This window comes from Manis pentadactyla, chromosome 11 (genome assembly GCF_030020395.1).
Source record: "Manis pentadactyla isolate mManPen7 chromosome 11, mManPen7.hap1, whole genome shotgun sequence".
NCBI lineage: Eukaryota > Metazoa > Chordata > Mammalia > Pholidota > Manidae > Manis > Manis pentadactyla.
In genome coordinates this window covers 42,076,788-42,320,580 of record NC_080029.1, presented here as the reverse complement: position 1 = coordinate 42,320,580, position 243,793 = coordinate 42,076,788, and the positions used below count along the sequence as shown (strand labels likewise).

General features: G+C 37.3%; 2 protein-coding genes across 9 annotated transcripts; one reads left to right on the top strand and one right to left on the bottom strand.

Annotated features, from left to right (window-relative positions):
• Window positions 1-4,713: 4,713 nt before the first annotated feature.
• TIMM9 (translocase of inner mitochondrial membrane 9) lies at window positions 4,714-27,970 on the bottom strand. 5 transcript variants are annotated; one of them, XM_036919076.2, is made up of 5 exons: window positions 27,270-27,536; window positions 25,946-26,035; window positions 8,428-8,492; window positions 7,950-8,045; window positions 4,714-6,872 (listed from the first exon to the last, which is right to left on the bottom strand). In XM_036919076.2, the coding sequence occupies exons 3-5, from the start codon at window positions 8,464-8,466 to the stop codon at window positions 6,738-6,740; spliced, it is 270 nt and encodes an 89-aa protein (XP_036774971.1). In that variant the 5' UTR covers window positions 8,467-8,492; window positions 25,946-26,035; window positions 27,270-27,536; the 3' UTR covers window positions 4,714-6,737. The 5 variants fall into 5 exon arrangements, with proteins under 5 accessions (XP_036774971.1, XP_036774962.1, XP_036774981.1 ...); XM_036919067.2 differs by having other exon boundaries at window positions 27,378-27,535; XM_036919086.2 differs by lacking the exon at window positions 25,946-26,035 and having other exon boundaries at window positions 27,378-27,536.
• An 89-nt stretch (window positions 27,971-28,059) lies between these two features.
• Window positions 28,060-198,541, top strand: KIAA0586 (KIAA0586 ortholog). 4 transcript variants are annotated; one of them, XM_057488411.1, is made up of 29 exons: window positions 28,060-28,174; window positions 29,242-29,303; window positions 32,027-32,093; window positions 33,592-33,661; window positions 38,641-38,815; window positions 39,570-39,791; window positions 41,822-41,975; window positions 43,702-43,854; window positions 44,890-45,013; window positions 47,368-47,500; window positions 48,156-48,373; window positions 48,804-48,876; window positions 69,066-69,293; window positions 70,161-70,335; window positions 72,483-72,677; window positions 87,942-88,129; window positions 89,837-89,941; window positions 91,124-91,204; window positions 107,259-107,452; window positions 108,798-108,916; window positions 111,949-112,148; window positions 113,774-113,933; window positions 114,352-114,571; window positions 115,093-115,346; window positions 116,384-116,460; window positions 122,932-123,109; window positions 130,213-130,367; window positions 133,952-134,060; window positions 198,199-198,541. In XM_057488411.1, the coding sequence occupies exons 5-29, from the start codon at window positions 38,651-38,653 to the stop codon at window positions 198,348-198,350; spliced, it is 4,032 nt and encodes a 1,343-aa protein (XP_057344394.1). In that variant the 5' UTR covers window positions 28,060-28,174; window positions 29,242-29,303; window positions 32,027-32,093; window positions 33,592-33,661; window positions 38,641-38,650; the 3' UTR covers window positions 198,351-198,541. The 4 variants fall into 4 exon arrangements, with proteins under 4 accessions (XP_057344394.1, XP_057344395.1, XP_057344393.1 ...); XM_057488410.1 differs by lacking the exon at window positions 28,060-28,174 and adding an exon at window positions 28,536-28,865; XM_057488412.1 differs by lacking the exon at window positions 33,592-33,661.
• The last annotated feature ends 45,252 nt before the right edge of the window (window positions 198,542-243,793 follow it).

Below are 243,793 nucleotides of genomic sequence, written 5' to 3'. Positions count from 1 at the left end.
TAACTAGCGATGTGGAGCATCTTTTCATGTGTCTGTTGGCCATCTGTATTTCTTTTTTGGAGAACTGTCTGTTCAGTTCCTCTGCCCATTTTTTAATTGGATTATTTGTTTTTTGTTGTTGAGGTGGGTTAGCTCTTTATATATTTTGGATGTCAAGCCTTTATCGGATCTGTCATTTACAAATATATTCTCCCATACTGTAGGGGACCTTTTTGTTCTATTGATGGTATCTTTTGCTTTACAGAAGCTTTTCAGCTTGATATAGTCCCACTTGTTCATTTTTGCTTTTATTTCCCTTTCCCGGGGAGATATATTGAAGAAGAGGTCACTCATGTTTATGTCTAAGAGATTTTTGCCTATGTTTTTTTCTAAGAGTTTTTTGGTTTCATGACTTATGTTCAAGTCTTTGATCCATTTTGAATTTACTTTTGTGTATGGGGTTAGACAGTGATCCAGTTTCATTCTCTTACATGTAGCTGTCCAGTTTTGCCAGCACCATCTGTTGAAGAGACTGTCATTTCCCCATTGTATGTCCATGGCTCCTTTATCGAATATTAATTGACCATATATGTTTGGGTTAATGTTTTGAGTCTCTATTCTGTTCCATTGGTCTGTTCCATTAGTATTTTATTCAGTACTAATCTTTCTTGTTTTTATTTTTATTTTATTTTATTATTTTTATTTTGGTATCATTAATCTACAATTACATGAAGGACATTATGTTTACTAGGCTCCTCCCTTGTGCCAGTACCAAATTGTCTTGATTACTGTGGCTTTGTAGTAGAGGTTGAAGTTGGGGAGTGAGATCCCACCCACTTTATTCTTCCTTCTCAGGATTGCTTTAGCTATTCGGGGTCTTTGGTGTTTCCATATGAATTTTTGAACTATTTGTTCCAGTTCACTGAAGAATGTTGTTGGTAAGTTGATAGGGATTGCATCGAATCTGTATATTGTTTTGGGCAGGATGGCCATTTTGACAATATTAATTCTTCCTAGCCAGGAGCATGGGATGAGTTTCTATTTGTTAGTGACCTCTTTAATTTTTCTTAAGAGTGTCTTATATTTTTCAGGGTATAGGTCTTTCACTTCCTTGGTTAGGTTTATTCCTAGGTATTTTATTCTTTTTGATGCTATTGTGAATGGAATTGTTTTCCTGATTTGTCTTTCTATTAGTTCATTGTTAGTGTATAGGAAAGCCACAGATTTCTGTGTGTTAATTTTTTATCCTGCAACTTTGCTGAATTCCGATATTAGTTCTAGTAGTTTTGGAGTGGAGTCTTTAGGGGTTTTTATGTACAATATCATGTCATGTGCAAATATCTATTTTGTTTATTCTCTCAAAGAACCAGCTCTTGGTTTCATTGATTTTTTTCTATTGTTTTATTCTTCTCAATTTTATTTATTTCTTCTCTGATCTTTACTATGTCCCTCCTTCTGCTGACCTTAGGCCTCATTTGTTCTTCTTTTTCCAATTTTGATAATTGTCACATTAGACTATTCATTTGGGATTGTTCTTCCTTCTTTAAATATGCCTGGATTGCTATATACTTTCCTCCTAAGACTGCTTTCGCTGGGTCCCACAGTAGTTGGGGCTTTGTGTTGTTGTTGTCATTTGTTTCCATATATTGCTGGATCTCCATTTTAATTTGGTCTTTGATCCATTGATTATTTAGGAGCATGTTGTTAAGCCTCCATGTGTTTGTGAGCCTTTTTGCTTTCTTTGTACAATTTATTTCTAGTTTTATGCCTTTGTGGTGTGAAAAGTTGGTTGGTAGGATTTCAATCTTTTGGAATTTACTGAGGCTCTTTTTGTGGCCTAGGATGTGGTCTATTCTGGAGAATGTTCCATGTGCACTTGAGAAGAATGTTTATCCTGTTGCTTTTGGATGTAGAGTTCTATAGATTTCTATTAGGTCCATCTGTTCTAGTGTGTTATTCAGTGCCTCTGTGTCCTTGTTTTCTGTCTGGTGGATCTGTCCTTTGGAGTGAGTGGTGTGTTGAAGTCTCCCAAAATGAATGCATTGCATTCTATTTCCTCCTTTAATTCTGTTAGTATTTGTTTCACATATGTTGGTGCTCCTGTATTGGGTGCATATATATTTATAATGGTTATATCCTCTTGTTGGACTGAGCCCTTTATCATTATGTAATGTCCTTCTTTATCTCATTACTTTCTTTATTTTGAAGTCTATTTTGTCTGATACTAGTATTGCAACACCTGCTTTTTTCTCCCTATTGTTGCATGAAATATCTTTTTCCATCCCTTGTCTTTTAATCTGTGCATGTCTTTGGGTTTGGGTGAGTCTCTTGTAAGGAGCATATAGATGGGTCTTGCTTTTTTATCCATTCTATTACTCTGTGTCTTTTGATTGGTGCATTCAGTCCATTTACATTTAGGGTGATTATTGAAAGATATGTACTTATTGCCATTGCAGGCTTTAAGTTTGTGGTTACCAAAGGTTCAAGCTTAGCTTCTTTACTATCTTTACTGTCTAACCTAACTCACTTATTGAGCTATTATAAACACTGTCTGATGATTCTTATTTCTCTCCCTTCTTATTCGTCCTCCTCCATTCTTCATATGTTGGTTGTTTTGTTCTGTGCTCTTTTTAGGAGTGTTCCCATCTAGAGCAGTCCCTGTAAGATACCCTATAGAGGTGGTTTGTGGGAGGCAAATTCCCTCAACTTTTGCTTGTCTGGGAATTGTTTAATCCCTCCTTCATATTTAAATGATAATCGTGCTGGATACAGTATTCTTGGTTCAAGGCCCTTCTGTTTCATTGCATTAAATATATCATGCCATTCTCTTCTGGCCTGTGAGGTTTCTGTTGAGAAGTCTGATGAGAGCTTGATGGGTTTTCCTTTGTAGGTGACCTTTTTTATCTCTCTGGCTGCCTTTAACACTCTGTCCTTGTCTTTGATCTTTGCCATTTTAATTATTATGTGTCTTGGTGTTGCCCTCCTTGGGTCCCTTGTCATGGGAGTTCTGTGTGCTTCTGTGGTCTGAGAGGCCATTTCCTCCCCTAGTTTGGGGAAGTTTTCAGCAATTATTTCTTCAAAGGCACTTTCTATCCCTTTTTCTCTCTCTTCTTCTTCTCGTACTCCTATGATGCGAATATTGTTCCATTTTGATTGGTCACACAGTTCTCTTAATATTCTTTCATTCCTGGAGATCCTTTTATCTCTCTCTGCATCAGCTTGTCTGTGTTCCTGTTCTCTGATTTCTAGTCCATTAATGGTCTCTTGCATCTCATCCATTCTGCTTTGAAATCCTTCCAGAGATTGTTTTATTTCTGTGTTCTCCCTCCTTAGTTCTTCAATATTTCTCTGCAAGTCCATCAGCATGGTTATGACTTTTGTTTTGAATTCTTTTTCAGGAAGATTGGTTAAATCTATGTCCCCAGATTCTTTCTCAGGATATGGAAGATGTCTGGGTTAGCCTGGACTGGATCAAATTTTTTTGCCTTTTCATGTTGATAAATGCAGTGGTATGCTATTGACTCATCTGTCAGCTAGGAGAGCCAAGACCCTTTCCACTTGCTCCTTGCCTTTCTTTACTGGGATAATGGTGACCCCTAGCGGCTTGTGTTGGGCTGTTGCACGTAGACTGGGTCTCTGTTTCTTGCCCGGCTGCTATGGAGGAAGCTCCCTTGCTGTGGGCATGGCCAGCCTCAGGTTGCTGGCTCTATGGCGGGGCCGGGACAGAGGCGGAATGGACGGGGGGCTGTTTATCGCCGTGAGGGGTCTCAAAGCTGCTGCCCAGGGGGTTAGGGCACCCGGAGTTCCCCGGGATTCCCAGCTTCTGGGCTAAGTGTCCTGGGACGCTTCCGTCCAGCTGTGGGGTCCCTATCCCTTTAAGACTTTCAAAAAGCACTCGCTTTTCTTTGTCCCAGGGGTGCCTGCTCGGGGACCCGCTCGCAGGTCTTACTGTCCTGTTTCCCTAGTATCCAGCACCCCACACACTGTGTGTCTGCACTCTGGGTGCGGATGGCTAGGGCTGGCTATTTAGCAGTCCTGGGCTCCCTGTCCCTCCCAGCTCTGACCCCTCTCCTCCCGCCGGGAGCTGGGGTGAGGGGCGCTTGGGTCCCTCTGGGCCACGGCTTGTATCTTACCCCCTTTGCAAGGCGCTGGGTTCTTGCACGTGTGGATGTAGTCTGGCTGTTGTCCTATGTCTTCTGGTCTCTCTTTTAGGAAGAGTTGTATTTGTTGTATTTTCAAAAATATATGTGGTTTTGGGAGGAGATTGCTGCTGCTCTACTCACGCCACCATCTTGGCTCCTGGATCCTAGTATTAATCATTCTTTTAGGTAGTTTTATAAATAGACTAAAAAAAATATGTTAAATATTAATGACAAAATGAGTAGGAACTGACTTAAGTGCCATAAACAGGAATAATTTTACACGAAGTAATGAAACATAAGTTTTCATTACACAGCATAGGAATGGTTGCTCATAATTTTATACAAAGTAATGAAACATAAGGACCTTTATTCTCCTGGGCCTCTTTGAAGGTCTTTTGAAGGGTCCTATCAATTTTGTATTTATAGTTTCATATTCTTTTTCTTAAAATGGACCCCCCAAATATATAAACTAGGGGCCTCACAAAATTTGAATTAATCCATAGATATGGATACTCCCTGGATATAAGTATCCATTAAAGTTGGATAGTATAAACATGGGGAGGAAAATTATGAATTATAAACCAAAGAAAAATAATTATTACATTATTTTTGTTCACTTTAAGAGCTACCATGTAATAATTCAGATTTAGAGGTGAATATGTTACAAATATTGAGATTAAAACAAAAATTACAAAGTTGGGTTAAAATTTTTACCTCAAAGGTGGTAACATTGTTGTGAACCCCAAAAATTTATTAACTGGCTGTTTAAGCGTTATATACTTTTACTGTAGTTTACTTCTAATGCAGTTATCATCCTGGTTGCTTATTCTCTAAATCCCCACACCATCCCAAACCAATTCAAACAGACTCTCTGGGGTGGAATATAGGCATCAATATATTTTAAACCTTGTTCATTCCAATATAATATACTGGTTGAGAACCAGTGTTCTAATGTAATAATTTTTCACCCAGTTTCTATAATCTCAATTTTTGCCACTTCCCTCTGCCATTACCCCCAATTTTTATTATTTTGCTGTCAGGTTCTATAGACATCTCAATTGTGGTTATATATATATATGGAACCATAGAGCCAGTAATTTTGAAATTTCTAATTAACTGATTTGATTGTTTATTGGTTGAGTTAATCAAATTGTTTTTGTATCACATTAGTTCCATCAGCTTGAAAGCAGTCACTGTTAAATCTTTTTCTTTAAAAGGTTCAATACAAAATATTTTGATTTATTGTGTCATCTCTATACGGCCATGCTTTTAAAATAAACCTTTTTATGAAATAGTAATATATTTCATTTAATAAATGCCTTCTTTAAATGTCTAAGAAAAGTTACTAAAAACCCAGCAATGAACATTTATGTTGAAAATGTAAAATTAGGTGTCTAGACACAAACCTTATGTCTAAAATTATTGACTGTAATTATGGTGTCAAAAGTATGTGAAAGAAGAGGCTTAATTACTTCATCTTAAGGGGCCTGTAAGTTAAATGATCCAGTGGCTTAAAAATTAGATGTAATATAGAAAACCATAAATTATCCAAGCAGAACATTACTTCTTCTTTCTCATATGACAAAACATAGAAATCACTTCCAAAAATTTTTACATATAAACTACTTATGTTCTTTTTAGATTGATATCAAGTGAAATCCATCCATAGCCAATTTATTAATAGGTATTAGTTCACTTACATTTACTAAACTGCTTGTTATACTTATGCATCAACTAGAAGTTCCTGCAAATGCAGGAAAGGATTTGATTTAGAGTTCATTTGGTCATAAGACACTACTTTAACTTTGGTTCACTTTTTATTACACTGATCATGTCATGGCTGAGAAGACACTGAATATTGTTTGTTGGTCTGACTCAGAATCATTCATAATGGACTCTCAACTTTGAACAAGACACAAAACAACAGTCTCCAGTAGGGCATTATGGTCTTAAATATTCCCAAGCTAGTCTCAGATGGAATGTTTCCTGAAGATATGTGAAAAGGTAGCTAGGATAAGAATGTGTAATGTCCACCCTGACACAAGAAGGGAGGCAAGAAAAGGATCATGCATTGAAATGATTAGCAAGTAACTACTTTATGTATTTACCAGCAATTTGAGGCAGACATGAATGAATAGGAATATTTGGAGGATGATCCTGATTGAAAAACATTTCAATGTATCCTCAGTCCAGTCAGAATACTATGGTACTATATAGTATAAACAACTGCTCAGTGATACTTCCATTTATTTTACTTTTAGTAATAAAACTTTTTCTCTGTCTCATACATGATAGAACACATTTTGCTTTAAAATTAACATTCACAATTGACGAAATAATGGTTTATTTTTCTAATCAAGAGACCGAGCTTCTGAATCTTAAGACCTTAACAAATGTTGCATCTTATTATTTTCATTGAACAGTAAGACCTCCTATTTTGATTATTCCTAGTGAATAGCAATTTTGTTTCTTCAGTGGTTTCCATTTGCCAAACAGTCATGACAGATGGTTTAACATGGCAGCTCGTGCTTTCAGGGGATTCTATCAGATGAATCCTCACTTTCCAGGTAACACTGCTGGCAATCTTTGATCAGGAGTCCATCCGTTGGGACTTCTTTATCGTGGTTGGCCAAGGAGTCCTGCTTTGGCTGCTAGGGCTTCATTCTGCTGAATATGATATTCCTGGAATCTCATAGATATTCTTTGTGTCATTTTTAAATATTTCTGTAAGCAATGTTCTGAACAGATGGTCTAGAGATAAAAGAAAATACAAGAGGAAACACAAAAATATTTATTTAAAAAAATGTATGGATGGGGGTGCCTGGCAGCAGCCTACCCCCTGTGCTTACTAATACAATTCCTTTCTCCAAATCCCCTCCCCCGCCAAAAATGCATGGATTCCAAAAGAACAACCAGTGAGTGCTTTTCTTTTCTTTGAATATATCTGAGAATTAAATGATATTAATGAATAGCAAGTGCACATAGCATTTACAAATATTAATATATACTGAATGCCTACCAATTTGTAAGCACTAAATGCAATGATTAAGTCCCTGCCTTCTGGACTAGATTTTCTGCAGGTATTTTAAAATATTAACTGAAACCCTATATTCCTGTTCCTTTTACTGATTGATAAAATGTAGGCCCAGTAGCAAGTTTGTTCCTTTTCAATGCGAAGCTCCATTCTCAACATTTTAAATTTTCAAACTTTTACTCTTTAACAAGAATATTACACTTATCATCTCACAAACTTTGTCATTTCTTTAAGAAGGATTTACTGATTTCCAGTCATATGTTAACTTCTTGTCATGAATGTTGATATCAACATCTTTCACTGGAGGAAGTTAATATCACCTTTAGCCAATATATAAATGTTTTGATGAAGCTATTAAAAGTTAAAATTTCTAATAGGATTGGGTTTCTAGAGTCCATCTACGCAATGAGCTGCCATATTCAAGCTCTGCTTTTTCCAAAAGTAACCTGAGTTCTCAGGGTCAGATAGAAAAGTCATGTCAAATTTCTTTAGCCTGGCTGTATTGACAGAAAGCTAATTATTAAGAATCTTTGCTATAAAAGAAACATACAGCTAGTCCCAGGCATCTTCTCTAAAAAAGTTTGCTGTGGTAAAGTATGACTGTCCCATTAAATTTGGCATCACTGAACTCATTGTCATTGGTCCTTGACTGCTTCAGTTCCTGTAAGCAATGGTACATAGGAGATAGCTCAAATTCCTGTCATAACTAGGAACAAGAAATATGCTTAAGGGAACCCCACTTACATTGTTTATGACAAACTCAGAGAATTTTTAGTGGCCAACACTTTTCATACCTCTTCAGGTTTCACTTCTCTTGTTGTGAAGTCTTTAACACAGTCCAAAAAGCAGGTTTCTGTAAGTTTATTGTAGGTTCCAAGAAATTCCTTAAACTACAAACAAATCAGAAGGTTCTTTAATATTTGGTTTTTAAAATAAAGATGTTCTGAAACTTTAATTATTTATGTTTTGTATTTAGGCAAAATGTCTTGTAATACTTGAACTCAAAGGTTCTTTAACTTAAAATGGGTATAATATGATTTGTATATTATCATTTACAAAATACAGTCAGATTTTCTAGTTTAATATTCTTTCCTGCATAACCTGTCAATTTACCTGAGAAACAAATATGCTTCATATCTTTTAATATCCATTTTTAGAAATTAAATAAAAACAGCTGTTTTGTGAGATCCCTGACTAACATGGTTGCATCCTGTAGTGCTTTAAATTTTTTGCAAATTTCTTTTTCCTTACCTGTATTCTATAATACCTTACCTGTTTTATCTGATCAGATTCTGGTACTTGTGCAGCCATATTCTTCTGGTATGTTTATTAGTCACCTGATTTAAAAATTAAAAAAAAGTTTGTCAATCTGTAAAGAAATATTTTTAGGCTAAAGAGTTAGGTAATCAAAACAAGAATGTTTATGAACTAGAGCTAAGACAAGTCTACCTGAAATTATTGTTCATACTTTATACATTTCTAAATAAGAATGTAGTTATATGACACTCCTCCAATCTCCCAGGTCATTAATGACAATAAAGAGCCTTATAGTTTAGAATTAAATTTTTAAATACCATCTAGGGAACCCAAAGGCCCTGTCCATCTAAATCTCCAGATATGCTCTGCTACTTGCAAAGCTACATGTTAAAGACCCATTCCTAATAGGGTTTTAAGGGGAACCAAGAGATCTCTGCTGTCTTCCTGTAAGTACTTAAGTTAACAATTCCACTGGTTGCTAATGTAACTTTGAACTGTGCTACTAATGATTCTCTTATTATCTCTACTTAAATGTAGAGGTTCTATTATTTGTTAACAAACACCATCCACTTATAAGTCAACAACTCTAGTGAAAGATATTCAGAGTACTAAAAGGCTCTAAAAGGAGGTATGGAAGTTGTACATTCTGCACGTCAAAAACGTTAATCACAGAGACATATTAGAAATTTCTATAACATGTGACACTTGTGGTTTAACTTGGGGGCACCAGAGAAATGAAGATAAGGAAGTCCAAAAGTCTTTCTGAGTTACTGGGGTTTTCTAATAACCTACATGGAGGACCTAAGCTCAGTTAATCTAGATACAGGAATGAATCAAATTATTTATTTATTCTATCCTGCCTAGTTCTAAAATGAATGAACATCTCATATAAAAAAAGATTTCTTTAAAACAGAAATTAAACAGCATGTAAAAGGAAGAATAAGTAAATGCTAATCAGATATACTGCTGACTAACAGAATTTCTATGCATTATATTTACCTTTGAGTTCCTGATAGCAACTGCAAAAAAGATAAACTGGATATATTTATCATTCTTATTAGCTCATCAATTATTTAAAGTGGCTCTGAAAAGCATGAAATTTTCATGAAGCTTATATGGAGATAAAACCAAGTAGGAAATTCAAGCTTAGGGCAAACTGTCGTGCTACCATCATGAAAAAACTCACTGTGATTAACAATCAATGGTAATTCCATTCTAATATTCCCAATCATGTATACACCTTCCCCTCTTTTGCATTTATTCAATCCTCCTCTCCTTTCTTATCTCTAAGTTCATCAGTATTACTGACAGTTTTTCTATATGAAGGGAATGCACCAATTCTTCTCTATCTGCTGTACTAGTTTTGTTCCGATATTACAGTCAATAGTTTTCTTTGAAGTAATGATTAATAAAAAGTGTTAAGTGTCTATACGCCAAAGAATCTTTCATTTAGTAGTAACAGGACATAGGCTATCTTTTCTATTAAAAATTCTCTATATTTGCTACAAAGAATGCAATACAAGTTTTAGGTTAGCCCAACATTCAGGCAACTAGTTCCATAAGCAACTAAAATGTTAAGAATGCTGTTTACTTCAACTTTATTTCACAGATTTATACTCTCTATATGTATATACGTATAAATATATATATGTGTGTATAAATATATACATATATATGTATTTTAACTACATCAACTACCTGGAAAATACCAAGAATTAACTAAAGGCCATAATTTTTCAGATATTGCTATGGCTATCATCATTTCATATGTTCCAGGTAAGATATTATCCATTAAAATTTCCTTAGGTTATTAAGTCATGAAACATTGACTCTCTGCCCTTTAAATACGGAACTGCATGGAAAGCCAAACCTGATTATTGCATCATCTTCTAATATCAACTTCAAACTTACTTATAGATCTTAGTTACTATATTTAGATAGTACTGTATCTTAGTTACTATATTTAATTATCTTAGTTACTATAATTAGTAAAATTACTATTCTAATTAATTGGTTGATATTCATTCAGTAAACATTTATTGAATGTGCTAGTGAAACCAGCCATGCTTCTGATGTGAGCTGCATCTTTATGGCTGCTATAAAATACCACTAACCAGTCAAAAGAACCAGAGGATTTTTAAGTATATCATACATTGAGGTTTAGGACTTGTGCTATAGGAAGTTGAGGTAGACGTGCTTTTCCCTATTATTTTCCCTAAGTACAACTAAAAACCCTGGGCATTACATATAAACAGACATAAAATTCTAACAGGTGGAGGGAAGAAAGTATACTGGAACTTTCTTTTATACAGAACCCTTGGGACCTAAGAAACAAAACAGTGATGAATTCTCTTTCTCTGTTTTGTCCAATATTTCAATGACTTGGAGCTGAGAAAGCTGGCAGTCTGCACATGCCAACAGGGGCAGTCAAATAAAGCTCTCCCAAAAGCCAGCCCTCTCTAGCCAAAGAACTAGGAGAGGGGAAACCTATGACAGAAAACTTAGTAACTGCTGTGCTCCAAGCAAACACAGAAAAATCTGTGGTCCTCATCCGTACCCACATCAGCATAAATGAGATTGGCTGCCTAGACCTCACCTCCACTCTCACTAGGCTGTAAGGAGGCACTCCAACTCCCAAACCAGAGTGGTGTCACAGAAAAGTGATGAGGCAGCAGGGTCTTTCATCTTTGCTAGGCATTAGTGAAGACTGCCTCCCCACCACTAAGTATTGGTGGAAATCATACAGGGAGCCTAGACTTCTACCTCACCTGGCAGTAATGAGGTAACCCTCTTCCCTACCCTCTGGGGTGGTATCAAAGGACACCTAGTTTCAGGACTAGCATTACTATCCCCCATGGTAATTAGGCCACATACCTTCCTATGGTGTCAGTGGAAGGCACTCCAGTTCTTTCAACCAGAGAGATACCAATGGAGGCCTAGTGGAGAGTCATAATTCCTACTCTACCTAGCAGTAAAAAAAGAGCATCTCCCCTCCAACACCCCTCATGTGACAGAGTAAGGAATCCGGACTTGTATCCCACACCTAGCAGTAATGAGGTGACACTCTCCCTCCCTACTTCCTCTAATGGAGCAGTGTCAAAGGGAGCCAGCTGGAAGAGAAGGTTTAAACAAGATATAAAGCCTCATTACACAATATGCAAAATGTCTAGTTTACAATTAAAAAAAATACCCATTATACCAAGAACTAAGATGATCTGAATGAAAAAAGACAATTGATAGATATCCAACACTGAGGTGACACATTAGAATTGTGTGACAAATATTTTAAAACATCTTCTATGAAGAACGCTGCAATTTTTGGTACTTCATTACTGCAAATCAAGGTGGAAATCCAGGCTTCCCATGTGGTTCAACAAACAATTATGAACATGCTTGAAACAAATGAAAAAACAAAGTCCCAGCAAGAAATAGAAAGTTTCAAGAAGAACCAAATGGAGATTTTATGACATGAAAAAATAACCAAAATAACAGATTCAACAATAGAATGGAGGGGCAGAAGAAGTAATCAGTGACTGGAAGATAGAAAACAGAATTATCCAATCTGAATAACAAAGAAAAATTGAAAGAAAAAATAATGAACAGAGTACCAGGAACCTGTACAACTGTAACAAAAGATCTAACATTTGTTTCATTTGAGTACTTGGAAGATGAGGGGAAGGAAGGCAGGGATGTAAAATTACTAAAAGAAAAAATGATTGAAAACTCCCCAAATTTGGTAACAGAGACTTACAAGATTCAAGAAACTGAATCAATTCCAAAGAGCATAAACTCAAAGAAGTTCATAACAAGATATATCACAAACATCTAAAAACTAAAAAAAAAAAATTTGCAAGTAGCAAGCAAAAAAGCAACATCCTGGGTAAAAACAATTAGGATAACAGCAGGTTTCTTATCAGTCAACCCTGAAACCTGTAGCTAACAAAAATGTCCTTCAGGAATGAAGAGGAAATCAGGACATTTTCAAATGAAGGATAACTAAGAGAATTTGTTGCCAGCAGACATACCCTAAAAGAAAGACTAAAGTTATGTAAAGAAAGGAAATGATAAAAGGAGACTTGGAACACCAAGGAGGAGGAAAAATGCAATAATAGAAAATAAGAGTAAGTACAACAAACTCTCCTTCTCCTGGTAAGTTTCCTAAATTATGTCTGACAACCGGAGCAAAAATTCTAGAACCATATTAGTTCTATATGTGTATTATAAATGGGAAGGTAAAGAAAGTAAGTTTTCTACACTTCACTGAAACTGGTAATATGTTAACACTATTAGCCTGTGATAACCAATGTATTATGTAATACCTACAGCAACCACTAAAAAAAGATAGGTAGGAGATATACTCAGAAACCAAAATGGAATTCTAAAAATTTTCAAGTAATCCAAAGGCAAGAAAAAAGTAGATAAAAAACCAGAACAAACAGAAAACAAGATAAAATAGCAAATGTAAGCCCTAATAAAAATTACATTAAATATAAGTGGTCTAGATAATCAAATGACAGAGACTGGGAGAGTGGATTAAAAAACATGACTACATATATGCTGTCTACAAGAAATTTACTTCAAATATGATATACACAGGTTGAAAACAAAAGGATGGAAAAAGATCCGTCATGCAAACATCCATCAAAAGAAATAGTGGATTGATATTTATACCTGACAAAGTAGACTTAAGAGCAAAGGAAATTACCAGAGACAGATAGAGATATTAAGGGTTGATTCACCAAGAAGATACAACAATTCTAAATGTGTATGACCCAAACAGAGCTGCAAAATTTGCAGAGTGAAAAGTACAAGAACTGAAAAGACAAATATAGTTGGAGACTTCAACATCTGTCTTGCAAAAATTGATAGAACTAGACAGAAAATTCTTAAAGATACAGAAAAACTCAATACCAATAACTAACAGGATACAATCCATATTTATAGAACATTTCACCTAACACCAGAGAATACACATTTTTTTACCACGTGCCTAGGGGACACAAACCAAGATCAACCATATCTTGGGCTGTAAAATAGACCTCAATAAATTTAAAAGAACTGAAATAATACAGTCTGTTCTGTGACCACAATGGAATTAGACTAGAAAGTAGTAACAGAAAGACAACAGGAAAATTTCCAAACATTTGGAAAATAAAACAACACACTTCTAAATAATCCATGGATCAAAAAATCTCAAGGAAATAAAAAAAAACACAACTTAAACTGAAAATACATCACATCAAAATTTGTGTGACACTGCTATATCAGTGACAAGAGGAAAATTATAACACTAAATGCATACATTAGAGAAGAGGAAACATCTCAAATCAACCATCTTAAATTTCTACCTCAAGTATGTAGAAAAAGTAAAGCAAAATAAACCCAAACCAGTGGAAGGAAGAATGTAAGAGCAGAAATCAATGAAAATGAAAACAGAAAAGCAGTAAGACAGAAATCAGTCAAACAAACAGGTGGTTCTTTGAAAAGATTTTAACAAACCTCTAGAAAGACTAACAAAGAAAAAGTCACAAATTATCATCATCAAGAAAGAAACAGTGTAATCACCAGAGACACTACAGAAATCAAAAGGATAACAGAGTTACAAACAACTCTATATACATAAATCTAACAGCTTTCCATGAATTTAGTATAATCTAGATATCAAAATACTAAGATAAAATTGATTCAAGATGGTGGTGTGAGAGGTGAGAGAAGAAAACTCCTCCCCAAACCACACACAGTATGAAAATATAGGTAATAGAATCAATCCTGAAACAGCAACAGGAAAGGAGGCTGCCCCAGACTGCATACACATGGAGAACAGAGAAGACCTCACGAAACAGGGTAACATACCAAAGCCTTGATCCAGTGGGACCTGAGCCCTTACCCCACACCAGCTCAATGGCAGGAGGAAGAGAAAGGGAGCAGGGAGGGGGTGGAAGCTTGGGACTGCTGAACACCCAGCGTTGGAGATCTGCTTCAGAACACAAACCTACATTGTGTGGTGCTTTGGAGATTAGTGGGGTTGGAAAGCTAAGACAGGTGGAATACCTGAGAGGCTGAGATTCCAGCTGTTTGTAGAGGACAGGGACTCACCTCTGGCCGCTCTGGGACAAAGGAAAAGTGGGCGGTCTGAGAGGCTTCCCAGCAGCGAGAGGGCTGCCGAAGGGGAGGGGATTGCACGGAGCTTGCCTGGGTGTGCTCTGCCCAGCAGGTTGGGAACTTTGAGGAGCTTCAGGTGCTCCATCCCCCTGGCTGACTACTCAGCTCTGAGGCCCCCAACTGTGACACACAGCCTGCTGCACCTTTCTCCTGGCCTGCTGGCACCGGCTTGCAAATTGGCAGTCATTGTGCAGGCATCAGGCCAGCCAGAGGGAGGCCCCGCCTACAACAGTTAAGAGATGCAAACCACAGAGGCTTACACCTGTGTGCTCGGCCCACTGGCTCTGACACTGGAGACAGGCACTGCGGCTGGGAATCAGGAGACAGCTCATTCCTCCCCCTAGGCACCAGCACTGCTCTCCTATGACCTCCAACCTCACTCTAGGGGCTGAGCAGCTCCAGAGACTGGAGCTTCTGGGCACTAGAGGGCACAACATAGAATTATGAAATGTCCAAGGAACCTGGTTCAGACCAAAATCCCACAAACCCCAGGAAAAGGGCCAAATGAAACTGAACTCACCGATCTTCCAGAAAGAGACAAAAATAAAAATAATAAACATGCTCACGGAGGAACAGAAAAATATTCAAGAACTCAGGAACGAATTTCAGATGGAGATTCAATCATTAAAAGATTCCTTATGTGAAATGAAACATACAATGGCAAGTTTTAAAAGCAGATTACATGTAGTAGAAGAGATGTTAAATGGAAAAGAATTAGAGAAGAGGAATACAAAGAAGCTGAGGCACAGAGAGAAAAAGGATCTCTACAAATGAAAGAATATTGAGAGAATTGTGTGACCAATCCAAATGCAACAACATTCGCATTATGGGGGACCAGAAGAAGAAGAGAGAGAAAAACAGATAGAAAGTGTCACTGTGGAGTTAATTGCTGAAAACTTCCCCAAACTGGGGAAGGAGATAGTCTCTCAGGCCATGGAGGTGCACAGATCTCCCAACAACAAGGGACCCAAGGAAGACAACACCAAGACATACAATAATTAAAGTGGCAAAGTTCAAGGATAAAGACAGACTTTTAAAAGCAGCTAGAGAGAGAGAAAAAAGATCACATACAAAGGAAAACCCATCAGGCTATCATCAGACTTCTCAGCAGAAACCTTATAGGGAGTGGCATGATGTATTTAATGCAATGAAACACGAGGGCCACAAACCAAGAATACTCAACCCGGCAAGGTTATCATTACTCCCCCGCTACACTATGTATGTTAATTGTAATGCCCCTTTTTTCCCCTTATTCCTCCATAACCATCTTCTGCAGTCCCTTTCCCTTTGGTAACTGTTAGTCCATTCTTGGGTTCTGTGAGTCTGCTGCTATTTGTTCCTTCAGTTTTTTCTTTGTTCTTATACTCCACAGATGAGTGAAATCATTTGATATTTGTCTTTTTCTGCCTGGCTTATTTCACTGAGCATAATACCTTCTAGCTCCATCCATGTTGCTGCAAATGGTAGGATTTTTCTTCTTCTTACAGCTGAATACTATTCCACTGTGTATATGTACCACATCTTCTTTATCCATTCATCTACTGATGGACACTTAGGTTGCTTCCATTTCTTGGCTATTGTAAACAGTGCTGCGATAAACACAGGGGTGCATATGTCTTTTTGAAACTGGGGAACTGCATTCTTAGGGTAAATTCCTGGGACAACTGCTATTTCTATTTTGAGTTTTTTGAGGAACCTCCATACTGCTTTCTTTCCACAATGGTTGAACTAGTTTACATTCCCACCAGCAGTGTAGGAGGGCTCCCCTCTCTCCACATCCTTCGCAACATTTGTTCTTGTTTATCTTTGGATGGCGGCCATTCTAACTGGTATGAGGTTATATCTCATTGTGGTTTTAATTTGCATTTTTCTGATCATTAGCGATGTGGAGCATCTTTTCATGTACCTGTTGGCCATCTGAATTTCTTTTGTGGAGAAGTGTCTGTTCAGCATCTCTGCCCATTTTTTAATTGGCTTATTTGCTTTTTGTTTGTTGAGGTGTATGAGGTCTTTATATAATTTGGATGTCAACCCCTTATCGGATATGTCATTTATGAATATCTTCTCCCATACTGTAGGATGTCTTTTTGTTCTACTGATGGTGTCCTTTGCTGTGCAGAAGGTTTTTAGTTTGATATAGTCCCACTTGTTCTTTTTTGCTTTTGTTTCCCTTGCTCAGGAAGATATGTTCATGAAGAAGTTGCTCATGTTTATGTCCAAGAGATTTTTGCCTATGTTTTTTTCTAACAGTTTTATGGTTTCATGACTTATATTCAGGTCTTCGATCCATTTTGAGTTTACTTTTGTGAATGGAGTTAGACAATAATCCAGTTTCATTCTGTTACATGTAGCTGTCCAGTTTTGCCAATACCAGCTGTTGAAGAGGCTGTCATTTCCCCATTGTATATCCATAGCAGTTATCATTTAAATTTGAAGAAGGTATTAAACAATTTTCAGATCAGCAAATGCTGAAAGAATTTATCTCCCAGAAACCACCTCTATAGTGCATTATGGTAGGACTGTTATAGATGGAAGTATTCCTAAGGCTAAATAGCTGTGACCAGGGGAAATAAAACTGCAGCAAAGCAGAACAATTACTAAGTAAATGGAAAATCAAATCAACTACCTCCAAAGTCAGTCAAGGGATACACAAAGAATACAGAATATGATACCTAATATATAAAGAATGGAGGACGAAGAAAAAGGAGGAAAAAAATAAAACAACCATTAGGTTGTGTTCGTAATAGCATACTAAGTGTGTTAAATTAGACTGTTAGATAGTAAGGGAATTACCCTTGAACCTTTGGTAAGCACGAACCTAAAGCCTGTAATGGCAATAAGTACATACCTATTGATAATCACCTAGATGTAAATGGTCTCAATGCACCAATCAAAAGACACAAAGTCATTGAATGGATAAAAAAACAAGACCCATCTATATGCTGCCTACAAGAGACTCACTTCAAACCCAAAGACATATACAGACTAAAAGTGAAGGGATGGAAAAAAAATATTTCATCCAACTAATAGGGAGAAAAAAGCAGGAGTTGCAGTACTTGTATCAGACAGAATAGACTTCAAAACAAAGAAAGTCACAAGAGACTAAGAAGGACATTCCATAATGATAAAGGGGTCAATGCAACAAGAGGATATAACCATTATAAATATCTATGCACCCAACACAGGAGCACGTACATATGTGAGACAAATATAGAATTAAGGGGGAAATAGCATGAATGCATTCATATTAGGAGACTTCTACACACCACTCACTCCAAAGGACAGATCAACCAGACAGAAAATAAGTAGATACAGTGGCACTGAACAATGTGTTAAAACAGATGGACCTAACAGACATCTACAGAACCCTTCATCCAAAAGCAACAGGATACACATTCTTCTCAAGTGCACATGGAACATTTCCAAGAATAGATCATATACTAGGCCAAACAGAACCTCAGGAGATTCAAAAAGACTGAAACTGTACCAACCGGCTTCTCAGGTCACAAAGGTATGAAACTAGAAATAAATTACACAAAGGAAATGAAAAAGCCCATAAACACATGGAGGCTTAATAACATGCTCCTAAATAATCAATGGATCAATGACCAAATAAAAACAGAGATCAAGCAATATATGGAGACAAATGACAACAATAATTAACACCACAAAATCTGTGGGATGCAGTGAAGGTTGTGCTGAGAAGGAAGTATATTTCAATACTGGCCTACCTCAGGAAAGAAGAATCCCAAATGAAGAGTCTTAACTCACAATTAATGAAACTAGAAAAAGAATAACAAATGAGGCCCAAAGTCAGTAGAAGGAGGGACATAATAAAAAGTAGAGAGTAAATAAATAAAATTGAGAAGAATAAAACAATAGAAAGAATCAATGCAAGCAGGAGCGTGTTTTTTGAGAAAATAAACAAAATAGATAAACCCCTAGCCACACTTATCAAGAAAAAAAGAGAGTCTACAGACATAAACAGAATTAGAAATGAGTAAGGAAAAATCACTACAGACACCACAGAAATACAAAGAATTATGAGAGAATACTATGAAAAATTATATGCTAACAAACTGGATAACCTAGAAGAAATGGACAACTTTCTAGAAAAATACAACCATCCAAGGCTGACACAGTAAGAAAGAGAAAATCTGAATCCACCAATTACCAGCAAGGAAATTGAATTGGTAATAAAAAAACTCCCTAAGAACAAAACCCTAGGACCAGATGGTTTCACTGTTGAATTTTATGAAAGATTTAGTGAACACCTAATACCCAACCTACTTAAAGTTTTCCAAAAAGTAGAAGAGGAGGGAATACTCCCAAACTAGTTCTATGAGGCCAGCACCACTCTAATACCAAAATCAGGCAAAGACACCACAAAAAAAGAAAATTACAGACCAATATCCCTGATGAACATAGATATAAAAATAAACAAAATATCAGGAAACCAAATTCAAAAATACATCAAAAAGATCACCCACGATGATCAAGCAGGATTCATCCCAGGAAAGCAAGGACGGTACAACATTAAAAAATCCATCAACACCTTCCACCACATCAACAAAAAGAAGGACAAAAACCACATGTTCATCTTCATTGATGCTAAAAACTTATTCAACAAAATTCAACATCCATTCTTTTTTATTCTTAAAAAATATATATATATATATTTTGATATCAATCTACAATTACATGGGCTAAATTATGGTTACTAGACTCCCCCTATTATCAAGTCCCCACCACATACCCCATTACAGTCACTGTCCATCAGTGTAGTAAGATGCTGTAGAATCATATTACTTATCTTCTCTGTCATACAGCCCTCCCTGTGGCCCCCACACCCTACATTATGTCTGCTAATCATAATGCTGTGTTTCCTCCCTTGTCCCTCCCTGCCCACCCATGCTCCCCAGTCCCATTCCCTTTGGTAACTGTTAGTCCATTCTTGTGTTCTGTGAGTCTGAAGCTGTTTTGTTCCTTCAGTTTTTTTTTTTTGTTCTTACACTCCACAGATGAGTGAAATCATTTGATACTTGTCTTTTTCCACCTGGTTTATTTCACTGAGTATAATACCCTCTAGCTCCATCCATGTTGCTGCAAATGGTAGGATTTTTATTCTTCTTATGGCTGAATAATATTCCACTGTGTATATGTACCACATCTTCTTTATCCATTCATCTACTGATGGACATTTAGGTTGCTTCCATTTCTTGGCTATTGTAAACAGTGCTGCGATAAACGTAGGGGTGCATATGTCTTTTTGAAACTGGGGAACTGCATTCTTAGGGTAAATTCCTAGGAGTGGAATTCCTGGGTCAAATGATATGTCTATTTTTAGCTTTTTGAGGAACCTCCGTACTGCTTTCCACAATAGTTGAACTAATTTACATTCCCACCAGCAGTGTAGGAGGGTTCCCCTTTCTCCACAACCTCGCCAACATTTGTTCTTGTTTGTCTTTTGGATGGTGGCCATCCTTACTGGTGTATGGTGATATCTCATTGTGGACTTAATCTGCATTTCTCTGATAATTAGCGATGTGGAGCACCTTTTCATGTGCCTGTTGGCCATCTGAATTTCTTCTTTGGAGAAGTTTCTGTTCAGATCCTCTGCCCATTTTTTTAATTGGATTATTTGCTTTTTGTTGAGGTGTATGAGCTCTTCATATATTTTGGATGTCAATCCTTTATCGGATATGTCATTTATGAATATATTCTCCTATACTTCAACATCCACTCTTGATAAAAACTCTCAACAAAATGGGTATAGAGGGCAAGTACCTCAACATAATAAATGCCACATATGACAAACCCTGAGCCAACATTATACTTAACAGTGAGAAGCTGAAAGCTTTTCCTTTAAGATCGGGAAAAAGACAAGGATACACATTCTCCTCACTTTCATTCAAAATAGTTCTGAAGGTCCTAGTCAAGGTAATCAGACAACACAAAGAAATAAAAACATCCAGATTGGCAAGGAAGAAGTCAAACTGCCCCTGTTTGCAGATGACATGATATTGTACATAAAATCTACTCTAAAACTACTAGATCTAATATCTGAATTCAGCAAAGTTGCTGGATACAAAATTAATACACAGAAATTTATTGCATTTCTATACACATTAACGATGAACTAGCAGAAAGAGAAATCAGGAAACAACTCCATTCACTATTACATCAAAAAGGATAAAATACCTTGGAATAAACCTAACCAAGGAACTGAAAGATCTATACACTGAAAACTGCAAACACTCATGAGAGAGAGAGAGAGAGAGAGAGAGAGAGAGAGAGAGAGAGAGAGAGAGAGATTAAAAAGATACCAATAAATGGAAACACATCCCATGCTCATGGATAGGAGGAATTAATATTGTCAAAATGGCCATCATGCCTAAAACAATCTACAGATTCAATGCAATCCATATCAAATACCAACAGCATTCTTCAATGAACTACAGCAAATGGTTCTAAAATTCATATGGAACCACAAAAGACCCCAAACAGCCAAAATAATCCTGAGAAGGAAGAAAAAAGGGGGTGGATTACTCTCCCTGACTTCAAACTCTACTACAAAGCCACAGCAATCAAGACAATTTGGTATTGGCACAAGAACAGACCCACAGACCAATGGAATAGACTAGGGAGCCCTGGTATAAACCCAAGCATATATGGTCAATTAATAAATGATAAAGGAGTCATGGACATACAATGGGGAAATGACAGCCTCTTCAACAGCTGGTGTTGGCAAAACTGGACAGCTATATGCAAGAGAATGAAACTGGATTATTGTCTAACCCCATACACAAAAGTAAACTCAAAATGGATCAAAGACCTGAATATAAGTCATGAAACCATATACTGTTGGTGGAATATAAATTAGTTCAACCATTGTGGAAAGCAGTATGGATGTTCCTCAAAAAACTCAAAATAGAAATACCATTTGACCCAGGAATTCCACTTGTAGGAATTTACCCTAAGAATGCAGTTCCCCAGTTTCAAAAAGACATGCAACCCTATGTTTATTGCAGCTCTATTTACAATAGCCAAGAAATGGAAGCAACCTAAGTGTCCATCAGTAGATGAATGGATAAAGAAGATGTGGTACATATACACAATGGAGTATTATTCAGCCATAAGAAGAGAACAAATCCTACCATTTGCAACAACAGGGATGAAGCTAGAGGGTATTATGCTCAGTGAAATAAGCCAGGAAGAGAAACAGAAGTACCAAGTGATTTCATTCATCTGTGGAGCATAAAAAGAAAGGAAAAACTGAAGGAACTAAACAGCAGCCAACTCACAGAACCCAAGTATGGACTAACAGCTAAAGGGAAAGGGACTGGGGGAGTGGGGTGGGAAGGGAGGGAGAAGGGGAATAAGCAACATTACGATTAGCACATATAATATAGGTGGTGTCACGGGGAAGGCAGTATAGCATAGAGAAGTAGTGACTCTATAGCATCTTACTATGCTGCTGGACAGTGACTGTAATGGGTTATGTGGTTGGGACTTGATAATGGGGGGAATCTAGAAACCAGAAGTTGCTCATGTAATTGTATGCTGATGATACCAAAATTTTAAAAAATACTAATATCAAAATCAGATGAAGACAATACATAAAAGAAAACCATAGGAAAAATATCCTTGTAAAATAGATATAAAAATCCTTAACAAAATAATAGCAAATATAATTTAGCAATATATAAAAAGAATTATACATTTTGAATAAATGGAGTTTCTTCCAGAAATTCAAGGCTGATTCAATATTTGAAAATGAATCAACTTAATCCATATTAATAGACTAAAGAAGAAAAATCACATGAAAGCATTAACTGATGAAAACACATTTTACAAATTAAATGCCCAGTCATGATAAAAGCTCTCTAGAGGAAAAGAGAGGAACTTCTTCAATTTAACAATGGCCATCTGCAAAAAACCCTATACCCTACACTACAGTTAATGGTAAATTATATTAATTGAGCAAGGCAAAGTGTCTGCTCCTACTCACTTACTCAATATATGCATGGAAGTTCTACCCAGTACAGTAGAGCAAGAAAAGGAAGTAAGACATACAGATTATGAAGGAAGAAAATAAAACTCTCTCTGCAGATAACATTATTGTGTATACAGAAAATCTCAAAGAATCAACAAGAATTAATTCCAGAGAAACTCCTAGAACTAGTGAGTTCAGCAAGGTCACAGGCAAACGTGCTAGGCAAACATGCAAAATCAACTGTATTTCAATATACTTGCAGTGAACACTTGGAAACACTTACAACAACTCAAAAAAATAAGAACAGATTTGGAGTATACAGAACAAAGCACACATAGGATTTATATGATGAGAGTAACCAAATACTCATGAAAAAAATCCAAGACCTAAATAAATGGAGAGACATACTCTGTTCACGGATTGGGAACACTCAACATAATAAGGATGTCAATTTTCTCAAAATTTATACACAGGCTGAGAGCAGTTCCTACCAACGTCCCAATAAGATTTCTTATAAATACAGACAAGATTATTATAAATTTATATGGAAAGCAAAGGGACTAAAATAGCTAAAAACAAATATGAAAAAATAAAGTGGGAGGAATCAGTCTACCTTATTCAAGACTTATACAGCAACAGTAATCAATATTGTGTGGTACTGTGGAGGAGCAGACACATAGATCAATGGAAGAGAATAAAGAACCCAGAAATAAAGTCACAAATATGCCCAACTGGTTTTTGGTAAAGTGCAAAAATAACTAAATGAAAGATAGCATTTTCAACCAGTGGTGTTGGAACAGCTGTACATGATATGCCAAAATTTTAACCTCAAACTAATTCTCTCATTTTATACAGAAATTAACTCAAAATAGATAAGGGACTTGAATGTAAAGATAAAACTATTAAAACTTCTAAAAACAGGAGAAAATATTTGGCTTTTAGGGAAAAGAGTTCTTAGACTTGACTTTAAAAACAAACTACGTATCAGACAAAGAACTAGTAACTAGAAAATATAAGGAAACCTCCCAACTCAACAGTAAAACAATCCAGTTAGAATATGGGCAAAAGACATGAGAAGACATTTCATCAAAGAGCATATACAAATGGTAAATAGGAAAGATGTTCAACATCATTAGCCATTAGGGAAATGCAAATTAAAACCAGTGATATATAGCACTGCACAGCAATTAGAATGCTAAATTTAAAAGTATAGTAACACCATCAAATGCTGGGATGGATGTGGAAAAACTGGATCACTCAAATACTTTAGTGGTAATGTAAAACTGTATAGTCATGTTGGTAAGTTGGCAGTGTCTTAAAAAATACAGCATACAGATAACACATGGCCCAGCAATTGCACTCCTGGACATTTATCAGAGAGAAATGAAAATTTATGTTACACAAAAACCTGTATATGAATGTTTAACCAAAACAGTCTTCAATGGGTGAATGGTTAAAGAAAGTGGTCTACCAATACCACAGAATACTACTTAGCAATAAAAAATGAATCAGTAATGATACATGCAGCAGCCTGGATGAATTGCTAGAGAATTATGCAGAATGAAAAAAGCCAATACCAAAAGGTTATGTAGTATATGATTCCATTTATATAACATTCATGAAATGACAAAATTAATGAAATGGAAAACATTAGTGGTTGTCAGGATTTAAGGAGAGGCTAGGAGTAGAAGGGAAGTAGGTGTTGCTATAAAAAGGCAACAACATGAGAGACTTTTGTAATGGAAATGTGGTCTTAACTGTATCAGTATCCTGGTTGTGATATTGTACTATAGTTTTGTAAGATGTTACCATTGTGGAAAACTGGGTAAGGGCACAAGAGGTCTCTATTTTTTCTTCCAGTCGCATGTAAATCAATAATCTCAAAATAAAAAGTTTAGTAAAAAAGGAAATCAGGTTGTCCAGCTTTCTCATCCTGCCAAAGAACAAGATACAATATGTAATGTAGTAAATGTTAGCAAAGTTCACAACTAGAGTTCTTTAGGCTTCCCACTCAGAAAACAGCCTGCAAAGAACCAAATACTGGTAACGTAACTTTTGTGGAAATAGGTGTTAAATGAAACCACTGTTTGTGGGAACTTAAAAAAAAAATACAAAGGCAATAAAATGCATTAAGGAACTGGTTTACCAGCAGGCCTCTAGCTTAAAGTACAAAGGGTCCTAAGACCCTGAGCCTTTGAATCGTTGAATTGTACAGTACACAGGCTTTACTTCAGGAGGGCATGCAGCAAGCTAGACTTTATACAGCTTGCACCAAAAAAGAAAACAAATCTTATCTCCTTACTTATAAAACCTTATATATGTACATTTACTAATTGTAATGCCAAAATCCCATTCTTTTTCATATTCCTATCCTTCAGGATAAACTTCATATGACTTTTCAACCAGAGGTTAGAGATAGAAAATATGAAATCTTTAAATGTGCAAGTTTCAGAGACTGGTAACAAGCTGACTCTACCCCACTTCTCCCTTAGTATACAACTCATGGTGGTAAATGATGGTTGTTGTTGGGAAGTCTTTAATAAGACATAGGTGAGGAGTACCCCAAAGCTGTTGTTATGAATTTTATTTAAAATTATTCTTTTGTTATTGTCTTCTGGTGTACAGTCCTTAACAGTATGTATAGCCTTTATTTTGAAATAAAGGTTTTGATATTATAAAAATAATATAATCTACTTCTTGAGAATTTGGAGAACAAAAGAGAAATAGTTCTGCTACTCAGAGACCACTATGTTAACATTATCATTTCCTTTTCTCTAGAATCATTCAATTATATGTATATTTTTTTCAAGTACCTTCCTAGACCACAGGTGAACTCAAGAGCTAACAGTCAGCAATTTTCTTAAGTCTGCCTAAATCTCCAAAGCTCTTCTCTGTAGTCACCAATATCAAGATTATGGTATGCCTAATTGTAGGCAGTTGTTCCTAGAAAATATTGGAGATGATTGAGTGAATTAATGGTTTCCAAATTTGTTAGTTTGGAGTTTTCTAAATCTTTCAGCATTATATTCTGCAGTTATTTAATCGTGAGTTATGCTGACTGACAAAGTTTAACAGCCACACAAACCACCTGAATGAGAACAGGAAGAAGCAAAGTGGCTGCCCTTTTATTTGGTACTAGTTTTCAGATATTACAGTGAATGCTCGTTGTAGAGGCTATATCCATTCCAATAAGCAGTTACCTGATGGTTATATCCCTGAAACCTGAAGAGGGAGAGAAGTGATAAGAGTTCTAAAATCTCTGGTTAAAGTTTTGGGAGTGACTACAGCAATGCTAAGTTATTTTTGTGCCAAACAACATCATAAAATCAGGGAACTTAAGAGTTAAGAGAGATCTTATCAGTCATCAGCTCAAACCTTTTCTGATGCATGAGTTTCCTTTCTGTTCTGGAAAAATAGTTGTCCAAGGTTTGCTTGAATTGTCTCCAGTAAGGCCTGCTTTCTTACCTGAAAAATGAGGGGATTACAGTATGACTGCTGAGGCCCCTTCAAGCCCTAAGTCTATTTGATGAAATCTAAATTTCTGTGGTTAAATCACTTTTTAAAGAGTTTTTTCATTTCCTTACTCTATTCCGAAGTTAAAGTTTTTTGCATATGTGTTGTTATATGTATTAAAAATACTAATATCCTTATATTTCCAGGTAGTAAGTATGTTTAGTTGGAACATATAGGACAAACAATTCCCAGAAATTTTGATTTAGCTCCAGCTCTTAATTAACTTGTTTCACTGATATAAAATGGGGCTCTAACACATCCTTTTACTTTCATTTTAGGTTATTTGCAGCAGGTTTAGTAAATTGTGTCTGAGCAACTGTTAACCCTCATTCACCATCCTACTAATCAGAGCAAAAAATACTTTTGAAAGATTACTGTATACTGCTTTTGGGTTTAAAAAACATAGCTTCAAGGCCTACAGGGTGAGCCTATGAGCACTGGACTAGATAGAGGCAAGACTACTTTGGTTTTAGCTCCAGCTCTGATGTTAGATTAAAAAAAAAAGTTCTAAGATCAAATCAAATCACTAATTCAAGTCATTTTAATAAGTTTCTATGCTCATGCTCACACCTTGGAGACTAGAAGGGAAAGGTCACTTTTTCTCTCACATCTAAGTTTCACCTACAAGGGAGTTAAATCATCTCCAAAGTCTCTTAGAGCTGTGACATTCTATATTTTAATTGATCTGAAATGAAGAGGGAAATGTAACTGAAATAAGAAATAGTGATTACAGAAATCCATCAAGATGCAAAGAATAATTGAAAGGTTCTCCAAAGCTGAGCCCATAAGGTCCTTTTCAATTTTTCTATGAAAGCTGACAGCTGGATGTAAAAATAAACTTTATTTAGCTCTTACATCATATTGCAATTTTGCTTATTCTTTTTTTAAGCCTTGAGTAATTCGTAAAGGGAAACGTCTTAGTGCGTTCTCGAAAATAAGCAGTTCAGGTAAGGGTTGGCGGCCTTGGTATTCCGTTTAGAGAGGATTTTTTTCAGTTAAAGTCTCCTGCCTGTCAACTCAAGGTCACGGCGTGGATGCTTTACAGTCTAATTCACTGTTCCCACATAAGACCCCAACTCCCCCAACCCAGGTTGGGGGTGGCTCAGAGCCTCAACTTCCGACTGTCGCTCCAGTCCCAAACCCGCAATGGAAGCCCGGCTCCGCAGCCTCCCACAGCCCCACGTACACTCGGCGGCCTCCTCCGAGACCCCGCCGGCTTTCCGGAGCGTAGCCTGACTCCTGCCGCCCCCGCCCGGGAACCTGGGATTCGGGGGGCAGAGAAACGAGACCATACTTAAGCACAGGCTCTCGCATCCGACACCAGTGCGAGTCTGGGGGTGCTGCACGGCCAGACGAGTCTGGGGTTGGAGGGCCGGGGTCAGGGCTGGCGCCGCAGCTTCTGGATGGGAGAGAACACGTGGTAAAGGCGATGTCAAATAGCCCTCAGGTTCTGCGATGGGGATTCGTTATAATGCGGGAAAAGCCAGAGGAAAAAGCAGATACCACCAGCGAATTCTAAAATCCCCTAAAAATTAATTTTTGTGAATGTCTGCTTAGGTAATGCTCTCTGTTACTGGCCTGCTCTCTAATAATAACCAGAATCTGTGAAATCTGTTTGTAAAGCAAATTTACTTAGTCCCGCGTCCTTAACGGTCTCCAGGCGCAGCACTGTAAGCAGTCCCTAATACGAGGGGTATTACTAGTGTAGTGTGGGAGCTCTGCCGGCCATCAGCGAGACTCAGGCTTTATTCCATGTTTAAGTCTTGTGAGGCAATATACTGCCTTTAAAAGACAATTCATGTTTTAAGCCTTTTGGGTTTGGAGTTTGTTTCCACCCGGCAAGGAATAGAGGCACACCGGAAGCATTTAGCTTTTTGGTTGGACGCTTTGGACGATTTTCCTGGCGCGCTTGCGTGTTGTGTCAAGGGCGGGCTTAAAGGTATGTGGGTGTGGACCGGCCGGGAACTGGTGTTAGAGTAGCCCTGCAGCTGAGTTACCCGGTGTTCAGACGCGGAGGTGTGAATTTAGAAGGCAGATGGTTGCCCCTTAAGGGATGTAGAAGACTGGCTAAAGAAAGCTATTAAGTTCATAGTGGGTAATTTCTTTTTAAAAATAACATTTCAGTTTTACTTGCTATACTCAGTTTCTGGACGAATCTTAATGCGCCTCCACTTCTATTTGGTTTTGCACTGCTAGTTCTCAGGGTGGGGAGTCCTCTGTGTTGTTACTGTTATTGTTGGTCTTGCGGCCATTCTCTTGTCACCTACTTCCAGATATATTGTCCTGGTGCATTACAGGCTGGATGGGATTAATGGGTAAATATGATGTTCTAGCCTTCTCTCCTCCTGGACTAAGCACCAAATTGCAATTTCTAGCTTTGTGGATAGTCTGTTTAGGCGTGGTTTTATTTTAAAGTTGATGACTGCATGTTCGGAATCTTGAAATTCTCACATTGTCTTTACCATACTTCTCCCTTGGTTCTTCTCTTCCCCACCCAAATCCTCAAAACGGTGAAAATTTTGTTCTCAAGTATTCTTCAAGAAGACAGGTCTTCTATTTATAACTGGGGGACTGCTTACCAATAATATGAAAGGCTCTGAGCTTAGCCCGGAAAAGAAAAAAAAGATTAAAATACCAGCGAGAAGACTTCGTGAGATAGTTTCCCCAAAACAGGGAGATAATTTGACTTTGCTGAAAGATGAGTTGCCTTGTGTTCCTCCAGCGTTGTCTGTAAAACGTCAGCCTGTTAGAACCGGGACTAGCTTGAATGGAACGTTACGTGGTACGTGATTATGCATAGTTTTCAACTAGTTTTCACTTCTGTTAAATCAGGTTTTTATATCATGTACATATTCTTGGCAAATGATTCTACCCATAGTTTGTCCAAATCCAACAATGTAATATATTTTTAAATGTTATATTTATCTAATTTGATTGTCAGTACTGACCCTTATTTTCCAAGGTATCAGCTGTAAAAACCTTCGCCGGGATATATTTAATTACATTTTTAGTTTTTTGCATGAAAAGTGGCTTCCAGTTTAGGTTTTGCATTAACATGGGATTTATAATTATTGAATAATTCCTGTACAGTTTCTAAAGGTAAGGTTCTGATTTAACAATCACTAAAATTGATTCCTTTGTTTTGTTTGGTTCATCAGACTTGACTTCTGCTAGAAATTATCAGCAGGCTCTATTAGAAAGTCCCAGTGTGTCAGAAAGGGTAAGCAAAAGGATTCTTAATTATGCTCATTTAAAAATTTAAATATTGTTGAATAATGTGTTCTTAAATTAGGTTTGATTAGCAATAGGCCTTGTTTTTATTTAAATTTCACTTGCCAAAAAGAAATGTTTTACATACAATTGTGACTTGATAGTGTTTGAGACATTAAACAAAAGGCCTTTCAGAGAATCAAAAATATTCATTAGTAAGATAATGACCACTGAGAGAAACATTGTAACTCTAAAGAAGCTCTGCTATTGTCTAAGGAAAAGTATTCTAGACCAGAAACTTAGCATACCATCCAAAACCATCCCTAAAAGTAAAGGAACAGTAACACCAACATAACTTAAAAAAAAAAGATGTGATTATGTATAATTCAAACTCTTGGTAGGTCTTTTGTGTGTTTTTCTTGAGGTATCTATCTTTAAGAAAACATGGAATTCTCATCCTAACCTTTTTTTTTGTAATGCTGAAAGTATTCGATGATAAATATAATGTTCTGGTCATGCAATCTAATTAAACTTTGACAGCTAATCATAATATTGACCTACATATATGCTGTCAACAAGTCTTTAGAGAGTTTCACAATATAATATTTGAACATTGAAGGTGGCAAACTAAGGATGAAATTGAAACTATTTACTTTTTAACTGTCAAGAGCTCACAGTCATAATGTATGATTTTTTAGTGCTGTACTTGGTCCCTGAGTAAATACCTAGCCTTTACGTTGGTGTTTTTGTTTCCTTTTTGAGCAGGCATTAATAGTGAGTAATGGTATTTTAATTCCATTACCTCAATAATTTTCTAGATATATGGATATGCTGTTACTGTATAATTAAAGAGAAATGGGTGGTCTTTGAAAAATTATCAGGCAAGATTCCATTAGATCTAATATGGGTTCACAGCTTGGTTTTTTTTCTGTTTATTTGTCTAATATAAAACATGTCTACAAAGCAAACCTAGTTCAATATCATTTTATGATGAACATAAACTATAATTACTTTGTATCATGTTTTTGTTTCATAAATGAGTGCTAATATTACAGTGTAGTTTGAGTTGACCATGCTATTTTAATGAGAAAACCAAAGGAATTTGTGCCCTATATGCTCACATTTATAAGCTTATTTATATCTGCTCCTATTCATACCTGTTTCTCCCTACGACCAGAAGATGAGATGTCCATTTCCCTATTTGGGTCAACCCCTACACATGTGTAGAAAGAAAGCAAAAACTCAAAAAAAAAAAATTCGTAGTAGAAATGAGAAAAAGGGAAAGATAAATTCCACAACTGAAATCAACAACTGTTAACATTTTCAGGTTTTTTTTTTTCTGTGCATATATATATTTTCTGAAATGAGACCATACTGTTTTATAACTGAGTGGTATTAAGGATATTTTTCTGTATCATTGATTTTTTTTTCTGGAAAGTTTTAATGGGTTCACAGGATTTCAGTGCATGTATGTATTATTTATTTGTTCACATTCCTGTCATTTGACATTAAGATTTGTGTCCCACTTTATTTTTGGTAATATAAACAACCATGTGATGAACATTCTGGTGTATATGCCAGGTCATTTACTTTGGGTTAATTACTGGGTGTAAAATTATTAGATCAATGGATATATGCACTTTTTGAAATGTTGCTAAGTTGCCTCCAGAAATTTTGGCAAATCAATATAAATTATGCATATATGTATTATGCAAGATCTCCAGCAAGATCATCAGTGGACTGACTTTCTCCCATCTTTACCAATATGGAGGACGAAAATTAAACACACTTTCTCCCACCTTTATCAATATGGCATTAAACACACACAAACAAAATTGTTGCCATTTTGATGGGTTAAAAAGGCATCTCATTTTATTTTGTATTTACTATTAGTGAAGAAGAAATTTTTTCATGTATATTACCACTGTAGTCATTCTTTTGTGAATTATGTATTTATGTGTTGTGCTTTTTCTTACTGATTTGAGTTTTTTATATTAATTTCCCAGATGCATTCTACTGTATTTTTAGTCTCTTTGGCTATTTTTAGGAAGTTAAAACCTGTTATCATTGGATAGCCTGGATCAGTTTCTTTTTATGATTTTCTCTTTTCCCTTTTCTGATTTAGCAGAAAACAAAAAAGGTGTGCCTAAGGAAAGTGAAGAACAATGTTGAATGAACCTAGTACTTAAAAAGTCATAGTGTCTTAGTGCTAGAATAGAATCTTAAAGACGAAGTCTATGATTACACATGTGAGCAGAAAGCTATTTGCCAGTAGTTGTCAGCAGTATAGAGAAGTCTTCTGAGAACTCATGAGCTCAGTGACAAAGAATGCTGTGATTAATTCGTTATGCTGTGCCGTGTGTTGGCCATCCCTATGAACTCTGTTTGATTCGTGTGAATCAGATGTTCACATTTAACTGTAGCAACTGAGATATTACATGCCTTGCTCTGCTAGAAGTGGCAAATTTGGATTTGGGTCTAAATTTCAGGGTCACAGTTGCTTGCTTGTTCATTTACTCATTAACTTGTCTGACTGCTCATTACTCATTCAACAAATCCTCCAGTAGCTTCAAAGTATCTAAGCATTGGTGGTGGTGTTGGGAATTAAGTATATAAAAGCATACAGTTCTGCTTTCCTGGAATTCAGTCACATAGCTAGTAAGTGGTACTTGATAAGGAAAAAAAATAAAAAAATTTATTTAACCTTTCATTTCTTCCATTCATATGCCAAAGGATTTTTCTGAAGTTGCAGTACAAGGGTTGCCTTTGGATAAAATAGAAGAGAGCAACACAAAAAAAGGTAAAAGGAGAGATTTGATTTTTTTGTGTGTGGTAAATATGCATAATATAAAACCTAGTATTTTTACCATGTTTAAATATACAGTTCTGTGGCATTAGGTACTTTGACCTTGTGTAGCCATCACTACTAACCATCTCCAGAATCTTTTCATCTTCTGAAACTCTGTACTAATTAAATACTCAATCTCCATTACCTGCTCCCTCTACACCATTCTACTTTACATCTCTATGAATTTCACTATACTTCATATGTATGGAATGATCCAATGTTTGTCTTTTTGTAATTGACTTATTTCACTTAGTAGCTCTTTGTTCATCTATGTTGTCATATATCAGAATTTCTTTCATAAGAATAGGACTTTAGATTTTTAGACATTGATTGATTATTTTTTTTTGACATTCATTAAACAACCTTATGAGTTTTTTTGTATTTTCATTTTTAATTGGTTTTTCCTTCCAAATTAAACTACTAATGGAATCCCTAAAATCTAGAAGTTTGAAAAATGGTAAAGATCATATTATTACTACCAATGCATAAATTTGGTATTAGATACCTGCTTACAAATTCTGAATTCAAGAATTGAATAGTCCCTGGTAAGATAAAAGATTATAAATATGCCTTGACAACCAAAGTGCCCATCAGTAGATGAATGTATAAAGATATGGTACACATACACAATGGAATATTATTCAGCCATAAAAAAACCCTGTCATTTGCAACAACCTGGATGGATCCAGAGGGTATTACACTCAGTGAAATGGTCAGGCGGAGAAAGACAAATACCATATGATTTCACTTATTTGTGGAATATAAAAACAAAACAAAATGAACAAAATAGCAGTAGACTCATAGACACTGGGAAGTGACTGGTAGTTACCATGGGTGAGGGGTTGTGAGGATAAGGGGGATAAAAGGGCACAAAAATTCTCAGTCATTATATAAGTTGGCCACAGGGATGATAGTACAGCATGGAGAATATAGCCAATGATTCTGTACATCTTCCTGTGTTGACAGATAGTAATGGTACTAGTGAGGGTGAGGATTTAATAACGTGAGTAACTGTTGAACCACTGTGTTATATACTTGAAACCAATATAAGATTGTATATCAACAATACTTCAATTAAAAGAAAGACTTGTCATCAATTAAAGTGTAAAGACATTATTTAAAAAAACATGCATTGAAAAAGTTTATTTAACGACATTTTTTAAGTGAATAGTGTTTTCAAATTTTCGTTTAACAAGTTTTCTCTTGAGAGTTGGAGCAAATGTCTCCAATTTGGCCCCAGATGTTTTAGATACAATGTTTTTTTCCTTAGGTCTAGGGTTATGGCTAGTATTGCTCAGTCACTTAATTTGTTCCTTGTCTATTTTTAATGAGAAATCCTATGCTGAATTCCTACACAGTCTTTTAGTTAAAATAGTTTTTTTGAATAGCTTATTAATATTTAATATATTTTCAGGAATCTGAAATATATTTTTATGTCTTGATTTTGCAGCAAATGACATCTTTATTTCTCAGTACACCGTAGGAGAGAAAGATGCTCTAAGAGCAGTTTTAAAGCAAAAGTAAGTTTCTTTATAGAAAATAGGTAGGCCATTTCTTTTGTTTCTATATGGGTTTCTAAAATCAGCTTCATTTATACTTTGGACATAGGAAAAACTTTCTTTTCAATGTGTGAAGTATATATTATGTGATAATATGTATAAAGCATTTTCATGGTACTGAGCACATATAAAAAAACTCAATAGCTGTCAATTATTATTATAGAACAGGTACTGTTTTAAGTACTTTATATGCATTAACTCGCTTAATATTCACAGTAAACCAATAAAATAGATTCTATTCTCCCAATTTTACAGAATCCCCATTTTATAGAGGAGGAAACAGACGGAGAAAATGATCTTTACCAAGGTCATTTAGCAAGTATTCACTGGGCTGGGATTCAGACTCAGGCAGTCAGCTTTTAAAGCCTGCTCTCTTAATCATGTCACTACATTACTTGTAGTAGTAGTCAAGTAGATCCAAATGTATAATACTTCTTGTTTACCCTCAGGGAACATTTAGACTTTTGCTGGCCAATATTTGAGAAAGGGACAAGTTTAGCATTTGAGTGGATGGCTACTGCTACATCTAACTGCTCTCTACCAACTTTATCTTAAATATCAGTGAAGTACAAAACCAACCCAGACAACAACATTGTGATGAACATGAAAGAATACATTGCTATGCTGGAGTCAATTTTTAGTATTTTTATTATTACTGGGATTGGAATCAGATACTTACTCTTAAGCTAAATGTATTCTACTTCTGAGCCAGAGCAACCTGGGAGGCCCCTTAGAACATAGGAAAAATTCGTACTTACATTTGAACCTTCCTTTTATTAAAAAAAGAAATTTTATATTCTCTTTTAAATTTATTTTTGAATTTTTTACTGATATATTACTTCTGTAAGCAGAAAATTAGTATTTCTAGTAATGCAATTAAAATAAAAAGTTTATTTTCCCACCTTAAGTAATCCATGGATACATATTATGCTCTGGGAAACACTGGCCTAACAAAAATATTTTCTCCAAACCAGAAGAGTGCGACCTGAGCCAGCCAGAGTTTCACAACTGGTTGTTTGTCCTTATCATTTCTTTCCTCTTCACATTTGGTCAGCCTTCAATTCTCAGTATGTGATATGGTGGTTGGGAGAAGAATTTGGATGGTAAATTGGATCCTTATAAATTGTAAATATATTTTTATAAATATATTAAGAAAAAGCAAAGATAAGGATATGAGGGGTGGTGCAGTCCCTCTGATTCTACACTTGAACCAAAAAATTGCAGATTATATCTGACTTATTTGGACAGAAAGTGATTATCACTTCTGTCCAGCTGACCCACAGTAGAAGTGACTGCTTGCAGCCACAATAGGGACTTTATCAATTTGCCTTCAAGTCAAAACTCTCCAAATTGAAATCTCTCAGACCTCTTAGAACTCTAAAGATCTGAGAGAGAGATGATGTTCACAAACAGATGGACAGTAAGAGGTAATTGTGAACACTACCCCTCTTGCCTATTGACAGGTGCTGTCTCCCTATTTCAGGATGAATTAACAGAATTTAAAATAAAAATGGGCCTCTGAGAAGGTAATTGCAATGTAGAGAATAATACTTGAATCAGAACTATAAAAATGACTTTCATGTTGGGTTAAAAGACAGTTTGATTAAGTCTCAAGATACAGATTGCAAGTCAGTGTCACGTGAAATTTATTTTTTGGGGGAATGGTGGATGGAATTTGGCAAAATACTCTAAAATTTACCTGGAAGGATATACAATTAAGAATATATATACATACCATTAAGAATATATACATACATAATACACACAGTTGAAAATAGCTAATTTTGGAATAACAAAAACAAAATGATGGGGAATTTACCACATTTGATATCATAATATGCTCTAAAGCTGTAATAATAAAAGGTAGTAAAGGCTGGAGCCTTTGTGGAATGAAGAGTCTGGCTCTAGAGAGTGTCTAGAGCAAGGGTAGAATGTCCTTACATGTGGTTGGAGAAGTAAGGAGAATTTCTTTAAAGGAGTTTGGGCTTTAAGAGAAATGGCAGATCATTTAAAAGTTTTAAAATATGATATATGTTTCTTAAAAGCTTACTTAGATATCAATATTAAAAAAAATAGACTTGAAGAGGACTGGTCTGTATTCCAGGAAACCAGTTGGCTACAGATTTTTCAGGGATCTCTTTGAGAGACAGATTATATTGGTCCTGAATACATTGGGTTCTGGTGGAATGAGGGCAGGAATCATGCTGGGGTGGAGAGGAGTAGGCAGATTTGGAATATGATTTGGAGATGGAATTGGCAGGAATTGATAATTAGATGTGAGAGTGAGGAAGGAGCTACGGATGAATTTCAGATTTTTGGCATGGTCAGTAGTAGCATTTGAGATAAAGAATCCTTGGGAGAATAAATTTCATTTTGGACAAGGATGTGGGTTTTAAAGTATTCATGAGATATCCCGGTAAAAAATGTCCAATAGGAAATTGAATATAAAGGTCAGATTCACAAACAGGTGTCAAAGCTAGAAATCCAGATGTAAAAGTTATCAGTTTGTAGATGGTAGTCTAAGTTCAGAAGTGGTTGAAGTGACTGAGTGAGAGTGTAAGAATGAAAAGAAAGATGACATAGGGTAGAACTCTGAGAAAACCAACTTCTGAGAGATATGCAGAGAAGACAGGCTAGCTTCTGAGTGCTACATGGGAAGTTAATCCAGAGATGTAAGAGAGTATGATGTTAACAAGGCCAAGCGGAATGTGGTTCTAAGTTTGATATGCTTCCCAGAGGTGAAGAAACCTAAGGACTAGAAAGCATCCATTGATTGGGCATGAAGAATTATTAGTGGCCTTGTTGACAGCATTTTCATCTTAGTACTGGGAAAGATGCCAGATTCAGAGAATTTAGGAATACAGGAAGTTCTAAAAATAGGACCAGAGAAAATAATTTCTTCTGAATAGGCCAGTGGTGTGCATTTTTCCAGTTCTTTACACTTAGAAGCTGTTTTTGTTTGCTACATTGAGCCTTTATTAATTTGATAATTGGAAAAAACAAAATTTAAAAACCTATAAAGAAGTTGATATCTAGATTATAGTGTTCTCTCTCTTGCTGGTCAATTTAATGTATTAATGTATAATGAGAGCTCATAAAAGGTAAGTCACATTTAGACTTCAGACAGGAATACTAAAAGATGGAATATCTTTATTTTATTTTCTTAGTGTGCCACTCAGTTAAATATATGTTGAGGACCTACTATGTGCTTAGTTCTTTCTTTGATGCTATGTATAAAAGTCGTCCCCTTCCTCCATCCCCATTCCCCTCCCCAGGTTGCTTAGAACTTGGTTGGGGAGAGAAAATGTACATATGTGGAGAAATGAATGATTACAACTGTGATAGGAAACAGCACTGCATTCACTGTACTTTTAAACTGTTCTCTACAGACATTTAAACCAGAGTGGCTGATTATCAAGCCTCAATTGTGTGGCATAGCCAGTAAATGCAAAGGAATTAATGAAGGAAGCAATCAAGAAGAAGTGTTATAGGACAGGCTTATTGAAAAAGATAAGGCTTGTGCTGAATCTCAAAGGAGGAGAAGGATATAGTAAATCGGGTGGAAGAAGGTTGAGAGAACACAGTGAGAAGAAGCATGGAGTCAGCTATGGGAGTGGTGTGGTATAGTCAGTGAGTAACCCCAGAGGAAGGTTGTTTGGCCAAGTAATGGGGTATGTATAGGGAGCTAGGGCAGAGCCAGAGGATGGACTGTCTGGAAGGCCAGACAGAAGAAAGTCACCTATTCAATTGTCTGTAAGGAGCAATTTTAGATTTTTGAATGGTGGAGAAATATATGTGTGGAATTTTTAAGCACATAAAAACTGAAAGAATGAAATCATTGGCAAGAGAAATTTCTTCCTCTAGAGGGAGAATTATGAAGGAAGAAGTGTTCTGAGAGAGAAAACCAGGTGTGTGGAAACCAGACCCTAACCTAACTCTGCCACTTACTAGTTCTGTGACTTTGATCAGGTAAATCCTGTGACCTCAGCTTCTTCATCTGTAAAATTAGGAAATTAGATGGCCTGTTGGGTTCCCCCTGCTTCTATAATTCTATGACACTATTCCTGCAGTTATGATGAAATAATTGACAAAACTTGATGACTTACTTGGGTGTGAGAAGATAAGTAGAGGATAGAGAAGTCAAGATAACTTCAAAATTTTGAGGCAGAGAAAAATGATGCTCTTAGTAGAAATGAGGATGTACCCCAGAGGAGTAAGTTTAAGAGCTGCTCTGTGCTCTCTTTAAAAATCAAGGAGGGATATCCAGCAGCTGGAGATGGAGCACTTTCCTGCCGATTTTACTTAGATTTATCTAGGGACTCCTAAGTTTTGTCAGTGATTCCTTTCATTGTTTTCCTTTAGGCCAAATGTAGAAGAAAATTGACCAGTCTTTTTTTTTTTCTCCCTCTTTTTTAGTGTTTAGTTAAATGCCTTATTGCAAATATGTATCTATTTGCTAGACTTAAATTCAGGCTGCTTAATAGTGTATTTTGTGCCCATTTTAACTAACTGTGTGACATTTATTAGTTAAATCTAAGTGAGCTAGAATTAAAAAAATTCTTTTAGCAGTTTTTAACAATCTCTCTTGGATTGTCTTCGGAGTAAAACTTGGTACCTGAGTTCTTAGAGTTTTTCTGCATGTTTTAAATTTGTACTTTTCAATCACATATCTTTGTGATTGTGCCCATGACCTTTTCTATGTATATTATTTCTGAAATATCTTTGCCTTCAGGAATTATCTTATCTTATTTCTTTTGTGTTTAGTGACCTGAGCTTTTATAGATTTCATTAGCCACAAGACTAATAAGATGCTGATAGAGAAAACTAGGTGATTTAATTTTTAAAAAAATCAAGAAAACCCACCTTCAGTAGATTACTGCTTGAATCTTGAAATGGTATTTCTTGATATGGTTCAGTGCGGTTTCCCTTTTTATCTGCAGAGCTCAAAGTATGCCCGTTCTTAAGGAAGTAAAGGTACAGCTTTTGGAAGATGCAGGCATGGAAAAGGCCACTGTTCCTCAGGAGGCTAGAACGCTACCCAGTGGAATCGATTCGGCTACAACTGTGGCTGCGGCAACTGCTGCTGCCATTGCGACAGCGGCTCCACTGATAAAAGTATACTTTTCTCCCAGGATACTTATGACTACTTTGTAAAATGTAGAAATATTTATTAGGAACTGATTCTATAAATGGTTGTGTCCAACTATAGGGTTGTTCTAATTGCTCTCAGTTTGAAAGAATTTTCCTGTTTGTGATTGTGTGTTACCTCTCAAGAGTTGTGTGACTTACCCCTTTGCTTCTGCAGTAATGCTAGAGAACCCAGGGCTTGGCCAGTTCTATCACTGGTAGTATCTCATCTTAGGAAACACCTCAGTCCTAGGCAACCCCAGGGTGATTGGTCATCCTTACTTTAGAGCTGGAAGGGAATGGGGAGATCATCTTTGCCAAACCCCTTGGTTTGTAAACGGGAAACTGAGAAACATGTCGGAGTAGGCACAAGCTCCCAGAGCTACTAGGGGGTAGAGCTGAGACTAGAATCCAGGCTCTGGACCTACCTCAGCCTGAGATTAGTGAAGTGTCAAAAGCTACTTTGTTTTGCTATTTCCATTTTTCAAATTTCTATTTAAGTATTGTATTTCTGGCATTTAAAAAATTCTGTGTGGCAATTTTTTTTTATGAGAGAAAAAGGTCTACTTAAGGATAGCTATCTTCTACCTTTTATTTCTGCAGTTCAAAAATAGAGCATAAAATCACCAGAAATTTAGAGGATAAAAATCTGGTTTTGTTATTTCTCAATACGAATCTAGTTAAATAACTTTTCTAATAATTGAGCATATTTTTGATATTATTTGATATTTTTATTGTTTAGGTGCAGAGTGATTTGGAAGCAAAAGTCAACTCTGTTACCGAATTACTCAATAAGTTACAGGAGACTGACAAACATTTACAACGTGTTACAGAGCAGCAAACAAGCATTCAGAATAAACATGAGAAACAACATTGTCATGATCATGAAAAGCAAATGAATGTGTTCATGGAGCAGCACATTAGGCATCTTGAAAAATTACAACAGCAGCAAATAGATATTCAGGTATCTATAGTAAAGCGGGCACACATCTCTTATTATTGTATCTAAGCCAACACTAATTGATTATTTTAATAGCTCACTAGATTGTGACAGCTTTAGTCTTTCAATAAAGATTTGTGTGTTCATCACTCTTACCCTCTATGTGGGGAACTGCACATTCTAGCTCAAATGTCATTAGTTCTGTGAGACTTCTCTTTGTAGTTAGCTTTTCTTCCTTCTGTGGTATGTCTGTTCATACCATCTTTAAGGTAGCTTATATCTTATTGCAGTTATTTGTTAACATCGATGGTCGTTAGATGGAATGTGCACCAGAGCCACTTGGAGAGCTTTGTAAAAATACCCAGTCCTGTACCTCTTGAGATTCTGAGACAGCAGGTCTGAAAAGGGGTGTGAGACTCAAAAGTGCTGTAATGATTCTGATGCACACCGTTGGATGAGAACCATCTGGTATACATATAGCTTCTGCAATTAATTAAAAGAATGAAAAAATTATAGTGCCTTTTGGATGTGAACCTCTGGGCTGTTACAAAAAGAAGAGCTATCCTCACAGGGAGCTGATAGTATAGTTTCTTATTTATCTTGGAATTTCCAAGGCCTGGGATGGTACCCAGAACTCAGGTACTCCATATACTTTTTTTTTGAATGAGTGAATGACCTGCATTATCAATGCATTGGTTTTAATTTACTTTTTTTCTATTTAATGTACAACTTTTAAAACTTTAAAAAATTCAGTTAAAGTAGAACATTCAGAAGAATATACAACAATAAGTTTATTATAGCTCAGCATACTATCACAAAGTGAAACTAGCATGTTGTAATTTTAGACTTCTCAATGGAGCTTGTCTTGAGTTTTTCATGTAGTTCAAGATAGTATTTTTATTGGAATGATTATGGGCATACAAAGTAAAGTTTTAGTGAGTACTACATGCACAACTAAAATTGAGTGTGCAGCATGTTATCTAGGGAGAAGCTAGGAATGGGTGGGTCTCTCAGAGTGCTGCTCCCCTGCCTGCAAATAACTGTAATTTTCTGAGGCTTGATTTCTTTGTCTTGAAAAGATTTTATTTTTTCAGAATAAAATGAGATGACATGTTTGAAAAACTCAGTGATTTCTTAACAAGGGGGTCCTTACTTGTCCTACATGTCTGTCTTTCATTCTTCCATCCTTACATAAATAAACCCAGAATTCATTGGTTTTCTGTTTTTGGAAGAATGGAATCTTTGCTAATTCAGATGTCTTATTTATAAAGCTTATAATTATAGAGAAAATTGAAGTTTCAGTGACTCACTAGGTATATTAGTAGTTCAGTAAATGCTTATTGAAATGAACTTCTGTTGAGTCTGTTCCATCTGTTTGTGTAGAGGGATCTCTACACATTATAAGAATTCTATAAACTATAAATCTTTTTTGGGTTTTTCTTTACCTGGTATAAAACTTCCTTTTAAAATCGGTTTTATTAAGTAAGATATGTACACATTCCAGATATTGTAATAAATCATGCTGAAAACTGTTGTCACTATGGTTCCCATTTATATGTAAGTGCATATATTATTGCTGCTACTAAGCATGAGTACTACTTATTTGAATGCTTACTAGTGGTGGTTTTTAACCTTTCAAATGAAATCATCCAGGATATAAAAGATGAGATGTTTTGATTTAAAATTCTCTGATTAAATTAGATTTTAAATTCTCTAGTTGAAGTAGAGGTTAGGGCCAGTGTCCTCCAAAAGGGACCTAGCATACTTCAGTGGCCACTGAGCCATCTTTGAAGTAGAAAGGAAGAAACTGAGTTTTAGAATGGTTAAATAAAATGATCAAGGTCACACCACAGATCAGGGTTAACCCAGGTCTTTGTAATAGTATATTCCCCCCCAGTGGCATTGCTGCTACAGTGGATAGTTGTATGTATTTTCATTGTTTAGTAAGTCTAATATAAAATTGTTTTCAAGTCCTCTAATAAATTTCAGTGTATTTTGTCATCTAACTCTTTCAAGTGATATTTGAATTAATAAAATAATTTTATGTCTTCTAGACTCATTTCATTAGTGCTGCACTCAAGACTAGTAGTTTTCAGCCTGCTGTCATGCCTCCTTCTAGCATAGTAGAACAATATTCTGTAAAACCAGACTATTCTAATCTTGGTGGCAGTAATCTATCTTCACAATACACATTTACTTCCAAACCAGGTAAAAATATGTAGTTCTCTTTGATTATAAAACGTCAGCTATGAATTTTCTTTGTTGTGTGTAAGCCAACAACTTATTTACTAGGTTGTAAAATACTAAGTCTTTGTTTTATAAAATTAGTTCTTTTTTTAGGTTAAATAATTTTTAGGTCATTTCAAAACTTGTTCAGTTATTATGGATCATACCTGCTTTATGGTTTTAATGAATAACCTTCATAAATTGTCAGAAGCACTTATAAAGTTAGAAAACTTTTACTTATTTAATACCAAAAATGCTTGTAATCAATTCTCCAGTTCTCTGACAAACTGCCTATTTACCATTTTCTTGATTATGTCAGGAGAGAAACCACCTCAGTATAATTATAAACTATTTCTAAGTATTTTTGAAGAGTTAGTAGTGCAACGCTATCTACCTTAATAGAATTTTTAAAATCTCTGTTTGTAAGAATGGGAATACATAGCTCATTTGTATTAAACCTTTGAAATTTAAAATAAATGATTTCCAAATTATTGATATTTGAATAATGAAAATTAAGGGCTGTCCCTTTTGTTATATGCAAACCAATGGAGTACAATATCCCCAATGTTTGATTTTTTAGAACATTATTGTATTATAGACAAAGATTCCTAATATTTCTAAGTTGTTTTATGTTTTACAGCAAATCAGAGGGGTCCTTACAAAACTTGTGATTAATATGGTTTAGTTTTTAAGTTGTGAAGGAAGGAAGAGGTCATAACTAGCCTGTTGAAGGTTACCTGGCTTGTGAGTGAGAGTGTCAGAGGTCCAGCCAGAACTCAGGTTTCAGTGTGACCTGGCTATGTGCTTTCTCTAGCAGCAGGCACTTGTTTCATACTTAATTCTAGAGAATTACTTGCTCATAATTTTGTTTTTCAGACTTGAGTTTTAAAGGAGAAAGATGTATGTTTTATTGGATATACACTGAATTGGTTTCTTTTTGTATTTTTAGTGACACTAGGTGAAATAAAAGAAAAAATGAGTAAATTAAAAATTCAGCAATTTAAACTTTCTTTTCTCTATATTTTTTGGGCATACATTACTTTTAAGTACTTGTAATTGCATGAATATAATTTTGTATTGCTTTTTTATTAGCATATCAAAAGTATTTCCCATATTTTGCTAGTTTTTAATACCTGAAGGAGAGTCCTGAATAATTAATTCAGTTTACTTGACAGTTATCCTGTTGTTGGACATTTAGGCAGTTGTAGGGTTACTTCTTTGTAAACAATACTGAATTAAAACCATAATATATTTATATAGATATTTGACATATTAATATGTTATCGTATATTTAATGTTTTATTTCTTTTAGTATATTTTCTTAGGATAAATTCCCAAGAGTAAGATCACTAAATCAAAGTATATAAAAATTTTAAGATTTTCTATGCCTAGTATCAAATGATCTTACCAGTTTTTATTGCCAAAAACAGTGTCCAGCTATGCTATTTTCACCACAGTTTAAATAGCTTAAATTGCACTATTGTCATATTGATTTTTTTCTTATTTATTAGCTCTAAGTGTAAAATATTTATAGCCTGTATTTCTTTTGATTTCTCCTGAGGATGAAGTTATTTCTACATACTTCTTAATAATTTGTACATCCCATATAATTTTGGTTTTATTTTTAAAATATGATAAAGAGGAACACTGTATAAAGTATTTTTTAAAGTAAGTTTAATACTATTATTTACTCTGTTGTCTACTAAAGCTTCTTCTAGAGAGATTGAAAATATGAGTTTTGATAAACAAAAATCTTTGGAGACACCAGCACCTCGCAGGTTTGTTCCTGTACCTGTTTCAAAGGATGATAAAATATTAAAGAGGGAAAATCCCACCGAAGAAAAAGAAAATAAGATGTCAGGTACTAAAGCAATTACAATTAGCAGCGACTGCTTTTATTAGACCTTTCTCAAATTAGGAGCAGATTTTTGCACTAATGATTTATAATTCTCAAATGTGCCTAGTAGTAACTAAAGTAGGATCTCTATTTTAATTAAAAAAAAAAAGACATGTACTGGGCAAATCAACCTCTTTTAGATTCTTTGTAGAATGAATGAGAGGCATACATTTGTAATCATTCTGATTGTCTTCTACGGGTTATTACTTAAACTTTTAATGAATAAGTTTTGTTATTAATAAATTTTAAATGCTTTGTTGAAGGTAGTGCTGATCATTTTAGAGCATGTTTCTTTATATTGTTTTTAGGTGTGAATTTCAATAATAAAACTCAGAGAAATTTAATATCTCTTACTGTGTTTAGTTGGAAAATGTGCTAATATACAAACTATTTAATATAGAACTATTTAAAATAGGACTTTTATAAGTGCCCTGAAATAATAATTTGCTACAGATCCTTAAAATGTAGTCCTTCTGGTAAAAGAAAGAGAAAAATTTTAATATAAGGTTTTATTCTTAGAATTATTTAAATGCATTCAATTTTATCTTGGACACTTTAAAGACATTCAAGGAATTTGAAAGATAAAATCTTTAATCAACAGGTCAACCTAACCAAAAAAAAGTCATTATATAGTCTCATTAAAGATGAGACTACAGGGAAGATTCAACTAATAGTTGCTGTGAAAAAACAAATAGTTAAACATCCTTTTTTACTATTTATAACAATAATTGAATTTGCTGTGATTTGTGATGATGATACTTCTCATTCAAATTCCTTTTTTCCTCTGGTAGAAATAAATTTTGGCCTAAACTTACCAGCATTATTTTCATGAGTTATAAATATTTAGTTTTATTTGATGACTGTGTTTGTGCCTTATGTTGTAGAGTGAATTGAGTAGATAATCATCATGAGAAACTAACTTGATATAAATATATGTGAGATATTATGTAAAAGAGAAATGAATCAGTACTTGAAAAATGATACTTTTTTTTACTGTAGGAAATGTAAGACTATTGGAACAAATTTTGAATAACCATGATTGTTTGACAAGAAAAAGTGAATCTTCAGACAAAACCTCACTAACTAGATCAAAAATAGGATGGAATCCTGAGACGAGAGACAGGTGAAAAAGAGAGATCGGAATAAAAGCTGTACTGCAAAGAGCTTTGTTCATATTTCTAAAGTTTCTCTAGGAATTTTAATAAATTTATAGCATTGCTTTTCCAAATTAAAATTTATTTACTATTTCCTGTTGCTAATATATCTTTCCCCTTTTTCTATAGTATAGTTATAAAATGAATGTGTCTAATTTTCTCAAAATGCAAATTATTAATTTCTAATGAATGAAGATTATTTATTTCTGATGAAATGATATCTAGATTTGCTTCAGAAATAAACCAACACAGGTAAGGTAATCTGGGTTGAAAGTATAGATGAAATGAGGATCGCCCTCACTAAATGATTATTATAGATAAACAGTAACACAGAAGCTATTATTCTTTTGTGTATTTTTAAATTTTTACATAATAAAACATTTAAAAGCCAATAAATCTAGGCCATGATAATTTTATTTACTTTGAATGTCATGAAAGCTACAATAATAAGACCTAAAAGAGGCACATTTTTAGTAATTTCATGTGGAGACAATACAATTTTAGTTCATTTACATTTAATATGATTACTGATAAAGTGAGATTTATGTCTGTCATGTTGCTTTTTATGTTTGAGGTCTTTTTTAAATTCTATCTCTGAATACTGGCTTCTTTTGCATTCAATAGATGTTTCCTAGTATAACGTTTTAATTTCCTTATTGCTTCTTTTACTGTATTGTTTTATTTTCTTAGTGATTGCCCTAGGGATTGAAAGTAACAGCTTAATTTAAAACAATCTAGTTTGGATTAATACCAATTTAATTTCAATCAGATTTAAAAACTTCGGTTCGATATACTCCATTCCCTTCCCATTTCTTTCTTCTATTATTTTCATGCATATTACATCTTTATACATTATACATTATAAATTTATACATTATGTACAGCTCATCTGTACATCTTGATAATTGCTGCTTTATGCAGTTGTCTTTTAAATAAGATAGGAAAAGAATTATAAACAAAAATGTTTTATACTGTCTTTTATATTAACCTATATAGCTGACCTTTACCAGTACAGTTATTTCTTCATAGGGACTTGATTTAGCATCTAGTCTCCTTTTATTCCACTCTGAGGGGCTCATCTTAGTATTACTGTAAGGGAGGTATGTTAGTGATTAATTCTCTCAATTTTGTTTGTTTAGGAACAACTTAGTTTCTTTTTTACTTTTGAAGGATAGTTTTGCTGGTTATAGAATTTTTGGTTGACATTTTTTTTCTTTAAGAATGTCAGCAAAGTCTGTGTTTGTTTAGCTAAGTCTGCTAGTGATTGGAAGAGATTTCCTTAACTACCTTAAGCCATTAAGTCTTCCTCTCTTTGGCCAAGGGGCTGTGTATGTGAATGTGTTGGGGCATACCTTCAGTGCTCTGACAGTTTATGAGTTGGTTGTAGCCTTAACTTCCCACTTGTGCACAGCCAGGTCAGCCAGACATGGGAGATAATGCCTTTTTCAGGCCTTTCTTAGGCTGCATGGAGCCCTGTACATGGATATGACCTTCTAGATCTCCAGTAATGTGTTGGATCTTTTCAAAGCTCCACCAGGGATATCTCGTTTCCCAGGCTTTTAGTTTATTGGCAAACCTCTTGTTTGCCTTAACTGTTTTTGCTACCTCTGGCAATTGAGATATTAAACATTTGCCACTGATTTTGAAATATTATCTGGGAGTAGGGCTTCTCATTGAGCTAGCTCTGAGTCAAGTTAAATAGAGAGAAACCCTGTTAATGAGATTTTTTGGGAGCTCCAAATCTGTTCTGCCCTTTTGAGTGTTTGTGAGGCTGTTGGTTTTCACAGGTTCAGGGCTTGTGAGATTATTGACTTTTTAAGGCTACTGCAGCATTGGGGAAAGGGTTCTGGAACTGGTGCAAATTAAAAAGTCAAAAGCTTACTGTTCTTACTGAGAGTCAGTCATTTTTCTTCATTAAATGTTTCTTGGGTTGCAAGCCTTTGTTTAATTTCCAGAGTTCTGAAAAAGCTGATTTTTGACCATTTTTGCTAGAGTTCACTTAGCTCTTCTGTGGGAGCAGGTTTTTAGAGGTTCTTACTGTACCATTCTGTAAGTGCTTGTTCATGTTAGCTTCTTCAAAGCAAAACCTTTTTTCTGCACTTTTTCTACTATGCCTAAACCAGGCTGGTCAGAGTAATTTTATGTCTTGTGATTTTCTGTTTCATATGTGTAATTATGTAACTAACTATAATCTCATTGTATAGTTTTAACAGGACACCATTTAGTAATGTCTAACTAAGAATGTTTCAAAGATTTATATAATCAAATGTTTACTGACTTTATGACAATTTTAGGAAGCTTCATTTAAAAAATATTTTTATAGCACTGGCACTCCATCCTCTCAAAGATTTCCTTCCTGTGAAGAACTAGGAATAGCTAAAGTGGCTGTGCAGAAGTCTGATAATATTCTTCATGATCTTGGCCAAAAGAGGAGAGAAACAAATGACATATTCCAGGTAAAGTAGGAATAGGGTATTAAAATTGATGATTAGTAAAGGTAAAAATTATGAAGAAATAAAAAAGTTAGCAGGACAAAAAGCCAAGAGAAAGGATGAAGATAAAGCACTGAAAAGGATATGTTAGCCCAGTCTGTTCTCTTTGTAAAACTCTCACCAAGTGACCTCTCCTTACTGTTCCTTGGCTAGGACCAAACCATGTGGCCACTTCCAGCTTTCCAGCTTCTGTTGGCAAAGAAGGAAGGAAGAAAGAGCACTGTGAATGACCTTATTTATCCAGTCCACAGTGTCTGACATGCCTGTATAGAGCCAACTTGCTGTCATTTTGTTTTAGTTTTTTTCACCTGATACAGCTTTTTTAGTCACAGTACTGTTTGGTACTGCCTACCACTTCTGTGGACTTCCAAGCCTTACTTAACATACACATTAGTACTTCTAAATGGAGAGAAACCTTAATTGCCAAATATTCTTTTATAGGTCTTCAATTTTACATCTTGAGTCCTTTAGAATATATTGCTCTAGTGTATAGCCCTAACTATAGTAATAGCTCTTGTTTATATTAAAGTTAGTTTTGTAGTAAAATCATCTTGTTTGTATTAAAAAATGACTAATTTGAGTTTTACATGGTAATGTTTTTGTCTTTTTTTCTTTTAAGCCAAAAGAATCTCTGATTATCTCAAAGCTTGCTGATCTTCCACAGAATTCCATTAGCCTTCATACCACCAATACAAGATCCATATTGAAAGATGCTGAGAAGATTTTGAGAGGAGTACAAAACAATAAAAAAGTACTTGAAGAAAACCTCGAAGCTATTATTCATGCAAAGGATGGAGCTGCCATGTATTCATTTATCAATGCTCTATCTACTAACAGGTAAGACAGGATGTTGGTATTCCAAGGTTATTTATGAAACTGCCTATTTAATACTCTTTCTTAATTTTTTTTCTTAGCATTTCATTTTGCTTAATGTGTTTTAGTGTTTAGCAAAGGTTCTTTATAGCTTTTGATGATTTGGACTTAAAAGTTGGAATTTGGATATACATATATTGATACTAGTTTTTACAGATGTAAATTTTCCCTTTAATTCTTTTTCTATCTTTGGGACTAATCTTCTGGAATCTACATGTGCTTTCCAAATACCTTTTAAACATTTGATAAAAACTAATAATATTGGTTTTTTTATTTTCAGATGGCAAATATTGGGGAACACAGTAGATTGAAAACTAGACAAGTGATCTGATCCAGGTCCTGTTCTCAGGACATTAAATACTAATTCAAGAAAATCCTTTTTTCTCTTTTGTAGAGAGATGTCAGAGAAGATTCGGATCAGAAAAGTAGTAGATGAGTGGATCAAAGCTATTTCTGCAGAAATTCAGGTAGGTATTGGAAAAAACAGAATGAAGTGACTTCTTAGAACATAACACTGATTCCAAAAGTTTAATACTTACTCTCAAAATATTTCTTATCTGTAAGTGTGCTTATAATTCTTCATTTCACTGTGTCACTCTTTATGTTTTCTTAGTAATAAATTTTGTTTACTTAACAAGTACTTTGCCTCTTAAATTATATTATGGCTCTTATCTGACAAATTGGTGGCCAGTAACTAAAATATGAATAATTTGAAAGAAAATGTAGCAAAGCATTTAGAAAACAAAGAAGTAGACGTACAAAAACATTTCAAGACAAGATTTAGAAGCGTTGGCTCACCAATACCTAAGTAAAAATACCAAAGTTACTTAAAGAGAAAATATCCCATGTAATTTACAAGGTTGTTAAGTTTACAGTAGTCAGTTCCAGATGGAAAAATTGCCACTTTCTCACATCCACAAAGCTCATAATGTATCTTCTGACATTATAACACTGAAAAAAATCTAAGAGAGTTCTTTTTATTAGGAGGTCAGAAATTTAAAGGAAATTTGTTTTTTTATTCTTGTTTTTATTTTGGTATCATTAATGTACAATTACATGAGCAACATTATGGTTACTACACTCCCCTCATTATCAAGTCCCAACACATACCCCATTACAGTCACTGTCCATCAGCATAGTAAGATGCTATAGAATCACTACTTGTCTTCTCTGTGTTGTACTGCCTTCCCTGTGCCCTGCCTCTACATTATATGTGCTAATCATAATGCCCCTTTTTCCCCCCTTAATCCCCCTTCCCACCCATCCTCCCCAGTCCCTTTCCCTTTGGTAACTGTTAGTCCTTACTTGCATTCTGTGAGTCTGCTGCTGTTCTTTTCCTTCAGTTTTTGCTTTATTCTTACATTCCACAGATGAGTGAAATGATTTGGTACTTGTCTTTCTCCACCTGGCTTATTTCATTGAGCACAGTACCCTCCAGCTCCATCCATGTTGTTGCAAATAGGACTTGTTTTCTTCTTATGGCGGAATAATATTCCATTGTGTATATGTACCACATCTTCTTTATCCATTCATCTACTGATGGACACTTAGGTTGCTTCCATTTCTTAGCTATTGTAAATAGTGCTGCGATAAATATAGGGGTGCATCTGTCTTTTTGAAACTGGGATCCTGCATTCTTAGGGTAAATTCCTAGGAATGGAATATCTGGATCAAATTGTATTTCTATTTTGAGTTTTTTGAGGAACCTCCATATGGCTTTCCACAATGGTTGAACTAATTTACATTCCTACCAGCAGTGCAGGAGGATTCCCCTTTCTCCACATCCTCGCCAACATTTGTTGCTGTTTGTCTTTTGGATGGTGGTGATCCTTACTGGTGTGAGGTGGTATCTCATTGTGATTTTTTTTTTTTTTTTTTTTTTTTTTTTTTTTTTTTATAATAATTATTTTTTATTGAAGGGTAGTTGACACACAGTATTACATTACATGAGTTTCAAGTGTACAACACAGTGGTAGAACATTTATATACATAATTCTAGGTTCCCGCTATCACCCTACCAGGCTGTTACAATATCTTGACTATATTCCTTATGCTATACATTACATCCCGGTTACTAATTTATTTTACCATTGGAAGTCTGTCCTTTTTTTTTTTTTTTTTTCTGTGAGGGCATCTCTCATATTTATTGATCAAATGGTTGTTAACGACAATAAAATTCTGTATAGGGGAGTCAATGCTCAATGCACAATCATTATTCCACCCCAAGCCTAATTTTTGTCAGTCTCCAATCTTCTGAGGCATAACAAACAAGTTTTTACATGTAGAACAAATTCTTACATAATGAATAAGTTACATAGTGAACAGTACAAGGGCAGTCATCACAGAAACTTTCGGTTTTGCTCATGCATTATGAACTATAAACAGTCAGTTCAAATATGAATACTGATTTGGTTTTTATACTTGATTTATATGTGGATACCACATTTCTCTCTTTATTATTATTATTTTTAATAAAATGCTGAAGTGGTAGGTAGATACAAGATAAAGGTAGAAAACATAGTTTAGTGTTGTAAGAGAGCACATGTAGATGATCAGGTGTGTGCCTGTAGACTATGTGTTAATCCAAGCTAGACCAGGGCAATAAAACATCCACGTATGCAGAAGATTTCTCTCAGAACGGGGGGGTGAGGTTCTAAGCCTCACCTCTGTTGATCCCCAATTTCTCACCTGATGGCCCCCCTGCGACTGTGCCTGTCTTAGGTTGTTCCTCCCTTGAGGAATCTTACCCGTCTCTGGCTAACCAGTCATCTTCCGGGGCCATACAGGGAAATGTGAAGTTGGTAAGTGAGAGAGAAGCCTTATTGTTTGAAAAAGTTAGCTTTTTACTTCTTTGCATATTTATGCCCTGTGGCTTCTGTGCCCAGCATTTGTCTTGAGGTATCTTTACCACTTGGAAGAATTATGATACTCGGTAAATTTGATATGAGGCACGAATTCTATTTAAGGGTTGTAATTAGGAAGGAAGAAGAAAAGCTATAGAAGTAGCAGGCGGGAGAAAACATGGGAAGATTGATTATTTCTTTGATATATCTTCTTGTAGAGTAACTTCAGCATGTATAGGTTTTAAGCTACTACTTAAATTGCACACACACATTAACATAATAGGAGTATAGTTACATAACCAAAGCATATCTGTAATTACCAGCCATCTGCAGTGAAACCAAGAAAACCAGTTAGGCACCTTAGGCATTTGTGAAAACTTATCTATGATATGGTGGATATTGTCCAAATGAACTTGAACAGTCTGAGAGAAATCAGACAAATTAAAACAACCCATTCCTGGGGACTGTTCACATGCCATATGTTCTTTTAACAATAAATAGTTTGTAGTTGTAAGACTTTGGAGCGCTACAATTTGCACTTCTCCAAATTCTTGGTTGAGTTCCAACAGTATAGATCCAGTCCAATTTTGTTGTTTTACTGTATGGACAGGCCAGCTTAGATATCTCCTTCCTCATTCCCATGGCAGGTCCAGGAACTGGTGGGATGAGTGCATCTACAGCTGTAGCAGTGCGTGGATCTTTGTTGGGGTTTTTTGATGCTCATCTTCTGGCATGAGTCTTCCAGAGGGTGCAGATGTTGGAAGTTCTTTTTCATATCGTATCTTAGTTCATTTTCGGGGTAGCCCTATTAGGCTTTGATCCTCTGTATAAACACAAACAGACCCTTTGCCTACACTTTTATATGCCCTTTATACCCTTGTGTAGAACTCGTTGGAGGTTACCACACAGGAACTGCCCTTTTTTTTTTGCTATCACTAATCTACACTTACATGACGAATATTATGTTTACTAGGCTCTCCCCTATACCAGGTCTCCCCTATAAACCCCTTTACAGTCACTGTCCATCAGCATAGCAATATGTTGTAGAATCACTACTTGCCTTCTCTGTGTTGTACAGCCCTCCCTTTTCTCCTACCCCCCCATGCATGTTAATCTTAATACCCCCCTACTTCTCCCCCCCTTATCCCTCCCTACCCACCCATCCTCCCCAGTCCCTTTCCCTTTGGTACCTGTTAGTCCATTCTTGAGTTCTGTGATTCTGCTGCTGTTTTGTTCCTTCAGTTTTTCCTTTGTTCTTATATTCCACAGATAAGTGAAATCATTTGGTATTTCTCTTTCTCCGCTTGGCTTGTTTCACTGAGCATAATACCCTCCAGCTCCATCCATGTTGCTGCAAATGATTGGATTTGCCCTTTTCTTATAGCTGAGTAGTATTCCATTGTGTATATGTACCACATCTTCTTTATCCATTCATCTATTGATGGACATTTAGGTTGCTTCCAATTCTTGGCTATTGTAAATAGTGCTGCAATAAACATAGGGGTGCATCTGTCTTTCTCAAACTTGATTGCTGCATTCTTAGGGTAAATTCCTAGGAGTGGAATTCCTGGGTCAAATGGTAAGTCTGTTTTGAGCATTTTGATGTACCTCCATACTGCTTTCCACAATGGTTGAACTAACTTACATTCCCACCAGCAGTGTAGGAGGGTTCCCCTTTCTCCACAGCCTCGCCAACATTTGTTGTTGTTTGTCTTTTGGATGGCAGCCATCCTTACTGGTGTGAGGTGATACCTCATTGTAGTTTTAATTTGCATTTCTCTGATAATTAGCGATGTGGAGCATCTTTTCATGTGTCTGTTGGCCATCTGTATTTCTTTTTTGGAGAACTGTCTGTTCAGTTCCTCTGCCCATTTTTTAATTGGGTTATTTGTTTTTTGTTTGTTGAGGCGTGTGAGCTCCTTATATATTCTGGACGTCAAGCCTTTATCGGATGTGTCATTTTCAAATATATTCTCCCATACTGTAGGGATCCTTCTTGTTCTATTGATGGTGTCTTTTGCTGTACAGAAGCTTTTCAGCTTAATATAGTCCCACTTACTCATTTTTGCTGTTGTTTTCCTTGCCCGGGGAGATATGTTCAAGAAGAGGTCACTCATGTTTATGTCTAAGAGGTTTTCGCCTATGTTTTCTTCCAGGAGTTTAATGGTTTCATGGCTTACATTCAGGTCTTTGATCCATTTTGAGTTTACTTTTGTATATGGGGTTAGACAATGGTCCAGTTTCATTCTCCTACATGTAGCTGTCCAGTTTTGCCAGCACCACCTGTTGAAGAGACTGTCATTTCGCCATTGTATGTCCATGGCTCCTTTATCAAATATTAATTGACCATATATGTCTGGGTTAATGTCTGGATTCTCTAGTCTGTTCCATTGGTCTGTGGCTCTGCTCTTGTGCCAGTACCAAATTGTCTTGATTACTATGGCTTTATAGTAGAGCTTGAAGTTGGGGAGTGAGATCCCCCCTACTTTATTCTTCTTTCTCAGGATTGCTTTGGCTATTCGGGGTCTTTGGTGTTTCCATATGAATTTTTGAATTATTTGTTCCAGTTCATTGAAGAATGTTGCTGGTAGTTTCATAGGGATTGCATCAAATCTGTATATTGCTTTGGGCAGGATGGCCATTTTAACGATATTAATTCTTCCTAGCCACGAGCATGGGATGAGTTTCCATCTGTTAGTGTCCCCTTTAATTTCTCTTAAGAGTGACTTGTAGTTTTCAGAGTATAAGTCTTTCACTTCTTTGGTTAGGTTTATTCCTAGGTATTTTATTTTTTTTGATGCAATTGTGAATGGAGTTGTTTTCCTGATTTCTCTCTCTGTTGGTTCATTGTTAGTATATAGGAAAGCCACAGATTTCTGTGTGTTGATTTTGTATCCTGCAACTTTGCTGTATTCCGATATCAGTTCTAGTAGTTTTGGGGTGGAGTCTTTAGGGTTTTTTATGTACAGTATCATGTCATCTGCAAATAGTGACAGTTTAACTTCTTCTTTACCAATCTGGATTCCTTGTATTTCTTTATTTTGTCTGATTGCCGTGGCTAGGACCTCCAGTACTATGTTAAATAACAGTGGAGAGAGTGGGCATCCCTGTCTAGTTCCCGATCTCAGAGGAAATGCTTTCAGCTTCTCGCTGTTCAATATAATGTTGGCTGTGGGTTTATCATAGATGGCCTTTATTATGTTGAGGTACTTGCCCTCTATTCCCATTTTGCTGAGAGTTTTTAACATGAATGGATGTTGAACTTTGTCAAATGCTTTTTCAGCATCTATGGAGATGATCATGTGGTTTTTGTCTTTCTTTTTGTTGATGTGGTGGATGATGTTGATGGACTTTCGAATGTTGTGCCATCCTTGCATCCCTGGGATGAATCCCACTTGGTCATGGTGTATGATCCTTTTGATGTATTTTTGAATTCGGTTTGCTAATATTTTGTTGAGTATTTTTGCATCTACGTTCATCAGGGATATTGGTCTGTAGTTTTCTTTTTTGGTGGTGTCTTTGCCTGGTTTTGGTATTAGGGTGATGTTAGCTTCATAGAATGAGTTTGGGAGTATCCCCTCCTCCTCTATTTTTTGGAAAACTTTAAGGAGAATGGGTATTATGTCTTCCCTGTATGTCTGATAAAATTCCGAGGTAAATCCATCTGGCCCGGGGGTTTTGTTCTTTGGTAGTTTTTTGATTACCTCTTCAATTTCGTTGCTGGTAATTGGTCTGTTTAGATTTTCTGTTTCTTCCTGGGTCAATCTTGGAAGGTTATATTTTTCTAGGAAGTTGTCCATTTCTCCTAGGTTTCCCAGCTTGTTAGCATATAGGTTTTCATAGTATTCTCCAATAATTCTTTGCATTTCCGTGGGGTCCGTCGTGATTTTTCCTTTCTCGTTTCTGATACTGTTGATTTGTGTTGACTCTCTTTTCTTCTTAATAAGTCTGGCTAGAGGCTTATCTATTTTGTTTATTTTCTCGAAGAACCAGCTCTTGGTTTCATTGATTTTTGCTATTGTTTTATTCTTCTCAATTTTATTTATTTCTTCTCTGATCTTTATTATGTCCCTCCTTCTGCTGACCTTAGGCCTCATCTGTTCTTCTTTTTCCAATTTCGATAATTGTGACATTAGACCATTCATTTGGGATTGCTCTTCCTTTTTTAAATATGCTTGGATTGCTATATACTTTCCTCTTAAGACTGCTTTTGCTGTGTCCCACAGAAGTTGGGGCTTAGTGTTGTTGTTGTCATTTGTTTCCATATATTGCTGGATATCCATTTTGATTTGGTCATTGATCCATTGATTATTTAGGAGCGTGTTGTTAAGCCTCCATGTGTTCGTGAGCCTCTTTGCTTTCTTTGTACAGTTTATTTCTAGTTTTATGCCTTTGTGGTCTGAAAAGTTGGTTGGTAGGATTTCAATCTTTTGGAATTTTCTGAGGCTCTTTTTGTGGCCTAGTATGTGGTCTATTCTGGAGAATGTTCCATGTGCACTTGAGAAGAATGTATATCCCGCTGCTTTTGGATGTAGAGTTCTATAGATGTCTATTAGGTCCATCTGCTCTACTGTGTTGTTCAGTGCTTCCGTGTCCTTACTTATTTTCTGCCCAGTGGATCTATCCTTTGGGGTGAGTGGTGTGTTGAAGTCTCCTAGAATGAATGCATTGCAGTCTATATCCCCCTTTAGTTCTGTTAGTATTTGTTTCACATATGCTGGTGCTCCTGTGTTGGGTGCATATATATTTAGAATGGTTATATCCTCTTGTTTGACTGAGCCCTTTATCATTATGTAGTGTCCTTCTTTATCTCTTGTTACTTTCTTTGTTTTGAAGTCTATTTTGTCTGATATTAGTACTGCAACCCCTGCTTTCTTCTCACTGTTGTTTGCTTGAAATATGTTTTTCCATCCCTTGACTTTTAGTCTGTACATGTCTTTGGGTTTGAGGTGAGTTTCTTGTAAGCAGCATATAGATGGGTCTTGCTTTTTTATCCATTCTGTTACTCTGTGTCTTTTGATTGGTGCATTCAACCCATTAACATTTAGGGTGACTATTGAAAGATATGTACTTATTGCCATTGCAGGCTTTAAATTCGTGGTTACCAAAGGTTCAAGGTTAGCCTCTTTAGTATCTTACTGCCTAACTTAGCTCGCTTATTGAGCTGTTATATACACTGTCTGGAGATTCTTTTCTTCTCTCCCTTCTTGTTCCTCCTCCTCGATTCTTCATATGTTGGGTGTTTTGTGCTGTGCTCTTTCTAGGAGTGCTCCCATCTAGAGCAGTCCCTGTAAGATGCTCTGTAGAGGTGGTTTGTGGAAAGCAAATTCCCTCAGCTTTTGTTTGTCTGGGAATTGTTTAATCCCACCGTCATATTTGAATGATAGTCGTGCTGGATACAGTATCCTTGGTTCAAGGCCCTTCTGTTTCATTGTATTAAATATATCATGCCATTCTCTTCTGGCCTGTAGGGTTTCTGTTGAGAAATCTGACGTTAGCCTGATGGGTTTCCCTTTATAGGTGACCTTTTTCTCTCTAGCTGCCTTTAACACTCTTTCCTTGTCCTTGATCTTTGCCATTTTAATTATTATGTGTCTTGGTGTTGCCCTTCTTGGATCCTTTCTGTTGGGGGTTCTGTGTATTTCCGTGGTCTGTTTGATTACTTCCTCCCCCAGTGTGGGGAAGTTTTCAGCAATTATTTCTTCTAAGATACTTTCCATCTCTTTGCCTCTCTCTTCTTCTTCTGGGACCCCTATAATACGGATATTGCTCCTTTTAGATTGGTCACACAGTTCTCTTAATATTGTTTCATTCCTGGAGATCCTTTTGTCTCTCTCTATGTCAGCTTCCATGCGTTCCTGTTCTCTGATTTCAATTCCATCAATGGCCTCTTGCATTCTATCCATTCTGCTTATAAACCCTTCCAGAGTTTGTTTCATTTCTGCGATCTCCTTTCTGGCATCTGTGATCTCTTTCCGGACTTCATCCCATTTTTCTTGCGTATTTCTCTGCATCTCTGTCAGCATGTTTATGATTCTTATTTTGAATTCTTTGTCAGGAAGACTGGTTAGGTCTGTCTCCTTCTCTGGTGTTGTCTCTGTGATCTTTGTCTGCCTGTAGCTTTGCCTTTTCATGGTGATAGGAATAGTCTGCAGAACTGGGACGAGTGACGGCTGGAAGGACTTCCTTTCTTGTTGGTTTGTGGCCCTCCTCTCCTGGGAGAACAGCGGCCTCTAGTGGCTTGTGCTGCGCAGCTGCGCGCAGACAGGGCTTCTGCTTCCTGCCCGGCTGCTATGGAGTTAATCTCCGCTGTTGCTGTGGGCGTGGCCTGGCTCGGGCAGCTACTCCAAAATGGTGGAGTCGCGTTGGAGCAGGAGCTGCTGGGAGGCTATTTATCTCCGTAAGGGGCCTCCCTGCTCCCTGCAGCCCAGGGGTTAGGGTGCCCAGAGATCCCGGATTCCCTACCTCTGGATTAAGTGGCCCGCCCTGCCCCTTTAAGACTTCCAAAAAGCACCCGCCAAAACAAAACAACGACCACAAAAAAAAAACAAGAAAAAAAAATTTTTTTTTAATTAAAAAAAAAAAAAAATTTTTAATTAAAAAAAAAAAGGTGGTCGTTCGTTTTTCTTTATTCTCCGGTGCCAGCCTCAGGCCTCTGCTCACCGGTCTTTCTGCCCTGTTTCCCTAATATTGGGGTCCCTGTCCCTTTAAGACTTCCAAAAAGCGCTCGCCAAAACAAAGCAGCAAAAAAAGCAAAAAAAAAAAAAAAATGGTCGCGCGCTTTTCTTATGTCCTCTGTCGCCCAGCCTCCAGTGCCTGCTCACTGTTCTTGCTGCCCTGTTTTCCCAGTATCGAGGGCCCTGCACTCTGGCCCGGATGGCTGGGGCTGGGTGTTCGGCAGCCCTGGGCTCCGTCTCCCTCCCGCTCTGCCTGCTCTTCTCCCGCCGGGAGCTGGGGGGAGGGGCGCTCGGCTCCCGCGGGGCCGGGGCTTGTATCTTACCCCCTTCGCGAGGCGCTGGGTTCTCTCAGGTGTGGATGTGGTCTGGATATTGTCCTGTGTCCTCTGGTCTTTATTCTAGGAAGGGTTGTCTTTGTTATATTTTCATAGATATATGTTGTTTTGGGAGGAGATTTCCGCTGCTCTACTCACGCCGCCATCTTCCGCCCCCTCCTCATTGTGATTTTAATTTGCATTTCTCTGATAATTAGCGATGTGCAGCATCTTTTCATGTGCCTGTTGGCCATCTGAATTTTGTCTTTGGAGAACTGTCTGTTCAGCTCCTCTGCCCATATTTTAATTGGATTATTTGCTTTTTGTTTGTTGAGGTGCATGAGCTCTTTATATATTTTGGATGTCAACTCTTAATCAGATATGTCATTTATGAATATATTCTCCCATATTGTAAGGATGCGTTTTTGTTCTATTGATGGTGTTCTTAGTTGTACAGAAGCTTTTCAGCTTGATATAGTCCCACTTGTTCATTTATGCTTTTGTTACCCTTGCCCAGGGGATATGTTCATGAAGAAGTTGCTCATGTTTATGTCCAAGAGATTTTTGCCTATTTTTTTTTCTAAGAGTTTTAATGATTTCATGACTTACATTCAGTTCTTTGATCCATTTCAAATTTACTTTTGTATATGGGGTTAGACAATAATCCAATTTCATTCTCTAACATGTAGCTGTCCAGTTTTGCCAACACCACCTGTTGAAGAGGCTGTCATTTCCTCATTGTATGTCCATGGCTCCTTTATCATATATTAATTGACCATGTATGTTTGGATAAACATCTGGGCTCTGTATTCTGTTCCACTGGTCTGTGGGTCTGTTCTTGTGCCAGTACCAAATTGTCTTGATTATTGTGGCTTTATAGTAGAGCTCCAAGTTGGGAAGCGAGATGCCCCCTGCTTTATTCTTCCTTCTCAGGATTGCTTTGGCTATTCAGGGTCTTTTGTGGTTCCATATGAATTTGAGAACGATTTGTTCCAGTTCATTGAAGAATGCTTTTGGTATTTTGATAGGGATTGCATTGAATCTGTAGATTACTTTAGGCAGGATGGCAATTTTGACAATATTAATTCTTCCTACCCAAGAGCATGGGATGTGTTTCCATTTGTTAGTGTCCTCTTTAATTTCTCTCAAGAGTGTCTTGTAGTTCTCAGGGTATAGGTCTTTTACTTCCTTGGATAGGTTTATTCCTAGGTATTTTATTCTTTTTGATACAATTGTGAATAGAATTGTTTTCCTTATTTCTCTTTCTGCTAGTTCATTGTTAGTGTATAGGAATGCAACAGATTTCAGTGTATAAATCTTGTGTCCTGCAACTTTGCTGAATTCAGATATTAGATCTAGTAGTTTTGGGGTGGATTCTTTAGAGTTTTTTATGTACAATATCATGTCATCTGCAAATAGTGACAGTTTTACTTCTTCCTTACCAATCTGGATACCTTTTATTTCTTTCTTTTGTCTGATTGCCATGGCTAGGACCTCCAATACTATGTTGAATAGTAGTGGGGAGAGTGGGCATCCCTGTCTTGTTCCCGATCTTAAGTGAAAAGCTTTCAGCATCTCGCTGTTGAGTTCAATGTTGGTTGTAGGTTTGTCATGTATGGCCTTTATTATGTTGAGGTACTTCCCCTATATACCCATTTTCCTGAGAATTTTTATCGTGAATGGATGTTGAATTTTGTTCAATGCTTTTTCAGCATCTGTGGAGATGATCATGTAGTTTTTGTCCTTCTTTTTGTTGATGTGGTGGATGATGTTGATGGATTTTCAAATGTTGTACCATCCTTGCATCCCTGGGATGAATCCCACTTGGTCATGGTGTATGATCCTTTTGATGTATTTTTGAAATTGGTTTGCTTATATTTTTTTTTTTTTTTTTTTTTTTTTTAATAATTATTTTTTATTGAAGGGTAGTTGACACACAGTATTACATTACATGAGTTTCAAGTGTACAACACAGTGGTAGAACATTTATATACATAATTCTAGGTTCCAGCTATCACCCTACCAGGCTGTTACAATATCTTGACTATATTCCTTATGCTATACCTTACATCCCGGTTACTAATTTATTTTACCATTGGAAGTCTGTCCTTTTTTTTTTTTTTTTTTGTGAGGGCATCTCTCATATTTATTGATCAAATGGTTGTTAACGACAATAAAATTCTGTATAGGGGAGTCAATGCTCAATGCACAATCATTATTCCACCCCAAGCCTAATTTTTGTCAGTCTCCAATCTTCTGAGGCATAACAAACAAGTTCTTACATGGAGAACAAATTCTTACATAATGAATAAGTTACATAGTGAACAGTACAAGGGCAGTCATCACAGAAACTTTCGGTTTTGCTCATGCATTATGAACTATAAACAGTCAGTTCAAATATGAATACTCATTTGGTTTTTATACTTGATTTATATGTGGATACCACATTTCTCTCTTTATTATTATTATTTTTAATAAAATGCTGAAGTGGTAGGTAGATACAAGATAAAGGTACAAAACATAGTTTAGTGTTGTAAGAGAGCACATGTAGATGATCAGGTGTGTGCCTGTAGACTATGTGTTAATCCAAGCTAGACAAGGGCAATAAAACATCCACGTATGCAGAAGATTTCTCTCAGAACGGGGGGGTGAGGTTCTAAGCCTCACCTCTGTTGATCCCCAATTTCTCACCTGATGGCCCCCCTGCGACTGTGCCTGTTTTAGGTTGTTCCTCCCTTGAGGAATCTTACCCGTCTCTGGCTAACCAGTCATCTTCCGGGGCCATACAGGGAAATGTGAAGTTGGTAAGTGAGAGGGAAGCCTTATTGTTTGAAAAGGTTAGCTTTTTACTTCTTTGCATATTTATGCCCTGTGGCTTCTATGCCCATCATTTGTCTTGAGGTATCTTTACCACTTGGAAGAATTATGATACTCGGTAAATTTGATATGAGGCACGAATTCTATTTAAGGGTTGTAATTAGGAAGGAAGAAGAAAAGCTATAGAAGTAGCAGGCGGAAGAAAACATGGGAAGATTGATTATTTCTTTGATATATCTTCTTGTAGAGTAACTTCAGCATGTATAGGTTTTAAGCTACTACTTAAATTGCACACACACATTAACATAATAGGAGTATAGTTACATAACCAAAGCATATCTGTAATTACTAGCCATCTGCAGTGAAACCAAGAAAACCAGTTAGGCACCTTAGGCATTTGTGAAAACTTATCTATGATATGGTGGATATTGTCCAAATGAACTTGAACAGTCTGAGAGAAATCAGACAAATTAAAACAACCCATTCCTGGGGACTGTTCACATGCCATATGTTCTTTTAACAATAAATAGTTTGTAGTTGTAAGACTTTGGAGCGCTACAATTTGCACTTCTCCAAATTCTTGGTTGAGTTCCAACAGTATAGATCCAGTCCAATTTTGTTGTTTTACTGTATGTACAGGCCAGCTTAGATATCTCCTTCCTCATTCCCATGGCAAGTCCAGGAACTGGTGGGATGAGTGCATCTACAGCTGTAGCAGTGCGTGGATCTTTGTTGGGGTTTTTTGATGATCATCTTCTGGCATGAGTCTTCCAGAGAGTGCAGATGTTGGAAGTTCTTTTTCATATCGTATCTTAGTTCATTTTCGGGGTAGCCCAATTAGGCTTTGATCCTCTGTATAAACACAAACAGACCCTTTGCCTACACTTTTATATGCCCTTTATACCCTTGTGTAGAACTCGTTGGAGGTTACCACACAGGAACTGCCCTTTTTTTTTTTTTTTTTTTTGCTATCACTAATCTACACTTACATGACGAATATTATGTTTACTAGGCTCTCCCCTATACCAGGTCTCCCCTATAAACCGCTTTACAGTCACTGTCCATCAGCATAGCAAAATGTTGTAGAATCACTACTTGCCTTCTCTGTGTTGTACAGCCCTCCCTTTTCTCCTACCCCCCCATGCATGTTAATCTTAATACCCCCCCCTTTTCCCTCCCTACCCACCCATCCTCCCCAGTCCCTTTCCCTTTGGTACCTGTTAGTCCATTCTTGAGTTCTGTGATTCTGCTGCTGTTTTGTTCCTTCAGTTTTTCCTTTGTTCTTATATTCCACAGATAAGTGAAATCATTTGGTATTTCTCTTTCTCCGCTTGGCTTGTTTCACTGAGCATAATACCCTCCAGCTCCATCCATGTTGCTGCAAATGATTGGATTTGCCCTTTTCTTATAGCTGAGTAGTATTCCATTGTGTATATGTACCACATCTTCTTTATCCATTCATCTATTGATGGACATTTAGGTTGCTTCCAATTCTTGGCTATTGTAAATAGTGCTGCAATAAACATAGGGGTGCATCTGTCTTTCTCAAACTTGATTGCTGCGTTCTTAGGGTAAATTCCTAGGAGTGCAATTCCTGGGTCAAATGGTAAGTCTGTTTTGAGCATTTTGATGTACCTCCATACTGCTTTCCACAATGGTTGAACTAACTTACATTCCCACCAGCAGTGTAGGAGGGTTCCCCTTTCTCCACAGCCTCGCCAACATTTGTTGTTGTTTGTCTTTTGGATGGCAGCCATCCTTACTGGTGTGAGGTGATACCTCATTGTAGTTTTAATTTGCATTTCTCTGATAATTAGTGATGTGGAGCATCTTTTCATGTGTCTGTTGGCCATCTGTATTTCTTTTTTGGAGAACTGTCTGTTCAGTTCCTCTGCCCATTTTTTAATTGGGTTATTTGTTTTTTGTTTGTTGAGGCGTGAGAGCTCCTTATATATTCTGGACGTCAAGCCTTTATCGGATGTGTCATTTTCAAATATATTCTCCCATACTGTAGGGATCCTTCTTGTTCTATTGATGGTGTCTTTTGCTGTACAGAAGCTTTTCAGCTTAATATAGTCCCACTTACTCATTTTTGCTGTTGTTTTCCTTGCCCGGGGAGATATGTTCAAGAAGAGGTCACTCATGTTTATGTCTAAGAGGTTTTCGCCTATGTTTTCTTCCAAGAGTTTAATGGTTTCATGGCTTACATTCAGGTCTTTGATCCATTTTGAGTTTACCTTTGTATATGGGGTTAGACAATGGTCCAGTTTCATTCTCCTACATGTAGCTGTCCAGTTTTGCCAGCACCACCTGTTGAAGAGACTGTCATTTCGCCATTGTATGTCCATGGCTCCTTTATCAAATATTAATTGACCATATATGTCTGGGTTAATGTCTGGATTCTCTAGTCTGTTCCATTGGTCTGTGGCTCTGCTCTTGTGCCAGTACCAAATTGTCTTGATTACTATGGCTTTATAGTAGAGCTTGAAGTTGGGGAGTGAGATCCCCCCTACTTTATTCTTCTTTCTCAGGATTGCTTTGGCTATTCGGGGTCTTTGGTGTTTCCATATGAATTTTTGAATTATTTGTTCCAGTTCATTGAAGAATGTTGCTGGTAGTTTCATAGGGATTGCATCAAATCTGTATATTGCTTTGGGCAGGATGGCCATTTTAACGATATTAATTCTTCCTAGCCACGAGCATGGGATGAGTTTCCATCTGTTAGTGTCCCCTTTAATTTCTCTTAAGAGTGACTTGTAGTTTTCAGAGTATAAGTCTTTCACTTCTTTGGTTAGGTTTATTCCTAAGTATTTTATTTTTTTTGATGCAATTGTGAATGGAGTTGTTTTCCTGATTTCTCTCTCTGTTGGTTCATTGTTAGTATATAGGAAAGCCACAGATTTCTGTGTGTTGATTGGTTTGCTTATATTTTGTTGAGTATTTTTGCATCTACGTTCATCAGGGATAGTGGTCTGTAATTTTCTTTTTTGGTGGGGTCTTTGCCTGGTTTTGGTATTAGAGTGATGCTGGCTTCATAGAATGAGTTTGGAAGTATTCCCTCCTCTTCTACTTTCTGGAAAACTTTAAGGAGAATGGGTATTACATCTTCTTTAAATGTTTGATAAAATTCAGCATTGAATCCATCTGCCCCAGGGGTTTTGTTCTTGGGTAGTTTTTGATTGCTGATTCAATTTCATTGCTGGTAATTGTTCTGTTCAGATTTTCTGTTTCTTCCTTGGTCAGTCCTGGAAGGTTGTATTTTTCTAAAAAGTTGTCTGTTTCTTCTAGGTTATCCAGTTTGTTACCGTATAGATTTTCATAGTATTCTCTAATAATTCTTTGTATTTCTGTGGTGGCCATCATGATTTTTCCATTTTCATTTCTGATTCTGTTTGTGTGTGTAGATTCTTCTTTTCTCTTAATAAGTCTGGCTAGGGGTTTATCTACTTTGTTTATTCTCTCAAAGAACCAGCTCTTGGTTTCATTGATTTTTTTCTATTGTTTTATTCTTCTCAAGTTTATTTATTTCTTCTCTCATCTTTATTATGTCCTTCCTTCTGCTGACTTTAGGCCTCATTTGTTCTTATTTTTCTAGTTTCAGTAATTTTGACTTTAAACTGTTTATTTGGGATTGTTCTTACTTCTTTAAATAGGCCTGAATTGCTATGTACTTTACTCTTAGAACTGCCTTCACTGTGTCCCACAGAAGTTGGGGCATTGTGCTGTTGTTTTCATTTGTCTCTATGTATTGCTTGGTCTCTGTTTTAATTTGGTCATTGATCCATTGATTACTTAGGAGCATGTTGTTAAGCCTGCGTGTGTTTGTGAGCCTTTTTGTTTTCTTTGTACAATTTATTTCTAGTTTTATACCTTTGTGATCTAAGAAATTGGTTGGTAGAATTTCGATCTTTTTGAATTTTTTTCTGAGGCTCTTTTTGTGGCCTAGTAGGTGGTCTCTTCTGGAAAATGTTCCTTGTGCTCTTGAGAAGAATGTGTTTTCTGCCTCTTTTGGGTGTAGAGTTCTGTAGATGTCTGTTAGGTCCATCTGTTTTAACATGTTATTCAGTGCCTCTGTGTCCTTACTTATTTTCTGTCTGGTGGTTCTGCCCTTTGGAGTGGTGTGTTGAAATCTCCTAGAATGACTGCATTGCATTCTATTTCCTCCTTTAATTCTGTTAATATTTGTTTCACATATGTAGGTGCTCCTGTGTTGGGTGCATAGATAGTTTTAATGGTTACATCCTCTTGTTGGATTGACCCCTTTATCATTATGTAATGTCCTTCTTTATCTCTTGATACTTTCTTTGTTTTGAAGTCTATTTTGTCTCATACAAGTACTGCAACCCCTGCTTTTTTCTTCCTATTGTTTGCATGAAATACCTTTTTCCATCCCTTCACTTTTAGTCTTTGGGTTTGAGGTGAGTCTCTTGTAAGCCGCACATAGATGGGTCTTGCTTTTTTATCCATTCTGTTACTCTTTGTCTTTTGATTGGTGCTTTCAGTCCATTTACATTTAGGGTGATTATTGAAAGATATGTACTTATTGCCATTGCAGGCTTTGGGTTCGTGGTTACCAAAGGTTCAAGGGTAACTTTTTTGCTATCTAACTGTCTAACTTTAACTCACTTACTACTATACTATAAACTCAGTCTGATGATTCTTTATTTCCCTCCCTTGTTATTCTTCCTTCTCCACTCTTTATATGTTAGGTGTTTTATTCTGTACTCTTTTGTGTTTTCCTCAATTGCTTTTGTGGATAGCTGATTTTATTTTTTGCCTTTAGTTAGTATTTGGTTGTTCTGCTTTGTTTGCTGTGATTTTCTTTTCTCTGATAACATGTATTTAGCCTTAGAAGTGCTTCCCTCTAGAGCAGTCCCTTTAAAATACCCTGTAAAGGTGGTTTGTGGAAGGTAAATTCCCTCAACTTTTGTTTGTCTGGGAATTGTTTAATCCCTCCTTCAAATTTAAATGATAATCTTGCTGGTTACAGTGTTCTTGCTTCAAGGCCCTTCTGTTTCATTGCATTAAATATATCATGCCATTCTCTTCTGGCCTGTAAGGTTTCTGTTGAGAAGTCTGCTGATAGCCTGATTGGTTTTCCTTTGTAGGTGATCTTTTTTCTCTCTCTGGCTGCCTTTAATACTCTGTCCTTGTCTTTCATCTTTGCCATTTTAATTATTATATGTCTTGGTGTTATCCTCCTTGGTTCCCTTGTGTTGGGAGATCTGTGGTCTTCCATGGTCTAAGCGACTATTTCCTTCCCCAGCTTGGGGAAGTTTTCAGCAATTATTTCTTCAAAGACACTTTCTATCCCCTTTTCTCTCTTCTTCTTCTTCTGGTACCCCTATAATGCAAATATTGTTCCAGTTTTATTGGTCATGCAGTTCTCTTAATATTCTTTCATTCTTAGAGATCCTTTATCTCTGCCTCAGCTTCCCTGTGTTCCTGTTCTCTTATTTCTATTCCATTAACAGTCTCTTGCACCTCATCCAGTCTGCTCTTAAATCCTTCCAGATATTGTTTTATTTCTGTTATCTCCCTCTGGAGTTCATCCCTTATCTCTTGCATATTTCTCTGCAGCTCCATCAGCATGGTTATGACTTTTATTTTGAATTGTTTTTCAGGAAGTTTGGTTATCTCGGTCTCAACAGGCTCTCTCTCTAGCATTTGATTGATTTTGGACTGAACCAGGTTCTTCTGCCTTTTCATGGCAATAGAAGTGATCGCCAGCGGGTGGCACTTGTGTCAGCTGGGAGAACAAAGTCCCATCCTGCTTGCTGTTTGCCTTGGCTGTCTCCGCTGCCTGTTGTGCTGGTCAACCACATACAAGAAGCAGTCTCTGGGTTAATACCCTCAGCTGCCGTGGGTGGGGCATCCCTCTGATGGCCTAGGGCACTGCTGAGGGTCGCAGGCAAGTGGCATGTGTTCTTGTGCGAGAACAGCACCACTTTTTCCTTTCTGGACTCTATGCCAGTCTCCTCTGTGCTGGGCAGTTGCACACATTGAGTAGCCTCTGAGTTGATCCCCTGAGCTGCTGTGGTTGGGTGGCCCTCTGGATGGTCTAGGCCTCTGGCAGTCATTGTAGGTGATCAATGCAGGTTCGCCATGAGAGCAGAGCCCCTCTGTGCCTTCTGGACTCTCTGCTGGCTTTCTCTGCCTGTGCTGGTCAACCGGGTGCAGGGGGCAGTATCTGGGTTAATCCCCTGAGCTGCCATGGGTGGGGTGGCCCTTGGGATGGCCTAGGGCACTGGTGGTGGTTGCAGGTGATCAGCACGTGTTTGCCATGAGAACAGAGCCCCTATGTGCCTTCTGGACTCTGTGCCGGCTTCCTCTGCCTGTGCCGGTCAACTGGGTGCAGGGGGTAGCCTCTGGGTTTATCCCCTAAGCTGCCATGGTCAGGTGGCCCTGGGGATGGCCTAGGGCACTGGTGGGAGTTGCAAGCGAGTAGCCTGTGTTCACTATGAGAATAAAGCCCCTTTGTGCCTTCCGGGCTCTGCGCCATCTCTGCCCGGCAGCTGCATGCTGGGGCAGCCTGTGGGTCTGGGCTGGTTAGCTGCTTGCTGGGAGAAGTGTCTGTGTGGTTTCTGTTGGTGGGGCTGCTCCCCAGCTGGGCTGCAGCAATGGTGGGTCAGCTGGTTTGCTTGGAGTGCTGGCGGTGGGAAATGAACGGCAGGCTGCTTATTGCCATGAGGGGCTTCAGAGCTGTGTTGCCACCCAAGGGATTAGTGCCCCCTGAAGTTCCTTAAAGTTCCCAGCCTGCTGGGCTCAGTGTGCCAGGATGATTTTGTCCACATGTTAAACCCTTGTCCCTTTAAGACTTTTAAAGCGCCCACTTTTCTTTTGTCACAGGGCAGCCAGCTGTGGGGACCTGTTCGCAGTCTTAGTCTTGGATTTTACCTTTTGATTTCTCTAATATCCAGTACACCATGCAATGTGTGTCTCCTCCCAGTGCAGATTACTAGGGCTGGTTATTTAGTAGTCCTGTGCTTCCAGTCCCTCCCCACTCTGATTCTTTTCCTCCCGCTGGTGAGCTGGTGTTGGGGGAGCACTTGGCTTCTGTCAGGTCATGGCATTGTATCTTACCCTTTTTGTGAGATGCTGAGTTCTCACAGATGTAGGTGTGGCCTGGCTGTTGTAGTGTATCTTCTGTTCTCTCTTTTAGGAATAGTTGTATTTGCTGTATTTTCAAAATATATATGGTTTTGGGAGAGATTTCTGCCACCCTACTCATGCTGCCATCTTGAGAATATCCCAGTCTTTTTGAGGAAATTCTTAAAATTTTATATATTTGAGGGAGTAACACTATCAGGATTGCCCTGTTATTTTTATCTTGGTGTGCAAAGTGTTTTTCTCTAATTTTAAGATGTGTGTATATGCTTTTTCACCATGGTAGCAAGATGAAGTGTTGTTTGGTTTCCATAGCAATAAACACTGAAATATATTTCTAAACTTTGTTGTTTAAGACTACATCTAATGTGATTATGAAGAATTTGTATTACCTACTATAGGATACAGCAGAAGACAAGTTGAACTAAGAGTCAAAAGACTTGGAGATTACGTCTGGCTCTGCAGACAACTAGCAATATATGTCACTCTATTACTGTTAATTCCGTGGAAAATGTATTTAAGTTTTCAAAAAGTTTTAATTTATAAATATTCATTTCAGAGTTTTATTGCAAAGGTTACTTTTTTGGAAACATTTTTAATTTAATTTTTGAATAGTTCCTATAGTCATATGGTTCAAACATCAAAAAGTATAAAAAGGCCTGTAATGAAAAGTTGCCTTCCTATCCTGTACCCTATCTAAGATATTAATTTGTTTAGTTTTTAGTTTATTCTTCCAGAGAATTTTTGTTCACATGTAAGCCAATGTCATTTATTTATAAAGTGTTTAAAAGTGCTAAGCTATATTTCATAGGACCAGAAAATAAAATCTAATACTTTTGATGTAAAAGCATTACTACTTGCATAGATTTTAAGTAATTTTAATTTTGGTTATGTTAAGGATGAACTGGCAAGGAAAGATTATGAACAAAAGAAATTCGGTCAGACCAATCCAAGGACCAACAAAGCTCAGAATATGGGTAAAGGTATTAAAAACAACATCCAAAACAAAACGATAAAAAATTCTGTAATTCCAAGGAAACATGTTCTAAAACAAAAAGAGGAACATTTTAGAAATACACCTTGGAGGAGCATGCCTGCTTCAAGCTTACAGAAAGAAAGAAAAGAAGTAAGATCCTACTCTGGTTTTGTGACATTAATGTTACATTATAACTGATCATTTCCTTTAAGATATAAATAATGAATTGAATATGTAAATATTTCTAGAATATGAAGGATTATATGAATGCAAACTATCTTCAAACTATTGATATTGGTCGTTTTGGATACCCATAACGTGAAAAGCACTGCATAAAACTCCTAATTTCTTCCAAGATCCCACACTTTGAATCACAATGTTTTAATTATAACAGGTATATCTAGAATTCATCTAGTCCAAAAATTAGAGTCTATGGTTCATGGTAGTCAAAATTGAATTTCATTATTGTTTATATATATTTACGACTTTTTATTTTTCAATTTAACATGAGGCATGGTACTAGATACTATGGAGGGAATGTCTTTGGCTACTCGAAGATGTAACTTTATTAATGCCAAACATGGATTGTTGAACGTATTAATAAAGCATCTAATTCAATGCTTAGTACTTAGTAAATGCTCAATAGTGATACTTTTTGTGAGATTTAGATTATGATTGAAGTTGGGATCAGTAAAGTAGAAAACCATTAAAAAATATATGTTACATTATTGTACTTGAATGTAATAAATATATAAAATGTTTTTAAGTCCTTGTGGTACTGAAAATATACTTAGTAGTTATAAGAACCTTCATGTTTCTTGAGTGTATGTTTTTCATATTTAATTTTCATGCTTTTGAAAGCCGTAGAACTTTACAACTATAGTTTGAAAACTGGAATTTAAGAGCCAATTAAAATAGAGGACTTTTCTGACCTGATCATTCTTATTATAGTACTTAAGCTGGTGAGAGGAGGCTTTAGAAAAATGAGATAAGTGATGACTATCTTTGTGTACTTAGGGATTTTTGAAAGCAACCACAGTGGTACAAGATGAGGATTATATGTTACAAATTTATGGAAAACCAGTTTATCAGGGTCATCGCAGCACTCTTAAAAAAGGACCCTATCTCCGATTTAATTCTCCATCTCCTAAGTCCAAAACACAGAGACCAAAAATCATAGAACAAGTTAAAGGTAAGGAACCTTGTTGTTTTGAGGTAAACTTCATTTTTCATAGTATCAGTTTAATTTGCGAAGTTTAATTTTGGTACTTTTTTATTACTTATACAGTTAAAATTATATAATTCTTAGGGATGGAAAAACAATTCCTTCTAAGAGAGCAGGAAAAATAGACCATATTTGAAGCACAAGATAAGCATAAGTGGGGCAAAATATAGGATTAGATGCTTCAGATCCAGCATAATAAAATTTACATTTATCAAATGATGAGTCTTGAATAATGTAAATTATAATCTGCAGAAAGCAGACATTTCTTTGAAGACCTTGGTCCATCATGTCTTTTATGAACAGAAGGATCAGCCATAGCTGGGTATTGTCATAGAAGTGCTTCTGAGCACTTTTGCAGTTTTGCTTGTGTGTTCTCAAAGAGCCATAAGTAGCAAAGGTAAAAAATTTGGGAGTGTGCTTTTGTACATAACTAAAAATGAGTTCATATATCACTGTATGTTTTAACTCACATTTACCATTTCACTAGTATGCCTAAATACAACTCTTAAATATCTAGTCTGTTGATCTTTATTGCATTTTGAGGTTTCTCAACTTATACTTTAGCAGTCAGTATGCCATTTTGATGGTATGTGTTAACTAGTGGATACCAACTCGTTTATTTTTCTTATGCTTTCTGAAAGTTGGAGCCATGACACCTGGTTTAATTTTCCTTCTCTTTCATTCTAAAAGTTTGACACTCACGCAGGATGTCAGTTTGTCTAGAAATCCTAGTTGATGTTATTTCAGTTAAGCATATAGCTTAGGGGTGATATTTATCCTAATGTTTCCTTTTACTTATTAGAGCTTTGCTACTAATTTATAGTTGGGATTTTGAAAGCCTTTGCAGAAAATAACTTGAGGTTTTAAAATACTTACAGATCCACAGATTACTTACTGGTAGAAGTGACTGAGTGATTGAGAGCCTGTGGACATAACACTCATTCTTGGGCCTTGGTACCTGCTATTTCCTCTACCCAGAGAGCTTTTCCCTCAGACATTTGTATGTCTCATTCTCAGTTCTTTCAATCTTAGCTTTTAGATGTTAGCTCCTTAGAGAGGTCTACCCTGACCTTCCTATCCAAAAAGTACCTCCTATCCCTCTCTATCTCCTTGTCCTGCCTTATTGCTATCTGGTGCTATCTTACAGCACTTTTCACTATCTGATGTTACATTTTTGTTTTTTGTTTTCCTATAAAGTTTACTCCATACTGTATTCCCTGTATCTAGAATGATGCCTAACACCTATTACATGCTGAAAAAATTTATTTTAAATAAACACTCCAGAAAAATATTCATTCAATTGAATGAATGAGTCCTGAATAATAGGATGAAAAAATACAGATGTAGTCCTAAAATTTTTCTTCCTGGGATCACAAAACTGTATTTAAAATTCTAGATTCATCAAACTACTCACAAAATAAAAATGAGTAATGTCAAGAATTTATTTAGAAAATATTTTGGTTTTTCTTTACACCTTTACTTTTTTTCTGGTTCCATAGAAATTATCTTCTCCAGAGAGACAGATAATCAGACAGATTTTTAATATTTTAAGTATTCAGGATTTAATTTCTATATAGATGTACTTTACAGGAATAGAAAAAAATGTATAATGATATTAGCTTCTGTAAGGTTTTAATAGGTATAGAATTTGAATGTCTTTACGTAATTTCAAAGGATAAAGGCTGGTTATTCAGAACTATGTCATAAGTAAGAGTGTTGTGAGAGAATGAAAAAAATCCAATTCCAAAAATGATCATTAACTTTTTTGTACTTATAGGAAAATAAAATGTAGTAAGTTAAATAATATAGTCTGAATATTCTTTTGCTTATTTATTCAACATTTTTTTCCTATTCACTGTATCTATTCTGTCATAGTACAGGCAGAGCTGAGATGTTACAGCTGAGACTGCATGTTTCAGTAGACTGAAATATTTGCTTTCTGGCCATTTATGAAAAGTTTGTCAATCCCTGGTTTATGTTACTTTTATTTGGGGGCCTTGTAACCTTATTATATAGAATGAGATCTTTCTGTGAAGAACATTTCCTGTTTTTCTAGATGGCTGGATAGTAGATGTTCAATATTTTAAAATATCTGCCATTGATGATTATTACAGGTACTAAAGTCAAGTCAATAAGAACACAGACTGACTTTTATGCAACAAAACCTACCAAGATGGATTCTAAACTGCAACATTCCATTGCTACGCTACCTCCTGGTGATCAACAGTATTTGTTCAGCCCAAGCAGAGAAATGCCTACCCTTTCAGGTACACTGGAAGGTCATCTGATTCCTATGGCAATTCTTTTAGGTAAGTCCCAACAAAACATGTGAGGCAAATTTTAAATTCTTAAAAGTAGCAGAACTTCCAAAATGGTGCTGACATGATACCTACCTTATCTTTATGTGATGTTTGTATTTGTTGTAAGACCTTAGAATGTATTTTATTTTGTGTAATGAAAACCCCAGGATGATGGGCTCCTGTATAATTTCACTCACAAGAAACACTTATGTTATTTCATAATACATTTCTGTATATGAAGTGAAATGAAAAGAAATGTTTAGACATGTCATAGACATTCATAATAATTAAAGATTCAAGAATTTTGATTGCTTTAATATAATCATGTCTTGGGGGAGGCACTTTAGAGTACTTTTTATGTACTTTTGAACTAGGTTGTGGTAAGTAAAGATTGAGTAGTTGTGTATTCTAAGCCAGTACTTGTTTATTTGCTTATTTGAGGTCTCTCAGACTCATCAGTGTAAAAACTGAACAAATCGTTTTGACTCTCACAGTAGTTCTTCAAACTTAGCAGTTTATTTTTTTCTTTTAGTGTCATTGCTATTCTGCCTTAATTTTGATGATTAAATATGAATGTTTTTCCACATAAGAGAAAATTTTTTATTTTTGATGTTATGGGTAAATGGCATGATAACTTGGTAGCTAGTGTCTATTCAAACATGCCTTCCTCTAATATAATAGCTAATACTTATATATTCCTTACTGTGTGCCAGGTATAGATCTAGGCACATTACATATATTAACTTGCTTAATCCACCCTATAAAACACATGATGATGTACCAGTTTTATAGATGAAGAAACTGAGGTGTAGAGGAGTTAAGTAATTTTTCAAAGGCTGAGATTCAAACCCAGGTAGTCTGGCTTTAGAGTCTGTGCTTTTTTTTTTTTAATTGAAGTATCATTGATATATGATCTTATATTAGTTTCAAATACACAACACAATGGTTTAACAGTCACCCATATTATTAAATCCTCACCCCCACTAGTGCAGTTACTTTCTGTCAACATAGATGTTACAGAATCATTGGCTAAATTTTCCATGCTGTACTATTACGATTATATTATGATTGACAATTTTTGTGCCTCTTTATCACCCTCAGCCTCCACACCAACCCATCCCAACCCCTCCCCCTTGGTAACCACTAGTCACTTCTCAATTTCTGTGAGTCTACTGCTGTTTCGTTCATTTGCTTTGTTTTTACATTCCACAAATTTTAATTTGCATTTCCCTGATTATTAGTGATGTGGAGCATCTTTTCATGTTGGCCTTTTGTATTTCTTTTTTGGAGAAGTGTCTGTTCAAGTCTTCTGCCCATTTTTTAATTGGGTTATTTGTTTTTTGAGTGTTGAGGCATACAAGTTCTTTATATATTTTGGATGTTAACCTTTTATTAGATGAGTTGTTTACAAATATATTCTCCCATACTGTAGTGTTACTGGCTGAGATGCTGCTGTTGTTTTTGGGATTGTGTTTTGGAGGTGATGAATGAAGCTAGTAGACAAAAGTATGGAGCAACTAGCAAAGCTTTCAATGAGTGAAAAGGAAGGAAAAAGACTCCTGCTAATTGGGAGGTACTTTAAGGGAGGATGCTGTTTCCGGCTGCAATGTCTAGGGTTTATAAGCACAAAAATGGACTAAATTTATGCAATTGGCTGGGAGTTGTTGCTGTGGCCTGTTGCTAGGGCCGAGATGAGATTGGGAAACTCTATTGTTTCTCAGGCTGAATTTTCCCAAATATTCAGGATGAGGCTTCTTGTTTATTATGAATCCTTGACTCTGACTATAATTTACTGGGACCTTGACCTCTATCTGCCTGCATCCCATTAACACCTGCTTCCGTCTCTTCTCAGAAGAGGTAACTAACTGTCGTTAGAAGGGTGAAGACTGCTTGAACTACTTTTTACTGGCAATGGGCAACTGCTAGGGAATGGCAGTCTGGGTTCAGTCTCTGAGTGGCCTACCTAGTGGCTTGCAGTTTATAACAGTTGTGAGGGACTGTTAAAGGGGGTTTTATTGCATCACTATCTGGAACTTGATGGACTCAGAACAAGGAGAGATAAACTTTATTAGAAAATTAAGTAAACATGTTCTGATTATGAGAGCAAATACTATTTATTTAAGGAGGGGAATGAAGGGTGCTAATTAGGGCTACATTTACTCCATGAGAGATTTGAAGATTTGGCTTAGCTAGGAGTTTAATATTTCTCTTTTTGTAAACTTGTTAAAGAGATGGATATTCTGTTTGATTTTCTCTAGATTTTTTCCTACTAGTCTTGATGTGTTAATATAAACACAGCAGGTCTCATTGAGCATAGCACAGGTGCTACTGACTTTGGCAGTGAGCACATCTGAGGCTCTCCTATTCTGGAGGATCTCTTGAACTAAGGAGTTTAAGGCTTTTTGCTGAGCTTCTATGGCAGCTACTGTCACTTTTTAGGTGCTTTGCATTACTAGAGAAATGTTTTTACTGTTTTTTTTGAGTTCAGGAATCTATAAACTAAAAGAGGCTACATAATATTGAGTATTTTAGGCTATTTGATTTTAATACTGGGTTATTTGTGGCTAGCCTGGTGAAATTAGGGGTCTGGGGCACTAGGCTTCTTTTAGGCTGGTGCTGCAGTGACACATTTAAGAAGGAGCTCAGGTTAGGCTCCTGCTCAGAGGTGGGGAAGGAGGTACTGTTAAAAGTCAATACATCAGGTATAGCTGCAATTATTGTGCACTGCTTTTTCTATTTCCTAGGCAGGGTCAGGTACACATCAGTTTTATAAAGGAAGAATAGTTTGTTCTAGTCAGCGTGACTTTAGAATAGGCTATTTTTGTAGCTAAGCACGTTTGTGTGAGGTTGGGAGGCTATTATAATTGGCTAAAATAGAGGAATCTCATTGTTCTTAAGAGGTCAAAAGTAGAGGGATGTTTGCCGGTGAAATGTTTGCATGCAGGGGAGAGAAGCTGGTGAGGGGATTGGTTATGAGTATGAGGAATCTGACAGTGAAGGCTTCTGAAAGTGAGTTGAATGGCATTAAAGGGGGTGGGGAGGTTGGGGATTGCTACTGGAAATGTTGAGGATTGTCTCTGTTTCCATTTTAATGCTAAGAGTTTCTTGCTTTAATGAATTGACAACTATGGCCCAAGCTTTGTTAGCATAATGGTTGGTGGCAATTAATTTATTATTGCTCTACTATAATTAGAGGCCAGAGGCATTGCCGTGGAAATGTGGCTCTCAGATGATGGTGTAGTTAAGGTTATAGACATCAGAGTCTTCTTTTTCTTTAGTGGAATTTCTCTGAAATTGTGGTTTTCACTCATGAAAGGTATGATATATATAAAGGTGGTATTATGAAAAGAAAAGTTGAGGATTTTTAAGGGAGAACGGGTGCTGTAGGAATTAGAGAAGTGCAGGCTGGCTTTGGTAGCTAGGCGCTGGACTTTATGTTTACTTTAGCTGGTGATGAAACGGTTTACTGTGGATTGAGGGGCTGTGTGCTTCTACTAACGCTATCATTTTTGGTGATAGTGTAAGTTGTATAAGAAAAACTTTATTATTGTGCTATGGTATTAGCAATTGTTGTTAGTAACATCAGAATGCCGAGGAGACATACTGTCTTCTAGATGCTCTCGGGGGAGACAGATTTAGCAATTGGTTTGGTTACTTAGATTAGCAATCTTGTTAATTATTGGAGTTAGGGGGTCTACTGCTCCTAGAAGATCTAATAAGGAGGGGGTTAATAGTAATAATGGTAGGTTTAAGGCTTGCTTTTTAAGATTTAAACTTAATGGTAGTGATATTGCTGGCTAATGGGAAGGGGATTACCATAACAGAATAATGAGAATAACAAGTCTTACTCTTTAAATGATGCTAAAAGCGACTAAGGACTCTGGAGTATGGAGTACTTATCTTAGGTGTTTGTCACTTAGAAAGATATTTCAGCTTTTCTACAGGATTGCAGGGATAATGGGGCAGGGAGTTTTCATGTTTAGAGTGGGGCTTGCTTTTTTAGGCACTCAGGGCTTTAGCTTGGAGTGATGTATTTATGACTCATGTCCCGTTACTTTTGCTGCGGTGGGAGTGGAGAGAATTATTCTATGCAGCCTTTTTTCAGATTAGGGCAAGAGAAGGACTGGTAGAGGGCACTGTTTTCATTTAGAGTCTTATGTCTTTTGGCTCAAAAAGAGGATGTTTTTCTTCTTTTAACCTGTTTCTAGCTTTTGGAGAGTTTGTTGGAATTGGGCTAGGGAGGTGGCTTGCTTTACTTGTGCAGCTGTTTTTGTGTTGAGGAGGAAGTCATTGGTAAAGAAAGGCTTACTATATAGCAACTTAAAGGGACTAAAGCTTGCTTGCTGGGGAGTATTTTTGACTCGTATGAATACCTTAAGAAGGACGGTGATCTAAGGGAGACTGACTTTTTGGGTCAGCTTTTTTAGGTGTTGATTTAGAATTTCATTTGCTCTCTCTACTTTGCTTGAGGATTGCGGTCTTTAAGAGCGATGGAGGTGGTACTGTATTCTCAGAACTGAGGAGACTTTTTGAGATACTGCAGTTTTGAAGTCTGGCTTGTCACTTTGCAGGCTCTTGGGCAGTTTGAACTGGGGGATGATTTCGTTCACTAAGATTTGGACAACTATTGCCTTTTCAGTTTTGCAGGAGAAGGCTTCTAGCTACTTGGGGAATGTGTCTACTTATACAAGTAGATATTGAACTTCTTTAGCTTTAGGCATATGGGTGAAATTAATTTGCTAATCTTCTTTGGGGCATGTTTAAGTTGCTTTTTTACTTGTACAGTTTTTTTTTAAATTAAGTTATCATTGATATATACAATCTTATGAAGGTTTCACATGAGCAACATTGAGATTTCAACATTCACCTATGTTATCAAGTCCCCTCCACTCCACTGCATTCAATGTCTATCAGTGTACTAAGATGCTGTGGAGTCATTACTTGTCCTCCCCATGACCTACCTATACTGTCAGTGCTAATGATAATGCCCCTAAAACCCCTTCTCCCTCTCTCCCCACCCACCATCCCCCACCCCTCCCCTTTGGTAACTGCTAGTCCCTTCTTGGAGTCTGTGAGTCTGCTGCTGTTTTGTTCCTTAAGCGTTGCTTTGTTGTTATACTCCACAAAAGAGTGAAGTCATTTGGCATTTGTCTTTCTCCACTTGGCTTATTTGACTGACCTTAACACCCTCTAGATACATTCATGTTGTTTGAATTCATAAGATTTGTTTCCTTTTTATGGTTGAATAATATTCCATTGTGTATATGTACCACATCTTCTTTATTTTTTTTAATTTTTTAAGGTATTATTGATATACACTCTTATGAAGGTTTCACATGAAAAAACAATGTGGTTACTACATTTACCCATATTATCAAGTCCCCACGCATACCCCACTGCAATCACTGTCCATCAGTGCAACAAGATGCCACAGATTCACTGTTTGCCTACTTTGTGCTATGCTGCTTTCCCCATGACCCCCCACACCGTGTGTACTAAACATAATACCCATCAGTCTTCTTCTCCCTCCTTCCACACCCACCCTCCCACATCCCTCCCCTTTGGTAACCACTAGTCCCTTCTTGGAGTCTGTGAGTCTGCTGCTGTTTTGTTCTTTCAGTTTTGCTTCATTGTTATACTCCACAAATGAGGGAAATCATTTGGCACTTGTCTTTCTCCGCCTGACTTATTTCACTGAGCATAATATCCTCTAGATCCATCCATGTTGCAAATGGTAGAATTTGTTTCTTTCTTATGGCTGATAGTATTCCATTGTGTATATGTACCACATCTTCTTTATCCATTCATCTACTGATGGACACTTAGGTTGCTTCCATATCTTGGCTATTGTAAATAGTGTTGCAATGAACATAGGGGTGTATATGTCTTTTTCAATCTGAGAAGTTGTATTCTTTGGGTAAGTTCCAAGGAGTGGGATTCCCAGGTTAAATGGTATTTCTATTTTTAGTTTTTTGAGGAACCTCCATATTGCTTTCCACAATGGTTGAACTAGCTTAATTCCCACCAGCAGTGTAGAAGGGTTCCCCTTTCTCCGCATCCTTGCCAGCATTTGTTGCTAGTCTTTTTGATGCTGGCCATCCTTACTGGTGTGAGGTGATATCTCATTGTGGTTTTAATTTGTATTTCCCTGATGATTAGTGATGTGGAGCATCTTTTTTCATGTGTCTGTTGGCCATCCGAATTTCTTCTTTGTAGAATTGTCTCTTCATATCCTCTGCCCATTTTTTAATTGGGTTATTTGCTTTTTGGGTGTTGATGCCTGTGAGTTCTTTATGTATTTTGGATCTTAACCCCTTATTGGATATGTCATTTACAAATATATTCTCCCATACTGTAGGATGCCTTTTCATTCTGTTGATGGTGTCCTTTGCTGTACAGAAACTTTTTAGTTTGATGTAGTCCCGTGTGTTCATTTTTGCCTTTGTTTACCTTACTAGAGGAGATGCATTCAGGAAGAAGTTGCTCCTGCTTATATTCAGGAGATTTTTGCCTATGTTGTCTTCTAAGAGTTTTATGGTTTCATGACTTACATTCAGGTCTTTGATTCATTTCAAGTCTACTTTTGTGTATGGGGTTAAACAATAATCCAGTTTCATTCTCTTGCATATAGCTGTCCAGTTTTGCCGACACCAATTGTTGAAGGAGCTGTCATTTCCCAATTGTATGTCCATGGCTCCTTTAGCATATATTAATTGACCATATATGGTTGGGTTTATATCAGGGCTCTCTAGTCTGTTCCATTGGTCTATGGGTCTGTTCTTCTGCGAGTACCAAATTCTCTTGATTACTGTGGCTTTGTAGTAGAGCTTGAAGCTGGGGAGCATACTCCCCCCAGCTTTATTCTTCCTTCTCAGAATTGCTTTGGCTATTCAGGGTCTTTTGTGGTTCCATATGAATTTTAGAACCATTTGTTCTAGTTCATTGAAGAATGCTGTTGGTATTTTGATAGGAATTGCATTGCATTGGTAGATTGCTTTAGGCAGGATGGCAATTTTAACAATATTCATTCTTCCTATCCATGAGCACAGGATGTGTTTCCATTTATTGGTATCTTCTTTAATTTCTCTCAAGAGTGTCTTGTAGTTCTCAGGGTATAGGTCTTTTACTTCCTTGGATAGGTTTATTCCTAGGTATTTTATTCTTTTTGATGCAACTGTGAATGGAATTATTTTCCTGATTTCTCTCTCTGCTAGTTCATTGTTGGTGTATAGGAATGCCACAGATTTCTGTGTATTAATTTTGTATCCTGCAACTTTGCTGAATTTAGATATTAGATCTAGTAGTTTTGAAGTGGATCCTTTAAGGTTCTTTATGTAAAATATCATGTCATCTGCAAACAAAGACAGTTTAACTTATTCCTTGCCAATCTGGATGCATTTTATTTCTTTGTGTTATCTGATTCCTGTCACTGGGACCTCCAATACTATGTTGAAGAGAAGTGGGGAGAGTGGGCATCCTTGTCTTGGTCCTGATCTTAAAGGAAAAGCTTTCAGCTTCTCACTGTTATGTATGATGTTGGCTATGGGTTTGTCATAAATGGCCTTTATTATGTTGAGGTACTTGTCCTCTATACCCATTTTGTTGAGAGTTTTTATCATGAATGTATGTTGAATTTTGTCAAATGCATTTCCAGCATCTTTGGAGATGATCATGTGTTTTTTGTCCTTCTTTTTGTTGTTGTGGTGGATGATGTTGGTGGATTTTCGAGTATTGTACCATCCTTGCATCCGTGGAATAAATCCTACTTGATCATGATGGATGATCTTTTTGATGTATTTTTGAATTTGGTTTGCTAATATTTTGTTGAGTATTTTTGCATCTATGTTCATCAGGGATATTGGTCTGTAATTTTCTTTTTTGTGGCATCTTTGCCTGGTTTTTGTATTAGAGTGATGCTGGCCTCATAGAATGAGTTTTTAAGTATTCCTTCTTCTACTCTTTGGAAAACTTTAAGGACAATGGATATTAGATCTTCACTAAATGTTCAATAAAATTCAGCAGTGAAGCCATCTGGTGGTCCAGGGATTTTGTTCTTAGGTAGTTTTTTGATTACCAGTTCAATTTAATTGCTGGTAACTGGTCCATTCAGATTTTCTCTTTCTTTCTGGGTCAGCCATGGAAGGTTGTATTTTCCTAGAGAGCTGTTCATTTCTAGGTTATCTAGTTTGTTAGCATATAATTTTTCATAGTATTCTCTCACAATTCTTTGTCTTTCTGTGGTATCTGTAGTAATTTTTCCTTTCTTATTTCTGATTCTGTTTATGTATGTGGACTCTCTTTTTATCTGGATAAGTCTGGCAAGGGGTTATCTATTTTGTTTATTTTCTCGAAGAACCAGCTCCTGCTTTCATTGATTCTTTCTATTGTTTAATTCTTCTCAATTTTATTTATTTCTGCTTTAATCTTTATTATGTCCTTCCCTCTATGGACTTTGGGCCTCATTTGTTCTTCCTTTTCTATTTTAATTAATTGTGAATTTAGACTGTTCATTTGAGATTGTTCTTCTTTCCTGAGGTAGGCCTGTATTGCAATATATTTCCCTCTTGCCGTGGACTTTGCTGCATCCCACAGATTTTGTGGTGTTGAATTACTGTTGTCATTTGTCTCCATATATTGCTTGATCTCTGTTTTTATTTGCTCATTGATCCATTGATTATTTAGGAGCATGTTATTAAACCTACATATGTTTGTGGGCTTTTTCATTTTCTTTGAGTAATTTATTTCTAGTTTCATACCTTTGTGATCTGAGAAGCTGGTTGGTACGATTTCAGTCTTTTTGAATTTCCTGAGGTTCTTTTTGTGGCCTAGTATACGATCTATTCTTGAAAATGTTTCATGTGCACTTGAGAAGAATGTGTATCTTGTTGCTTTTGGATGGAGTATTCTGTAGATGTTCATTATGTCCATCTGTTCTAATATGTTGTTCAGTGCCTCTGTCTCTTTACTTATTTCCTGTCTGGTTGATCTGTCCTTTGGAGTCAGTGGTAGGTTGATGTTTCCTAAAATGAATGCATGGCATTCTATTTCCCCTTTTATTTCTGTTAGTATTTGTTCCACATATGTAGGTGATCCTGTGTTGGGTGCATAGATGTTTATAATAGTTATATCCTCTTGTTTGACTCACCCTTGTATCATTATGTAATGGCCTTCTTTGACTCTTGTTAGTTTCTTTGTTTTGAAATCTGTTTTGTCTGATACAAGTATGGCAACTCCTGCTTTTTTCTCCCTATTAGTTGCATGAAGTATCTTTTTCCATCCCTTTACTTTCATTCTGTGTATGTGTTTGTGTTTGAAGTGAGTCTCTTGTAGGCAGCATATAGATGGGTCTTGTTTTTTTAACCATTCAGTAACTGTATTTCTTCTGATTGGTGCATTCAGACCATTTACATTAGGGTGATTATTAATAGGTATGTACTAAATGCCATGGCAGGCTTTAGATTCGTGGTTACCAAAGTTTCAAGGGTAATTCCCCTACTAGCTAACAGTCTAATTTAATTCACTTAGTATGCAATTACAAACACAACCTAAAGGTTCCTTTTTTTTTCCTCTCCTTTTTCTTCATCCTCTATTCTTTGTTTGTTATGAATCATATTCTGTACTCTTTGTCTATCCCTTGGTTGACATGTATTTAGCCTTAAGAATACTTTCATCTAAAGGAGTCCCTCCAAAATGCACTGTAGAGGTGGTTTGTGGGAGGTAAATTCTCTCAGCCTTTGGTTATCTCAAAATTGTTTAATCACTCCTTCAAATTTAAATGATAAACTTGCCAGGTAGACTATTCTTGGTTCAAGGCCCTTCTGCTTCATTGCATTAAATATATCATGCAACTCTCTTCTGGCCTGTAAGGTTTCTGTTGAGAAGTCTGTTGATAGCCTGATGGGTTTTCCTTTGTATGTGATCTTTTTTCTCTCTCCGACTGATTTTAGTAGTCTGTCCTTATCCTTGAGCTTTACCATTTTAATTACTATATGTCTTGGTGTTGTCTTCCTTGGATCCCTTGTGTTGGGAGATCTGTGCATCTCCATGGCCTGAGAGGCTATCTTCTTCCCCAGAATGGAGAAGTTTCAGCAATTACCTCATCAAAGACACTTTCTATCCCTTTTTCTCTCCCCTCTTTTTTTGCGTTAGGATTGGTCTCTCAGACTTCCCGCCTTTCTTTTGTCCCAGAGCAGCTGTATATGGATCCCTGCTTTCCATAAGCAGCTGGCATCTCAGTCTCTCCAGGAATTCTGCCTGTTTTAGCTTTCCAACCCCCTACTCATGAGCGTACCATGCAAGCACCATGAAATGTAGGTTTATGCTCCCAGAGCAAATCTCCAGAGTTAGGTATTCAGCAGTCCCAGGGCTCCACTCTCTCCCTGCTCCATTTCTCTTCCTCCCGCCAGTGAGCTGGGGTGGGGGGGAAGGGCTTGGGTCCTGCCGGGCCACGGCTTTGGTACATTACCCTGTTCCATGAGGTTTTTTCTTTTCTCCAGGTGTGTGCAGTTTGGCATAGCCCTCTTTCCTGTTGCTCTTTTAGGATTAGTTGTATTAATTATATTTTCATATTATATGTGGTTTTAGGAGGAAGCTCTGTCTCACCTCTCATGCTGCTGTCTTTAATCCTTTCTAAAAAACCTTCAGAGTCTGTTCTTAGGTAATATTTTTATTACCAATTCAGTTTCATTGCTGGTGATTGGTCTGTTTAGATTTTTGTTTCTTCCTAGGTCAGGCTTGGAAGGTTGTATTTTTCTAGAAAGTTGTCTGTTTCTTGAAGGTTATCCAGTTTTTTAACATACAATTTTTCATAGTATTCTCTAATAGTTCTTTGTAGTTCTGTGGTGTCCATAGTGATATTTCCTTTCTCATTTCTGATTTTGTTTATGTGTGTACACTATCATTTTTTCTGGATATGTCTGGCTAGGGTTTAACATATATATATATATTTTTTTTTTCTCAATTAACCAGATCCTGGTTTCATTTATTCTTTTCTATTGTTTCATTCTTCTCAATTTTATTTATTTCTGCTCTGATCTTTATTATGTCCCTCCTTCTACTGACTTGGGGCCTCATTTGTTCTTCTTTTCCTATTTTCATTAATTGTGTGTTTAGACTGTTCATTTGGTATTGTTCTTCTTTCCTGAAGTCAGCCTATATTGCCAGATACTTTCCTCTTCTAACTGCCTTCACTGAGTCCCACAGATTTTGGGGTGTTGAGTTGTTTTCATTTGTCTGCATATATTACTTGATTTCTGTTTTTATTTTGTCACTGATGCATTGTTTGTTTAGAAGCATGTTGTTAAACCTCCATGTGTTCATTGGCTTTTTTGTTTTCTTTGCATGATTTCTCTCAAGTTTCATAACTTTGTGGTCTGAGAAGCTGGTTAACACTATTTCAATGCTTCTGAATTTACTGAGGCTTTTTTTGTGGCCTAGTATGTGATCTATTTTGGAAAATATTCCATGTGCACTTGAGAAGAATGTATATCCTGCTGCTTTTTGGTGGATGTTTTGTGGATGTCTGTTAGGTCCATCTGTTCTAATGTGTTGCTCAGTGACTGTGTCTCCTTACTTATTTTCTGTCTGGTTGATCTGTCCTTTGGAGTGAGTGGTTTGTTGAAGTCTCCTAAAATGAATGCATTGCATTCTATTTTCCCCTTTAGCTCTTTTAGTATTTGTTTCACACGTGCTTCTTTGTTAGGTAGGTAGATATTTACAATGGTTATATCCTCTTGTTGGACTGACTCCTTTATCATTATGTAATGTCCTCCTTTGTCTCTTGTTACTTTCTTTGTTTGGAAGTCTGTTTTGTCTGACACAAATACTGCTACTCCTGCATTTTCCTTCCTTTTACATTCATGAAATATCTTTTTCTATCAGTTTACTTTCAATCTGTGTATGCCTTTTGGTCTGAAATGGGTCTCTGGTAGGCAACATGTAGATAGGTCTTGTTTGTTTATCCTTTTTGCCACTCTGTGTCTTTTGATTGGTGTATTCAATCCATTTATATTTAAGGTAATTATTGATAGGTATGCACTTATTGCCATTTTAATAATTATTTTCTTGTTTTTATAGCTCCTCTCTGTTCCTTTCTTCCTGAGTTTTACTCTTCTTTTGTTACTGATGGTGTTCTTTAATGTTGTGGTTGGATTTCTCTTTTTTTAAGTTTTTTGTTTATCTATTATCAGCTTTAGGTTTCTGGTTACCATAAAGTTCAAGGATAGCTTCCTGAGTACATAACAGTCGGTATTAAGATGATGATTGCTCTTTTTCAAATACAATCTAAAAGTACTTGTTTTTCCTTCTTCCTCCTCCACACTTTATGTATTAGATGTCATAATCTGCACTTTTTGTGTATCCCTTGACTGATTTTGTGTATAGTTCGTTTTACTACTTTTGTGTTAATTTCGTACTTGCTCAGCAAGTAATTGGTCTACTACCTTTACTGTTTTTAAATTCACTGATGAAAATGACTTAGCTTCAGGAACATTTCTGTCTATGGTAGTCCATTTAATATCTCCTATAATGCCAGTTTAGTAGTAGAAAATCCCTTCAGCCTTTGTTCACCTGGGAATTGTTTAATCTCTGCTTCAAATTTGAATGATAATCTTGCTCAGTAGAGGATTCTTGGTTGATGGTCCTTCTGTTTCAGTACAGTAAATATTTCTTGCCACTCACTTGTGGCCTGTAAAGTCTCTGCTAAGAAGTCTGATGGTAGCCTAATGGGGTTTTCCTTATAAGTAATGTTTTTTGCACTCTGGCTGCTTTCATTGCTCTCTCCTTATCCTTAATCTTTGCCATTTTAATTGTTATATGTGTTTTATCTTCCTGAGGTTCCTTTTATTAGGGGCTCTCTGAACTTTCATGACCTGAATGTCTATTTCCTTTCCTAGACTGGGGAAGTTCTCAACAATTATTTTCTCAAAGAGACTTTTATCCCTTTGTCTCTGTTTTCTCCTTCTGATACCCCTATTATAAGAATATTATTTTGTTTGGATTGGTCACACAACTTTCTTATCATTCTTTCATTCCCAGAGATTCTTTTTTAGCTATTCTTCTGCTTTGTTGTGTTCCTATTGTTTAATTCCCATCTCATCGATTGTCTTCTCTACTTGCCACAATCTCTTTTTCATTCCTTCAATTGTATGTGTCATTTCAGTTACTGTATTCTTTAGCCCTGAGTGGCTCTTTTTCAGCTCTTGTATCTCTTTGTTGAAGTCTTCTCTGAGATCTTCAATATTTTTCTGCTTATCAGTGGGCATATTTATTAATTTTACTTTGAAATCTTTATCAAGAAGACTGGTGATGTCTGTTTCATTTAGCCTCTTTCTGATATTTTATCTTGTAGTTTTGTTTGGAACATATTCCTCTGCCTCCTCATTTTCTTAGTGTTTCTGTGTTTCTTTGTTTATATTAGATGGATGTACTATGCTTCCTGGCCTAGAAAGTAATTTTATGAAGCAGGCGTCCTGTGGTGTCCAGAAGCTCAAGTCTCTTTCCTCTCGAGTTTCTGGTTCTCCTTTGAGGTAGAACCCCAGTTGCTTTTGGTGGGCAATGGGTGGAGCCACCTTTATGTTTGTCTGCTGGAAGTGGTCTCAGTATGCTGCAGCTGGCAGTTTTTCTCAGTGTGCCCTTTGTGGTCAGAGCAGTTATTTCTAATAGTATCATTGTGGTCAAGTCACCCTCAGCCTGCCGTACAGCGATCGTGGGGCTGCAGGGTTAACAGGGTGGGTGGGCCAATTGCATTATTTTTGGATACTAGCGCCATACAGCCAGTTGTGGTGGCATAATATGGATATGGCAGTGGCCAGGTACATAGCACCAAGCAAAGCTGTCCAGGGTGGGGGCGTGAGGTTGAGGGAGGGTGTGGGAGGGGTGTGGGGTGGTGGGAGTGGTAAAGTGTGGGGTGTCAGGGTGGAAGAAAGTGTTCTTGGAGCTGACTCCTGCAGTTACCTCCCCAGTTGAGCTGCAACAGGGCTAAGATGGGATAGGCTCCCTCTGCCTGTCAGGTACCAAAGTCTGACACCACTGTTGGCTGGTAAGGGAAGTGCTGTATGCCTGAGCTGTCAGCTCAGTGATGGAGCATGTAGGGCTTCTGAGCGTGCCCTAACTATTGAGCCAAGGGAGGACTGGGAAGGTATGTTCATCTGCCCTTTCTCTTGCAGAGAGAGCTCTATCCAACCCTTGTACCTCTGGCAGCCCTCCTGCTGCTGGGAAATCTTTCAGCCTGCCCACCTCTGTTTTGGGTCTCAGTGGGACTTGTGGAGCATGCCTGTCCTCCACAACTAGCAGGAGTCTCAGCCTTCCAGAGTGCTCCAGTTGTCCATGGTGTCCAGCCCCACTAATCACCAAAACCCAACGCAATGTGGAGTTGTGCTCCCAGAGCATATCTCTGGGGCCAGGTGTGCAGAGTTCCTGAGTACCTATCTACTCCCTGATCCATTCTTCTTCCTCCCACCTGTGGGCTGGTATGGGGAAAAGGCTTGGGTCCCACTCGATCATGGCTGTGCCACATTAACTTTTTCTATGGGAGCTTCTCTTCCTCTCAGGTGTAGGTGTTATGTTCTGAAGTCTTCAAGTCATCTTCAGGTTTAATTGTATTTGCTGTACTTGTTTCCTTGGTATGTATGTGTGTGTGGGAGGAGGTTTCTGCCTTGCCTTCCTACTCTGCCATATTTTTCCCCCCTTAGAGTCTGTGCTTTTAGTGAGTGCAGTGTACTGTCCCTTTGTATTTTGAAATATAGCTAACAAACGGAACTTTTAAAGTGAAAGCTAAAAAGTTTTTGACAGCTCTGATAGTTGCCAAATAGTGGGCTTACATGCTATTTATTAGTAATCAAACCAATAATATTTTGTTTTTGTTTTTATTTCTGTCCATTGTTGCTCAATAAAGATATAAGAACAAAAATAATGCCATATAATACAATACACTTTAGTCTTGGCTTTGCCATATACAAACAATTATGACCTTTGGCAAATTGTTTCTAAAGTTCTGTTTCTTCAACTGTAATACATGGGTAATATTAATACTCATAGGCTTAAAATAGATAGTGTATGTGAAGTGTTTAGTACATATGAATGACTAATAAATGTTAGTTGCTGCTACAAGAATGACGAGATGAGTATGTTGACAGTATGGTGACAAGGGACAGGTGATTGCAGCTAGTGCTTTTCCTTCAGATGAGAATTCAGCTGTAAGGATATAACTTCTGTATTAGATTTTTCTCTTTATTTCCAAAATGGTTGACTCATTTTCTCCCCCAAACTTTTTAGGACAAACCCAAAGTAATAGTGATTCGATGATACCTGCTGGAGTAATAGTAAACAAGCCACACCCTGTAACAGTGACTACTTCTATTCCTCCATCATCTCGAAAAACAGAAACTGCAGTAAAGAAACCTAATATAGCAGTTGTAGAAATGAAGTCGGAGAAAAAGGATCCTCCTCAACTTACTGTACAGGTATGCCATGGTGCAGAAAATATCAAGGAAAAAAACAAACTTTGTTTTAGCTTTAGAACTTATTATTTCATGAATACTTTGCTTTCATCATGGGTTAAAACTAAGATATTAATGTGATGTCTCTATCCTTATTCTGTTTGATTTAAGCTACCTTTTTTAAGCGACTCACATCTAGGTGACTTGATATTCCAAAGGGAACATTATATTATAATTAAAAAAGAAGAATATGTATGACTTCAACCATAATTAAGAAGACTTGAATAAATGGAGCAAGAACTCGTGAAGATTAAATATTCAAGTTGTCAATTCTTCCTAAGTTGACGTATAATTTAAATGAATTAAAATTTTAAAAAGAATCATGTTTTTAACTTGAACTTTAGGATCATTTTGGTATTTGAAAGAACAAAGGTTTATAAAAGTTAAAGTGTTTTGATACTTGTCCTATAAAACAAAGTATTTGAGAAATAGCATTGGGTATTTTAAAATAAATCAGTGGAAAATAGGATTCTTATAAATGAAATAATGTATATTATTATTGGTAGGAAATGTGGAAAATAGATCACTTTTAGACTCTAAACTGTAAGGCTAGCAAGTTCTAAATAGACAATAGGTTAAAGTATAACTGAAATATAAAAATATACAAGAACTAGAAGATAATTTCATGGAATCTTTATCAACACTAAAGCTAAGTCTGGATATGGGAGAAGAAAACTTAGATATGGCAGAAAAGTAGATTGAAGTCTAAAATATAAACTTAAGCCTGTAGAATATTCCTAAATTAAAAGAAAAACAACATACAGTGAGCAAAATACGAAAGGAATGTGCTAGAAAGGATTAACTATTAAACATAAAAACCTCCATAAGTTAATAAGAAAACATAGATGCAAATGTAGAAGTATGCAGAGAGCATGAGTAAGATTACAGAAGGGGAAATATAGTTTAAAAGCAAACAAACTGAATAATTTAAGTCTTGCTAGTGAAAATGTAAATTAAAATAACAGTAATACACTGCCATTTAAAAACTGATATTGCTGAAACAATTACATTATTTAATTTGAGTAAAATTTATAATTGTGTTTTTGATATAAATAGAGCTCATTTGGATTGCATTTTGGCAGTAAAAATTACTAAGAATTTTAAATATTCATGCCCTGTGGCCTAAGAAAATAATCTAATCTCTGGTTATCTAACATAATGAAATAATTCAGGTCTAGGAAGAAAAACCCTATATATATATGAAATTTTTTGTAGTTATGTATATATAAAATAGTAGAAATATTAGAAATATACTAAATGTTTACCAACAGGAAAATGATTAAATAATTAAAGCATGTATATTTGTTGAAATATTACACAGTCACTTAAAATGTAATTATGAAGTCTATATAGAAGTATAGTGTTTATGACATAAGTATAACAAAAAATCAGGAATGGAACTACTTTAGATTTTAGTTATGCATAAGTGTACAGTAAGATAAATATGCATAAATGGACAGTAAAAAGTGAATAGTGAAAATGAAGTTATTTTAAGCTAGTTGGATTTTGTATGTTCCTGTATTTTCCAAATTTTGTAAAATATATTATCATAATTAAAAATTTTGTTATCCATTGACTTCACAATAAAAATTAATTATTGTTGATACATAGATTGACAAACATTTGAATCAGAATGATCAACAGAAAACTGGAAGTTGTGTTCTGTTTTAGGTATTACCAAATGTAGATATTGACAGCATTTCAAATGGTAGTGCTGATGTCAGCCTCTCTCTGCCTAGTCCAAAAGAAACATCTCCTCTAAAAACCTGGATACAGGTATTGTTCAGAGTTTATCATACAGTTTTGAATAATGTCTGATTATAGGTTTTAACTACATATTGCATGCAAAGTTTCCATTATAATAATAAATTATTATCATAGTTGTTTAGGTTTTTAGGAAAAGACTCAAAATGAATCTGGAATTGCTTATGAACTTGAAAATGAAAATTTGTTTAAGATCCTTATATTTATAAACATTCTGAAAGTGATAATCCTTAGTGTAATTTTTTGATAATTTAAGTTGTAAGACTCAGATGTGAAGAAAAAATTTCTATATCTTTGGCGAAGAATCTTGATTTAAATTGGAATTATAGTTTTCCTGAACGTGACTTTCATAGTCATGATTGAAGTGCATATTTTGAGATGCGACTTTGTCATAGTACTATTGACATGATGCAAAAATACATATTTCTTCCTACTATTTATTTACTGTTAAATTATGAAGTTATGACCTCACTGCACAGCTAAGTAGCAACTAAGTTTTTCTAGGTTTCATGTATTGAAAGCAAATTTTGGTCATCAAGAATACACTTTAAGGAAAGGGAGAGCACCAACAATTTTTCATGATCAGAAATGGTAAAATAGACCTGATCTAAATGGTATTTGTACTTAATTAAAATTTTTCATGAATAACTTTTTTCAATGGAAGTTTATTAAAATAATATGATTACAAATAATAATTTTTGGATTGTTTATAATTCTGCTTTCAGGGAAAGGCTATCATGGTTTTTGGTGACTAGATTATGTATAGTGAGGCTTAGAGCCTAAATAGGTGAAATAACTGTTTTGTTTATCTTGCTAAATTATTTGATTCTGTGTATGTCATGAGTTTCTGTATGTATATACTTATATATCCACATACATAAACACTTTAACTCTAGGAGAGAAATCACAATCAAATCAACTTGATCAATAGTCTTAAGTTTTATTGTTGATGGAATCCTTGACAGGAAAACTTATATTTAATTTTTTATAGCTATCAAAATGAGAACCTAATAGCTTGAGAGTATCTTGGATTTCATTTACTAATGAAAGAAATATTGAACAGGATATTAAAATAAAAAAGAGGGCCATGTAATTATATGTTTGTGTTATGGGAAAAAATACGATGAATTATGTATAAACTAAAAATATATTAAGCATAACAAAAACTTTCTGAAAATGAAAATGCTTTCTTAGACCCCAGAATTTGCAAAGATAGATGAAGAAGAGGTGAAGTTTCCAGGAAATAACTTTGATGAAGTAATCGATGTCATACAGGTAACAAAGCTTAAAAACCACAAGAAATTATTTTTCTACCAGTAGTTTTTCATGTGATTAATTATCTTTTTTAAAAGACTTAATTATTATTACTTTTTAGGGTCACAGAAAAATTGAGAGGAGGATATAGAGATTTATCACATACCTGTAGCCCCACACATGTGTTATCAACGTCCCCGCCAGACTGGTACATTTGTTAAAATTGATGAACCTACATTGTCACATTATAACCACCCAAAGTCCATAGTTTACCTTAGGGTTCACTCTTGATGTACATTCTATGGGTTTGGATAAACATATTCATCATTATAGCATCATACAGAGTATTTTCTCTGCCCAAAAACCCTCTGTTCCACTTACTGATTCCTACCACTCACCCCAGTCCCTGGCAAGCACTGAACTTTTTCACTGTCTCCACTATGGAGACGTGATTTCATATACTTGAAATCATACAGTATGTACCCTTTTGAGATTGGCTTCTTTCACTTAATAATATTCCTTTAAGCTTCCTTCATATCTTTTCATGACTTAATAGCTCCTTTCTTCTTAGTGTAGTAATTCCATTGTCCACAATTTATTTATTCATTCACCTACTAAAGGATATCTTAGTTGTTTCCAACTTTTGGCAACTTCAAATAAAGCTGCTATAAACACTTATGTGCAGGTTTTTGTGTAGACATAAGTTTTCAACTCCTCTGGATAAATATCAAGGAACTGGATTGCTGGGTTGTATGGTAAAAGTATGTTTAGATTTGTAAGAGACTGCTAAATTGTCTTCCAAAGAAACTGTACCATTTTGTATTCCACAAACAATGAATGAGTGTTCCTGCTGCTCCACATCCTTGTCAGCATTTGTTGTTATCAGTGTTCTGGATTTTGGCCACTCTAATAGGTGTGTTTTAACTTGCATTTTCCTGATAACATATGATGTGGAAAATCTCATATGCTGATTTTTCATGTGTTAAACCTTCTTTGGTAAGGTGTCTGTTATGGTCTTTGCCCATTTTTTTTTTAATTAAGGCACATGAAAAATATTGTGGTTACTGTATTCAGCCATATTTTCAAGTCCCACACACACCCCATGGCAGTTACAGTCCATCAGCATAGTAAGATGTCAGACAGTCACTACTTGTCTTCTCTGTGCTGTCCTGCCTTCCCCATGACCCCACACACCATGTGTGCCAATCATAATACCCCTCACTCCTCTTCTCCCACCCTTCCCATCAGCTCTCTGCCACCCCTCTCCTTTGATAACTGCTAGTCCCTTCTTGAGGTCTGTGAGTTAGTTTCTGTTTTGTTCCTTCAGTTTTTTTCTTCGTTCTTATACTCCATAGATGAGTGAAATCATTTGATACTTGTCTTTCTCCACCTGGCTTACTTCACTGAGCATAATACCCTCTAGCTCCATCCATGTTGTTGCAAATGGTAGGATTTGTTTTCTTCTTATGGCCAAATAATATTCCATTGTGTATATATATCACATCTTCTTTATCCATTTATATACTGATGGACACTTAGATTGTTTCCATATCTTGGCTATTGTAAATAGTGCTGCGATAAACATAGGGGTGCATATGTCTTTTTGAATCTGAAATTTTGTTTTCTTTGGATAAATTCCTAAAAGCAGAATTTCTGAGTCAATGGGTCTTTCTATTTTTAGTTTTATGAGGAGCCTCATATTGCTTTCCACAGTGGTTGAACTAATTTACATTCCCACCAGCAGTATAGGAAGGTTCCCCTTTCTCCTCATCCTCACCAGCATTTGTTGTTCCTTGCTTTTTTGGATATTGGCCATCCTAACTGGTGTGAGGTGGTTTTAATTTGCATTTCCCTGATAATTAGCAAGGTGGAGCATCTTTTCATGTGCCTGTTGGCCATCTGGGTTTCTTCTTTTGAGAAGTGTCTCTTCCTATCCTGTGCTCATTTTTTAATCAGGTAATGTGCCTTTTGGGTGTTGAGGTGTGTGAGTTCTTTATATATTTTGGATGTTAACCCCTTGTCGGATATATCATTTACGAATATATTCTCCCATATTGTAGGATGCCTTTTTGTTCTACTGATGGTATCCTTGGCTATACAGAAGCTTTTTACTTTGATGTAGTCTCATTTTAAAATTTTTGCTTGTGTCTCCCTTGCCCAAGGAGATGCATTCAGGAAAAGTTGCTCATGTTTATATTCAAGAGATTTTTGCCTATGTTTTCTTCTTAGAGTTTTATGGTTTCATGACTTACATTCAGATCTTTGATCCATTTCGAGGTTACTTTTGTGTATGGGGTTAGACAATAATCCAGTTTCATTCTCTTGCCAGTAACTGTCCAGTTTTGCCAACACTAGTTGGTGAAGAGGCTGTCATTTCCCCATTGTTTATCCATGGCTCCTTTATCATGTGTTAATTAACCATATATGCTTGGGTTTATATCTGGGCTCTCATTCTGTTCCATTGATCTGTGGGTATGTTCTTGTGCCAGTACCAAATTGTCTTGATTACTGTGGCTTTGTAATAGAGCTTGAAGTTGGGGAGTGTGATCCCCCCTGCTTTATTCCTTCTCAGAATTGCTTTGGCTATTTGGGGTCTTTTGTGGTTCCATATGAATTTTGGAACTATTTGTTCTGGTTTGTTGAAAAATACCATTGATATTTTGATGGGTATTGCATTGAATCTGTAGATTGCTTTAGGCAGGATGGCCATTTTGACAATATTAATTCTTCCTACCCATGAACATGGGATGTGTTTCCATTTATTGGTGTCTTCTTTAATTTCTCTTAAGAGTGTCTTGTAGTTTTCAGGGTATAGGTTTTTCACCTCTTTGGTTAGGTTTATTCCTAGGTATTTTATTCCTTTTGAGGCAATTGTGAATGGAATTGTTTTTCTGATTTCTCTTTCTGCTACTTCATCATTAGTTTATAGGAATGCAACATATTTCTGTGTACTGATTTTGTATCCTGCAACTTTGCTGAATTCAGTTACTAGTTCTAGTAGTTTTGGGGTGGATTCTTTAGGGTTTTTTATGTACAATATCATGTCATCTGCAAATAGTGACAGTTTAACTTCCTCCTTAACCAATCTGGATGCATTTTATTTCTTTGTGTTTTCTGATTGCTGAGTCTAGGTCCTCCAGTACTATGTTGAATAAAAGTGGAGAGGGTGAGCATCCCTGTCTTGTTCCCGATCTTAAAGTAAAAGCTTTCAGCTTTTCACTGTTAAGAATAATATTGGCTCTGGGTTTATCGTATATAGCCTTTATTATGTTAAGGTACTTGCCCTCTGTACCCATTTTGTTGAGAGTTTTTATCATGAATGTATGTTGAATTTTGTCAAATGCTTTTTCAGCATCTATCGAGGTGATCATGTGATTTTTGTCCTTCTTTTTGTTGATATGGTGTATGTTGTTGATGGATTTTTGAATATTGTACCATCCTTGCATCCCTGAAATAAATCCCACTTGATCATAATGGATGATCTTTTTGATGTGTTTTTGAATACAGTTTGCTAATATTTTGTTGAGTATTCTGCATCTTTGTTCATCAGGGATATTGGTCTGTGATTTTCTTTTTTTGTGGTATCTTTGCCTGGTTTTGGTATTAGAGTGATGCTGGCCTCATACAATGAGTTTTTAAGTATTCCCTCCTCTTCTACTTTTGTAAAACTTTAAGGAGATGGATATTAGGTCTTCAGTAAATGATTAAATTCAGTGGTGAAGCCGTCTCGCCCAAGCTTTTTGTTCTTAGGTAGTTTTTTGATTACCAGTTCAATTTAATTGCTGGTAATAGTTCTGTTCAGATTTTCTTTTTCTTCCTGGGTCAGTCTTGGAAAGTTGTATTTTTTGAGAGAGTTGTCCATTTCTCCTAGGTTATTCAATTTACTGGCATATAATTTTTCATAGTTTTCTCCTGTAAATCTTTATATTTCTGTGGTGTCTATAGTGATTTTTCCTTTCTCATTTCTGTTTTTGTTTATGTGTGTACACTCTCATTTTCTCTGGATAAGTCTGGCTAGGGGGTTTATCTATTTTGTTTGTTTTCTCAAAGAACCAGCTCCTTGTTTCACTGGTTCTTTCTATTATTTTAGCATTCTAAATATTATTTATTTCTATTCTAAGAATGAAATTTATTTATTTTATTTCTTTATTTTCCTTCTTCTGCTGACTTGGTGCCTCTTTTGTTATTTTTTTTCTAGTTTCATTAATTGTGAGTTTAGACTATCCATTTGGAATTGTTCTTTCCTGAGGTAAGCCTGTACTGCAATATATTTTCCTATTAGAACTGCCTTTGCTGCCTCCCACAGATTTTGGGGTGTTGAGTTGTTTTCATTTGTCTCCATATATTGCTTTATTTCTGTTTTTATTTGGTCATTGATGCATTGATTATTTAGGAGTATGTTGTTATTCCTCCATGTGTTTGTGGACTTTTTTGTTTTCTTTGCATAATTTATCTCTAGTTTCATACCTTTGTGGTCTGAGAAGCTGTTTGGCATTATTCAATGCTTCTGAATTTACTGAGGCTCTTTTTGTGGCCTAGTATGTGATCTATTTTGAAAAATGTTCCATGTGCACTAAGATGAATGTGTATCCTGCTGCTTTTTGGTGTAATGTTCTATAAATGTCTGTTAGATCCATCTGTTCTAATGTGTCGTTCAGTGCCTCTGTCTCCTTATTTTCTTTCTGGTTGATCTGTCTTTTAGAGTGAGTGATGTGTTGAAGTCTCCTAAAATGAGTGCATTGCATTCTATTTCCCCCTTTAATTCTGTTAGTATTTGTTATACATAATTAGGTGCTCCTGTGTTGAGTGCATAGATACTTGTAATGGTTATATCCTGCTTCAAATTTAAATGGTAATCTTGCCAGGTAGAGTATTCTTATTTCATAGCCCTTCTGTTTCATTGCATTAAATATATCATGCTACTTCCTTATGGCTTTTAAGTTTTCTGTTGACAAGTTTAATAATAGCCTGATGGGTTTTCCTTTGTATGTGATCTGTTTTCTCTCTCTGATGCTTTTAATACTCTGTCCTTATTCCTTGGTGTTTGCCATTTTAATTATTATATGTCTTGGTGTTGTCTTCATAGGGTCCCTTGTGTTGGGAGATCTGTGCACCTCCATGGTCTCCTTCCCCAGATTAGGGAAATTTTCAGCAGTTACCTCCTCAGAGACACTGTCTATCCCTTTTACTCTCTCTTCTTCTTCTGGTAACCCTATAATGCAAGTGTTGTTCTGTTTGGATTGGTCACACAGTTCTCTTAATATTCTTTCACTCCTTGAAATCTTGTTTTCTCTTTGTGCCTCAGCTTCTTTGTATTCCTGTTTTCTAATTTCTCTTTCGTCTACCATCTCCTCTACTTCATCTACTCTGCTTTCAAATCCCTCCATTGTATGTTTTATTTCGGATAGTGTATTTTTCAAATTTTCTGTCTCTTTCTTGTGTTCCTCCCTGATGTCTTGAGTATTTTTCTGTAACTCTGTGAGCGTGTTTGAAAGGAAAGGAGTGACACACAGCAGCAATTCACCGGAGAATTCTGCTTTATTAGGGAAAGGTGCTGGGTTATATAGGAAGGGGCATGGGGTGATTGAGGTGTCACTTCTACAGGGCTGGTGGCTATTGGCTAGGTGCTGGGATTAGGAGGGCGAAGAGAGGTGATTGGGCTTCAGGTGGTGCCAGCGGGAACCGAGGACTCGTAAGAGAAGCAGGAGGTTTGCCATCTTATGGATGGGGGCCCTTCATTCCCCCCTTTCTTCTCTATGGGGTTGTGGACGTTGCTTTCTCTCTGACTGCTTCCTGCTGAATGGGGACGGAGAAGGGAGTGAGGGCTTGAGGACTGAGAGGAAAGGGTTGATAGGACTCCCCACAGTAAGGACGAGTAGGTGTGGACTTCTTCAGGTTGGAAATCAATGAAGGTTCCCTATAACCATAGGTCGAGGACTTGTTGATTCCAATGGTGCCAAGAGGATACGGGTGCCAGAAGCCAGGCGTCTGTGGCCATTGTTTCCAGGAACAGTTTCCAGCAGAGAGAGGGGTCCATCTCAGCATATGGTGAGGAGGTTACGTGAGGGTGAGGGATCTTCTGTGGCTAAAAGCTGGTAGTTCCTGAGTAAAAGCTGGTTGAAAGTTTGATTAGAGATTTTACCGACTTGGGATTTGATAAACTTTACTATACAAGGTAAGAAGAGACAGGCGAGAAGAATGATTATTATAGGGCCTGCAATGGGCCACAGCCAGGTGAGGAAGGGGTTTGTTAGTATTGAAGAGAGTGGGTTGGAATTGGAAGCAGAGTGGAGGCTGGAGGCAAGGTTGGTGAGTTTGGTAATGTCAGTTTCTACAATGCCGGATTCGTTGATGTAATAGCAGCACTCTTCTCAAAGGAAGACGCAGGCGCTGCCCTTCTCGGCTATAAGCAGATCTAAGGCCCACCGGTTGTGAAGGGTGACCTTAGCTAGTGAAGTGACCTGTCTTTGGAGAGAGGCCAGGGAATCAGCAGTGAATGTCAGGGCTCCCTCAAGTTTGGCGTTGAGATCTTTAATTGCCCATAGAGAGTGACCCAAGGCTCCTCCCGAAAACCCTGCCCCAATGGCTGAGGTGGTCAAAGAGATACCGACCATGATGGAAAGGAAAGCAGCCCTTTTTGTGCGTGAGGGCAAGGGAGGTTGGAGCTCAAGAAATTCTGCCATGCTGTAAAGTGTAAGCTGTGGGATTAGGGTGACGAGAATGCAGGGTATATTGGAGTTGGGAGACAGTTGAAAAGGCTGCCATTACACCAAAAGAAGTGACCTGGTTGCGTAAAAGTCTTAGAGCCAGAGGTAGGGGTGTAGATAGAGAGACAGTGAAGTGCGCTGGAGGGGGGAGGGGTTGGGCCTACACAGTGGTGGATGGTGAGATTATCTGCATATTCTGGTTCCCATAGGGGTATGTCTGCCAGAGAACGGAAGGGTTGTCCTTCTGCATGGAAGGAGTAGTTGGAAATATTAAGGGGCACGGCAGCCAGCAGTGGGCGCTGTAGTGATGCACACAAGAAACAATTGGTGGTGTTGAGGGTGTGGTTGAGAAAGATGGTGGTGTCTTGAATGAGCTGTAACCAAGAGTAGGAGCGGGGGTAAGAAGATGAAGAGGCGCCGTCAAGAGTTTGGACAGTGACTTTTTCGGAATGTCCGATGTCCGATGCAACTTGAGAGATCTGGGAATGAGAGGGAACATACTCTCGAGAGATATGAAGGGCACCGTGGGGGGTCGAGGACCCCCCATAGTAAACTGAGGCTGTGACCCCGGTGGCCCATCGAGAGTTCCAGGGATCTGGGATTGATAAGGAGAATGAGCTATTGGGATATTTTATGAAATGGTTGGAGGAGTAATACTGTGGGTACCAGGAGTTACCCATATAGTGAATGATGCAAGACCTGTAGGGACATCCCCTGTAGGTGTCTGGCCATCGCCTGTAATAGGCTTGTTTTTGCTCATAGAGGAAGCAGAGGTAGGGAGAATAAAGGTAGCTGCTAGTGAACACTTCGGTGGAGGGAGGAAAGTGGAGGTGTAAAGGCTCGGAGCAGCCTTTCAGAGGGCAGTCTGATGTGGTAATGAGGGCAGTAATTTTTGTTTGATGCTGTGTGTAAGTCTGTCTGACTTTGAATCGCCATACAAAAGAGGCTGGGGTGGCGGGGAAGACAATAGGAATGAGGAAAAAAAGCAAGAGAGAGTGGGGGAGCAGTAAAGGAGGAAAAAGTCATGATTCGGGTATGGATGGCAAAGGGGGTGAATGGGATTTTGGAGGAAAGAGGACAGTAAGGTCAGGAGTCTGGAGGGAGGGAGAGTCTGTAAACTTTTGTAGGTTAAGAGATCCTTTAGGTGATGTGGGGACAGAATGGTAAGGGGCGCCCCGAATGTCAGTTTATGAGCTTCCTTCTGCAAGAGCTGTCCAGCGGCTAATGCCCGTGGGCAGGGGGCCCATCCCCGAACTGTGGAGTCTAATTGCTTGGAAAGATAAGCTACTGGGGCAAAGGATGGGCTATAATGTTGGCCTAGGACTCCTAGAGCTTGACTGGACCTCTCATGAATGTATAATGAGAAGGGCTTCGACAAATCAGGAAGATGGAGAGCTGGGGCTTCCACAAGGGCTTGACAGAGCTTAATGAAGGAGTGTTGGGGTGAGGAGGATAATGGTTCTTCAGCGGGGCCCTTGCTGAGGTTGTATAGGGGTCTTGCCAACAGGGAGAAGTTAGGGAACCACGCTCCAAAATACCCAGCCAGGCCTAGAAAGGAAAGGATTTCTGTCTTGGTTTTGGAACAGGCAAGTCAGAGAGGAGCCGTTTTCTGTAAAAAAATATTGGGAGGAGGGGTCCAGAGGGATAGGAAAAAAAAATGCGTCCTTGAGATCTAGGACTGAGAAGTGGGAGGCCGAGGCAGGGATCCGCGATAAAAGGGTGTATGGATTTGGAACTAAGGGATGGATAGGGACGATGGCCATGTTGATGAGGCGAGGGTCTTGGATGAGGCGGAAAGATCCGTTGGTTTTTTTAACAGCTAATATGGGGGTATTAAACGGGGAGTGAGTGGGTCTGAGGTAATTTTTGTTTAAAAGATCTTGAATGATGGGTTGAAGGCCTATGAGGGCTAAAGTGGTTAGGGGGTATTAGGCCTGACAGATATACTGAGAGGGGTCACGTAATTTGATAGAGGCAGGAGGACATAGAGCCACGGAGGGGCTTGTAATGTCCCAAACTTTGGGATTTACAGGATGTATGAGGGCGGAACTGGAACTTTCATTGGGTAGAGGGGGGTCGTCGGCTATGAGGGCCATCAGAAAGGGAGTACTGGGGGCTGTGGGAGTGGATATAGTTATGGAAACATGGAGGAGAGAAAGGATGTCCCGTCCTAGTAAGGGGATGTGACATTGGGGCATAACCAGGAAGGAGTGAGAGAAAGGTATGGGATTGTCCTGGATTGTGCATAAAAGGGGGGGTGTTTAATGGGAAAATCTGTTTACCTCCTACCCCGACTATAGGAGTAATGGCAGCGTGGTAGGGCCCCGGTATTCCCGCAAGACTGAGAAGGTGGCTCCTGTATCTAGGAGGAAGGAGATGGGGTGACCGTCTATTATTAAGGTAACCCTGGGCTCCTGTTGGTGATGGAAATGGTCGGGTGAGAAGCCCCTGGGCCCCGTCAATCTTCTTCTGCCAGCCCCACTACGGCGGGCTTAGGATGGGGGTTGTTCGTCCAGCCTCCCCTTTGGGTGGCTGGGCAATTAGACCCCCAGTGGCCCTTTTTGTGGCATCTGGGGCATGGGATGGTAGGAGATCTGGGGGAGGGGCACGCCCTTGACCAATGTCCCTCTTTTCCGCACTTGAAACAAGCTCCTGGGGGTACTTGTTTGTAGAAGGGCGCCCAGGTTGTGGTTTTATCAGCTGGGCCAACATTTGGAAATTGGCCTGATCAGCCTTTTGTTTACGGCGTTCTTTCTCCTCCTCCTGGTTATGGAAGACTTTAAAGGCCACTGTTAGGATCTCAGTCTGTGGGGTAGCAGGGCCCTGTTCTAACTTTTTGAGTTTAGCTTTAATGTCGGGGTAACTTTGAGCTAGGAAGTATGTCATAAGGACATGTCTCCCATCAGGCGTTTCTGGGTCTAGGCTGGTATACTGTAATAGGGCTTGAGTGAGTCTGTCTAAGAACTCGGAGGGAGTCTCCTCCCTCCTTTGAATTATGTCTTGGAGCTTTTGAAAATTGACTACTTTACGAGCTGTCTTTTTCAGACCTGCTATTAAGCAGGAGGCGAAAGTATCTTGAGAGCGGAGACCCATGGCAGTGTTATAATCCCAGTGTGGGTCTTGTTCGGAGACAGCGGTGGGGCCAGGGGGATAAGTGGGATCAGTCCTGTGGGTTTCGGTGGCGTGTGTTTGGGCGAAGTCCCAAACTCATCTACGCTCTTCAGGAAGGAGGGTATTGGCCAGGAGCATGAAAATGTCATGATGTGTGAGGCTTTATGACTGGAGGGTCCATTGAAACTCCCTGATATATGTCGTGGAATCAGTGGAAAAGGAACCTAGGCGTTTCTCAAGTTGGGCTAAATCTCCTAAAGAGAAAGGGACGTGAACGCGCATGATGCCTTCAGATCTTGCTACCTCCTGGAGGGGGGCGATAATTTTGGGAGGCCCTCGGGACCGAGTCTGAGGGGGACTGAAGGGTTCTGGCTCAGTCTGTGGGGGAGAAACAGGTGATGGGGGCAAAGATGGAGGAGGCTCCTGGGACTTAGTTAGGGGGGGCTGAAAGGCTCAGGCTTGAACTGCAGGGGGGTTGAGGTGGGGGAGCAGATGGTGGTGGAGGAAGGAGGAGGGGTTTTTGTAGGAGAGGAGGGGGAAGGGAGTGAATGGGAGGCTTCTGTGGGGGTGGAGTCAGTGGTGGCGGTGGTGGAGGAAGGGGGAGGGGCTGTTGTAGGAGAGGAGGGGGAGGCGACAGCGGAAGAGGGTGGAGGGGTTGTTGGAGCGGGGTCGGCCTGGAGGGGGAAGCCTGTATGGCGGAGGTTCGTCGGCTGGGTCAAAGGTAATCGAAGAGGGACCGGGAGTGTGTGGAGGGGAGGGAGACGGCTTGCAGGCTAGGAGAACTTGGGGTGTGGAACAGGTGGTGCAGAGGCTGGGATTTTGAGCTAGGAGGCGAAAAGCTTCGATATAGGGAATCTCCTTCCATTTTTTCAGGCGCTGGCAGTAGTTAAAGAGATCGCGAGTGATGTTAGGATCAAGAGTTCCCCCTGCGGGCCATTGGTTGTGATTGTCTAGGGGGTATGTTGGCCAATCTTGGGAGCAGTATTTACGGAGAAGTTTTGGTTTTATATCATTATATATATTGGTCAGGGAGAGGGTAGTTAGATGCTTGAGCAGGCATTCAAGAGGTGAACTTTCAGGGAGGGATGAGGAGGCTCCCATGGCTAAAGGACAGAGAAGGAGACAAACAGGGGAAGACGAACGGAGATCCTCGGACTGGGAGCAGACCGCAAGGAGACAAAGGGCGTCCCCGATGATCCTTGGTGGTCTGCAGAAACTCGTATACGAGTCCGAATTTCTTAGGAAGTGTATGTCGTCACTCGGACTTCTCTAAGAAGGCAGAGTGCTGGAGTCCGAGGTACCTAGTACTAGGAATTTTCGGCGGAAGGAACGGAAAGAGGAGGGGGGAAAAGGGGAGCGTTCTCATCCACAAAGGAGTCACCTCGTTTATGGCTGTTGGAGGAGGGGCCTGAGGGTCTGCCACAGCCGTGAAGGCCTAAGGCGGGGAGAGTTTCCCCCTCGTCCCCGAGCGTCAGGGCCTTGCCGGATGGTCACGGTCAATGGCGCTGCGATAGCTCGGGGAAGAGTGGCCTGCTCCGGGGGAAAACTTACCCAAAGGTCAAAGAGGAGTGGTGAGTGTGAGGATCCAGCGCCGGAAAAAGAGGACGAGGGCAAGCTGCTGCTGGTGTCGGGGGAAGACAGGGCCCAGTTGGGGTGTCCTGTCTCCCGGGTTTTGGCACCAATGAAAGGAAAGGAGCGACACACAGCAGCAATTCACCGGAGAATTCTGCTTTATTAGGGAGAGGTGCTGGGTATATAGGAAGGGGCATGAGCTGATTGAGGTGTCACTTCTATGTGGCTGGTGGCTATTGGCTAGGTGCTGGGATTAGGAGGGGGAAGAGAGGTGATTGGGTTTCAGGTGGCGCCAGCAGGAACCGAGGACTTGTAAGAGAAGCAGGAGGTTCGCCATCTTATGGGTGGGGTCCCTTCAGTGTTTATGACTTTTGTTTTGAAATCTTTTTCAAGAAGATTGGTAAGTTCAGTTCACTTGTCTATGTTTCTGGTGCTTGTGGGATTTTGGTTTGTACCCGGTTCTTTTGACACTTCATATTTGTAAAAATAACTTGGTGGAGGTGGTATCTTCTAGTGCCCAGAAGCTCTATTCTCTGGAGCTGCTGAGCCCTGGAATGATGGTGGGGGTTCCAGGCCAGCAGTGCCTGTTCCTGCCAGGGAGGAAAGAGCTCTTTCCTGCTTCCTGGCTGTAGTGCCTGCTTCCACTGCCAGGGCAGTGGGCCAAACATGCAGGGAGGAGCCTCTATGCTATACACTTGTAGCTGTCATCAGCAGGGCTGCCCTCTGGCTGGCCTGGCACAATGTAGGGGGCTGCCGGTTTACAAGCTGTTGCTGGCTGGGAAGGAGTGGCAGACTGCGTATCTCAGCGGGGGTCCTTGAAGTTGCATTGCCAGCATGGAGGATGGAGCGCCTGTAGCTCTTGTAAGTTCCCAACATCCTGGGCTGAGTAGTCTGGGACGATTTTGTCTACATGTCCTTTCTCTTGAGCAGCAAGCTCTGTGCCATCCTTGGCCCTTTAGCAGCTTTGTCACTGTTGGGAAGTCTCTTAGAGTGCCTGCCTTTCTTCTGTCCCAGAGCAGCTGGTTGTGATTTCCTGTTCTCCTTAAGCAGCTGGAATCTCAGTCTCTCTAAGTATTCTGCCTGTCTTAACTTTCCAACCCCACTAATCTCCAGAGCAGCATGTAATGTAGGTTCATGGTCCCAGAGGAGATCTCCAGGTCTGGGTGTTCAGCAGTCCTAGGCTTCCACCCCGTCCCCGCTCTGTTTCTATTCCTCCCACTGGTGAGCTGGGATTGGGGAAGGGCTTGGGTCCTGCTGGATCATGGCTTTGGTACTTTACCATTTTCTGTGAGGTATGCTCTTTTCCCCAGGTGTAGGCAGTCTACCACAGCCTTCTTTCCTGTTGCTCTTTCAGGATTAGTTGTATTTGCTGTATTTTCATATTATATGTGGTGTTGGGAGGAGGTGTCTCTCTCACCTCTCACACTGCCATCTTTAAGCCAATGTCCGTTTTTGGCCCATTTTTTAAGTTGGATTGTTTTCTTGTTGAACTATAAGAGTTCTTTGTTTATTTTGCATAACAGTCCTTTACCAGATCTGTCTTTTGCAGATATTTTCGCCAAGTCTGTGGCTTGTCTTTCAATTCCCTTGATATTACCTTTCACAGAGCAGAAGTTTTTAATTTTAATAAAGTCCTTTGGTGTTTTATCTAAAAGTCATCACTATATCCACAGTCTTCTAGGTTTTCTCTTATGTTATCTTTTAAGTGTTACTGTTTTGTGTTTTACATTTAGGTCTCTGGTTCATTTTGATTTAATTTTTGTAAGGGGTATAAGGTCTGTGTATGGATTTTCTTGCCTGTGGATGTCCAGTTGTTCTAGCACCATTTGTTGAAAGGACTATCTTTGCTCCATTGTGTTGCCTTTGCTCCTTTGTCAAAGACCAGTTGAGTGTTTGGTAGAAACCAGCCAATAAAAAGAGTTCTCCTTCAAAGAAAGTCAGTTGACTGTATTTATATGGATTTACTTCTGAGCTCTCTATTCCATTCCATTAATCTATTCTTTTATCAATACCATCTTGATTATCATTGCTTTACAGTAAGTCTTGATATTGGGTTGTGTCAGTCTTCCAACTTTATTCTTCTCCTTGAATATTGTGTTGGCTATTCTGGGTATTTTGCCTCTCCATAGAAATTTTAGACAATTGGTTGTATTCACAAAATAACTTGTTGAGGTTTTTATTTGGATTGCATTGAATATATAGATCAAGTTGGGAACAACTGACATTTTTGCACTATTGAGTCTTCCTGTCTATGAACAGAATATCTTGTCATTTATTTAGTTTTTTTATTTCATTCATCAGAATTTTATAATTTTCCTTATATAATTCTTATACATGTTTTGTTAAATATGTATGCCTAAGTATTTCTTTTTTGAGGATGCTAATGTAATGGGATTGTATTGTTTTTTTACTTTAAAATTCTACTTGTTCATTGTTGGTGTTTAGGAAAGTGATTGACTTTGGTATATTAATTTTGCATATGACAACCTTGTTATAATCAATAATTAGTTTCAGGAGTTTTTTGGTCAGTTCTTTCAGATTTTCTACATAGATAATCATGTCATCTGCAAGTAGTTTTATTTCTTCTTTCCCTGTCTATATATCTTTTATTTCCTGTTCTTGTCTAATTGCATTAGCAAGGACTTCCAGTACAATGTTGAAAAAGAGTGGTAAGAAGAGACATTCTTGCATTGTTCTTGATGGTTGAGTATCTTTTGGCCATCAATATTGTGTGACAGTGCTTTGAGAAACTTCCTTTTACTTTTGAGTTTAATATATTTTCATTTTAAAATGATAAAGTTGTTCTTCTGTAGTACAGTATTATCTTCATCAATATCACTTAGCTGCCTCCATGAGACTGAATGACTGTCAGCTAGTTCCCATTTAAGTTTCATCTCTCTGCTTCCTGATTTTTTCTTCCTTTCCCTTTCCTTTGGCCTTCTTCTTCCAGTCTGTCCTTTCTTCATTCTATTACATTTGTCTATTTGATTTGCCATTTGTTTTGGATTATTGGCAAGGTCACCACTTAGTTTGTATTGAGAAAAATCTTGTGAGGGATCTAAAAGCCAAGGGAAGAGCCCATATAACAGGAAGAGTTACAGAAACTCTAGAATCGTGAAAATGGAAGGAGAAAGTGAAATATAAAGGAAGGAAGAAAAGATCTTAGAACATAGAGACTCCTTGAATGTAATGTGTCAGTAGACTAAAGAAGATATTTGTTCATATTTCTTGGACTTTCAGATCTAAGACCAGTTTTATTAATCATAAAATAAACACATTTTAGAATATTAAGAGATACGTAATATTTTAAAGTTATTTGTTCACGAGGATGTCTTATCATGTGAACTCCACATGGTGTTTGAAGGCAAGAATCTTCATCTTTGTATCTTAATGGCTAGCAAAGACATTTAACAATGAATTTTTCTATGTATAAGTAAAAGAAGCAGTTGTAGAAATAGGAAAGGATTCGGAGTTCAAAGACAAGTGTTTCTATCCTTGCTCTGCCACTTACTAGCCTTGGACTTCATTTTTCAATGGAAGAATATTACTGAGTTATCATTTTTAAAGAGTCCTAAATTTTTTGAGCTACATATTGAATTATTTTCAGTTTAAAATTGTATGATATCTGTGATTTGCTTCAGAAAGATATGTGAAGGGAAAAGTGGATGGGGGGAGTATAGGTGACACAAGGTTAGACATGTGTTGATAATTGTTAAAGCTTAGAAACAGGTAAATAGAACACGTTATTTATACATAACAAATAGAGTACCTGAGTGCTATTTTGTTTACTTTTAAACATGTATGTTTTTCATAATAAAAAGTTTAAAAGTTCCAGAAGTAACTCATTTGATCATGATGATGAGACAAATAATTTTAATAGGACCTAACTGCATATTTAAATGTAAATTATAGGTTCTGCTAGAGGAAGCAGTGATATTTGGAAGCATCAGTTTTATTATGATAAATTTGTCTAAGTGAAATAAGTCAGAGAGAAACAAATACCGTATGACTTCACTTATGTATGGAATCTAAAAAAAAAAACATACAAACAAAAAACCCCAGAAACAGACTCATAAATACAAAGAAAAACTGATGGTTGCCATAGGGAAGAGGAGTTGAGGGATAGGCAAAGTAAGTGAAGGGGATCAAGAGGTACAAACTTCCAGTTATAAAATAAATAAGTCATGGGGATGAAAACTACAGCATAGAAAATACAGTCAATAATATTGTAATGTCTGTATATTGACAGATGGTAACTACACTTACTGTGGTGAGCATTTAGTAATGCATATAATTAGTGAGTTACTATGTTGTGTACCTGAAATTAATATGTTAACTGTGCTTCAATAAAAACATTTTTTAAATAACATAAAAAGTTCCTAGCAGGAAATGTTAATAATGTTTTATGTAGGAATAACTCAAGTTATCTAGTTTGTTTTATGACTGTTTAAAATGAATGCTGGGTTTGAAAAAAGACAAAATAATTGTGTAGTTAAGGTTTTCAATGTGATTTGTATGACAAATGTATATATTATAAATAATGTGATACCACCTAATTAGAAATGCTACTGATTAATTTAGAAGTGCTGGTTAATTCATCTACCTAAGTGCCCCATCTATACTTGTCTCTTGGTAAATGTTGAGCAGATACATGAATATAATAGTTTTGTTTTTATTATTACCAGGAAGAAGAAAAATGTGATGAAATTCCAGAATACTCTGAACCTATTCTGGAGTTTAACAGAAATGTTAAAGCTGTTTCTACAAAATATAATGGCCCTCCATTTCCACCTGTTGCTTGTACTCTTCAGCCCACTGCTGATATTCTAGATAAAGTAATTCAGAGAAAAGAAACTTTGGAAAATAGCTTGATTCAGTGGTGAGTTTACAGTGCTTATATGGTGTGAACAGAATTATAGTAGCAAATATAAATAGAAAGTATCACATTTGGTTGAAAATCTGCCTCGTTTCCATTTGTTTATTAATTTTTTCCTTTGCTATAGTCACTGCAAACTATTTGATGTGATACCAAGGGTTTAGCTGATTATTGGAGGTATTGTTTCTGTCCTTGAATATTTGTACTTAGGCTGTCTATTATGGCAAAAGAGGTCATTTTTAAGTAATGAAAACCTTAAAAGTGTATGATTTTTAATCCAGTGGTTCACATCCAGAAATTTATCCTAAGGAAATAATTATGTTTCTACTACAAGGCCATAGAATACTTTACATGTATAGTGCTTTCTACAAACAAGGTTCTGTTCTATTTACTTACATAAACTGAGAAATTCTATTTTTATCCCTATTTTTACCCATAAGAAACCTTAAAGAACTTATGGAATAAACTAAACAGCATTTTAGTACAATTATCATGATTAGCTTTAGAAGAATATTTAATGATGTTGAAAGAAACACCAGTGCATACATGAAGCAGGATACTAATGATGTAATTGCAGTTTGCAAGACTTCACTCAAAAATAAGTGCGTAGGAAAAAAAACTGAAAAACATATACCAAACTGTTTATGTTTATCCCTGAATCTGGGATTATGAGTGAGCCTTATCTGATTTTTTTTAGATTTTTACATATTTTCTGATTTTTTTCTACAGTGAACATCTATTGCTTGTATAATGATTTTTAATCAGTCTGTTAGCTGCTCTAAAGAAATGCACAGAAACAGAGTCCTATCCTTTTCCCCTTCCCTTTCTTCTTCTTCCCTTTTCTAAAAATGACCTTGGAAATAAATTTTCTTCCCCTTTTAAGTGGAAAACTACCTGTACTGTGATCATTATATTTATTTCCTTGAAGAGAGGGCATCTGGACTTCTTTTCTAGCTCTGATCTCATATGGTTTCATATGTGTGTTTTCAGAGCACTGATAGTCATTATCATATGGATAATCATATGGTTAATCATTATGCTAGATAATCATTGACTTAAACCTTATTACGAATTTAGGAGGCCTGTTAAACTTTTCATTAGACTAATCTGAAAGATTTTAATTTGATTTAATAAACTATTTCCCACACAGAGCTTCTGTTCTGTGTGGTTTATTTTGCTAGGGGATACATTTGATTTTTTCTTCGTTCTGGATTCAACTTTCAGAATGACTGCTTTCACATGTAAATGTTTGTGTCCATGGGTGAAGTTTATTTTTAAAGGTGAGGTGATATTTGAACACTTTATACATTTCAATCAAATTTAGGCATCCTTAACTTTTATCCCCCAGGGTAGAACAAGAAATAATGTCAAGAATTATCTGTGGGCTTTTTCCAATCCAACAACAGGCTGCAGCTAATGTCAGGGTTTCAGTCAGTGAGGCAAGTGAACCATTGACTTCTGACATTGGTAAGTGAAATGGAGTCTTTTAACTTCTTTTGTTTACTAAAAGACAAAACCTTCAGCTCATTGTGGATTTATGTATTAGTTCTCAGATAACAAAAGATAAGCTCTTACTTCCAATATCACTTCCCAGTTCTCAGTAGTGGAGGTTGTCTTTCTCACCTGTTTACTTCATACTGTAATATTCATATTATTACATTCAGACTATTATTCCATTCCATCCTCCCACCTCAAATCTCCTATTTCCCACAGCACTTTTCATGTATCTCTGTTAGAGTAAAAAAGTAACACCAGATTTTATTATGACTGATTTAAATATCTGTTTCACCCACTAGACTATAAATTTCTCAGGATTAAGAATGTTTCTCCTTTAGTGCCTAGCCCTGATTGACATCTACTAAGTTTTAAGTTCACTGACTGGATAAATGAGCCTCTTTCTTTTGGAGCCTTTCTTTCTTTATTATTCTCTTCTTCCTCTTTTCCTACCCCTCTTTTTTCCTCCCTCCTTCTTGATCAGCTTTTTTGAAGTATAGTTTGCTTGCCATAAAATTCACCAATTCTAAGTGTACAGTTTGATGTTTTGATAAATAAACACAGCTATACACTTATACATTAGCCACAGAATCCTGATGTAGTAAAACAGTTCCATTATTCCAAAAAGGTTCCTCATGCCACTTTGCAGTCAATTCCTGGCCTCCCATAATCGCTGGTTCCTAATAATCGCTGACCTGCTTTCTATCACTGTGTTTTTGCCTTTTCTATAATATATATAATACAGTATGTAGTCTTTCATGTCTGCTTTTATTTAACATAATGCTTGACAATCATAGTAAATGTGAAATGACAATCCTTTTGTGTACATAGTAATAACACACTGTATTGATATACCATAATTTGTTAAGGCACTTACCTTTTAATGGACATTTGTAATTTTAGTTTTTGGCTATTATAAATAAAGCTGTTATGAATATTTGCAAACAAATCTTTTAGACACATCTTTTAATTTTTCTTGGTCATATGATGTATTTTTAACTTTATGAAACTGCTAAATGTTTCCAGTGTTGCTTTCTAATTTGCATTCCAACCAGCAATGTGTGAGAGTTCCAGTTGCTCCACATGCTTGTCAGCACTTGTTGACATTTTTAATTATAGACTTTCTGTAAGCATGTGGAGATATCTCATTGTGGCTTTTATTTGCATGTCCCTAATGACTAATGCTGTAAAAATTTTCATGCTCTTTTTTGCCATTTGTATACTTACTTTGGTGTGAAGTATCTTTTTAAATCTTCTGCCCATTTTTAAATTGAAGTTTGTGTCTTACTATTGTTGAACTGTAAAAGTTGTTTATTTAGTCTGGATACAAGTCCTTTATTAGACATAAATTTACACATGTATTCTGGTTTGTATCTTGCCTTTTTTTTTTTTTTTTGTCAACATTATCTTTTGAGGACCAAGATTAATTTTGGTGAAATTTAATTCATCAATTTTTCTTTTATAGTTTGTGGGTTTTTGGTGTATCATTAAAGATACATTTGCCTAACTCAAGATCATTAAGATTTTCTCCAATGTTTTCTCCCAGAAGACATATGGTTTTAGACTATGTATTTAGGTTTATGATACATTTTGAGTTAATTTTTATGTATGGTATAAAGTAGGAATCAAGGTTATATTTGATATGTGGCTGTCCAGTTCTAGCATTGTTTGTTGAAAATATCCTTTTGCCCATTGAATTGCCTTGAAACCTTTGTTGAAAATCAGTTGCTAAATATGTGCGAATCTGTTTCTGGATTTCTATCAGGTCCCATTAATCTATAAGTCTATTTTTCCATCAATACCACACTTTTGATTACTATAATTTAAAAATAATTCTTGAAATTGGATTATGTAAGTTATGCAACTTTGTTTGTTTTTTTTTACATTCTTATGTATCATTATTACTACTTTTTCCCCTTCTCTTCTGTTCAGAATAACCTACTCCTCTTCCTCCTTAGGCTCTCCCTTATCCGCCCAAATCCTAGATATCACAGGCTGTATTTACAGCTTTTACTTTCTTACTGCCCACTTTCCCTTTGCTCCATTTGGGTTGGCTTTCTTCCCTCCCACTAATGAAACTTCTCTCTCACTGCATTTGGTTGTCAAAAAAACCTTTGTTTCAAATCCTTATCCTCCTGGGTGGCTCTACCATATGGCCACTGTTCACCACCTCTAATTCTTAAAGTGTCCTATAGGTTTTTCTTTCTTAGAATTCATTCTGTTCTTCCTGTCTTTTTCATTTCTTCAAGACCCTATTTCCTCATTTTTTTCCTGCTACTTGAATAAAAATGTCCCCCAAGTTTTGTGCTCAGCCCTCTTTCTTTTCCATTTTTTCAGTCTCCTCTGGCCATTAGTTATCCTTTGTCGGTTGATGACCCCTAAGCCACACATCTAGGCTGTACACTTGCAATTCTGCCTGTTGATGAATATTCTACTTGATGCTCCACTGCCACACAAGTGAGAAGTACAACCCATATATATATCTATATAACTTCTGCTATCAAGCACCTAAACTAAAAATTTGAGGAGGATTAGCTTGTAATATTAGTAACTGATTTATCTGAAACAAGAAGGAAGTTTTGTCTTAGTTGTGAAGAAGCTATCATTTCTCTAAAATATCCCCATAATCATTGTGGCTTTGTGTTTTGGCCAAGATCTATCACAGAGTATCCTGTTGCCCTGCTCTTCGAAACATGGATTGTTTCAGATGAGAGCATTCCCTGTGGATTCAAATCCTTCTTATCATTAAATTCTGTAGTGGTAGGGAAGAGGCCATATAAATAAATGTCTATCTGGATGTCTACCTCCCCTTTCTGGTTTGTTTAGACGGGATGTTCATTATATAAGTTATCATCTTATTCTCTTTCATAATAAGTAGATTTTGTATTTTCATTTTTATTCCTCCCACCCCCTCATGTGACTGCATTTGTAAAATTTTAAGAATTAAGGTTTGGATTGCAAGCAGGTTTCTTGCACACTTACTCTGAAGTTCTTTCATTTTTTAGTGGAAGGAACAAGTAGTGGAGTTCTACAGCTTTTTGTTGATGCTGGGGTTCCTGTGAATTCCGACATGATTAGCCATTTTGTGAATGAAGCGCTTGCTGAGACCATTGCCGTCGTGTTGGGTGACAGAGAGGCAACAAAGCAAGTTCCTGTTGCCACAGGTGTTTCTGGGGAATTTTCAACAAGCAAAACGTACTTGCCGGTAGGTGTGGCTCTTCTTTCATGACTTGGAGTCCTGGGGAATTCTGATACATGTATTAAAGAACAGTGAGATGGACAATTTAAACTGGGTATCATAAGATTATAGTCTGTGGGTGGAGATTGATTCCTTGTTGCTATGATCACAATAATATTTTCCCCAGTATTTTATTTTAAAAACTTAAATCTATAGAAAAGCTGAAAGTGTGATACAACAAATATCTGTATATCCTTTCCTTATATTTACCAATTGATAACATGTGACACATTTTCTTTCTCCTTATATGTTGTATATTACATACTATTTTAAAGTCATTTAAAAGTTGCAGATATGATACTTTTAACCACATCGTATCTTCTAAGAACGCAAATACTTTCTTACATAACCAAAATACCATTATCATACTACCAAAATTTAACATTGGTGTATTAATACTGTATAAATATAGAGTCCATATTTGAATTTCCCAATTCTTTCAAAAATATCCTTTATAGCTTTTTTTTAAAATTTAAGGTATTATTTATATACAATCTTATGAAGGTTTCACATGAGCAACATTGTGGTTACTACATTCACCCATATTATCAAGCCCCACCCCATACCCCATTGTAGTCACTGTCTATCAACATAGTAAGATGCCTTTATAGCTTTTTTAAAAAAATTCAGGATATAGCCAATCACATTGCTTTTGGTTATTATGTAAGCTGATATTTTTAATCTTTAAAAGAAAATATATTTTAGGCATTTGTGTTATTTGTTTAATCAGACTTGCTATGTTAGAGTTTCTAATCTATTATAGCAACATGAAATTATACAAAACCAAAATGTACTCTATATTACCAGCTGTTTAAAACTTTGCAGTCACTTCTGATCTTATAGAACACAAAGACATCATTTTATATAGGTGAAACATTTAAATTGAGCTCTTTGAGGCATAAACATAAAGTTACGTATTTGAACTTTATGGCATTGATGTAATTGGTGTAATGTGGTCAGTGTGCCAGAGATCATTTACATAGTTTGGGTCTGTGCTTTCACAGCTCCTTGGTGTCCTGTGTGGTGCAGATGTTCTCAAGGTTATGGTTTTCTCCATGCTAATTTGTTTTGTTTTCTGCCCATATGCTGTGTATGCTTTCATGAGGGTGACTGAATGAGGAAATGTGGAAAATCAGTATAAATAGGCAGTATGTGTATTTGTTAAGAGTGTGTACTTGGCAGTTGGGAAGATCTGAATTTGAACCTTCAGCTATGTTCCTTAGTCTCGTCTGTATAATAGAGATAGAATACTTAGCATCTAAATGATCATGCCCTTACCAGAATCTGCTTACTGATATTTGGGGGGAAGCTGCACTCCCCCACTGTCATATTGTTCCTTATATTCAGAATTTCTTGATCTTTCAATATATTTTAAAATTAGTTTTAAAGTTCTATAAAAAATTTTGTTAGGATTTTTATGGGAAATAGTCCAATTTTGATTGGTTTAATTTTGAGAGAATTGACATTTTTATGATACTGTATCTTCCTTAGCCATCATATAAGATTTTGTGGAAGATTCAGTGTGATGATAAATGATAATTACCTTATTTGGGTGATTATAAGCATCATTTATCTTGTTTTATTTATTTTAGACAAGAGTGTATACCCCAGTGGCTACCCCACAGCCAACTCCTCCTCACTCACCTTCTTCATCTCTTGAGGAGCATGTATTGGTAAAAACTCCTGATTCTTCTCCCTGCGATTCAGGTCACGATGTAGCTTTTCCTGTGAAAGATGTATTTGCTGAAAAAGGTAGAAACCTTACTTCTATAACTTAGTTTAACAATTAAATAAAATTTCATGGTTTGTTTTATAAGATGCTTTGTAGATTCATATACACATGCTTGTTGCTCACTAGGTTTAAGTAAATCATTTTTTCTTGCAAGAAACCTAAGGAATTTGTTGACACTTCTTAAAGTATATAATGTAATAGACACTGAGGTTACTTTAAGTTCATTGTGATGTTAAAAGTGGCGTCTTTTCAAGGTTACTTTCTTACACTTTACTAAATTAATTTGGGAATTTTCCCATTACCGGCCATCACCATTATTATTAATTTCATTGCCTTTCTTTGTATGCCTAAATTTAAGGAATTTCTGAAACAGCCTACCTTACCTTCCTATGGAGTTTATTGACTTATCTTTTTCTTTCTTTTTAAAAAAATCTATAGGAAATGATATACCTGCTGTCACACTTGTTAATACTCCAACAGTTACCCCCACTACTACACCACCTCCCTTGGCATCTCTTACCCCAACTTTGTCAGAGGTTTCCATTGATAAATTGAAGATACCAAGCCCTGAGCTTCCCAAGCCATGGAGTGAAGGAGACTTGCCACTGGAAGAAGAGAATCCTAACTCTCTTCAAGAAGAACTTCATCCAAGAGCTATGTAAGTGATAACATATTCACTTTTAGTAACTGCACCTTTTGTTTTAAACTGTCTTACGTTTACTCATTGGAAACATCAGAAATGATAAATGAAGCACTCTAAACCACAAACTATATTTTAGTAGAAAGAAGTTTAGTAAATTTTAAGTTTTTAAAGTTTTTGTCAAATTTATTTTTACCTTCAACTCTCCTTTTTTAAGCAGTTAAAAAAAAATAAAGATATCTATAATATTGTTAATAAAATAGAAAATGATTTCTCCCCAGTGTGAATCTTCATTTACTAACTTCAGTTTGCTTTTACATTACCACATATCTCCATGTATATTTATTTTAGGGATGGTAGAACTTTCAAGATGATCTATGATTAAAGAATGGAAACAATTTTAGAAAAATAAATCTTTAATTATAGTAGTGCAGCTTATAGAAATACTTTGCTAAAGGAGACATAGTACCTTTGAATCTGTTTTTTTATATCAAAATTCAGTGACCTAATAAGTTCAAAATATGTCATTTTGTTTTTAGTGTAATGTCTGTGGCCAAGGATGAAGAACCTGAAAGCGTCAATTTCCCTGCTCAGTCTGCGCCTCCAGAACCAGTTCCTTCTATGATGCTGCCTGCTGTCACCAAGGCCGTTTCCCCCATACAGATGCCAAGTTCAGATTCATCAACAATGGAAAGTATCTTGAGCATTACTGTCACTGAAACTGAAACTTTAGAGAGACCCATCTCTGAAGGAGAGATTTTATTAAACTGTGGTCAAAAGGTGGCTTCCAAGAGTAAGCTAATTTATGTCAATTGATTTCATTGGTTAGGTTATGATAATTCCTAAGTAATATTTTTCTGTTTTTACTGATTTTCAACATGTATGGTATAGCAGAAAGAATATGGACCCTGTGCAAATTAATTTTTCTATGCCTTAATCTCAGAAAGTAAAATCTCTCTCATAACTCCTGCCCTCCAGAAATAATACCACTCTTAATAGTTTGGGGTATACCTTTCTAGTCCTTTCTTTTTTTTCCTATGTGTGTATGGATACCTAAATATGTACATGTGTGTATGTGTTTTTACTTTGAAAATGGTATTATACTATATATATTGTTCTGAAACCTGAATTTATTTTACTTGTACAATATATTGTGGACATCATTCTGTATTAATACACATAGTTCTACCTCATTTTTTAAATGGCTGTGTAGTCTATTAAGGCAGTGCCATAGTGGTAGGCATGCAGATTGTTTTCACTGCTTCCATACCACACATAACTCTCCAGTGTCCAGCCTTGCACATATGTGCATGCGTCTGTGTGTGTATGTGTGGTCTATTTATATGTATATATAGAGATACACACACACACACACACCTATGCATGTGTATATAGATATATCTTTGTGCACTTACCTGATAATTTCCTTAGACTATATACCTATTAGTGAATTGCTGAGTCAGAATATGCTGCACCTTTAAAATACTGACACTTTGCCAACTTACTCTTCAGAAAGGTTAATCAGTTTTTTAATTTTAATGTTTTTAGTTATATCAGTAGTATATAGGAGTTTTTTCTCAGTTTCATAGTCACAGTTGATATTTTTAGTTCTTTTTAATTTCTGACAAGTTGGAAGAGGAAACAAAAATCTCATCTTTGTTTCAAAATGTACAAAACAAATTGGTGAAATTGAGTATCTTCAAAGTTATTATTTATGAACCTAGTATTTTTATTGTATAAGTTTAAATGTAATGTTCTATGCATTTATGTCAGATTATTTACTGAATTTATGTTTCTTATTTTTTCTAAAATTTACATTGTGATTTCTAGTTTTAGGGGATGTAGGACTGTATCTGACAGACCTAAATGATAGTTTATCCAGTACTCTGCATGATGCCTTTGAAATGGTAAGAAATACTGATTCTATATTGGATTCTGACATGAAGAATTTCTTGATAAACTTGTTGCCATTGGTCAGGGATTTTTACTCAAATATTTTAGCTATAGACATAAAATTTAATAAAATATACAAGAAGGAATTTAAGGTTGTTGCACATCTCATTATCATAATTTCACATTTCATTATCATAATTGTCAGAATGAAAATTGTTATTAACCTCTGGGGCTCCAATAGTTGAAAAAAAACACAATTAATGTAAGTGCAAATGGTCATCTGGATATGTGGCATTTGCAATGTTTCAGGCAGGACTTTAGCTGTTAAAACCAACTCTTATAATAAATACATTTGCTTTTTTTCCCTAACCATGATTGTAATTCTTTGTGCTAGAAAATAATTTAATTCAGTAGCATAAAAAAAACTGAAATAGGACCCAGGGATATTAACATTTCCTAGTTATTATTCAGCTATATGGAAGAAAAAATTAGCATTTAAAAAATATCTTATTATATATTTATATAATATAATACATACATAAAATATATAATATATACATATACATATATATATCATACAGAAATGATAGGAATTTTCTTTTGAAAAACTGTTAAGGAATAGAAATCTTTGTATATATTTTTAAATTACCTATGCAGGGAAAAGTGATTGTACTAAACTTTCATCTACATTTATCCATAGTCTTTGCTATACATTGCTGTTATTGTTGCTCTTCTTTAAAAAAATAATTTATTTGATAATTTTTGACATCTGTAGAGCCTGTAAGTCTGTAAAGCCACTACAGTAGTCAAGATAATGATCATACCTGCCATCCATCACTCCCAAATTTCCTTTATGCCCTTTTGTAATCCCTCCTTCTCATCTTTTATTGTTCCTCTCATTCTCAACACCTCTCCTGGCAACTGGTGGTCTACTTTCTGTAACTATAGATTAGTTTGCATTTTCTAGAACTATCCAAATGGAATCACATGGTATGTATGCTTTTTTTGCCTGGTTGCTGTAACTCAGCATAATAATTTTGAGATTCATCTGTGTTTAGTGTGTATCATAGTTCATTGCTTTTTATTGTTGAGTAGTATTCTATTGTATGGATGTACCAGTTTGTCCATTTACTTGCTGATGGACACTTGGGTTTATTCCAGTTTTTGGCTATTATAAATAAAACTTCTATGAACAGTTGTGTACAAGTCTTTGTATGGACATAGGCTTCCATTTCTCTTGGGCAAAACCTAGGAGTAGAATGAATAGATAATTGTGGTAGATGTATGTTAAATTTTTAAGAAAAGTTGTTTGGTCTGCTAAAATTTCATGTAGGCTTTTTGCATCCACGTTTTATATTCTTATAAATAGGTATATTGATCTTTGCTTAGGCACGTGGTTCAGTTACTTAAAGGTAGTTTTACACTTTTGAGTCTTGCTTTTGAGTTTATTATATGAGTTAATATATATATGAGTAATATATATATATATATATATGAGTTAATATATATATGAGTAATATATATATATATCATCAGGTGTGCAGTTATGTCGAGTCCTTTCTCAGGTGTTTGTGCCTCCAGCCTCATGTGGTTATTTCATATGCATCTGCTGATCAGTACTCAGCTTAACTCTCAAAGGAGATCCTCTTCAGATTGCCAGACTTCTCTTTGTGTGCAGCTTTCACTTTTCTGGTAGTCTGTCTTATGAATTCTTACTGTCCTAATTTCCCTGGAGTTTCAGCTTCATCTTCTCAGCTCAGGAGCACTGAGCTCTGCCTAGGTTCTCCCTCCTGTTCACAGCCTGGAACCTCTCACAGGCAGTTAGGTTAAAACCATTATAGGGTTCTAATTTATTTCCCATCTTTCAGGGATCACTGTCTTTTGTTACCATGCTACTTTTGTCCCATGTTTTGAAATGCACTTCTTCATACACTTTGCCAATTTTTTAGTTGTTTCAAGGGGTTGAATAAATCTCATTCTTGTTAGTCTATCTTAGCTGCTCCAGCTAGAAGTGAAATCTAGCTGCATTGTGTTTCCATTTCACATAACATTATATGTGATCATGATAAAAAAAAATTGGTGTATTTAAAAGTTATGTTGTTCTATCCTCTTATATTCATAATGCTAGAAATTCCTTAAAAGCAACCATTTGAAGTGATGTAAACTAGGACTGTATATTAAATTTGCCAGTGGAGCTTTTAGAAAATACCCATGCTGGGCCTATGCTCTGGTATGTTGATTTAGTAGGTCCTGGGGGTTGTGTGGTATGCATATGTTTAGGTGGTTAGAAGCCTAGGTCTGTATATTTTGAAAAAGCTTCCAGGTATTCGATATGCATCCTTTGTTAACAAATATAGCTAATCATTTTACAGATGAAGTTGAGTGAGGTTAAATGACTTGTCTGTGTCACAACTATTTTTATATGGTTACATGATAACACTTTTTTTTTTCATTGTAAGCCAGTAGCTATAAATTTGAGTTCTAATAGAGGCTTTCTGAACCCTAAAGCTTAAGTTGCAAGAGGCTGGGTGTGTGTAGTGGGGCATTTCTTAAGTCCAACAGCTTTGGAGGCTGTGTAACATCTTTTTACTATCAAAGACACTTAATAGTATACAGATGCTGAATCTGGAATTTCTTATGTCCAAGTAATAAAATTTGTTAAAACAATCTGCTTTGTATATAGGAATATGAAATAGTTCATTAAGGAGACTTTCAATAAGATTTTAATGGAACAATTACTTTTCTAAAAGTAAGTATTTACTGCAAGTAATTGAGTCCATCCTGAAAAGCGTGGAAATCACTTTTATGAAGTAATATTGGGGGAAGGCATAAATGAGGTATCTTTATTTTCAGAGAGCATTTGGCTTACTTAATAGGTCATTATGGAATTTTTATCCATTCTTAGAACTTTATCATGGTGCCAAAGCATGTTTAAGTTTGTTTAAATAACTAAACTGAAGCAGGACTAAATGATAATTTATATCTTCCTTTTTCTACATTTGACACTATAATTTTGATATTTTTACTAAACCTAAATCAGATATGCAACAAATTTATAATAATGTCAAATGTGGAAGTACTTTCTTGAAAAACCAAAAATAAATTGAATTCATGTATCAATAGGCATTTATCCATATGTAGCTGGGGTGTAAGGACTTGTAATCTAGAGTTAATAATTTCATTAAAAATAAAATACTTGAATAAATAATACTACTAATGGAATTTATAATAATGTAATACTTGTATTTATAAGGGAGTCCGGGTTCTCTGACTCTGAGGCCCACACTGTCCTTCACATTTGGGGCACCTCTGATTTAGATACCAGGAGGCCTAGGCTGGGTGCTCCAGTGAGGGATTTCTGTACCAGCATCCTAGCCAAGTACGATGGGTCTGCCCAGAGGCAAAGGGACAAGAAACGGTCTCTAGGTGCCTTGGTGTATTTCTACAGTGTTTTAATTGTTACCAGTGGTCTGGGGTGTGGTATTAGCACTTGCTGAAAGGATTAAGGCCATCTGTTCCAGCCCTCTTGTTCTACAGTTGAAAAAAACCCTGAAGACCTGTATGGACAAAAGGGCTTAAACAATTAGTCTACAGTGTGATAATTGATCAAATAGCTGTATTTGTAAGTGTACATGAGATTAGAGGAGGGAAAACTGCTCAAAGTTCAATGACACTTCACATAGGATATGATATTGATGTAGGTCTTTAGAGACGCAACATGATTTTGCTAGGCAGCAGAGAAGGAGAAAGATGTTTCAGAAGCAGATATAGCATGTGTTAAAGGATAAGAACCAAGAAAGAGAAGGGTATAAGTAGAAGGTGTTGAAAATCTAAGTGTGATTAGAATTTACCCACAGAAAGAAATCTAGAGAAGTAGGTTGAACCAGATGATCATAAAGGCATAAAGATCCTTTTAGGCTATGGAAAGTCTTGGGTACTGTGGTGCCCACTAAGATTTTTGGGGCAAGGGAGTCACAAACTAAGATATTTAGGAGGTTTTCTAATCCAGTATTTGGCTTTGGAGGGTAAGAGAGGAAAGAGTGAGTGCTCATAGGTTCCCCCTCAGATTTCACCTGTACCCTTTCAGCTCAGTTAGGCCATTGTACTCCCTGATAATACTCTAGGGAACCAATATCTGCAGCCTGGAGAATTGATTCACAACAGAGAAGGTACTGTATACTGCACAACATTTTTACGGTAGTGTCAGAGTAATATTGCTACTGTGAAATATTCCTAATTAATTTCTAGGGAAGATGTATTTGCCATCATTCCAAACTTTGTCCAAGAGTCTCCAAGGGTTTCATATTAATTGTAAAACAATCTAATTAAAGGATGTTGAGGCAATTGATATTCCTAAAAGAGAAGTCAGTTTAGTAACTAAGAAGAGATAAAAGTGTATAGAGAAGACTTAGGGGAAATTTTAGAAAATCTTGAATGCTGAGCTAAAAAGTTAGATTTTATTTTGTAGTCAGTAGAGTCATCAACAGTGTTTCAGCAGTGATTTCTTCATATATTCTAGTGAAAAAATCCACTTAGTTGAAATTAAACTCATTTTAAATGAAAAACATGAGATCTTTAGACAGTAGAATTTTTATTCCATTCTTGATTAGTAAATGCATCAATTAGAATATTTCCAAATCACAAAATGTGGTAGTGATTACATATATAATGTTTAATACAGAAAGAAAATAGAAGTCTTGATTTTTTTAGTGTTTTATTTATTTCATATACTTGATCAACACACTTGTACTTTTTGTACTTTTATACTTTCCCAGGGAAAAAAACTTCATCAAGTATGGTTAAACTAGTGTTCCTCAATCTGTTCACTTATAAATATATAATTATTTATAAAGGGGTAGTAATCTTTATATCATTTAAGGTATATTCTCCTCGTTGGCTGTTAATTATAAAGTCCACACAATTTTAGACAATTTTGTTTAATGAAGAATGAGAGATAAATATTCTATTATTATGATTTTAAGCAGTATGAGCAACATGTGTGGGTCAGCATTTAGTGTTTTATTTTTTATTTTGGTATCATTAATCTACAATTACATGAGCGACATTCTGTTTACTAGACTCCCCCCATCATCAAGTCCCCACCACGTCCCCCATTACAGTAACTGTCCATCAGTGTAGTAAGATGCTGTAGAATCACTACTTGTCTTCTCTGTGTTGTACAGCCCTCCCTGTGCTCCTCACCCCCTACATTATGTCTGCTAATTGTAATGCCCTCTTTACCCCCTTGTTCCTCCCTTCCCACCAATCCTCCCCAGTCCCTTTCCCTTTGGTAACTGTTAGTCCATTCTTGGGTTCTGTGAGTCTGCTGCTGTTTTGTTCCTTTAGTTTATTTCTTTGTTCTTATACTCCACAGATGAGTGAAATCATTTGATACTTGTCTTTCTGCCTGTCTTATTTCACTGAGCATAATACTGTCTAGCTCTGTCCATGTTGTTGCAAATGGTAGGATTTGTTTTCTTATGGCTGAATAATATTCCATTGTGTATATGTACCACATCTTCTTTATCCATTCATCTACTGATGGACACTTAGGTTGCTTCCATATCTTGGCTATTGTAAATAGTGCTGCGATAAACATAGGGGTGCATATGTCTTTTTTCAAACTGGGCTCCTGCATTCTTAGGGTAAATTCCTAGAAGTGGAATTCCTGGGTCAAATGGTATTTCTATTTTGAGTGTTTTGAGGAACCTCCATACTGCTTTCCACAATGGTTGAACTAGTTTACATTCCCACCAGCAGTATAGGAGGGTTCCCCTTTCTCCACATCCTCGCCAACATTTGTTGTTGTTTGTCTTTTGGAAGGTGGCCATCCTTACTTGTGTGAGGTGGTATCTCATTGTGGTTTTAATTTGCATTTCTCTAATGATTAGCGATGTGGAGCATCTTTTCATGTGCCTGTTGGCCATCTGAATTTCTTCTTTGGAGAAGTGTCTGTTCAGTTCCTCTGCCCATTTTTTAATTGGATTATTTGCTTTTTGTTTGTTGAGGTACGTGAGCTCTTTATGTATTTTGGATGTTAATCCTTTATCGTATGTCATTTATGCATATATTCTCCCATACTTTAAGATATCTTTTTGTTCTATTTGATGATGTCCTTTGCTGTACAGAAGCTTTTTAGCTTGATATAGTCCCACTTGTTCATCTTCAGCATTTAGTGTTTTAAATAATAAAATTTTTCTTATGTGTTTTATGGCTATCTAATTTGGAGGTTGAAAAAAACAGATAATGGTTATTTAACTTCATAAAAAATAATATATTAAAAACAAAGCCTCTCACTAGATGTCTTATTATGCTAATTTCTAAGCTTATCTTTAATGTAGTGTTTATATGGTGTAATAATCACTTTCTAAAATACCTTTCAAGCAGTCAAGGGTTATGGATCAAGGTATTTGATAAATACTTCTTGTTTTGACTTGGTTTTAATATAATGTTTTGTTTTTAACAATTGTTTCTGCTTTCTATAGGACTTGGAAAACAGTTTGGGTGAACTCAGTGCAGGACAAAGGCCCAGGCTGACTGCAGCAGCAGAGAGCCTGTTGGTGGGACCTTCTATTTCTGTGCAGCAGCCTGTTGCTCATGCAGAATCTCTGGACCAAAAATGTGCTCCCAAGCCATTATCTCAGCAATTTGACACAGTTGCAAGTATATACCAAAATATTGCCTCTTGATGTATTATTTATTAGAATATTCACTTTGAATCCCATCAAACTTTCTTTGTACTGTTTCCATGTCGCATGCTATTATTCCCTTTTATATTATAATCTACAGTAGTGTTCCTAATAGGAGTTAAGAAAATCATAACTATTTTCAGGTGGGGGTTTGTAAAAAGTTTTTATTAAAAGGGTCTTTATAACTGAAAAGTTTGGTAAGAACTTTTTCTTTTGTATCTATATTAGTGTTTTCCCAAATGTGATTTATGTGCCACTGTTAGTTTATGAGCCATTGGGTGGCACATGAGATAATTTTGGTAGTATGCATCTATACATTTAAAATTTTTTAGGAGTGATGCATTTATTTTAACATATATCATAAAAATATAACTCAAACATCAGAATTGTGACATTGACACATTTTGTTTAGGACAAGGTTAAATTAGAGAATACTGTAGAAAATCATTCTCTGTGTTAAATGAATTTCTGACACTGGCTCATTGTACTCATTACTATCTTAGAACTTCATTACCTAAACTTTCTGGTGTAACACTTTGGAAAAAAGAGCAGAATGGAGATCATGTATCACTAGCATCTACAGCTGATTCTCACTATTGATGGTAGTGTGTTCTCTGGTCACCAGGAACCCTGAATTAATGATATTGAACCACTGCCCCTATGGGAAATACAGAGCTAGGTTCCTGAAAGCCTCTGATTGTAACATTTTTGTCAACTAATCAATACATGACTTTGTTTTATGTGTGTTTCTGTTTAAAGCCACTTCTTTTAATATGTATTGCTGAGTCATTGATATTGAACTTATGGTCAACAGCACCATGATTCATGCCTGAATGAAGCATATCTAACACCTGCATATTCTAAGGCCCATCACAGCCTTCTTGTCCTTAAGAACACAGATAGCACTTAAGTATTATGTTTGGGGGCCATTTTAGACAGCAAATCACCAACAAAACACAAAAATGTGAAGAACATGGCACTAATAGATAGCAGAAATGACATTTGTTTCCAGTATGAGCTGAAATAAGAAAGCAGAGCTGCACCTTGTTCAAACTTAGTTGTGTGTGTCGGTCATTCAAGTTTTCTACTAGTCTACACAACTGCGAATGACCACAAAAGTGTGGCAAGTATTGATTTTGAGGTTACAAGTATATTTTATTGAATAGGTAAATTTGTAAATGTGGAATATACAAATTAATGATATCTCCTGTATTTTTATTTACTGATTTTCCATGCCCATTGCTGCATTCTCTCAAGTGAGAAGAACTTCTGGAGGTATAAAGATTTGATTCAGAAAAGGAAATGCCTGAATTTAGAAAACATTGGTATAGAATATTAGAGTTTCCATTTTATATAGAGTAAAAAACACCTTGTATCATTCACTAGTTAGAGAAATTCAAGACTAAATTTTCCATGGGAATAAATGTAAACTAAGATTGGAATTATTTCTCATTTTGTGCAAAGGTGAGAGCACTACTTGTTTTACATTCTTTGAAATGAGTAGGATTCAAAATGGCATAAAATGTGACTTTCATATTTATATCCAAACTGTGCAGATTGCAGTAACACATAATTGACACCAGATGGCTCTCACAGATCACTCAAGGGCTGCTGGGTACTTGAGAACAACTGGCTACTTGTTAAGTTATAAAGTTCATGAGGCTTATATCTTATTTTGCCCTTCGTTATACTTCTTGTTATGTCTAGAAAATTACCTGCAGTACAGTGCATTTTTAATAGTAGGTATACTGTATGTATTTGCTTAACTTAATTGGAAAAAATAAGTAATGTAGCATAACATAAGATTGAGCATATAGATTAGGCAGTATAAGCATAGCAGAGTGGCTAAGAATTTGGGCTTTTGGAGTTTCCGATTATCAGTTTGAATTCCAGCTCTGTGTAGGTTGGGACAGGTAATTTAGTATCTCTGAGCCCAAATTTCTTCATCCATCAAGTGGGGATACTATTAGAGTGTTAGTTATTTATTGCTATATAGCAAATTATTCCAAAATTTAGCAGCTGAAGACAGTGAGCATTTATTATCTCACACAATTCTGGAAGTCATGAGTCTGGGAATTAGTTAGCTGGGTGGGTGATTCACAGGATTTCTCAGGTTGCAGTCAAGTTGTTGCCTGTGGCTGAGGTCATCTGAAGTCTTCCGCTGGGGTTTGAGAATCTCCCTTCACTCATGTGACTGCTGGCAAGAGGCCCCCCTTTCTTACTACACTAACCTTTCTATAGAGCATCTCATGACATAGTAGCTGGCTTCTTCCAAAGAAGATATGAGAGAAAGTGAGCCACCAAGATGGAAACCACAGTGTCTTTTATAATCTAATCTCAGAAATGACACACCATCTCTTCTTCCACATTTCTACAGATACCACAGGCCAATCCTGGAATAATATAGCAGGATTATAAAATTAAAAAAGATATAAAAAAGTATGAATACCAGGAGATAGGAATCAGGAGGACATCTTGGAGACTTGGTACCACAAATAGTATTGTCTTACAAGGTTATTAGGGTAGTAAGTGACACCAATGTAAGACAGCACAATGCTTGGCACATGACGTGCTCCTCTCTTTAATAATGGTTCGATATGTAAAAATACCTTCTTACATGTATTTAGTAGAACCAGAAAATACTGAAGTTGCTTACAAAAGCTTTGCCTGTAGAGAACTAATCGGTTCTTCTTGTTGCAGATATTTTGTTACATAATGGCAACCACAGAAGAATGAGTACTGTGTATCATTATTTTGGGGAGTAGCTAATCTTACATGCCTGTTAGGCTGAGTTTTAATGATTTTGTTTACAGAGGCTCATCTATTCTTTCTTTGCTTCTCCCCCGACCCCTGCTCATTTTCAGGCCTATTTGCAACCTATATTTCCATAACATTGTTTCAAAACCTGAGGCTGTCAAGTTGAGTTTGGGTAACAAAAAGATGCAAAATAAGCTTTGAAGTGTTATCTTGGGAATCCTAAAATTTAAATTGGTATTTTGAAAAAAATCATGAAGACTATGGGATATACCCAGTTATGGTTCTTTGTTTACTCAAAAATGTGTGTTGAATAGCTACTGTACCTAGTGCTATTATATTGGTACTATATTAGGCACTTGAGACATCTGCTCTCAAGGAAGTTTACAAGCTAGTGTAGGAGCAATACAAGAAAGACAATGATCATATTGTATAATTAGTCCAACAGCACAGACTACTGTGGGAGTGCAGAGGATTCAGATGTTTCCCACAAGATCTGATATGAAACTGAATTTTAAAGGGATTAGCCAGAAGGTGAAGTATGATAAGCATCTTCCAGTTTGTTCATTTATTCATTTAGAAAATATTTTTTGAGCACTTCTGTGCTCTGAGCACATCTTAGAGGAATATAAAACCTGGTAAGGCTCTGACCATAATGAGTGTCTTTTTCTAGTAGAAATAGTAGAGGAAAAGGTGCAAACATGCAATAAATTAGTACTGGGTGTCCATATAAGATGGGAGAGTACAGGTCAGCTTACCTGGAGAAGGCAATCAAGATAGATTTCATCCATGAGGTGAGGCTTACTTGAAATACTTCTCAAAGATGAATAGATATTTGCCATGTCAAGTAGGGAGGGACCTTCCACGTAGAATATGCAATGAGACAAGGTGATAAAGTCAAAAAATAGCAAGACTTAATCAGGGAATTTTAAGTACTTTATCAATGAATTAGAGTTTAGGATGCAGTGAGACTGTAGTAGTGAGCAGAAACCAGGTACTAACAGACCCTGGATTGCATATCAAATAGTTTTTAGATTTGCTCTTAAGATAGTAAGGATCCGTTTGTGTACAAAATGGAAAAGTAATACCTATCTTATTTTATATGTATTCCCATGGAAATTCAGTCTTGAATTTTATCAATTCTGAATGTTTTGTGATATTCACAGATTCATTAAGAATTACAAGTAGATGGCTATATGATTATATTTGCCTTTTATTTAGCAAGATCATCTGAGGTGCAGTGTGATGGGCAAATTGGAGAGGATTAAGACTGCAGGCAAGGAGCCAGATTAGACAGCTATTAAAGTAACCCTGGTGAGACGTTATTCAGCACTGAGGACATATAAAAAGGCAGGTTTTAGAGACAATTAGAAAGGAGAATGGACAAGACAGTTTGAATATGAAAGGTGTAAAAGAAGAGAAAGTCTAAGAAATCTCCAGTTTATATCTGGAATTATTTCTACTCACTGAAGGAGAGGTAATATGGAAGAAGGACAGAATTAGTAGGAAATAAGTATGAGTGGGTTTTATACATGTGGAATTTGAAGTTGAGGTACTTTGGGGTTTCATACAAATGCAATAATCTATTAAACATACCAGACCCAAAGCTGCTACTGGTGCTGGCAATTTCAGGTGGACTTAGTCTTCTCCGAAAGTCTATGATGGTTGCTTTTTCATAATAGTAGGATTCCTTCTAGAAGAGTAAAATTAGGGATTTCAAGTTATGATTAATCAAATTGAATTTGACTTAATGAAATAATACTTTAAGTATCCTTCTTATAAAGGACTAACTTACATTATGCAGACAAGACACCCACACTCAAAGAGCATGCTTTTTAGAAGTGACATAGCACATTCAGTATTGCTATGATTGCTGTCATGGAATTTTATCTTGACCCCTTGTCACTAAGTTAGACACCTGTCTCTGTAGTCCTCTAATGTTACCTGCCTAATGTTGCTCTTATTACACTGATTTGTGATCTCACTCGAGGGTAGGGATTTATCTTGTTCTCTGTCATATCCCTGTCATCTAAGAGAGTGTATGGCACCTAGTGCACAGTCAGTAAATGTATGTTAAAGTATAGGGTGGTATGTGAGTTGAAAGCTCTTGTGCACTCTGAATGCTTTGGGGGAGATGTTTGGTTATTTACTTTCTGAGTTTCTGCACTTGAATTTTTTTCTTTTAAAAACTTTACCTTATGTCTTAATTTTTTCTTTATACCCATGTATTAACCACATAGAACATTTACATAAAAACAAAATATTATTATATCATACATTAAATTATAGACTCCTTTCTTGGAGGGCCCTCCATCCACCCTTCCTCCTCACATTTTCTCTTGTCCCATATTATGTCTTACCCCAGGTAACTCATGTTAAGATTCTGGTATGTAACCTTCTTGTTTTTGTCATTGCACATATAATTATATGCAAATTCACATGTATAGTATACATGATAGGAACATATGGTATGTGTGTTTACCATTGTTTTACAAGTTAAGATCATTTGATGCTCACTTACCTGCTTTTTGTTTTAACCCACTAAATCCTGTGGAAATTACTCCAGGTCAGCTGGTATTGCTTAAATTTATTCTTTTTAATGGCTGCATAAAACCTTTTAGTGTGGATGGCCTATCATTTATTCAATCACCACTCTATTGATGGATACTTAATTACCATTTTCTTCCACTATAAGCATTGCTAGAGTAAAAATCCACATATGTATACTCTAAGCTATTGTTGCATTATTTGTATTTTGGAATCATTTCCCAGGAGTAGTTACTGGATCCAAGGGCAGATGTATTTTAATTTTAGGATATGCCAAGTTGCTTTCTTAAAAATTTAATACAATTTATTTTTATCTGTAATTTTTTTGAGACTTCTCCCTGCATTCTGTCCAAAAATTTTGTTTATTACTCTTATTACTTTTGTCAGTTGAAATATAAAATTCTCTAACTATTAGTGAGTTTGTGTTTTTTCGTATTTGTTAGCTATTTGGATTTGCTCATCTGTGAATTCCCTCCCTAAGTTCTTTCCCCATCTGTTAGGTTCTAAATTTTCCTTATAACTTTGTAAGAAGTATTTCCATATTTTAGATGCTTTCTATCCTGAGTATTGCAAATGTCTTTTTTCAAATTTATACTTTGTTTATTGACATTATTTATGATCATGCTTTGACATATAATTAAAAACATTTTATATAGTTATTTCTATCTTTTATACTTTCTCTGTTTTTATGGCTTGATTAGGTTTTACCTAACACAGTTTAATACCAGTAATCTCATAGATTTTCTTGCAAGATTTCCATTAAGTAAATATTTATATTTAAGTCTGTGTGATAATTTGCTATACCTAAGAAATTATCAACAGACTGCCTTTCAATGGAAAATATCTGTGATATCTTTCAAATATTATTTCATTTAAAACAACTTAGTATATGTGTAATGCTTCAGGTCTATTTCTATGGACTAAAATGAAATACTATACTGTGCTATATTTAAAAGGTGGCCATTAGTTAGAAAGAAGAATTTTCTTAGAAGTATTTTAGCAATGGGGGGATTCAAATATGAGGATTTTAATTCCTCTTAATAGCTCTCTGATGTTTGGAAAGTCAGTTGACTTCCTTAGCCTTAGCTTTGTCAGTGAAAGATGGTTATAATACTATCTGACCTGCCTTACAGAATGATTGTGATATTCAAATTAAATGAGGTAATGTATATGAAATATGTACGTATTATGTATATTATAGTGCGCAGAAGTACAAAGTGCTATATAAATGCACAGTGTTATTATTAGATATAACAGATACTTCTGCTCTTACTGTCTTCTTTTTATTGATTTGATTGAGATGCCATTTGGATAAGAAAAAGAGGAATTTGATAATTTAAAGAAAAATAGCTACAGAACAGAGCTAAGCAATACCAACATTTTCTAGCTAGGAAATTGCCCCTTGCTTTAAGATTGTATTTTAGATAGCAAGTATTCCACTGACTCTTACTGATTAAAAAGGTAAGTTGGAGTGTTAGGAGGTGGTGTGTAAGGGGTGGGGTTTGAGTGTGGATTCTACCAGCAACTTGTTGGTTAGAGCCTTAGAATGGCCCATAGATTTTTTTTTAACATAAGTACTTTTTGCATTCTCTCTGAGCTTTGGTTTTAATTGCAGTGAAAGCTTGGTACTAGGTGTTTTTGGCTGAAGTGCACTGCTACTTCAACATTGCTACATTGCTACAGCAATGAGAAATATTGGTAATTCTAGTCAATTACTTGTTCTTTTTGTAAGATAAACAATTTGTTTTAACTCTTTGTTTACATATTTGATAACAGGTGGTGTTTATGAAAATTCATATGCTAGTCATGGTCCAATGAGTTTGGAAGAATTGGAGGTGCAGCCAAATTCTAAGCTTCCTCTTCCCACAGCACTTTTGACAGCACAAGAAAATGATGTGAAGTTAGTAACAGCAGCTGAAGATTTCCCTCAGGTACTCAATTAACAGCACTTACTCTTTACCTAAAACGAGAAAGTGGCAATGCTGTACCTTAGCAGGGTATGCTGTCAAGAACATAGTCTTTGGAGTCAGCCTCAAATCATGCCTCCTTTATTTACTAACTAAAGCGTGGATATATATCTTCGCTTATCTGTTCTCTTGCTGTGACCTTGAATACATTACTTAGCCTTTTCGTAAGCCTTAATTTTCTCATTTTTAAATTGAAGATTAAAAATAATGTATATAAAATACCTATCATCTAGTTAGGTAGCTATTAGCATTTACATCTCTGTATCCCCATGCAATTACACCTCTGTATCCCCATGCAATGTCTAGATCAGTAATTTGCACATAGTAGGTACTCAATAAACATTTATTACGTTACAATTTACAAAATCTGTCATCTTAAAACATAAGAAATTTCATACTGAGTTACACCAGTGGCTCATGTAATGTTGGGTACTGGAAAAAGAGGATAATTAATCTCCAAGGTATAGAAAGATGCTCATGGTATTACAAATAGTTTTATATCTGTCTAATAGCAATGCATTTCTCACTGTGGATTAATTTAGCAATAGGTAGTTGTTGCATGGTGGTGAGTATTACTGGTTCACAATCTTGGGAGTTCCCTGGGTGAACTTCAAAACTGGCCCCTCCCTATACATGGAGGGCAAAGAAGACTGAAGAAAGGGGCAGACCACACCAGATGAGTAGGTGGCAGTTTTAATAAGCATGAGAACTTATATAAAAGGCTTCTCTTGGGTGGCCACAAGATAAGTAGATCTCTGCGTCTGTCTGCCAGAATCTTAAAAGTGTATATGGAAGTCTTAACTGGGTTCAGTCATGTATTCCATCCAGATGGTCTCAGCAACACCTTATTCTCTTAAGGCTGTGTCCTTGAAATGGCTCCTAGTATGGGAATATTGGCTAGGTTATACATTCCAAGGACAGGGAGAGAGGAAGGAGCCCCAATTGCCTGGGTCCAGCTTACAGTTCAACTGGAGGTAACATCCTTTCAGCCTCCAACAATATGTAATCCAAAAATATATAAAATAAAGATTGTTTATGGAACACACCCATTATGTAGGGTTCAGTATTAATACCCTGTGACCAAGCAAAGATCAGGAAAGCCAGTTAATAATGGATAAACATCTATTAATGACTTCTGTATAGAAGAACAATTGTTTGTGACCTTGGGTTAAACAAAAATGACACCAAAAGCACTACCCATGAAAGAAAAAAATGAATAAATTGATCTTAACAAAAATAAGAACTTCTGCTCTTCAAGATGCACTGTTAAGAGTAAGAAAAGACAAGCCAGAGTCTGAGAGAAAATATTTGTAAGTCACTTATCTGATAAGAGGCTTGTATTCAGATATAAGGAACTCACAGAGTTCAATATTAAGAAACAAAAAATTCAGTTAAAAAATGGATAAAATATTTGGATAGATACTTTACCCAGAGAAGACATGCTGATGGCAAGTAAATACATAAAAAGATTATTAACATCGTTAGTCATTGGGAAAATGCTAATTAAAAGCACAATGAAATACCACTACTCATTCATTATAATATCTAAAATTAAAAAGACCAACATGCCAAGTGTTGGCAAAGATGTGGCACAACTAAACTCTCATACCCTGCTGGATGTGAATGTAAAATGATTCAACCACTTTGTGAAAGAGTTCGGCAATTTCTTAGAAAAAGTAAAACTCACACCTACTATGTGACCCAGGCATTTCACTCCTAGGTATTGACCCAAGTGGAAGCAAAATGCATATAGACATGAAGACTTGTACACAAACACTGATAGCAAATTTATTTGTAGTAACCCCAAACTGAAACAACACAAATGTCTATCAAATGATGAACATAAAAATTGGTATATATTTATACAGTGGAACACTACTCAGCAATAAAAAGCCATGGACTACTGATACATACAATGATGTCAATGATTCTCACAAAAGTTATGTTGAGGGAAAGAAGCCAGATAACCCCCCTCAAAAAAATAAAGGGCATACTCAGATGCCATGTTTATAAAATTCTAGAAAGTGAAAACAAGTCTAGTAATGGGAGAGAATGCAAAAGGTTATGAGAAAACTTTTGAGACTGATGGATATGTTTATTAACTTGATTTGTGCTGGTTTCATGGATATATGTGTGACAAAATTAAGCAAATTGTACAATTCAAATATGTACAGGTTACTGTCAATTATACCTCAGTAAAACTATTTGAAAAATAAAAGAATGATTGCTCTCCTTTAATCGTTGGTCTGTTTTAAAATAAAACTGTGGTGTGTTACCAGAAAAACTGGGCTTAAAAAAATTCATCTACTAGATTTCTGTAAGAGAAAAGTACAGCTAGTAGTAATAATAGCACCCGCTTACTTATAGTGCTTACTCTGCAAGATGCTTTTCTAAGTTCTTTCCATATTTAACTTATTTGACCCTTAAAACAACCTAATGAGGTAGTTGTTATTATTATCCCCATTTTATGAATGAGGAAATGGAGATATTGAGGGATTCAGAAACTTGACAAAAAGTCAAAGGTAGAAAATGGCTTAGCCAGATTTGAACACAGCAGTTTAGATCCACAATACTCAGTTCTTAATCACTGTGGTTAGGAAAGGGAGTCAACAGGGAGATTCTGAGTTGTCGCAGTGAGAGGCATAGTGCCCATGTTAGAAATACAGTCCAAAATAATATTTCCGTCAAGGCAGAAATCTGTATGACTAATGCTCTAAACTGAGAACCAGTTTAATTAGTTAACTGCTGCAATTTAAAGCTACTCATTTTTACCTGCAGGTAAGTGCGTGCCTGCCACAGCTGGAGTGGTTACATTTGAGTTCATGTGGACAGATGCTTCAGATTATTCTCTGCTTGTATTTGCTGATAAAAATCCAGGGATATCTTTTTAAGTTCCTGATAGCTGTGTTCATGGACTCATTTATAATTAGGCTTATAAAAAAAGAAAGGGAAGAAAGAAAATGGCTAAAGTCATCACAATTTGTGATGTGTAATTGTGAAGGAATTAGTGACTACTGTAAATTTAAAATTTGTTTAGGTTACATACATGTAAGGAAAACAGATGATGGGGCTTATGGTGGAGTATACATTTCTTGAATGGCAAAGGAGGATAACAATACCTATTCATACTTAAGATAATTAAATGATGTTACTATATACTAAAACTCTTCAAATATTGCAGTACGTTACACAGATTTTCATTTTACACAAAAATGGTTATATGGGAGAGCTTACAGCCACATTAACTTTTTATCCCATCTCTATCCATTATGTGTATGTATATAGAATAGATTTATATGTAGCTCTGAGTTCTCAGTATACAGAGAATGATTTGAATATTTGAAATTTGTGTTTATTATACACAATACACACAAAGATTTGTTTTTGCAATAGCTTTATTAATATGTACTCCATCACCCATTTGGCAGTTAGAAAGCATGTATAATGCTGTGCTTTTATATAATAAACAACCCTAATAATTTAATTCTCTAAGTTTTAAAAAATAACTTAAAAAATAATATCATGACTTCATGTCTTAAATTCTTTAGTACCAACAAAAGCCTGACCAAGACGTTAAGCAAGTTGAGCACAAGCCAGTACAGATTCGTGTAATACATGTAAGAAGTAAATCTGATATTTCACCTTCAAAGCAACCAGGTAAGATTCGCTTTCTCATAATACTAGCTTGATACTTGTCCTGATGTTGAGCAAATATACAAAAGGAATTCTTTTTTTTTCTTTTGCAAATGTTTCTTATAATACAATTTATTTTTATTTTGAAGTATATTGTTTTTAAAAAGATTTTCTTTTAAGCAAAATTATCTGTTTAGGCTTTGAAAGTATTATGCTATAGTTTATGTTGGCTGAATTTTAAATGAACTGATTTCATTCTACTGGTCTTTCAAAGAAAAATATATGGATTTCAAAATGATGACTATCTTCTTCTATGCATAATTTTTTGCTGGTCCACAGTATTAATTATAGAGACTGACCCCACTGTGGAAGGCTGAGTTCATCATGGAACTGGGACCCTTTATTATAGTGCTGTTTACCTGCAAAGTATTTTCTCCTTTTCCATCTTCTTCTTCATCTTATTGCTTTTATTTTTTTATTTTTTATTTTATTTTATTTTATTTTGGTATCATTAATCTACAATTACATGAAGAACATTATGTTTACTAGGCTCCCCCCTTCACCAAGTTCCCCCCACATACCCCTTCACAGTCACTGTCCATATGCATAGTAAGATGCTGTAAAATCACTACTTGTCTTCTCTGTATTGCACAGCCCTCCCCGTGCCCCACACACACTATACATGCTAATCATAATGCCCTCTTTCTTTTTCCCTGCCCTTATCTCTCCCTTCCCACCCATCCTCCCCAGTCCCTTTCCCTTTGGTAACTGTTAGTGCATTCTTGGGTTCTGTGATTCTGCTGCTGTTTTGTTCCTTCAGTTTTCCTTTGTTCTTATACTCCACATATGAGTGAAATCATTTGGTACTTGTCTTTCTCCGCCTGGCTTATTTCACTGAGCATAATACCCTCTAGCTCCATCCATGTTGCTGCGAATGGTAGGATCTGTTTTTTTCTTATAGCTGAGTAATATTCCATTGTGTATATGTACCACATCGTCTTTACCCATTCATCTACTGATGGACACTTAGGTTGCTTCCATTTCTAGGCTATTGTAAATAGTGCTGTGATAAACATAGGGGTGCATCTGTCCTTTTCAAACTGGGCTGCTGCATTCTTAGGGTAAATTCCTAGAAGTGGAATTCCTGGGTCAAATAGTATTTCTATTTTGAGCATTTTGAGGAACCTCCATACTGCTTTCCACAATGGTTGAACTAATTTACATTCCCACCAGCAGTGTAGGAGGGTTCCCCTTTCTTCACAACCTCACCAACATTTGTTGTTGTTGTTTGTCTTTTCGATGATGGCAATCCATACTGGTGTGAGGTGAAATCTCATTGTGGTTTTAATTTGCATTTCTCTGATAATTAGCGATGTGGAGCATCTTTTAATGTGCCTGTTGGCCATCTGAATTTCTTCTTTAGAGAACTGTCTATTCAGCTCCTCTGCCCATTTTTTAATTGGATTATTTGCTTTTTGTTGAGGTGTGTGAGCTCTTTATATATTTTGGATGTCAATCCTTTATCGGATCTGTCATTTATGAATATATTCTTCCATACTGTAGGATACCTTTTTGTTCTATTGATGGTGTCTTTTGCTTTACAGAAGCTTTTCAGCTTGATATAATCCCGCTTGTTCATTTTTGCCTTTGTTTCCCTTGTCCGGGGACATATGTTCATGAAGAAGTCACTCATGTTTATGTCCATGAGATTTTTGCCTAAGTTTTTTTCTTTGAGTTTTATGGTTTCATGACTTACATTCAGGTCTTTGATCCATTTCGAATTTACTTTTGTGTATGGGGTTAGACAGTGATTCAGTTTCATTCTCTTACATGTAGCTTTCCAGTTTTGCCAGCACCATCTGTTGAAGAGACTGTCATTTCCCCATTGTATGTCCATGGCTCCTTTATCATATATTAATTGGCCTTATATGTTTGGGTTAATATCTGGAGTCTCTATTCTGTTCCACTGGTCTGTGGCTCTGTTCTTGTGCCAGTACCAAATTGTCTTGATTACTGTGGCTTTGTAGTAGAGCTTGAAGTTGGGGAGCGAGATCCTCCCCACTTCATTCTTCCTTCTCAGGATTGCTTTGACTATTCGGGATCTTTGGTGGTTCCATATGAATTTTTGAACTATTTGTTCCAGTTCATTGAAGAATGCTGTTGGTAATTTGATAGGGATTGCATCAAATCTGTGTATTACTTTGGGCAGGATGGCCATTTTTACAATATTAATTCTTCCTAGCCAGGAGTATGAAATGAGTTTCCATTTGTTAGTGACCTCTTTAATTTCTCTTAAGAGTGTCTTGTAGTTTTCAGGGTATAGGTCTTTCACTTCTTTGGTTAGGTTTATTCCTAGGTATTTTATTCTTTTTGATGCTATTGTGAATGGAATTGTTTTCCTGATTTCTCTTTCTATTAGTTCATTGTTAGTGTATAGGAAAGCCACAGATTTCTGTGTGTTAATTTTGTATCCTACAACTTTGCTGAATTCTGATATCAGTTCTAGTAGTTTTGCAGTGGAGTCTTCAGGGTTTTATATGTACAATATCATGTCATTTGCAAATAGTGACAGTTTAACTTCTTCTTTACCAATCTGGATTCCTTGTATTTCTTTGTTTTGTCTGATTGCCATGGCTAGGACCTCCAGTACTATGTTGAATAACAGTGGGGAGAGTGGGCATCCCTGTCTTGTTCCCGATCTCAGAGGAAAAGCTTTCAGCTTCTCGCTGTTCAGTATGATGTTAGCTGTGGGTTTATCATATATGGCCTTTATTATCTTGAGGTACTTGCCCTCTATGCCCATTTTGTTGAGAGTTTTTGTCATGAATGGATGTTGAATTTTGTTGAATGCTTTTTCAGCATCTATGAAGATGAGCATGTGTTTTTTGTCCTTCTTTTTTTGATGTGGTGGATGATGTTGATGGATTTTCGAGTGTTGTACCATCCTTGCATCCCTGGGATGAATCCCACTTGGTCATGGTGTATGATCCTCTTGATGTATTTTTGAATTCGGTTTGCTAATATTTTGTTGTGTATTTTTGCATCTACGTTCATTAGGGATATTGATCTGTAGTTTTCTTTTTTGGTGGGGTCTTTGCCTGGTTTTGATATTAGGGTGATGTTGGCTTCATAGAATGAGTTTCGGAGTATTCCCTCCTCTTCTATTTTTTGGAAAACTTTAAGGAGAATGGGTATTATGTCTTCTCTGTATGTCTGATAAAATTCCGAGGTAAATCCATCTGGCCCAGGGGTTTTGTTCTTGGGTAGTTTTTTGATTACTGATTCAATTTCATTGCTGGTAATTGGTCTATTTAGATTTTCTGTTTCTTTCTGGGTCAGTCTTGGAAGGTTGTATTTTTCTAGGAAGTTGTCCATTTCTCCTAGGTTTTCCAGCTTGTTAGCATATAGGTTTTCATAGTATTCTCTAATAATTCTTTGTATTTCTGTGGGGTCCGTCGTAATTTTTCCTTTCTCGTTTCTGAATCTGTTGATGTGTGTTGACTCTCTTTTCTCTTGATAAGTCTGGCTAGAGGCTTATCTATTTTGTTTATTTTCTTAAAGAACCAGCTCTTGGTTTCATTGATTTTTTGCTATTGTTTTATTCTTCTCAATTTTATTTATTTCTTCTCTGATCTTTATTATATCCCTCCTTCTGCTGATTTTAGACCTCTTGTTCTTCTTTTCCTAATCTTGATAATTGTGACGTTAGATTATTCATTTGGGATTGTTCTTCTTTCTTTAAATATGCCTGAATTGCTATATACTTTCCTTTTAAGACTGCTTTTGCTGCGTCCCACAGAAGTTGGGGCTTTGTGTTGTTGTTGTCATTTGTTTCCATATAGTCCTTGATCTCTATTTTAATTTGGCCATTGATCCATTGATTATTTAGGAGCATGGTGTTTGATTTCTTTGTATAATTTAGTTCTGGTTTTATTCCTTTGTGGTCTGAAAAGTTGGTTGGTAGAATTTCAATCTTGCTGAATTTACTGAGGCTCTTTTTGTGGCCTAGTATGTGGTCTATTCTGGAGAATGTTCCATGTGCACTTGAGAAGAATGTATATCCTGTTGCTTTGGAATGTAGAGTTCTATAGATGTCTATTAGGTCCATCTGTTCTAATGTGTTGTTCAGTGCCTCTGTGTCCTTACTTATTTTCTGTCCAGTGGATCTATCCTTTGGAGTGAGTGGTGTGTTAAAGTCTCCCAAAATGAATGCATTGCGTTCTGTTTCCTCCTTTAATTCTGTTAGTATTTGTTTCACATATATTGGTGCTCCTGTATTGAGTGCATATGTATTTATAATGGTTATATCCTCTTGTTGGACTGAGCCCTTTATCATTATGTAATGTCCTTCTTTATTTCTTGTTACTTTCTTTGTTTTGAAGTCTATTTTGTCTGATATTAGTACTGCAACACCTGCTTTTTTCTCCCTGTTGTTGCATGAAATATCTTTTTCCATCCCTTGACTTTTAATCTGTGCATGTCTTTGGGTTTGAGGTGAGTCTCTTGTAAGCAGCATATAGATGGGTCGTGCTTTTTTATCCATTCTATTACTCTGTGTCTTTTGATTGGTGCATTCAGTCCATTTACATTTAGGGTGATTATTGAAAGATATGTACTTATTGCCATTGCAGGCTTTAGGTTCGTGGTTACCAAAGGTTCAAGGTTAGCTTGTTTACTACCTTACTGTCTAACTTAACTTGCTTATTGAGCTATTATAAACACAGTCTGATGATTGTTTCCCTCCCTTCTTATTCCTCCTCCTGCATTCTGCATATGTTGGGTGTTTTGTTCTGTGCTCTTTTTAGGAGTGCTCCCATCTAGAGCAGTTCCTGTAAGATACCCTGTAGAGGTGGTTTGTGGGAGGCAAATTCCCTCAACTTTTGCTTATGTGGGAATTGTTTAATCCCTCCTTCATATTTAAATGATAATTGTGCTGGATACAGTATCCTTGGTTCAAGGCCCTTCTGTTTCATTGCATTAAATATATCATGCCATTCTCTTCTGGCCTGTAAGATTTCTGTTGAGAAATCTGATGATAGCCTGATGGGTTTTCCTTTGTAGGCGACCTTTTTCTCTCTCTGGCTTCCTTTAATACTCTGTTCCTGTCCTTGATCTTTGCCATTTTAATTATTATGTGTCTTGGTGTTGTCCTCTTTGGGTCCCATTTCTCGGGAGTTCTGTGTGCCTCCATAGTCTGAGCAACTATTTCCTCCCCCAGTTTGGGGAAGTTCTCAGCAATTATTTCTTCAAAGACACTTTCTATCCCTTTTTCTTTCTCTTCTTCTGGTACCCCTATAATGCGGATATTGTTCCTTTGGATTTGGTCACGCAGTTCTCTTAACATTGTTTCATTCCTGGAGATCCTTTTATCTCTCTCTGGGTCAGCTTCTATGCATTCCTCCTTTTTCAGGGAGACTTGTTAGGTCTGTCTCTGCAGCTCCTCTCTCAGGTGTTGTCTGAACTACTTTGGACTGGACTAAATTTTTTGCCTTTTCATAGTGATAGCAGTGGCTGTAGGCAGGTTGTGGGTGTGTCAGCTGGGAAAAGAAAGTCCTGGATGCCTTGCCCTTCTCTGCTGCCTGTGTCAGTTACCTGCACTCCTGGAGCAGCCACCGGGTTAGTCCCCTAAGCTGCTGTGGGCAGGGTGTCCATCAGAGCAGCGCATAGCCCTGCGGGGAATGGCAGGCACACCAGGTGTGCTCCTCCGTGATAGTGGCGCCCCTGCCAGGCATCTGTGTGCCAGCAGCGGCCTTTGGGTCTGGCCCGGGCGGCTGTGTGTTGGGCTGGGATTCCGGTCGGCTGCTGGGAACGTGCCTGCTCCCTCTGGCTCCGCTGCAGATGTGCGCGGGGCTCTCCCGCTTGGGCCTCTACCGGGCTCCTCTGGCTCCACTGCCGCCGGTGCGTGTGAGCCGTACCCGGGCTGTTCGGTTGCCGTTGCTGCGGGCTCGAACAAGCCTCTCCTGGTCTCCTCTGGCTCCGTTGGTGCACGCCATCTGCTCCAGGTCCCTTCCGGCGCAGCCGCCCCCGGCACGCGCTACCACTCTCCTGCTACTGGGCCGGTGTGTCGGGGTCCACGCCAGTTGGAGGAATGACTGGCAGGCTACTTAGTGCCGTGAGGGGCTTCAGAGCTGCGCTGCCTCCCCGGGGTTTAGGGCATCTAAGGTTCCCCAGGATTCCTAGCTGCTGGCTAAGTGTGCCAGGATGACTTCATCCAGCTATGGGGTCCCTGTCTCTTTAAGACTTGCAGAAAGCACTCGCTTTTCTTTTGTCTCAGGGACACCCATTGCGGGGACCTGCCCACAGGTTTTGCTTTTCCGTTTCTCTAATATCCAGCACCCTATGCACCTTGTATCTGCGCTCCGGGTGCGGATTTCTAGAGCTGGTTGTTTAGCATTCCTGGGCTTTCACTTCCTCCCCATTCCGACTCCTTTCTTCCTGCTGGGTTCTGGGGTGGGGGAGTGTTTGGGTCCTGCCTGGCGGTGGCTTGTATCTTACCCCCTTCGTGTGATGTTGAGTTCTCACAGATGTAGATGTATCCTGGCTGTTGTACTGCATCCACTGGTGTCTCTTTTAGGAATAGTTGTATTTATTGTATTTTCATAAATATATATGTTTTGGGGAGGAGATTTCCTCTGAACTACTCATGCCGCCATCTTCCCATGATCCTCCCAAAAGGAATTTTTACTTTTATGTGTAACTTATTTTTGTTTTTAGGGTTTTTTGTTTTCTCTGATTTAGCTCATTGGGATAAAGAATCTGATATCATTTTGGGCAGTGTATTTGTTGTTGTTGTTGTTGTTTTAACCACATTATTTCTAATAGATTTTAAAAACTCTATTGTAGTGTTTTTCCTTTAATCTTGCCTGTGGTTCTTGTATAATTGTGTGTCACCCAAATTAAGTTTTTATCCTTATGTGGGTGTATGTCTGCATCATAGTTGGCAGAGGTTATGGCTCTTACAGTAAAGGCTACTTAGTGTTGTATAGTGATGTTGACTAAAAGTACAACTTAAAAAACAAAGATTTCTCATGTTAAATGCAGTTATATCAATGAAATTTTAAGTATTGTTATTTGATTATCAAAATTGTGTGAATTTTAATTCTACAACCAGCATTATAGCATTTTCCTATACTTCATTGAAGTATCGTTGATACACAATCTTATGTTGATTTCAACATAGTTGAAACAGTGGTTCAACAGTTCCCCATATTATTAAATCCTCACCCCTTCTAGTGTTGTTACTATCTGTCAACATAAAAAATTGTTACAAAATCATTGACTATATTCTCCCGCTGTACTACTGTCCCTGTGACCAACTTATATTGTAATTGTGAATCACTGTGCGCCTTTATCCCCTCCTTATCCCCCTCCACCCTCCCCAAACCCTCCCCTTTGATAACTGCTAGTCTCTTCTTGGAATCTTTGAGTCTGCTACTATTTTGTTCCTTCAGTTTTGCTTCATTGTTATACTCCAAAAATGAGTGAAATCATTTGGTATTTGTCTTTCTCCACCTGGCTTTATTTCAGAGCATAATATCCTCTAACTCCATCAATGTTGTTGCAAATGGTAGGATTTGTTTTCTTTTTGTGGCTGAATTATATTCCACTGTGTATATGTACCACATCTTCTTTATCCATTCATCTACTGATAGATGCTTAGGTTGCTTCCATATTTTGGCTATTGCAAATAGTGTGGCAGTAGACATAGGGGTGCATGTATCTTTTCAAATAAGGGATTTTGTTTTCTTTGGGTAATTCCTAGGAATGGAATTACTGGATCATATGGTTATTTCTATTTTTAGTTTTTTGAGGAACCTCCATACTGCTTTCCACTGTGGTTTCACCAATTTACATTCCCACCAGTAAGGTAGGAGGGTTCCCATTTCTCTGCATACACACTAGCGTTTGTTATTTCTTATCTTTTGGATAGTGGCCATTCTAACTGGTATGAGGTGATATCTCACTGTGGTTTTAATTCATAGCATTTTGCATTGTCTCTGTGTTTCTGCAAGGTTGTTGGCCTTGTGCTTTATTTGCTTTCTTGCTTTTTAGTCATTTAAGTTTTATATGACCTAAATTCTGAAATTTGGCAGTAGAAATCAAGATGTCTTCTATTTAAAAACTTTATATCTAAAATGCAGGAAGAAGTATTAGGAATATTTTGAGTAGTGGAGTATTTTTCTTTGCCTTTATAAGTGTCTTTTTAATCTTATTTACTTAATGCCACTATAATTTCAAATGTAATGATGAATTTTGGAGTTTGGGGAGGACTTAAATGAGGAAGAGCTGAAGATATTTATTAAGATTATGCTATCTGAGGTTTAGGTTTTTACTTCTCTGTTTGATTTCTGTTCTTATCTTGCTCCAACTTTACCCTCCTGCCCACTTTTTTTTATTGAAGTATAATTGATATAAAATCTTATATTGGTTTCAAGTATACAACACAGTGGTTCAACAGTTATCCATGTTATTAAACCCCACTAGTAAGGTTACTATCTGTCAGTATAGGCAGATGTTACAGAATCATTGACTGTATTCTCCATGCTACACTGCCATCCCCAGACCAACTTATATCATGATTGAGAATTTTGGGGTCCTTTTATCGACCTTACCTTCCTCACCCTGACCCTAACCCCTCTCCCTGTTAACCACCAGTCATTTCTCAGTGTCTGTGAGTCTACTGCTGTTTTGTTCATTTTGTTTTGTTTTTAGATTCCACAAGTAAGTGAAATCATATGATATTTGTCTCTCTCTGCCTGGCTTATTTCACTGAGCATAATACTCTTTAGATCCATCCATGTTATTGCAAATGGCAGGATTTCTTTTTTTATGGCTGAATAATATTCCGTTGTGTTATGTACCACATCTTCTTTATCCATTCATCTATTGTTGGGCACTTAGGTTGCTTCCATAACTTGGCTATTATAAATAATGAGATGATAAACCTAGGGGTACATATGTCTTTTTGAAGCAGGGATTTTGTTTTCTTTGGGTAAATTCCTAGAAGTGGAATTACTCAGGTGTATGCTATTTCTATTTTTAGTTTTATAAGGAACCTCCATAGTGCTTTCCATGTTGACTGCACCAATTGACATTCCCACCAACAGTGTAGGAGGGTTCCCTTTTCTCTACCAACACTTGTTATTTCTTCTCTTTGAGTTCCAGTCTATTTTCCTCTTTAATTGTGTTACTATTTGTTTTACATATTTAGGTGCTCCTGTGTTGGGTACATAGATATTTATAATGATTACATCTTTTTGTAATTTATCATTATGTAATGTCCTTCTTGATTTCTTGTTACATTGTTTTAAAATCTATTTTGTCCTGCTTCTTTCTCCCTATTACTTGCATGAAATAACTTTTTTTATTTTTCAGTCAGTGTGTGTCTTTGGGTCTGAAATGAGTCTCTTTTAGGCGGTATATAGATGGGTCTTGTTCTTTATCCATTCTGCCACTCTGTGTCTTTTTATTGGTGCATTCAGTCCATTTACATTTAAGGTAATTATTTGTAGGTATGTACTTATTGCCATTTTATTAATTGTTTTTGTGGTTTTCTCTGTTCCTTTCTTCCTCTCTTAATTTTTTGTGTATCTATTCTAGGCTTTAGGTTTATGGTTACCATAAGGTTCATGATAGCTTCCTAACTATTTAACAGTCTATATTAAGTTGATGATTGCTCTATTTCAAACACAATCTAAATGTAATTTTTTGTTCTTCTTTCTTCTCCACACTTTATGTATTAGGTGTCATAATCTGCATTTTTGTGTATCCCTGACTGATTTTGTGTATAGTTGGTTTTACTATTTTTGTTTTGTTAATTTCATTCTTGCTTGGAAAGTAATTGATCTACAACCTTTACTGTGAGTTTAAATTCACTGGCCAAAACTATTTAGCTTTAGGAGTCTACAGCAGTCCCTTTAACATATTTTGTAATGCTGGTTTAGTGGTTATATATTCCTTCAGCCTTCATTTATCTGGGAAATATTTTATCTCTCCTTCAAATTTGAATGATATTTTTCCTGGGTAGAGGACTCTTGGTTGAAGGTCCTTCTGTTTCAATACATTAAATATTTCATGCTACTCCCTTCTGGCCTGTAAAGTTTGTGCTGAGAAGTCTTCTGATAGCCTGATGGGGTTTCCCTGCTAAGTAATATTTTTTCTCTCTTTGGCTGCTTTCAGCACTCCTTTTCCTTAACCTATGTCATTTTAATTATTATATGCCTTGATGTTGTCTTCATAGGGTTCCTTTTGTTAGGGGCTTTCTGTGTTGCCATGACCTGGGTGTCTATTTCCTTCCCCAGATTGGGGAAGTTTTCAACAATTATTTCTTCAAAGAGACTTTCTATCCCTTTTCCTGACTACTCTTTTTTACCTAACCATGGCACAGTAGTGTTAATGCTCTATTTTAGACTCCTATGGAAAAGTGCCTGTAAAACTCTTCTCATGGTATTTAAAAATTAATCATCATGTTACGTAGATAGGAACAAAGGAATGTTCTTAGGATAATATCAAGACAACTTGTCCTTCTACTAGTACTGTTAGCATTCATGGCCAAAGACTGTACATTTAATTCAGTTTTTAAAAATTACAATTTCTTTAAATTGTAAATTTTAATGAATTTTGCCTTCTTGAGGGATGTTGTATGTAAGAAAAGTATCATTCTTTTCTTAGCTCATGGGAAAATACCTTTGGTAAGATTTCAAAAGTTAAATAAATCTCTTCAACAGTGACATTGCTTTTGTTTTCACATTATGAGTGTCTGACCACTAGATGGCAATAGTTAAATTTTTGTTTACTTACAAGATTGTTATTAAATATTGTCCAGTTAACATTCAGTAAATCAAAGACAATCATAAGAAGAATAAAAGAAAACAAGGTGTTAGTAGGAGAAAATTTAATTTAGAAACACTTTAGAAAAGTTGGACTTATTGTGCATAAAACTTCTTTCATTTTATTTTATACCTCATATGGAAGTTAGAAGAGCTAAGACAAATAAATGCACAGTGAGCTATAAATAGAACATTTTAAATAGAAGCCACGTGTTTTACTTGCTAATTGATACATATCTTCATACTAAATGAAACTGGAGAGACAACTTCATCTTCAAAAAATGTTAGAGGAAATTTTCCAGGTAGTAAAGACAGAAACTTGGATTTATATGAAGAAAGGAAGAGCTTCTAAGATGGTTACAGTGAAGGTAAAAGGAAGATTTCTTTTTTTCAGTCACTATAAAAGATTATTGTCTAAAGCAAAAATAATATATTGTCTATTTATGGTGTCTACAAAAATAAAATCAATGACAGCATGAAACATGGGGTAGAAAAATTGAAAATATAGAAGGTTCTTACAGTAGATGTTATGACAATGTTTGAAAGGAGACTATGGAAGTGATAGATGTATATTGTAAATTCTAGCATATATAATTCTAAATATAATCACTAAAATATTTTTAAGTAGTATTAAATTAAAACGACTCAGTTACTCCAATAGCAGGCAGAAAATGAGAGGAAAATGAACAACAAAAAGAACAAAAGTAAATAGCAAGATGGTCGATTTAACCCAATCACATCAATGATTACATTAAATGTAAGTGCATGCTGAATAAAACATACTGTCAGATTGGATAAGAAGAGACCAAGTTTATGCTGTCAATAAGAAACTTGCTTTAAAAAAAAGACATAGGTTAAAAGTAAAAAGATAGAAGATAATATAAACACTAATTAAAAGAAACTTTGTGTGGCTATATGAATATAGGCATATAAATTAAAAAACAGCAAAACAAAGAATATTACGAGAAATAAAGAGGAACATTAAATCATGATAAAAGGGTCAGTATATCAAGAAGATATAACAGTATTAAATATGTATGTACCTAACACCACCTCTTTAAAATACATGAAGGAAAAATTGGTAGAACTCCAAGGAGAAATAGATGAATCCACAATTATAGTTAGAGACATCAACACTCCTCAGAAACCACTAGAAAAAGTAAGTAGAAAATCGGTAAGACTATAAGAAGACCCAAGCAATAATATCAACCAACTTGACTTACTTGATAAAAAGTTGATTATACTTAATAAGGACACATGGATCATTCACCAAGACTGACTGTGTTCTATGTCATGAAACAAACTTCAGTACATTAAGACAGTGAAATCATACAAATTATATTCTCTGATCTTAATGGAATTAAAGTGAAAATGATTAACAGAAGACCCCCCTGGAGTATTCCTAAATATTTGGAAATTAAATTGTATACATTTAAATAAACCTTAAATCAAAGAGGAAGTTGCAAAGGAAAATAGAAAAGATTTGGAACTAAATGAAAAACACTACATATCAAAATTTGTAGGAAGCAGTGATTAGAGGGAAATTTATAGCATTAAATGCTATCTTAGAGTAGAATAGAAAAGTGTAAAATCAATGCTCTGAGCCTGTACCTTAGGAAACCAGAAAAAGAAGCTTCTATTAAGCTTCTACTAAGCAGAATGAAGGAAATAATAACAGAATTAAATTGAAAGCATAAATGTAACAGAAGTTCAGTGAAACCAAAAACTTGTTCTCTGAAAAGATTAATCAAATTGATAACCCATAATTGGGATGATAAAGGAACAAGGAAGGAATACATAAAATTACCATTACTAGAAATTAAAGAGGTCAAATTAGTACAAATCTTACAGAAATTAATGAGATTATAAGAATATTATGAATATGTTCTTAAATTCAGCAACATAGGTAAAATGGGAAAATTTTATCTTCTCAACCTGAGAAGAAACTGATAACCTAATTAATATTTGGGTTTTCTTAAATTGAAGTACAGTTGACATATAATATATTCATTTCAGGTGTACAGCTCAGTGATTTGACAATTACATACATTATGAAATGCTCTCCACAATAAGTGTAGTTAGCATGTGTAACCATTAAGTTATTACAATATTATTGACTATATTCCCTATGCTGTACATTTAATCCCTGTGACTTTTTTTTAACTGCAAGTTTTTACCTTTTAATCTCCTTCACCTATTTCATCTGTCCCTCCAGTCTCCTCCCTTCTGGCAGCAATCAGTTTGTTTTCTAGGCCTATGAGTCTGCTTCTATTTTCATTTGTTCATTTGTTTTGTTAAAGAAAAATTAATTTGTAGTTTAAAATATTCCAACAAAGAAAACTCCAGGTGCAGATAACTTCACTGGAGAATTCTACCAAATATTTAAGGGAGAAATAATACCGATTTACTCAAGCTCTCCCAGAAAATGGAAGAGAGGAGTCTTCCCAGCATTCATCTGATACCAAAACCAGACAAAGAACATGACTAGGAAGACATTATAGACCAATATTCTTCATGATAGACACAAAATTCCTCTACAAAACATTAGCAAATTGAATCCAACAGTATAAAAAGACAGTACATGACAAAATGGGCTTATCCCAGGAAAGCAAGGTTGGTTCAACATTAAAAAATCGATGTAATTCACTGTATGAACAGACTAAAGAAAAAAACAAAAAAACATGATTATATCAATAGTTGCAGAAAAGCTTTTGACCAGTATTCAACATCTATTCATGATTAAAGTCTCAGAAAACTAAGAATCAAAGGAATATTTCTCAACACAATAAAAGGTCATTTACAAGTAACTATAGCCAGCATCACACTTTGTGGTGAAAGACTAAATGCTTCCCCTGTAAAATTGGAAACAAGGCAATAAGGTCTGCTGTATTACTCTATTTGAAATCATACTGGTAGTCCTAGCTAATGAAATAATGTAAGGAAAAGAAAAGTCATACAGATTAGAAAGGAAGAAGTGAATTTATTTCTATTTTCTGATGCATGATTGTAGAAAAATACCACAAGGTCTGCAAAAAAATACACTGGAACAAATACATGATTTTATCAAGTTCACAGGCTACAACGTCCATGTACAAAAGTCAATATTTCTGTGCAATTTCAATGAGAAATTGGAAGTTGTAATTAAAAACAATTTGTCATAGCAACAGAAACATGAAATACTTAGATATAAATCTAATATAATATTTGCAAGATTTGTGTGCTGAAACCTACAAAATCTCAAATAAATGGAGAGATGGTAATATAGTCACAGATTAAAAGACTCAAAATTAAAATGTCATTTCTCCCCAAATTTATCTATAGGTATAGTACAATCTCAATCAAAATTCTAACAAGGTTTTGGCAGAAATTGATAAGCTGAATATAAAACTCACAATGAAATGCAGAGGGCCTAGAATAATGAAAATAACTTCTAAAAAGAATATTTAAGTTGGAGGATTTATACTATATGACTCCAAAACACATCATAAAGGAACAGTAGTCAAATAGCATAGTATTGACATAAAGAGAATTTAAAAATACACCATACTTTTGTGATTAATTGCTTTTTCACAAATGGCAAAGAATTTAATGGAGAAAGGATAATGTTTTCAACAAATGGTGTTGGGACAAGAGGTCAGCTATATGCAAAAAATGAACCTCTATCCATACCTCACAAATCTATACAAAAATGAGCTCAAAATGGTTCCTAAATCTAAATATAAAGCCTAAAACTCCAAGTCTTCCAGAAGAAAATATGGGAGAAAATCTTTGTGACCTTTGCTGGGCAAAGATTTTAAGATATTACAGGAAAATCATGATTCATAAAGGAACATATTGATTAATTAGACTTCATCAAAATAAAAACTTTTGTTATTCAAAAGACACTATTAAGAGAATGGAAAAAAGACAAACTACAGATTGGAAGAAGATACTTGCAAATCCACTTTCTGATAAAGGACATGTATCCAGAATATATTGTTTAAACTCACAAAACTCAATAGTAGGAAAATGAATAACCCAATTTTAAAAATGGGTTAAATATTTAAATAGATAACTTCACCAAAAAATGCATATAGATGGCAAATAAACACATTGAAAGATGCTTAACATCAAGAGTTACTGGGGAGATGCAAAATAAATATTAGATACCACTAAATATCCATTAAACTGGTTAAAATTTAAAAATACTGATAATACCATACCTTGATGAGAATGTAGACCAGCTCAAATTCTCATAGTTGGCCTTTGGAATGCAAAATGCTACACCCACCTTGGAAAACAGTTTGGCAGTTTTTTATAAAATTAAATATGACTTTACCATACAACCCAGCAGTTCATTCGCTAGGTATTTACTCAAGAGAACTGAAAAATTATGCCTGCACAAAACCTGTCCTTGAATGTTTTTTAGCAGTTTTATACATGATTAACAAAACCGGGAATTAGCCAAGTTGTCCTCCAACAGATAAATGGGTAAACAACCTGTGATACATCAATAAGTGGAATAATACTCAGCAGTTAAAAGGATTGCAATGCTAATAGACACAACAGCATGAGTGAATCTGAACTGCATTATATAAAGTGAAAGAAGGCAAATTCAGAAGTCTACATACTTACTCATAAGCCAAGTACAATTATATGACATTTTGGAGAAAACAGAAGTATAGATACAGAGAAAACATTAGTGGTTTCCTAGGAATTAAAGAAGGTCTGACTACAGATGGCAGGAGGGAATTTCTGGGGATGATGTGAATGTCCTAGATCTTGATGGTGGTGGTGGTGATTTAACTGTACAAGTTTGTCAAAGGAGAATCATACTGGGTATAAATTACACTCAAGTAATATTTGTTATATTACTGAGTTTATGACACTTCTTTTCCTCATTATGAATTTAATTAACTTGTACTAAAAGTTTATAGTTTGGGAATGTATAAAAAATTTTGTTGTTAAAAGGTGTTTAAATGTGGCACTGAGTGTATTACATATATTTATTCATATCTTTTTCTTATATTTAATGCTTCAGAAGGAGATAGTTTGCCATATTTTTATAATATACCTTCAATAAACATAAATTGGATTCTAGGTGTTTAAGAATACATGCCATTCAAGCTTAAAGTCTGGAACATTTATTCTTTGTGATTAATAGTAGCTAACTGGAAACAAAGAAAAAAGGATATTGTATGTGCTAATTAATCTGAAGGATTTAATGGAAATACTCTTGTTTTAAAATTTTATAATTACTTAATAAGTTTTTAGATTTTAGAAAACTTTCAGCTCCGAACTTGGTTTACTGGCACATCCAATATAATGTGCAGTTAACCCAGTTCAATTCAATAAATATTGAGTTCTCCACATACTACACTTCTAAGCTTCAGTGCCTTTGCATATTAATCTTCCTTTTTACCTAGAATTTTCTTCTTGCCCCACTTTTACATGTCTACAAACTTATTCTTCAACATTCAGCTCTATCTTTCTGAGTCCTTACTGAACCTCCAGTTGAAAATGGCTTATTCCTCTTTAAACCCACCACCCAGCTCTTTTGTGCCCTGAACATAATCATGATCTTAACAATAGTTCCCATTTACTGAAGCCTGGCTCGGCACTGTGGTATTATCTCATTTAGTCCTCACAATACCATTTTGTGCAGGTAGTTTTATTCCCATTTTATAGAAAAAGGTAAGGTTCATGAAGATCAGCTAATTTTCACAGAGCATACAGTCTAGAAAATGGAGATCTAGAATTCAAGCCTGTATTTACTTAAGAGCAAAGCTGGTGCTCTTTTCCACATTTTATACCATTTTATTGAGTAAGCACTTAATAAATATTTATTGTGTGATTTAAAAGCTTGTTGGCAAGATCTGCCTTTATCATTGCTATATTTCCCAGACTAATTATTTAAATTTCAGAGAAAGTAATATATGGAAGAGTTTTGTGGATTTTTTTTATTGTTGTTAGGATAGGTTATCTTGTTATCTAGAAACCTTGTTTCCCAGCATAGCATTGTGCTTAACTCATAGTCAGTGATCAATAATTCTGTTATTTAGTAAAAAGGTAGAAGGAGAAGAAAAAGAAGAGAGAAAATGAGAGCTTTCCATTACCATTGTTTTTCAGTTATTGACACTTTTGAATGTAGACGGTGTTCAAACAGCCGTAGTGGAATAATTTAAAGTCATTTTTACTTGTTTTTCTAAAACATTGTATGAGTTTTTCTGTAATATTAATTTTTTTCATTCTTTAAGGACATGTTAGTTGAGCAAAGGGTAGGGGCAGCCAACAATTTGCCCAAGGGTAGGGAAAGTTAAGTCGTGTTACATATTAATCAATGGGCAGTCATTTTGAACTTTACATGAGAGAAAAATAATTTGAGAATTCGTTCACTCCTTTTTTTAAAAGTTGAGATATAATTCACACATCATACCCTTGTATGTAAATTGTAAAGTGTACAATTCAGTAGTTTTTAGTATTTTCAAAAAATACTATGGGAACATCACCACTATCTAATTCCAGAACATTTTTTTTACCCTAAAAAGAAACCCAGACCCATTTTCTGTTTTCCCCTCCCCCAGCCCTTGGTAACTACTAAATCTACTTTTTATCTTTATGGGTTGTCCTACTCTGTGCATCTCATATAATTGGAAACATTCAATGTAATATGTGGTATTTGTGTCTGGCTTCTTTCACTTGACATTTTCAAGGTTCATTTATATTGTAGCAGATATCATTACTTCATTCCTATTTATGGCTGAATAATATTCCATTGTACATTCATTCATAGGCCAAAATATTTTAGTATCCTTATTGTGTAAAGGACTGTAGAAGGTAATTTGAACCTAGAGAGAGTAATAAGAAAGCATCTGCTCTCAAGTGATAAAAAGAAAGGGACAATTGAGAAGAATAATGTCTTTAAAATACTGTGTTTCAGAAATTGTTAGAATACTATTAAGTACAAAAAGACAAATATTTTAATACAATCATACTGTCAAATTGTCACTTTTTTCTTACAGTGCTGAAAAAATAAACATGTGGCAGACAGTGTATTAGGTCTTCTTGCTAATTGTGTTTATGTATGTACATTTCCTACATTCTATGTGAGGGTGCTTGGATGGAAGTGGGGATATACTCCGTGAGAGAAGACACTAATTTGGCCCGTTAATGGATTTTTTAATGTAGATGATTATTTCAGTTGTTTGTTCCTACAAGAAAGGATTTACACCTCTGACCTTGATTTGAAGAATAGAAATATATATATATACATATATATATATATATGGTATTAAAAGATACATACAATACATATACTGCACATATATGTATAATCAAGAATAAAAATGTGCATAACTAAGGATATTCCCTCAGAATGAGCAAAATGCATAAAGGATTGACATGAAAAATCTATTAAATAAGACACTGAACATTATTGAAAGTTTTTCCTAACTCTTTACTTGTTGGTGCCAAAGAAATTTCCTTTTCCATGAAGGAGTATTTATTTTTTTATTTTGGTGTCATTAATCTACAATTACATGAGGAACATTATGTTTACTAGACTGCCCCCATTACCAAGTCCCCGCCACAAACCCCATTACAGTCACTGTCCATCAGCGTAGTAAGATGCTGTAGAATCACTACTTGTCTTCTCTGTATTGCATAGCCTTCCCCATGCCCCCACCCACATTATACATGGTAATCGTAATGCCCCCTTTCTATTTCCCCCCCTTTATCCCTCCCTTCCTACCCATCCTCCCCAGTCCTTTTCCCTTTGCTAACTTTTAGTCCATTCTTGGGTTCTGTAATTCTGCTGCTGTTTTGTTCCTTCAGTTTTTTCTTTGTTCTTGTACTCCACATATGAGTGAAATCATTTGGTACTTGTCTTTCTCCACCTGGCTTATTTCACTGAGCATAATACCCTGTAGCCCCATCCATGTTGTTGCAAATGGTAGGATTTGTTTTCTTCTTATGGCTGAATAATATTCCATTGTGTATGTGTACCGCATCTTCTTTATCCATAGATCTACTGATGGACTCTTAGGTTGCTTCCATTTCTTGGCTATTATAAACAGTGCTGTGACAAACATAGGGTTGCATATGTCTTTTCCAAACTGGGCTGCTGCATTCTTTGGGTAAATTCCTAGAAGTGGAATTCCTGGGTCAAATGGTATTTCTATTTTGAGCTTTTTGAAGAACCTCCATACTGCTTTCCGCAATGGTTGAACTAGTTTACATTCCCACCAGCAGTGTAGGACGGTTCCCCTTTCTTCACAACCTCGCCAACATTTGTACATTTGTTGTTGTTTGTCTTTTGGATGGTGGTGATCCTTACTGGTGTGAGGTGATATCTCATTGTAGTTTTAATTTGTATTTCTCTGATGACTAGCGATGTGGAGCATCTTTTCATGTATCTGTTGGCCATCTGAATTTCTTCTTTGGAGAACTGTCTGTTCAGCTCCTCTGCCCATTTTTAATTGGATTATTTGCTTTTTGTTTTTGAGGTCTGTGAGCTCTTTATATATTCTGGATGTCAACCCTTTATCAGATCTGTCATTTATGAATATATTCTCCCATGCTGTAGGATGCCTTTTTGTTCTATTGATGGTGTCCTTTGCTGTACAGAAGCTTTTCAGCTTGATATGGTCCCACTTGTTCATTTTTGCTTTTGTTTCCCTTGCCAGGGAAGATATGTTCATAAAGAAGTTTTTCATGTTTATGTCCAAGAGATTTTTGCCTATGATTTTTTCTTAGAGTCTTATGGTTTCATGACTTCATTTCAGGTTCTTTGATCCATTTCTAATTTACTTTTGTGTATGGGGTTAGACAGTGATCCAGTTTCATTCTCTTACATGTAGCTGTCCAGTTTTGCCAACACCAGCTGTCCAGTTTTGCCAACACCAGTTTTGACAGCCACCAGAAGAGGCTGTCACTTCCCCATTGTATGCCCATGGCTCCTTTATCATATATTAATTGACTGTATATGTTTGGGTTAATGTCTGGACTCTATTCTGTTCCACTTGTCTATGTGTCTGTTCTTGTGCTAGTACTAAATTGTCTTGATTACTGTGGCTTTGTAGTAGAGCTTGAAGTCAGGGAGCATAATTCCCCCTGCTTTATTCTTCCTTCTCAGGATTGCTTTGGCTATTTGGGGTCTTTTGTCATTCCATGTGAATTTTAGAACTATTTGTTCTAGTTCACTGAAGAATGCTGTAGGTATTTTGATAGGGATTGCATTGAATCTGTCAATTGCTTTAGGCAGGATGGCCATTTTGACAATATCAATTCTTCCTACCCAAGAGCATGGGATGTTTTCCATTTGTTAGTGTCCTCTTTAATTTCTCTTAAGAGTGTCTTGTAGTTTTCAGGGTATAGGTCTTTCACTTCCTTGGTTAGGTTTATTCCTAGGTATTTTATTCTTTTTGATGCAATTGTGAATGGAATTGTTTTCCTTATTTCTCTGTCTGTTAGTTCATCGTTAGTGTATAGGATGGCAACAGATTACTGTGCATTAATTTTGTATCCTGCAACTTTGATGAATTCAGATATTAGTTGTAGTAGTTTTGGAATGGAGTCTTTAGGGATTTTTTCTGTACAATATCATGTAATCTGCAAATAGTGACAGTTTAACTTCTTCTTTACCAGTCTGGATCCCTTGTATTTCTTTGTTTTGCCTGATTGCCATGACTAGGACCTCCAGTACTATGTTGAATAACATTGGGGAAAGTGGACATCCCTGTCTTGTTCCCGATTTTAGAGGAAAGCTTTCAGCTTCTCGTTATTAAGTATGATATTGGCTGTGGGTTTGTCATATATGGCCTTTATTATGTTGGGGTACTTGCTCTCTATACCCATTTTGTTGAGAGTTTTTATTATGAATGGATGTTGAATTTTGTCAAATGCTTTTTCAGCATCTATGGAAATGATCATGTGGTATCTGTCCTTCATTTTGTTGATGTGGTGGATGATGTTGATGGATTTTCGAATGTTGTACAGTCCTTGCATCCGTGAGATGAATCCCTCTTGATCATTGTGTAAGATCCTCTTGATATATTTCTGAGTTCGGTTTGCTAATATTTTGTTGAGTATTTATGCATCTATGTTCAGCAGGGATATTGGTCTGTAATTTTCTTTTTGGTGGGGTCTTTGCCTGGTTTTGGTATGAGTGATGCTGGCTTCACTGAATGAGTTTGGAAGTATTCCCTCCTCTTCTATTTTTTGGAAAACTTTAAGGAGAATGGGTATTATGTCTTCTCTATATGTCTGATAAAATTTAGCGGTGAATCCATCTGGTCCAGAGGTTTTGTTCTTGGGTAGTTTTTGATTACCGCTTCAATTTCGTTGCTAGTAATTGGTCTGTTTAGATTTTCTGTTTCTTCCATGGTCAGTCTTGGAAGGTTGTATTTTTCTAGAAAGTTGTCCATTTCTTCTGTGTTTTCCAACTTTTTAGCATATATATTTTCATAGTATATTCTGTTTTTTGTATTTCTGTGTGTCCGTCATAAATTTTCCTTTCTCATTTCTGATTCTGTTGATGTGTTAAATTCTTTTTTTCTCTTAATAAGTCTGACTAGGGGCTTATCTATTTTTGAATTTATTTTTTCAAAGAATCAGCTCTTGGTTTCATTGATTTTTTTCTATTGTTTTATTATTCTCAATTTTATTTATTTCTTCTCTGATCTTTATTATGTCCCTCCTTCTGCTGACTTTGGGCCTCATTTGTTCTTCTTTTTCCAGTTTCAATAATTGTGACTTTAGACTATTCATTTGGATTGTTCTTCCTTCTTTAAATATGCCTGGATTGCTATATACTTTCCTCTTAGAACTGCCTTTGCTGCGTTCCACAGAAGTTGGGGCTTTATGCTGTCGTTGTCATTTGTCTCCATATATTACTTGATCTCTGTTTTCATTTGGTCATTGATCCATTGATTATTTAGAAGGATGTTGTTAAGCCTCCGTGTGTTTGTGAGCCTTTTTGTTTTGTTTGTACAATTTATTTCTAGTTTCATGCCTTTGTGGTCTGAGAAGTTGGTTGGTAGGATTTCAATCTTTTTGAATTTACTGAGGCTCTTTTTGTGACCTAGTATGTCGTCTATTCTGGAAAATGTTCCATGTGCACTTGAGAAGAATTTGTATTCTGCTGCTTGTGGGTGTAGAGTTCTGTAGATGTCTGTTAAGTCCATCTGTTCTAGTGTGTTATTCAGTGCCTCTGTGTCCTTACTTATTTTCTGTCTGGTGGATCTGTCCTTTGGAGTGATTGGTGTGTTGAAGTCTTCTAGAACAAATGCATTGCATTCTATATCCTCCTTAATTCTGTTAGTATTTGTTTCACATATGTTGGTGCTCCTGTATTGCGTGCATATATATTTATAATGGTTATATCCTCTTGTTGGACTGAACCCTTTATCATTATGTAATGTCCTTCTTTATCTCTTGTTACTTTCTTTGTTTTGAAGTCTATTTTGTGTTATACAAGTACTGCAACACCTGCTTTTTTCTCCCTATTGTTTGCATGAAATATCTTTTTCCATCCCTTCACTTTTAGTCTGTGCATGTCTTTGGGTTTGAGGTGAGTCTCTTATAAGCAGCATATAGATGGATCTTGCTTTTTTATTCATTCTGTTATTCTGTGTCTTTTGATTGGTGCATTCAGTCCATTTACATTTAGGGTGATTATTGAAAGATATGTACTTATTGCCATTGCAGGCTTTAGACTCGTGGTTACCAAAGGTTCAATGGTAGCTTCTTTACTATGTAGCCGTCTAACTTAACTCCTATTAAGCTATTAAAAACACAGTCTGATGATTCTTTATTTCTCTCCCTTCTTATTCCTCCTCCTCCATTCTTTGTATGTTAAGTGTTTTATTCTGTGTTCTTTTGTGTTTTCTTTGACTGCTTTTGTGAGTAGTTGATCTTATTTTTTGCATTTAGTTAGTATTTGGTTGGTCTGCTTTCTTTGGTGTGATTTTATTTTCTCTGTTGACATCTATTTAGCCTTAGGAGTACTTCCATCTAGAGCAGTACCTTTAAAATATCCTGTAGGGGTGGTATGTGGTAAGCAAATTCCCTCAACTTTTGTTCGTCTGGGAATTGTTTAATCCCTCATTCATATTTAAATGATAATCGTGCTGGATACAGTATTCTTGGTTTAAGCCCCTTTTGTTTCATTGCATTAAATATATCATGCCATTCTCTTCTGGCCTGTAAGGTTTCTGTTGAGACATCTGATGATATGATGGGTTTTCCTTTTTAGGTGACATTTTTTCTCTCTCTGGCTGCCTTTAATACTCTGCCCTTGTCTTTGGTCTTTGCCATTTTAATTATTATTTGTCTTGGTGTTGTCATCCTTGGGTCCCTTGTGTTGGGAGTTCTATGGGCTTCCATGGTCTGAGAGACTATTTCCTCCCCCATTTTGGGGAAATTTTCAGCAATTGTTTCTTCATAGACACTTTCTATCCCTTTTTCTCTCTCTTCTTCTTTTGGTACTCATATAATGCGAATATTGTTCCATTTGGATTGGTCACAGATTTCTCTTAGTATTCTTTCATTCCTGGAGATCCTTTTATCTCTCTCTGCCTCAGCTTCTCTGTATTCCTGTTCTCTGATTTCTATTCCATTAACGCCATCTTGCACCTCATCCAGTCTGCTCTTAAGTCCTTCCAGAGCTTGTTTTATTTCTGTATTCTCCCTCCCTACTTGGTCCTTTAGCTCTTGCATATCTGTCTGCAGGTTCATCAGCATGATTATGACCTTTATTTTGAATTCTTTTTCAGGAAGATTGGTTAAATCTATCTCCCTAGGCCCTCTCTTGGGGGTTATCTGAGTAATTCTGGACTGGACCACATTCTTCTGCCTTTTCATGGCGATAGAGCTAGCTGTAGGCAGGTAGTGCATATGTCAGCTGTAAGAACAAAGTCCTTTCTTGTTTGCTGGTCACCTTGTCCATCTCTACTGCCTGTGTCAATTACCTGCACTCCTGGGGCAGCCTCTGGATTAATCCCCAAAGCTGCTGTGGGCGGGTTCGCCGTCAGGGTAGCCCAGAGCCCTGTGAGGAGTTTCAGGCACACCAGGTGTGCTCTCCTGTGAGAGCGGTGCCCCTTCATGCCTTGTCCCATTTCTTCTGCCTGTGCTGGGCAGCTGCATGCTGGCAGTGGCCTTTGCGTCTGGTCCGGGCAGCTGCGCCCTGGGAGGAGATTCTGGGTGGCTGCTGGGGGTGCATCTGCTCCCGGGTCGCTCCACCACTGCCACAGTAGGCATGCATGGCTGCTCCCCGGTCGCTCGATGACCACTCCCAGGCCACTCAGCCGCTGCCTCTGCTGTTGGCTTGCGCGCTTCTCCTGGGCCTCTCCACCAGCTCATGCGCCCTCTCCCAGGCCACTCCGCCATCGCACCTCTCAGGCTACTGGGTCTCTCTGTCGAGGGCCACACCTGCCAGGGGAATGACTGGCAGGCTGCTTATTGCCATGAGAGTCTTCAGAGCTGCACTGCTGCCCAGGTGGTTAAGGTGCCTTGACTTCCCCGGGATTTCCCACTGCTGGGCTAATGTGCCGGGACGATTCTGTCCAGTTGTGAGGCCCCTGTCCATTTATGACTTTCAAAAAGCACTCGCTTTTCTTTTGTCCCAGGGGAACCGGTTGCGGCCACCCACTTGCAGATTTTGATTTTCTGTTTCTCTAATATTCAGCACACCATGCACTGTGTGTCTGTGTTCCTGGTGCAGATTACTAGAGTTGGTTGTTTAGCAGTCCTGTGCTTTGACTCCCTCCCCGCTCCCACTCCTTTCTTCCCTCCAGGGAACTGGGGTTGGGGGAGCACTCGGGTCCTGCTGGGCCATGGCTTGTATCTTACACCCTTTGTGAGATGCTGAGTCCTCGCAGATGTAGATGTAGTCTGGCTGTTGTACTGTAACCACTGGTCTCTCTTTTACGAATAGTTGTATTTGTTGTATTTTCAAAAATATATATGGTTTTGGGAGGAGATTTCTTCTGCCATCTTGGCTCCTCCTCTCCATGAAGGAGTATTTTAATTGTGGAAATTATCTAATTTTCTTTCTTAGAGAATTATACACTATGTATAGAGAGCTTTCCAGTTTTGCCAACAACAGCTGTTGAAGAGGCTGTCATTTCCTCATTGTATATCCATGGCTCCTTTATCATATATTAATTGACCATATATGCTTGGGCTTATATCTGGGCTCTCTATTCTGTTCCACTCATCTATGTGTCTGTTCTTATGCCAGTACTAAATTGTCTTGATTACTGTGGCTTTGTAGTAGAGCTTGAAGTCAGGAAGTGTAATTCCCCCTGCTTTATTCTTCCTTCTCAGGATTGCTTTGGCTATTTGGGGTCTTTTGTCATTCCATGTGAATTTTAGAACTATTTGCTCTAGTTCATTGAAGAATGCTGTAGGTGTTTTGATAGGGATTGCATGGAATCTGTAGATTGCTTTAGGCAAGATGGCCATTTTGACAAAATTAATTCTTCCTAGCCAAGAGCATGGGATGAATTTCCATTTATTAGTGTCCTTTTTAATTTCTCTTAAGAGTGTCTTGTGCTTTTCAGGGTATAGGTCTTTCACTAACTTAGTTAGGTTTATTCCTAGGTATTTTATTCTTTTTCATGCATTTGTGAATGGAATTGTTTTCCTGATTTACCTTTCTGCTAGTTCATTGTTAGTGTCTAGGTATACAACAGATTTCTGTGTATTTTCATTTTTTCTTCCTTTTCTAGTTTCATTAATTGTGAGTTTAGCACAGCCTTCGCTGTGTCCCACAGATTTTGTGTTGTTGAATTATTGTTGTCATTTGTCTCCATATATTGCATGACATTTGGTCATTGATCCATTGATTATTTAGGAGCATGTTATTAAGCCTCCATGTGTTTGTGGACTTTTTTGTTTTCTTTGAATTATTTATTTCTAGTTTCATACCTTTGTGATCTGAGAAGCTGGTTGGTACAATTTCAATCCTTTTGAATTTCCTGAGGTTCTTTTTGTGGCCTAGTAGATGATCTATTCTTGAAAATGTTCCATGTGCACTTGATAAGAACGTGTATCCTGTTACTTTTGGATGGAGTGTTCTGTAGATGTCCGTTAGGTCCATCTGTTCTAATATCTTGTTCAGTGTCTCTGTCTCTTTACTTATTTTCTGTCTGGTTGATCTGTCCTTTGGAGTGAGTGCTGTGTTGAAGTCTCCTAAAATGAGTGTATTGCATTCTATTTCCCCCTCTAATTCTGTTAGTATTTGTTTCACATATGTAGGTGCTCCTGTGTTAGGTGCATAGATATTTATAATAGTTATATCCTCTTGTTGGACTCACCCTTTTATCATTATGTAATGTCCTTCTTTGTCTCTTGTTACTTTCTTTGTTTTGAAGTCTATTTTGTCTGATACAAGTACTGCAACTCCTGCTTTTCTCTCGCTATTAGTTGCATGAAATATCTTTTTCCATCCCTTTACTTTCAGTCTGTGTATGTCCTTGAGTTTGAAGTGAGTCTCTTGTAGGCAGCATATAGATGGGTCTTGTTTTTTTCATCCATTCAGTAACTCTATGTCTTTTGATTGGTGCATTCAGACCATTTACCCTTAGGGTGATTATCGATAGGTATGTGCTTATTGCCATTGTAGGCTTTAGATTCGTGGTTACCAAATGTTCAAGGGTGATTCCCTTAGTATCTAACAGTCTAATTTAACTCACTTCTTATCCTATTACAAACACAACCTAAATGTTCTTTTTTTCCACCTCCTTTTTCTTCCTCCTCCATTCTTTGTGTGTTCTGAATCATGTTGTGTACTCTTTGTCTATCCCTTGGGTGACATCTGTTTAGCCTTAGGAATAGTTCCATCTATAGGAGTCCCTCCAAAATGCACTGTAGTGGTCGTTTGTGGGAGGTTAATTCTCTCAGCTTTTGCCTATATGGAAATTGTTTAATCCCTCCTTCAAATTGAAATGATAACCTTGCTGGGTAGAGTTTTGGTTCAAGGCCTTTCTGCTTCATTGCACTAAATATATCATGCCACTCCCTTCTGGCCTGTAAGATTTCTGTTGAGAAGTCTGATTATAGCCCAATGGGTTTTCCTTTGTATGTGATCTTTTTTCTCTCTCTAGCTGCTTTTAAAAGTATGTCTTTATCTTTGATCTTTGCTATTTTATTTGTTATATGTCTTGATGTTGTCTTTGTTGGCTCCCGGTGTTGGGAGATCTGTGCACCTCCATGGCTTGAGAGACTATCTCCTTCCCCAGATTGGGAAGTTTTCAGCAATTACCTCCACAATGACACTGTCTATCCCTTTCTCTCTCTCTTCTTCTTCTGGTACCCCTATAATGGGAATATTGTTTCCATTTGTATTGGTTACACAGTTCTCTCAATATTCTTTCATTCTTAGAGATTCTTTTTTCTCTCTGTGCCTCAACTTCTTTGTGTTCCTCTTCTCTAATTTCTATTCCATTTATCATCTTTTGTACTACATCTAATCTGCTTTCAAATCCCTCCATTGTGTGTTTTCATTTCAGATATGGAATTTCTTAATGATTGAATCTTCGACTTAAATTCATTCCTGAGTTCTTGAATACTTTTCTGTACCTCCATAAGCATGTTTATAATTTTTATTTTGAACTCTCTTTCAGGAAGATTGGTGAGTTCAGTTTATTTGGCCCTTTTTTGGGGTTTGTGAGATTTTGGTCTGAACCATGTTCTTTTGACATTGCATATTTCTGTGTGGTGCCCACTAGTGCCCAGTCTCTAGAAACTCCAGTCTCTAGAGTGAGGTTGGGGCTTGTAGGGGAACGTAGCTGGTGCCTGTGGGGAGGAAAGAGCTATTTCCTGATTCCCGTCTGTCATGCCTGTCTCCAGTGTCAGAGCCAGTGGGCCAAGCACATAGGTGTAAGCCTTTGTGCTTTGCGTCTCTAACTATTGTAGGCAGGGCCTCCCTCTGGCTGGCCTGACACCAGCACAGTGACTGCCAGTTTGCAAACCAGTGCCGGCAGGCTAGGAGGTAGGCGCAGCAGGCTGCATGTCACAGTGGGGGCATCGGGGCTGAGCAGCCAGCCAGGGGGATGGGGTGCCTGAAGCTCCTCAAAGTTCCCAACCCGCTGGGCAGAGCGCACCCAGACAACCTTGTCCAGCTCTCCCTTCTCCCATGCAGCAAGCTCCGTGCAAACCCCTTCCCTTCAGCAGCCCTCTCGCTGCTAGGAAGCCTCTTAGTCAGCCTGCCTTTCCTTTGACACAGAGTGGTCAGAGGTAGATCCCCTCCTCCACAAACAGCTAGAATCTCAGTCTCTCAAGCACTCTGCCTATCCCGGCTGCCCAACGTCCAGAGCACCATACAATGTAGGTTTCTGCTCCTAAAGCAGACCTCCAGGGCTGGGTGTTCAGCAGTTCCAAGCTTCCACCCCCTCCCCACTCTGTTTCTTTTCCTCCCGCCGGTGAGTAAAAAAAAGCTTGAGTCCCGCTGGATTAAGACTTTTGTATGTTACCCTGTTTTGTGAGGTCTGCTCTGTTCATGAGGTCTGTATGCAGTCTGGTTCAGTCTTCTTTCTTGTTAGTATTTTAGGGTTAGTTGTATTAATTAACTATGTTTTCATACTATTTGTGGTTTTGGGGAGAGTTCTCTGTCTCACCTCTCACGCCACCATCTTGAATCCTCTGAAAGATAAAGATTTTTCAAAGTTATTGTTTTGCTTATTTCAAAAATAATGTATACCAGTTTGTGTTTCTGCTAGTGTCAGTTGCAAATCATGAAGCAGGGTGATGAATAATGGTGGAAACAAGGTGAGTTGTTTGCTCCTTGAGATCGTCTTGTTAGGGAAGTCCTCTCTGGAAGAGTAGTGTTTGCCTAAAGAATGAAGTATTGTTACTACTTAGGGAAGAGTTTGGGACTGGCAAAATAAATCTGAGATGCTGTTTAAAGCTGTGGGTATGGATGAGATTGCCTATGGATTGAGTACAGGAAGGGAACAGAAGCATTCCAGATTTAAGTTCTCAGACACCTTCAAGATTTGAAGATAAGGAAAGGAGAGGAGCCAGTAAAAGGGACATTTGACCTGGCAGATGATCATCTTGCAGTATCAGGGCTGTACATATTATGAATGGAAAGCACTAATTATTCCTTCTTGAGGTAACATTTGCCTCCATAACTTCTCTCTCATTCTAGGTCTGTCCTTTTGGATGTTAGAAACAAGACTTTCAATGGGACAATCTTTCAAATATTTGATGAAGCAATCGTAACTCCAAATCTACATGTTATGTTCCTTTTACTATTCCTTATATGATATTGTTTCCAAGCTCGTTCCTGGTTTGATTATTCTCAGGTCAATGTATCTTGCAGAGAGTTGCGCAGGACAGAGCACAATCACTGCCAAATGTGGTGGATCTGGTTCTTCCCCCAAACTTAACATCAGTGAGACTAACATGGCAAAGAGCTCTTGCATACTGTAGTTTTCATTCCCACAGCAAAATTGTGGGTATGTAAAGATGTTTTTATTGTTCTTTGTGTGGTACAGATGAGAAAACTGAGGCTCAGGTTAAGTTACCTCACTACTCTTTGTCTCAGTGTTCACAGGGTTTACTAAAAACTGTTGCTTGAGACTGTGGTTTTCAGTATTCTAATAAAACTGATTAAGATTTTTTCAGTGACTTGATATTAAGCTAAATTTTCTACCTTCTCTAGTAGTGCAGTTGAGTTTTCAAGTATAATGTTCTTCAACCTTAGTATTTTCCTGAGAAGTTTCTCAGCTGGTATATCCTGAATTCATTTTTACTCCCCTGATGTCTACTGTTTACCCAGAGAAAGATTGACCTTTTAGGAATCAGACTGCATGATTCTCTGCTCCAACCCCTCCAAAGACTTCTTTTTGCACCAGAATAAACTCCAGACTCCTCAGTGTGACCTAAAAGGCTCTGCTTCATCTGGCCCTTGTCTTATTCTCTGAAGTCATATCAAGATCTATTTATGAGATTAAAAACTTGTTAAATTCAACTACTTGTTTTTCTCTTAAAAAATTTATGTTAGTCCATTATGTTGGTATCTTTATATATATAAGCACTCCATAAAAGTAGAGAGGGGCAATTTCTGAAGTGTGTAAATAATTGCAATATGCCTAGTAATAAAATTATACATCTCCTTTTTTTTTCATGAGTTAACCCAAAGTCTAAGAAACACATTTACTAAGAAATTCAAGACAACCACTTTTGTTAATCATTTTATAAGAAAGTTGCTTCCAAATGTTGAGAAAAACTTTTAGACAAACTTAATCAGAATTAATTCATTGATTCTTAATACCTCTCATGTTAGACTTCAATAAATAACACCTTTTTAGTTGTTCTTTTCCTAGTTTTTTACATGGAAATTTAACTTATAAGCACATACTGATTACTTGGATTTATTGATTAAATATAGTCAAATGGTCAGTTATCCAGTAGTGTGCCACAAACTAACTTAGACTTTTTTCACATGTATGTGTGCACATGCAGCAGAGTGCAGGGGGAAAATGCCCATGGCTGGAAATGCTGGTGACTGCATCACCCGACACACCGCATTGTTACTTCACTGTTTCTCTGGTTTACTTCATAATTACCTGGCAAGGGATGAAAGCCCTAATGCAGCAGGGAAGATGTCTGCAAGTGTTCGGCCTCAGTTTTTAGGGTGGAAGTCCGTGAAAATAATCTGGACAATGCAACAAATGCAAATGGAGAAACCTGAGTTGTGTCTTATGTGCTACAGTAGTTTTCACTATGCCACAGATATATATATTCTAAGAAACCTAATTATTACAAAAATACAAAACACAATAGCACTGTAATTGTGTAATATGTGCCTGAAAAATGTGCAGTTATTTTCAGAGTTTCCTTGGTGGGTTCCTTATCCATCACATAATAATGGTGATTACAAACATAAGGCTTTCATGTGTATACTTTTAAATTACTAGTAAATGCAGAGGCCCAAATGATGCTAGAATTCCCTGTGGAAAAAATACAATTTCCTATGAATTATTTTGAGCAAGAATGCTGTTTATCTTTTAAAATGGCAAAATAAACTATGCCTCTGTGGAATACATACCTATACAAATTTTAAGTGAAATATTACTGCCAAAAGGTACCTTAAAATGTAATTTTAATCTTTGTTATACTTCTCAACTTAGAATGTATAGGCACTTTTTACTGTAATGAGCCAAGCACAGTAAGGTTATGGAGAATACTGCCATTTTTTCCCTTTGAATATAATTGCCATAATACTGTCCCATCTAATGAAGTCAGAAAAAATCATTTAGGTAGAAATGTAGTTCTGAGAGCCTTGTGATTATTGCTTTTCGTGTCATTCTGTCTACATTAAAACAAATCAGACTTAGGAAGTCCTGGAAATGCTATGTGGAATATTTTCTAATTATTGTGTCAGCATGATCAATCATTTTTTTAAATTTGCCAGTTTCTGGAAATAGCTTAGCCTGTGTTCATAGCACTTTATAGGAAGCAGCACGAAATTAGTTTTTATGTCCCTACATATTTCTCTTCTTAGAGTCACAGAAGTATATTGTATAAATGAAATATCTGTCTCTGGCAAAAAGGCCAGTAGAACAAACTACAATTAATGAATACAAGAATTAGAAATCAAAACTTTGTTTAGTCTGAGGAAAAACAATTCTTTAAACTGTAACCACATGGCTGTTTCTTGTTTGCATCAACTCTGGGTGACTGTTATTGTCTTCTGTGAATTCTCTGGGGTAAGGGCCTGACTTTGTTGAATGAGCCAATTGTTTCCCTTTGTGTTGCCCATCTAGTAAGTTCCCATCTGGTTTGTATCAGGCTGTTTTCACAGCCAACAACTGCTGCCTTCTCTATATCCTGACACTTCAGGGCCCCATGCTATCAAAGCACTGCTGGGATGGCCTCGCTGGCAGGGCCTGTACAGCTGTGCCTCACAGCTTGGAACTATTACCCAGGGTAATGGTAACGTAGAACTTGGACAGGTCCTTATTCCCATTGGTGTCGTGTGTACAGTAAGCAGAAATCTACCCTCCCTTCCTCACCCCCTTGCCCCAAATCTTACTAGTTAACAAAATCTTTAAAGCTCTAATTTTAGAATATGGAATGGTAGTGTTCTGATTTTCTAGTGGCTTCCTGTATTTGAAAGCTCATTTTTCATTCTTTCACTATTTTTTAAAAAGTTACCAGGTCTGGTCTTGGAGAAGTGAACTGGTCACTATATCACACTTAATTTTTGTTTCCAAATTTAGTTAGGAATGGCTAGATATGGCAAAACTCACTGCAAAGCCTACACAAATAATACAGTGTATTTTTAGTGATAGTCATGGGCAATAATTTGAGATAAGTTTTCATATTTAGGAAGAATTTCCATCTCAGAATGTGGGTTTTCTGTGTGTAAATTATAGAAGTTCTCAGGTTCAAACTGCTTAGTAACTATTAGGGAGTTACGCATTGTTAGCTAGCAGATGTCATAAGAATGTGATGATAGTTATCTGTTACAATTTGTGGCCTCGTATAATTAAAGTTACAGGAGTTATTGTTAAGAGTTATCTTTGAGTTTAAAGGTAGTTATGATGTCATTGCTTTACAGACATAAACAGAAACAGCAAACTTTTTTTTTGCACCAAAAATGAGGAATTAAAAAAATTGCTTTTATAAAATGTGTTAAAATTTTAGAGATGGTTTCAAGATTAGTTAAAATGACGTTAGTTTGTGATTAATTGAGTGACTAATTGTCACAGAGCATCAAGTGTCCTAAGTAGTAAGTTCTTTGAGAGTCAAACTAAAGCAGCAAGAAAAACTTGCCTTCTATTTCTGAATAATTTCAGCTTATTGGTATTTCAAGATTTTAAGAAAAGAAATAGAAAGGAACTTGTCATTGTAGTAAACAGTATGGCCTATGACTTAGCAGTAATTATTCACTTGATGTTAAAAGCTGGTTATTTGGCTATTTCAGTCACTGGAAAAGTTGAAAACTATAAAACAATCACCCTTTTAATTGCTGAAACTAACCTATTGTCTTTTCTTTCAGTTTTTACTTTTTTATGGAAGTATACTATATATATACAGGAAAGCACACATTTCATGAGTGTACAGTGGCAAGAATTTTCAAAAACTGAGCACACTTGTGTGACCCATATGCAGTTCAAGAAATAAGACATCCCCTACACCCCCAGAGCCCCTCACGTTCCATTTCAGTCACCATCTCCACCCCATAAGGATAATCGCTCTTCTGACTAGTACCAGCATAGATTAATTTTCTTGTACTATACTATAAATAAATGAAATCATACGGAATGTATGGCTTCTTTCATAAGGCAAACTTATTGCAATTTTTAAGATTCTTTTAGTTTTCAAACCATTATGGCATGCTTTTATAAGGAATTATCTGAGAGGAATTTGTTTTAGTAGCTGTGTCACAGGCAGTTCAACCACAGGAAGTGCATTGTAGATAAAGTTGTCTACTAAAACATTGAGTCTCCCCGTTCACAACCAAATTTTAATTCTGGAATGTCCCTCTAGACATTCCTGACCCTTAAAGGCAGAAACTCTCTTTGTCATGACACCACAGAGCAATATATTCAAGCACTTAAATGGTTTTTAATGAGCTTTAATAATTAAATGTACATTATTAAAATAAATCTCGGTCTGCATTCCAGATAGGCCATCTATTTTCTGAATTACCAATCATCTTCTTGGCCGTTGAATTTAAGCTTTTGTGCTGGCAAGTTACTATATCTGTAACTGCTATTATTGGAAGGAGTTGTATACCTATTAAGATATGCAGCCAATGAGTAACTTAATCTGGCCAGATTAATGTTTTAAAAGTGTTTCTTTTTACATATTTTTAGCTGCTCTAGTAAAATTCCTAATCCCTTTCCTTTTAGTGAAATCAAATTAACATAAAAAATCCAGCTTTTCTGCATGCTACTAATTTTAGATTTTTCCTTATTAGATTTTGTTCCAAATTCTGCGCATCATCCATTTAAAAACTTTGTTTGTGGGTTAAAAATTTTATATTTTGGGGGTCTTCATCTTTATATCCTTATTTTGCAGTTAAGAGCCCTGTAGTACTATCCAGTTTTTAAAAATAATCCATAAATAATTTGTTTGAAATAATAATATAATGATCTACAGATTTAAGTATTACTATATGAGTGATTCTTACTAAGGATAATGTTAAAGAGCAGAAGATGAATTTTCAAACCAAAATTAGAAAAAAAAAAAATACAAGCGTACGAACATTGTAAATTAGCCCAGGTTCCTATCCTTTTAAATACTATTTTTTGAAATATTGTAATATGGCTTACTTTCAAATTGACACCATATAGCTACAAGAATTTGACCACTTAAAATAAAAAGTCAAATATTGAAATAGGGTAGGTGGAAGAAGCATAGTGTACAAATGGTGCAGTCCCAGTACCCTCTGTTTGCCTTCCTTTGAAGCTTTTTTAGCAGTATCTTGCTTTCCAAATCAAAGATCACTTGTTTTTCTTTTGTGATATCTTAAAAAATTTAAAGGTGAACACATTTGCCTTTTGAAGTAAAGGTGAAAAGATAAATTATATTCGTAGGTCATTTATGACTCAATTTTTAGTCAGTGTTACCCACTGAGAATTTCCATAGTAATGTTCATAGAAATGTGTAAATTAGATATTTGGAAATTTGTTCTTCTTATCCTTTGACTTAAATACCAGTATTATGTTTCTTGAATTTTGAGCAGCAAGATGAAGAAGTATAAAAATCAACAGACTTGATAAACACTTTCCAAATCCCATTGGCCATAGTATAGGTTGTGTTTGCTATTTGAATCCTCTTCTGCTGAGCACAGTACTCACCCTTCCAGTAAACACCATTATACAGCAAGTGAGAATTATGAGACAGCTGCTTGTTAAAGGAATAAGTGACAACAGTCAACTCTGATATTGACATAGTGGAGTTTTTACTGTTAGGTGAAATCATTGCAAAAATTAAGATTCTCTTCCAGTTCTAGTAGAGGAGAGTTTTATGTTTATATTAACAGCAACACGTAATAGCTCCCATCTGTGTATACTTCCTATATGTGACGCACTCTGCTAAGATCCTCAGTCGGCCCAATTTGGTGGATAATATTATTCTCATTTTACATTTGAGGAACCTGAGGCTCAAAGAGGTTACATATTTTGCCCAAGGTCACATAGCTAATAAATGACAGAGCTGGGGGTCAAACCACGTCCAACTCCAAAAGCAAAGGTTGTGCTCTAAACATTACACTATATTTTCTTGCTTGATAATTTTTTAAAAAGTAGAACAGATAATTTCTGATTGTTTTTACATGTCTCAGTAACTGAAAGCACATTCCAGTAGAAGAATATGGATGGGAGGTGGGGAAAGAACCGTTTGCCATGTGTTTTAGTTCCTACTACTGATTTGTGATATTGATTTGTCAGTTAACCTTCCTGAATCCTTATTAGTAAGGATAAAATGATCTCTGAGATCCTTTCTAGCTCTACTGCTGTAATATGTGCTCAGTATTTTTTCATAACAAAAAATTCTCATTGTCAAAAAATATTTTGGAAAGATTACCTAATGGGAATGATATTTTTTTCAGTTGGGGAATGTTAGAAAATAATCACAGGCAAAATAATAATAAAGCTACCATTTGTTGAGTAACAAATAAATGTAGGCATTGCTCTAGATCATTTACATATATTGTCTCTGTAATGATACTAAGAAATCTGTGAGGTAGAAGAGGTACAAAGTGGTGATATTTCACAAAGTGGTGGTATTTCTCCAGGTCTCACACCTACTTCAAGTTCACATTCTGATTTGCATTCTGGCAGCTTGGTTTCCTGGCCTGTGCTCTTAGCCACTGTAATGGAGTGTCTGATTGTCACTTACTTGCAAAAAATTTTTATCTAACCTACTACAGTATAGAATGAATAGAAGAAAGTGGGTGTTCTTTCTAGAAAGTGATCTATAAAAGGATGACAGAGTGGTATGTCCATTTGACATAAAGGTTTTAGAAACAATGGTTAGCTGGATATTTCTTGAGAAACTATATACACAGAACTGAATTGAGCATCTTAGGGAAAATAAAGGAGAATAACAGAGAGAAACCGTTTATTTTCTTGTCCTTTAAGAAAATCCAGCATTGCAGTAATTTTGTTCAGCCTATGAAGTGGTTTATTAAAACCACATCTTTAACAGATTTTGAATGTTATTTCAATTTAGATACTTTTACTAATAAAGTAGCTTTGTTGGATATAAAGAAATGACTAAAGTACGTTTTGGTTTGGAGTAATAGTTATCATTTTTTTTAGTTAAAATACCTTTTTAAATAAAGCAGATAAAGCTTTTATTTTTGAAGGTCTCAAGAAAATCTTTTAATTAAGCAAAGAATCTGAATATTAGAGGAAAATATGTTCCATTTTTTATTGCAAAGAAATGGAGTGTAAAAAACTCACATTTATGATGTTATGAATTTAGGAAAGTCAGCAACTCCCTTGAAGGAATATACCCACTTTGGAGTGTGGACCTATCAGAATAGAAAGGAGCCCTTGTTAGTTTGAGAAAGTCCCAGAAGTGATTCAGACTTTCCCTTCTCCCTACTCCAATCCTCTGTTGAAAGTCATTGGTTTAGAAAAGGTATCACATCTACTTTATCCAAAGCCATCCAAGTCCAATATATAGCACCTTAAAGAGAGTATTAAAAAAAAGGCAATAGAACTAGAAGAGGAAAAGAAAAGTTACCAAGAATAGAAGAACTCAAGTTAAACAACTGAAACCATTAGCAGCTTGAAGTGGCATAATATTAAAAGGCAAAGGGCTCAATTAGTTGTTAGCTTTTAAAATCCCATGTATTTTAGGTGGAACAGGAGCATTAATCGAAAGATATGCTCATTAGTGTCAGTGGCTGTGTGTTAGTTTTGTCTTTCCAGTTAAAGATGATTGAGACAACGTCTTACTGTTCTGTGGCCTTCACAAAACCTAGTATAATAAAGGTGGAAATATAAACAGTACTTAAAAAAATTTTTTATTGACCCCTAGCTAGACCTAAGGTAGGTCTTCTTTTTTTCTTAGTTTCTACCCAGTTTTGTTTAGTATGAAAGTATGTGTTGCTTATTTCTCAACGTAACACAGTAAGTTTAAAATCTAGACTTGGAGGCAACCACTTCAGAGAAGACTGCCACTTAATTTTACTTGCTGCAAACAAGTATTCAAGGGAATGGGCCTCTGAGCTGATTAGGGCCTCCACTGATACCTTTGTTTCCACATTTGTACTATAAGTGCTGTTTAGAATCTGAAAGGAAGCTTTAATAAACCATTGGTGCCAATCAGTAAGTTCTCTTTCTAATTCAACAACCTAGTGGCAAAAGTGGGAAGTGAACATATATAGCGTCTAATAGTAATGTCACATTAAATACTTTTAATGCATTTAAAGATTTGTAAAAAACAATATCAAAGTCAGATGTTCAATTTTGGTCTATGTGCAGATTATCAATTATAGGTAACTTGTATTTCCCGACAGTCTTACCCTTATAAAACTCTATTTTCCACTAAATCTATTCTTTTTAAGCTTTAATTTTAATTCTTCATTGATCTGTATTGCATTTAGCTTCTGAACATATTTAATTTTTATGTTTCTTACAGTATAACTACAATAGTTTAACATGAAAGCTTCTCACTAGTGAAGGCATATTGCTTAGTCTAGTGAACTGTGTAATGTTTGAATTATGTGAATTTAAATCTTCTTTTAAATACACCTGAAATTTTTGTGAAATGTAGGAAGCTTGAGAGATGACTGATTATCTTAGAGAAAATCAGAAAATACTGATTATACCATCTTAAAAAATTTTCCACATCATTCTGTCCTAAGAATTTGTAACAATGGATATTGACAATTATTGATTGACTATATTTCATAGCATATGTTGATACCATGCCATTAAAGTGGGCATATGCCTTTGGCACCCAGAGTATTTTGGCCTGAGAACTATATGTGCTGCAGGTTTCTCTTCTTATTTATTTAACTTTTCTGTACTTCATAATTCCCAAGCACAAAAATGACTTTTTCCCCCAGTCTATATTATTTTACTTTTTAAGTGTATTTTTTTATTGAGGTACAGTAGATATACAATGTATTGGTTTCAAGTATACAACAGTGATTCAACAGTCACCCGCATTATTAAATCCTCACCCCAACTAGTGTAGTTACTGTCAACATAGATGTTACAGAACCATTGACTATATTCTCCATGCTGCACTTCCATCCCTGTGACATGTTGTGACTGAGATTTTTGTGCCTCTTTATCCCCCTCGCCCATCCCACTCAACCACCCCAGTCCCTCCCACATGGTAACCATCAGTCACTTCTCTGTCTATGAGTCTATTGCTATTTTGTTCACTTTGTTTTGTTTTCAGATTCCACATAGAAATCATATGATATTTGTCTTTATCTGCCTCATTTATTTCACTGAGCATAATACCCTCTAGGTCCATCCATGTTGTTGCAAATGGCAGGATTTATTTCTTTTTCGTGGCTAAATAATATTCCATTGTGTATATGTACCACCTCTTCTTTATCCATCTATTGATGGACACTTTGATTGCTTCTATTATCTTGGCTATTGTAAATACTGTGACAATAAACATTGGAGTACATACATCTTTTCAAATCAGGGATTTTTTTTTCTTCGGGTAAATTCCTAGAAGTGGAGGTACTGGGTCTTGTGGTATTTCTATTTTTAGCGTTTTGAGGAACCTCCATGTGGCTTTCCACAGTTGGCTGTACCAATTTACATTCCCACCAACAGTGCAGGAGGGTTCGCTTTTCTCCACATCCTTGCAACACTTGTTATTTCTTTTCTTTTGGATAGTGGCCCTTCTAACTATGAGGTGACACCTTATTGTATTTTGATTTGCATTTCCCTGATGATTAGTGATGTGGAACATCTTTTCATGTGCTTGTTGGCCATCTGTATTTCTTCTTTGGAAAAATGTCTGTTCAGGACTTCTGCTCATTTTTTAATCGGGTTATTAGGTTTTTGGTGTTGAGTCATATGAGTTCTTTATATATTTTGGATATTAACCCTTTATCAGATAAATCATTTATGAATACATTCTTCCATACAGTAGGATGTGTTTTCATTTTGTTGATGTTGTCGTTTGCTGTACAGAAGATTTTTTAGGTTGATGTAGTCCCACTTGTTCATTTTTGCCTTTGTTGGGAGATATGTCTAGAAAAAAAATTGCTCATGCTTATGTTAAAGAGATTTTTGCCTATGTTTTGTTCTAAAAGTTTTATGGTTTCATGTCTTACATTTAAGTCTTTAATCCATTTACTTTTGTGTACAGAGTTAGACAGTAATCCAGTTTCATTCTCTTGCGTATAGTTGTCCAGTTTTTCTAACGCCAGTTATTGAAGAGGCTGTCTTTTCCTCATTGTATATTCTTGGCCCCTTTATCATATATTAATTGACTATTTGTGGGTGGGTTTGTTTCTGGGCTTTCTATTCTGATCCGTTGATCTATGGGTCTGTTCTTGTGCCAGTACCATACTGTTTTGATTACTGTAGCTTCATAGTACAGCTTGAAGCCAGATAGTGTGATACCCCCAGCTTTATTCTTCTTTCTCAAGATTGCTTTGGCTCTTTGGTGGTTCCATGTGAATTTTAGGATTATTTGCTCTAGTTCCTTGAAAGATGTCATTGGTATTTTGATAGGGATTGCATTGAATCTGTTCTTTGCTTTGAGCAGGGAGCCTATTTTGGTGATATTAATTCTTCCTATCTATGAGCATGGGATAGATTTCCATTAATTTTTGTATTTTTAAATTTCTCTCATGAATATCTTACAATTTTCAGAGTACAGGTCTTTCACCTCCTTGGTTAGGCTTATTCCTAGGTATTAATCTTTTTGATGCAGTAGCAAATGGAATTGTTTTTATGATTTCTCTTTCTGCTAGCTTATTGTTAGTATATAGGAATGCAGCAGATTTCTGTGTATTGATTATGTATCCTGCAACTTTGCTGAATCCAGTTATTCTGTTAGTTTTTTTGGTGGTGTCTTTAGGGTTTTCTATATATATGGAATCATGTCATCTTCAAATAGTGACAGTTTAATTTCTTCCTGGCCAATTTGGATGTCTTTTATCTCTTTATCTTGTCTGATTGCTGTGGCTAGGACCTGCTGAACTAAACCACTTGTGTAAAGTGGAGAGAGTAGGCATCCTTGTCTTGTTCCTAATTTTAGAGGAAAAGCTGTTCATTTTCATAAATGTCTATGATGTTAGCTGTTACATATGGCCTTTATTATGTTGAGGTATGTTCTCTCTGTACCCATTTTGTTGATAGTTTTTATCTTGAATGGATGTTGAATTTAATCAAATGCTTTTTCAGTGTCTATTGAGATGATCATATGGTTTTTGTCCTTTTTGTTGATGTGGTGCCATCCTTGACGTTATAGCATCCTTGCATCCCTGGAATAAATTCCACTTCATTATGATAGAGGATCCTTTGATGTATTTTTTAATTTGGTTTGCTAATATTTTGTTGAGGATTTTTGCATTTATGTTTATCAGGGATATTGGTCTATAATTTTATTTTTTTGTATTGCCCTTGTCTGGTTTTGGTATTACAATTCTAATTGTTTTGAATTTATTGAGGCTTTTTTTGTGTCCTAATATGATCTGTTCTGGAGAGTGCTCCATGTGCAGTTAATAAAAATGTTTATCCTGCTTTTGGGGGGAATGTTCTGTGTTTATCTGTTAAGTCTGTCTGGCCTAATGTGTCCTTCAGTGCATGTTCCCGTATTTATTTTCTGTCTGGATGATCTGTCCATTAATGTAAGTCAGGGTGTTGAAGCGTCCGATATGATTGTGTTTCTGTTTCCCCCTTTAGGTCTGTTAGCATTGTTAACATATTTAGGTACTCCTATGCTGGGTGCATAGTTATTTACAATTGTTATATCCTTTTGTTGGACTGATCCCTTTATCATGTAATATCTTTTGCCTCTTGTTACTTTATTTGTTTTGAAGTCTGTGTGGTCTGATGTAAGTAGTGTTACTCCTGCTTTTTTCTCCCTTTTACTTTTGAGATATCTTTTTTCCATCCCTTCACTTTCAGTCTGTGTATGTTCTTAGGGCTGAAATAAGTCTCTTGCATGCAGCGTATAGGTCTTTTTTTTTTTTTCCATTCTGCCACCCTGTGTCTTTTAATTAGTACCTTTATTCCATTTACATTTAAGGTAAGTATTGATAGGTATGTTCTTATTGCCATTGTATTGATTGTTTTCTGGCTGTTTTTGTAGTTCCTCTGTTTCTTTATTCTTCTCTTATATTCTTCTCTTGTTATTTGATGGTTTTCTTTAGTGTTATGCTTGAATTTCTTTAAAAAATTTTTTGTGTATCTGTTAAAGGTTTTAGGTTTGTAGTTACCATAAGGTTCATAGAGCGTTTCCTAAATAACAGTCTATATTAAACTGATAGTTGCTTTATTTCAAACACAATCTAAAACTACTATTTCTTTATTCCTCCTCCACACTTTATGTATAACATGTCATAAACTATATCTTTTGTGTATCCCTTGACTGATTTTGTGTATAGTTGATTTTACCATTGTTATTTTAACTTGAAACTTGCTTAGTAATTGGTCTGCTACCTTAACTGTAGTTTTCACTGATGAAAAATATTTAGGCTTAAGAACATTTCCATCTACAGCAGCCCCTTTGACATATCCTGTAAGGCTGATTTAGTGGTGGTGACTTCTCTTAACTTTAGTTTATCTGGGAAACTTTTAATCTGTTCTTCAATTCTGAATGATAGCATTGCTGTGTAGAGGATTCTTGGTTGAAGGTTCTTCTGTTTCAATACATTCATGCCATTCCCTTTTGGCTTGTGAAGTTTCTGCTAAGAAATCTGATAGCCTTTTGGATTTTCCCTTATAGGTAACTGTCTGCTTCTCTCTTGCTGCTTTTAAGATTCTCTCTTTATCTTTAATCTTGGCCATTTTTATTACTATGTGTCTTGGTGTTGCCTTCCTGGGGTTCCTTTAGTTAGGGTGTCTCTGCACTTCATGAACTGGGTGTCTATTTCCTTCCCCATATTGGGGAAGTTTTCAGCTTTTGTTTTTTAAATGAGACTTTCTACTCTTTTGTGTGTCTCTTCTCATTCTGGGACCCCTACTATACAAACATTGTTTCACTTAGAGCTGTCACATAGCTCTCTTACCATCTTCTCATTTTTAAAAATTCTTTTTTCTCTGTTCCTCAGCTTAGTTATTGTGTTGTTCTCTAATTTCCATCTCATTGATTGTCTTTTTACTTCCAGTAGTCTACCAGTCATTCCTACCATTGTATTTCTCATTTCAGTTATTGTATTCTTCAGCTCTGATTGGCTCTTTTTCAATTCTTCTGTTTCTTTGTTGAAGTTCTCATTGAGATAATCAATTCTTTCCCCCAGACCAGTGAGCATCTTTGTGACTGTTACTTTGAAATGTTTGTCAAGAAGATTACTAATCTATGCTTCATTTAGGCTTCTTTCTGATGTCTTATTTTGTTCTTTTGTTTGGAACATATTCCTCTGCCTCCTCATTTTGTCTGGGTTTCTGTGTTTCTTCCTTTGAATTAGATAGATCAGCTATGCTTCCTGGTCTGACAGTAATGGCTTCATGAAGAAAGCATGCTGTCATACCCAGAAACTCAATACTCTGCTCACCATTGCCTGGTTCTCCTTTGTGGTGGGGCCACAGTTGCTGTTGGTGGGCTGTGGGCAAGGTCGCCTGTCTGCCTGTCTGCTGGGAGTGGGTGATGTCTGTCAGTAAAGGCTGGCAGTTCTCCTCAACTAGCTCTTTGTGAGCCATGTGGTGGTGCTTCTTTTGGGATCATTGTGGGTGGGAGCACCCTCTGTTTGCTGTGCAGCAGTGGTGGTGCTGCTGGGCTGGCAGGGCAGGCTGGTTGGTGCACAGGGGAGCACAAAGCTGCTGTGCCACCAGCTAGGGAGAAGAGCATATGGAGTTAGCTCTTGCAGGGGCCTTATCTGGGATGAGAGAGGTCTGGAAAAGCTGGTAAAATCTTCCTCTGCCTGCCAGGCCGCAAAGTCTGACTGCTACTGGGTTAAGGCAGCTGGGTGGGTGTGCAGAAAAGTGCTGCTGTGGGGCTGAGCTGAGCTGCTAGTAAGGGAGATGGACTGCTGGGGCTGGCTCCTGTGAGCTCCTGAGCAGTTGGGCTGAGAGAGGGCTGGGGAAGCATTATCCACCTGTCCTTTCTCCTTTGGAGAGAGCTCCTTCCAACCCCAGAACATTTTTCACACTTCCCCCTGCTGGTAAATCTTTCAAACTGCCACCTCTGTGTTGGGTCTCACAGGAGTGAGTCTGTCCTCCACAACTGACAGGAATCTCAGCCTCCCAGAGTGCTCCAATTCTCCCTCATGTCCAGCCCTGTTAATCACCAAAGCCTGATGCAATGTGGACTCATGTTTCAGAGCAGATCTCCAGGGCCAGGTGTGCAGGGTTCCTGAGCACCTGTCCCCTCCCTACTCTGTTCCTCTCCCTCCTGCTTGTGGGCTGGGATCAGGAGGGGCTTTGGGTCCTGAGAGATCATAGCTCTGCCACTTTACCCTTCCCTGTGTGGTCTTCTCTTCTTCACCAGGTGTAGGTGGCCTGTTCTGCTGTCTTCCGGTCATTTTCAGATTTAGTTGTATTTGCTGTAGATGCTTCCTTGGTGTGTATGTGGGAGAATTCTGCCTTGCCTTCCTACTCTGCTATAATTTTTTACCTGGACTATTTCATTTTAATGTTAAAAATTTTCTTTGGTTTAACAGTGTAGTGTTTTTTATGTTCTCTGACAACTTTATTTGTTGTTTCACATAGATTGTGTTAGGCAGTATGCCCCAGACTGGCCTAGAGTGAAGGGAGGTTCTATACTTTTTGTAATGATTAAATCCTTAAGTTAGAGAGCCTGTGAAAACTTTTAACCTTGGAAGAAATAGCCCATGAGTTTCTTTTATTTAATACAAATTGCACATTTTTTCCTGATCCCTTGCTTATCCCTTACCCTAATCTTTGATGCATAAAGATAATTCATTAGGCTAAGTAATTTTCTATTGATAGTCATTAAAAATCAGCTGTTTAACTTCCTTTTTTATGTTAAGGATATTGGATCAGGGCTTCTGTTTACCTGGTTTTATGAGGGTAACTGTGGACTTGCATTTGCTTTGTGTTCTTTGTAGTGAATAGGAATGAGTCAGGATTATTTCTAGATTCAACTGATTTTATGAAAAAAATTTTCAGGTAGCTTCACCAGGTGGTATGGTTTGGACACAAATTGAGTCTAGTCTGTGCCACACATCTCTATTTACATATAAGATTTTTACTTTGAAATTTGTGAACTTGGTTGAGTAATATTCCACTCATGTGTGTATATATATATATATATATATATATATATATATATATACACATACATACCGCATGCTTTTATTCATTCTATTTAGATTTTTTTCATTTCCTTATGACTTCTTTCATAATAATCATCACAGTAGAAAGAACTAATTCCAATTTTTAATTCTTCTAAACTATCTATAAACTCACCCCAGTTATGGAACTCCCTTCATGCACTAAATTCCACTCTACAAAAGGCACAAGCTAGGGACTGAAAAAAATGATTTCCCTCTGGAAAGTTTATAAAATGTTGAATTAAAAGGCTGCAGGTGTGGTATTCAGAGCACTGAGGACAGTATTTGAGATAATTCCATCTGGGGGAGGTTATTTGTTGGGACAGGACAGTGTTTAAACTTTGAAGTCAGTTTTAAACAAAGTGAAGCAGCTGGAGCCTGGCAAGAGAAGAAACAAATCTTTCACATTAACTATTGCTTTTTAGAGGAAAAAGAATTGGAGTTGTTTTTCCAGGTGCTGATACGTATATACTTCCTATAGGAGCAGCTTTATTTTTATCTTAAATTCTAAATTTTAAAATAAACATCTGTCAATTCATTTTAAAAAGGAAAGAAATAGTAAATTTAAAAACATTGTAGGATTTATATGTCTAACACATATTTTGGGATGAGACTACAGGTAACATTTTAAATCACCTTTGTAGACATAAAGGGAAAGAAATGTTTAATAGTGACTAATTCTGGAAAGCAGAGACAAAAATTACATACTATACTTAACATCAAATGGCCAGGCACCTTCTTCATCAAGACTTGTAGTATTCGTTTTCAAGCACTAAAGCTATGGTGTTGCAAAATCTGCAGGGTGGGGTTAAGTATGTGAGGAGAATTGAATACAGCAGGACAGTTTAGCAGCTGCTCAAACAAGGAATTAAAGCAAGAGTAGAAGAGCCCAGGGTGGACAGGAAAAATGCTTCAAGAACTCAATAAAACACAGCTGAAATACTGTAACATTTTCATGGACAGCTGGGAAGCAACTGCATTGGTGGAACTCAGAGCTGATTTTAAAGACAAGATCTGGTCAGCTTGAATCTAAGCAAGCTGTTAGGCATTGAGAAACCAGACTCTCTAGGTAGAAACAACTCAGTTTGGTTCGGCAGTCTTTTAAAGGCCCACTAAGTATCTACCATTATGCTAAAACTTTGTAGAATACAGAGGTAAATTAGACAATGTTACTGCCCTCATGGAGCAATACTTAACAGGAACAAGAGACCCACAAGCAAATAATGGTAATACAAGGTGAGGAGGTCACAGATACCTACTGTTCTAGTCACACAGAGGGCAAAAACAATCAGTATCAGTCTTAAGGAATATATTGTCAGTGGAATATGACAGACACATAAACAGATCATTGCAGTGCAATTTGCTAAATGCTGAAATAGATTTGCCGTTGCTAGAATAAAGCATTCACAGTTACCAGGAAGAGTCCTATATTCCACCATTACTGCTGAAAAACAACTCAGAGAATGTGATTCACATATGGGGCTGGGGTATCCTTTAAGTCAATTATTCTGAAATATTTGGGGGCCACAAACCCCTTTAAGACACTGATAGCTATGGCCACCTATTTCCCTGCCAAACTGTACTTGTATGAAAATAATATGCATAACCTATCAGGGTATCCACGGATCTCTGGTCCCCTATCCATGGACTCTGGGTTAAGATCTTTCATGTACTTAAATTAAAGATTATTTAATTTTGTTTCCTTTTAAATGTTTAAATGTGTAGTATCTAAGAAACCAGTCTTTATCTGCGTGCAGAAAAGCCCAAATCCAGGCAATTTAAAGTCGCTCTATTTATTATAGAAGAATACCCTAAATTAGTAAATGTCACCTGCGCCACATGCAGTCACTTATTCTGAATAGAGAGTTTGAGATGCTGTGCTCTTCTGAGGAAACTTTTCCTTCTTTTCTCTGCCTGTCTTATGTTGTTTTATGGAGAAATGCTTTGTTTGTGTTCCTCTCGGTTTGCAAATAACAGAGATATAATAATGGTTTACCAAGTGTTTGAGGATTAGAGTCAGAAACTAAAACTTTGTGATGACATGTATTATCTAAACCTAAAAGGCTTTTAGAAAGCTATGTGTATTTTTTAAAATATACATGAAATGTACAGGCAAAATCTTAGATGACATTAAAAATGCTGTATTATCACTTGTATTACTTAGAATAAATTACTTTTAGCTTTTCTGTTCTTTAGTCTTATAAATCCAACATCAAAGAACAGAAAACATGAAATTTGTTTATGAATTTTAAATATTTTTAAAGCAAAAAAATGTGAATTTCAAATGTCTAAAAAATATATGTCTGAGGAAGTTTCAAATGCATGGTCTGACTCAATGTCATCTCCAACTTGAATGTATGCCAGGTTAAATGACGTACTGAGAACCCATGAAATCAAGGAATAGTCTCCTATTTGAAAAACAAACCTGAAAACAGCTGTTGAAACAATTATGTCATAGAGTAATGACATGACTGTGGAAATTAAAAATATCAAACTTATAAAGCATCAAACTACATTTAATATAAGTAAAAGATTTATGTTTGCTTTAAAGATGATTTATTAAGATATTATATGTTTCCTTAAAAAAGTTAGACTCCATAACTGGATATGAATGTTACTCTTTTTGCCAATTAACAGTAATCAAAGTGATTTTTTTTATGTCCCCAGACTAAAAAGTTCTCTTTTAAAGTTCTAAAACTGACTTTTTAACTGAAGTGAATGAACACTTGAAAAAGTCTTCCCAAAATGCACATTAACAAACACCTTTTAATAGGATGGTACATTTTACTGACATAGCTTGTTGATTAAAGCATCACTACTGAGTTAAAAGAGTATAACTGTTTGGAGGACTTTGGAGCTGTGGAGGTTTTTTCTTAGTGCATTTCATTGAAACGGTCTTATCCCTTTCCTAAAGTAGACACTCGTTTGCAGCCCATCCTCAGGGTCATTGTTTCTTGGTATAGATCCTTTCCAGTTACATAAAAGTAAGAGTTAATCTGTTTTGAGTGCTCTATATGTGCCAGCACTATACAAAACATTTTATATGCATTTTCCCATTCTATCCTTATAAAACCCTCTACAGTAGGTACTTTTATCTTTATTTTATAGATGAGGAAACTAGGGTTTAGGGAAGTTACATAACTTTCCCAAAGTCTCTTATCACTCACTATCCCTCTTCACTCTTACCTATTTTTCTTTACAGCACTTATCGCCTCTTGACATGTTCAGTGTTTATTTCCTTATTTGTTTGTCATTTGCCCTACACCCAACTGGAATATGATGGCATTGAAATTGTTTCCTTCACTGCTGAAATCTCTGGAGTCTAGAACAGTACCTGGCATGTAGTAGGTGGTCAGTTCATATCTCTTGAGTGCATAGATGGATGGATGAGCCCAGCACTGCCCTATTCCAGAATCCATGCTCTTATCTCCCCACCCCACCCCACTCTTCTACAGGCTTTTTACTCATTCCAGCACAGAAGCCTCATGCTGACAGCATGATAGATGAGACCATTCCCAAGTGACTGGACAATAGACTTCATTTGGACCCTAGACTTGACCTATCTCAAAGAGACTTGAGCTTGAAACTTCATCACAGCTCCTCTCCTTAGCTGCCCCTACCATTATATATTACTTCCATGGAATTTCTCTCAACCACCTTTAAAAGGAGTACTTTTTTTTTATTAAGGTACCATTGATATGTAATCCTATGCTCAGGTTACACATGACCAACATTGTGATTACTACATTCCCCCTATTATCAAGTCCCCACCACATACCCCATTACAGTCATGGTCAATCAGCATAGTAAGATGCTACAGAGTCACTACTTATCTTCTCTGTGCTATGCTTCCTTCCCCATGCCACCCCTATATTACATGTGCTAATCGTATTGCCCCTTAATCCCCTCATCCCTCCCTTCCCAGTCCCTTTCCCTTTCATAACTGTTAGACCATTCTTGGGTTCTATAAGTCTGCTGCTGTTTTGTTCCTTCAGTTTTGGCTTTGTTGTTATACTCCACAGATGAATGAAATCATTTGATACTTGCCTTTCTCCACCTGACTTATTTCATTGAGCATAATACCCTCTAGCTCCATCCATGTTGTTGCAAATGGTAGGAATTGTTTTCTTCTTATGGCTGAATAATATTCCATTGTGTATATGTACCACATCTTCTTTATCCATTCATCTACTGATGGACACTTAGGTTGCTTCCATATCTTGGCTATTGTAAATAGTGCTGTGATAAACATAGAGGTGCATATATCTTTTTGAATCTGAGATCCTGTTTTCTTAGGGTAAGTTCTTAGGAGTGGAATTCCTAGGTCAAATGGTATTTCTATATTTAGTTTTCTAAGGAACCTCCATACTGTTTTCCACAATGGTTGAACTAATTTATACTCCCACCAGCAGCGTAATGGGGTTCCTCTTTCTCCACATCCTCACCAGCATTTGTTGTTCCTCGTCTTTTCAAGGTTGGCCATCCTAACTGATCTGAGGTGATATCTCATTGTGGTTTTAATTTGCATTTCCCTGATAATTAGTGATGTGGATCATCTTTTCATGTGCCTGTTGGCCATCTGAATTTCTTCTTTGGAGAAGTGTTTGTTCACATCCTCTGCCCATTTTTTAATCGAGTTATTTGCTCTTTGGTTGTTAAGGTACATGAGCTGTTTCTATATTTTGGATGTCAACCCCTTATCGGATATGTCATTTATGAATATATTCTTCCATACTGTATGATGCCTTTTTGTTCTACTGATGGTGTCCTTTGCTGTACAGAAGCTTTTTAGTTTAATGTAGCCCCACTTGTTCATTTTTGCTTTTGTTTCCCTTGCCTGGGGAGATATGTTCATGAAGAAGTTGCTTATGTTTATATTCAAGAGAGTTATGCATATATTTCCTTCTAAGAGTTTTATGGTTTGATGACCTACATTCAGGTCTTTGATCCATTTTGAGTTTACTTTTGTGTATGGAGTTAGGCAGTAATACAGTTCTATTCTCTTACATGTAGCTGTACAGTTTTGCCAACACCAGCTGTTGAAGAGGGTGTCATTTCCTCATTGTATGTCCATGTCTCCTTTATCATATATTGACCATATATGTGGGTTTATATCTGGGCTCTCTATGCTGTTCTATTGATCTATTTATCTGTTCTTGTGCCAGTACCAAATTGTCTTGATTACTGTGGCTTTATAGTAGAGCTTGAAGTTGGGGAGCATAATACCCTTGCTTTATTCTTCCTTCTCAGGATTACTTTGGCTATTTGGGGTGTTTTGTGGTTCCATGTCATTTTTAGAACTATTTGTTCTAGTTTGTTGAAGAATGCTCTTGGTATTTTGATAGGGATTGCATTGAATCTGTAGATTGCTTTAGACAGGATAGCCATTTTGACAATATTAATTCTTCCTAGCTAAGAGCATGGGATGAATTTCCATTTATTAGTGTGATCTTTAATTTCTTTCAAGAGTGTCTTGTACTTTTCAGGGTATAGGTCTTTCACTTCCTTTATTAGGTTTATTCCTCGGTGTTTTATTCTTTTTGGTGCACTTGTGAATTTAATTATTTTCCTGATTTCTCTTTCTGCTAGTTCATCATTAGTGTATAGGAATGCAACAGATTTCTGTGTATTAATTTTATATCCTGCAACTTTGCTGAATTCAGATATTAGTTCTAATAGTTTTGGAGTAGAATCTTTACGGTTTTTTATGTACAATATCATGTCACCTTCAAACAGTGACAGTTTAGCTTCTTCGTTACTAATCAGGATGCCTTTTATTTCTTTGAGTTGTCTGATTGCCGTGGCTAGGACCTCCAGTACTATGTTGAATAAATGTGGGGAGACTGGGCATCCTTGTCTTTTTCCCAATCTTAGAAGCACTGTTGAGTATGATGTTGGCTGTGGGTTTGTGATATATGGCCGTAATTGTGTTTAGGCACTTACCCTCTATACCCATTTTCTTGAGAGTTTTTATCATGAATGGGTGTTGAATTTTATCAAATGCTTTTTCAGCATCTATGGAGATGATCATGTGATTTTTGTCCTTGAATGTAGTGGATGATGTTGATGGATTTTTTAATGTTGTACCATCCTTGCATCCCTGGGATGAACCCCACTTGGTCATGGTTTATGATCCTCTTGATGTATTTTTGAATTCTGTTTGTTAATATTTTGTTGAGTATTTTTGCATCTATGTTCATCAGGATATTGGTCTGTAGTTTTCTTTTTTGTTGTTGTTGTGTCTTTGCTTGGTTTTGGTATTAGAGTGATGCTGGCTTCATAGAATGAGTTTGGAAGTTATCCCTCCTCTTCTATTTTTTGGAAAACTTTAAGGAGAATGGGTCTTCTCTAAGTGTCTGATAAAATTCAGGGGTGTATCCATCTGGCCCTGGATTTTGTTCTTGGGTAGTTTTTGATTACCAATTCAATTTTGTTGCTGGTAATTGGTCTGTTTAGATTTTCTGTTTCTTCCTTGATCAGCCTTGCCAGGTTGTGTTTCTCTAGAAAGTTGTCCATTTCTTCTAGATTATTCAGTTTGTTAGCATGTAATTTTTCATAGTATTCTCTAATAATTCTTTATATTTCTGTGGTGTCTGCAGTGATTTTTCCTTTCTCATTTCTGAATTTGTTCATGTATGTAGATTCTCTTCTTTCTTGATAATTCTGGCTAGGGGTATATCTATTTTGTTTATTTTCTCAAAGAAACAGCTCTTGGTATCATTAATTCTTTCTCTTGTTTTATTCTTCTCAATTTTATTTATTTCTTCTCTGATCTTTGTTATGTCCCTCTTTCTACTGACTTTGGGCATCATTTGTTCTTCTTTTTCCAGTTTCAGTAATTGTGAATTTAGACTGTTCATTTGGGATTATTCTTCCTTCTTTAAATAGGCCTAGATTACTATATACTTTCCTCTTAGAACTGCCTTCGCTGCGTCCCACAGAAGTTGGGGCGTTGAGTTGTTGTTTTCATTTGTCTCCATATATTGCTTGATCTCTGCTTTAATTTGGTTATTGATCCATTGATTATTTAGAAGCATGTTGTTAAGCCTTCTTGTGTTTGTGAGCCTTTTTGTTTTCTTTGTACAAATTATTTCTAGTTTCATACCTTTGTGGTCTGAGAAGTTGATTGGTACAATTTCAATATTTTTGAATTTGCTGAGGCTCTTTTTGTGGCCTACTATGTGATCTATTCTGGAAAATGTTCCATGTGCACTTGAGAAGAATGTGTATCCTGCTGCTTTTGGGTGGTGTGTTCTATACATGTCTTTTAGGTACATCTTTTCTAATGTGTTATTCAGTGCCTCCGTCTCCTTACTTATTTTTGCCTGGTTGATCTGTCCTTTGGAGTGAGTGGTGTGTTGAAGTCTCCTAAAATGAATGTGTTGCATTCTATTATTCCCTTTAATTCTATTAGTATTTGTTGTACATATTTGGGTGCTCCTATGTTGGGTACAGGGATATTTATAATTGTTATATCTTCTTCTTGAACTGATCCCTTTGTCATTATATAATGTCCTTCTTTGTCTCTTGTTACTTTCTCTGTTTTGAAGTCTGTTTTATCTGATACAAGTATTGCAACTCCTCCTTTTTTCTCCCTATTATTTTCATGAAATATCTTTTCCCATCCCTTCACTTTTTGTCTGTGTATGTCTTTAGGTTTGATATGAGTCTTTTGTAGGCAGCATATAGATGCATCTTTCTTTTTTATCCATTCTATTACTCTGTGTCTTTTGATTAGTGCATTCAGTCCATTTACATTTAGGGTGATTATCGATAGATATGTGTGTATTGCCATTATAGGCTTTGGATTCGTGGTTATCAAAGGTTCAAGGGCAGCTTCTTTACTATCTAGCAGTCTAACTTAACTCCTTTATTGCACTATTATAAACACAATGTGTAGATTCTTTTTTTTCCCCCTTCTTTTTCTTCCTACTCCTCTCTTTTTATGTTAGGTGTCATATTCTGTACTCTTTGTGTATACCTTTACTGTCTTTGTGGGTAGATGATTTAATTTTGCATTTGGTTAGTATTTAATTAATCTGCTTCCTTTGCTGTGGTTTTATTTTCTCTGGTGACAGCTGTTTAGCCTTAGCTGCACTTCCATCTAGAGCAGTCCCTTTAAAATACACTGTAGAGATGGTTTGTGTGAGGTAAACACCCTCAACTTTTGCTTAACTGAGAATTGTTTAATCCCTCCTTCAAATTTAAATTATCATCTTGCTGGGTAGAGTATTCTTGGTTTGACGCCCTTCTGTTTGATTGCATTGAATATGTCAAGCCACTCCTTTCTGTCCTGTAGGGTTTCTGCTGAGAATTCTGATGTTAGCCTGATGGGTTTTCCTTTGTATGTGATCTTTTTTCTCTCTCTGGCTGCTTTTAATAGTCTATCCTTGTCCTTGATCTTTGCCATTTTAATTATTATGTGTCTTGGTGTTGTCTTCCTTGGGTCCCTTGTGGTAGGAGATCTATGGGCTTCCATGGCCTGAGAGACTACTTCCTTCCCCAGATTGGGGAAGTTTTCAGCAATTATTTTCTCAGAGACACATTTTATCCCTTTTTCTCTCTCTTCTTCTTCTGGCACCACTATAATGCAAATATTTTTCTGCTTGGATTTGTCACACAGTTCTCTTAATATTCGTTCCTTTTTTCTCTCTCTGCCTCAGCTTCTTTGTATTCCTCTTCTCTAATTTCTAGTGCATTTACCATCTCCTCTAAGTCATATAATCTGCTTTTAAATCCATCCATTGTTTGTTTCATTTCTGTCATTATATTTTTTACAGTGTCTATCTCCCTCCTGAATTCATTCCTTAGCTCTTGAATATTTTTCTGTAGCTCCATTAGCATCCTTACAACTTTTATTTTGAATTCTTTTTCAGGAAGATTGGTGAGTTCAGTCTCTCCGAGCCCTCTTTCTGGTGTTTGAGGGATTTGGGATTGAACAAGTTTCCTCTGCCTTTTCATAGTCCTGGAATGATGGGAGTAGTCACAGGCGAGCTGCATGAGTGTCAGTGGGGAGGAAAAAGTCCCTTCCTACTTCTCGGTCACAGGGCCTTGCTCCACTGTCTGTGTTGCTTAACCGTGTGCAGGGCACAGCCTCTGGGTTAATCCCCTAAGCTGCCGTGGTTGGGGTGGCCCTTGGGATGGCCTAGGGAGATGGTGGGGGTCACAGGCAAGCCTCATGGGTGTTTGCAAGGAGGGCAAAGACCCTTTGTGCTTCCTGGTCACCATGCACAGGGAGAAGCCTCTGTGTTAATCTGTGTAGTTGCTGTAGGCAGGGCTGCCCTCCAGCTGGTCTGCAGCAATGGCGGGGACAGTGGGTTTGTGTGCAGGTACTGGTGGGAAGGGAAGAGTAGTAGATTGTGGTGAGGGACCTCGGGGCTGCCTTGCCAACCAGGGGATTGGAGCGCCTGAAGCTCCTGAAAATTCCTAACCTACAGGGCTGAGTGTGCCTGGATGATTTGTCCATCTGTTCCTTTTCCTAAACCCTTGCCCCTTTAGCAGCCTTCTGACTGTTGAGAAGTCTTTCAAAGCACCTGCTTTTCTTTTGTCCCAGGGTAGCCGGTTGTGGGAACCTGTTTGCAGTCTTACTCTCTGACTTTGGGTTTCAACTCCTCTAATATCCAGAGCATGATGCAATGTGGATCTGTGCTCCCAGGGTAAATTTGTAGGGCTAGGTATTTAGCAATCCTTTCCTTCCTCTCCTTCCCCACCCTGATTCTCTTCCTCCCACTGGTGAGATGTGGTGGGGGAAGTGCTCAGGTCCCACCAGGTTGCAGCTTTTTTACTTTACCCTTTTTCGTGAGATGTTCACTTCTCCCAGAGGTAGACTGGCTGATGTACTCAATTCTGGTCACTCTTTTAGGAATAGTTGTATTTGCTGTATTTTCAAAATATATGTGGTTTTGGGAGGAGATTTCTGCCTCACTTCTCATGCCACCATCTTTTTACTTCCCCTCAAAAGGAATACCTTTTAAAGAAGGTATTTGGATAAAGAAGATATTTGGTATAATGCAAAAAGCAATGAGTTGTCTCAGCTCCACCAATATGAATTAGATGAATTACACTAGACTTCCTTTTTTGAAAACCTTGCTTACCTTGTGTGTGACTCTTCCCTCTTGGGTCTCTTCCTACTTATCTCTCTGACACTTGCCTTTTGTTTTCTTTATTTTTTTCTTAATTCACCCATCTTTGTCTTTCCCTGGATTTTTGTCATCATTTCTGTCTGTTTTCTCTCTAGGTGATCACTGTTCTCATTGCTCTAATTATTATATCTATGTAGATGACTGCTAGTCTCTATCTCTAAAACTGCCTTGCAATTTTGACACCTTTGATTCCAGTTACTTGCTGGAAAAGTCCATTCACAAATCTTGCAGGCATTCAACTTCACCAAGTGTATAACTGATTCTGGTATTTCCCTACCTCTAAAATAGTCTCAAGCTTTTATATGGTCTTATTACTGCCTATTCAATGAACTTTACGTCTCAGAGACCTACTCAATTCTTTGTAAGTACTGAGTCTCACCCCAAAATATCTTGAATCTGTTTCCATTGCCAAGGATCATCAGTTCTTACATGGACTGTTTCTACAGATCCATCTCTTCTCTCCATATTTTCCATGCAGCTGTTAAATTTTTCTTTTCTAAAATATGTTTGATCACAATACTCCTCTGTTCAAATATTTTGCAACTCACCATTCTTTACAGAATTTGACCCTGATCTTTTTTCAGGGCCTTCTCTCACTATTCCTTCTATCCAATCAATACTTTGAATATCAGAATACTCAGAGCCTTAACAAACTATCTTGACTTTATTTTGTTGTTCTCATCACCTTCTTGATCTTTTAAGTCCCAGCTCAACTGCTACTTCCATTTAAACTATTGCTCTACATGTCTATCCCCAGCACAAGATTATGAGCTTCTTGAGGATGAGAGCTTTCTTTTACAACTGTGTGTACCCTCGCAGCACCAGTGTAGCTACATTCACATGCTGGATTTATATAGATATTTAGTTAGTGAGCATATGCTTTTGAAAAAACCCACTTTGACATCTCTGTGCCTCAGAATTGTCCATCTTCCAAAACTACTGATAGGATGAGATAAGATGATTGGGGAAAAGATCTTTGCAAAATTTTGAATTTCTATATAAATATAATGTAGTAACTGCAATAAATAGTGTAACTTTATAACAGTTGAGTTTAGTATGTGCCTTAAGACATGTAAACTTTGTTAAGGTTTAAAAAAAAGTTACAGCTTTTGTTAACTCATTGAGCAATTTAATCAGTAATTTAATACACATAGTAGAAAATGAAGGTACATGTAAAATTGTTTGGTGAAATTAGATAACAGGGAAAAGAATAATATTGACATTAGTGTAGTTTTTAACATACATTACTCAAGGAATGGAATTGCTCTTAATAATTGGGGAAAGCTAATGCTGAATTAATTTTGTGGGTTGAAAATTAATTTTGCTCTTGGCCTTAGCTATACCTTGTGTTAGTTTTTAGTTTATTGATGAAGTAAGCTCTGATCTTAGATACTACTTTTGGTTATTTTATGTACTCTGCATCACAGCTTTGTAAAATGTCAGAATATTTAAATAATGCTATGTCCTATAAAGATTTCTTAAAAAGTGGTTCTATTGTTTTTCATAATTGTAATTCTTATCATATCCTGACATAGCTAAATTTCAAAAATCTTTTCCTATTTAAAATATTTATTCTATATATATTGATATAATAATTGCTTTCTTCTTAAAGCATTCTTATTTCTTCTTAATACTGTGGTATTAGTTAGTGATGTTTCATTTCCATAATGATACCAAATCTTACTTCTATCCCCTCTGTCATAAAAAAGAAGATATTGATAAAAGTAGCAAAAAAGAATGGCATAATATTCAAAGTACTTTCTTAGACTGCCTAATATGAAATAAATTTGCCTTTGCAAGTATTCTGATCATCTTAGACAGCTGTGATTGAATCATCTTTGAAATCACCAGAATTGTCTGCTTTTATTGTTGTCCCTATAAAAACTTAATTGAGAATTCCACTTCGTTACTGTAGAAACTACTTGAAAAACATAAAGAAGTTTTAGAGTACTGTGACTCTTGACTCAGAGATGTCTTTAAGATTGTTTAAGATAATTTGTTTTTAAGATACTTAATATTCATATGTATATTTGGTAAATCCATGAAAATTGAAATGAAGATTGTTGTGGTCTTAACTAATACCAAGGTGGCATTCTTTATCTTTTTAGGCTATGTACTTTAAACTTAAAAGAAGTGAATTAGGGTATAAACACATAAATATGCGTATGTGGTCAACTCTGCATATTTTAACATATTAATGAATTCTTCATCACAAACTACCTCTCCTGTGCCACCAGCCAGCTTCTATATTGCCTCCTGCTTCTCTCAATCCATGGAGTGGAATTTTTTCCCCATATTTGGTTAAATGTAAAGATAACAAAGAAAGGTCTGTTTTACAGAGAAAAATACTTTCCAAGGTCAAATGTCGATGATACTTGAATGACCACTTGACTATTTTCTCCTTTGACATTGCTTCCCTTCTATCAGTTTTGTTAACTAACAGCACAGCACTCTTAGGTACTCAGTAAATGAGCATTAATGACATGATCCTGAGTTAAGGATCCATTTTTTAGGAGTAGGAGGAAGAGTGAAGTGCCTCAGCAACCTTTGACTTCAGATGGTTTTTACATGGTTCATATCTTACTACTTTAAAAAGAATTATATTCTTTCTATAACTTAACAGCAAACCCTTATTTTAGGGCTATTCCAGTGTGTTTTCTATTGGATTTTAGCTATTTGCTTGATGGTAATAGTAATGATAGTAGGATCATTTAGTGGTAATGGTAACTCTTAGTTTTTGAAAACTTACTAAGTGCTAAGCTCTATTGTTGAGCTCTTTACCAATTTTATTTTTTACTTGCTGCACTGTGCAAGGTGTAGGTACTATTAACCCATTTAACACATGAGGACTGAAATTCTGAGTGGTAAATAACTTGCCGAAAGCCACACAGTCATTAAGAGGGTAAGTCTGGGTTTCAGAAACTAGGCTCTTACTCCTACTCAATCTTAGCTGGCCTTTATAATTTGTACCCACCTTCTGGCACTCATTACTGTCTTATCCCTTTTGGGCTGCCATAACAAAATACTCTAGGCTAGATGGCTTATAAATGACAGACATCTATTTCTCACAGTTCTGAATACTGGGAGTCTAAAATCAAGGCCCATCTTCCTGGTTCATAGCCACTGCCTTCCCACTGTGTGTTCACAAAGTAGAAGAGGCCAGCAAGCTCCCTGGGACCCCTTTTATAAATCTATTCATGAGGGCTCCACCTTCATGACCTATGCACCTCTCAAAGGCCCCACCTCCTAATGCCATCACATCAGGCATTAGGATTTCAGCATACGAATTTTAGGGACACATAACATTCAGTTCATAACATGTCCTTTTTTTCATTAGGGTATCATTGATATACAATCTTACGAAGGTTTCAAATGAGCAATATTGTGTTTACTACATTCACTCATATTATCAAGTGCCCCCCACACAAATCCCATTGCAATCACTGTCCATCAGCATAGTAAGATGCTACAGAATCACTACTTGTCTTCTCTGTGCTATACTGCCTTCCCTGTGAACCCGCTACATTATGTGTGCTAATCATAATGCCCCTTAATCCCCTTCTCCCTCCTTCATGACCCACCCTTTCCCTACCCCTCCCTTTTGGTAACTGCTAGTCCCTTCGTGGAGTCTGAGAGTCTGCTGTTGTTTTGTTCCTTCAGTTTTTCTTTTTTATTATACTCCAAAAATGAGTGAAATCATTTGGTACTTGTCTTTCTCCACCTGGCTTATTTCACTGAACATAATACACTCTTGCTCCATCCATGTTGTTGCAAATGGTAGGATTTGTTTTCTTCTTATAGCTGAATAATATACCATTGTGTATATGTACCACCTCTTCTTTATCCAGTCATCTACTGATGGACAATTAGGTTGCTTCCATATCTTGGTTATTGTAAGTAGTGCTGTACCATATAGATAAACATAGGGGTGCATATGTCTTTTTGAATCTGAGATCTGGTTTTCTTTGGATAGATTCCTAGGAATGGAATTTCTGGGTCAAATGGTATTTCTATTTTTAGTTTTTTGAGGAACCTCCATTTTGCTTTCCACAATGGTTGAACTTATTTACATTCCACCAACAGTGTAGGAGGGTTCCCCTTTCTCTGCATCCTCACCAGGATTTGTTGTTCCTTGTCTTTGGGATGCTGGCCGTCCTAACTAGTGTGAGGTGATATCTCATTGTGGATTTAATTTGCATTTCCCTGATAATTAGTGATGTGGGTATCTTTTCATGTGCCTGTTGGCCATCTGAATTCCTTCTGTGGAGAAGTGTCTGTTCATATCCTTCACCCATTTTTTAAATGGGTTGTTTTCTTTTTGGTTGTTGAGGTGTGTGAGTTCTTTCTATATTTTGGATATCGACCCCTTATTGGATATGTCATTTATGAATATATTCTCCCATACTGTAGGATGCCTTTTTGTTCTACTGATGAGATCCTTTGCTGTACAGTAGCTTTTTAGTTTGATGTAGTCCCATTTGTTCATTTTTGCTTTTGTTTCCCTTGCCCAAGCAGATCTGTTGAGGAAAAAGTTGCTCATGTTTATATTCAAGAGAGTTTTGCCTATATTTTCTTCTAAGAGTTTATGGTTTCATGACTTACATTCAGTTCTTTGATCCATTTCAACTTTACTTTTGTGTATGGAGTTAGACAATAATCCAGTTTCATTTTCTTACATGTAGCTGTCCAGTTTTGCCAACACCAGCTGGTGAAGAGGCTGTCATTTCCCCATTGTATGTCCATGGCTCCTTTATTGTATATTATTTGGCCTTATATGTGTGGGTTTATATCGGGGCTCTGTATTCTGTTCCATTGATCTATGGGTCTGTTCTTGTGCCAGTGCCAAATTGTCTTGATTACTGTGGCTTTATAGTAGAGCTTGAAGTTGGGGTGTGTAATTCCCACAGTTTTATTCTTCCTTCTTAGGATTGCTTTGGCTATTCGTGGTCTTTTGTGGTTCCATATGAATTGTAGAAATATTTGTTCTAGTTCATTGAAGAATGCCATTGGTAATTTGATAGGGATTGCATTGAATTTGTAGATCGCTTTTAGGGAGGATAGCCATTTTCACAATATTAATTCTTCCTATCCATGAGCATGGGATATATTTCCATTTGTTAATGTCCCCTTTAATTTCTCTTATGAGTGTCTTATAGTTTTCAGAGCAAAGGTCTTTTACTTCCTTGGTTAGGTTTATTCCTAGGTATTTTATTCTTTTTGATGCAATTGTAAATGGAGTTGTTTTCCTGATTTTTCTTTCTCCTAGTTCATTGTTGGTATATAGTATAGCATATAGATTTCTGTGTATTAATTTTGTATCCTGAAACTTTGCTGAATTCATTTATTAGTTCTAGCAATTTTGGGGTGGGTTCTTTAGGGATTTTTATGTACAATATCATGTCATCTGCAAACAGTGACAGTTTAACTTCTTCCTTATCAGTCTGGATGCCTTTTATTTCTTTCTGTTGTCTGAATGCCATGGCTAGGACATCTAGTACTATGTTGAATAAAAGTGGGGAGGGTGGGCATCCTTGTCTTGTTCCTGATCTTAGAGGAAAAGCTTTGAGCTTTTCACTGTTAAGAATGATATTGGCTGTGGGTTTGTCATATATGGCCTTTATTATACTGAGGTATTTGCCCTCTATACCCATTTTGCTGAGAGTTTTTATCATGAATGGATGTTGAATTTTGTCAAATGCTTTTAGAGCATCTATGGAGATGATCATGTGATTTGTGTCCTTTTTGTTGAATTGGTATATGATGTTGATGGATTTTCGAATGTTGTACCATCCTTGCATTCCTGGAAAAAATCCCACTTAATCATGATGCATGATCTTTTTTATGTGTTTTTTAATGCAGTTTGCTAATATTTTGTTGAATATTTTTGAATCTATATTCATCAGGGATATTGGTCTGTAATTTTTTTGTCTGTGTGGTGCCTTTGCCGGTTTTGGTATTAGAGTGATGCTGGCCTCATAGAATGAGTTTGGAAGTATTTCCTCCTCTTCTACTTTTTGGAAAATTTTAAGGAGGATGAGTATTAGGTCTTCACTAAATGTTTGATAAAATTCAGTGGTGAAGCCATCTGGTCCATGTTTTGTTCTTAGGTAGTTTTTTGATGAACAATTCAATTTCATTGCTGGCAATTGGTCTGTTCAGATTTTCTGTTTCTTCCTGGGTCAGCCTTGGAAGGTTGTATTTTTCTAGAAAGTTGTCTATTTCTTCTAGGTTATCCAATTTGTTAGCATATAATTTTTCATAGTTTTCTCCTATAAATCTTTGTATTTCTGTGGTGTCTGTAGTGATTTTTCCTTTCTCAATTCTGATTCTGTTTATCTGTGTACACTCTCTTTTTTTCTGGATAAGTCTGTCTAGAAGGGTTATCTATTTTGTTTTTTTTTCTCAAATAATCAGCTCCTGCTTTCATAGATTCTTTCTTTTATTCTTCTTGATTTTGTTTATTTCTGCTCTGATCTTTATTATGTCCCTCCTTTTACTGACTATGGGTGTCATTTGTTCTTCTTTTTCTTGTTTCGTTAATTGTGTTTAGACTGTTCGTATGAGATTGTTCTTTTTTCCTGAGGTAAGGCTGTATTGCAATATTTTTCCCTCTTAGCATGGCCTTTGCTGCGTCCCACAGATTTTGCAGTAGTGAGTTATTGTTGTCATTTGTTTCCATATATTGCTTGATCTATGTTTTTATTTGGTCATTGAGGGACTGATTATTTAGGAGCTTCATGTGTTTGTGGGCTTTTGTGTTTTCTTTGCATAATTTATTTCTCATTTCATACCTTTGTGGTCTGAGAAGCTGGTTGGTACCATTTCAATCCCTTTGAAGTTACTGAGGCTCTTTTTGTGGCCAGTATATAATCTCTTCTTGAAAATGTTCCATATATACTTGAGAAGAATGTGTATCCTGCTGCTTTTGGGTGGAGTGTTTTGTAGGTGTGTGTTCAGTCCATCTGTTCTAATGTGTTTTTCAGTGCCTCTTTTTCCTTACTTATTTTCTGTCTGGTTGACCTGTTGTTTTTAGTGAGTAAAGTGTTTAATTCTTCTAAAATGAATTTAACTCTGTTAGTATTTGTTTCACATATGTAGGTGCTCCTATGTTGGGTGCATAGATATTTATAATGGTTATATCCTCTTGCTGGATCAACTCTTTTATCATTACATAATGTCATTTTTTGTCTCTGTTACTTTTTTTGTTTTGAAGTCTATTTTGTCTGATACAAGTACTGCAACTCCTACTTCTCCCTATTATTTGCGTGAAATATCTTTTTCCATCCCTTCAGCTTTGGTCTGTGTATGTCTTTGGGTATGAAGTGAGTCTCTTGTAGGCAGCATATAGATGGGTCTTGTTTTTTCATCCATTCTGTAACTGTGTGTATTTTGACTGGTGTATTCAGACCATTTACATTTAAAGTGATTATAGAAAGATATGTGCTTATTGCCATTGCACGGTTTAGGTTTGTGGTTACCAAAGGTTCAAGGGCAGCTTCTTTACTATCTAATAGTCTAACTTGCTTATTATGCTGTTTCAAATACAATCTAATGGGGTTTTTTTCTCCCTTCTTTTTCTTTCTCCTGCACTATTTATATGTTAGGTGTCATATTCTGTACTCTTTGTGTATCCCTTAACTGACTTTGTGGGTAGTTGATTTAATTTTGTATTTGTTTAGTAATTAATTGGTCTACTTCCTTTACTGTGGTGGTATTTTCTCTGTTGACAACTGTTTAGCCTTAGGAGCCCTTTCCTCTATAGCAGTCCCTCCCACACTGTAGAGACTGTTTTTGGGAGGGAAATTCCCTCAACTTTTGCTTAGATGAAAATTGTTTAATCCCTGCTTCTAATTTAAATGGTAGTCTTGCTGGATAGAGTATTCCTGGTTTGAGGCCCTTCTGTTTCATTGCATGAAATATATCATGCCACTCCCTTTTGGCCTGTAAGGTCTCTGCTAAAGAAGTCTGATGATAGCGTGATAGGCTTCCCCTTAAACATGATCATTTTTTCTCTCTCTGGCTGCTTTTAATAGTCTGTCCTTATCCTTGATCTTTGCCATTTTAATTATTATATGTCTTGGTGTTGTCTTCCTGGTTCCCTTGTGTTTGGGGATCTGTGCACTTCCATGGCCTGAGAAACTATTTCCTTTCCCAGATTGGGGAAGTTTCCAGCAATTATATCCTCAAAGAGACTTTCTATCCCTTTTTCTCTCTCTTCTTCTTCTGGCACCCTTGTAATGTCAATATTGTTCTGTTTGGATTGGCCACACAGTTCTCTCATTATTCTTTCATTCCTAGAGATCCTTTTTTCTCTCTGTGCCTCAGCTTCTTTGTATACCTCTTCTCTGACTTCTATTTCATTTGCTGTTTCCTCTACTTCATCTAATCTGCTTTTAAATCCTTCTCTTGTATGTTTCATTTCAGATACCGTATTTTTCAAAGTGTCTCTCTCTTTCTTGAAGGTGTGCCTGAGATCTTGAATATTTTTCTTTAGGTCCATTAGTATGTTTGTGATTTTTATTTTGAAATCTTTATCAGGAAGATTGGTGATTTCAGTTTCCCTTAGCCCTCTTTCTGTTGTTTGTGGGATCCTTGTTCATACAAAATTCTCATGCCATTTCATATTTCTAATGATTACTATGGAATAATAACTTTGTCTAGGCAGCACCCTCTTTTGCCCAGAAGCTCTACTCTCTAGAGCTCCCCAGTACGCAGAGCAATGCTGGTGATCACAGGCACATGCCACTGGTGCCTGCTGGGAGGAAAGAGCTCTTACTTGCTCTCCAGCTTCAGTGCCTTCCTCCAGTCCCAGGGCCATTGGGCCAAGCATGCAGGGAGGAGCCTCTGTGTTATGCCCCTGTAGCTTCCATAAGCTAGCCCTCCCTCCTTCTGGCCTGTCTCAATGGTAGGGGCTGCAGGTGAGCGGACAGGTTCCATCTGGGAGCGGCAGGCTGCAGTATCGCAGTTGGGTCCTTGGGACTATATTGCCAGCCATGGGGAGTGCTTGAAACTCCTTAAAGTTCCCAACTTGCTGGGCTTAGTGTGCTAGGATGATTTTGTTCACCTGTCTCCTTTCTCCTGAGAAGCAAGCTCTGTGTAATCCTTGCCCCATTAGCACTGCTCCCACTGTTGGGAAGTCTTTCAAAGTGCCCACCTTTTCTTTGTCTCAGAGTGGCCAGTTGTGGGTACCTGTTCTCCATAAGTGGCTGGAATCTCAGTCTCTCCGAGTATTCCATCCGTCTTTACTTTCCAACCCCACTAGTCTCCAGAGCACCATGTAATGTGAGTTTGTGCTCCCAGAGCAGATCTCCAGGAGTTGGTGTTTAGCAGTCCTGGTTTTTTACTCCATCCCCACTCTGTTTCTCTTCCTTCGCCTGTGAGCTGGGGTGGGAGGGAGGGCTTGGGTCCCGCAGCATTGGGCTTTGCTAGTTTATCCTTTTCTGTGAGGTCTTCTCTTTTCCCCAGATGTAGGCAGTCTGTTAGTCTTCTTTCAGGTTGCTCTTTCAGGATTAGTTATATTTGCTGTACTTTTGTGTTATATGTTCTTTTGGGTGCCTCACTTCTCATGCCACCATCTTTTTCTGGAAGGCCATAACATATCTTCTTAAATGTCTATAAATATCTAGGAAGGGGAAAGGAGGAAGGGTGTATTTTATCTAACAAGTTCTGAGCACATTGAGAAAAGCAGTTACCTCATATGCAATTCTTGTTTTGATCCCCTGGATTATTTAGGAAATGGAAAAGCACATAAATACTTAGGATATGCTTGCTTACCTGATTGAGTTTCTCCATTCTTACAGGTGATAAAGCAGTACCACTCTTCACTTCTCAGATGTCCCCTGCCAAGATGTCTGTGATGCTGCCCTCAGTGAATCTAGAGGACTGCTTGCAGTCTCTGAACATCAGCACCATCCAGGGGGACACTGACTCCTCAGAAGAAGATACCTTCTGAAAGGGAAGTGAGAGCCAGCGCAGTGTTTGTGCCATTGGTTTTGAGGTCATTTTTCTCTGGCATGAAACCATCTCTCAGATTATCCTGGTCTTTGAGCATACTCTGAAAAATGATTTCTAACTTTGTACTAATGTGAAAGGCATAATTTGGGTGTTTAGGTACTTCTTTTAAATAAAATAATTTAAAAAGAAGTTATGAGTCTGGCTGTGAATTATTTCTTAGAATCCTGAGGCATCATGGAATAGTGGAAAGTCTATGACTTTGACACCTAAGTATTGATTATACAGATGTAATTATTTGTACATAATCATGAAATTATGTTGTCAAGGTTATTCCTCCCAAATTTTTTATAACGACAAGTAGTTTGAAGTAATCCAATGCCTATCAATAAGGGACTGACTAAAAAAGTAAGTTTTTCTGTATAATGGAATACTATGCTGTACAAAAAGAAATTGTAAATATTTGTGTGTTGAGAGGGGCGGAAGATGGCGGCGTGAGTAGAGCAGCAGAAATCTCCTCCCAAAACAACATATATCTATGAAAATATAACAAAGACAACCCTTCCTAGAATAAAGACCAGAGGACACAGGACAATATCCAGACCACATCCACACCTGAGAGAACCCAGCGCCTCGCGAAGGGGGTAAGATACAAGCCCCGGCCCCGCGGGAGCCGAGCGCCCCTCCCCCCAGCTCCTGGCGGGAGAAGAATAGGCAGAGCGGGAGTGAGACGGAGCCCAGGGCTGCCGAACACCCAGCCCCCGACATCTGGGCCAGAGTGCAGGGCCCTCGATACTAGGAAAACAGGGCAGCAAGAACAGTGAGTGGGCACTGGAGGCCGGGCGCCGGAGGACATAAGAAAAGCGCGCGACCATTTTTTTTTTTTTTTTTGCTGTTTTGTTTTGCCGAGCGCTTTTTGGAAGTCTTAAAGGGATAGGGACCCCAATACTAGGGAAACAGGGCAGCAAGACCGGTGAGCAGAGGCCTGAGGCTGGCACCAGAGAATAAAGAAAAACGAGCGACCACCTTTTTTTTTAATTAAAAAAATTTTTTTTTTTTTTTTTTTTGGTTGTCACTGTTTTGTTCTGGCGGGTGCTTTTTGGAACTCTTAAAGGGGCAGGGCGGGTCACTTAATCCAGAGGTAGGGAATCCGGGGATCTCTGGGCACGCTAACCCCTGGGCTGCAGGGAGCAGGGGGGCCCCTTGCAGAGGTAGGTAGCCTCCCAGCCGCTCCTGCTCCAACGCGACTCCACCATTTTGGAGTAGCTGCCCGAGCCAGGCCACGCCCACAGCAACAGCGGAGATTAACTCCATAGCAGCCGGGCAGGAAGCAGAAACCCTGTCTGCGCGCAGCTGCGCAGCACAAGCCACTAGAGGTCACTGTTCTCCCAGGAGAGGAGGGCCACAAACCAACAAGAAAGGAAGTCCTTCCAGCCGTCACTCGTCCCAGTTCTGCAGACTATTCCTATCACCATGAAAAGGCAAAGCTACAGGCAGACAAAGATCACAGAGACAACACCAGAGAAGGAGACAGACCTAACCAGTCTCCCTGAAAAAGAATTCAAAATAAGAATCATAAACATGCTGACAGAGATGCAGAGAAATACGCAAGAGAAATGGGATGAAGTCCGGAGGGAGATCACAGATGCCAGAAAGGAGATCGCAGAAATGAAACAAACTCTGGAAGGGTTTATAAGCAGAATGGATAGAATGCAAGAGGCCATTGATGGACTTGAAATCAGAGAACAGGAACGCATAGAAGCTGACATAGAGAGAGACAAAAGGATCTCCAGGAATGAAACAATATTAAGAGAACTGTGTGACCAATCCAAAAGGAACAATATCCGTATTATAGGGGTCCCAGAAGAAGAAGAGAGAGGAAAAGAGATGGAAAGTATCTTAGAAGAAATAATTGCTGAAAACTTCCCCAAACTGGGGGAGGAAATAATCGAACAGACCACGGAAATACACAGAACCCCCAACAGAAAGGATCCAAGAAGGACAACACCAAGACACATAATAATTAAAATGGCAAAGATCAAGGACAAGGAAAGAGTGTTAAAGACAGCTAGAGAGAAAAAGGTCACCTATAAAGGGAAACCCATCAGGCTAACGTCAGATTTCTCAACAGAAACCCTACAGGCCAGAAGAGAATGGCATGATATATTTAATACAATGAAACAGAAGGGCCTTGAACCAAGGATACTGTATCCAGCACGACTATCATTCAAATATGATGGTGGGATTAAACAATTCCCAGACAAACAAAAGCTGAGGGAATTTGCTTTCCACAAACCACCTCTACAGAACATCTTACAGGGACTGCTCTAGATGGGAGCACTCCTAGAAAGAGCACAGCACAAAACACCCAACATATGAAGAATCGAGGAGGAGGAACAAGAAGGGAGAGAAGAAAAGAACCTACAAACAGTGTATATAACAGCTCAATAAGTGAGCTAAGTTAGGCAGTAAGATACTAAAGAGGCTAACCTTGAACCTTTGGTAACCACGAACTTAAAGCCTGCAATGGCAATAAGTACATATCTTTCAATAGTCACCCTAAATGTTAATGGGTTGAATGCACCAATCAAAAGACACAGAGTAACAGAATGGATAAAAAAGCAAGACCCATCTATGTGCTGCTTACAAGAAACTCACCTCAAACCCAAAGACATGTACAGACTAAAAGTCAAGGGATGGAAAAACATATTTCAAGCAAACAACAGTGAGAAGAAAGCAGGGGTTGCAGTACTAATATCAGACAAAATAGACTTCAAAACAAAGAAAGTAACAAGAGATAGAGAAGGACACTACATAATGATAAAGGGCTCAGTGAAACAAGAGGATATAACCATTCTAAATATATATGCACCCAACACAGGAGCACCAGCATATGTGAAACAAATACTAACAGAACTAAAGGGGGATATAGACTGCAATGCATTCATTCTAGGAGACTTCAACACACCACTCACCCCAAAGGATAGATCCACTGGGCAGAAAATAAGTAAGGACACGGAAGCACTGAACAACACAGTAGAGCAGATGGACCTCATAGACATCTATAGAACTCTACATCCAAAAGCAGCGGGATATACATTCTTCTCAAGTGCACATGGAGCATTCTCCAGAATAGACCACATACTAGGCCACAAAAAGAGCCTCAGAAAATTCCAAAAGATTGAAATCCTACCAACCAACTTTTCAGACCACAAAGGCATAAAACTAGAAATAAACTGTACAAAGAAAGCAAAGAGGCTCACAAACACATGGAGGCTTAACAACACGCTCCTAAATAATCAATGGATCAATGACCAAATCAAAATGGAGATCCAGCAATATATGGAAACAAATGACAACAACAACACTAAGCCCCAACTTCTGTGGGACACAGCAAAAGCAGTCTTAAGAGGAAAGTATATAGCAATCCAAGCATATTTAAAAAAGGAAGAGCAATCCCAAATGAATGGTCTAATGTCACAATTATCGAAATTGGAAAAAGAAGAACAGATGAGGCCTAAGGTCAGCAGAAAGAGGGACATAATAAAGATCAGAGAAGAAATAAATAAAATTGAGAAGAATAAAACAATAGCAAAAATCAATGAAACCAAGAGCTGGTTCTTCGAGAAAGTAAACAAAATAGATAAGCCTCTAGCCAGACTTATTAAGAAGAAAAGAGAGTCAATACAAATCAACAGTATCAGAAATGAGAAAGGAAAAATCACGACGGACCCCACAGAAATGCAAAGAATTATTGGAGAATACTATGAAAACCTATATGCTAACAAGCTGGGAAACCTAGGAGAAATGGACAACTTCCTAGAAAAATACAACCTTCCAAGATTGACCCAGGAAGAAACAGAAAATCTTAACAGACCAATTACCAGCAACAAAATTGTAGCGGTAATAAAAAAACTACCAAAGAACAAAACCCCCGGGCCAGATGGATTTACCTCGGAATTTAATCAGACATACAGGGAAGACATAATACCCATTCTCCTTAAAGTTTTCCAAAAAATAGAGGAGGAGGGGATACTCCCAAACTCATTCTATGAAGCTAACATCACCCTAATACCAAAACCAGGCAAAGACCCCACCAAAAAAGAAAACTACAGACCAATATCCCTGATGAACGTAGATGCAAAAATATTCAACAAAATATTAGCAAACCGAATTCAAAAATACATCAAAAGGATCATACACCATGACCAAGTGGGATTCATCTCAGGGATGCAAGGATGGTACAACATTCGAAAGTCCATCAACATCATCCACCACATCAACAAAAAGAAAGACAAAAACCACATGATCATCTCCATAGATGCTGAAAAAGCATTTGACAAAGTTCAACATCCATTCATGTTAAAAACTCTCAGCAAAATGGGAATAGAGGGCAAGTACCTCAACATAATAAAGGCCATCTATGATAAACCCACAGCCAACATTATATTGAACAGCGAGAAGCTGAAAGCATTTCCTCTGAGATCGGGAACTAGACAGGGATGCCCACTCTCTCCACTGTTATTTAACATAGTACTGGAGGTCCTAGCCATGGCAATCAGACAAAATAAAGAAATACAAGGAATCCAGATTGGTAAAGAAGAAGTTAAACTGTCACTATTTGCAGATGACATGATACTGTACATAAAAAACCCTAAAGACTCCACCCCAAAACTACTAGAACTGATATCGGAATACAGCAAAGTTGCAGGATACAAAATCAACACACAGAAATCTGTGGCTTTCCTATATACTAACAATGAACCAACAGAAAGAGAAATCAGGAAAACAACTCCATTCACAATTGCACCAAAAAAAATAAAATACCTAGGAATAAACCTAACCAAAGAAGTGAAAGACCTATACCCTGAAAACTACAAGTCACTCTGAAGAGAAATTAAAGGGGACACTAACAAATGGAAACTAATCCCATGCTCATGGCTACGAAGAATTAATACCGTCAAAATGGCCATCCTGCCCAAAGCAATATACAGATTTGATGCAATCCCTATCAAATTACCAGCAACATTCTTCAACGAACTGGAACAAATAGTTCAAAAATTCATATGGAAACACCAAAGACCCCGAATAGCCAAAGCAATCCTGAGAAAGAAGAATAAAGTAGGGGGGATCTCACTCCCCAACTTCAAGCTCTACTACAAAGCCATAGTAATCAAGACAATTTGGTACTGGCACAAGAACAGAGCCACAGACCAGTGGAACAGACTAGAGACTCCAGACATTAACCCAAACATATATGGTCAATTAATATTTGATAAAGGAGCCATGGACATACAATGGGGAAATGACAGTCTCTTCAACAGATGGTGCTGGCAAAACTGGAAAGCTACATGTAGGAGAATGAAACTGGACCATTGTCTAACCCCATATACAAAAGTAAACTCAAAATGGATCAGAGACCTGAATGTAAGCCATGAAACCATTAAACTCTTGGAAGAAAACATAGGCAAAAACCTCATAGACATAAACATGAGTGACCTCTTCTTGAACATATCTCCCCGGGCAAGGAAAACAACAGCAAAAATGAGTCAGTGGGACTATATTAAGCTGAAAAGCTTCTGTACAGCAAAAGACACCATCAATAGAACAAAAAGGATCCCTACAGTATGGGAGAATATATTTGAAAATGACACATCCGATAAAGGCTTGACGTCCAGAATATATAAAGAGCTCACACACCTCAACAAACAAAAAACAAATAACCCAATTAAAAAATGGGCAGAGGAACTGAACAGACAGTTCTCCAAAAAAGAAATACAGATGGCCAACAGACACATGAAAAGATGCTCCACATCGCTAATTATCAGAGAAATGCAAATTAAAACTACAATGAGGTATCACCTCACACCAGTAAGGATGGCTGCCATCCAAAAGACAAACAACAACAAATGTTGGCGAGGCTGTGGAGAAAGGGGAACCCTCCTACACCGCTGGTGGGAATGTAAGTTAGTTCAACCATTGTGGAAAGCAGTATGGAGGTACATCAAAATGCTCAAAACAGACTTACCGTTTGACCCAGGAATTGCACTCCTAGGAATTTACCCTAAGAATGCAGCAATCAAGTATGAGAAAGATCAGTGCACCCCTATGTTTATCGCAGCACTATTTACAATAGCCAAGAATTGGAAGCAACCTAAATGTCCTTCGATAGATGAATGGATAAAGAAGAGGTGGTACATATACACAATGGAATACTACTCAGCCATAAGAAAAGGGCAAATCCAATCATTTGCAGCAACATGGATGGAGCTGGAGGGTATTATGCTCAGTGAAACAAGCCAAGTGGAGAAAGAGAAATACCAAATGATTTCACTTATCTGTGGAATATAAGAATAAAGGAAAAACTGAAGGAACAAAACAGCACCAGAATCACAGAACTCAAGAATGGACTAACAGGTACCAAAGGGAAAGGGACTGGGGAGGATGGGTGGGTAGGGAGGGATAAGGGGGTGGAGAAGTAGGGGGGTATTAAGATTAACATGCATGGGGGGGTAGGAGAAAAGGGAGGGCTGTACAACACAGAGAAGGCAAGTAGGGATTCTACAACATTTTGCTATGCTGATGGACAGTGACTGTAAAGGGGTTTATAGGGGGGACCTGGTATAGGGGAGAGCCTAGTAAACATAATATTCATCATGTAAGTGTAGATTAGTGATACCAAAAACAAAACAAAACAAAACAAAAAAAGGGCAGTTCCTGTGTGGTAACCTCCAATGAGTTCTACACAAGGGTATAAAGGGCATATAAAAGTGTAGGCAAAGGGTCTGTTTGCGTTTATACAGAAGATCAAAGCCTAATTGGGCTACCCCGAAAATGAACTAAGATACGATATGAAAGAGAACTTCCAACATCAGCACTCTCTGGAAGACTCATGCCAGAAGATGCTCATCAAAAAACCCCAACAAAGATCCACGCACTGCTACAGCTGTAGATGCACTCATCCCACCAGCTCCTGGACTTGCCATGGGAATGAAGAAGGAGATTTCTAAGCTGGCCTGTGCATACAGTAAAACAACAAATTTGACTGGATCTATACTGTTGGAACTCAACCAAGAATTAGGAGAAGTGCAAATTGTAGTGCTCCAAAATCTTACAACTACAGACTATTTACTGTTAAAAGAACATAAGGGACGTGAACATTCCCCAGGAATGGGTTGTTTTAATTTGTCTCATTTCTCTCAGACTGTTCAAGTTCAGTTGGACAATATCCACCATATCATAGATAAGTTTTTACAAATGCCTAAGGTGCCTAACTGGTTTTCTTGGTTTCACTGGAGATGGCTGGTAATTACAGGTATGCTTTGGTTATGTAACTATACTCCTATTATGTTAATGTGTGTGCGCAATTTAAGTAGTAGCTTAAAACCTATACCTGCTGAAGTTACTCTACAAGAAGATATGTCAAAGAAATAATCAATCTTCCCATGTTTTCTTCCACGTGCGTCTTCTATAGCTTTTCTTCTTCCTTCCTAATTACAACCCTTAAATAGAATTCGTGCCTCATATCAAATTTACCGAGTATCATAATTCTTCCAAGTGGTAAAGATACCTCAAGACAAATGCTGGGCATAGAAGCTACAGGGCATAAATATGCAAAGAAATAAAAAGCTAACCATTTCAAACAATAAGGCTTCTCTCTCACTTACCAACTTTACATTTCCCTGTATGGCCCCGGAAGATGACTGGTTAGCCAGAGACGGGTAAGATTCCTCAAGGGAGGAACAACCTAAGACAGGCACAGTTGCAGGGGAGTCATCAGGTGAGAAATTGGGGATCAACAGAGGTGAGGCTTAGAACCTCACCCCCCCTGTTCTGAGAGAAATCTTCTGCATACGTGGATGTTTTATTGCCCTTGTCTAGCTTGGATTAACACATAGTCTACAGGCACACACCTGATCATCTACATTTGCTCTCTTACAACACTAAACTATGTTTTCTACCTTTATCTTGTATCTACCTACCACTTCAGCATTTTATTAAAAATAATAATAATAAAGAGAGAAATGTGGTATCCACATATAAATCAAGTATAAAAACCAAATGAGTATTCATATTTGAACTGACTGTTTATAGTTCATAAGGCATGAGCAAAACCGAAAGTTTCTGTGATGACTGCCCTTGTACTGTTCACCATGTAACTTATTCATTATGTAAGAATTTGTTCTCCATGTAAGAACTTGTTTGTTATGCCTCAGAAGATTGGAGACTGACGAAAATTAGGCTTGGGGTGGATTAATGATTGTGCATTGAGCACTGACTCCCCTATACAGAATTTTATTGTCGTTAACAACCATTTGATCAATAAATATGAGAGATGCCCTCACAAAAAAAAAAAAAAAAAAAAAAAAGGACAGACTGCCAATGGTAAAATAAATAAGTAACCGGGATGTAATGTATAGCATAAGGAATATAGTCAAGATATTGTAGCAGCTTGGTAGGGTAATAGCTGGAACCTAGAATTGTCATGTATATTAATGTTTTATCACTGTGTTGTACACTTGAAACTAATGTAATGTAATACTGTGCGTCAACTACCCTTCAATAAAAAATAATTATCTAAAAATATATATATATATATATTTGTGTGTTGATAGGATAGGGAATTATCTCTGAGAAATATTGTTAAAGTGAAAGAAAGCCATGTTCAAAATAATGTGTGAATTATGCTACCATTATTTAAAATAGGGTGGGGAGGAATTCAAATATATGGTGTGTATACATACATACACTTACATACATATATTTGCTTACATATGCATTAAATTTCTTTGGAAGGATAAGCTAGAAATGGCTAATTTTGCCTCCAGGACAGTGTTTTAGTTGCTTGGTCACAGGTTAAGTGGTAGGAGTCAGGGATGACTATAGTTATTGTGTATTTGAATTTTAGTTGTGACAGGAGAAAATTATGAATGAGGTTCATTTTTCATGTACCTTACAAATAACTTGTAAACCTTTATACTTTATAAACCTGTGAAACATGACTGGATTACCTATCAAAGCATAAATATATAAAATTAAAAGAAAATAAAAGCATGGCTTTATAATCAGACATGTCATTTCTAATTCCAATTTCTTTACCTGCTTACTCTGTGATAGGAGCAAATAAGCCACTCCTTCACAGCTGCCTGGATAAATGGGTTTAATACCTTTTTGCAGGATAATGGGGATTATCAGTGATGTTGAGGACAGTGCCAGCACAGTGCCTGTGCATTTTTGGCGGTTGGTATCATTATCTTGAGAGACTGAATATGTCACACTAGAGGGTAAGCACAGGAGAAGAAGGGCAGCCTTGCATTAGTAAAAATAGTTACCTCCCCAAGAATTTTTTTATTACAACTAAAGTTCAAACATGCATAACTACAGTCATCTTTGACTTTTCTCAGCATTTTTTCTAGGTTACTAAGTGAGTCCCAGCCCAGGCTGTAAATTAGAACCTCCAGGAGCTTTAACAATGCTTGTGTTCCATTTCCAGGGATTCTGATTTAATTGATCTGGGATGGAGCCTAACACTGATACTAAAAAAAGCAAAAAAAAAAAAAAAAAAAACCTTCCCTGGTCATTTAAATGTGCATTCAAGGCTGAGAATTACTGAAAAGCAATTTAGATTCCTTCAATCTCTGGTATGGCCCAGAGACTGGGGAACTTAGGAAGAGTTCAAAGATTTCTTCTCACTGAAGATAGAAGCTGCGGAAACCTATGGAAACTCAGAAATGTGTCAGCCTTCCACACACATTTCCTCTTATGTCACAGTGCCTCAAGCTTCCTTCAGATTCCTGCTGATGGAAATGCTTTAGGTTTCACTTTAGAATCTATTTTTCTTTGGTATGGCCTTTTAGACAATTTTGCTTGTAAATAGTTCCCATTAAACAAGTATAAGAAAACACTGTTGTCTGGGTCATAATTCATATTTGATATTCATCTACAAGTCTCTGAATAGAGTGAAAGTTGCTTCATTTTAAACATTACTCCCCTTGGATTCAGGTTCTGAAAGCTTTTGCTGTTTGAGAAGGATGTTTCTTAACTTTAGCAACAGCATTTTTAATTTAAAGGTATTTTAACCTTTTAATTTAAAAACGTTTCCGCCTAACCATAAGAAACCTGACTTTTCTAATTGTAGGTAGAAATATAATCTTTGAGTTATTCCACTTGTCGTGCACTTGAACTCTTAAAAGGAAAAAGTTTTGTTTCTGCTCATCACTATTTCATTTTATAGGGTAATTTCTGGCCAGGGTTACATATATGTATGTGTGTGTGTGTGTGTGTGTGTGTTTGTATGTGTGTGTATATATATATATATGTGTGTGTGTGTGTGTCTGTGTGTGTATATATATATATATATATATTCCTCTGCCAACCACCTCAAATTCTTTTGTAATGAAACTATGTATGTAAAAGTAAATTTATGATATTAGAAGCTTTAAAATTTGTAATTTTCAACTTCTGGAATGAACTATGCATTTTATAGTTTTCACCTTCTAGAAAGACATGCTATTAGGAGGTAGACTATCAAGATCAAGGATGTTAATATTGCTGGGTTTACATACTTTAACATCAGGATAACAGGTATTCAAAATGTTCCCTTGGTACAAATGCTAAGATAAACTTACTTGTTGTGCACACTAATAGAATCTTGAAGAAATGTTTTTATTTTCAAAAGATCATTTCAGTGTATTTCTTATGACATGTGTATTCCTAGTCTCTTAAATTTTTTTCTTAAATGCTAAACATATATTTAGATCAGTTTTTCAAATTTACTTTTTATTTTTAAAAAGATTTTTATTAAGGTATTATTGATATACACACTTATGAAGATTTCACATGAAAAAACAATGTGGTTACAACTTTACCCATATTATCAAGTCCCCACCCACACTCCAGTGCAGTCACTGTCCATCAGTGCAGCAAGAAGCCACAGATCCACTATGTCCTTTCTCTGTGCTACACTGTTCTCCCTGTGATCCCCCACACCATGCATACTAAACATTATATCCCTCAATCCCCTTCTCCCTCCCTCCCCACCTGCCCTACCACACCCTGACCCTTTGGTAACAACTAGTTCCTTCTTGGAGTCTCTGAGTCTGCTGCTATTTTGTTCCTTCAGTTTTGCTTCATTGTTGTAATCCACAAATGAGGGAAATCATTTGGAACTTGTCTTTCTCCACCTGGCTTATTTCACTGAGCGTAATGTCCTCCAGCTCCATCCATGTTGTTGCAAATGGTAGGATTTGTTTTCTTCTTATGGCTGAATAATATTCCATTGTGTATATGTACCACATCTTCTGTGTCCATTCATCTACTGAGGGACACTTAGGTTGCTTCCATATCTTGGCTATTGTAAAAAGTGCTGCAATAAACATAGGGGTGCATATGTCTTTTTGAATCTGAGAAGTTGTATTCTGTGGGTAAATTCCAAGGAGTGGGATTCCTGGGTCAAATAGTATTTCTATTTTTAGTTTTTTGAGGAACCTCTATATTGCTTTCCACAATGGTTGAAGTAGCTTACATTCCCACCAGCAGTGTAGGAGGGTTCCCGTTTCTCCACATCCTTGCCAGCATTTGTTGTTGTTAGTCTTTTTGATGCTGGCCATCCTTGCTGGTGTGAGGTGATATCTCATTTTGGTTTTAATATGCATTTTCCTGATGATTAGTGATGTGGAGCATCTTTTCATGTGTCTGTTGGCCATCTGAATTTCTTCTTCGGAGAAGTGTCTGTGCAGATCCTCTGCCCATTTGTAAATCGGGTTATTTGCTTTTTGGGTGTTGAGGCATGTAAATTCTTTATATATTTTGGATGTTAAACCCTTGTCAGATATGTCATTTACGAATATATTCTCCCATACTGTAGGATACCTTTTTGTTCTGTTGATGGTGTCTTTTGCTTTACAGAAACTTTTTAGTTTGATGTAGTCCCATGAGTTCATTTTTGCTTTTGTTTCCCTTGCGCAAGCAGATCTGTTCAGGAAAAAGTTGCTCATGTTTATATTCAGGGTTTTTTTCCTATGTTGTCTTCTAAGGGTTTTATGGTTTCATGACTTACATTCAAGGCTTTGATCCATTTCAAGTTTACTTTTGTGTATGGGGTTAAACAATAATCCAGTTTCATTCTCTTGCATGTAGCTCTCCCATTTGCCAACACCAGCTGCTGAAGAGACTGTCATTTCCCTATTGTATGTCCATGGCTCCTTTATCACATATTAATTGACCATATATGCTTGGGTTTATATCAGGGCTCTCTAGTCTGTAGACCCATTGGTCTATGGGTCTGTTTTTGTGCCAGTACCAATTTGTCTTGATTACTGTGGTTTTGTAGTAGAGCTTGAAGTTGGGGAGCATAATCCCCCCAGCTTTAGTCTTCCTTCTCAGAATTGCTTTGGCTATTCGAGGTCTTCTGTGGTTCCATATGAATTTTAGAACTATATTCTCTAGTTCATTGAGGAATGCTGTTGGGATTTTGATAGGAAGTGCATTGAATCTGTACATTGCTTTAGCCAGGATGGCCATTTTGACAATATTCTTCTGATACATGAGCACTGGATGTGTTTCCATTTATTGGCCTCTTCTTTAATTTCTCTCATGAGTGTCTTATAGTTTTCAGAGTATAGGTCTTTCACTTCCTTGGTTAGGTTTATTCCTAGGTATTTATTCTTTTTGATGCAACTGTGAATGGAATTGTTTTCCTGATTTCTCTCTCTCTGCTAGTTCATTGTTAGAGTACAGATATGCCACAGATTTCTGCATATTAATTTTGTATCCTGCAACTTTGCTGAATTCAGATATTAGATCTAGTAGTTTTGGAGTGGATTCTTTAGGGTTTTTTATGTCCAATATCATGTCATCTGCAAACAGGGATATTTTGACTTCTTCCTTGCCAATCTGGATGCATCTTATTTCTTTATGTTGTCTGATTGCCTTGGCTAGGACTGCCATTACTGTGTTGAATAGAAGTGGGGAAAGTGGGCATACTTGTCTTGTTCCCAATCTTAAAGGAAAAGCTTTTAGCTTCTCGCTGTTAAGTATAATGTTGGTTGTCGGTTTGTCATATATGGCCTTTATTATGTTGAGGTACTTGCCTTCTATATCCATTTTGTTGAGAGATATTATCATGAATGGATGTTGAATTTTGTCAAATGCTTTTTCAGCATCTATGGAGATGATCATGTAATTTTTGTCCTTCTTTTTGTTGATTTGGTGGATGATGTTGATGGATTTTCAAATATAGTACCATCCTTGCATCCCTGGAATAAATCCTACTTGATCATAATGCATGATCTTTTTGATGTATTTTTGAATTCGGTTTGCTAGTATTTTGTTGTGTATTTTTGCATCTACGTTCTCAGGGATATTGGTCTGTAATTTTCTTTTTTTGTGGTGTCTGCCTGGTTTTGGTATTAGAGTGATGCTGGCCTCATAGAATGAGTTTGGAAGTATTCCCTCTTCTACTCTTTGGAAAACTTTAAGGAGGATGGGTACAAGGTCTTCACTAAATGTTTGATAAAATTCAGTGGTGAAGCCATCTGGTCCATGTGTTTTGTTCTTAGGTAGTTTTTTGATTACCAGTTTAATTTTGTTGCTAGTAATTGGTCTGTTCAGATTTTCTGTTTCTTCCTGGGTCAGCCTTGGAAGGTTGTATTTTTCAAGAAAGTTGTCCATTTCTTCTAGGTTATCCAGTTTGCTAGCATATAATTTTTCATAGTATTCTCTAATAATTCTTTGTTTTTCTGTGGTGTCCATAGTGATTTTTCCTTTCTCATTTCTGATTCTGTTTATGTGTATAGACTTTCTTTTTTTCTTGATAAGTCTGGCTAGGGGTTTATCTATTTTGTTTATTTTCTCGAAGAACCAGCTCTTGCTTTCATTGATTCTTTCTATTGTTTTATTCTTCTCAATTTTATTTATTTCTGCTCTAATCTTTATTATGTCCCTCCTTCTACTAACTCGGGCCTCATTTGTTCTTCTTTTTCTAGTTTCATGAATTGTGAGCTTAGACTTCTTATATTGGATTGTTCTTCTTTCCTGAGTATATTACAGTATACTTTCCTCTTAGCACAGCCTTTGCTGCATCCCACAGCTTTTGCGGTGTTGAATTATTGTTGTCATTTGTCTCCATATATTGCTTGATCTCTGTTTTTATTTGGTCATTGATCCATTGATTATTTAGGAGCATGTTGTGAAGCCTCCATGCATTTGTGGGATTTTTCATTTTCTTTGTGTAACTTATTTCTAGTTTCATACCTTTGTGGTCTGAGAAATTGGTTGGTACATTTTCAATCTTTTTGAATTTACTGAGGCTCTTTTTGTGTCCTAGTATATGATCTATACTTGAAAATGTTCCATTGCACTTGAGAAGAATGTGTGTTCTGCTGCTTTTGGGTGTAGAGTTCTGCAGATGTCTGTTAGGTCCATCTGTTCTAATGTGTTGTTCAGTGCCTCTGTGTCCTTACTTATTTTCTGTCTGGTTGACCTGTTCTTCAGAGTAAGTGGAGTGTTGAAGTCTCCTAGAATGAATGCATTGCATTGTATTTCCCCCTTTTAATTCTGTTAGTATTTGTTTCACATATGCTGGTGCTCCTGTGCTGGGAGCATAGATATTTAGAATGGTTATATCTTCTTGTTGGATTGACCCCTTTATCATTATGTAATGTCCTTTTTCTCTTGTGACTTTCTTTGTTTTGAAGTCTGTTTTGTCTGATATAAGTACTGCAACTCCTGCTTTTTTCTCCCTATTAGTTGAAATATCTTTTTCCATCCCTTCACGTTTAGTCTGTGTATGTCTTTGCATTTAAAGTGAGTCTCTTGTAGGCAGCAAATAGATGGGTCTTGTTTTTTATCCATTCAGTGACTCTATGTTTGTTGATTGGTGCATTCAGTCCATTTTACATTTAGGGTGATTATCAATAGTTATGCACTTACTGCCATTTAAGAGGCTAACTTAACTCAATATGCTATTACAAACACAATCTAAAGTTTCTTTTCTTTTTCTCCTCCTTTTTCTTCCTCCTCCATTCTTTATATATTAGGTATCATAGTCTGTACTCTTTGTCATCCCTTGATTGACTGTGGGGTAGTTAATTTAATTTTGCATTTGCTTAGTAATTAGTTGTTCTACTTTCTTTACTGTCATTTTATTACCTCTGTTGACAGCTTTAAACCTTAGAAACACTTCCATCTATAGCAGTCCCTCCAAAATAGACTGTAGAGATGGTTTGTGGGAGGTAAATTCTCTCAGCTTTTGCTTATCTGGAAATTGTTTAACCCTGCCTTCAAATTTAAATGATAATCTTGCTGGATTAAGTAATCTTGGTTCCAGGCCCTTCTGCTTCATGGCATTAAATACATCATGCCACTCCCTTCTGGCCTGTAAGGTTTCTGCTGAGAAGTCTGATGATAGCCTGATGGGCTTTCCTTTGTATGTGACTGCTTTTAGTAGTCTGTCCTTATCGTTGATTTTTGCCATTTTAATTACTGTATGTCTTGGTGTTGTCTTCCTTGGGTCCCTTGTGTTGGGAGATCTGTGGATCTCCATGGCCTGAGAGACTATCTCCTTCCAGATTGGGGAAGTTTTCAGCAATTACCTCATCAAAGGCAGTTTCTATCCCTTTTCCTCTCTCTTCTTCTCTGGTATGCCTATAATGTGAATATTGTTCCATTTGGATTGGTCACACAGTTCTCTCAATATTCTTTTATTCTTAGAGATCCTTTTTTCTCTCTGTGCCTCAGCTTCTTTGTATTCCTCTTCTCTAGTTACTATTTCACTTATCATCTCCTCCACCATATCTAATCTGCTTTTAATACCCTCCATTGTGCTCTTCAGTGATTGGATCTCTGACTGGAATTCATTCATGAGTTTTTTAATATCTTTCCATACCTCCATGAGCATGTTAATGATTTTTATTTTGAACACCCTTACAGGAAGGTTCATGAGGTCCATGTCATCTTTTTGAGGAGTTCTATTAATTTTACTCTGGACCAGGTTCCTTTGGCGTTTCATATTTGTATATGGTGCCCTCTAGTGTCCAGAAGCTCTACTCTGGAGCTGCTCAGCCCCTGAAGCAATGTCGGGGGTCGCAGGGGAGTGGAATTGGTGCCTATGGGGAGGAAAGAGCTGTTTCCTGCTTTACAGCCACTACCCCTGTCTCTACTGCCTGAACAAGTGGGCTGAGCACACAGGTATAAGCCTCTATGTTTTGCATTTGTAGTTGCTGTAGACAGATCTTCCCTCTGGCTGGCCTAATGCCAGGGTAAGGTTTGCCGGTTTGTGAGCCAGGTGGGGCTGACTGGGAGAAAGGCACAGTATGCTGTGTATCACGGAGGGGGTCCTTGGAGCTGTGTAGCCAGCCAGGGAGCTGGAGTACCTGAAAATCATGAAAGCTCCCAACCTGCTGGGCAGAGTGCACCTGGACAATTTTGTCTACCTGTCCTTTCTCCTGAGCAGTAAGCTCTGTGGAATCCTTGCCCCTTTAACAGCCCTCTTGCTAAGGGCTTCCTTGTTCAGAAGTCTCTCAGACTGCCCGCCTTTCTTTTGTCCCAGAGCAGCCAGATATGGATCCCTGCTTTCCACAAGTGGCTGGGATCTCAGTCTCTCCAGGAATTCTGCCTGTCTTAGCTTTCCAATCCCCTAATCATGAGAGTATCATGAAAGCACCATGAAATGTAGGTTTGTGCTCCCAGAGCAGATCTCCAGAGTTAGGTATTCAGCAGTCCCAGGCCTCCACTCCCTCTCTGCTCCATTTCTCTTCCTCCCACCAGTGAACTGGGGGTCAGGGGGGAGGGCTTGGGTCCCACCGGGCCACAGCTTTGGCACGTTACCCTGTTCCGTGAGGTCTGCTCTTTTCTCCAGGTATATGCAGTCTGGTGCAGTCCTCTTTCCTCTTGCTCCTTCAGGACCAGTTGTATTAATTATATTTTCGTATCATATGTGGTTTTAGGAGGAAGCCTCTGTCTCACCTCTCATGCCACCATCTTTAATCGATCAGTTTTGTTTTTCTATTAAAAACTGAAAACATTTTTCCATAAAATAAAACATTTCTTAGTGCATGGTGATTACTGCACCCAATCCAAGACTAATTCTATAGTTGAAACAGTTTTATATTTTAAAATATGTCCTGATGCTATGGCATTTTGTTATCATGAGTAACTTGAACAGTATTGTGGAGTAGAATCCTTAGTATTTTGTGATGTAACTGAAAAGAAAACCATTGAAGTATTCTTTTCTACCATACATCCAAGTGTGTATCTGTTTAACAGAAGTTAACTATGAAGAATGTTGAGCACACAGTGTCTTGTGGACAGCTGGTCAGCTATGTCAGGACTTGCCATTCCCCCTTTTCAGTCCCCCTCTCCTAGAGGATGAAGGTTAACCACAAGGAATCCTGCCCCTTCCTAGTCTAGAATCATCATTTGGTCATCAAACATGAGTCGCACAGTAGTTTTAAAATATTGGAAAAAACAAATGTATTGGAGAAATGAAGTCCCGTCATTATAATTTAGAAAATTTCAGAAAGCCAGTTTTTATTTGATTAGCCCATGCCAGGAGGCCTGATTCCAAGTCACAGACTGTCAAGCCTTTGAGAATAATCAGCTGTGTCTGTCTCTTCTAAAGATATTTTTTCTTCTTGTCCTGAAATGTTTACCTAGAAACAATAGAAATATTAGCCAGAGTGCACATGCCCCCTTGTGAGGCCAATAAATACTGTAAAACTATGTGATGCCATTAATTAGCAAGCGAGCAAGCAAACCAACGTTCTTTTGCTGGGTCTTTATAGTCTGAATGGTCTCATTTATGTATAATTTCAGTCATAGTGAGCGATAAGCTTATTGATACATCTCTTGAATTCAGGGACCCCTAACCAACTTAAAAAACCTTCAAGCAATAGACCCCTCCGACTTCTGGGAGGTCATGCCTATGAGACTTCTGAAAAGACCCAGATGGTGAGACTCAACAGGATTTAAAATCTTCAAAGGAGCTGGTAAGGGATCCGAGAAAAAGTTCTTGGTATACATAGACGCCATAGATAAAGAACAGGCCTGGTGCTACATAATTGATTTGATCTATATGTAAAAAGTTGAAAGTGTAAGTCTTTTCCTTGAATTACTATGACAAAGAGTGATAGCTCAGTTAACATTTTATAGCATGCTTTTCCTTAACAAGGTTTTCCTTTTCTGTTTTTCACAGGGAGTTAGGTTAGGAGGAAGAATGTAAGCTGTAGTTGTTGGAGGTATTGTTATCATCAGGATAGGCACACAGGATTTCTTGGTAAGCTTGCTACGTATTTTTATTTCTTTTGACTGTAGTCACCCATAGTTACATGGGTTGTGGAAGTACCACATGCACCAGGATTAATTGAATGGCGATTGGACTGATTTTTCTCTCTGGGTAAAATACTGGCTGTGTGTGATTCTATATAACAACCAGCTGGAGTGTCTGGGTCTAGAGATACCTGTTTAATTTTCTAGAGTATAAAGGAGATGTTCAGATCGTATCCTTGATGGGATTGCTAGTATTCAGTAGAGGCGTTCCAATGATTTGAGTGACCCCTGGAGTTGGAAGTGGGTAGCAGGTCCGGCATGAGGTGGTCAGGTGAGCAGAAGAAGCCTTAGTCTGACTCATTCTTAGAAACAAGCTAAAGGAAATGTATTGTTTCAGAGAAGGGAGGGGAGAAATTAAGAAAAGTAGAGTCGTGAGAACATAAGGAAGGAATTCAGTAGCTTAAAGTTATATATTAACAATCACACAAAGCAGTTAGTCAGTTGGGGCTCAAGAATAATACCTGTTTGTTTCATTGTTTTGGGTGGGATTTGCGTTTCTGAAGTTGCTTGATCTGAATGTCTCAAGTAGCTGCCTGTGCCCTAAAGCCATCTTCTTCGGGAGGCTTTTTTGGTTAGCCTCAATTTTCAGTCACTCATGGGAGTGTAATCTATTGATCTGAGTGAGAAGTTCATTTTCATTATGACATATTAAACCCTGGGTGGACTGTTGTAACTGTTGTCAAGGGGACCTGAAATGGCTCTTTCCAATAATGTTCTAAAGCATTTTTGCATCTGTATTACTTAGCATTTCTGCAAAACAAACCACCCCAAGAATTGATAGCTTAAAACATTTGTTTATTCATGATTCTTTTGATTTATTCATGATGAACAATTGGGCTGTGCTCAGCAGCAACAGATCTGCTGTGCTCCTCACGATGCTGTCTGGCCTTACATAGGTATTTACCATCAGCTGATAGTTGATGGCCTCGCTCCCATGTCTGGTGGTTGCTGGCTGTCGGCAGGGCAGTGTGGGTACCTGGGCCGTGAGTCATCATCTAGCAGGCTGGTTAGAGCTCATTCACATGATAGTGGTCTGAGAGTTCCTAAGAGCAGCAGGAGAGCAAGTTCCAATGTGCCAGCAGTTTTCAAGCCTCTGCTTACCTCATGTTAATGCCTCGTTGGCCAAAGCAAGTCACACATCCAAGCCAAGGCTCAAAGAGTAGACAGGCTCCATCTCTTGATGGGAAGATGCTGAAAGTCACATGTAAGAGAATAGGATGGGAAGAATCTGTGGCCACTTTGTACAATTCAACACACTGGTATCGTTCCTAGTGGATCTGGTTACTGAGCTAAAAGTATGGAAGATTTCTCCTTTAGAAGGTGGCTTCTACATGTTGGGGATAAGATAGCATACTAGATTAGCTTCTGACAGTACTTAGCTAGATCTGCATGCAACGAAATGCAGTGACTGCTGGAATTATTCTCAGTCACATAGGGTATCCTGTCCTAGGGAGAAAATCTGTATAAATTCTGAGGAGGTGATCATGTGGCCATTAACACTATTAAAACTAGTGACAAAACATTAGGCTAAGGCAGATTAAGCATTTTTGATAGTGTAGAACTGAAGTCAGCAAATTTCTCAGTAGTGAACCAGATAGTCAATACTACACAGGCTTTGCGGGCCTCATGTGGCCTCTGTCACATATTCCATATTCTTTGCTTTTTTTATAAACTCTAAAAATATGTAAGAAACATTAACTCATGGACCATATGAAAAGGGTATGCAAGCCAGATCTGTCTCATGGTTGTAGTTTGTCAACCCTGAATTGGGACAATTTTAGCTTCAGTATCCCGTTTGTTCTTTCTACCTTTCCTGAATGGAGACTAAAATTTTTGAGTTAGGAGAGAAATCCTGCAGAGTTCCTGTATGTTAACAGTGAAATTAGTTCCTTGGTCACTGGATAGGAAAGTAAGAATTCCTGTGCTGGGAACACGAAGTCTAGCAATGTTTTCCCTCTGGTAACATCTGTAGCTTTTCATCAAGGAATGAGTTTTATCCATCCTGAAAACTTTAATAGACTATTGATGATATATCTTTATAGACATGGGCACTTGTAAAACTATCTGTAAATGCTCACAGGGCCTTGAGAAGGGGTTTCTCTGTTTTGCCTTGCCTTCTCAGGGTTATATTAGTTGTGGGTAAGACATGACAACCACTGACTGGTTGAATTTTGAAAAATTTTTCTACTATGCATTTACTGTGGAACTTAATTTGATTATTTCAGGATGCAAAAAATCATGGAGCAATTTGATTAGAATCCATTGGAAGGACTGTGGTACTCCTGAGCAGTTCTCAAGAGATCCTGAAAACCTGTCTTTATGGGACTATGTCCCTGTAATTGCCAATACTGTGTTTCAGAAGGTTGGATTGTTAGGAACCAGTTATACCTAGTCTAAATTGAGCAACTTTCCTCCCAGATTTGGTAGGGATGGATATCAATTTGGTCAAACTTTTTGGGGCTAATAAAAGCTGCTTATTTTAGCATATGAATTAGCAAGAACATTCATTAGTATCTGGGTTAATTTATTGTCTGTGAGTACCTACCTTAACTGATATATAGTCTTAAATATTGAATAGCTTTTAATGAATCATTAATATCTCTACCATTTTTGATCAGGGTAAAGAGGTAAAAAAATCCCATTTCCATAAAATCCCAGGGTTAAGCGTAATTCCAAATTCATATTTACTATTTGTTCAGTGTTTACCATTTCTTCTTTTGCCAGAGGGCAAGATCTGGTCAGCGATTAGTTCATCCACCTGAGCAGAATGAACATGAGGCAGGGAGCAGCTTTTGTAGGAAAGAGCCATCTAAAAATAGTATTAAATCAGGATTGACTAACATTTGACCTGGGTATTCTAATGTGTGTAGTTTTTGCTTTTTAAACTCAAGTATATAATTTATACAGGTAAATATTAATCATGAAAAGCGCAATGAATTTTCACATATGTGTATGCATACGTATCATGTAACTACCTCCCCATAGAAATAGCACATTTCCTAGTACCTCAGAGGGTTCTTTTGTGGCCCTTTCCCAGTCAAACATACTGCGTCACACTAAGATGTGAATGATGTTAAATTGTGATATACAAAATGGACAGTAGAAGGTTTTCATAATCAGTATGGCAGCTGGCAGAGAAAACTGAGTATTGCCTAGAAAGTTCATGTGGAATGCAGGGTTAGTGCAGAAGTAAGCTGACCAGCCTCGTGCAGAAGCTTTGATCACGTAGCTGCTGCCACCCCCATATGCAAGCAGAGTGACTGTATTGTAGCTACCAGATGGAGAGATTTGTTCAGATAGGCAATAAGTTTCTGGTGTGAACTGCTTTGCTGAATTGACACTCCGATTAGGCAGCCTTGTCTTTGCTGAACAACTGGAGAGAAGGGGGCATAGTTAGGGATGTGCAAAATAATAGAGTTGCTTCAGGGGATGTCTGTCTTCGCATTTGCTGGGGAAGGTTCTGGAATCATGTCTCTGTGAGCTCTTGTAAGGGGAATCTTGCAAATTCTTTCAGTTGTCTTTGAGTTTGGGGCCTTGAATATAATGGAATACTTTTTATTTTGGAGGATGGAGAGTGTCTCTGCCTGTAGACAGAATAGGACCAAAATCACATAGTTTCAATTTTATAGATACTATGTAATTATGTAGTTTAAAATGTTCAGTTATATAGACCCAAATTATGTCTAGTTGTAATCTTCCTCTAGACACTTCATGTCTCTTTTCTGCCAATTTTATTAAGAGATATTTGAAGTCCTCCTATGAACAGCTTAGATCAGGAGAACATACTGAAAAAGTATCTGTTGCATTAGAGTAGATTCTCATGGAAAACTCTCCTCTTAATCATTAAGAGCATTTATTTAGACATTGAGAAAAATGTGAGGGCAATTCCTTTAGTCCTCAAGTGCTATGATTTTTGGACTTGAAGCAAACAAACAGGAACCAATTCTCCTGGGTTATGAAAGAAGGTTGCACATATATCCACTGCCTCATGGAGGGAATGGAGGATAAGATAGTATTTGGGTAGGAATAGTAAATCTAAAAATCGTAATTCTATGGATTGCTCTGAGGTCTCCAACAAATCAGTATCATTTCCCATTAGGTTTATTAATTAGCAATATGAACATTGCAAAGACTGGCACAGGTAGATGTAGCCCATGCTCTAAAAACACCAAAATGGAATTGAACCTGAGTTCTCTTTAGGTTTGAGTAAGTCTTGGGTAATTTAGGCAGGAGTTCATAAGAATCTATCTGAATCTTAATAGGGTCAGCATTAATAAGCATAGCCCTTAGCCTTTGGATGTGGTTCTTATTTTTAAGCTATGGCCCTTCTTTAATTTCAATAAGATGCTCAAATTGTTTACCAAGCACCTCTAAATTAAAGGAACATGAATCCTAAACCTAAACTCTGTCTCCAGTATCAGGCAACTGCTGACATCTCTATTCAGCTCCTTCAGGCTTCCAGCTGTTACTTTTCACTGGGTTCCTTGGATTTTCACCCAACACATGTACAATTCAGGAGTCAGCTAAGGATTTGAGGGTTTGTATGCAAATATTGGGACACTCCCCACCCTCATCCATAACTCCCTTTTTTATGGAATATCCCTGCTTTATTTTCAGACTTCCTGAGAGCCCTTAACTCTGATTCTGACTTCCAAGCCCAGTAATACCGCTGATTTTGCTTGAGTTTATTTTCCATGGCCATGGACACTGGGAAGTGGTCCAGATAAATGTGGGTCTCAACAGTGTGTTTTCCTTCTATCAGGGTATATGAATATTCTCCTCCTGCTGCCTGCTTTGGGTCTCTCTCTAGTGCCTTCTACTGGTTGGTTTTTGTATTTCATCCAGATGTTATAATTCTTACTGGCCACAGGGTTAGTCTATTACATTTTGCCACTACTGGAAGTTGGAATTGGAGCAGAAGGAAAATGGTGAGGGGCAGGTAGCTCAGCCTTCCTTTTTTACCCTTTTGTCATTCCCCTCCCTCTATCACCAGTCTCTGTACCACTGGCCCTAGCCAAGAAAGGCCCTGGAACCCAGTAAAGTGAAAAGAACAGACTAGGATGTTGGGATGAAGGTGGTGGCTCAAGAAATTGGGGAAGAAAGGTAATCTCCCACTGCTTGTAAGCCTCCTCTCATCAATGATATCCTGAAGTACTAAAATAGTGATTCTAAATCTGGCTGTGGACTGTTGGAAAGCTAAGATGCATAGGCCCCACTCCACACTCACCAGAGCAATAGCTGGTGGAAGGGCACAGGTGATTCTCATGGTTAGCTGGGATTGGGAATCATTCATAGAGGATGGTGTCCTCAAATGTTTCTTGAATGAACAGTGAATTAATGCATATGAACAACTGGCAGTGGTGAGATTATTCACACAAGTTAGAATGGCTTCCTTGTCCACAGGCAGGTTCTCATGTGTACTGAGTTGCTGAGGACTCATTTGCGTGCTGTGGGAAGTAATAGCCAGAGTGCTTCTTGACACTGATATATGGTGCCTTGCTTCATGGGAAATAATTCAGGAACAGCCAGGAAGTCTGAAGTCCACTGAGAATGGGATGTGTCCTGGCAGGTTTCTCAGTCTCCCTACAGTCTTGAAATTTGTCCTTGTTCCAGTTTATACACTCCTGAAAAAGGCCTTTTATTGTCCTGCATCTGTCACTTAAAGATATCCTCAGCTCAGGAAACAAACCTCACTTATCCTTAGAAGTGTTTTACTTGGATCAAAAAGCTGAATACAAACGCTTTATGATGCCTGAAAAATAAGCCCCCGAGGTATACAGTTCTAAAGCTACTTTGAAATCCTCCCCTTATTTAATAAGATTCTTTCTCCTTTGGGAGGATAATTTTTTAAGAGCTAATAATCTGGTTCTTGGCATTAACCTAAGACCCCTTTGCTATTATATGTTGTAAACAAAGCTCTTGCTTGTAAGATGAACATGTGTTAAGCTTCAGGGACTTCAAACTTCCCAATAAGAAATGGGACATGTGCTTCACAATGAATTGATAGTCTCATCCTGTGTCTGCATTGGAGGACTGTGGCTTAGGATGGGGAGCCCATCCACAGAAGGGCTTATATGGTTCCCTTCTCCAAGTGCTGAGGAGTGCATGATTTGTCCCCTAACAGAGTTCCAGAAGGTACATCATTATATCTTCTTTCACTGTGTGTTCATTGCTATAACAGTAATCAAATGGGAAAGTTGTAAGTGTGTTGCGATTTTTCTTTTCTGAAGCACAATTGATAAACTATAGTTGTGTTTTTAACTGGTTCTCCTTTTACTTGTTACCCATTCACATTGGGATTTTTCTCTCTCAGAATTTAACTTCCTGTGAAGCAGTGATAATTTTTAAAGAAAAAAATGAATGCAACACCTAGCACAAGACCATATAGTCTTTCAATACATAGAAGTTTTTTGATACTTATTAATTATAATGATATGTATGAATTTGGAGCCTTGAGAAATTATGGATTATATAAGTAGAGCTCAAATTGGCACTTCTATGCCACCTATTTTTCCAACACAAGAGCCACTAGGTAAAAGAGTATATCTACTTAGAAACTTTATCACATTTTCTTTTTCATGTTAGAGTTTTCTAAAGTTTTCATGCAGCATTAGTGTTTTATTTGATTTAACCATCCACATAAAATGGAGAATTAATTCAGAAGAGAAGTGAAATGGGATTGAAATGTGTTTGGGGGAACTAAGAAATTTTAAATGTGTACTTTAAACTCAAATTGCATTGATCCTTTCATATCTATATGAACATAAAGTTTCATAAAAGTGCCCCTAAATTCCCTGTTTTTATGGGATTCTTCCTTAATCCTCTCTCCCCCTTTTTTCTTTCTCCCTTAGATACTAAGTATCCTTCTCTGGAGACTAAATTACGTGCATCTTGAATCCATTTCATAGAACATAGGAAATCTTTCTTTTCCCCATAAGCTGTCAGTACCATTTATATTTTAAATAAAAGGCAACCCTTTTTCTGAAGGAGGAACTCCAACTTTCTTTGGGGATTGTCTAAACAATGTCACATGTCCTCTTTTCTCTGTTCCATCTTCACATGAGAAAGCATAAATCATGTAACCCAACAAATAAACACAATTGACATGTCATTTCTCTTTCTATAGAGACATCAGCTCTTTAATCTCCTGTATCTTGTGAGCAGGACTACTTTAGAGGACTGAAATCCTAATGTACACACAATGGTATTCTCTAGGTAAGAAAGAGAACTCTAATGGAATTGTGTGCTAGGGAAATTTAATGTAACATGGCTACATGAATACCTCTTGCTGTTTTGCTTCTCTCATTCCATTTGGCTATAAAAACCAGACAGCATTCCTGCTGAAAGGAAAAGAACATCTAGCTAAGAGGGAAAAATCTAACCGTGAAGTACTGGCATTGCTTGGTGAACCTGACACTTTCTTTCAAGCATGATGTTTCATTGTTAGGGTTTTATAAGAAGTTAACTTTAACCTATTAGGCAAAGGGTGATTTAGACATAGGGAGAAAGGAGCAATTTTGCTCCATTCATTCTTCTCTGGTATAAACAAGGTATAAGGCTAATGCTTTCTTGGCATAACATGAAGCTCTGAACTAACAAAAGAGGCACAATTAAAACTCACCTGGCGTCCGAGGTCTTCTTTCCTTAAAAGTTAGACTCTAATGACTGGCACTCAGTGGCCAAAATTGGCCCAGGATGTTGTCTGGGACTTTTAATTGGTACAGAGCAGTTCTACCAAAATAAAAGTCATTAAACCAAGTGGAGCAGCAAGGGAAGCCTCTTTATATGTCTGTCTCAGAGGTGAGCCCTGTGGATAGGAGTCTGCTGGTGTGAATGTTTGGTTTGTGAGCCTCTAATGACAATCTGTTGGTATCTTTTGTAGTCTGAGAGAGACCAAGAAAGTAAATCTTAATCCCAACAGAAAATGCATCGTGCCATGACTTCATCTCATTTCCTTAGGTCCAAGTGAGTCCCAACATTCAACCCACAGGGAGCTGGCAGTGTGGTGAGGCATTCTGGGACTCTGGTCTAGTATGGCAGCGATCCTAGTAACGTCTGGGAGGGCCAAATTGCTTACTGTGGAATAAACGAATCCTGTGAAAAATAGATAAGAGGAACTCTTTTTCCCAATCCAAGGCTAGATAATAGGTGGGAAATATGCCTCCATTCTAAAGCGAGGTGCTAGACCGTTAACAGAGGGCCTGCCAACAGGGCAGTGATGACCTGAAGCCCAGCATCTCCCTCATGGGAATAAAGGACCGATGCTGGATATTACAGAGAATTTCTTGGAAGAGGATTATTTTGGGATGGTGGTAGTCTGATGGGGCGCAGTGCAAAAACCTGCAGGGAGACCACTTGAAGAGCTTTTCATGTGCCAGGAATTTGAGAAACCCACTGAACTGATGTCCCAGGAATATAAAGGTGAGAACCAGTGGCTGTTGCCCCGAGGCAGCAGGGGAGAGAACCCAGGGAGCTGCTCTGCACGCTACCTGCAGACCACCATGTGGGGAAGGCAGGGCAGGGCACTTGAGTGTCTTCGCTTGCACCAGCAGGGAGAGAGGCCTGCTGGAGACTTCCAGCTTCCCAAGAGGACCACCTAGAGTGCTCACCTCTCCCCAAACAGGTGTTGGATCATTTAATTTCTGGGGCTGAGGGAAGATATAAAAACAACCAGCCAGAGGGAAATGCATTATACACTATGATCTCTGAAGAACCCAAAAATGCACCACAAGAAAGGTGGTCAGCTTCAACCACTCACCCTGTTAGGGAGCATCACCTTAAAATGTCTCTCCAGCCGGAGGAAATCAACCCCAGGTGGTTTTGTTGTCAGTCAAGCAGGATCTTTCACAGCCCTTTCCTCTCACCCTCCCCCACATTCCATCCACTCAGGAGTTCAGGACAGCCTACTGAGCTGGGGATGCAGACACAGAAGAATCTTCCCCACATCTTCCTGCTGCAGAGCCCTGATCTATGAGAAAGAAGTTTACCTTTAAATGCAGTTCAGAATTCTCTCTGTAAGAGCGAGCATTTCAGTTATTGTGATTTTTGTGTGTGTGTGATATAAGGGATCAGAGGACTTTTAACAAGGAATGAGTGGATAGCTGTGGGGCCTGCCTATATTACTCACATTGTACTTATTATCTAAGAATTAATAACAGCATAATAATTAATAATGTGACTATGAGATTGCTTGTTATCTAAGAGTGAGTGGATAAGCCATGGGCTCACTTGAGGTTTCATCAAGGCATCAAGAAACAGCCTCAGATGGTCTTGAATGGGGCATGGACAAGAATAAAGTTGGTTTTGTTTGTTTGTTTTTCTGATTTACCACCACATGAGTCAGTTCTGCTCAATCACTGTACCACGGAGAATTGGGAAATTGCTTTGTAAAAGATGTTTAACTTTCCTTTTTCCCCACCTAAAATGGGTATCTTCTGCTTCTGAAGTGTATTTGGGTAAACAAACAATCAAATAAATGATTTCTGGGCAGCTAAAAATGTCAGTAGAGAATGTAGTGTCCATGGAAATGAAGAGAAAATAGCCTCTTCAAGGTTCACAGACTGTATATTAAGTGTTGCTTTGTCCCGGATGCAGGTATGTTTCTTAGTGATCCTATCAATGGTAGGAATCTAGAAGTAAAAATTAACAAGACTATTTTCATGCAGTAGAAGAGACATTATATGTAGAGCTATTGATGGCAGGCACACTGTCACTTTAGTAGTCTCATTTTAAACATCCACCAGCACTTTATGAGATCATTTGTAGCTTTTTTTTTTAATGATGTGTTAAATTCTAAAATACCCAGTTAGTAACCTGTTTCTGAAGTAGGTTTCCTTAGAGTAGGACAAGGCAAACAGTTCAGAATTGTGACACCTCTGCTGATGAGTGGAGCTATCTGAGGTCAGGTGGAACATCCGCCTGTGAAGAATGTAAACTGAGAAAATGAATTACAAATAAAGATAAGGTTCCTGCAGGAGGAGGGAAACTAACAAAACTCAGCAAAGCTATTGAAAAGCGTCATTTTCCCAGGGAAGCCAAGAGAGTCTTTTGAAGGAAATGGTGATTAGTACAAAGGCTGCAGGGTGTCTGACAATTAACATTTTATTTATGTTTTTATTTGATTAATGTCTAATCATCCACTTAGTTTCAGGTGAGCAGGGACCTCTTGTCTATCAGATTTTAAAATGCTGTCCAGGCCTACAATCATCTGACTTCTTTACATGTTTTTCCCTTCAATATTGAACGCATTTCCTTGGAAAGGATATTGTCTACTGTCTGTCTTATCAACAGCTCCCCTCTCCTGGCCAGCTGCTCTGCCCGCATTGCCATCTCCATCCCAGGGTGCAGAGTGTGATGGCTTGCTCAGGCACACCCAGGCAAGGGACAGCATGAAAGAAGTTGGGGGATACTGGCCCTAGGAGCCTTGAGGGAACTGCTCCTTGTCTGCTCCAGCACCAGGAAGCCTTGGTCCCCTGGACCATTGCAGAAGTGGTTAACTCAGCTCTAGGGAATATCCTATTTATTTCCATTGATCAACTTTTATTGGTAAGAGCACCAGTCAGATTGCAAAGAAATGTAAGCTTCTTACATCAGTAACAGGACTGACTGATATATCTGAGAAAATAAAATCCAGAAATGAGCACCAGCATTTGGTCTTTATCCTGAGGCCCTTCACATTCTTGTCAGCACTCACAACTCAGCCAGGCTACTCTCCATTTCAATAAAAGTAAACAGACTGCTTATTTGTTCTGTAAGCAGGAGGGAGTCAATAGAGAGAGGCAGTAATCCCACACAACAAACAGTGTGTACCCTTGATCTTGTTCTTAATCTGCTGTCCATGGGTCCTCTTCTACTGCCTTCACCAGAGTTCACTCTTCAGCATCTTTGTACTCATAAACTATCCCTCTAACAAGTGGTATCCAACTATCTTCAAGAAGTAAGCAACTTCTTGTTTTATATTTTGGTTCCTGTGGTTGGCAACTAAACTAGAAATCCAGGACAGACCTCCCTCTTGAGAATGTAGAGGGCACTGGCCTTTCTTCTTTCAGAGACACACATAGTGAAGAGACCTTTGAACACTTGTTCATCTTAAAATTCACTTTAAAAATTTCAAGTAACTTGTATATACGCACATACACACACATTAGCTTTACTAATGGAAAAGCAGCTTTAAAGCAAAGCCAATGAGATCTTTTCATTCCTTCCAGACTGTGGTCCAAGATGAATACATTAAACATAGAGCTGAGGATTTACCTAATGGTTTTCAGAAGCCAGCTCCATAGCTCTGATTAATGCTGCCTTGTAATATCCATGATGTGTACCTCAGTAAATCACTGGAGCATTTTTCCTTGGTAATATATTAAAGCCATATATTACAGGCTACTGTGGCTCAGCTGATATATTGCTTGGGGGAAAAACACACCCAACCGCCTAAAGGCCCTGTTGTGAACACTGGGTAGAATTAAGCCTGGTTACTTTTCCATGGAATTTGTTTGCAGCATTGAGTGTTCAGAGAACTTTTGTTGAAGAGCAAAGAAATGCTTTCCAAATTTGCATGATTCCTTTGTTCCAGAGGGCCAAAACTGTTCAAGTGCACATACATGTGAAAAATGTTGGACACAAATTAAAAGTATGGATTTTGGAAGCATCAGAATTGGTGGGTTTGAATTTCAGCTCTCTCATCTGAAGGGCTATGTGATCCTTAGCAAGTAAGTCATTTAGACTTTCTGCAAAACTGGGAGTATATATATATGTGTGTGTTTGTGTAATATCTAATTGGCACCTAATGAGTCAGTAAGTGGTAGCTAGTTATGAATGTTCCTCCCACCAACATTTCTATACCCAACTTGGAATTTCCCATAACAATTGCTGTATTTTGAGCTGCTTTCAGTGACTAGGTTTATCTGGGAGTGAGTGACTGTGGATAAAATGAGAGTTCCTGTGGCCAGGATTCTCACCTGGCTGTGGTTGACTAGCTCACTGCACACCTGTGGGCAATACATGGCTGTTGACTATAAAAAGAGCTTTGCCCAGTGCTCTGGGTGCAACATAGTGGCACGGCTGCAAGGCTGGAGGAGAGCAGAGCAGAGGCTGGAGTGGTGGCAGTGCCGAGGACAGAGACCCAGAGGGTGGCTGTGAGGGACGGCTGTGCAGAGAGGCTCAGAGGACGGCTGTGCGGACAGAGGGGCCCAGAAGCGGAGACTGGCTTGCTGCATACAGACTTGCTCTGAGTGAATGGGATTCTAGTGACTGACCTGCCACCTGGAAATAAAGTTGGGTATAACCCTTTCACCCCAAAAAACATTCTGCTGTCAATTTTCTTTGGTCACATTGAATCCATAGTGAACTTACCTGGGGCTGAAACCCATTGGCAAGACAATTGGTGAAAGTCAGCAGGGTTCATTGTTGACCAAGGAAAAAGACAGGCTGCCCTTATGGGAGGGGTGCTTCAGCAGGCTGCCCCTGTGAATGGGGAGACAGTGGATCATCCCCCAATGGGTATGTGGTCTGAGGTGGCTTGCCTCCTCGAGGACTGGGCCCAACCACAGGACTGGAGGCAAGCGGAGGTGACACCTGAGGCAGTAGGGGTGGCTCTTGATATAGTAAGCAGATCCTTTGAGAAGCAGAGTGCCAGTGAGGCAGTGGGGACTGTGGGTTGGCTGCTTCTCACAGTCTTAAAAAGGTTTACAGAGGAGACCCAAGAAATGGCAGCGTGAGAACATGAGCTGCAAACTTCAGTAAATTCCCTGAGGAGGGAAGTGGCATTGTTGCAAGAGGCAGCACGAGAAGTCGAGCTGCAAAACTCTGTGGATTCCCTGAGGAAGGAGATGGCCTTGATGTGGGAGGAAGCAGCATGAGAGCGCCGTCAGCAAGGTGCCGGAGGCGAGACCGCAGCGCTGCCAGGCGCTCTGAAGGAGGAAGAGGCCATCAAGGAAAAAGATGAACTCCTGAGGGAAGCACAGGCGGAGGTGGCGCGAGAAAGCCAGCTGCAAAGCATTGAGATGAAGGTAAGAGAGCTGCTGAAGACTGCGCTAGCATTGTTGCGAGGCACTGTAGCAGAGGAGGCACTCGGGGGAGTGGAGAGAAAGGTGCCATCAGCCCCAGAAATGGAGGAGCTGGGGAAGTATGAAGGGTTGGTACTGCAGGCACCGGCCCCTCCTGTATTGAAAGCACGCCCAGTGGTTGTAAAGAAAATAAAGACCCAGCAACTCAAAGTTCCCTAAGGAGAGGAGCAGCCCCTCCCCAGGTCGTGGAGGACTCTATGGTCCGCCCCCTATACTCAGGCTGAGCCGGTGGCTGTGGGACTTAGGGGTGGATGGAATTGTTCTTTCGGGATCAGAGATGGGAAAGCTGTCTTCCCTGACAGTGCAGCCCGCCTTGAGGAAACGATTACAAAATGCGAGGTGACATGTACAGTAGCTGAAGCAATGAGAACCTGGGAAGAAATAAGACCTGTTACTCGCAGAAGGAATTTGAGGGGCCTCATGAGGGTTAGGAGGACCCAGATGTGGGTTGATTTGATACAGGCAGGAGTTGATGGAAGGAAATTAGACGGGAAGCCAAATAGGATCTTACTGGAGCTATGGCAACAACTGAAACCAGAGCAGCAGTTCCAGCCATTAAGACCAAAGAGGCAGAGGTCAGAGACAGAGCCATGAGTCCAGCTTGTGTGTCTGCAAGACTTTTTGCTGGAGAGGCTGGAGAACAATGTTCCAGCTTCATTGCACAGGAACCATTGCAGAGGACTAAGGGCACAGAGATTGAGAGTAGAAAATCCTGGAGGGGTGGAGTGTGGATAAAATGAGAGTGTCTGTGGCCAGGATTCTCACCTGGCTGTGGTTGACTAGCTCACTGCACACCTGTGGGCAATACATGGCTGTTGACTCTATAAAGAGAGCTCTGCCCAGTGCTCTGGGTGCAACACGGTGGCACGGCTGCAAGACTGCAGGAGAACAGAGCAGAGGACAGATGCCCAGAGGACGGTTGTGCAGGATAACTGTGCAGAGAGGCCCAGAGGACGGCTGTGCGGGACGACTGTGCAGAGAGGCCCAGAGGATTGCTGTGCGAACAGATGGTGGGCTCAGAAGCAGAGACTGGCTTGCTGGATACAGACTTGCTCTAAGTGAATGGGATTCTAGTGATTGACCTGCTGCCATGGAAATAAAGTTGGGTATAACCCTTTCACCCCCAAGAACATTTTGCTGTCAATTTCTTTGGTCACACTGAATCCATAGCGAACTTACCTGGGACTGAAACCCATTGGCAAGACAGTGACCCAGGTAATGTCCTCCCATCTGGAAATCATATGGCAGAGTTGCAGGGTAGCTAAGTAGCTGGTCTGGTAGGCTTTGTCCTGATTGGGCCAGCCTCCTCACCCATCAGTAATGACCAACTTAGCTGTGTGGTTGGAGCACAGAACACTGTATACCACACTGCGGACAGGATCTCTGGGAAAGATGAAGTACGATCATCTTAATTCTTGTTTCTTGCTTTTCGTGCTGGAAGTGAAAGAAAAAAATTAAACTAGAGAGAGAGAGCTTTTCTTACCAAGTTCAGCTAAAATAATTTGGATGCAAGTATCCCAGATAATCTCTGCCAAACTTTAGTCCCAGTTGAGGCTGTACTGGTCTGATGAGCAAAACCTGTGCTTCATGTGAACAACTCATGGGGAAAATAACATTTATTGCACATGTAACATAATAATACAAATAAGGAATTTTTCTGTTACCAGCCTGACACATCTACACATTATATTTTTCTAGAATACTCTCCAAGATTTACCTATGCATTCATAACTTTATGTAATTACATTATTTCATAGATATAATCATTGGATTAATTTTATTATATAAGTAATATGTGAATATATATGTGCTGTAAGAAATTTAAAAAATAGAAGTCTATAATATTAACAGTGAAAGTTTTCTCCATTGCTCATTCCCATCAGTTTTTGCTTTGTTACAATTTTGTTTTTTCAAAAAGTGAGATCATCTTCAAGTGTGGTTTGTGACTTCCTTTTATTCACTTAATATATCTTAGAACTTTCTATGTCAGTGTGTAGACCAACTGTTACAGCCTCCCTTTTTTTCACTTAACATTTAAAAAAATGTTTCTTCATGTTGCCAAATATTTTCAGAATTATCATTTTGAACAATAGGTGTGAGTGGAATTGAGACCCACATGGCTTATTTATGGGACGTGGAACAGTCTACACACAAAAGGCATTATCCCAGATGAGCTGTGTTTATTTGATACTGAGTTGGCTGGTGAATCGTAGAACAGTTCAATGGAAAGGGAACCAGCCCTTTCCCATTTTACAGATGAGGCAACTGAAGACCTTCCCCACTTCTTCTTGAATGGAACACAGGACAAAGAACATCTTCAAATCTGAGGATGAGGACCTCAGGGTGCCCAGTGACTTTCCTGAGCAGTTGCATCAGCTCTGGGATGCCTGCATCTGGATTTATCACGTGAGAAAAATAACCATCTATTTGGGTTAGTAACTACCGTAGGATTTCTACCACATGTAGCCAAACAGACACCTAACTGATACAGCTATGTTCACTCGTTCATTTATTTACTCACCACATGTTGATTGAATCTAGTCATGTGTGCACAATATACAGACCATGCACATAATGATACATTTAACATTTATGGAACATTAACTATGTACAGTGCTTGTGCCATGAGCTTTGCAGGTATTCTCATTTGATATTCACAATAACCCTCTAAAATAGATACTATTTTCCTAATTTTACAGGTGGAGAAACTGAAACTCCAAGAGATGAAATAACCCACTCAATGCAACCACCTGGTAAGCCCCAAACGTCTCTGGCACTTACTTGCAAGAAACTGCATCCCATTTAATTTTTAGGAAATAGGAACCCAATCGATTTTTTTTTGAAAAGCTAATAGTATGATAAAATAACACTCAATCTTTACAACCATACATGAATAGTTACTCCCATTTTCAAATGAAATTAGGAGAAACCAAATTACTTCAATGCAATTAATTAAGTTTGACAAACATCTCTTGGTCGCTGGGTTCTGGAGACTTTGTTAGAAGCTGAGGCTGCACTGCCGAGTGAGGAGGGCCTGGCTGTAGTGCATGCTGCAAGGGAAGCAAGACTTCACTGGAATTAAAGCAGTTGCAGAAGTTGTGCTTTCTCCAGTTGGCATCAATTACTGACTTTCTGCTAGCAGAATATTCCAGATGGGCTGGTTTCTATAAAATTCCTCGGGGAAATCCCACGGTTTAGGTTCTGGGGGAAGGGAAAAGAGGAAATTGGCAAAAGAGACTGTTTGAATGGGCCATTTTTCAGTCTCCCCAAATCAGGTACAAAATAATGAACTGTCACAGAACACTTTCTTTTTGTTAATTGTTCACTTCTCCCAAGCTCAGAGAGGAGAGTGAGAGAAAGGCAACTTTTGCCACGTGACTGAAGTCAGATTTGTTTACCAGTTCAAAGCCTGTGGGTAATGGAAACTTCAGAGGGGAGAGGGTGGTACCCTGGAGCAGTGCCGACAGTGTCTACTTAGCTGAATGCGTTGTTCTGTATACTCCAGAGCTTGAACCGGACCACTTGGAAATGCCAACTCCCTGCAGACTTGTCGCTGAGGGTGCTGGGGCTGTTGGGACGGCTCATGGATGCCCAGTACATTCATAGAGTGAAGCTACCGGATCACGTGCCTCTCCTAGCACGGACAGCTCTTGTTTCTTAAGGAAAAAGTCACAAGTTTTGGTTTCCCTAGAGTGTGTAGCTAATTTTGAAACTATTAATATTTCCTGATGATAAACTTAAAAATAAACAGCAGAAATTTATTTCTTTTAGTTCTGGAGCCTGTAAGTCCAAGATTAGGGTACTAGCATGATCAGCTAAGGGCCCTCTCCCAGCTGCAAACTTCCTGTATCCTCATATCCTCTCCACATACTGAGTAGTTTGGAATCTACACTGTTACAGACTGCATGTGTGTGTACCCCCAAAATAATATGTTGAAACCCTAATCCCCAAAGGGATGGTATTAGGAAAAGGTGGGGTCTTCAGGAGGTAATTAAGGTAAGATTAGGACATGAGATTGCAGCCCTCGTGATGGGTTTAGAGTCCTTATAAAATGAGGAGGGGACAAGGAGACAAGACAAAGACATTTCTGTGTGTGTGCACGCTAAAGAAGGCCCTGTGAGGATGTGGCCTGGAAGGGGACGCTCGCCAGAACCCGACCATGCTGGCACCGTGACCTCAGACTTCCAGCCTCCAGAACCATGAAAAGTAGATTTCTGCTGTTTGAGCCACTGAATCTATGGTATTCTGTTAAAGCAGCCTGAACAGTACACACATACACCACAGTAATTTTACTGACATCCAAAGGAAGTACTCAGAACATAAATTATAAATCAAACGAGAAGAAAGGATATGTACTACAAATTGATATCCTGGTCACCTCCAAGGAGGGAAGCTAGGAGAGAAGGGGGCCAGGAAGCCTTTTACTTTGAGTCTGTTTGAATGTTTCCTTATATTGAGTCTATACTAATGTGTTACTTCTGTAATTAAATTTTTTTTCTAAAAAGAAAGAATTATTTACATAATAATACATACTAAAAGTGGTTCTTGCATTCAGTTATTTCAAGTTGTGAGGTTCCCATTAATCCTTCAAAAGAACAGCTCAGCATATTGCCATGTCTTGAAAACTAATGTTTTAAATGACAAGATAGTTGGGGATTATAATGCCCTTATAATGTGGAGATTGTTTGCACTGGGAGTGGACAAATAATACTTTGTAAACAGTGGTTGAATGATTTGTGATTGCTATGTGCCCAGAGGATGGAGCGGCGCCCCAGTTATTAATATATTTTTCATCCTTTGTCCATTCTGCAAATGTTAAATGGATCAATCTCATGGGTGAGATGAATAAATTCTTACTGAAGATGTGACCTGAGCTATACAGAGAGGTTAAGGGGATTATTTCACTACAATTTTTATGAGGGTTGAGTTAGCAGCTGATGGACTATTCTGGGACTAGGAGATAAGACTTCTGTTTAAACACCAGCAGGATGCCCTTTATGTTTTTTGCCCCATGTCTCTGCTTCTGGGCTGTGCGTGGGACATGGGCATCATTGGTAAGGCCAGGTATCCCTGTGTGGTGGGTCTTGCCCCCTTGGGGATCACTGTGGGTAAAGGGTTTTTAAAAACTCTTTCTCTTTCTACTTCAGAATTTTACCTTCTGTTAACTTTCTGTTTCTCTTGGAAACTCAACAAAGATACTGTGTCAACTGTGTGCTTACTTGGTGTAGTAACTTATGGCAAAAATGGTCCCTGTGGTAATTGTATTTGGACTGGGAGAACTCAGTACCTGAGAGGAAGCCACAGCTTTGGGCTTACCTGAAACCAATGACTTTTGAAACTGGGGAAGTCCCTTGAGAGGATTCTTGCAGCTGTGCCCAGGGGGTTATTACAAGAGATACTGGCTCCTGTAGGGCACGAGACTCCTAACGCAGGGAGGACCATACGTGCACCTCATTTCTTGCACTGGCACTCTCGGAACCTGGGAGAAGAGCTCGCTGTGATGGCTGTGTAGTCCACAGCGTGGGCTACTCCCCCAGGGAAAGGAGCAATGCTTCTCCCGCTGGCAGGGTTTCCTGTTTTGTATCTTTAACCAGTGTGGTTGACTGTGGTCTTGTGCATCTAGATATTTAGTTGAATCTAAGAAGCCCCTGGGTGGGATTTGCAAACCCACTCTGTAGCCATTTCCCGAGGTGCCTCCCAGGAGGTTGTTAGGCAGCCAGGCATGGGCCCTTTCTACTTCCTAGAGAATCTATGGATCTTTCCTCTTCCTGGCCTGTTGGGAATCTGTTCTTTTGGGTCTCCCTTGAAGCCCCCTTTTTTTTTTTTTGAGAGGGCATCCCTCATATTTATTGATCATATGGTTGTTAACAACAATAAAATTCTGTATAGGGGACTCAATGCACAATCATTAATCAACCCCAAGCCTAATTCTCAACAGTCTCCAATCTTCTAAAGTATAACAAACAAGTTCTTACATGGTGAACAAATTCTTACATAGTGAATAAGTTCTTACATGGTGAACAGTGCAAGGGCAGCCATCACAGAAACTTTTGGTTTTGATCACGCATTATGAATCATAAACAATCAGGTCAAATATGAATATTCGTTTGATTTTTATACTTGATTTATATGTGGATCCCACATTTCTCCCTTTATTATTATTATTATTATTATTATTATTAATAAAATGCTGAAATGGTAGGTAGATGTAAGATAAAGGTAGAAAAGGCTGTGGGTTTATGATATATGGCCTTTATTATGTTGAGGTACTTGCTCTCTATTCCCATTTTGCTGAGAGTTTTTATCATGAATGGATGCTGAATTTTGTCAAATGCTTTTTTAGCATCTATGGAGATGATCATGTGGTTTTTGTCTTTCTGTTTGTTGATGTGGTGGATGCCTTGAAGCCCTTTTGATACTCCCATTTTCCCTTCCTATCCTTCACAAAATCTTTTTGGCAAGCATAGTTTACTCTCCCCTTTAGGAAGACTGGAAGAGCTCTTGTTTCCAAGCATCTCTACTTTCTACCCTGCAAAAAATGCCAAGACAAGGAAATACAAAAGACTGTTTGTTGGGAATGGTGGCTGGGAAGGACAGAAAATAAAACTTTTAATTAATATATGAAAAACTCATGCTGCTGCACTTGTTTTTATTAATAATAAAAACCCTTTACATTTTATAGGGCTTGGTTATTTTCAGAGCATTTTCACAACCAATCTCTCATTTCAGCCTGGCAGTGCCTTATAGGGGAAGGGGCCTGTGGTGTGGCAGCAAGCGCTGGGAGGGGAGAGGGAAGGCCTGCTTTGTAAATGCACCTACCATGGCCACTGTCAAACTACCAATGACTTAACAATTCTGAATTTCAGGGTATTTAACAGCTCCGAGGAGTTGATGTGAGCTGGCTCCAGCACGACACTGGAGGCAGGTCACATATGGTCCTCACAATTTAAAGATGAGCACAGCAAAGCTCAGAAATCTTGTCCAAGGTCACAGAGCTAGTAAGAGGCAAGGCTAGGGAACTTGAGCTCATGTTTGCTATCATGTACCCTTTCCTTCCTGAATTAGGTCTATCCTTTATGTTGTTGGAATGGTTAAAAACTGAATTCATTAACCAGCACCGAGAAATGCCTAAAACTCCCTTCTTACTTTTGTCCTCTCCCCTTTAAGTAAAGATTTTCTCAATGTGCAGAAACCCACCCCTCTCCACCCATCTGGGACTGCACTCCACCAGTTAACTCCTCTCCCTTACCACTCCTGCTTCATCTGTAACCCCCCTTGCAGTTTCTCTGATCCAGGACTGATCCCCTGCATCTGATATGCTCATGATCTACTTCTGATCACCAGGCTTCCTGATGAAGTCAAACTTATTTCAGTATTTCCCATTCCCACCTCAGGTACTGTAATTTGATTTGCAGCCCCAAAGGCCCCAGATGTGCCCTCTCAGAGATCGTCTGTGCCTTCCTCAAGGCCAAACCTAGGCTTGGTCTCAGTCCTCCTCTAGCTTATCATTTTTTATTACACTGGATACACTAGTGATATCGAGTCTCATTTGGTTTTCCTGCCTGGCCAGGTGCCACGAGTTCTCATCATGTCTTTGTGAGTGATCCTCCTCCTAGGAAAGGGACCCTCACAAGCATCCAGCCAGAGCCTGGGGCTAATGCTTGATTATTCAGTCTTTGATTCTGGCACCCTCTCTTCTCCATTTCTCTCTCCTGCTTACATCAAAATCAAACCCAACACTTGGCAAAGCTGTCCTGGCTGCCTGTGGAACGTCATCAGTTTGTGTTAATTTGTCTGTCCCATGTCTCTGCGCAGATGCCGTGCTTACCCTGCAGCATGACCCAGATGTTACAGGAGAGGGACTCCGCAGGGACAGGTGCTGTTGGCAGAAGTCCAGAATGGGTAGACCTGATCGGCCCGGCACCTTGGCTCACCACGCTTGTGATCCCTGACTTTATTATTCTAATATAGTTCATTGAATCCTTAGATTTCCACAGTTTGGCATCCTGGAAAGAACATAAATTTTGTGGTGAGAAAGACCTGGGCTTGAATTCTGCTTCTGTCACTCACTAAGCACTGTGGTTTGGGCATGCCATGGAACCCTTCTAAGTCTGTGTTATCATCTGAAAAGGCTATGATACCGTGTTTGCAAGGAGACTGTGAGCTGTGAGGTAACATATGAAAGGGGACCAACATGGCTATGAACAAATTATCATTGGCCTTCTGTCCTTCCTACCAGGTTTATGCTGGATATTATCACACAATGACTCTAGTTCTCAAATCTAGACATTCACTTGCCAACCCATTTGGATTATCCAAATTGTTATCCAAATTGGTTGGAAATCCTTCTAGCTTTTTCCAGGATGCTCCTATCTGGAGCACCTGTCCCACAGATAGCATTCCTGTCCAGACCCTGGCCCTCTACTCTTTGACCTCTACTTTATTCCCCAATTTAAGACATACAGGAAAGAATATTGGAGCCTTGTCAATCCCCAAGGTCTTCCTTTGACTGATCTAGGACATAGTGGGGCTACATTTTGGCTTGGAATTTCTAGATAATTTAATGGCACACTGGGATGTTCTCTCTTTCGGTGAGATATAATGTATGTGCATGTATGAATTTGTCCAAGGTGGTTCACTTTTTCCTTGATTATTTGCCTTTTGAAATTTTTGAAAAATGATCACTTCTTGTTTGGAAAGAATTATCTATCTCTTTTGAGTCTCAAACCAGTAAGTTTCTGGGAGCCAGTCATGTTTAGCTCAAAGAATATTTTTGTGTCATTTTGTTTAAAAACACATTTCCCAATGCTGAGTACTGAGAAGACTGTTTCACAGTAACTTCTGTTTAGGGGATGAATGAATAGGTGTGGAATTTCTGCCCTTAATATACCATCTGAAGTTGTATTTGTTTGTTGTTTATATTTATACACAACTCCGGACTAGAAAAATTTTGAAGATGTTTCAAATCTGATCATTATAGTGTATTTCTGAGGGAATTGAAGAGTTTAAAAACCTTTTAAATTATTATTTCAAGAATAATATATACTGATATTCAAATTACCCAGAATCTTTAAGGTAAAACACTATTAGCAGTTATATAATCTTCCAGATGATGTTTTGTGCATAAACTAACAAATGCATGTGTGAAAAAAAATGCGTGTATATGTATATGTGTGTGTGTGTATGTGTGTGTATTCACATATTTACTGCTCTGCAACTTGCTTTTCTCACAGCAGATGGTCATTTTTTTCTGTGTCAGTAAATGAAATGTTGACTTCTTTATTTTTTAATTATCTGTATAATAATGCCATTAAACAAAAGTGCAACTTTAGGTCAACTCATATTTCTCACAACCACAGAATTTCTAGTTCTTAGAAGATTTAAATAGTACCGAATTATTTAAATACACAGCTCTTGACTGAAAATTTGTTAATAAATAACTCACCTGTAATTACAAACCTAGCATTCCTAGAAATGAAAGGGCTTACTTAATTTGAGGATTTGTGAAACTAAGCAGAAACAGCATGACATAGTAGAGAAATTGCTATACTAGAAGCCAAATATCTTGTGTTCTAGTTCTGATTTTTTTCTGTTGAAGAAGTCACCAGTACCACTGCACCGAGCAACTTCATTACGAGGGGAAGTTAATATCTACTTGCCTGACACTTGTGAGAGTGTCATAAGGTAAACTATATGTAAGCACTTTGAAAACTATCAGTTTTGCCAATACATGTTACTTAATGATTTCAATGAGTTTGAGCAACTGAGAGCGAGTTGGCAGCTTACACTAATATATAAATCTCTTATTGTACCGGATGTGGGAGAGTCAATGGCCATAAATTCTTTGTTTCATCTCATGTTGAGAAGTGATGTCTAATTCCCTTCACCTTGAAATTTGACCATTTGAGTGCAGCAGAAGTAATGTTCTCAGACTTCCAAGGCTAAGTCACAGGAAGCCTTGTTCCGGTCTGTTGGAACATTTGCTCTAGATGAATCCAACCACCTTGCGTTCCAGGCATGTGAATAAAGAAGGCATCTTGGATATTGCAGCATTAGCAGACATGACATGGTGAAGAGCAATCTTGGCTATTGTAATACATAGGCAAAGTGCTTATATTCAGTATATGGAAACAATTTTTATAACTCAATAATAATGAGACAAAATCCAATTTAAAATGGTAGAAGAATCAAACAGATAGTTCCTAAAAGAAGAAATATAAATGGCCGTAAAGTCATTGAAAAATGTTCAATGAATGACGTTGAATTAGTCTTCAGGGAAATGCAAATTAAAACTGTAATGACACACCACCTCACACCCACTTGATTAGTTAATGTTATAAAGACTGATCACAGCAATGTTAGCAAAGATAGAGAACTCCCATACCCTACTGGTGGGAATATAAAATGGTACAGTCACTTTGGTAGTTTCTTAAACATATACCTACCATGGGAACCATCCATTCTACTTCGAGGCATTTACTCAAGAGAAAAGAAAACATATGTCCACACAAAAGCTTGCACATGAACCTTCACAGCAGCCTTATTTGCAATATGTAAAAACTGGAGGAAATCCAAATGTCCATCAACAAATGAGTGGATAAACAAACTGTGATATATCCATACTATGGAATGCTCCTCCAAGGAAAGGAATAAACTATTGCTATATACAACAACACGGTTGAATCTCAGAATAATTATACTGAGTGAAAGAGGCCAGACAAAAAAGAGTATATACTGTATGACTTTATTTATGTAAAATTCTGGAGAATGTAAACTAATCTATGGTGACAGAAAAAAAGTCAGTGGTTGCTTGAGGACAGAGTGGAGGGAGAGATGGATTGCCGAGGGATATGAGGAATGTTTCAGGAATGATCGAAATATCTTAAGTCTTGATTGTAGTAATGGTGTGTACATGTGGTGAGATTTAATGTGTGGTTGGATTCTTTCAATCATGCATCCACAAGGAAATGAATTCTGCTGACAGCCTGTATGGAGCTGGAAGTGTGTTCTTCTTCAGTTGAGCCAGTGGCTGAGAATGTGGCCCAGCAGACACTGTGACTGCATCTTTGTGAGACCCTGAGCAGAGGCCCCTGTTAAGCTGTGCCCACTGGACTCTTGACCCCCAGACACTGTGAGGTGGTACATGTGCTGTTTTAAGCCACTACGTTTGTGATAACTGTTATGCAGTAATAGAAAACTAATACAATACAAATGTCAAAACTGATCAAATTGCATACAACAAATATGTGTCGACTCAAGTATTTCAATTGCTATCAATAAAATTATACCCCAACAAAGTAGGTCATGGGTGGTGAAATCTGGGCAGAGGTTCTGGAATACAGCATCCAAGGCAGAAAGTTAGAAAGACTTGGAAAGAATGAGAAATAAAATGGCCACAGAGAGACAGGAAGGAAGGAATTCAGAAAAAGAACAGAATGTAGTAGAGGTGAAAAAGGGGTGGGTGACATAGTCTCTAAAACTGGTGACTCTTCGACAGCTTTTTTTAATGGGTTGATAGTACACTTCTTTGGACCACAATAGAAAGACGTTAGAGGCAGCAGCGCCATGTGTGCTTTGGGACTGTCAATGGTGAAGCTATGAGCTGTGTCGAGAAGACTGGCACAAGGGCTCTCATGTGCCCACTCTCTCGGAACCACAGGTGCAGCCCGTGTGCAAGGCTCCCTTCCCTTCATGTTAGACTGTGGCCGGTCCTCTTTTATGAGAGGCTATGTTGTATGCGTTGTGGGCAGGAGTGGGAATCCAAGCCCAGAGGCTCAGGATAGGTCAGCACAGAGGAGGAGCGGAACATCAGCTTGACAAGGGGAATGCAAAAAACACTGGAAAGGACCAACTACTTGAAGTCCCTACGCTGTGAGGAAGCCTGAGCCAGGCCAGGAGGTGGGAGAAGAGCGAATGAACATTGGCTGCTGCTTTCTTTTTTTACAACACCCGAACAAATTTGCCTCCTTAACTCTTCTCTAGTAAACATGGTTGCTGTGTAATATTTAATATATACTAAAATACACGTGGAACATGTGTGTAAGTGATGAAGCACAGTGATAAAATGGATGCCCTCAATCCTACTACTCAAATTAAGGACTAGAATATTACCAGTATCATTAAATTTGCCCTTTCCTTTCTTTTTAGAATTCCTCGTCTGGATTACTTAATTTGGTCAAAACACACATGTAGACTTGGGAGAACTGAAGTAGACTGTTAATAAACCATAAACCAGCATCCTTGACAGGCGGTTATTCACTCTTTAATTAAACATTTCCAATGACAGGATATTCATTACCTCATAATGCAGGTTGTGCTGTTATTGAACAGCCTCTCCTTTTAGAAGCGACTTCCTTACCCTGAACTGAAATCTGCATCCTATAACTTCCACTTGGAATTCTTAGCTTTATCCTCGGCAAGTGCTGTGGTTAAGAGTGCAGACTCAGGGGTTAAACAGATCTGGGTTCAAATCTCTGATCAGTCATTTACTGATTGTGTGACCTTGGCAAGTTAACTTAGTTTCTTTGTACCTTAGTTTCATCTTCCGTAAAATGGGAATAATAATAACCATTTTGTAAGTCAAGCTAGACTAGACCACAGGTGCTATTCTGGGTTGGAGATCTGGTGAAATTTGGTTTAAATTATTGTAGTTTTTGTGTATTTTCTGACCAGTTAGGAATTACAGCACATTGTTGTTTACAGAAACTGGAAATTACAATGGCTTTTTAAAGAGAGGTTTAGGTTTTCCTTCAAGTAACAGGGAAGTAGGAATGTCCAGAGATGATATTTTTTTGCTCTGCCAGTTTTAGCAGATGGTGTCATGGTCCAAGATGACCACTGAGCCGGAAACACTATTTCAGAGTTCTATACAGGAAACTAAAAAGGGGAGGAAGGGTGCATGCCAGCAACCTTGCTTTTTCTTAAGTAGCTTTCCTGTTAAGTCCTAACCAACAATGCTAGCTTACCTGTTATTGGACAGAGCTCAGTCACATGGGCATCCTTGGCTGACAGGCAGACTGGGAATGTGGTCTTTTAGCTAGAATATTACCACCCCCAAATGAGATTAAGATTCTGATACCAAGAAAGAAGAGTAGATGTGGGGCAGGCAGTTGGCAGTCCCTCCACATGACTGAATCAGCCAGTATGCAATGCAAAGTATACAGATATGGTACAGAGTCAGGGTTCCCCAGAGAAACAGAAGCAGTAGAATGTGTATGTACAGGCAGACCTCATTTACTGAGTTTTGCTTTATCGCATTTTTTATAAGTTGAAGTTTTGTGGCAACCTTGCTTCAAGCAAGTCTATCAGCCCCATTTTCCCAACAGCATTTGCTCTCTTTGTATCTCTGTCACATTTTGGTAATTCTTGCAATATTTCAGACTTTCTAATTATTATATTTGTTATGGTGTTCTGTGATCAATAATTACAAACTCATTGAATGCTCAGATGATGGTTAGCATTTTTTAGCAATAAAGTTTTAAAAATTAAGGTGGGCTTTTTTTAGATATAATGCTATTACACACTTAATAGCCTATAGTATAGTGTGAACATAAATTTTATATGCATTGGGAAACCAAAAAATTCATTTGACTCACTTTCTTGTGCAATTCGCTTTATTGCAGCGGCCTGGAACCAAACCTGCACCATCTCTGAAGTATGCCTGTATGTTATTAAGTGACCCATTTTAAGGAACTGGCCCATGCAGCTGTGGGCACCAGCAAGGGTGAAATCTATAGGGCGGCTGGCAGGCTTGAGCCACAGGGAAGAGTTGATGTTGCAGCTCATTCAAAGGCAGTCTGGAGGCTGAATCTTTCTTCCTTGGGGGACCTCAGTTTTTGCTCTTAAGGCCTTCAATTAATTGGATGAAGTCCACATATATTATGGAGAGTAATCTGCTTAACTCAAAGTCTACAGATGTAAGTTAATCATGTCTAAAGAATACTTCCCCAGCAACCTCTATACTAGTGTTTGACTGAGTACCATGATCTAGCAAAATGGACACAAACATTAGCCATTACACATGGTCCCAGATGCAAGCTGATTGGGCTGCTGT

Excerpts from the sequence above, each read along its gene's own strand:
- KIAA0586 (XM_057488410.1), top strand. The coding sequence starts at position 28,670 with ATGAAAGGCTCTGAGCTTAGCCCGGAAAAGAAAAAAAAGATTAAAATA. Across the intron at positions 47,501-48,155 it reads AAACAAATGACATATTCCAG|CCAAAAGAATCTCTGATTAT; the intron begins GTAAAGTAGGAA and ends TTTTCTTTTAAG. Across the intron at positions 48,374-48,803 it reads AATGCTCTATCTACTAACAG|AGAGATGTCAGAGAAGATTC; the intron begins GTAAGACAGGAT and ends TCTCTTTTGTAG.
- TIMM9 (XM_057488416.1), bottom strand. The coding sequence starts at position 27,375 with ATGGTCTCGTTTCTCTGCCCCCCGAATCCCAGGTTCCCGGGCGGGGGC. Across the intron at positions 26,036-27,269 it reads CTCGGAGGAGGCCGCCGAGT|GTAAGAAAGCAGGCCTTACT; the intron begins GTACGTGGGGCT and ends CTCATTTTTCAG. Across the intron at positions 16,164-25,945 it reads AAACTCATGCATCAGAAAAG|CACTGTTTACAATAGCCAAG; the intron begins GTTTGAGCTGAT and ends TGTTTATCGCAG.